This window comes from Hyla sarda, chromosome 6, assembly GCF_029499605.1.
Source record: "Hyla sarda isolate aHylSar1 chromosome 6, aHylSar1.hap1, whole genome shotgun sequence".
Taxonomy (NCBI): domain Eukaryota; kingdom Metazoa; phylum Chordata; class Amphibia; order Anura; family Hylidae; genus Hyla; species Hyla sarda.
The window spans coordinates 125660137-125892215 of record NC_079194.1 but is presented as its reverse complement, the minus strand read 5'-3'; the positions used below and the strand labels follow the sequence as shown (position 1 = coordinate 125892215).

The 232079-nt window shown below is 42.7% G+C and overlaps 1 protein-coding gene and 1 long non-coding RNA gene across 8 annotated transcripts; one reads left to right on the top strand and one right to left on the bottom strand.

Annotated features, from left to right (window-relative positions):
• Positions 1-27632: 27632 nt before the first annotated feature.
• FGD5 (FYVE, RhoGEF and PH domain containing 5) lies at positions 27633-181879 on the bottom strand. 6 transcript variants are annotated; one of them, XM_056524934.1, is made up of 21 exons: positions 181715-181879; positions 173578-176518; positions 123919-124045; positions 111681-111739; positions 109599-109629; positions 91946-92097; positions 85616-85772; positions 84836-84923; positions 76651-76701; positions 74690-74748; positions 66556-66627; positions 65094-65162; positions 60876-60959; positions 59973-60052; positions 58234-58330; positions 48725-48862; positions 48149-48251; positions 46455-46612; positions 36533-36661; positions 30725-30879; positions 27633-29016 (listed from the first exon to the last, which is right to left on the bottom strand). In XM_056524934.1, exons 1-21 carry the CDS (start codon positions 181722-181724, stop codon positions 28980-28982), a joined length of 4797 nt encoding a protein of 1598 aa, XP_056380909.1. In that variant the 5' UTR covers positions 181725-181879; the 3' UTR covers positions 27633-28979. The 6 variants fall into 6 exon arrangements, 4 of the variants coding, with proteins under 4 accessions (XP_056380909.1, XP_056380908.1, XP_056380911.1 ...); XR_008845008.1 differs by lacking the exons at positions 30725-30879; positions 181715-181879 and adding an exon at positions 39918-40134 and having other exon boundaries at positions 46479-46612; XR_008845009.1 differs by lacking the exons at positions 30725-30879; positions 181715-181879 and adding an exon at positions 39993-40134 and having other exon boundaries at positions 46479-46612.
• On the top strand, positions 144752-227280 carry LOC130276075 (uncharacterized). 2 transcript variants are annotated; one of them, XR_008845010.1, is made up of 3 exons: positions 144752-144841; positions 159937-160106; positions 226850-227280. It is a non-coding gene; the product is annotated as an uncharacterized LOC130276075 (long non-coding RNA). The 2 variants fall into 2 exon arrangements; XR_008845011.1 differs by lacking the exon at positions 144752-144841 and adding an exon at positions 153379-153514.
• The last annotated feature ends 4799 nt before the right edge of the window (positions 227281-232079 follow it).

Genomic DNA, 232079 nt, shown 5'->3' with positions numbered 1-232079 from the left:
ATACACACAAAGGGAATAAACATGTGTATAGCAAAACATGTGTTACTGCAATCCTTTTCTGTGAGAAATACTTAATTGTATCGAAAAATTTCCGGGGTGCCAAAATTTATGGCCATGACTAACCGTACGGTGCTGTGTGCAGTTACTCAATGCAGCACTGTTATGAAGTACTGTTATTACTTAATGCTATTTTAAAAATGCATCAAAAAAATCTACTCAACTGCAGTGTGAAAAAACAGCCTAAATCTAAATGTGTGGCAAAGAAAGACTGTCACAAAGCTTAGTATTTCCAGCTGCTGGTCATAAATGCAAATGTGGGAACTCAGCCTAAACCGGAGCAACTATTGTTATAACTAGAGGATTATATGGATAACTGGTGAGTGAAAATGATGTCTGTTTTCATGTGCTAGGGGTAGTTGTGGTTCTTTTTGCAACATAATGTATTGGCCAGAATAAAAATCACACAAGTCCTGGTACTGACTGCCCTCTATGGGCAAGATGGCAGCTGAATGCCCATTATTTTTGACCACAGGCTATCCTATATATGTTGCACATATAAGATATACATGTTGTATGTATGTATGTATGTATGGCAGTCATGAAAGATATCTGTGTACATGTGCTAGGTGTGACTGTGGTTATCTTCTTGTAAAATGGTAAATTGGCCAGAAAAAAAATCTAATACACAAGTCCTGGCACAAGTGACTACCCTCTATGGATGAGATGCCAGCTGAAGGTGAAGTTTGATATTGTACCATCATTTTTTTTAACCACAGTCTATCCTACCTATATTGCACATGTGATAGTTGTATGTATGGCAGTCATGAAAGATCAATTGTGAGATTTATCAAAACCTGTGAAAAGAAAAAGTTGCCCATAACAACCAATCAGATTGCTTCCTTCATTTTTCAGAGGGCTGTAATATACAATGCATTTAGAAAGTTTATCAGTACCTGTTTACCTACCTACTTACTAATGTAAGGGGGGTTGAAATCTACCATGCTAATATGGAAGAAGGGAGCTAATATAGGGCATTGAGAGGGCTTATAGGGCATAGAAAGGGCATGACTGCCATATGGGGGCACAGAGGGAGCCTAACTACTATAAAGGGAGCATAGAGGAGGCATAAAGGAGATCTCCAGCGAAAATTTACTTATTCCCTATCCACATGATAGGGAATAAGTAGCTGATCGCAAGGGGTGCCACAGCTGGAAGGAATTGTAATCACTTATATGGTCTGCAAAGCCTGTGTAGTGTTGGTATCTACCTGTGTATGGTCATTGTATGGGGAAATATTGTTTTTTGCATAGTGTATTTTAGTAGTGCTGTGCCATTTCCCTTTTTGAAGCTGTGGACTGTCTTTGACGCCATCATGGAAACATATGGCCAAGTAGTGCTGTATTTTTTTCTGTATATAAATGATTTCTTCTATATAAATATATACATACATAATTAACCTTTCTTTCCTTTTTTCCTTTTCTTTTCTTTTTCCTTATTCACTATTTTCTAGACCTTTTGTACTCTATTCTATTTTTTTTACATTTTCTCTTATGTACAAGGTTGTTATTTTTGCATAGGTGTGAAATTGGGCTTTTTCGATTGCTAAATGATTACGCGAATTGTACATGTTTTTTCTTTTATTTCTCCTTTTTTTCTTCTATGTTAAAATGAAAAACTCTTTAAATAAAGTTATACAAAATATATATATCCACATATCCACAAAGAGTTGACCGCAGCACACAAGTATTAAAGCAAAAAATTGTGGTTTATTCCATGAACAAAGAGTGCAACGTTTCGGTGCTCTCACAGCACCATTCTCAAGGCTTGAGAATGGTGCTGTGAGAGCACCGAAACGTCGCACTCTTTGTTCATGGAATAAACCACATTTTTTTGCTTTAATACTCTTGTGTGCTGCGGTCAACTCTTTGTGGATAACCTTACTTGGGACCGGGGCCCCTTGGACTAGCCTGCACCTACTCTTACTTTGGATGTGCTGCCATCCCTTTCGTTTTGTGTGTGTGTGTGTATATGTATATATATAAATTTAGGGGGAGTGGCACCCTCTCTAGCCGTGCACCCCTTCCCTTTTTCACAGGAGGTTTTTACATTGATAGTGGATCCAGCATGTCACCCAGTCAGAGGCTATATGCCCAGCAGAGGTGAGTGAAAGGAGTGTTAGGGTCCCATCCGACATGAGGCCACCTCTGCGTGGTGGATGGGGGACACTTTTTGATCAAAAAGTGCGCTGAGCCTCCATTTTTTTGACCAAGAGTGCTGCTGCAACCATCTTTTTTGTATACTCTATATTTGCCACAGCAGCGTGCACCCGTGTATTAGGTAGTTGTGCTGGCTCTGTTTCTTTTTGTTTTAGCTTACCTTGCCTTATCTGTATTAGTTATCAATTTATTTTTTGTTTAATCCTCACTTTTTTCTATTTTTGGCTGACATTTTGGTGGCTTCAAAACCAATTACCAGGTTTCCATTCTCAACATACAATGGTTTCAACATAAAATGATCAACCTGGAACCAATTAATATTGTAACTTGAGGGACCACTGTGTGTGTGTGTGTGTGTGTGTGTGTGTGTGTGTATATATATATATATATATATATATATATATATATATATATATATATATATATATATATATATATATAGTAGGGAACAGCTCAGACGGTGGGGTCAGCAATGACCGTATTCACACAGGCAGCAGGTTTCAAATGTCCAAGAGGGTGTTTATATAAGTGATTTTAAGCACAAAGCATAGTGCAAACAAAACCTAAGCCTGTCCAGCTTTAACTAAACATCAGGATACCTCACTATCCTACTGTGGGCCTACTTTCTGGCCCCAAGCAAACTCACAAAATGTCCATAAAGGAAGGTTCAGACCTGGTAGGTTTTAGCTACAGCTCTGACTGTCTGTTTCTCCTCTGTCTTTCCAGCAATCAGCAGGCACCCAACCTCACCTGAGGACACCTTGAAATAGGGAAACCCATAGTGGACTGGGGATGTGGACTGGAGTACTCCCACATCCAACCTGTCCTCCAGTCCAGGAAATCCAGCCCATGAAGTTTAAAGGAAAACTGTCATATTTTCTCCCGCACCATCCACAGTACTGTTGGATAGTGCGAGAGATGCTGATTAAAACAAGCCCTACCTTACCCGGATCCGCCCGGCCGTTTGCCTGCAATTGTAGTTTTATTCTGTGTATATCTTGCTGTAACTGGCACGGGCGGGGCTTCTGCAGGTTAACTGGCACTGATGTCAGCGCCGCTTATGAATATTCATCCCCCCTCCCTCCCGCTCTCCCTCTCTTCGCCGCTCCTAAATGGAGGGGGGATGAATATTCATAAGCGGCGCTGACGTCAGTGCCAGTTAACCTGCAGAAGCCCCGCCCGTGCCAGTTACAGCAAGATATACACACAGAATAAAACTACAATTGCAGGCGAATGGCCTGGCGGACCCGGGTAAGATAGGGCCTCGTTTTAATCAGCGTCTCCCGCACTATCCACCAGTACCTGTGGATGGTGCGGGAGAAAATATCTGACAGTTTTGCTTTAAACAAAATAGGCCTAGCAGACTGCTCTGCTAAAGCAGCATATATCCTTCTGGAATTCCTTTATCGTGCATGGCTGAGGAAACCAGGCGAAAAATACACCCCATCCACCACTTTCCCATACACTTTACCACATATACCCCCCCCCTCTTCTTCTGACCAGAGGTCTGTGGATTTATAGTGACCATACAGTACACCCTGGACAATGTATCCGCATTACCTTGTAATATTCCAGGTCTATGTTCCATTTTAAAACTTAAATTTTGTAAGGAGAGAAACCATCGGGTCACTCTTGCATTTCTCTCTTTATTTTGTTTCATCCAGGCCAGAGGAGCATGGTCTGTTACCAACACAAATTCTTTACCCAGCAGATAATATTTCAGGGACTCCAATGTCCACTTGATGGCAAGACACTCTCTTTCCACTATGGCATAATTTTTCTCTGCTGGAGTCAGTTTCCTACTCAGGTACATTACTGGGTGTTCTTCCCCATTTACCACTTGTGACAGGACTGCTCCCAAACCTGTATCAGACTCATCCATCTGAACCAGAAACTGTTTGATGAAATCTGAGGAAACGAGCACTGGCTGTTCACACAGGGCAGTCTTTAGGCTCTGAGAAGCTTTTTCTGCCTCTGGGGTCCACTTCACCATTACTGACTTACCACCTTTTGTTAAGTCTGTCAATGGTGTAGCAATTGAGGCAAAGTTGGGCATGAACCGACGGTAGTACTCATTTATGCCAAGGAAGGCCTTCACCTGTTTTTTTTGTTAATGGCCTGGGCCAGTTCTGTATCGCCTCACTCTTATTGATCTGGGGTTTAACCAGCCCTCTACCAATAATATAACCAAGGTATTTTGCTTCCTCTAGACCCACTGCATATTTCTCAGGGTTTATGGTTAAGCCTGCATCACTGATGACGTCTAACACCACCTGTATCTTACAGAGGTGACTTTTTAAGTCAGACGAAAAAATTACCACATCTGTCAGGGACTGACCAGGGGGACAGGGAGAGTGAGCCCTAAAACCGCTCTCCCTGCCTACTTACCCATCCACCCTAAACGAAGAGGATCAAGTGCAGGGGCCTAATAAAAACACATACTAATAAATAGTTGGTCACAAACCAGAAACATAACAGGAACATAGAACTCTATAACAGATTAAGTTCACAGATCAGTGAGCAGCACAGGGGACACTATAGATCAGCGGACATGAACAGAGGACTCGGTGGTTGTGAACAGAGGACACCATAGATTTGTGGTCATGAACAGAGGACACTATAGATCAGTGGTCATGTACAGAACTCCAAAGATCTGAAATCAAGAATTAATAAACATATAGAGGGACATTTATCAATGTTTGCTTATGTATTCTTTTTTTTTTTTGTAATTTTTTCCTTACTTTTTTTTTTGCTTATGTGTGACTTATTTATCAACTGCTTTCAGCCTGTTGATAATTTTCTTTCACGTAAGCAATTTTTCCTTTTTTACTTTGGTAGTAGCTTTTTTTGCTCCATGTTTGAGCTGGAGTAAATTTAGTCAATTTTTAACCCTGTTGCGACGGTCGCAGTTAATAAATACCTGACTACCCATAGTCCATTTTAAAATTATTACTACATAGTTAATTTTTGGAAAACTTGCTTTTCTCGCTTTCCAGTCAAAATGTCGCACGAAAAATCGCGTAGACGCAGTTGCGACAATTATAGTAAAGAAAACCTGACTAAACCCGTTGATAAATGTCCATAATTGAGTTCAAAACACCAGACAGGAAAACGGATGAGTCAATAGACTTTAGGAACAGACAGGAATATACCATAATCCCCCAGAACATCCAGTAAACACAAAGTCCCCATGGACCATAAACAGGGATCTATCGCCAATCAGGAATAATTGCATTCCCTATGCAAACCTCCAGTAGAAACGAAGTCCCCATGGACAGGTAATAGGGATGCCTAGATACACAGGATATATTTATAGTACACTGTTCACACAAACTGGACACTCCACTCCACTATAGAAGTAGTGATTAATAATAAATCCAAATAGACTACTGGCCAGAGGCACACTCTACCGTGTGGTCAGGATGCTGGCCCAGTAAGAAAACAGAAATATAAAACACAGAACTTCACATAAACGGATACAAGAGAAAACACAGTGTGAACAGACACATAGCAGAAAGGATAAACAAATCCTAAAACCGACTAAACAAACACAGCTTAAAATCTACTAAGAGCATGCCACCTAACATGGCTAAAACCAGAAAATACAAAGTTCATGCTAAAACAGAGATAGTAGATTAAAAGCTAAAACAAAGAGTGTTTCACCAAGCCTCCATTAGCAGCATAGACAGCATGTTAGCATCCAGACATCAGGAAGTCCATCAGTAAATGAAGTCAATAGCAGCTACCAGCAGCATGTCCAGCATGTTAGCAAGTCAGGATGAAATGAAGTCAATCCCCAGCCCAGAGGTTAGACTGGGCTGACATTAAATAGACACACCCTAGGAGCGATTGGCTAATAGAGGCTGAGGCTGAAAAAGCCAGAGACATTAACTATTCCCTGACCAGAGAACATAAAAGTGTTCACAAACAGCAATCCAATAGCTGTGTGTGTACACAGACCGGGACAGACATGACACATCATCCAGGTAAGCAGCGGCATAATCATGGTGTGGTCTCAAGATTATTTCCATTAGCCTCTGAAATGTAGCAGGGGCCCCATGTAACCCAAATGGCATCACAACATACTGAAACAGCCCTTCTGGAGTGGAAAATGGAGTCTTCTCTTTAGCCTCCTCAGATAACGGTATCTGCCAATAACCCTTTGTAAGGTCAAGTGTTGTGATGTACCTTGCTCTCCCAAGCCTCTCAATAATTTAATTTTGTGAAGTCATTACAGAATCTCCATGTCTCATTGGGCTTTGGGATTAGCACAATGGGACTTGACCATTAACTAGTAGACTCCTCAATGACACCTAATTCCAGCATGTGCTTCACCTCAGAGGACACTGCCTCCCTACGCACTTCTGGAATCCTGTATGGCTTTGCATTTATTTTACTGTGAGTTTTAATATGGTGTTTGGTGTTTTATTAGGTGAGTATGGCCTGGTAGGTCAGAAAACTTGCGTTTATTTCTCTGCAGGAATTCCCTTACCTTAACCTGAGAAATCATCAAAGCCTCTTTAGCTCTCTGCAAATGCTCTTTGACTATAGGCATCTGCTATGCGGTCCTGCAAAGGAAAAAGGTCATCCCTACACATTTCAGGTGGACCCACATTTCCATTTTGCCCCTCATTGTTACCATTGTTTTCAATGGTTTTCTCACATGACCCATCACTAACAAGGAGAGGTACAGATTCTGCCGGAGTTTCTTCCCCAGCTGTAGAAATATCCCTTTTCCACAAACAGAACAATGGGAAATCACGACCTAATATAACTGCATACATAAGTTGTTTTACGACCCCGACTTCGTAAGTCACAGTTCCAGATGGAGTCACCAACTCAACCGAGGCCACAGGGTAGGCTACAATATCTCCGTGGATACATAGCACTCTTGTTCGGCACATAGTCCCAAGCCACGAGGCTGGCCCAATCCAAAGTTACCAGGCTACCCGAGTCCAAAAGGGCCTTCATGGAGAAGAAGGATTTCTTATCCGAAACGATCGTAGGGGTGGGAGCCTGTCATGAGGCTCAGATCAGCTGTGGTGTGGGTATACTGACTGTCTCATTGTCTGTTTATTATATTCCACTTGTTGCACTTTTTTCCTGTGCTTTATATATACAGCCAGCTTTATATACTTTTAATGCTTTTACAAGTCACACAGTTATACAGAGTTGTGATCAGTTCAGCATACCCACTATATATATATATATATATATATATATATATATATATATATATATATATATATATATTGTGACGATCCGTCTTGGGGATTAGCTCTGGGATCGTCCTGGACCACGCCACAGGATGCGTTTCTTCTCAATAAACCAGCAAACAATAATGCAAATCTGGCACCTTGCCAGTTTTATTAGACAGGTTGCAGGGAAAGAAATAAACAAAAAGCAGGAACAAAACAAAATCCTAGACCGTCTGGTCACTGACTAAACAGATCAGCTTGTCCTGACTAACAACCACTGAGCTTCCCTCAGTCGGTTAAACTTATGTCCCCTGCAACCTTCTACTCACAATTCATGGCAGTCTCTTTGAGCCTCTCTTAGCTCGGGCTGTGTACTCCTCAGCAGGCTCTGTCTCTTCCCTACAGCCCACATGCTGTCTCCTAGGAAGAGCCCCCATTACACTGAGTCTCCATCTCATATACACTTCCCTTCCTTCCTGCCTCATTACTTAAGAAGCAGGTGAGAGCTTCTGCAGGGTGAGCCAAGGAAATACACCCTTCCCTTGCCACACTGCCACATATCCCCCCCCCTTTGCTCAGACCACCGGGAAGGAGCACATGTATTTGAAAGGCAGAAACCATCTGCCTTTCCTTTCTCTTGGACAACTTTTGTCCCACAGTCTCTGAAGTCCTTGACTTTTTTCTTCCGGACTTTTACCAGCCACCAATTGCAAGTCTCTCGGTCACACCTCTCCAGTACCAGGTTCTTCACCCTGGTGTGGGCAGGGTTCTTGAAATTAAGGACTGAGAGGACCGATGCTTCTAACCTTTGTCTTCTTCTTGCTTGCCGGACCTTTGCCTCCGCTTTAGAGAATCTTTCGGCCTCAGTGGCTTCACCAACCACTGTCTTGTTCTCTGTACCGTCAGAGGACCTCTGACACGGGTCCATCTCAGTTTCAACTTTAGAGGACTTCCCACCTGGTTTCACCTCAGTCTTGTCTTCAGTGGATTTCTCACATGGTTTCACCTCATCCCATCCAGCTTTCTCTTCTGGGGCACCAGCTTCCTCAGGTTTGGCTTCAGAGTCTTTGGCTCCTTCAGATTCTTGTGTAGAATCAGCTTCTACTACTGCAGCTTCTTCAGGCTTACTCTTCTCTTCACCTGTAGCTTCAGTTGTGCCATTCTCTTTACTCACAGCTTTTGAGGTTGACTCTGGTTTAGCTTCTGCTTCAGAGGATTTCTCTGCCTCAGCATTACCTTCAGAATTTTTGGTCTGCTCAGGTTCAGAGGATTTCCCACCTCTCTTCTCCTTAGTCTTCACTTCAGAGGATTTCCCACCAGGTTTCAGCTCAGTCCTAGCTTCAGGGGACTTCTTACAGGACTTCACCTCAATCTTAGCTTTAGAGGACTTTTTCGCAATCAGAGAAAGCATAACTGTTTCCTGTAACTTCGGCCCCAGAAGCCTTTCTTGAGCCAATTCTGCCATATCTTGGTCTCTGCTCTCTTTTAGGACTTCCTGGTCCTCTTCCTTTTTCTCACATTTTCGCAGCTTACACTGGAGCTTAGCGGACTTCATCCTCTCACTGTCAAGTAACTCTGTCAAGTCCCTGACAGTATCTTCCGAAGACAGCAATTGTTTCCTCAATTGTTCATTGTCCGCCAGCACAGCCACCTGCTCGTAGAGTTGCGCTCCCAGCAAAACCAAGGCAGCTACGTGGGACCTTCTGCGTGTTTCGTTCTGCGCTTCCAGGCTCTCTTTTAAGATCTTCATGTCATCTTCCAGCTTTATATATCTCAGCTGCTCACTCTTGAGTTGTGCGGAGATCATCTTCTCACTGTCCAGCAACTGTTTCTTGCACTTCACCAACTCATTGATAGATTTTCCACTCTCACCAATCTGTTGAGATAGATCTGAGATCTCCTCTTGCAAGTTCTTGTTTTCATGTTGCAGAGTCTCAACTTGTTCCAGGGCCTCCTCATACTGCTCACGGAGCAAGACATTGTCATGACGAGCAGATTGAAGAGCATGTGCAAGGGCATTCTTCACCTTGACTTCCTCCTCAAGTTGTCTCTTAGCTTTAGAGACACTCTCCAGATTGCTGGCAAGAGCTTCAGCTTCCATCTTCATTTCATTCTTCTCTTTTTCTATTTTTTCCATGGCTACCAGGCTAGCCTTCTGATCACTCTGCAGAGCCTGATATGCACCATGTAGAAGACTCACTTCTTCTTCCTGGAATGACATCCGCTTGGCCAGACTCTGCACTTCACTCTCCTTGCTGGTCACAAGACCCTGGGAGCGGGACAGTTCATCCTGCAGAGCCACAAACTCACTTCTGTCATGCTCCATGACTTTTTCCAGCTGAAGCCTCGCTTCTTGCTCTTTTTTAAAGTCAGCAAGTGATTTGTCCCTCTCCTCTGTCAAGCGATGTACCTCTTTTTCTTTCTCCAACAACTTCACAGAAACCATCTGCAGGATTTCTTCCAGATTCTGGATCTGCTCCAGTTTTTTCCCAAGGCCAGCTCGTCTTTTCCGAGACCTTTTACTGACAGCGGTCTGCTCACTCTCGCTGTTAGACCTTGAGACATCCTCTGGTCCTCTGTCAGAGACTCGACCCAGCTCTTCTCCCTCTCTAGATGAAGTCTCCCCCTTTTCCGGGGTTGCAGCCACTTGTGCCTCATTATCATCATCCACAACAGGTGCCACTGACACCTGGCACTCTTCCTCTCCCACCACGTTGGCAACTCTGGAGACTCTCGCTAAACACTCCCGTCGGACCGGCAATCCCTTGGCGGTAAGTTTGTTGCCCCTAGCAACAACTTCAATGGCTCTTGGCACCAGCGAGTCAGGGAGATTCCTGATCAGTTCCTCTGAACTGTCTCTCGGCTTCTTGGCAGACTTTTCTTTTGTCTTGTCACAGTCTCCTTCACTTAGGACTCTGTCTGTGACCGTAAGTGCAGCCCCCAGCTCCACTGGTACCCTTTTCTGGAGTTTTGGTTTTTCCACAGCCATCTCTGGAGCTTCTATTTCAGTCACCACTTTAACTTGACTCGCGGACTGTTCTTCAGCTCCCCTAGTGGTCTGGCACACTCCCACCTTACATATACCTAGGGTCTGTTGACACTCCCTGTCCTCAGCTGAGTTACTGTCCCCTGCTATGTGGTGAAAACCAAGTGTTGTGAGCCTATCAGGTGTTCCTGCTCTAGTCACCTGACTATCTTCCCACAACTGCTGAAAAAACGGAAAATCCTTCCCCAGTACTACTTCATACTCTAAGGTAGGCTCTATTGCAACCTTGTGACTTATGGTACCATAGGGAGTAGAAATACACACATTAACTGTTTTATTACCCCAAATACCGGCTTGTATAGACACTATAGTGGGGTCTGGCTTTCTGCAGCTGGTCTTTACCAGACTTATTATACATTTTGGATCTAACAAAACAGTCATCTTTTTACCTTCTATTTCCAGCTCACATAGGTTTTCTTTTGTCCTGCGAGAGGTGGGAATAGTACTCTTTACATCAGAACACATTAACATAAGTGTTTCAAGAAAAACATTATCAGCCTGCATGGGTTCACAATATACAGCACCATTCACACAGTCCAGTAGAAACCCCCCAGTCCTCACTCCTTCCGGAACCTTTGTGTGCGAACTCTCAGGTGCACTCTCAGCATCCCACAGCTGCCAGAAATACGGAAAGTCTCTGCCCAGTACAATTTCCACTGTAAGTTCCGCACATACCTCCATCATATGGTTTACTGTCCCAAAACATGTATCAAAGGTAATTTGAACAGTCTTACCGGGCTCCGGGCGGGACTTCACAAATGGAATTATTTCTGGCATAATCCGAGATACAGTCTGGCAACAATCCAAGTCCACCCACAGTGGGATTCCGCCCACCGACAACTCACGGGACCTCGGCTTCGTCTTGGCGACCACAGCTTGTGACACACGTCGGTTGCTCCCAGCAACGGCCTTTCGAGGTTGTCCCATTTTCTTGAAAATTCTCGGTCCGTTGCCACTAGCAACGCTCCTCCACAGACACCAAGCTGTGCTTGAACTCCTCTGCTGGGCTCCTCCGACTTGCAATCTTGCAGGGGGTTGCTCCTAGCAACAGCTCCTCTCCAACTCGCCCGTTGGTTGCCCTTGGCAACAGGTTGCCCTTAGCAACGGCGTGCCCGCATCCTCCACCAAAATGTGACGATCTGTCTTGGGGATTAGCTCTGGGATCGTCCTGGACCACGCCACAGGATGCGTTTCTTCTCAATAAACCAGCAAACAATAATGCAAATCTGGCACCTTGCCAGTTTTATTAGACAGGTTGCAGGGAAAGAAATAAACAAAAAGCAGGAACAAAACAAAATCCTAGACCGTCTGGTCACTGACTAAACAGATCAGCTTGTCCTGACTAACAACCACTGAGCTTCCCTCAGTCGGTTAAACTTATGTCCCCTGCAACCTTCTACTCACAATTCATGGCAGTCTCTTTGAGCCTCTCTTAGCTCGGGCTGTGTACTCAGCAGGCTCTGTCTCTTCCCTACAGCCCACATGCTGTCTCCTAGGAAGAGCCCCCATTACACTGAGTCTCCATCTCATATACACTTCCCTTCCTTCCTGCCTCATTATTTAAGAAGCAGGTGAGAGCTTCTGCAGGGTGAGCCAAGGAAATACACCCTTTCCTTGCCACACTGCCACAATATATATATATATATATATATATATGTGTATATATATGTGTGTGTGTGTGTGTGTGTGTTTACCGTATTTTACTACGAGTTTTTGGGAATGACTGCATTACAATGTTTTTTTTAACATAAGTAACCATCTTATGAGCCGTGATCGCCCTTGTGTTTTTCTGTTGCCACCATCTCTTTGTATGTCCATTTCATGATGTTTTTAATCTGTATGTGTGGTAACCACGAGGGAAACCCGTGACGGCCACTACGCTGGGGTAAGCTACTTGGTTCTTGGGGGGGTTATGAACCCAGGGTCGGATGGTATTAACCCTTAATGTCACGTGACGCCACTGTAGTCTTGGTATCTCCCGGGGTACTACAGGTCCGGGGAACTCTGTCTCCCCACAGGCTAGCAAGGAAAGAATTGACTCCACACTAGGTTGCAGTTTAACGGAGGCTTTACTAACTTGAAGATAGGTGGTACAATCTCCACAGCGCTCAACCAAAGTCTCCCAAAGGTTTAACAGTCTCATGGGACCACACAACTTGCAGTGCCTGGACTTGATATTGCCTATATGCTTGGCTCTTACGGCCGGACTAGGAGTTTTAGCTCTGCGCTATATTAGGCTTGAGATTAAGGTCACTTACTGAAGTGTCGGTAGATTTGTGGCTTTTCGCCGTAAGATTATGAATTGTCCTTTAGGAATTCTCTGATCAAGGCTGAAGTAAAGGCTTGCTATTAGTTGGGGTTACTTCATGCTTTTCTTATCTCCCTTTCATCTTTGCTCTCACTCCTCTGCGGATTCTCTCTGCTACTCCGGAGCTTCACCTCCTCTGAACTTGCTCGGACCTCCACTCTGTACTCTGAACTCCACACCACTCTTCTCAACTCCTCTCCTCCTCTACTCTCCTACTCTCCTACTCTACTTCACACAGGAAATGCCACCCCTTATAAGGGAAGGCTAAACTAAAGCCCATTGGCCAGGCAGCTGTGGATCATAGAGTTGTCTGTATACCCTTTAGGATTTACAATAAAGTTACATACATAAGTAATAACATAATATAACACCTTACAAAAAAGTTTAGTCTAGCCCTCAGTCCTCCACTCTCACATACCCTGACTAAGCATGAGGTTGCTAGGTAACATACTTAAAGCTACACACACGTAATAACGGATTGCTAAGTTATAACAGTGCAAATACACATTAGAAATGGTTGAGTCCCTGCAGGGGAGCCCCCAGGACACTGGAGGTCTCAATCTGACAGGGCCTAAAATACCTTGACACAATGTACCTGTACTGGGACACCACATATGTCCAGATTCATTAATAAAGATTTTTTTCATTATGTACATTTGGCTGCTGCAATTGTTGTGTCCCGGTAGAGAACATGGTTCTGTACAGTTCCTAAAGTACAGTTCCCCTCAGGTAGAGTCCCTCAAGTCCACAGGGCTCTCCTGAATGATCCCCCTGGTCATTATTATGATTTCTATTGTACATTAATTATGTATGTTTATTTTAGGTATTGTACAGTGAATATAAACTATGTGTTAAGGTTATTAGGATGTTTTAACTGTATAGGACCTTCCTACGGTCATGTGATATGGTCATGTGATATGGGATCACCTGATACCCAGAGTTCCAGAGGCACAGGTAACCACAAGCAACCAACTACCAATGGGCTTTAGTCCAGCCCCCTGATATATAAAGGGCTGTAGTCTCCACACTAGGTCGCTTTAGTTCCTGGTCTCTCTTGACTTCCTGCTTCTCTCTTTTCCCTTCACTTCCTGGACATTAAAGCAAGCACCAGTCCTGTACAAGTTAAGTCCTGTACAGCTAGGCCAAAGCCTACAAGTCTGCAGTCACATCTAATCTGTAAGTCTCATCTATGTCTACAAGTCACTACATCTGTAAGAACTGTTATACTGCCTTCTTCAGTAAAGTTCCAGTTGCATCAAAACCTGCTTTGGATGCTCATTTAATATATGCCGTTTCTGGGTTGGTTGTCAGCGGTGCCCTACACCAAATCACCACATCCTGGCGTCACAAACACTACAAGGGATTATACTACCATCTGTCCCTGGGCTATTACCACCTGCCCCTACTACTACCTGCACTACACCACCTGGGTACCACATAATTGTAGTCCTTTGTAGGTTTATATTGTGTATCTTGCGTAAAGCAGCCCATTAAGGGTTTGGTACTTATAGCAAATGTTATTTTTGGGTACGGTGTCCCCCCCGGTTGGTGGTGTTGTGGTGGCCCAGTATGGGATAGTGTTTTGTTTCCCCGTACCCTCCTGCCCTGTCAGGCAGTGTCCCCAGGGCCCCCTGCAGTTGTATCCTCCAGTGCCCCCTGCAGTTGTTAAACAGATTTGTAAATTACTTCTATTAAAAAATCTTAATCCTTCCAATAGTTATTAGCTCCTGAAGTTGAGTTTCTATTTTCTGTCTAACTGCTTTCTGATGACTCACGTCCCGAGACGTGACATCATCATTGAGCAGTTAGACAGAAAACTTCAGAAGCTAATAACTATTGGAAGGTTTAAGATTTTTTAATAGAAGTCATTTACAAATCTGTTTAACTTTCAGGGGCCAGTTGATATATAAAAAAAAGTTTTTGCCTGGAATACCCCTTCAAGGCTAAACCATGTCCTGGTGTCACGAACACAAGGGGTTAATACCATCTGTCCCTAGGGCAGTGATGGAGAACCTAAGGCACTCGTGCCACAGGTGGCAGGCCGAGCCCCCTCTGTGGGCATGCGGCCATAGCTCGCAAGGCGGGGCAAACCGGGACATCCCTGTGTCCTGAAAGATCTTTTCGGGACACAAGGATGTCCGGTAACCTTTTTGCGGCTCCGTGTTTAATTTAAAAACGCAGGGGCCGCCGGGAGGTAGCGCACGCAGGGACGTCACTGATGTCCCGTGCGTGCACCCATAGGAACGGAGGAGTGGAGCATCGAGGAGGAGGACACGCATGCATAGTAAGTTACCTGCACGTCATCTTTAGTGCTCTGACCACCTCTCCTCCGGTCCCGGGACCTACTGCTACAGTAGATCGTGACCTCTGACCGGAGGAGCGGTGGATGGAGCATGTGAGGCAGTACACAGACATACAGCCTCCAGCCATACACTGTATATGGCTGAAGGCTGTATGTCTGGGGGGGAACAATACTGCACCTAATGTGGGGGGACTACAACCTAATGTGGGGGAACATACTGCCAACCTAATGTGGGGGAACTGCAACCTAATGTGGGGGAATTTACTGCTAACCTAATGTGGGGGAACATACTGCTTACCTAATGTTGGGGAACTGCAACCTAATGTGGAATAACTGCACCCTAAGGTGGGGGAACATACTGCCTACCTAATGTGGGGGGATATACTGCCTACCTAAGTTGTTTTTTTCTAAATTTAATCCTCAGTATTCTGATTTAATTGCTATGCTGGCACTTTGAGGGGAAAAAAGTTGGCGTGCATTACGGTTTGGGCACTCGGGCTCAAAAAGGTTCAACATGACTGCCCTAGGGTAATACCATCTGCCCTGCACCTCATACCCCGCCATTACCACAACTTTTGGTGTCAAGAACAGGATACGGGTGGGTGCCTTATGCCGCAAGTCCTCCCCCTAGTCAGTACTGTGTCCGGTATTGTCTGCAAGAAAATCGCATGCCGATGCGAACAAAGTTTGCGCTAGAAAGTGTACAGGACTTTGTCTATGAAAAGTGTGTTAACCGAGGCGCTTGTGAAATAGAGGGGGAGGCGAAGCAAAAACTGTTGTTTGCCACTGTGGAGTATAAAGAGTCGGTACCTGAAAGGGTTCATTTGGTCCGGTGTTTCCCACGCACGCGAGCTGTCGCAGCTGCGCCCTGTCAGTCCCCAGCGGTGACGCCTCTTCAGCACAGGAGGAGGAACCAAAGAGCCACCCTATGTTGCACAGGGGAAGACTTTGCCGACTGGACTAAAACAGGAAGTTCCATGGGCGCAGCCATATTGGAGGTTTCGGCGGTGCGCCTGGCTCCGCTGTCTTCTATCAAGCATTCGCTGAAGTATAGACTCTGCAAACACCAAAGATTATCAATAGCAAGTCTCCGGTGCCGGTAGCTTTCAGAGTTAACCCATTGGTATCCGTAAGTCTGGTCCCAAGACAAACTACTACCGGGTGCCTGCAAAATAGAGGGGGAGCATCCATTACAGTACTAACCAAGTCCAAGCCGCTGCAGTACTTCAGCAATTTTGTTAAAGGGGACAGCACCTTATTCTTCTTAAAGCAACAGCGCACTCAATATCCAATCAGATGTCAGAACGCAGCTCTCCAGATCAACCGGGCGATGGTGCTTCTCTATCTCCAGAAGCAGGATCATCACATGCCCCAACGGCTGGAATTTTTCCAGTTTTGCCTGCAGTCCACATCAACAACCCTGGTGTTCCAGCGCCTGCACCGGTATTCATGGGGAACCCTGTCCTCCCTACCTACAGTGGAGACTCCTTCACCCTGAGGGATTTCAAGGAAAGGATCCAGAGTTTGTTTGTCTTTTACTCTTTCCCTCCTAATCAATAGGTGCAATTGCTCACAGGACAACTACAAGGACCAGCGTTAGAATAAGTCCGCACCTGGCCAGCCTTCGAGAAGGCAACTGTAGAGAAGATCGTAGAGAAGAAGGACTGTATCAGGTATTTGAGTCACATTCTCCATCAGAGGTACATCTCCGGCTGTATGAAAGGCGACAGAAGCCAGGTGAGACCTTGAGAGCGTATGCCGTAGCTCTACAGAATGCCCTAGAGATTGTCCAAAAACTAGACGGTATAAATCTCGAGCAGGGCAATAAAGTGTTACTAGACAGATTTGTTGATAGGGCTCTTAATAAGTAGGACAAACCCCAATATGTCATTTCCCGCTTTCAATAGACTGATTGAGTCTGGGACTGCGTTAAAGGGAGTTTGTCCATCTGTCCAAGAACCACTAGGGGCGGTAGCTAGACCTATACCACCACCATCACCAGTCCCCACCCCAGTGTCACCGGTTTTGCCACTCACCACCGCCTTGGATTTACAGAGTGTTAGGCAGGACATTGAACTGTTGACTAAGGCCGAGAAGGAACTTACTACCCGGTCTGCTCCACCTGACCGTGAACCGCCCCTGCATAGAAAGCCTACCCTTGCTCCTGCTCCCCATAATTGCAACCCCCGCAACCCTCCACCTAACCCCCAGGGACTCAAATACCCTTTTGTACCCATTGTAACAAATCCAGACATTGGAAAACGCAGTGTTGGGATTTAAACTGATTTCCCGTTAAGCCGCGGACTGGCCCTCAGGAAAACAGTCATCAGCTCCAATCCCAGAACGACCTAAGTCAGGACTCTCACTTTATGTCACCTCCTCCCCCTATGTAAAAATTATTGTAGAAGGTGTACCATTGGAGGCGTTGATAGATACAGGGTCACAAGTGTCTACTATACCTAAACACATTTTCTATCAACATTGAAATGCTAGTTTATTGTGTGAACCGGAGGATGTTAACTTCAGAGCAGTTGTGGGTAAAGGGCAACCAGTCCCCAGACATGGATACTGGGAGCCAACCATTCAGTTGGGAGAGCATGTACTTAGCAGACAGGGACATGCCTCTCTTCCTCACATGTCCCCTTCAGGCCAGCAGGCTGCGCAGCACCACTTGAGAGTTCTACAAGTGGAGCAGAAGTTTGCTAACAAGCAGTGTGAAATCTGCAGAGTTCGAGTACAAGACATCAGGTCGGTGACCTTGCAACATAACACAAAGACTATCATCTGGTGTAGTGCAAGTCCCGGAGTCAAGAATAGAGACTACCAAGCCCTGCTGGAGCCTCTGCAACTACAGTGGGGATCAAAAGTTTGGGCACCCCAGGTAAAAATTTGTATTAATGTGCATAAAGAAGCCAAGGAAAGATGGAAACATCTCTAAAAGGCATCAAATTACAGATTGGACATTCTTATAATATGTCAACAAAAGTTAGATTTTATTTCCATCATTTACACTTTCAAAATAACAGAAAACAAAAAAATGGCATCTGCAAAAGTTTGGGCACCTTGCAGAATTTATATCATGCACTGCCCCTTTGCAAAGCTGAGACCTGCCAGTGTCATGGATTGTTCTCAATCATCATCTGGGAAGACCAGGTGATGTCAATCTGAAAGGTTATAAATGCCCAGACTCATCTGACCTTGCCCCAATAATCAGCACCATGGGTTCTTCTAAGCAGTTATCTAGAAATCTGAAACTGAAAATAGTTGACGCTCACAAAGCTGGAGAAGGCTATAAGAAGATAGCAAAACGTTTTCAGATGTCAATATCCTCTGTTCAAAATGTAATTAAGAAATGGCAGTCATCAGGAACAGATCTGGAAGACCAAGAAAAATATCAGACAGAACAGCTCGCAGGATTGTGAGAAAAACAATTCAAAACCCACGTTGGACTGCACAATCCCTCCAGAAAGATCTTGCAGACACTGGAGTTGTGGTACACTATTCCACTATAAAGAGATACTTGTACAAATATGGTCTTCATGGAAGAGTCATCAGAAGAAAACCTCTTCTACGTCCTCACCACAAAAATCAGCGTTTGAACTTTGCAAATGAACATATAGACAAGCCTGATGCATTTTGGAAACAAGTTCTGTGAACCAATGAGGTTAAAATTTAACGTTTTGGCAGGAATGAGCAAAGGTGCGTTTGGAGAAGAAGGGGAACAGAATTTAATGAAAAGAACCTCTGTCCAACTGTTTAAGCATGGGGGTGGATCAATCATGCTTTGGGGTTGTATTGCAGCCAGTGGCACAGGGAACATCTCACAAGTAGAAGGAAAAATTGATTCAATAAAATTTTAGCAAATTTTGGATGCTAACTTGATGCCATCTGTGAAAAATCTGAAGTTAAAGAGAGGATGGCTTCTACAAATGGATAATGATCCTAAACACACCTCGAAATCCACGGGGGATTACATCACGAGGTGTAAACTGAAGGTTTTGCCATGGCCTTCACAATCTCCTGCCCTCAACCTAATTGAAAATCTATGGATAGACCTTAAAAGAGTAGTGCGTGACAGACAGCCCAGAAATCTCAAAGAACTGGAAGACTTTTGTAAGGAAGAATGGGCAAAGATACCTCAAACAAGAATTGAAAGACTCTTGGCTGGCTACAAAAACCATTTACAAGCTGTGATACTTGCCAAAGGGGGCAGTACAAGATATTAACTCTGTAGGATGCCAAAACTTTTGCAGACGCCAATTTTTTTGTTTTCTGTCATTTTGAGTGTGTAAGTGTAAGTGTAAATGATGGAAATAAAATCTAACTTTTGTTGACATATAATAAGAATGTCTAATCTGTAATTTGATGCCTTTTGGAGATTTTTCCATCTTTCCTTGGCTTCTTTATGCACATTAATACAAATTTTTACCTGGGGTGCCCAAACTTTTGATCCCCACTGTAGAAGACCAACCTCTTGTCCAAGCTGCGAGGAGCCTTGTCACTGTTACCAACGGGAGAGTTCCAGTCCGGTTAGTCAACTTGTCTGTTGTTGCTACTGTGTTACCTAAATACACCCCAGTAGCCCAGTTGTATCTTATGAAGTCAAAGGACATCTTAACGGAACGTATGGTGGCCCAACAGTGTGCAGCCCAAATGGCTGAAGGATCCAGTACGAGTCCTCCCGAGCCCTGGTGGGCACAACTCCAAGTTGGAGATGACATTAACCCAAGGGATCAAGTCAAGGGAGTCATCAATGTAGCCAAAAGGTACCATGAAGCCTTTAGCAAACACCCCACAGATTTTGGGTATAAGTCCATGATCAAACATCGAATCCTCACAGACGACAGCCCACCTATCAAGGAAAGACACCGCCCGGTCGCACCAGGCATATATCAGACTGTCAAGAAGATGCTTGCTGACATGAAAGAGGCAGACATCATCCAGGAAAGTCAGAGTCACTGGGCAGCGCCACTTGTCCTGGTCAAGAAAAAAGACTGAACCATCCGCTTTTGTGTCAACTAAAGGAAACTGACCAATGGCACACATAAGGTCGCTTATTCTCTGCCATCGACTGCAAGTCACCTTTGTGACTCTCATGGGACTGTTTGAGTTTAAAAGTATGCAGTTTGGGCTATGCAATGCCCCTGCTACGTTCCAGCATTTCATGGAAAGGTGGCTGGGCCATCTGAATTTTCAGTGTCCTATTCTACCTGGACGATGTCATTGTGTATTCCAAGACCTACCAGGAGCATCTCAGTCATCTGTCAGACGTCTTCCAAGTCCTAATCAAGCATGGACTGAAGATCAAGCCGTCAAAGTGTCATTTACTTAAACCTCAGGTACACTACCTGGGTCATGTTGTCAGCGCAGAGGGAAATCAGCCCAATCCTGAAAAGATGGAAGTTGTCAAAAACTGGCCTACCCCGCGCATGGTGAAATATGTCAGGAGCTTCCTGGGATTTGCCGGATTCTATCACCGCTTCATTCCCCACTTTGCCCAGATTGCAGAACCCCTCACAGCTCTCTTACAGGGTACGGCGAAGGAGAACTACAATGGAAGACTACCTGTTGAATAGGCCGAAGAACAAGAGACAGCGTTCCGAGCTCTTAAACGTCTGCTGACAGAACCATCCATCCTGACGTATCTATACTACAGTCAGCCGTTCCGGCTATATACCGATGCCAGTTTAGAAGGCCTGGGAGCCGTCCTGTCCCAAGTCCAGGAAGGACAGGAGCGGGTAGTTGCCTATGCCAGTCACAGCCTGCAAGGAGCCGAGAAGAACGATGCCAATTACAGCTCATTAAAATTAGAACTTCTTCCATTAATATGGGCTGTGACTGAAAAGTTTAAAGACTATTGGCTGCCATGCCATTTACTGTCTACACAGATAATAACCCGTTGGCTCACCTGAACACTTCAAGATTAGCCAACTATAGTTTTACTAGTTAGTAGTAAATTTAGTTGTAGTGACCAGTGTCGGGCTGCTGCTGCCAAGGCAAATAAAATCATGGGGTGCCTCAATAGGGGCATAGATGCCCACGACATGGAAATAATTCTACCGCTGTACAAATCACTAGTCAGACCACGCATAGAATACTGTGTACAGTACTGGGCACCAGTGTTACAACCTGCGCTCCGGCCGCACATGTCGGCCACGAGCACATTGTCCCTGCTCCCGGCAAGGCCGGGATTCGCATCGCGGGACGCACCCGCATGCGAATCCTGGCCCGTCACTTACCTCGTTCCTCTGCTGCCTCCTCCACTGTGTCTCAGCTCCAGTGCGCGTGTCCCTATTTCCTAGGGCGCGCGGACGCTGGTGCTCTGAGAATTAAAGGGCCAGTATGCCCATAATTAGTAATGCACCTGAACACACATTATAAAGTTATTGCACCTCCCACACCCACCTGCCGGATCTTCAGTGCTCATTGCCTAACAGAAAGCGATCCCATTGCCTGTTTTGCCTACCCGTGTTTCCAGACTTTCTTGCTACGTTGCTCTAAACATTACTGGTGGCCAACTTTGAAAAAGGATGTTGTTGATTTTGTTTGGTCCTGCTCAGTCTGTGCCCGGGACAAAACTCCCTGTTCCAAGCCAGCAGGTCTGCTTCAACCCTTGCCAGTTCCTGAACTACCTTGATCTGATATTGCCATGGACTTCATTACAGACCTTCCTTCTACCCAAGGTAATACTGTCATATGGGTGGTAGTAGATGATTTTTCTAAAATGGCTAATTTTGTACCGCTACCTGGTCTCCCATCAACACCACAACTTGCCAAGCTTTTTCTTCATCATATCTTTCATTTGCATGGACTTCCTTCCCATATTGTCTCCGACCGAGGGGTTCAGTTTGTCTCTATATTCTGGCGGGCCCTGTGTTCACGTCTACAAATCAAGTTACCGTCCTCAATGGACAGGTCGAGAGGGTGAATCAGGTTTTGGTAGACTATCTATGCCATTTTATTTCTGCGCTTTAAGATGATTGGGTCAATCTGCTACCCTGGGCTGAATTTTCCTATAACCACAAAGATTCCAATTCCTCAGGTGCTTCTCCCTTCTTTGTGGTCTATGGACTTCACCCTCGTCCTCCTCATCCTTTGTCATCATCTTCCTCTGGAGTTCCTGCCATTGATGAACAAGTGCAGAATTTTTCTTCCATCTGGCAAAAGACACGTCTTTCACTTCTACAGGCTTCTTCTCGCATGAAAGTTCAGGCAGACAAGAAGAGCCGTCCTCCTCCTGAGTATTCTCCTGGTGACAAAGTCTGGCTATCCAATAAATATATCCGTTTCAAGATACCCAGTTATAAACTCGGTCCTCGTTATTTGGGTCCCTATAAAGTCAAGAAATGGCTCAATCCAACGGCTCAATGAAGAAACGGCTCAATCCTCAATCCTTATTCCCTCCATCTTCCCTCCTCTCTCCGGATCCCGAACTCCTTCCATGTTTCTCTACTGAAACCAGTCATCTTCAATAGTTTTTCTCCAAGGAACATTTCTCCGGCTCCCATCTCTGGTACCTCAGATGTGTATGTTCTAAAGGAAATCTTGGACTCTAAGTTCGTCAGAGGAAAACACTTTTTTTCTGGTTGATTGGGAAGGTTTCGGTCCGGAGGAGAGGTCTTGGGAGCCGCAGGACAATATTCTGGACAAAGACCTGCACAAGAAATTCCTTAGCCGCAAAAGGAGGGGCAGACCAAAAGGGGTGGGTACTGTTACAACCTGCGCTCCGGCCGCACATGTCGGCCGCAAGCGCATTGTCCCTGCTCCCGGCGGGGCCGGGATTCGCATTGCGGGACACGCCCACATGCGAATCCCGGCCCGCCACTTACCTCGTTCCTCTGCTGCCTCCTCCACTGTGTCTCAGATCCAGCGCACGTGTCCCCGTTTCCTAGGGCGCGCGCTGGTGCTCTGAGATTTAAAGGGCCAGTACGCCCATAATTAGTAATGCACCTGAACAGCACATTATAAAGTTATTGCACCTCCCACACCCCCCTGCCGGATCTTCAGTGCTCATCCTAAGAGAAAGCATTCCCATTGCCTGTTTTGGTTGACTACGAACCTTTGCCGCCTGCCTTGACCTTCTGCTACATTGACTACGCCTCTGCCTCATCCTCCTGTACCTCGCCTTGCCCAGTACGTGTGTGGTCGAGCCGTATTGGGGGTAGCGACCTGGGTGTCGCCTGCAACGTCATGCCTCTGCCAAACCACTTCAGTTGGACGCTAAAGTGTGGCTGCGAAAGTTTCCAAGAACCCATAAATTAGACTTTATCTGGGAGACGGAACCGTATACGGTGACGGCCATACCCTATCCAGACTCTGAGGTGTACGAAGTGCAAAAGCCTGGCTATGAGCCACAAGTTGTGCATTGCAACCGAATCAAACTGTCTAAAAGAAGATCTGCCAGTGCTCCCAGCACCATCTCCTCCAGCTGTCAGACCTGAAAGAGAGTACATCCCAGGCGAAGGGATTCATCCATCTATGGACTTCCCTATGTTTTCCCAAAGCCAGCCTGCCGTCTTCTGTGTCTCACCAGCCTTGGGGTCGGTTCCACCAACATGAATTGTTACTCCATCTCCTGTCCTGTCACCGTTGGCTCCAGTCTATATGCCAATTTCCAGAGCACCAACTCAGTCACCAGTATCTCCAGCATCACAGTCAGCAATTCCGAGTCCTGCCAGTCCTGACTCTGTACCAACTCTATGATTCACTAAGGAAGACCCAGTCATAATTCCAACTGTGCCAAGAGCTCCAAAAGACGCAAGTGTTCCAGACTCTCCTGAGGTGGTGTTGTGTAGGTCAGGTCAACCCAAGGTAAACTCCCAGCAAGGTACAGAGAGTAACTTCCATTCAAATAACAGTTAATTACCACACATAGTCTAATATAGTTGGTACACTATCACTAAATTAGCCAGTCATGTGTATATGAGTCAGTTAACATGTCTAGATAGGACTCTAACTTTGTACATTTTTCAATCCACCAATGTTTATAATGTGAATGTCTAATGTCTCCTGTCCCAGTGTGCAAGATACTTTACTGGCCAGAAGGTATTCCTGATAGTCTCACAACACACATGTAGTGACAGAGATGCTCCAAATGTAAAAATAACCATAAAGTCTAGAGTCTGTATAGTGTTCTGGGGGTAAGTGGGTCAAACCATGGGACGCCAGTAGCCAAGGCATTGGGTAGATAGCCTCAGGCAGCCCAATCCGTAATGTCTTATCAAATTGTTATGTCTATAGTTGTTGAAAAATATTGTGAGGGAGGTTACAAGGACAAAGATCTCCTCACTTGTTGAGAGCCCATATGGACTCATTGCTGTTTCCCAGACCTGAAAAGGACATTGAAAATAAAATGCTCCAGGAACTGTGAATGGCCCCAGTGGGCACTTCGGTTCTCTGCCCTCCAGGACTGGGCATCAAGGGCGACTTTAATTAAGATGGGGAGTTTGTGGTGGCCCAGTACGGGATGGTGTTTCCCTGTACCCTCCTGCCCTATCAGGCAGTGTCCCGCAGTGTCCCTAGGGCCCCCTGCAGTTGTATCCCCCATGTATATAAGTTGTATACTATATTGTGTGATGTACCTTTAATAAATTCACCATGTGACCCAGGAGGTACTAGTGACCAGCTGACCGCAAAGATGATCTATGGGCTCCCTGCTAATCTCCTCATATAAGCCCTGGGTGAAGCTAGCTTCACTCTCTTGTTCCTGAGGTCCAGGTCAGTCAAGACATCTTAGTGTGTGTGCCCAGAGCATTGTAGGCCTCAAGTCAAGTCCTGCGGTCACAAGTCAAGTGCACAGTAAGCTAACATCATAGCCCTGTCAGTCAAGTCAAGTCTGTTGTCTATCCAGCATGGCCTGCACTAAATTCTCCCATCCACTAGAAGTCCCAGCAATCCTGTGAGGTCTCTGTGTCACTGGTCACTTCCTTGGGCCCAGGCCATACTGCATAGACTGTAACAACTGTCTACCCTCAGTAAAGCTACCATTGTTCCGTAACTTGGCGTCTGTGTTTTTCATTGCCCCGTGCTAAGGCCAGGATCCAGCGATATACCTTCAGGTGGTTAAGGCTAAACCACGGCCTGGCGTCATGAACACAAGGGATTAACACCATCTGCCCCTAGGGTAATACCATCTGCCCCTCACCTCACACCCTGCCATTACCACAGTGTGTTACCCCCCTACCCCTTATAGCTATTTTGTTTGCCAATTGGTGTGCTATAAGAGCTGAGTAAAGTTAAAGGGGTACTCCGGTGGAAAACAAATGTTTTCAAATCAACTGGTGCGAGAAAGTTAAACAGATTTGTAAATTACTTTTATTTAAAATCATAACCCTTCCAGTACTTACAGGCATGGCCATAAATGTTTGCACCCTTGAAATTTTTCAAGAAAATTAAGTATCTCTCACAGAAAAAGGATTGCAGTAACACATGTTTTTGTTTATTCCCTTTGTGTGTATTGGAACCAAACCAAAAAAGGGAGGAAAAAAGAAAAATGGACATAATGTCACACCAAACTCCAAAAATGGGCTGGACAAAATTATTGGCACCCTTTCAAAATTGTGGAAAAATAAGATTGTTTCAAGCACGTGATGCTCATTTAAACTCACCTGAGGCAAGTAACAGATGTGGGCAATATAAAAATCACACCTGAAAGCAGATAAAAAGTTCACTTAGTTTTTGCATTGTGTGTCTGTGTGTGCCACATTAAGCATGGACAACAGAGAGAGGAGAAGAGAACTGTCTGAGGACTTGAGAACCAACTTGAGAAAAATATCAACAATCTCAAGGTTACAAGTCCATCTCCAGAGATCTAGATTTGCCTTTGTCCACAGTGCGTAACATTATCAAGAAGTTTGCAACCCATGGCACTGTAGCTAATCTCAATGGGCGTGGACGGAAGAAAAAAGTCATGAAAGGTGTCAATGCAGGATAGTTCGGATGGTGGATAAGCAGCCCCAAACAAGTTCCAAAGATATTCAAGCTGTTCTGCAGGCTTAGGGAGCATCAGTGTCAGCACGAACTATCTGTCAAAATTTTAATTAAATAAAAAATGCTATGGCAGGAGACCCAGGAGGACCCCACTGCTGACACAGAGACATAAAATTGCAAGACTACATTTTGCCAAAATGAACTTGAGTAAGCCAAAATCCTTCTGGGAAAACGTCTTGTGGACAGATGAGACTAAGATAGAGCTTTTTGGTAAAGCACGTCATTCTACGGTTTACTGAAAAATGGGAATGAGGCCTACAAAGAAAAGTACACAGTACCTACAGTGAAATATGGTTGAGGTTCAATTATGTTTTGGGCTTGTTTTGCTGCCTCTGGCACTGAGTGCCTTTAATGTGTGCAAGGCATCATGAAATCTGAGGATTACCAATGGATTTTGGGTTGCACTGTACAGCCCAGTGTCAGAAAGCTGGGTTTGCGTCCGAGATCTTGGGTCTTCCAGCAGGACAATGAGCCCAAATATACATAAAAAAGCACCCAGAAATGGATGGCAACAAAGTGCTGGAAAGTTCTGAAGTGGCCAGCAATGAGTCCAGATCTAAATCCCATTGAACACATGTGGAGAGATCTTAAAAATGCTGGCCAATTCCAATAAGAGAGACCTGGAGCAGTTTGCAAAGGAAGAGTAGTCCAACATTCTGGCTGAGAGGTGTAAGGAGCTTATTGATGGTTATAGGAAGCGACTGATTTCAGTTATTTTTTCCAAAGGGTGTGCAACCAAATATTAAGTTAAGGGTGCCAATAATTTTGTCCAGCCCATTTTTGGAGTTTGGTGTGACATTATGTCCAATTAGCTTTTTTTCCAACCTTTTTTGGTTTAGTTCCAATACACACAAAGGGGATAAACATGTGTATAGCAAAACATGTGTTACTGCAATCCTTTTCTGGGAGAAATGCTTCATTTTCTTGAAAAATTTCAGGGGTGCCAACATTTGCGGCCATGACTGTATCAGCTGCTGTCTACTACAAAGAAATTTGTGAAGTTCTTTCCAGTCTGACCACAGTGCTCTCTGCTGACACCTCTGTCTGTGTCAGGAACTGTCCAGAGCAGGAGAGGTTTTCTATGGGGATTTGCTTCTAATCTGGACAGTTCCTGACACGGACAGAGGTGTCAGCAGAGAGCACTGTTGTCAGACTGCAAAGAACTGCACAATTTTCTCAGTAGTATAAGATTTTTAAATAAAAGTAATTTACAAATCTGTTTAACTTTCTGGTACCAGTTGATTTGAAAACATTTTTCTTCCACTTGCTACCACGGGAGTTCCCCTTTAACAGTTGTACACCAAAACCCTCTATATCCAGTTCTTTTCCCCGGGCTTTGTGTAAGACAACAGCTTCATTTGTGGCTGTTGTGGGTTCTGCCAAGGAACTTTGGGTTTCTCAAGCCATGTGACACATCAGGGACTACAACCCTTTTCAATGACTTACACTACCCCCCCCCCCCCCCCCCAGATCACCACAATAGAATCTGCAGTAAGAAAGCAGCGCAGAGCATTTTTTTTTACCTGAAATGTTACAACTTGTAAAAAAAAATCACACACACACGTTCTTTATAATGACAACACTGTTAAACATATTTATTTATACAAATAATTCTTACAGATCCCCACAGATTCTTATTATGAGGTGAACCTGGCTGTAGGCTTTTTATTTTATTTTTGAATTTGACGAAAAGAACCAACAAGTAATTTTAAGGCTTTCATATTGTAAAGAATAGCAAGTTCTCTGTAAACAACGGAATAGCATAGTTTGCTTTTATAATGAAAAACCAAGGGTGTTTGCAATGCACTTATCATAGGAATACAGCAGATGTATTCTTGGAAGATGAGGGGGATTACTAGACCCAGTGTGCCCCCATGGATTGCAGTAACAGATTCAGCATTGTTTTCTCTGTCCTCCTACATGAACTGCACCACTCCCCTCTCCATGTGGGATTTATTGTGAAAAGAATCCTGAGCTTCCTGGTTCATGAATATAATGCCAGAACTATAGATTCAGGCAGAGCACTGGATGGGCATGATGATGTAACTGCATAGCAATGCAGATGTACATTCAGGGTTTGTGGAAAGCTGGGTGACAACCACTGTGGGAACCATGGATACTTCTAGTGGTTCACACCGTTTGCTATTAAGTGTCTGAGAGGAAGACGTAGGACCTATGTCTCCAGGCCATTTATTTTTGGGTGTAGGACTGGTTTTTCAGGTGCTAATCTTGACTTACCTCCAGCAGTAAGATGTTGGCTAGTTGAACTGGTCATATTCCCCTTTATATAACACCGACATGAGAGAATACATCAAGAGTGATATGAGGTTGAGGTTGCTTAAAGGGGAACTCCATCATTTAAATATTCGCATGTATGTCACAACAGATCATAGTGCATAGACTGGGGCTTGCAAACTGCCTGTGCAGACCATAAACTAGACCAAGTTGTCATGTGCAGATCTTAAACTCTGCTGGTGGGGTTTACCCATAATTACCCAAATACATAGTCTCTTCTGCTGCTTCTTCTTGATACAACTGCCAAGCACCTGCCTCCATAGAGGCCGATAAAAACAATATAAAATTACCTGCTAAATGTAAGTCATCAAGAAACTGTAAACAGGGCCCTCTAGAGGGGTCTTCAGATTGGCCCTTCAGGTAAGACTGAGACTTTTTGCTATTCAAAAGGCCCTATGTTGCAAAGAAGCAAGGGCCACTGACACCCACAATACATTCCACTGGAGATTGTATAAACCTCAAGTCTCATAGAGAGCTGAGAAGAAAAAGAACTCCAGTCTGCAGCCAGCAGGTCGTATCAGCCGATCCGATCTTCTTGCAAAATTTTTTTGCTACTTCAAATTGGTGTATGTACATTCTGCAAATAATGTTCATTGGTTTAGCGGAAGTCTGTGGAAAGCGAATGCTATAATACTGAGGCAGCTTTAATGGCTTCAACCCACCTGAAAGAGACAGAATAACAGAGAATTTTATTGGGTAATTCTAATAATGAACAACTTGCAGTAAAGCATGCCTGCTGCTGTAAATGGCTTTTATAGAATCATATATTTGTCATTTACGTTCTGACAGAATTGTTTTTTTTTCTTTTTGTTTTTTAATTTCTAGAATATTGTACTCATTACATTTATTTTAAAGCTGAGTGGGAAGCATGGGTAAAGAAGTCTGTATTGTTATTAGGTGCAGATTGTGACTTTCAAAAACTGTTTACAAGTGAATGCTACATAAAACTTTTCCATTCATGTCTTATAGGGCCTTATTAACGGGTCCAAGGCGCTGTGTAAGCGATTGCCGATTTTATAGACTGGCACTCATTTCAAGAGCCTATCACAATGCTTATCTATCATGCGGATAGGGCTGCACAAAGGACCATTGGATGCTTTATTAGTTCAATGGCCACACATAACCTATTAGATGTGCAGCTGACTAACAATGTTTTTTTTAGTCAGAATAAAGTAATTAGCAGATAAACAAGGGTTTGCTCATTTGTTGGCTGGTCACTGGCCCTATTACACTGGTCAGTATCGGCCTGTTCGGCTGAATCATTACTTGGTGTAGTAGGTACCATACTCCTTTACTGCTGTCACACCTACATTTCATTCATAATTCCGCTGGATGTTAGGACTGTGATGAAAGGTGCACTCTTAGGCTATGTTGACCTGGTGGAAACCCCACTCTTGTCCATAGGTGCGGGTCCTCTACCCCATTGTATGTGTGCACAATTGCACTTGGGGTTGCGCACCTGTTATCACCTTGAGACTACGTTGTTTTGTTTTTCTGACCTGGTGGAATGTCTGCCCAGAAAACTTCCGAGCAGTCATTCCGCAGGCAGCGAGCGCCGGCAGAACATGCCGGTTCTAGGACCACTTGGAAATGCCCCATCTCCATAGACTGCAATATATTTCCAAGCAGATTCCGCAGAAAGAATTGACAAGTCAACAAACACAAAAATCACAAGAAAAGTAAATGCGGAAAGGGGAAAACAAAAACAAAGGAAGAACAATGGATGATAAAGATGAGTTGAGTTGTGTAGACATCAGTGATGACAAGATTGTGGAAAAAAGGGAAACAACCTGCAGCACAATATCCCAAAGACTGTGCATGATATAAATGATGACATAACATCTGCAGTATTTAGCGGTTTCCCTAAATCTGTGGCATCTTGGGGGGGCTCTGTAGTCTTTATTGTTGATTTTTAATCAATGACTCTCCGGCAGTTATAAAACTACAACTCCCAGTGTTGTTTTCTGCTTTGACATTCATTTCAAACAAGTGTCGGACAGGCATTTGCAACATGTATGACATGCTGGTGTCTAAACTTAGAAACTGGCCATTGTTGAGCAGAGCTTAACTTTTTTATACATTGGTCAGCTTCTGGCGCATATATTTGCTGTACAACGTACCACTAAAGACAAAAGGAAAATAAGATTAAAGGCACTGTGCCTCAAGTGCTAATGTGCCAGATTAAAAAATGATGATGTGTGCCAGATATGAAAACGAAGTAGTCACAGAATAAGAAAGCAAAAGAAAGGCAGACCTAGAGAAACTGCCCCATTATGGTGGGTGCTCTTTTCTAAAGTAGAAAAGGACAGACTAGATAAGGAAGGCCGAGAGGCAGCAGCAGACCAGAGATGGTGGAGGGAGTAGTGGTACCTGATGGCTGCATTGGTGTCTGCTGCTTTGAAGCTATAGAACAGGGTCTGCTTGTGATAAAGCTGAAACACTGTGCCCAGTTTCGGGCTCTGGTCCCAGTTGTCAGGCACAATGTGGAAACCTAATAAGGGTAAACTTTCTGTGGCAATTTTGTCCTAGAAAGGATAAAGAAAAAAAAATGTGAATCACTCCACATCAGGACTCCTGCTGCAAATTTTCCTTGTAGGCCTCAATGAAACAAGACAGATGTCAATGGAGACGAACAAACCATGAACACAAAATGGACAAATGGCCAATAGATAAAATCTTTTACATTGCTAACAAAGGTCAAGCAGTGGCTATAGCATATACATAAGAGGGGTATATATACTTTAACCAATCATTGATCCCATCTTGCAAGTAGCTGGATAATTCTCTCACCCTTACACATCAGAATGATTTAGTAATGTTTTGTAGTTCAATTCCACCTAACTGTAGAACTGCTGCTTGTTGTCAGTGAATAAAAGCATTCATGTTTATTGAATGAGCTGAACATCTATAAAGACCCAGGATTCGTAGCTGAGGGGTTGTTACAGTTGTATTCAGTCCAGACAATCCTCTGTAAGGTTAATAGACTGACTCCAGACTGATACATGTTACCTGCATGCATCAATAACAAACATGGATTGTTGAGACTGGAAACAATAGCAGAAAACCCTCAGCTGTGAGAAGTATTGTGCCTACATAGGTTTTCAGTCCTGGATGGTTACATGAATGTTCCGGCTCACTGATAACAAAGATCTTGCAAATGGTTGGGAATTGAAACACCAAAGTGCATCAGAATGTTCTTCATGTTAAGGAAATATTCAGACATGGTGGTCTCCCCCGGGTTTACTCTCATAACTATCACAAAATGGTAATGTTATTTGCAAGGGGATTGTACAATTTAGCAGTAGAACCTCATCTAATCCTAAATGGTTGACCATCAGACAATAACATATAATAAAACACTGTTGCTATTCTGCTAATATTACTTAAAGGGGTTATCTATGGTTAGTACAAAGGCTTGTGCAGGAACACCCTCACACCCAATCTGTGAAGTCACAGCTGCACTCTAGGCAGTACATTTGCAAAGAAAACCTGAGGTCCCATAATTTTCCTGCATGGACTAGTTATTCATACTCTTTGGGTGTCCTCATTGGCACCTAATGGTATATTGTCTAAGACAATAAACCTGGACAACCACTTTAAGAATTGAAAATTCTCATTTATCTACGTAATCCAGCGTTGCGCCAAAAGTCCTGGTATAGAAAAGTGTGGGAACTCACCAAAGATTTTCACTCAAGGGCTGGTCCTGCAGGACTTCTACTAATGGGAACGGTGTTCCTGTTATCGAAAAAGTGCAGGAACTCAGTTCCCATGTATTCTTGCAGGACTAGAGCCCTACATTAAAATACTTACTCCGCTGCTCGCCTCTTTGCAGCACCACTGCCATTCTGGAGCACCTGGAGTCCCTGACATCACCGTACACTGTACATGGCCTCTGACATCACTGTACACTGTACATGGCCCCTGACATCACCGTACACTGTACATGGCCCCTGACATCACCGTACACTGTACATGGCCTCTGACATCACCGTACACTGTACATGGCCCCTGACATCACTGTACACTGTACATGGCCCCTGACATCACTGTACACTGTACATGGCCCCTGACATCACCGTACACTGTACATGGCCCCTGACATCACCGTACACTGTACATGGCCCCTGACATCACCGTACACTGTAAATGGCCCCTGACATCACTGCACACTGTACATGGCCCCTGACATCACTGTACACTGTACATGGCCCCTGACATCACCGTACACTGTACATGGCCCCTGACATCACTGCACACTGTACATGGCCCCTGACATCACTGCACACTGTACATGGCCCCTGATATCACCGCACACTGTACATGGCCCCTGACATCACTGTACACTGTACATGGCCCCTGACATCACCGTACACTGTACATGGCCCCTGACATCACCGTACACTGTACATGGCCCCTGACATCACCGTACACTGTAAATGGCCCCTGACATCACTGCACACTGCACATGGCCCCTGAAATCACCGTACACTGTACATGGCCCCTGACATCACCGCACACTGTACATGGCCCCTGACATCACTGCACACTGTACATGGCCCCTGATATCACCGTACACTGTACATGGCCCCTGACATCACCGTACACTGTACATGGCCCCTGACATCACTGTACACTGTACATGGCCCCTGACATCACCGTACACTGTACATGGCCCCTGACATCACTGTATACTGTACATGGCCCCTGACATCACCGTACACTGTACATGGCCCCTGACATCACCGTACACTGTACATGGCCCCTGACATCACTGTACACTGTACATGGCCCTGACATCACCGTACACTGTACATGGCCCCTGACATCACCGTACATTGTACATGGCCCCTGACATCACCGTACACTGTACATGGCCCCTGACATCACCGTACACTGTACATTGCCCCTGACATCACTGTACATGGCCCCTGACATCACCGTACACTGTACATGGCCCCTGACATCACTGCACACTGTACATGGCCCCTGACATCACCGTACAATGTACATGGCCCCTGACATCACCGTACACTGTACATGGCCCCTGACATCACCGCACACTGTACATGGCCCCTGACATCACCATACAATGTACATGGCCCCTGACATTACTGCACACTGTACATGGCCCCTGACATCACTGCACACTGTACATGGCCCCTGACATCACTGTACACTGTACATGGCCCCTGACATCACCGTACACTGTACATGGCCCCTGACATCACTGCACACTGTACATGGCCCCTGACATCACTGCACACTGTACATGGCCCCTGATATCACCGCACACTGTACATGGCCCCTGACATCACTGTACACTGTACATGGCCCCTGACATCACCGTACACTGTACATGGCCCCTGACATCACCGTACACTGTACATGGCCCCTGACATCACCGTACACTGTAAATGGCCCCTGACATCACTGCACACTGCACATGGCCCCTGAAATCACCGTACACTGTACATGGCCCCTGACATCACCGCACACTGTACATGGCCCCTGACATCACTGCACACTGTACATGGCCCCTGATATCACCGTACACTGTACATGGCCCCTGACATCACCGTACACTGTACATGGCCCCTGACATCACTGTACACTGTACATGGCCCCTGACATCACCGTACACTGTACATGGCCCCTGACATCACTGTATACTGTACATGGCCCCTGACATCACCGTACACTGTACATGGCCCCTGACATCACCGTACACTGTACATGGCCCCTGACATCACTGTACACTGTACATGGCCCTGACATCACCGTACACTGTACATGGCCCCTGACATCACCGTACATTGTACATGGCCCCTGACATCACCGTACACTGTACATGGCCCCTGACATCACCGTACACTGTACATGGCCCCTGACATCACTGTACATGGCCCCTGACATCACCGTACACTGTACATGGCCCCTGACATCACTGCACACTGTACATGGCCCCTGACATCACCGTACAATGTACATGGCCCCTGACATCACCGTACACTGTACATGGCCCCTGACATCACCGCACACTGTACATGGCCCCTGACATCACCATACAATGTACATGGCCCCTGACATTACTGCACACTGTACATGGCCCCTGACATCACTGCACACTGTACATGGCCCCTGACATCACTGCACACTGTACATGGCCCCTGACATCACCGTACACTGTAAATGGCCCCTGACATCACTTCACACTGCACATGGCCCCTGACATCACCGTACACTGTACATGGCCCCTGACATCACTGTACACTGTACATGGCCCCTGACATCACCGTACACTGTACATGGCCCCTGACATCACCGTACACTGTACATGGCCCCTGACATCACCGTACACTGTACATGGCCCCTGACATCACCGTACACTGTACATTGCCCCTGACATCACCGTACACTGTACATGGCCCCTGACATCACTGCACACTGTACATGGCCCCTGACATCACCGTACACTGTACATTGCCCCTGACATCACCGTACACTGTACATGGCCCCTGACATCACTGTACAATGTACATGGCCCCTGACATCACCGTACACTGTACATGGCCCCTGACATCACCGCACACTGTACATGGCCCCTGACATCACCATACAATGTACATGGCCCCTGACATCACTGCACACTGTACATGGCCCCTGACATCACTGCACACTGTACATGGCCCCTGACATCACTGCACACTGTACATGGCCCCTGACATCACCGTACACTGTAAATGGCCCCTGACATCACTTCACACTGCACATGGCCCCTGACATCACCGTACACTGTACATGGCCCCTGACATCACTGTACACTGTACATGGCCCCTGACATCACCGTACACTGTACATGGCCCCTGACATCACCGTACACTGTACATGGCCCCTGACATCACCGTACACTGTACATGGCCCCTGACATCACCGTACACTGTACATGGCCCCTGACATCACCGTACACTGTACATGGCCCCTGACATCACTGTACACTGTACATGGCCCCTGACATCACCGTACACTGTACATGGCCCCTGACATCACTGCACACTGTACATGGCCCCTGACATCACTGCACACTGTACATGGCCCCTGATATCACCGCACACTGTACATGGCCCCTGACATCACCGTACACTGTACATGGCCCCTGACATCACCGCACACTGTACATGGCCCCTGACATCACCGTACACTGTACATGGCCCCTAACATCACTGTACACTGTACATGGCCCCTGACATCACTGTACACTGTACATGGCCCCTGACATCACTGCACACTGTACAAGGCCCCTGACATCACTGCACACTGTACATGGCCCCTGACATCACTGCACACTGTATATGGCCCCTGACATCACTGCACACTGTACATGGCCCCTGACATCATCGTACACTGTAAATGGCCCCTGACATCACTGCACACTGCACATGGCCCCTGACATCACCGTACACTGTACATGGCCCCTGACATCACTGTACACTGTACATGGCCCCTGACATCACTGTACACTGTACATGGCCCCTGACATCACTGCACACTGTACAAGGCCCCTGACATCACTGCACACTGTACATGGCCCCTGACATCACTGCACACTGTACATGGCCCCTGACATCACTGCACACTGTACATGGCCCCTGACATCATCGTACACTGTAAATGGCCCCTGACATCACTGCACACTGCACATGGCCCCTGACATCACCGTACACTGTACATGGCCCCTGACATCACTGTACACTGTACATGGCCCCTGACATCACCGTACACTGTACATGGCCCCTGACATCACCGTACACTGTACATGGCCCCTGACATCACCGTACACTGTACATGGCCCCTGACATCACCGTACACTGTACATGGCCCCTGACATCACCGTACACTGTACATGGCCCCTGACATCACTGCACACTGCACATGGCCCCTGACATCACTGCACACTGTACATGGCCCCTGACATCACTGCACACTGTACATGGCCCCTGACATCACCGTACACTGTACATGGCCCCTGACATCACTGCACACTGTACATGGCATGCTGCAATCAATCACTGGCTTTAGTGGTCATATGCATGTCCTCTTGGCAAGGCAATTTTTTTGTGTGTGTTTTTTTGAGGGGGGGGGGGGGGGGGGGATTTGACGTGTAAAGCCTGTGCTTCTCACCTCGCAGGCTGTGTACGTGTAAAGAACTTTGCCTTTAATAACAAACCATCGCTTCTTCCAGTATTTTTTGCCCTTTTTGCACCGATGTAAATAACCACTAATGGAGGAACTTTCTCCCGATGTTGCAGCCTATGGAGAAACAGAAAATGAAGAGTTCTGATCTTGGAGATTACCTGCACATTGTACAATGTCATTTATTATTATAACAAGCACTGGATTTTTCATTTTGGCTCAAAAAAACTCCATTAACTGGTGAGGGATACGCCCCCTTCTCCACCAGTGTTGTCTTCTGACATCTGTCAGCGATGACTTAGGTTACGTTCACACAGGAAAATTTCTGAGCAGGATTCCACGGAAACATTCCACTCAGAAATTCTGCTGCAGCAATGGGATTTTGCTGCACTGTGCACATGGAGGAATTTCTGTGGTGGAAACATGTGCCGCGGAAATCTCCATTTCTGCATCTGCAGCAACAATGAACATGTTCATTGTTTCTGCAGATTCCGCTCGAAAATGTATTGCCACCTATAGAGATGGCACCTTTCTGAGCAGTCTTAGCGCCAGTGGAACATGTGAATTTGCAGAATGTCCCCCCACGTTTCTCATGGGTGAACATTCTGCAAATTTTCCGCAGTGTGAACATAGTCTTTGGTGAACGTTCCTTTTACATATATCAGCTGGTACTATGATTGTATTAAAAGAACACTCTACAAAGCACAGCAGGATTTACGGGGATGGGGGATCATGACACAAGGATTCAAAGAACATTAAAGAGAGAATTTCTGTGTCACGCTCAGTTCCTCATGCTAAGTTTCTGTGTCATGCTCAGGCGAAGGCTGTCTAGGCATGCTGGGAGTTGTAGTTTTGCAATAGCTAGAGGCACACAGTTTGGGTACCAGCTGAAAACAGACTGTTTGGGAAACACTGATTTAAAGAGGAAATCAAGGGTCATCCAGCAGTCACTGGAAATTACATTGCCCGTTGATATTTCCAGGTACCATATCTGGAAAACGAAGGGGAATGTCTTGTTTGGGTCCTCCACTTAGCCAAAGTGTATAGAAGCATACATAAATAGTGTCTGTTTCCACCTTTGCCCCTGTCAGGAACTGTCCAGAGCAGGAGAGGTTTGCTATGGGGATTGCTCCTGCTCTGGACAGTTCCTGACATGGACCGAGGTGTCAGCAGAAAGCACCATGGTAAAACTGGAAAGAACCACACAACTTCCTCTGGAGCATACAGCAGCTGATAAGTTCTAGAAGGCTTAAATTGACTCTGTCAGATACAAAAACATTTTATATGTTGTACTTCTTGGCAAAACATGAACCTTTCTAATATACCTTATTTTTATTTCCTTTTTATAGAGTTCATGGATTATAAAATCATGGCTATGTCCAAGCTGAAGCACAGGCATGGACAAAGTCCAGTAAGTGAGGGTGGGCTAGCACTCCTCTTTGTCTGATAGGTCAGGAAAGAGCACGGAGGAGTGCTATCAGACAGGAGAGAGCACAGAGGAGTCCTATCAGACAGGAGAGAGCACAGAGGAGTACTATCAGACAGGAGAGAGCACAGAGGAGTTCTATCAGACAGGAGAGAGCACAGAGAAGTACTATCAGACAGGAGAGAGCACAGAGGAGTCCTATCAGACAGGAGAGAGCACAGAGGAATGGTATCAGACAGGAGAGAGCACAGAGGAGTACTATCAGACAGGAGAGAGCACAGAGGAGTAATATCAGACAGGATAGAGTGCAGTGGAGTGCTATCAGACAGAAGAGAGCACAGAGGAGTGCTATCAGACAGGAGAGAGCACAGAGGAGTACTATCAGACAGGAGAGAGCACAGAGGAGTACTATCAGACAGGAGAGAGCACAGAGGAGTAATATCAGACAGGATAGAGCGCAATGGAGTGCTATCAGACAGAAGAGAGCAGAGAGGAGTGCTATCAGACAGAAGAGAGCACAGAGAAGTGCTAGCCCACCCACACTTACAGGACTTTGTCCATGCCTCTGCTGCAGCTTGGATAAAGCCATGATTTCTATAAAAAGGAAATAAAATGTTCTTATGAAGTATATTAGAAAGGTTAAATGTTTTGCCAAGATGTACAACATATAAAACGCTTTTGTATCTGACAGTGCCCATTTATGATTTTTAAATAGGCGTAATGTACAAATCTGTATATATTTCTGGCACCACTCGATCTAAAAAAAAAAAATTCCCTCTAGTGTACCCCTTTAATTTCACTTACATGCCACAAATGTTTAACCAACGGTTATCTTATGATGAGTTATGACTAGTTATATATGATTCATGACGGCATATTTCACATACCCCAGTTTTCCAGCTGATGGATAGGCACAATTGCATTAAATCAAGACTATCCCCAGCTAAACGGGCTGGACTCCAGACTGATATAGTCCACCTGCACTAATACACTGTAACAAATTATCAGGACAGGAGATCAGTTTGTCCCGCTGATATGCTTAGCTGCTCCCATACCTTTAATAACCGTTGGCCAAACAAACAGCTATCTTTCCTGTTCAACTCGGCCGAGCATTCACGTGTTCTGAATAGGGAAAGGAAAAGTAAGCCGCTGCCAGACATCTTTGACAGCAGCCTATCTTCCTGAAAAACAAGTGTTGGGCTGTTGAAATCCAACATGCCGGACCCTTCTCTTCCCGAACATCATCTGTCAGGGGAAGAGTCAGAAGGCCACTGTACACATTACACAGACAGCCATTCCTGATGACATGTGTATGGGGTGGGGGCTTTTAGCTTGCAGGGGATTGTTTAGTGGTCTCCAACCTTTGTTGTGCAGATTCATTGAGCTGTGTTCAATGGGTCTAATCCCCGTCCGGTATATTAAAACATTGCAGGAATTTTCCTTCTACAGTGATTAAGCCTCATATAAATGCCTTTACACTGCGCACATCATACGCTGACAGTAACATCTCTTTATCATTTCCATTTTTCATCCTTACAGCTGTTCCCGCACAATGGCGCAAAGTGTGTGGTACTAAATACCCGTTGTGAGATGTGTCATATGTTACACTTAGAAATGCATAGGCGTGTAATTACACATCTCCCTAGGGAGCAATTACATATATTTCTACAGTCTGCTGTTATGAATATGCTAATGTGGGATTGCAGTCTTGCCAGGTACTTAATTTGTATGACTGCTAATCAAGGGCCATGTGAGTGGATATAAATATTAGCTGCCGCCCCCTGCTGGGCAGGCTTGGGTGTACGCCGTTTCTGTAGGTTGAAGTGACCTATACTTTGTTTACCTCTTTTCGGCTCTGCTTGTTTCTTACAGAACTGAGATTACATCTCTGCCACACAATAGAGCTGCACAGCTGCAATGCGGAGTGCTCCTTGAGGGCACACTAACCTCACAAATGTGGCTGCCGCCTATAAAGTAGCTTCAGCTTTGAGCTATTCTGCAAAGTGTCACGCAGTTGCCAACCTGCTTATACAGATTCCTCTCTGCTTTCGCCTTCCCACTTCTCTCTTTGTCTTTGAATATGTGGAGTCACATGGATTAGGGAAGGGATTTCAATACTAAAGTGGAAGCATGCACACGACAGCCCACCTACATCCCATGAGATCTAGCAATGCAGAGTGTGCAGAAATATTATTGTAGGATGAAGTCAGGCAGAAAACAATTATAATAATATGGTAAGTCATGCAAATGTTAAAAAAAAATTCAACATACTCAATACTATTGTACATTTTACACATACATATAAAACAGAGTCACTTAGTAGATACTTTACATTATCCATGCTGTACTGATCTTGGGTTACTGACTGTATTATACTCCAGAGCTGAATTCACAATTCTGCAGTTTTAGGCTCTGTACAATCATCTGATACATATGGACAGTTTTAATTTCTCCTACAACAATAGCTGTTAGACAAACACTTGACTCGACCCAATGTATGCTCAGTTCATTCGATGGTACATGGGTAAAACTGCTGCTAGGTATATATCTAACAGTGGCTTATTCCTTGTGAAAACAAAGAATCGGGTTAGTTTATATCAAAGATTTTCAATTTTTCAGCAAAAAATGGACAGTTCTGCTAACTTTGATTTTATATGTATGGGCACTTTATGTGCACGCTTGCTGTTAGGGGAGTCTCTAGCAACAAACTTGCTGGCTCTTTCTGAAAGCAACCAGCAGAATAGTAAATGCAGCTCGGGAGCATAATGTGGGCTGTACCTCAGATCAGTACAAGACAAGTATTTTGGAGTATAAGACAGGCATATCAATGAAAGGTAAGTACTGTAGGTACACAGTGATTTCACTTCTTATAGTGAAACTGTTGCCATAAAAAATCTTGTTAAATCTTTGCTGAATAGATTGATACATAGTTTTGTGGAAAAACATTCAGGATAACTTATCATTTTTTTTATTTATTTAAATATCTTAGGTGACTTGGGAGTCCAGTGGGTGGTTCCAATCAATGACTGACAGATATTTATGCATACTGCTACAGAGATAGCTGTCAGTCACTGTTAGGACCGCCCTCTGGACTCCTAGGCCCAGAAAGAGGTTTACTTGATTAAATGACAAGTTATCCTGAATCTTTTCCCACAAAACAATATCCAATCTGTTCCCGGTGCTCTATGACATGCTGCTGATAGATTGAACAGTATTTTTTAAAGTGACAGGTTCCCTTCATGTAGATTCTCTGGGGGAGATGCATCAAAACCTGTGTAGAAGAAGAGTTGCGCAGTTACCAATAACAACCAATCAGATAACTTCTTTCATTTTTAAAGAGACCTCTGTAAAATGAAAGAAGCCAGCTGATTGGTTGTTATTGGCAACTGCGCAACTCTTCTTCTACACAGGTTTTGATAAATTTCCCCCTATATGTATTGTGACATTTTAATGTACCCTGTAATGGGCATGTGTGCCGTGTCCATGAGAGATGCTGTATTAGTCATTATTAATAAACAGCATATTTTACAGCATTATAAAATAAAGATGTATGTGGACGGCTAATCTTCTGAACACATTGCTGCCATGAAAGGTTTGCAAGTTTATGAGGCTTTAACTGTGAATTATATCTTGCAGTGGGAGCTTCTCATTAGTGTAATAACCTTTCTGTATACTATGTGCCAGGATTTAGGCCTGAGCTGTCATTGGATGCTTATGCTACCACTACATCGTTCCTCCATGTTTTACTATCAGAAGTCCTTTACTTTTCTGGGTGTAATCACGTCCCCTCAGCGTGACTGAAAGCCCGCATCAGCGCTTCCTAAGCAGATGGAAAAAAGATGATGCGGGCCATGCCAGGCCTGTCAATCACTCTGAGAGGGAGCGATTACTGCCGGAGAAGACGGGACTAGTTAAAGGGGTATTCCAGGAAAAAACTTTTTTTTATATATCAACTGGCTCCAGAAAGTTAAGCAGATTTGTAAATTAAATTGGAGGTGGGGGGCTCAGACTAAATAGGTGATGAATGAGTATCGAGGTGCTGTATGATACACGTTAACCCTACGTGTCTAGGTATAATATAGGAAAATATATGGAGATACAGACCTCTAGATACTCAGATGCTAATATTCTATGTGGGATGTCAAGATCGGATGTGTAGTGATTAATGGTCTGGTGTCGGGATGTGGTGACAGTATGTTAATTATTGTATATTACTGACTGGATGTTATGTCAGATTGCTAAAATAACATAACTAATAAATATAATTAGAATAGATAAATGTAGTATTAATAATTAAATTATATATAATAAAAGGAATACAGGCTAAGTGATAGAAGTTATATTAATATAGATTTTAATTACGGTATTTAGTATTTCGTGTGCAGTTGTGCAGGGCCCTTGCACTGACCACACCTTTAATGACTAATTAAAACAAAGAAGATAAAATACATTAAATACGGTAGATATAAATATATGCAATAGATAGCTGTAATAAATTGATGCAATGGATTGATCCAATAGAGATTAATGCAATAAACAATTCATGCAATAAAAGAACAGCAGTCCCTAATTGCAGCAGCTGGAGATGATGTTCTATATGAAAGAATATTTCTTAATTCCTCAATGATTGTGCACTGTAGCAAAATTCAAAGTGCTATACAATAAATAGGAAGATCAAAGTGCTACACAAAGAATGATTCCAATCCTCCACTGGGTAAGTAGATATTTATGAAGAAGTTACTGTTGCAATTGTAGCAGTTTTAACAGAGGACAGTTGTAGCAACTGTATCCAAGTACATAAGAAAGTTGTTGGTGCACAGCACCGCTCACCGCTTCCCTGCTGCGCTCCGATCTGTAGTACGGTCCTTCTCCTTCTCAGGCTGGCACAGCTCAGGTGCTGGCCTGGTGGAAGAAACCTGGGATCTGCCCTGCGCTGGCTCAGGATCTAGGTACCGGGAGTTGGTGGATGCCGGGGAGCCGGTAATGCCGTGGAGCCGATGTTCTGCACTGGGAGGAGGCTGTACTTGGATGGTCCGGAGGCTGGCACAGATCTGCGTATGGCCGATGGATAGAGCGGGTGCAGGTGAGCGGTGGATGTGCTGTAAAGGTTACGGAGCCGCGTCCTCGTGCGAATGTGCGCGCTCCTAGGTTGAACAGTGGTCCCAAAACAGGGGGGGTTCCAGCAGTTGCAAATGGGACTTAGCTGATTGGGCTAGATATGATGCCAAACGCGTTTTGGGGTGTCCCCTTCTTCAGTGGCTGTATAATTATATAATTACCGGCTCCCCGGCATCCACCAACTCCCGGTACCTAGATCCTGAGCCAGTGCAGGGCAGATCCCAGGTTTTTTCCACCAGGCCAGCACCTGAGCTGTGCCAGCCTGAGAAGGAGAAGGACCGTACTACAGATCGGAGCGCAGCAGGGAAGCGGTGAGCGGTGCTGTGCACCAACAACTTTCTTATGTACTTGGATACAGTTGCTACAACTGTCCTCTGTTAAAACTGCTACAATTGCAACAGTAACTTCTTCATAAATATCTACTTACCCAGTGGAGGATTGGAATCATTCTTTGTGTAGCACTTTGAACTTCCTATTTATTGTATAGCACTTTGAATTTTGCTACAGTGCACAATCATTGAGGAATTAAGAAATATTCTTTCACATAGAACATCATCTCCAGCTACTGCAATTAGGGACTGCTGTTCTTTTATTGCATGAATTGTTTATTGCATTAATCTCTATTGGATCAATCCATTGCATCAATTTATTACAGCTATCTATTGCATATATTTATATCTACCGTATTTAATGTATTTTATCTTCTTTGTTTTAATTAGTCATTAAAGGTGTGGTCAGTGCAAGGGCCCTGCACAACTGCACACGAAATACTAAATAATTAAAATCTATATTAATATAATTTCTATCACTTAGCCTGTATTCATTTAATTATATATCATTTATTTATTAATACTACATTTATCTATTCTAATTATATTTATTAGTTATGTTATTTTAGCAATCTGACATAACATCCAGTCAGTAATATACAATAATTAACATACTATCACCACATCCCGACACCAGACCATTAATCACTACATATCCCATCTTGACATCCCACATAGAATATTAGCATATGAGTATCTAGAGGTCTGTATCTCCATATATTTTCCTAGATTTGTAAATTACTTCTATTAAAAAATCTTAATCCTTTCAGTACTTATGAGCTTCTGAAGTTAAGGTTGTTCTTTTCTGTCTAAGTCCTCTCTGATGAAACGTGTCTCGGGAAACGCCCAGTTTAGAAGCAAATCCCCATAGCAAACCTCTTCTAAACTGGGCGTTTCCCGAGACACGTTTCATCAGAGAGGACTTAGACAGAAAAGAACAACCTTAACTTCAGAAGCTCATAAGTACTGAAAGGATTAAGATTTTTTAATATAAGTAATTTACAAATCTGTTTAACTTTCTGGAGCCAGTTGATATGTATAAAAAAAAGTTTTTTCCTGGAATACCCCTTTAAGTATAGTGTTATGTGACGCTGTCTTCTGGTGTGACAATTGTGGTAAGGAGAGGGTTATGTTCTGAGAAGGGAAATTGAGACAGGTGGTAGATCACAGCCAGTTACATTGAGGAAGGACCAGGGTCCCTCCAGCAGCACAGAGTATTTTTGAAAAGAAATGTGCTGAACTTGTGAAAGGTTACAGAATACAATATGTATTGTGGAGAGAGCAGGGGCCTCTAGCAGCACAGTGTGGGAGGTCACAAACTCTGCCCAATTTTACATATGTGTATGTAGATGCGCGTGTAATACAGATTCGTAATATGGACGTATTTTAAATGAAATACCACCAGTATGTCACCAGTAGTGGTTCAGTATTGTACACCTATTTTGTACAGAAAATACTGGTGGGCGACTACTAGACGTTAAATTGGTTTACACTTTTAAAAACCAATTATAAATAGTATGATAAAATAAATGAAAACCATGATAAAATACTGATGCAATACAGATCTACCGTATATACTCGAGTATAAGCCGACCGGAATATAAGCCGAGGCCCCTAATTTCACCCCAAAAACCCAGGAAAATGTATTGACTTGACTATAAGCCTAGGGTGGGAAATACATCATCCCCCCCTGTCATCATCCAGACCCCTGTCATTAACACCCCCGTCATCATCACCCTGTCATCATCCTCCCCCCCTTCATCATCACCGCCTGTCAATCCCTTCATCAGTGGTCTTCAATCTGCAGACCTCCAGATGTTTCCAAACTACAACTCCCAGCATGCCCAGACAGCCATTGGCTGTCCGGGCATGCTGGGAGTTGTAGTTTTGAATTATCTGGGGGTCCGCAGGTTTAAGACCACTGCGGCCTTCGTCGTCTTCCAGACCCCCCTTTAGTTTTCTACTCACCTCCCCTCGGTGGGAAGGAAGTGTGAGCTGGTCCGGGCCATCTATGCTGCAGGGACCGTCCGGTGGGGAGGGTTAGTCGTTCCGGGCTGTCCATCTTCACCGGGAGGCCCTCTTCTCCCCTACGTTTATGCGCAGGGACGTCACGGACGTCTGCTGCGCACGGACATCCCTGTGCGTCGTCGTCAAGGCAACGTCACTAGTCCGGGGCCGTCCCAGAGCGGAGAAGAGGGCCTCCCGGTGAAGATGGACAGCCCAGAACGACCAACCCTTCCCACTGGAAGGTCCCTGCAGCATAGATGGCCCGGACCAGCCCACCCTTCATTCCCACCAAGGGGAGGTAAGTAGAAAACTAAAGGGGGGTCTGGATGATAACGAAGGCCACAGAGGTCTTCAACCTGCGGACCTCAAGATGTTTCAAAACTACAACTCCCAGCATGCCCGGACAGCCGATGGCTGTCCGGGCATGCTGGAAGTTGTAGTTTTGCAACATCTGGAGGTCCGCAGGTTGAAGACCACTGAGAAGGGATTGATAGGTGGAGAGTTCACTCGAGTATAAGCCGAGGGGGGCGTTTTCAGCACGAAAATTCGTCCTGAAAAACTCGGCTTATACTCGAGTATATACGGTAACTCCGATTTTTAAATCCCTCTCCTTAGACTTCAATGGGCATATTCCATTACCAGAATAGTTGAAAGCAGCTATTTAATACTTAATAGGTAATACAAGCATATTTACTATAGCCATGATTAGCCCTATATATTAATATTAGCTCTGTACAGCCTAAAGGAGACATACACTGCATTCAAAAAGTACAGAATGGTGAGGAAAAAATTGATTTTTATTTTATTTTAGCACAAGGCCGCAACTTAACAAAATGTAAAAAAATTTAAAGGGTCTGAATACATTCTGAATGCATTGTAATACGTAATACAACATTAAAATACACTTTTTTCAAACTGGTCTATGGGTTACATGGTGGAAGACACACAGCTGCCAGCAGCTGGGAGTTTTATCTTAAGAAATGTGTTCATGAGGTCAGAATATAAATAAAGCAATCACGTCAGGACATACATTTGGTTCTTGCCTTGGCCCTACCTCCATCAGAGCTGACGGTACTTTCTTGTGTCTCTTGAAGGCAGACGGGTGAAAATTGTGAAGCATTGATGTAAAAGTGTTGCTGGTGGACCTCGGCAACTGTGGGGAGGTGTTGGTGTTTGCTGATGCAAGCTCTACAGAAGTAAATGGATCAGTCAGACATTACAAAAAAAAGATAGGACCTATACAAAAAATGTCAAACCAAGCCCCCACAACTACAGCAGGCAGCACAACTGCAGCACTAGGACTAGTGGTTTAAAGGGGTATTCCAGGCAAAACCTTTTTTTATATATACCGTATTTTGCGCCCTATAGGACGCACCGGCGTATAAGACGCACCCTATTTTTAGGTGCAAAATCTAAAAAAATTTAAGATTTTGAACCCAATAGTGGTCTTCAACCTGCGGACCTCCAGATGTTGCAAAACTACAACTCCCAGCATGCCCGGACAGCCGTTGGCTGTCCGGGCATGCTGGGAGTTGTAGTTTTGCAACATCTGGAGGTCCGCAGTTGAAGACCACTGCATAGGAGGTAATACTCACGTGTCCCCGCCGCTCCGGACCCGCTCCGGATGTCGCTCCATCGCTGTCGCCGTGTCCCTGCCGACCTGCTGCTGAACGTCTCTGCTGCCGGCCGGGTATCCTCGCTCTCCGTCGCCGTCATCACGTCGTTACGCACACCGACGCACGTGCGCGACGACGAGGAAGGAGAGCGCCGGCCATACAGGGGATCCCGGCACGGAGCAGACACCGAGGAGGCAGGTAAGGTCCCTCCCGGTGTCCTGTAAGCACTAACCCGGCTATTCAGTCGGGCTGTTCGGGACCGCCGCGGTGAAATCGCAGCGGTCCCGAACAGCCCTACTGAACAGCCGGGTTAGTGTCACTTTCCCTTCAGACGCGGCGGTCAGCTTTGATCGCCGCGTCTGAAGGGTTAATACAGGGCATCACCGCGATCGGTGATGTCCTGTATTAGCCGCGGGTCCCGGCCGTTGATGGCCGCAGGGACCGCCGCGATAGGGGTGTATTCGCCGTATAAGATGCACCGACTTTTTCCCCCCAGTTTTGGGGAAGAAAAAGTGCGTCTTATACGGCGAAAAATACGGTATATCAACTGGCTCCGGAAAGTTAAACAGATTTGTAAATTACTTCTATTAAAAAATCTTAATCCTTCCAATAGTTATTAGTTTCTAAAGTTTTCTGTCTAACTGCTCAATGATGATGTTACGGGATGTGAGTCATCAGAGATCAGTTAGACAGAAAACAACAACTCAACTTCAGAAGCTAATAACTATCGGAAGAATTAAAATTTTTTAATAGAAGTGATTTACAAATCTGTTTAACTTTCCGGAGCCAGTTGATATATAAAAAAAAGTTTTGGCCTGGAATACCCCTTTAATCCCCAGGCTATGTAACCATGGATGCTGTGTCTGTGAAGGCACTACTGTGTGGGTGTGTACATGTTTAATAACATAGCAATTTCCCTTATGGATTTATTTTCTCTGAAAACATGCTGCAGAATGCGATACATAAATAACTAAAAATTAAAAAATAGCCATAAAATGATCAGTGTGGATTTTAAACCTCAACATGCAACAGTAACAGTTTGCCACTAGGTGGTGATGTGGTACAGATAAAGCAGAAGGCTGTCTATGAGGCTTCAAGTCCCACTCGCCTCTTTTCCGCAGCTCTGCATAGCATCCATTGCAGACTTTAGATGGGCGATCTTTCAGGTACTTAAGAGGATATTTGTTTCTTGAGCAACTGCGGCAAACAATCTGTCAAAACAGGAGAAGACCCTGAAGCTTTTCTGTAGAATTAAGTATTTTAAACATAATACAATTCTTATCTGGCACAAACAGCAGTGATATGACTGGGAGGCAATGAGAAAACACAGGCTGCTAATGGAAGAGTCTACTGTAGGAAGAGGATAGAGATAAGATGTGCTGCAGGATGTCTAGAAAGGACTGTCGCATGACTATGTTCTCTCTGCACCTTTTCCTTTCCTAATTTTCATGGGAATTGTTAGGAGTGCAAGTATCTATTTATCTATCCATGTATATATTGATCTTACTGAGTAATATATATCTGTAGCTGGCAAGGCATTTGCTCAGTCTAGAGAGGTGAACATCTATTACTAGATATTTTGTCCTAAATCTGGAAGTCTTCCTAGAAAGACATATATTTGACTGTCTTTAAATTTGATTTGTGTACAATATAAGATTACGGTTATCGATCGGTGGGCTCTTACCTTGCCACAGGCATGGCAGTGGGTACGTCGTAGGGTCAACGTGAAATCGCTGCCGCAATTCATACACATCATGACATGAGACATGTGCGCTATACTTGGCGGCCTCTCTCCAAGGAACATTCCAAAGCGTTCCCTCATCTGCAAGAAAACACAATTCAGATTTTGTGTGTGATTTCTAACAGGTCTCATTCACAGCATAATAGAGCCTCACTGCAGAATAAGCTCCAAAGTAATATAAGTTGTCCAACTAATGCAAACACTGCACACCAACTAATAATAATAATTACTTTTTAAAATACCTCGTGTATCAATTCACTGACAGCAAGCAGAGATCTTGACAATAGTAAGGAATTGAAATATTCATGCTAAGGCTGAAAAACTATACTGACTTATTTTCACAGCTGCCGTTTGTAGCAATGCATGAATCAAGTCATTTCTCTGTGAGCTGAACACAGCAGAAGCACTATAGGGCAGATTTATTAATACCGCACTAAGGTTAGACAGGATAAAACTGGATAAGGCAAGAAGAAACTATTTACCACAGTGGTGCATGCAATATCATAAAATTGGCACCTCTTGCTAAAGCCTTTAGATATTTCCATCTTCTTTATGCCATCTCTTTGCTGGCATCTTGCATCAAAATAATGGTGCACAGCATTAATAATCATTTTACAACTCCTTGTAGCCACACTCTCTTTATCTCAACACTTTTCAAAACTGCAAGTCACAAAACAAGTTTCTAGAACACAGTGTTTCTTATGCCTTGAATGTCACATTTGAGAGTCCTTACTTAAAGGGGTATTCCGGGCAAAAACATCATATCCCGAAAGTATAAGGGATTAGATGTTTGATCGCGGGGGGCCCGCCGCTGTGACCCCCCGCGATCTCCCTGCAGCAGCCCGCATTCTATGCGTAGCTGCGTCTGAAGTTTCGGAAACCTCCGGGCTTCCGAGACGGGGACGTCACGCCACGCCCCCTCCATTCATGTCTATGGGAGGGGGCGTTGCGGCTGTTACGCCCCCTCCCATAGAAATGAATGGAGGGGCCGTGGCATGACATCACGCCCCCGTCTCGGAAGCCCGGAGGTTTCCGAAACTTCCGACGCAGCTACGCATAGAATGCGGGCTGCTGTAGGGAGATCGTGGGGGTTCACAGCGGCGGGCCCCCTGCAATCAGACATCTTATCCCCTATCCTTTCAATAGGGGATAAGATGTTTTTGCCCGGAATAACCCTTTAAAGGGGTACTCCGCTGCTCAGCGTTTGGAACAGACTGTTCCAAAACAGGAGCCGGGAGCTTCAGAAGTCATAGCCCCGCCCCCTCATGATGTCATGCCTACCCCTCAATGCAAGTCAATGGGAGGGGGCGTGACAGCCATAACGCCCCCTCCCATAGACTTGCATTGAGGGGGCGGGCCCGGCTCCGGCTCCATCATTCGGAACAGTATGTTCAAAATGTCAAAAGTTTAGAATGGTCAGTGTCCCAGAGGACATAACGTGATGGCACATTGCTAGGAAGGGATCCTGTCCAATCCTGGGAAGAGCTGCATAGCAAGTAGCTGAGATCCCACTGTGCAGCAAAATATGTCTACGGGATCCCCACCGGTCATATATCGATGGTATATCCTAGCGATGAGATGAGAATATCCATTAAGAGTGGACTACTGTGGTGTTAGATGTAGTTCATTGCATGACAACGATTTTTTTTCTTCAATGTTCTTTTGAGCCCTGTGCCGCACTCAGCCTCTTCAAGCCCTAAACTATGTAAAACATAATGTAGCAGATTTACTAAACTGACTAATTCAAGACCGTGTACACTTTTTAGTCTAATTCTATGACTGACACATTGTTAGACTGTCTAGTCTAAGTTTATATGACCTATTACTTCTGTGCCAGAATTCTGGTGCAATTTTGGAAAACAGTGTTTCATTTTAAGCCATGCCTCTTTATCATCTGCAGCAGAAAAATAAATATGGTGCATAACATGTGTGCCAGTTTTATCGCCCCAAGCTGAGCAAGAAAAAAACTAACGATTGCACAGAGATCTTAATTTTTTCCAAGGTACAGATCCAAGGATTTTAATATTCTCCATCAGCCACTAGGAGGCGATGTTAAATAGAATAAGTATTGCAGCACATATGGGAAGAAAACGATGGAGTTAGACTCATACTGTCAGCAGAGCAATGCACAGAACGGTGATAAAAGAAATATGTTTTACTACTGTACATAAGCCGGGATTACACAGTGATACTGATGCTCTACTCAGAAGGATATCCAGGTTGTGCATGTCAATCTAAGCTCTGCATGTAACTGCAGGGATGTTATGGTAGGATGGGAACAGATATCCTGTCCACTACAGAATTTCAGCGGCAGATATTCCGCTACCAAAAGACTGAGATCATTCATTCTTTAGGCTAGGATTCCACTGAGGTTTTTCATGCAACAACGCTGATAAAAATGCCCATTTTGCTGGACGACGTTTTTTCTTTGGCGTTTTTGCCGAGGGTTTTTATTCTTTTTTGGATTTTAGGTAGTACTACTACTCCCAGCATGGAACACACTGTTCCATGATGGGAGTAGTAGTACATGTAATAATTGACAGATCGCCCCGGGTGTCACTTCTGACACCCGTTGCGATCCTCCTGTATAATTTATAGATGCGGGTGGCCGCTCTTCTATGGTCCCCTGCACTGTATATATATACCTATTCATATTTCCCACAGAGAGCTGTGCTGTACGGATGGTTCCAGCCAATCACAACTCTCTGTGGGAAATATGAATAGATGTATATATACGGCCGTGCAGGGGACCATAGAAGAGCGGCCGGCATCCCACTCGCATCTATACATTATACAGGAGGATCACAGCGGGTGTCAGGAGTGACATCCGCTGCGATCTTTCCTTATCTGCAGGTACTACTGCTCCCAACATGGAGCACACTCTGCTCTGTGCTGGGAGCTGTAGTACCTGCATTAATAGACAGATTGCAACAGGTGTCAGAAGTGACACTCGCGATCTGTCTATTAATGCAAGTACTACAGCTCCCAGCATGGAGCAGAGTGTGCTCCATGTTGGGATAAGTAGTACCTGCAGTTAAGTACAGATCACAGCAGGTGTCACTCCTGACACCCGATGCAATCGTCCTATCTATTGCAGAGATATTGCAGCGGCTCTATACAGCGCTCGCATCTCTGCACTATACTCTGGGCAGGCCAGTGATATGAATAGAACATCACTCATTCATATTTCCCTCAGAGCTGTGATTGGCTGCCACCATCCGGCCTATCACCTCTCTGGGCAGAAAATTTGAATGAGTGATGTTCTATTCACATCACTGGCCGGAGTATAGTGCAGAGATGCGAGCGCTGTATAGAACCGCTCCACATCTCTACTATATTAAGGACGATCGCATCGAGCGTCAGGAGTGACACCCGGGGCGGTCTATTAGTAGAGGTACTACTACTCCCATCATGGAAATGTAACAAATAGAGAAAAAAAGTGAAACACACAAACTTTATTAAACAGATTATTAAAATACATTACTAATTAAAAAGAAAACATAATAAAAAAAATATATATATATATATCATTTTTACATTTAAATGGCCCCTTTCTACATTCTAATTATTGTCGGCTACATTTTTAGGTCCCTGCCCACCCACATAAATTGGTCTCATGTTTAAAAATGTATTAAAATTTAGTTATAAAAAAATGTTTTTTTTGTTAAATACATTTTCTTCCATCCCTACTGCATCCTTTTTTTTTTTGGTACCCAACAAATTTGAAGAAAAAAAAACGCCTAAGGGGCCAAAAATAAAATTTTCACTCAAAGGCAAAAACGCCAGAAAAAATGCAAGAAAAAACGCCAAAGTGCAGGTAAAATTGGTTGCAGTTTTTCTGACATTTTAAATCCAAAAAAACCTCAGTGGAATCCTAGCCTTAGGCAGAATCTGCGCCTGACATTGCCATCTATAGGAAAGGCAATGTCTGCATGATCCTGGCCACACTCAGAAACTCTGACCGGATTTTGCCCGACCTGAAATTCCGTAGTGTGAACCTAGCCTTACAATGTTCTTCTTTGTCATGCACAATATACAGACCTTTGTTTGAAGCAGATGATGTTCATACTATTTCTACCCCATAGGTCAGTATTTTCTTAACAGCGTGTCTTCAGCTGTTGCAGCCGAAGGCTGTCCGGGCATGCTAGGAGTTGTAGTTTTGCAACAGCTGGAGACACACTGTTTGCAAAACACTGCTGGTAACATTGCCCCTTTTCTGTGGTACTAGGAACGGTTAATTTATTGGCAGGGGAGCTTGGTGGGTGTCCCTGTGCTGTCGGATCCTCACCCAAATACCCTCATCAGGCTGTGTATGGCCAACAATACATACTTCTTAGAAGTCTTTTGTTCCAGCCGCTAGTAATGACCCAGGGCAGGTACAGAGAATTGTTACAGTCTGCGCTGAAAGGAGAATAATATACGAACAGCGTGTTACCACTAAAGTGCCCGCTGAGAGCGCACTCTCGCTAATCTTAGAAACATAATAAGTCCTGATCACAGAGGATCTGGGACTGGAGAAGAACCTGGAACATTTTATTATATATCACTGCAAATATAAATCTCAGCAGCCGCCCGTGCCCGCAGCGCCCCAATCCCAAAATGATATCTGTTAATGGCTAGAGTCCTCTGCACCCGGTGTAAGGTCAATAACTGGAGACACATTTCATGGCTGGCTATTAAGCTGTGTGAATCTACAGATAGGGGGGGGGGGGAGGGAGAATTTCCAGATGCAATGATGAGGGACAGTTATTAACTTAATTCATCCCTCCCTATTAAAGATGGTTTCTGAGATTGGCGCAATAAATTTAAAGCCGACACTAGTACCAGTTCTTTAGTCACTGTTGTGTGTTCGAAGAGAACTGACAAGCACTTTAGGTGCTACAAAACAATACCTAATTTTATATCTTTTTTTTTTAAAGAACAAGCAATTCTATAGTGTAAAGCATAGCGGAAAGACAGTGTAGATAGAAACCTGAAAACGAAACAGGGTCACCCCTTATACCGTGCAAATGTCCATTTTCTATCTACAGCTAGTGTAAAGCAGACATCCAGCTGTGGCCTATTCTATATTTATTCTATTTCATATTTATTCTATATCAGTCACTGAACCCCTGCTTTTTATTTCCGCTTCATTAGGGCACAGCTATGATTGATGGGACCTAATGTAGTCTGAAATTAATAATGGTCACTATCATTTCGAACAACATGGCTTCGTTTAATAGTCTATGTGATCTGTCCAAATAATTTTTATGAACGGATAAGTATAATAAAGTGAACAGAATAAGAAAATGCTTCAAGAAACATTTTACAAATACAATGAATGTAGATATAATACAGAGTAACACTATGTACCTCATTTACTAAGCTGAAACTGATCAGTTTTTGTCTGGTTATTTTGGCGCAGAATGTCTGCTACAGTGTGCGCCTGGAAAATCTGACAAACCCGACATTGCACTGTGAAAAGCCGAAAAGGGGGCGTGGTCTGTCACAAAGGGGGTGCGGTCAGTCCGAAAAGGAGCGTGGTTTCACAACCCGACCGGTTTACTATTGAATTCACGGAAAATCCTGTGGGTAAATGGCTGGAAATATCGAGCTAGAAAAAGCTGGTCAGAAAATGTTCCCGACTTTTCCCAATAGTAAATAGAGAGGAATCCTGCAAGTCTGAAACAACTTGTCCCACTAGTAAAAACCCAACACTCTTAGTAAATGAGGCCCAATAAATCTTGAATCCAAACATCTTGAAACAAGTCCAGACATAAGTGGCGATTAAAGGGTTACTCCAGTGAAAAACAATTATTATTTTTTTTTAATCAACTGGTGCCAAAATGTTAAACAGATTCGTAAATGACTTCTATTTAAAAATCTTAACTCTTCAAGTACTCATCAGCTGCTTTATACTACACAGGAAGTTCTTTTCTTTTTGAGTTTCTTTTCTGTCTGACCAAAGGGCACTCTGCTGACACCTCTGTCTGTGTCAGGAACTGTCCGGAGCAGGAGAGGTTTGCTATGGGGATTTGCGCCTGCTCTTGACAGTTCCTGAGACAGACAGAGGTGTCAGCAGAGAGTACTGTGGTCAGACAGAAAAGAAACTCAAAAAGAAAAGAACGTCCTGTGTAGTATACAGCAGCTGATAAGTACTGGAAGGGTTAAGATTTTTTAAATAGAAGTAATTTACAAATCTGTTTAACGTTTCGGCAACAACTGATTTAAAAAAAAAAAAAATGTTTTTCACTGAAGTACCCCTTCAAATCCAGACAATCTAGCATATACTAAGAATAACTAACTAACTAACTAACTAAAATAAAAATTATCTATAACAAAACTAGTTAAAAATCAAAACAGTAGAGATCAATAAATAGTCTATGTGATCCTTAACACATTTGGAAATCACTTCCTTTACCAAAATTGACCCTTTACCCTAGAATGGATCCCTAATGTCTTTGACACTGGGTGTCTCCTTTCGATGCAAACTGCAGTCCACTACCTGTTTGGGTAAATCTAATAGGCAGTGGATTGCAGTTTGACTGCAGCAGAGAGACCAGGATGGAACAGTAAAAGTGGGGACAGGGCTTAGCTAGTGCTATGTGTAGGAGAGGACCTGAACTGTGTGAATGGTATCTGAGCCTCTTTGCCTTCTCTAAAGGTCTGTGCCTGAAAGGTAAATCAGGGCCTCCCTCTTTGAGCACTCAAAAATGTGTGGGAAGCTTTCTTTTGCATAAATACTTGTGTCCTTACTATGCATACAGTGCTGCATCCTGAATTTAAAGGGGTCCTCTGGCAGGAAGATTGAAAACAAATAAATTTTTTCATGAATAAAAAAATAAACATTTATTTACCTTCCACGCTCCCCTGGTGCCTTTGTCCAATGCGATCTTCTTACTGATGCCTGTGGTCAATGTGTCACAGTGCAGCTCGGCAAGTCACTGGTCGAAGCAGTTCACGGCCTGAGGTAGCTATTAGCTGAGCTGCACTGTGATGCATTAACCACCAGCACCAGGAAGAGGATCATACCTGGGGCTGGGAGAAACAATTACAGAGGCATGGAGAGAGCATGGGAGATGAGTAAAGGTGTTTTTTTTTTTTTTTTTTTTCCAATTCAGGCAGTCTAAGAATATAAAAAAAAAAAAAAAAAAAAAGAAGAAGAGAAAACCTCCACCGGAGTACCCCTTTAATCACCTCTATTTTTAGCTGTCATCACCTTCAGCATACAGCAGCAGCAGTTCACCGCTTAGACCAGGGCTGCTATTTTTAATGTTACCCCTTCCTTACTGTCACCCTGCTGTTATTTTAGCTCCCTCAGCACCTTACAAATTCAATGCATAGTGGTGTACTGAAACATAACCCCCAGCACCATACCAGCCTGTTCAATCCAATGCACTTTCTCCAGCACTATGTCATGGCATAGCAGAGAGGAATAGGTGCTGCCCTGTTATTGAAGGTAAAAATCCTGGTATAAGTATTGCTGGTAAACATCACAGTTCTTGTCCAATCCCCTGAAATGGCTGAGAAATAGCAGTGCACCATGATGGCACATTTTCTGCACATACAGTCATGGCCGCAAATGTTGGCACCCCTGAAATGTTTCTAGAAAATGAAGTATTTCTCACAGAAAAGGATTGCAGTAACACATGTTTTGCTATACACATGTTTATTCCCTTTGTGTGTATTGGAACTAAACCAAAAAAGAGAGGAAAAAAAGCAAATTGGACATAATGTCACACCAAACTCCAAAAATGGGCTGGACAAAATTATTGGCACCCTTAACTTAATATTTCGTTGCACACAGTTTGGAAAAAATAACAAAATCAGTCGCTTCCTATAACCATCAATAAGCTTCTTACACCTCTCAGCTGGAATGTTGGACCACTTTTCCTTTGCAAACTGCTCCAGGTCTCTCTTATTGGAAGGCCACCTTTTCCCAACAGCAATTTTAAAGGGGTATTCCAGGAAAAAACTTTTTTTTATATATCAACTGGCTCCAGAAAGTTAAACAGATTTGTAAATTACTTCTATTAAAAAATCTTAATCCTTTCAGTACTTATGAGCTTCTGAAGTTAACGTTGTTCTTTTCTGTCTAAGTCCTCTCTGATGACACCTGTCTCGGGAAACGCCCAGTTTAGAATCAAATCCCCATAGCAAACCTCTTCTAAACTGGGCGTGTCATCAGAGAGGACTTAGACAGAAAAGAACAACCTTAACTTCAGAAGCTCATAAGTACTGAAAGGATTAAGATTTTTTAATAGAAGTAATTTACATTTTTTTCCTGGAATACCCCTTTAAGATCTCTCCAAAGGTGTTCAATGGGATTTAGATCGGGACTCATTCCTGGTCACTTCAGAACTCTCCAGCGCTTTGTTGCCATCCATTTCTGGGTGATTTTTGATGTATGTTTGGGGTCATTGTCCTGCTGGAAGATCCAAGATCTTGGAGCAAACCCAGCTTTCTAAGACTGGGCTGTTCAGTGGGACCCAAAATCCGTTGGTAATCCTCAGATTTCATGATGCCTTGCACACATTCAAGGCACCCAGTGCCAGAGGCAGAAAAGCAACTCAAAAACATCATTGGACTTCCACCATATTTCACTGTAGGTACTGTGTTCTTTTCTTTGTAGGCCTCATTCCATTTTTGGTAAACAGTAGAATGATGTGCTTAACCATGCTCTATCTTGGTCCTATCTGTCAGCAGTGGGGTCCTCCTGGGTCTCCTGCCATAGCATTTCATTTAAATATTGATGGATAATTGGTGCTGACACTGATGCTCTCTGAGCCTGCAGGACAGCTTGAACATCCTTGGAACTTGTTTGGGGCTGCTTATCCACCATCCGGACTATCCTGTGTTGACACCTTTAATCAATTTTTCTCTTATGTCCTCACCCAGGGAGATTAGCTACAGTGTCATGGGTTGCAAACTTCTTCGTAATGTTGCGCACTGTGGACAAAGGCAAATCTAGATCTCTGGAGATGGACTTGTACCTTGAGATTGTTTATATGTTTCCACAATTTTGGTTTTTAAGTCCTCAGACAGTTCTTTTCTCCTCTTTCTGTTTTCCATGCTTAGTGTGGCACACACAGGCACACAATACAAAGACTAAGTGAACTTCTCTCCTTTTTATCTGCATTCAGGTGTGATTTTTATATTGCCTACCCCTGTTACTTGCCCCAGGTGAGTTTAAAGGAGCATCACATGCTTAAAACAATCTTATTTTTCCACAATTTTGAAAGGGTGCCAATAACTTTGTCCAGACCATTTTTGGAGTTTGGTGTGACATTATGTCCCATTTGCTATTTTTCCTCCCTTTTTGGGGGGTTTAGTTCCAATACACACAAAGGGAATAAACATGTGTATAGCAAAACATGCGTTACTGCAATCCTTTTCAGTGAGAAATTTTCTAGAAAAATTTCAGGGGTGCCAACATTTACGGCCATGACTGTATGCTCCGATCTGTCACTTACCTCTACATTGTTATAGACAGACACAGTCGGTGCCTTGTAATACTCTTGAACAGTTCTGCCGATGCAACTGAACCAGTCGTCCCTCTCTGAGCAGGAGCTGCCAAGAAGAATAACACAGCACGGTGAGACATCGCAGAGTGCCCCCATTTCCAAAACATTCTGCTTGCATCTCTGATTTAAAGCCATTCATGAGAAATCTATGAAGCCTGATGGACTGTCCCTTGTGATAGGATGCAGAGATTCAATCTGTGTCATCTACTGCATGCTGCAAAGTCACACATATGATATGGTTAACCTCTACATCAGATGAAAAGCGCGGACACCCGTAATAGGTAACAAATTAATCTTTGGAGTAAGGAGAACACTTACCATTGTAATCAGACTAATATTTGGTGGTAACTGCACATTATTTTGACGCACATTATGACCGACACATTTATTATAATTGTGTGTGAAAAGTTTCTTCTGTTTTTGAGCATTCCCACCAATAAGTTCTAGTTTTGGACACAACATTTTTCTTAAAGGACCAATTTACCAAAGAACGTCCAGCAACTTCATAAATCTGTCCAAAAATACATTCCCTGTGTGTAAAACATGTGAATCCAACAGCACAGGTACATTTTCCCATGCTAACATCTAGCAGAAACGTTGCACACGGGGAACCAATAAACTACAGCTCTTTCTATAAGATACGGAGTCTTCCATTACTTGGACTTCTTTGTGGTAAATTTTCCCAATATATCTATATTAAACCTGTTTATTCCCTTCCTATCTACCCATGACATATAATGAGAAATCAAATAAAAGGATGAATGTCTATATAAAATATCACGAGTCTGTGCTGGATCTGTCTCTGTGCTCTATGAGGGCTCTTTAAATTTTATAAGGAAAATACTCACTAGCAGAGATAGCAGGGTAATAATCTGTCATTGGCTTCATGGGGACAAACATATGGTGCGGATTAACAATCACCTTCAGAGCTATTTTATAAATTTCATTAGCGGAGAGCACTATACGAGGTGTCCGCAGCCGTCCCTGCATCATTTAACAGCTCTGGGTGATAATCGCACATCGTAAGCTGCCAACGCGTGCAGCAAACACATGTCCCGGCCTTCCCGGAGGTGAGTTATGTGCAAATTGGTTCCACCTTTTCACCAACGTAACGGTGATCAGGGCAGCCAAATCACACAAGAAACGTTCAAGAAGTGGAATCTCAGTGGTTTAATGAGCATCAAGCCATGGAGCGTAACCACAACCCTCATTTTTAAGAAATGTTCATAAACAAGAGGCAATGGCACCAAAAATGTCATACTTATAAATGAGGGAAGCGAGTGACACATTTATAGCCCTGACCCTGTTATTGATCATAAACAGACAGTATTATTATTATTATAATTCCTGATAAAACCTAATACATCTAGTGGCTTAAAATATTTTCAGTCTTTTTTTTGGTCCTGAATCTTAAAATTCCTCAATGTGAACAGCGTAGCAGAATTCTATTCAGGACAAGTGGAAGGAGAATTCTGCGACAGAACTTTTCAGGCAGAAATCCAGCACGGAATCCGGTTGCAAAAGCCTCACATTGATTTCAATAGGATTCTGCTCCACAGTTCACACGTTAGAAGTTCTGTCACAGAACATCAATGGGATAGCACTTATGTTCGTGGTGATTTGGGCAAATTTTCAACAGCACGGATTCACAATTTTGCAAGGAAATTCTACCTGGTAACTTATTTTACCTGGCTGACAACATGAGGCCGCACTCCATGCAATCAATCTTTAGGACATGCTGGGCATTCTCCACAATTGGTCGACTCACCTACAGGGGAACAAAAAAAGACATTTGACATCTACTATATATACATATAGGGCTCATTTACATAAGGGCTCATTTACATTGCCGCTGTGCTCCGGTAAATGGACCTCTGTTAGCCAGTCCGTCAGAATGACAGGAGTTCAGCAGAGAAAAAAAATGTGCATATCCTTTTTTTTCCCCAGTATAATACTGGACCCAGTAGTGTCAGTTGTGCTCTGACCCATTCTGGGTCCTTTTGGCACAAAAGAGCTGAATGGACCCAAAATGGAGCGAAGCACAACAACAGTGTGAACTTAGCCTTAGGGAAAATAAGTAAGCAAAAATTGTGACGAGACAAAAAAGTTTCTGATTTTTCCCATAGCAACCAGTCATAGCAACCAGTTAATTTCTTAATCAGCCTCAGTAAAATGAAAGCGGAGTTTTTTTGTCTCGGCAAATTTTTATTTCTTTCCCCATTGAATGTCTAGTGTACCCAATATTTTTGCAAGATGAGAACAGAAAGGGGCTTATTTGGAGAACACCCTTTCAAACTGCAGATGATTTGATAATATAGCAGGATATCACTATATATAGGAAGGGAACAAAAGATTGTATAGTCTATATAAAAATGTAACAAACCCTCAGCTCTGAAAAATATTAGCTTCCAGGTTTCTAGCTAGTTAATCTTTGAAAATCATGAAGAATTGATGCACATTCTATGTAAGGAAGCTGCAGCAATTTTCATTATACAATTATCGATCTCCGATTACATCTCTCTAATCCTCGGGCCATAGAGAAAATCTCTGCTATTTGGATAATCTTAAGACATGAATAAGCGACCACGTACCCGCATTCCAGGGATGGAAAGTGTGTTTTTCAACTTGTATTTGCCATCCTTCTGTGCATACGTGTAAAGCAGAACATCATTCATCTAGGGAGGAAAATACATGACTATATTACATTGTAACAAATATACAGTATAGGCTTGCGTAGCATATAAAATAAATGCAGTGTCCTGTTGAGCTGTTGTATCTAAGCCATTACTGTGTCATGCTAACCTATTTTACCACATGTAAACCTATTACATGTGATACTGTCAGCTGATGCATCTTTGCATCAAATATGAAACTATTCGCTGAGGTATCTAAGCATAGCATATGTGATACTGTCTGTCAATGTTTCTAAGCTTATCTTGTGTAATCAAGTACTACATCCCCCACCGTGTGACCCTACAAAATTAGATTCTAAAAACATTTCCATGTCTCTGAAGTATCTAAGCATCAGAGGAAATGTTCAGTCAGTCATCCTCTTTGTTATGACTTATTGTTTTTTTTTACCCCAGAAAATCCACCTTTTCATAAATAAAACTCATATCCGTATATATATATTGCTCGCCGCCCCTGCAGCTGTCGACATTCACTTCCATCTTGCTATAGCGTTGGCTCCCCTGATCCGACATGTCATGAAAACAATGAGCACCGACTCCTTGAGCTATCACCATTGCCGGCAGTGATGGACGACGGCATGGAAATTTTGATTATTATAGAAGTCACAAGTGGATTTTTATCCGTGGGGCTCCACCCCCAGCACCGGTAGAATATGTGACCTTGATGGGGCCGCCACCACATGATTATACACAATACTTTGTATATAAATAATGTATGTTTCTCATATGTATTTAATAAGAACATAGAAATGCAGGTTCGCTGGTGTGTCAATCATTCCGGGCAGGTCGCTATCAGCCCTCCTCGCCTTATGGCATGGGGCCAGGGGATTTATGTGCCAGCGAGTGACAGATGACGGGTCGGTGGGGGTTTTATTCAGTTTACTTATTGCTTCATGAATTACATTCTATGCTCACATTAATCTGATCAGTGACATCTCCACCCGGCTGATCACATGACCCTCCCCGGCTGGAGCAGAGATATAGATCATGTAATAGACAACTAATGATCTGCACACCACATAAATTGTCGCCAATTGTGTTTTACGAACATTCACATAAATAAAATGAATCTGTGGGTAAAGCCTTAGATGTAGATAAATCTAAATAATTTAGCAAGGCCATTGGCGCAGAACTGACAGTGGCTCTGTGGTAACAATGATGTGTACACTGCCGCAGCCATGTTGTAGACAGGCCTGAATTGACGTTACACCTGTCGACTCCGAGAGGGAGACAAATTCACAACTTATAATGCTGTAATTGTTGTATAACTGGAATGTGGTTTGGGCCTTAAAATTAAATGCATAATGGGGGCATTATATGTGAAGGGCACAGCACAGGGGGCATTATATGCGAGAAGCACAGCACAGGGGGCCCCAAATGCCATGTGCTCTTCACATATAATGCCCCCTGTGCTTTGCCCCTCACATTACATATTCCATTTTCTCTGCCTACCCCCCCCCCAAGTTTTTAACTCCTCCCCTCCTCTTGTACGATATAGTGTCCCCTGGGCCCTGAGCATACTCGTCCTAATTACAGTATGCGAGCCGCGGGAACCGCTAAATTGCGCCAGGCTGCCTGGTGTCCTTCTGCTTGGACTCTGTAAGGGAAACCTTGCAGCAAATGTTCATTTTCTCTACAGCTCCACTGCAGTTTACGGATTGTCAATAAAATGCCAGGTCCTCCTGACAGAAATAGATGCTCTTTGTAGTGGCTTTGTCTCAATCTGTGTCTCTCTAGCTGTTGCAAAACTACAACTCTCAGCAGTATGTGAGGGCAGGAGTTGTAGTTTTGTAACAACCTGAATTAAGACCATATTATGGAGCTCAGCAGTAATCTGGTCTCCTTACAGGCCTGCATGAGGTCCTTGTCATCCTGCATTAATGGAGTCCATTTTTCATAGTGTGTACAGGAGGGAGTCAGACTATTTTAATGAGCGTGTCATCATCTGCAGGGTTATGAATGAGGAGATGCTTGTGAATTCAAAAAACATATTCTTATATATTCTTAACAATAATTCAAAGATGCTATTAAAGGTGGAAGAGCCGTGACAATGTCATAATTCCCAAGGGAATGTAATGGGTGACATTTTTTGTTTTACATTACCTTTTTTTTAACATATTTTTGTATTCCTTTTTTATTTCTATTCTGTTGCCTACCTCTTTATTCATTACACACACTACCCTTTGCCTCTAGGTACTAATAAATCTATTGAAACCTACTGGGGATATTTAAGGGTACATTCACATGTACATGATTCTATGCAGAATAATGCTGCAGATATCAATGTAACTAAATGATTGAACACATCATCTAATCTGCATCAAATCCTGTATATGTGAATGCACCCTGAAGGGGTGTTCTGGGGGTATTTAATTATTTTTAAAAATAATTAAGCTCAGGCTGGTGTAACAAACAAATAAACCTATACTCACCTTCCCTGCTCCCCCGCTGCCAGTCTGATGTTGGTGTCTGCCCAAGGAATTGCCTACTCACTGGCTAAGGCAGGACTTGCTAGAAAGAGTGTCTACTACTGCCAACATTGACAAAAGGAAGTGCTGCGCAGTAGGACGGGGTTCTGTCAGAACAGTAGCGGCATAGGAGTGGGAAAGGTCCAAACATCTTTTTTTTACACCAGCCTGAGCATAATTATTTATAATAAAAAAAATATCCCAGAATACCATTTTAACAGATCCCCCCTGCACAATTGTCCAGATGTATCAAACTGTACGAGAGAAAAAGTGGAGTGACTTTCCCAGAGCGACCAATCACAGTTCAGCTAATGAGCTGTGGTAAAGTGAAAGCTGAGCTGTGATTAGTTGCTGTGGAAAAATCTCTCCAGTTTGATAAATCTGGGCCAATGTAATGCCTGATTTCTTGTGGAGGTGGAGGTGATGCAGTGCAGTTAACAGGGGAATGTCCGCACAGAGATTTTCCATGCGGATATTCCCATTTCGGCCATAGCCTTAAATTATAAGATTCTTGCGGCAAGCAGCCACCACTAGGGGCAGCTCACAGCATACTGACTATACGTTGATTTATTTGAATAATAATATTATATATAATATGCAGGAATTCAATGGTGACGTGTTTTGGGCAGAGTATAACCTTTAAATACAAATATAAAGTTAACAAAAGATTTTTTGTATGTGTTTCTTTAACATTTCTTTTATAATGCCCAGGACAGAGTCTAATTCACAATCGTGAACTATAAAGCGGTAATGTTGCCACCTAAAAATACATCCGATTTCACTGTTATTTCTTAAGGTGCGGATTACTGCACTTTCATCTATGATAAGATCACAACTGATGCTTATTTCAAAGCCAAAGCCTTTACTTGTCATTTGCAGCTATAAGCGGCCTTTGTGGAGAGATTCTTGAAAGTGTTAGATAAGGTGCTGGGACCGGCTTGGAATTCCTGGGGTCGGGGAAGGGTTCTTGTTTTGTATGAGAAGTTTTAACATCCCTGTAAACAATAGGCTGGAATCAGGAAATAGGCTGCAGGAGCAGGAGCTATGTAAATTTCCTGCCAGGATGCTCTCTTACATAGGAATGCTTAAAAAGAGACTACAGAGCGCAGGACGGTCTGAACCCAGTGGTGGGATCTGGTGACATGTTAAACAGACACAACCAGGATGTCTTCTCATCATCCATAGCTGGGAAATCCCCAAACAAGATGTCATGTGCTGCAAAAGAAATTGATGGAGAGCAATGAGAAGGCACATATGTGTCCTATTATAATGAACAGGAGTGTGTTTTCCTGTGCAGCAATTAAATGGCACAAATGCATTATGTTGCGTAAGGGGAAAGGATATTATAATAAGGTTGCTGGATTGGTGATGGGAGGTCATTGTGAGGCTGCAGCCATCTTTTGGCCATTACAGGTGCGTGACATTGGCTGTTTTATTTTTTTTTAAAGAGAACACACTAGCCTTCAAATAGACCTTCCTATTCATTAAAAGAAAAGAAAAAAAAACAGATCAGACTGAGATGACCTTAAAATCCAAATTTGGCACAATTGTGAATTATGGTGCATTCATTAAAGAAATTGAGAAATTTTGTACAATGTCTTCAATTCTCCATCTGGCCAACTCCACACGCCTCAGACATGGATCATCTTACCAGGAACAAGTGTCGAGGATGACAGTTTTTCCCAGAGACCTTCATTAATGTCCCCTCCTTAATAAACTCCTGTGAGGATAGAGAGATAGGGATGAGGCGGGTAACAAGCCGAAGAATGAAGCGTCCTGACATCACATGACCTGACGACTCTAGACAATCCCAATTAACTCTAAAAATAGGATAATTTTACACTCAAAAGCGCCATGAACACCTCGCCTGCTGCACAGGTGCTTAGAAGACGAACGAGTGTGCAAATCAAGGTGGAGAAGAAGATAATTGTATAAAGAATCATATCTTACATTCTGTTGCACCCCCAAGAGGCGTGTCATTGCCATGATGTGTCATTGTCGTGTATCGCAAATGTCCTTGTGTCCCCAAATGTCAGTGTGCCCTATAGCCTGAATGTCAGTGCCATTGCCCTATACCTTAAATGTCAGTGCCATTGCCCTATACCCTAAATGTCAGTGCCATTGCCCTATACCTTAAATGTCAGTGCCATTGCCCTATACCTTAAATGTCAGTGCCATTGCCCTATACCCTAAATGTCAGTGCCATTGCCCTATACCTTAAATGTCAGTGCCATTGCCATATACCTTAAATGTCAGTGTCATTGCCCTATACTCTAAATGTCATTGTCATTGCCCTATACTCTAAATGTCAGTGTGTCATTGCCCTATACTCTAAATGTCAGTGTGTCACTATCCTATACCCTAAATATCAGTGCCAATGCCCTATACCGAAGTGTCAGTGTGTCATTGCCCTATTCCCCAAATGTCAGTGTGTAATTTCCCAATACCTCAAATGTTAGTGAGTCATTCCCCTATGCCCTAAATGTCAGCGCCACTGCCCTACACTCCAAATGTTAGTGTGTCATTGTTCTATACCCCAAATGTCAGTGTGTGTGTCCTCTCCCCTGTGTTAATGTGTCCTTAGGTGTTAGTGTGTCTCTGTCCTGTACCACAAATGTCAATGTGTCATTGTCCTCTCCCCATATATCAATGTCATTGTCATCTCTTCCAAGTTATGGTGTGTCACTGTCTTTTCCCTGAAGGTGTCATTGTCTTATCATCCCAAATGTCACTGTACTGTAGCCCAGGTGCCCAGGTAACCAATTCTAAATACCTGGGTTATTAAAAAGTGCACCCAGTTATTTTCAGAGCAATAGCTACTATTAAAGGGATACAGAAGTTACAGTCACATTTGGGCCCTGAGGCCTTAGGGCATCTGCCACATAAGACAACACTGCATATGGTTAAACAGGATTTGCACTTGGCCCTGGATCTTTATACCCCTGATGATATAATATCAATAGGGAGGACATTCTGTAACAAATATATCATTTTGGTAGACTTTTCCTTCACTACTGAATCTATACTTTCTTGAATAATAAACAATGGTCGAAAATCTGATTTCTTTATGACTGATGATGATGAGGTGAATTCTGTGGCTATACATTACTTACTCTCCCAGGCTGCAGGAGGCTGCGCTGTCCCCGGACACTGTAATCGATCTGTACCAATTTCTGCAGATTTTCCTGAAAGAGAAACAATAGAACAGACAATTTATTGACTCTTTACAATTGTCGCATCTACAAATGTTATTTTAATTGCTTTGTTTTGTAGTGTGAAGTATAAATCATGGTTGGTAATAATCTGGAGCTGACAGCAGAGTGTGCTGTGCCCATCTCCAGCGTCTGATTAATAAAAGCGTTCTCACCGCGCTGGAAGCTCAGCAGGTGGCAGAGCAGAAAGACGCTGGTGTGAATCGCAGTGCAGGGAACGCGAGCCACTGACAACACTCGCTGGATTGTTGCTAAAATATACATGCGTCATTATGCCTGTTAATGTCTATTCAGTGGTTTCATCCCCTCGTAACTTACTATGAATGTGTTGTGATAAAAGGACAATAGTTTTCAGAGCATTGGGGGGGGGGGGGGGGGGGGGGTATTCATGAAAAGCGGAGGAGGTGCAGACATTTCACTCTATTAACTCACATGTTGAAAACTGTGTACCTGCCCAAATTTATTACATAGTGCAGGGCACGTGATAAATCTGGTGCTGATCAAATTTCTCTGCGACTTTGTTTGCGACTTTTAACCCGTGCGAAAAAAAGCGTAGTTGCGCCAAAATAAACTGAAAGGTCGCAAATCATAAATTCCTGACCACTGCATGATTGCAACTGAAATCACGACTTCCAATTTCACTTTGTAAAAAAAATTCTATTTGGTTTGTAGCAATTATTTGTCTCTAAAAAGCAACTGCACCAAAAATAGAGACAAACTACAGCCAAAATAATGGAGTAAAAGGTTTGATACCCCCATTGTCTCTATTTAAAGTGACAGAAACCTAATTTGGATTCATGTAGGTTATAAGGGTAAGAAATATTAATGTAAAAATAAAACAAGCAAATCCAGCACTCTTGCAGCAATAAAATATTCTCCTTTAATAAGATGACTATGGGGACGGTAAATGCCAGAAACGCGATCGCTCATTTCTGCCATGTCTGTAACGTGTTTTCCACTTGCCACTTGGCTGTTTTATTGCATACCAATAAAGGAGAAGATTTTATTGCTGCATGAGTGCTGGATTTGCTTGTTTTTTCTACATTATCTAAGGATTATGGATTATGTGCACCTTGAATATATGCAGGTGGGCTCTTTAAAACTTTTGCATCAACCTTTATCTAAGAAATATTAATATTAGCGAACTGATGGTAGTGCAATTTATTACTCTAATATTTTGCAGGGCATTGACAATTACCATTCAAATTAACCCACTTTACATATATAAATATATATCCGTCATATAACTATGTGCAAACAGTATATATGATTCCTGCCCAGGTTAATGCACAAATTAATTTCACTAGGTACAGTAGTACACTAGGAAGTTCCTGTGCTCCTAGTGGCGTTCCTAGTGTTCATTGGTGGTACTGCAGTATTAATTATTTTGGAGCAACTTCTCCTTACTATAAATGTAACTTTCTTCAAGGACCCTGCTTTTTTTCTTCCCTCATGATAAACTGGTAGAATCACTAGATATCTTCCTTTGTGCAGTTACTTTGTGGCTACAGCAGTAGACATTTCCCTTTAAAGCTAGTGAAAAGATACCGGTCATCACTTTCATGCTATCTGAACAAGTCATTGGGGCTGTCCCTGGTGGCTTCTGCCTGCCCTATCAGCCTTGATTGATACCTATAGCTAAATATTGATCTATTAGTCAAGGCTGGTGGGGCAGGGAGAAGCCACTAAGGAGAAACCACCCAATGACTTGTGGTTCAGGCAGCATGAAAGTAATCACAGGTTCCGTTTGATGACTACTATTTGTTTTGCAGTTGCCTATTATTGCCACTAAGAGGCAATCTGTATACAGCTGTTGTGAATTATAAGAGATACAATCCTGCTTTCTTCATAAAACAGCACCAAATCTGTCCAAGGGTTGTGTCTAGTACTGCAGTTTAGCTCTATTAAAGAGGTCTGATCTCCCTAAGGCTCTATACAGTGGGAACACAATCTCCCTCTTCATACTGGTTATACCCCTAGCTATGCAGATAAGCATTACAGCTAAGCATTACCACATTGCCAGCATTTTTTATTTAGAAATGACTACCCCTAAATCTTTCTAAATCTTGACTCTAGATCACCCCCTAATGGTAGCAACAGGAAGATAAATTGTAGATAAACCACAGAAGATGTATCAAGTATATAAGGAAAATGCTACTAATCATTTATGCTGCCGATTTTTTAGTTTTTATTTTGTTTTAAAACTCGGTTTTAATAACCATGAATACAAAGTATTAAAACATACAGTATAACAATCAGGGAATCAGGAAAACAGCACAAATGTAAATGACATATAAAATAGCTGAACAAATGAAGTCTATTAATGTAAGCAATAAGTGGAAGTGTACCAGAATTACCCCATATAGGACTGACAGCATATTGGTGATACAAATACAAGGAGGACGCACTCCGTGCTTGGGAACATTACACAAAGTCAGGCAGTAAAGATCCCTGGAGATGCACAAACCCACTTGGAGTATAATTTGTGCCAGGAGACCTTCACCAGGCCTCCACCTTATGACACTTAGCAGTACAATTTTCTGTGTTTATATACAAGGTATGCATAAGGGACAATGGCATTGACTAAAGACTACAGCTTGCTAAGAGTAGGAGGGCACTGGTCCATCCATCGCATTGCAATACCCTTACAAGCCAGAAACAAAAGATTCCCAAAGGAAGATGTGACAATGATGTGCCCACTCCTCCTCATCAAGGAGACCATACTTATATTTATAAATGAACTGGGGAAGTTAAGAGGAGAGGATACCGTTTAGCAATGTCCTCATCCTGGGTGCAGTATACAGCATAACTATCCACTTAATAAAGTTAAGGCCAAAGCCAAACTTACATAGATGCACCAGCCAAAAAAGCTATTTGACAGAATCCAATGCCTTAGTGGCTTATCTGATGACACCAATGATATATGCTGCAGGTTTGTAATGGTTGATGCACCTAAAGCGGCTTCAAAGTTGAATTTCATTTTATTGCCCCCTACCAAAGAAGCACTGTTGCATCCTGACAAATCAGTTGTCAACTAGATTATTCTACTTGTGTGTTATGTAAGAATAAGAGGAAAGCCAGGTAGCAGCAAGCAGTATTGATAGGGAGTCAGAAATTACAGATGCCTGAAGTCTCCAAAATATTGCTCAATACTTGCAGTAAAACCAGTAACCACGAGATTTATCATTCTTATCAGACGTATGGCTTTTATATTACTATTTTTTTTAACTTACTTTTTCATACATGCAACCTATTTATCAAATAGTCACACGACCTTGATAAATAAATCACATGTAAGCAAAACCCGGGAAACCCACTTACAAAAGCATTTTTCCCTTATGTTAATGGCCGAAGTTTTTTATCTACCATTTATTACCAGTAACGTTGCTAGAGAGTGACGGGGAGGGGGGGTACCGCATTGGGGGACACCCTGACTTGCCTCCCTGGCACTAAATAGCTGCACTTCAACTATCCCGCAACCACCCATCCACCCTCCTCAGAAATTCAAAAAATATTAAAAACATACTATGCCGCACGGTGAATATCCATACTCTGGAGGCTATTTTGTTTAATTTTGAGCCCACATTTTGTGACATTGGTGGGCGGAGTCTAGTGCCGCTGCGCTGAGGCCGGAGTTTACATCAGGAAGGAAGACAGTGCAGCACCAACAGGCACATAAACAATAGTGAAGCCACAAAAAAAAAAAAAAAACGTCTCGGTACGTTACCCACCCCAAAATGTGCATGAAGCTGTATTACTATGGATGTTTTTTTTTTTTTTTTTTTCATGGAAAAAATTTAGTGCCACATATGGGTTATTTACACAGTCTGTAAAAATTCTTACACAATTATTTTGTGCCTTATTCTATTTTAACACAACATTAATTTAAAATTTAGTGGGTACGCCAGTATGTACGTGTCCTCAAATTTATTGAGTTATTAGTTATACAATTAATTTTTTCTATAATTAAAATTAACATTAATGTAGTAGCTTTGTTTCATGATGCAGAACAAGAACAGTTGTTAAAGTGGGTGTTAATGTCCTATGCAGGTTGGACCTGGAATACATATGCGACTTTTAAATGGAGATGCTACTTTTTTTTTCTTATCAAATAACGACTGTCGCATTTGATAAATACATGACCACTGCAAAGTAAAAAACAAAAGAAAAATTACTACGTAAGCAGATATTAGAAATTTGCTTGGAATAAGCAAAAATCTAAAAGTCGCAGCATGTATAGAAAAGTCGCACGTGCGAGAGTACGTGCAACTTTTTTGCGCAAAAAAAATCTACTATGGAGCTTGATAAATCTCCTTCATTGTTATTACATAATGTGATTTGTGCCTTTCATTAACAAAAACTTTTTATATAATGTAGATAATACCATTATATGTATATATGTAATATACATTAAAAAGTATGTTCCCTAACTACTACTAACCCCTCCTGCCCTTAAAAACTATTTAAGAGCTATAAAAAGCTGTGTATCTTACCTTTCTTCTTGCTTGCATAGTACAATTTCCCACACATTGTTGCAGCATTGTGATGAATATAAGACCTCAAGCTCATTTCAGTGAGGCTCTCCTGCAGCTATCAGTCTGTGTGTCTTTCTGTGAGAATCTGTGGAGCTTTTACTGTCTGTGCAGCTAACAATCAAGCTCAGTGCAGGGAGAAGCAGTTCCTTAGTTCAGACTCCTGCCAGGCCGGGAGGAGACTGAACTCACTGTATTAATTGTGGCAGGGAACAGAACAGAGCCACCTAGTGGCCGTTTTGTATATTACATTTTAAACATATTTATGTTGATAATTTTAAAAGCAAGTGAATTGGAAAGTGTCTCAAGGAAAACTATATTAAAAGTTTAATGTGTATACTTTTGGATGAAAAAAGGCTGTTTCTGCAGCTATTGCATGTGTGTCTCTCTGAGAAGACCAAGTACAGGAAATTTGGGCAGGACAAGCAGGGCTCTTTGCAGGCTCCAGAATTGTCAATCATCCTGCTGTGTGAGCTGGGGGCGTTTCAGTGTACAGAGCCCTGCTTGTCCACAGTGTATAGAGCCCTGCTTGTCCTCAGTGTACAGAGCCCTGCTTGTCCTCACTGCACAGAGCCCTGTTTGTCCTCACTGCACAGAGCCCTGCTTGTCATCAGTGTACAGAGCCCTGCTTGTCCTCAGTGTACAGAGTCCTGCTTGTCCTCAGTGTACAGAGCCCTGCTTGTCCTCAGTGCACAGAGCCCTGCTTGTCTTCAGTGCACAGAACCCTGCTTGTCCTGAGTGCACAGAGCCCTGTTTTTCCTCCATGCACAGAGCCCTGCTTGTCTTTAGTGCACAGAGCTCTGCTAGTCCTCAGTGTACAGAGCCCTGCTTGTCCTTAGTGGACAGAGCCCTGCTAGTCCTCAGTGTACAGAGCCCTGCTTGTCCTCAGTGTACAGAGCCCTGCTTGTTCTCAGTGTACAGAACCCTGCTTGTCCTCAATGTACAGAGCCCTGCTTGTCTTTAGTGCACAGAGCTCTGCTAGTCCTCAGTGTACAGAGCCCTGCTTGTCCTCAGTGTACAGAGCCCTGCTTGTCCTCAGTGTACAGAGCCCTGCTTGTCCTCAGTGTACAGAGCCCTGCTTGTCCTCAGTGTACAGAGCCCTGCTTGTTCTCAGTGTACAGAACCCTGCTTGTCCTCAATGTACAGAGCCCTGCTTGTCCTTAGTGCACAGAGCACTGCTAGTCCTCAGTGTACAGAGCCCTGCTTATCCTTAGTGTACAGAGCCTTGCTTGTCCTCAGTGTACAGAGCCCTGCTTGTCCTCAGTGTACAGAGCCCTGCTTGTCCTCAGTGTACAGAGCCCTGCTTGTCCTCAGTGTACAGAGCCCTGCTTGTTCTCAGTATACAGAACCCTTCTTGTCCTCAATGTACAGAGCCCTGCTTGTTCTCAGTGTACAGCGCCCTGCATGTCCATTCACACTTCCTGTATTTGGTCTCATCACAGAGACACAGGCAATAGCTGCAGGGGAAAAACTATACACATTACTAACCAATGTATATTACAAATATACATATAATGGTATTATCTACATTATATAAAAAGTTTTTGTTAATGATAGGCACACTTTAAATCAGACAAAAGTTGTATATACACTTCACAAGAGTAAATAGTGGGATTTAGCAGATAGGAAACACTGAATAACCTATTTGGAATAGAACTCAAGGCTGCTAGTAACTTTCCAGAATTTATGTATAGGTTATATTATTGTCTATAGAAGATGAAGCCACTTTACAGTTACAAACATATTTTTTAGTATCTTGTAAGAAAAACATTACATCCTCTTTGACCATATCTGATGGACTTATTGATCTTGGCTTGTATCGATCCAGCCATGAGAAAATGTCCAGATGGAGAAGAAAACTCTCCCTGCTCCCACGGGGGCTGACATGTTAGTGGTCATGAAATTTCTCAATGTTGACAAGTCATCCCTAGAGAAAACACTTATAGGATTTTCTGACTGAAGACTATTTAAAGATGAAACGAAAGCAAACCTTTCATAATAAAAGCAGTAATAACAACAATCTGAAGATACCAGAGAATCTTATGTAATAGTGGGAGGAAAGAATAAAGTCGCTAAAGTGTGGATACCTGGAGGAACCAATGAGAAATTACTTATGCGTTCCAATGAAATGGTTTATTCACGCTGTCTCTTTGGGCATTTGGCTATATAAAAAAAAGCAAACACTCCTCTATTAGCCACGGAGTAGTAGTACAGAGACCAATTTCTTCTTTCTACCTAGTGTGTCCTTAAAGGGGTATTCCGGGCAAAAACATCTTATCCCCTATCGAAAGCATAGGGATTAAGATGTCTGATCGCGGGGGGCCCGCCGCTGGGACCCCCCGGCATCTCCCTGCAGCAGCCCGCATTCTATGCGTAGCTGCATCTGCAGTTTCGGAAACCGTCGGGCTTTCGAGACGGGGACGTGACGTTACGCCATACCCCCCTCCATTCATGTCTATGGGAGGGGGCGTCGCGGCAGTTATGCCCCTTCCAATAGAAATGAATGGAGGGTTTCCGAAACTGCAAACGCAGCTACGCATAGAATGCGGGCTGCTGCAGGGAGATCGCGGGGGGTCACAGCGGCGGGCCAGACACGATCACACATCTTATCCCCTATCCTTTCGATAGGGGATAAGATGTTTTTGCCCGGAATACCCCTTTAAATTACATGGCCATTCACTGACTTCAGTAAAAGTCCATTTACCACTGCAGAGAAAAGGAAGGCTTGCTGGACACTTATCAGTAATAGGACCACTGAAATCTGCTCATAGTTTGAGGCCATGCCAAATGGATAAAGGACACATGCTTTAAAGGGGACCTGTCACATTGAATATGGTGCTTAATTTAACTTGAGGGCATCAAGCAGGAGAACAGCTTAATATACAGTGATTTGTAAAAAAAAAAAAAAAAAATCTGTATAACTTGTCCTTTATTCATTTCTATCCTAGCTCATTTTGGGCATAGGGATCCAGTGGGCAGGTCTACTCAGTGACTAACAGCCTTCACTGTATTAGTGTGCATAATGAGATAGCTGTCAGTCACTGGTTAAGACCGCCCACTGGACCCTTAAGCTCAAAAAGAGAAGCGATTTAAATGAATCAAAGACTATGCTGAATGTATGCTGAAACTATAAATTAGTCTGTTCAGCTTCTCTTGATCCCCTTCTGTCAGACTACATGTTAAAAATGACACGTTGCCAATATCTGCTCTTAGGTTAGATGCTCATCTGGTTGTATACAGTTATTCCTACTGTAACTGGAAACCATAAGTTGAACCTATCGGCAGCCAGTTTGGCGAGCCAGTTTCCAGAGACACTTGTCATCAGAGAGCACTTAGACAGAAAAGAACAACCTTAACTTCAGAAGCTCATAAGTACTGAAAGGATTAAGATTTTTTAATAGAAGTAATTTACAAATCTGTTTAACTTTCTGGAGCCAGTTGATATATAAAAAAAGTTTTTTCCTGGATAACCCCTTTAAAGTAAAATGACAGCTTTCACTTACCCCATGACGCATGCTCTCAATTGCTCGATCTGCCACTTCTGAGACAATAAGTAGGGCCGCTGTAACAAAAGGCATTTTTTAGAATCCCTATTATTCATAATTTTCACTACAGCTAGGTTTTAATTTAATTCTGTGAAATGTAATAATGAGCAAATAATGAATAAAATGTAATAATGAGCAAATAATTAATATTCCAAACTATTCATATGCCTAATAGAGTATGGGACCATAATGTTTTGCAGGAAGGTGCTACATTTAAACTCTTCACAACTTTTCCTCCAAATCTGGGTGTTTGCCACCTTTACAGCTGTCAACTTATTTTGCCTTTTAGGTTATTTCCATTCTGTATTTTGAGAACTATTTTTCTTATTATGCGGGTTTAACTCTATGTCCCATGAATTTTCATCACCACCATTGATTATGTGTCAACGTGATGAAACAATTTTGCAACTCAGATTTTCCCCCGTCTGCCTTTCTCTGCACACATTTGCGTTTGATGAATTGACTGGAACAAAATTTGCACAGATGAGCAGGGCGGCCGTCTGAAAGTTCCTTAAGTGTGACTTTGATGAAGAGACTCTGGCAGCGGCTGACACATGGGCATTAATTAACCTCTGTGACTGTCTACAGAGCATTGCACCATGCATTAGTATAAAGCATTCCACCACACGGTACATACACAGTCTATATATATTTATATATATATATATATATTATTGTATGTATTGTATAGAATTAATAGTATAAAAGTAAATACACAATCTATACACATAATGATCAACCATACCAATGAAACCACCTGCGTAATACTGTGCAGTTGCCTTTTGTGCCACTCTGACCCATGATGCATGAAGAGGTACCAAGATGTTAATAGCAAAAATCTAAGTCCTATAAGTTGTGAGGTGGGACATCCATTGATCGGATATCTTTTTCCGGCAGGTCCCATAGATACTAAATTAGATTGAGATGTGACAAAGTTGAATCCTTTGTCACAATATCAAACACTTTCTGCTGTGTGGCAGGGTACAGTATCCTAAAGAGCACTGACATTAGAGACATTTATACAAACTATTGAAATGTTGTCCAGAGACCCACTGTGATCGTGAGTTAGAGCTCAATGGAGTGCATGGGTTGATCCAGGCGGCCAGCTTTACTCTAGAGGTCAGATCCGCTAGATCTGACCCAGCTATAATGCACAATATATGTCTGAGTAACATGTCAAAAGTCTATATAAATGAGAGTAACGCTTTAAGGGTGGTAAATGGTAGATTTCATAGTGACGTCCACAAGAAGGCTAGGACCCAAGGTTTTTCACCACAATATTGTCCACAGCATCACACGGCCAGCTTGCCTTCTTCCCGTAATTCGTCTTGGTGCCATGTGTTCCTCAGGGAAGCCACACACAAACCTGGCTTATTCAGCAACTTGTGCTACAACAGCTCTTCTGTAGGATCATATTGAAAGAGTTAGCCTTCTCTCCCCATGTGCAACAATGATACTGTCCCCAGTTACCCGGTTTTCCTTTCTTGAACCAATTTTAGTTGGTACTATCCATTGTGTATCAGAAACATCACGCAAGACCTGCTGCTTTGGAGAGTCTCTGAACCAGTCTTGTAGCCATTAAAATGTTGCCCTTGTTAGAACCATTTAGATCCTTATGCTTGCTCATTTTTGCTACTTCCAACCCATTATCTTCAAGAGCTGACTGTTCATTTGTTGCTTAATGTATTCCACTCCATAACAGGTGCCATTGTCGTGAGAAATCAATGTTATCATGTAAATCAGTGTATGCTGTATACCATATACAATCTGTGTGCATTATCAGTGTGTGTATATAAACTCTGTCTATACGTGGTACAATAAGAGCGTATACAGGGTAAGTGTAAATATATCATAATACACAATATAAATTCTATACACACACTGATAGTATATGCGCAGGATCACACAGCTGTACTTACCCTGAGTATCTTCATACTCTGCCAAATCAGGACAGAGATTGTTCAGATAATCTGCAAATAACATAAACAGATATAGTTCAGTACAACACATAATAACACATTATAACTAAAGTATATGGTAAAATATTAACAAATATGTTTTTTTTTATCTTTAGTGTTTCACACAGATGTACACATGGCCTATGAAAATGGGGAGTCCAGCTCAGATTGGCCCAAAAAGGTAACCTGCAGCTATTAGCAGTAGGACAAACTCAGCATGGGCATTTAACTTCTGGCTGTAAACAATATGGCTGTGTGCACACACTATTTTTTAGACATAAAATTAACAAAAAAATGGCCACCAAAACATTTGTGTATTTTTTCTATTAGATTTAATTGAATTCAATAGGGAAACAGCTCCTACATAATTGCATAGCAAAATTTATCAAAAAGTGCTGTTTAAAAGCAGCCATTTTGAGCTAAAGCTTAAAGTCTAAATAAAAAAATTTAAAAGACTGGCCAAAAAAGTTATCAGATAGGTCCAGAAATGTCGCAAATACAGTAAATAAGCTCAAAAGACATCTAATATTTTCAGAAATTTTTGCTGTAAAAATTGCATTTTTTGAGGCTCATTGTGAGTCTTAAAAACAGTGGCCCTCATTTACTATTGCAAACCCAACATGTTTTGTCGGGTTGTGTGCCAAATTCTGTCTTATTGCGCCAGAAATTCTGTCTGTGCCAGAATTGAAAAAACCCCAACTAACCCTCTATTTTGCTAAGAAACCCTGAAAAAGGTGTGTGGCCGCTGCGAAAAGGGGGTGTGGTCTCCAAAAAGAGGGCGTGTTCCCAACATTTTCACAAAAACCCAACATATTTACTAAGGTTTCCACATAAAATGTGGTGGATTTGAGCTGAGGAAAACCCAACAGATCAGAGCATGTGTAAAAAAAGCAAAGTGTAGGGAAAGTGGAAATGTAGGGAAACCTTAGTAAATACCGTGGAAAATAAATTGTAGGGAATTAAAACCCACAAAGAAACCTACACTCCACTCTTAGTAAATGAGGGTCAGTGTGTGAACATAGGCTAAATAATGGGGGAGATTTATCAAAACCTGTGCCAAGGAAGAGTGGTTTATTTGCCCATGGCAACCAATCAGATCGCTTCATAAATTTTAAAGAGACCTGTGAAAAATGAAAGAAGCAATCGGATTGGTTGCCATGGGCAACTGCACCACTCTTTCTTTACACAGGTCTTGATAAATCTCCACCATTGCTCACTAGACTGCTAAACTCTGAATGAGCAAAAGTATAAATGAATATATTACAAGTTCAACTGAATATTACAAAAATCTAATACAATCTGCTGAGCAAATTCTGCTCTAAATGAGGACATTTCCTGCAATTTAAGAAAGAAGCTTTCTCATATATTCCCGACTCCACATTACAAGGCTGGGTTTACACATAGTACGGTATTCTAGTCATCGAATTTTTTCCGAAAAAAAAAAATGTCCTTCCTATGTGTAGGCTCAAGGAAATATAATGATATAGATAAAATGGGGGTTCACAAATAACCAAGAACTAACAATAACACCTAATGGTGTGCAAAACACATCAGCATGCAAAACCCCTAAGGATTAAGACGACTACAAAATGCAGTAAAATATATTTTATTATATAAAAAGTGCATACCAGTAAGAATGAATAAAAACAGAATATTTATATAGATATGCTTAGCTAAATAAAATAGAAGGGGTACTGGGGTAAAAAATCCTGTATAGGTAAATGTTAAATACAATACAAGGGCCACAATCTGCTGCATTAAAAAAAAGTGCAAGTGCATAGAAAGTGCTATCAAGTAAACATAATCAAAGTGCAACAAGGTGCTAAAGTGAATCATTAAAGGGGTACTCCGGTGCTTAGACATCTTATCCCCTATCCAAAGGATAGGGGATAAGATGTCTGATCGCGGGAGTCCCGCCGCTGGGGACCCCCGTTATCTTGCACGCGGCACCCCGCTTGTAATCAGTCCCCGGAGCGTGTTCGCTCCGGGTCTGATACCGGCAACCACAGGGCCGACGGCGTGTGACATCACGCCTCCGCCCCCCGTGTGACGTCACGCTCCGCCCCTCAATGCAAGCCTATGGGAGGGGGCGTGATAGCTATCACACCCCCTCCCATAGGCTTGCATTGAGGGGCGGAGCGTGACGTCACATGGGGGCGGGGGCGTGACGTCACACGCCGTCGGCCCTGTGGTCGCTGGTAATCAGACCCAGAGCGAACACGCTCCGGGGACTGATTATAAATGGGGTGCCGTGTGCAAAATCATGGGGGTCCCCAGTGGCGGGACTCCCACAATCAGACAGCTTATCCCCTATCCTTTGGATAGGGGATAAGATGTCTTAGCACCGGAGAACCCCTTTAAAGTGTACCTGTCACCAAACTAAACTTTTAATATATTGTTCCTTATGTAATTATAGGACACTTTGCTATTTACTTGCTGTTAAAATTCTCAACCTTTTAATTTTTAATGTGATTGAAAAAAAGGCCACTGGGTGGCTCTGTTCTGTACCCAAACAGTTAATTTGGTCTCTACCTGGACTTGCAAAAGTCCAAACTCAGGAAGGGCATGCAGGGCATGGCCACAGCTCTCACAGGCTTCAGTGACGTCGCCCCTACTGGGGAACACCCACTTTCCCTGCTGGGAGCTCACACAATGTGAGCAAGGGGAAAGGTATGATACACAGCTTTTTAAAGCTTGGAATTTTTTTTTTAGGGCACGAGGGGTGTTAGGAGTAGTTAGTGAATATAATCTGAGTGAGTTTAGAAAATATGATTTGATGACAGGTACTCTTTAATGGTAAGGTGCACACATGCAATAAATCAGAACACAAGTTCATAAAATGTGAAAATAAAAATAAAAACAAAGTAAGAATGAAATATAGCAGCAGGTAATACCAATGACCACGGCCCGTGTCAAGAAAACAGGACTCACCCCAGTCCTTTTTATATAATAAAATATATTTTACTGCATTTTTGTAGTCATCAAATTTTTTGCCAAAACTGGAATACTAATACGAAAAAAATACTGTGTGAACCCAGCCTAATATTGTCTATTCTAGCTTTTATTAATAATAATAATGATAATAATAAAAAAAACAAAAAAAACAAGAGCTTGACACCAATGTGTCACACTGAGGTGAGCCTCTCATATATCTATTCCTGACTCCACATCACGCGGATAATCTGATGAAACAATATTACATTTCGCAATTGTCAGAGGAAGGATGAAGGAGTGCAAACGCTGCTCAAGACACAGCTTTAAAGTCATTAGTGTCACAGACACAGGTGTCCTTGGGGTGCGGACAAACTCAAAGAGTGAAATATGTCAGTCAGGATTAATACAAAGGACATTTATCATTGTGTGTAAAAATGTGTGCAGTTTTTCGGGGCTTTCTGTGTCTAATTTAGGTAATTGCCCCTGTAACATAATGGCTGTGCATTGTGGATAAAAGGCATGCATCAATGACCTAAAAAAAAATGCTTGAAAAAAATATACAAAAACTGTCACTGCTTTTTAGGCTAGGGTCTCACGTGCCGTGTTTTGCTAAGTATTTGCTGCTGTGTATTTTCTTAGGCTGCTTTCACACTATAGAATTCTCCATTTTAAAGATCCGTTATATTGACCCGTTTAAAAAACCATTAAAAACGTGCACTATTTCTCCCGTCACAAAATAACGTCCTTTATTAATAACAGGCTATGATGGGTTATAACGGGTGATGTAAAAATCCCATAGACTATAATGGGATTTTGTAATGGCCGTTTAATGGACGTTTTTAATGGTTTTGTTAACGGGTCATTATAATGGATCTTTAAAACAGAATTCTATAGTGTGAAAGCAGCCTTACCCATTGAAGTCAATAGGTAGCAAAATAGACAGCTGATTTTGCTACCCATTGACTTCAGTGGGTAGGAAAATACGCAGCAGCAAACATGTAGCAAAATACTGCACGTGTGATCCTACACTTACAGCATTAAGTTATAGTACAGTTATAGCCTTATACATAAGGCATTATTATGGTAGTTATGTACTTGTACATAGGAGCAGTATTATAGTAGTTACATTCTTGTACATAGAAGGCAGTATTATAGTAGTTATATTCTTGTATATAGGAGGCAGTATTATAGTAGTTATATTCTTGTACATAGGAGGCAGTATTATAGTAGTTATACACTTGTACATAGGAGGCAGTGTAATAGTAGTTATATTCCTGTACATAGGGGTCAGTATTATAGAAGTTATAACTGAAAATAAGAATGAATGGTCGGCACCACTACCCCAAGTAGTCTCCTCCTTCTCTTACTCAGCAGCAAGGTAATCACAGTACAATTCCTGGATTATGAAACAACAGTTCCGTGAAAGTGCTGGCAGGCACTGTACACTGTGCGGTTCCAAGTCCCTTCAGACAACAGTAATCTTGATCATATAGCAATAAGAAAAAGTAGGGACGTCACTCACCAGGATACTGTGCAAGATTCTTTAATTTTCAACGGTGCAGTAACATGGAGCACGGGTGATGCACTACGGAACAGGTAGGGTCTGAAGAAGCGTGATACGCACACGCAACAGCTGTAACCCAGTCTTTCACTGATGAGCTAGTCCTACCTGTAGCGTCCGTGCTCCATGTTACTGCACCGTTGAAAATGAAAGAATCTTGCACAGTATCCTGGTGAGTGACGTCCCTACTTTTTCTTATTGCTATATTATAGAAGTTATATTCTTGTACATGGGGGCAGTATTATAGTAATTATATGAATTAGACATGGTCGCACATCTACAATCTTGTATAATGATCTGAGCATAATATCAAAAACTAACAGGTTGTTAGTATACATTTTTGATCAAAAAGTACAAGCCCACTCGCCACATCAAGGCCACCTATTTAGAGTGGGTCCCTAACGTCCCTAGCATAAAATGGCGTAGCACTGGGCGGCGACCACCACCGCCGCGACACCAGTGCCCACGGGGGGAACAACCCACTGGCAGAGCGTCCCCAATGCCACTCAAACCAGTCTATGGGTCGCACCTTCCCACAGACACGGCGCCACGGCGGCAACGGACGCCGTCCAGCACCACACCAGTGTGAACAAGGTGTAATGGCTCACTTACCATGCTCTCCCAGTCAGACTGGGAGGCTGCTAGGAAAGAAATGGCCCTTGTGTAGCTAACTACTACTTATATAGGGTTGGGCTGAGGGGGTGGGGAAGAGTGCAGACACATGCTCAAACAAAAACAAAAAACAAAAAAAAAGGAGGGGATAGAAAACACAGTGTGAATTCGGGTAGAAGAAACAGGCATGGTGCACATCTACAATCTTGTATAATGATCTAATTGCTTCTCAGTATAATATCAAAAACTAACAGGTTGTTAGTATACATTTTTGATCAAAAAGTACAAGCCCACTCGCCAGTTAGAGTAATTATAGTAATTATATTCTTGTACATAATAGGTAGTATAATAGTAGTTATATTTTTGTACAGAGGAGGTAGTATTACAGTAGTTATATTCTTGTACATAGGGGGGCAGTATTATAGTAGTTATATTCTTGTACATAGGAGACAGTATTATAGTAGTTATATTCTTGTACATAGGAGGCATTATTATAGTAATTATATTCTTGTACATAGGGGGACAGTATTATAGTAGTTATATTCTTGTACATAGGAGGCAGTATTATAGTAGTTATATTCTTGTACATAGGAGGCAGTATTATAGTAGTTATATTCTTGTACATAATAGGTAGTATAATAGTAGTTACTGTATATTTTTGTACATAGGAGGCAGTATTATAGTAGTTATATTCTTGTACATAATAGGTAGTATAATAGTAGTTATATTTTTGTACAAAGGAGGTAGTATTATAGTAGTTATATTCTTGTACATAGGAAGCAGTGTAATAGTAGTTTTATTCCTGTACATAGGGGACAGTATTATAGTAGTTATATTCTTGTACATAATAGGTAGTATAATAGCAGTTATATTTTTGTACATAGGAGGTAGTATTATAGTAGTTATATTCTTGTGCATTGGGAAAAGCATTATATATTTTTGTACATAGTTGGCACTATAGTAGTAGCTATAGTCTTGTACATAGGAGCCAGTTTTTGTAGCTATAAACTGGTAAATGGGGGCATAATTGTTTTTGTACAGAATTTTGTACAGAATGTTTTTAGAATTTTTGTAATAATTCATTACGAAGGGATGAGGTAACATGTGAGTGACGCAAACCCCTTAGCCTGCAATGATGTAGCGACACACTGGGCACAGTTGTTAGAGACCTGTTCCATTGCAGGCAGTTTTATGGTCAGAAGGGTAATAATACATCCCGTTACCAAATACGAGGAGACACAGTTATGTCAGTGAGTGTAAATATAAGAAAGAGGCTGGGCACAAAAAAATGTCTTTCCAGTGAGATGCCAGGAAGAAACACATTATTTCATCTCTGTTGGGAATTATCTGGCAGCTGGCATGTTGTGGTCATTTTTACTCTAAACAGTTGTGCTACATGGATATATTGTTACTTTAACCATAGGTTTACTAACAGTAAACATAAGTAAAATATTGTATAAACTATTTATGTAGCTTTGTACTTAAAGTGTACCTGTCACAGGGACATGTCAAAAGTTTTGATAGTTCTGGGTCTCAGTGCTGAGAGCCATATCAATCAGAAGAATGAGCCTAGAGAAGTGTGTGGCACAGCTGTCCTCCCTGGCTCATAGCTATCTTTGTCTCACTACTTCAGAGACTTAGGCTGCATTCACATCTTGTTTTCGCAATATGATTCCCGTATCCGATTTCCGTGTAAAAACCGTATGGAACCATATTGCAAAGCGTATGTATAGATATGTCATTGAAAACCGTATGCCAAACGTAGCATCCGGTTGTGTACGTTTTGCACCATTTATGATTTTTTCAGTTTTTTTTCCCGTACACAAAACCGTAGTCTACTACGGTTTTATGTCCGGGTGAAAAACCGGATACAACCCGTACACTTTTTTTTATTTTTATTGGTGGTCAATGGGAACCGTGCAGAACCGTATGTGCGTACGGTTCCATCCGGTTTGCACAATACGGTTTTGCAGTTTGCACATGCGCAGTGCATGCCGAAGGTTCTTCCCACAAATAGAACAAGAAGAACTTTATTTAATAAAGGACAAACATAAAACCGTATCCATTATTATTATTATTTTTTTAAATGTATTAAACCGTATGCAACCGGACATCCGATTTCAAACTGCATACGGTTGTACATGGTTGTATACGGTTCGGTCCAGTTTTGAGACATGCGTTTTTTTACAAAAAACCTGATACGGGAACCGTATTGAAAAATGACATGTGAGTGCAGCCTTATAGGGGGAGATTTAATAAAACCTGTGCAAAGGAAAAGATGCCCAGTTGCCCATAGCAACCAATCAGATCGCTTCTTTCATTTTGCAGGGGCCTTGTTAAAAATTAAAGAAGCGAGCTGATTGGTTACTATGGGCAACTGGGCAAATTTTCCTCTGGACAGGTTTTGATAAATCTCCCCCATAAGGAGCAAAAAGACAAAGATCAGGGAGTGAACAGCATTGCTGCTCACCTAGCCATCAATTCGGAATTTTACCGGACATCTGGATAACCCCACCGGGCAACCCAGACTCCACATCTGCACATCGCTCCTCCGCTTGCTAAGCGGGACCGACGGCCGTCTGCCTCCCGATACACTCATTCATAGCGCGCATCAGTGTTGTGCCTGCCCGCACAACAGAAAAAGGTGAGCATACTTTGAATTTACCTAAAATCACCCAAATCCTGATATACTTCATAACTTTTGACATGTCCCTGTGTCATATTGGATGTTTTTCACAGTGACAGTGCCCACTTAAAGGATATGTAGACCATTGCAAAATAATTTCTTACTGTTTAATCATTTGTTGTTTATAGCTTCTTTGTAGATGCATTAAGCTTTAATGCATCTACAAAGAAGCTATAAACAACAAATAGTCTTGATTAAATCCTCCCACATGATCAGACTACACAAGGTTTGTAGTCTGTAACTATGGAGACACATAGGAGTTATATGAGAAAACTAAAATGGGATTGTAAATTTGTAAATCAGAACAAATTGCTGCAAAATTCTATATGTTCCTTACAAGAAAAAGGTCTCACCTGTGAGGATCATGTGGTACTGAAAGATTCTCTGCACTACTTTAACCAGTTCATGTTTAACACTCGACTGTCCTCGCTGGAAGTTTCTCTGCTTCCCAGAATAATAAAATGAAAGTGAAAAGTTCTTTTGTTATTGTATGAATATATAGGAAAATAAAACATTTAGGGAAACTGGGTTACAATGAATAATGTTGAAGGTAAAGCCCAAATTAATGTTACCCATTTTACTATAGCCATTAAAGGCAAATAAGAAATGGCAATAGAGGATATATAATTCCATATATAGTCAAATTTGTAAGGACATGTTCACACAGCGGGAGACTTATCAAAACCTGTCCAGAGGAAAAGTTGCTGAGTTGCCCATAGCAACCAATCAGATCGCTTCTTTCATTCTTCAGAGGCCTTTGTAGAAATAAAAGAAGTGATCTGATTGGTTGCTATGGGCAACTCAGCAACTTTTCCTCTAGACAGGTTTTGATAAATCTCCCCCACAATGTTTACAGTGGGTATTTTCAGCTGTAAAAAATCGGCCAATCGCGCACTTACGGCTTTTTACTCAATAGTGGACAATATTTTCCTGTTTTACAGAACAGGCAAGTATACATTGAATGAACTAATTGTGATGCACAGAAATACTGGGAAGGCTGAGTGACAACCTCTGTGGAAGTCATATTGGTTATTACCCAAATTAACAGATACGATAAGACAGGGAAAGTGGCTGTCCATGTTAACCAATCACAGTGCAGATTTCATTTTATAAGGGTAGTTTAAGAAACTCACCTCAAAGTCTCTTATGACAGCGGTGACCTGTGGGATTTTGAGGCTACAATCTTCAAGGGCGGCTGATGTCTTGTCAAAAGCAACAATAAAGGCTGTATGATGCTGGAATTTGGATTCCCGGCTTAAAAACACATCTGCAATTTTCTGGTTTTCCTCCCTTTGAGTCAAGAAGAAAAAAATTTTGTATTTATTTATTTTACGATTACAGGTATAAACTCAGATATATACAATTAAAAAAATAATAAATAAACAAGCCATACTATTTCCTATAACAATTTACCCTGTCACACCTATAAAAAGCTCTTTTCAATATAAATTAGCACCAAACCCGTTTGTAGTCCACCCTAAACAACAGTTTCATAAATATAAGAAATATAAGTATAGACTATAGGACAAGGGGGAAGGATAGCACAAAAAAAGCAACCATGAAGAGCCCATTAAATATTTTGCTTTCTCCTTATACACTGCTCAAAAAATAAAGGGAACACTAAGATAACACATCCTAGATCTGAATGAACTAATCGTATGAAATACTTTCGTCATTACATAGTTGAATGTGCTGACAACAAAATCACACAAAAAATATCAATGGGAAACAAATTTATCAACCCATGGAGGTCTGGATATGGAGTCACACTCAAAATCAAAGTGGAAAACCACACTACAGGCTGATCCAACTTTGATGTAATGTTCTTAAACAAGTCAAAATGAGGCTCAGTAGTATGTGTGGCCTCCACGTGCCCGTATGACCTCCCTACAATGCCTGGGCATGCTCCTGATGAGGGATGTCTTCCCAGACCTGGACTAAAGCATCCGCCAACTCCTGGACAGTTTGTGGTGCAAGACATGATGTCCCAGATGTGCTCAATTGGATTCAGGTCCGGGGAACGGGCGGGCGAGTCCATAATATCAATGCCTTCCTCTAGCAGGAACTGCTGACACAATCCAGCCACATGAGGTCTAGCATTGTCTTGCATTAGGAGGGACCCAGGACCAACCACACCAGCATATGTTCTCACAAGGGGTCTGAGGATCTCATCTCGGTACCTAATGGCAGTCAGGCTACCTCTGGCAAGCACATGGAGGGCTGTGTGGCCCCCCAAAGAAATGCCACCCCACACCATTACTGACCCACCATCAAACTGGTCATGCTGGAGGATGTTGCAGGCAGCAGAACGTTCTCCATGGCATCTCCAGACTCTGTCATGTCTGTCATATGTGCTCAGTGTGAAACTGCTTTCATCTGTGACGAATTTGCCAATCTTGGTGTTCTCTGGCAAATGCCAATTGTCCTGCACAGTGTTGGGCTGTAAGCACATCCCCCACCTGTGGACGTCGGGCCCTCATACCACCCTCATGGAGTCTGTTTCTGACATGCACATTTGTGACCTGCTGGAGGATCATTTTGCAGGGCTCTGGCAGTGCTCCTCCTGCTCCTCCTTGCACAAAGGTGGAAGTAGCGGTCCTGCTGCTGGGTTGTTGCCCTCCTATGGCCTCCTCCACGTCTCCTGATGTACTGGCCTTTCTCCTGGTAGCGCCTCCATGCTCTGGACCCTATGCTGACAGACACAGCAAACCTTCTTGCCACAGCTCGCATTGATGTGCCATCCTGGATGAGCTGCACTACCTGAGCCCATTGTGTGGGTTGTAGACTCCCTCTCATGCTACCATTAGAGTGGAAGCACCGCCAGCATTCAAAAGTGACCAAAACATCAACCAGGAAGCATAGGAACTGAGAAGTGGTCTGTGGTCCCCACCAGCAGAACCACTCCTTTATTGGGGGTGTCTTGCTAATTGCCTATAATTTCCACCTGTTGTCTGTTCCATTTGCACAACAGCATGTGAAATTGCTTGTCAATCAGTGTTGCTTCCTGAGTGGACAGTGTGATTTCACAGAAGTGTGATTGACTTGGAGTTACATTTTGTTGTTTAAATGGGTACTCCGCTGCTCAGCATTTGGAACAAACTGTTCTGAATGTTGGAGCTGGCGCCGGGAGCTCGTGATGTCATAGCCTCGCCCCCTCATTGCAAGTTTATGGGAGGGGGGGGGGGTGAAGGCTGCCACGCCCCCTCCCATAGACTTGTATTGAGGGGGCAGGGCATGACATCATGAGGGGGCAGGTCTATGACGTCACACAAACTCCCGGCGCCAGCTCAAGCATTCGGAACAGTTTGTTCCAAACGCTGAGCAGCGGAGTACCCCTTTAAGTGTACCCCTTTTATTTTTTTGAGCAGTGTATGTTGCCCAGGACCACAGCTTTCCATAAAGAATGAATCTTCATAAAAAGTATAATAGATGTTACATTGCATTACAAATTCTGAGTTATAGACTGTAGTATATTCCAGAGATGTTATCTTATACTGTACTAATCCTGAGTTACATGTTGAGATCCTGAGTTACATTTTGAGTTTTAATCCTGTGAAGTGTGCAGCAGTGTTATTTACTTCCCAGCTAGCTTCAGCAGATTTTTCTATCCATTAAAGTCAATGGGCAGCAAAATCTGCAGCAGATTTGCACCATAGGGTGCGTTTACACATGTGTATTTTGTGCGGCAGATCTGCTTCTGCTGCCCATTGAGGTCAGCAGTCAGCAGTAGATCTGCAGAAAAAATATCCTTAGGGCCAGTTCACACATGCATATTTTCTGCTGCAGATCTGCTGCAGATTTGCTGTATCAGATTTTGCTATCCATTAAAGTCAATGGTACCTGTGGAATTTCCGCAGTGTATTTGCTGCGGAAAATCCACAGCGGATTTTGCTACCATTGACTTCAATGGGTCCTAAGGAAAATCTGCAAATCTGCCTCTATTGCAGATTTTCTGCTGACCCATTGAAGTGAATGGTAGCAAAATCCTCTGCAGATTTTCCACAGCAAATATTCTGCAGAAATTCTGCAGCTAATCCGCCCATGTGAACATACCCTTAGGTTACATTCACACGAGCAGATTAACTGCAGATTTTCCACTGCGTAAAATCCACAGTGGATTTGGCTACCATTGACTTCAATGGTTCCAAAGAAAAATCTGCAAATCTGCCTCTATTGCGGATTTTTCCGCTGACCCACTGAAGTCAATGGTAGCAAAATCTGCTGCGGAATTTCCGCAGCAGATACGCAGCAGAAAATCCGCAGGTAATCCACTTGTGTGAACGTACTCTTAGAGTGTATGGTGAACTGGGTTTGAGTAACACCCGAAAAGTGAGGCGTGCGTTGCCACGCACTTTAACCATCTGTAACTCACGATCGCAGTGCGTCCCGCAACTGAGCTCCGGTGTGATCTTTTTCCAAATGAAAGTGACGCTTTAAAGTCTATGAAATAGCGGCCATCAGCGCACACATTGGAGGAGATTTACAAAGTGCAGCCACGCCCTCCTTCCTGCCCCTTTGGCTTTTTTTTTTTTTTAAAGCTGCACATTTTTGTACAAAAATATCCCATGGCTGTGGTGAATGTGTGTATGAGTGCATCCATGTATATTGGGAACATGTGTATTAGTGCGTCCATGTATGTGGTGTACATGTGTATGAGTGTATCCATGTATGTGATGAACGTGTGTATGAGTGCATCCATGTATATGGTGAACGTGTGTATGAGTGCATCCATGTATGGGGTGTTCATGTGTATGAGTGTATCCATGTATGTGATGAACGTGTGTATGAGTGCATCCATGTATGTGGTGAATGTGTGTATGAATGTATCCATGTATGTGGTGTACATGTGTATGAGTGTATCCATGTATGTGGTGAATGTGTGTATGAATGTATCCATGTATGTGGTGTACATGTGTATGAGTGCATCCATGTATGTGGTGAATGTGTGTATGAGTGCATCCATGTATGTGATGAATGTGTATGAGTTTATCCATGTATGTGGTGTACATGTGTATGAGTGTATCCATGTATGTGGTGAATGTGTGTATGAGTGCATCCATGTATGTGGTGAATGTGTGTATGAGTGCATCCATGTATGTGGTGAATGTGTGTATGAGTGCATCCATGTATGTGGTGAATGTGTGTATGAGTGCATCCATGTATGTGTTGAATGTGTATGAGTTTATCCATGTATGTGGTGTACATGTGTATGAGTGTATCCATGTATGTGGTGAATGTGTGTATGAGTGTATCCATGTATGTGGTGAATGTGGGTATGAGTGCATCCATGTATGTGGTGAATGTGTGTATGAGTGTATCCATGTATGTGGTGAATGTGTGTATGAGTGCATCCATGTATGTGGTGAATGTGTGTATGAGTGTATCCATGTATGTGGTGAATGTGTGTATGAGTGCATCCATGTATGTGGTGAACATGTGTATGAGTGCATCCATGTATGTGGTGTACATGTGTATGAGTGCATCCATGTATGTGGTGAATGTGTGTATGAATGTATCCATGTATGTGGTGTACATGTGTATGAGTGTATCCATGTATGTGGTGAATGTGACGCTTTAAAGTCTATGAAATAGCGGCCATCAGCGCACACATTGGAGGAGATTTACAAAGTGCAGCCACGCCCTCCTTCCTGCCCCTTTGGCTTTTTTTTTTTTTTTAAAGCTGCACATTTTTGTACAAAAATATCCCATGGCTGTGGTGAATGTGTGTATGAGTGCATCCATGTATATTGGGAACATGTGTATTAGTGCGTCCATGTATGTGGTGTACATGTGTATGAGTGTATCCATGTATGTGATGAACGTGTGTATGAGTGCATCCATGTATATGGTGAACGTGTGTATGAGTGCATCCATGTATGGGGTGTTCATGTGTATGAGTGTATCCATGTATGTGATGAACGTGTGTATGAGTGCATCCATGTATGTGGTGAATGTGTGTATGAATGTATCCATGTATGTGGTGTACATGTGTATGAGTGTATCCATGTATGTGGTGAATGTGTGTATGAATGTATCCATGTATGTGGTGTACATGTGTATGAGTGCATCCATGTATGTGGTGAATGTGTGTATGAGTGCATCCATGTATGTGATTAATGTGTATGAGTTTATCCATGTATGTGGTGTACATGTGTATGAGTGTATCCATGTATGTGGTGAATGTGTGTATGAGTGCATCCATGTATGTGGTGAATGTGTGTATGAGTGCATCCATGTATGTGGTGAATGTGTGTATGAGTGCATCCATGTATGTGGTGAATGTGTGTATGAGTGCATCCATGTATGTGTTGAATGTGTATGAGTTTATCCATGTATGTGGTGTACATGTGTATGAGTGTATCCATGTATGTGGTGAATGTGTGTATGAGTGTATCCATGTATGTGGTGAATGTGTGTATGAGTGTATCCATGTATGTGGTGAATGTGGGTATGAGTGCATCCATGTATGTGGTGAATGTGTGTATGAGTGTATCCATGTATGTGGTGAATGTGTGTATGAGTGCATCCATGTATGTGGTGAATGTGTGTATGAGTGTATCCATGTATGTGGTGAATGTGGGTATGAGTGCATCCATGTATGTGGTGAATGTGTGTATGAGTGTATCCATGTATGTGGTGAATGTGTGTATGAGTGCATCCATGTATGTGGTGAATGTGTGTATGAGTGTATCCATGTATGTGGTGAATGTGTGTATGAGTGCATCCATGTATGTGGTGAACATGTGTATGAGTGCATCCATGTATGTGGTGTACATGTGTATGAGTGCATCCATGTATGTGGTGAATGTGTGTATGAATGTATCCATGTATGTGGTGTACATGTGTATGAGTGTATCCATGTATGTGGTGAATGTGTGTATGAGTGCATCCATGTATGTGGTGTACATGTGTATGAGTGTATCCATGTATGTGGTGAATGTGGGTATGAATGTGTCTATCGCAGAGGAATAGCTAGCATAAGAGATCACACTACATATTGTTCAGAACTGGACTGGGGCTGGCAATGCATTCATTGGCTCTGTTCCTCAGTATTGCAGCTAAGCTCGTGTTTAACACGTTGTTGAAGACACATCCAGTCCCAGATGTTTATAGCCTTAGTTGCCACAACAATGCTGACTGCAGCATCACATTCTTTTACAGAGTGAGGGGGTGATTTCACACAATCTGTTCGATGTTACTGGATATTTAATTTAATATGTTCTTCAGAGCACCTGTGTAAAACTGCTATGTGATCCCTATATGGTGACTGTATGGCGGTATTATTGGTTGTGTTTGTGAGGAGAGTCTGTTGTAACCGTATGATTCATTTTGAGATAAAGAGTTGAATTGATCGAAGGAGGGATGTGGAGGTGCGGGGGCGCAATTTGCCTAATCTGCCTAGGGCACCAAAATACCTCTTCTGGCCCTGAGTCCCATTACCAAAAATATGTTCCAGGCTTTACCAGTGCTTTATTCTTTCTTCCAATTCTTCCAGAACTTCTTCATGTAATAGTCGGACATACTGCAACTGACTCAGTCCATGCCGTAGCCTCAGCTCTTCTTCCTCATCTTCCTCCTCACTGCCGAGCACCCTGAGCATTGATGCATGGAATTCCTGGAAGAAAACAATTTTTTTTTTTATTAAGCTACTTCTACTGTATGTGGTGGCCCAGTACAGGAGTTCCACCCCTGTACCCTAGCTGCCCTGTCCGGCAGACTCCATACAGTGTTCGTGACGCCAGAGCATGGTTTATCCTCTACACCACCCGAAGGTATACCGCTGGAACCTGGGCTAGGCACGAGGGCAAATAATGACTCCGACGCCAAGTTTCAGAACAATGGCAGCTTTACTGAGTCAGACGGATGTAACAGTCTATGCAGCTTGGCTAGGCCCACAGAGGTGACCAGTGACTTCAGAGACTACAGGACTTGCTGAGACTTAGAGTGGACATGGACAATTTGACTTGAGACAGGTTGACTTTGACAGACTTGACTGAGACTGACTGCACCCGGTTTGTAGCTTACCAGGTTTTGACTTGGACCTAGGGGGTAGTGGACTTGTGGATGAGTGGCTGTGTGGTAGACTTTAGGCCTCCTCTGGACTCCAGACACACACCTAGGACTTGACCTTACTCAGCTAAGCAGGAGCTAAAAGAGCGAGCTAGCCCCACCCAGGGCTTAAATGGGGGAGACTAGTAGGGGTCCCATAGGTCACCCTGTAGGTCACATGGTCACTGGTACCTCACTGGGTTACAATCACATGACAACAGGTCTTGAAGGCATAACACATTTTATGTACAATACACTATATAACAGGCATAGAAATAAATATACAAGGTAACAGGTGAAAAGGGGGGGGGGGGGGGGCAGGGGTCACTGCATGGAGACTGCCTGACAGGGCAGCAAGGGTACAGGGGTGCAACTCCTGTACTGGGCCACCACACTGTGGTATACTTCGTGGAGGGCCTGAGGAGGCAGAGAGATTCAAAGACCATCAAGGATACAAGTCATACTGCTTCAAGCTGTGTTCAGACGGAGCAATTTTCCAGCACTTTGATGCATTTTTTGTGTGATTTTTCCACATCCTGCAGTCTGCAATTGCAGTAAAATAGAACTATTTTTGCCATAATTTGCCAAGGAAATATAGTGAGGAAATTCCACATGGAGTTTCCTAACTGTGCATGGGCCCTTTTAGTAGCACTACTTGAATAATTTTAACTATTAAGTAACAGCTGCAGGGTTAAGCAATACATTGAGTTATATACGATATTGCGGACTGCAGTGATCACTTAATGTCTCATTCACACTGCAGAATTTCTGAGCTGAATCGACAAAAAATTCAGCTTGGAAATTCTTTTGCAGCAGAATCCTATTGTTTTTAATGGGATTCTGCTGCACCGTACAAACAGTGGCAGAAACATCTACTGTGGAAATGACTATTCTAGCCTCCACAATAACATCTGCATTCTTCAGAGAAATTCAGTGAGGGAATTACACTCAGAGTTCCCTCACTGTGCATGTCTGGCCGGACATTCCTCAAAAAATCAGCTGTGTGAACATACCCTAATGGATAAAATCAATCAAGCAATGCTACAAAAAGTCCCAGAGCATCCCTGGCCTTATGCCCCACAAAGTCTATACAAACCCTAGCTCAGCTCCTGACTCTCATAGCTAATTTGCTCAAGAAATCTATAAAGCATTAAGTGGCAGAACACAAACTAGCTGACAAATCCCCTGAAGACACAACGGGTACAGAGCGGTTAAAGAGGCTTTATCTGCATGGAGAAACCTCGCTTACAGTAAGACACTGTGAATCTATATTTATAAAACTCAATGGGGGAGATTTATCAAAACCTGTGTAGAGGAAGAGTGGTGCAGTTGCCCATAGCAACCAATTAGATCACTTATTTAAATTCTCAGTGGCCTCATTAAAAATGAAAGAAGCGATCTGATTGGTTGCTATGGGTAACTGCACCACTTTTCCTCTACACAGGTTTTGATAAATCTCCCCAAATGTGTGTATGTGTGTGTGTATGTTCCAGCATCACGTCCAAACCGCTAAAGATATGAACATAAAACTAATTTGTGAGGGACGGGGTTTTTGTTTAAAGTCCCATGCAAATCAATGGGAAATGTATGTTCCCACATAACTTCTGTACGGCTGGAGATATTTCAATACCTGCTACACATATTACGGGTCAGGATATGAGGTCGGGGTAGGAGGTCGCGATAGGAGGTCGGGATATGAGGTCAGGATATGAGGACGGATAGGAGGTCGGGATAGGAGGCCGAGATAAAAGGTCAAGATAGGAGGTCGGGAAAGGAGGTCGGGATAGGAGGTCGGGATAGGAGGTCGAGATATGAGGATGGAATAGGAGGTCGGGATAGGAGGTTGAGATATGAGGACGGGATAGGAGGTCGGGATAGGAGGTCAAAATAAGAGGACGGGATAGGAGGACGATATAGGAGGTCGAGATAGGAGGACGGGATAGGAGGACGAGATAGGAGGTTGAGATAGGAGGACGTGATGGGAGGACGGGATGGGAGGACGGGATAGAAGGTCGGGATAGGAGGTCGGGATAGGAGGTCAAAATAAAAGGACAGGATAGGAGGATGGGATAGGAGGTCGAGATAGGAGGACGTGATAGGAGGACGGGATAGGAGAACGAGATAGGAGGACGGGATAGGAGGTCGGGATAGGAGGTCGAGATATGGGGTTGGGATATGACAACAATATATGAGGACGGGGATTATTTTCCTCCCCAACAAGGATTAGGAAGGAAAAACCGGGCTATGCCGGGTACTCAGCTAGTATATCATAAAAGAAGCAGCTGCTAAGAGCATACAGGGCCAACTATATATATATATATATATATATATATATATATATATATATATGTATTCCTCTTAACCCCTTAAAGGGGTTAAAAGGGGTACTCCACTGCTCACAAGCTCCCGGCGGCGCCTCCAGCATTAAGAACAGTTTGTTCCAAATGCTAAGTAGCGGAGTACCCCTTTAAGGACTCAGCCCATTTTCCCCTTAAGGACTCAATCCAATCTTAGTTTTTGCACTTTAGTTTTTTCCTCCTCATCTTCTAAAAATCATAACGCGTTAAATTTTGCACCTACAGAGCCTACAGGGCTTGTTCTTTGCGTCACCCATTGTACTTTCTAATGACATTACTAATTTCATAACATAATCTGCGGAAAACAAAGAAAATTATTTGTGGGGCGAAAAGAAAAAGAAATATTACATTTTGCTACTTTTTAGGGCTTCTGTTTCTACGCAGTACACTCTTCGTTAAAAATGACACATTATCTTTATTCTGTAGGTCCGTACGGTTAAAGGGATACCCAAATTATGTAGGTTTTATTCATTTTACTACTTTAAACAAATTATAACTACATGCACCAAAATTATTATGTGTAAAATTGTCCTTTTTGACCCCTACAACTTTTTTATTTTTCCCCCGTATGGGGCTATATGAGGGCTTACTTTTTTGTGCCGTGGTCTGTAGTTTTTATCGGTACCATTTTTGTTTTGATGGGACTTTTTGATCACTTTTTATTAATATTTTTGTGGCACATGAAGTGACCAAAAATTCACAATTTTGGACTTTGGTATTTTTTTACGTGTACGCCATCGACCATGCGGTTTAGCTAACCTTATATTTTAATAGTTAGGGCATTTACACATGTGGCGGTACCACATATGATTTTTTTTTATAACATAATTTTATATAAAAAATAGGAAAAGGGGGGTGATTAAAACTTTTATTAGGGGGGCTTATTCACATTTGTTCTCTTATTTCTTTACCGCTTTTGACTTTTTTTCAGCCCCCTTAGGAGGCTATACCATGCAATCTTTTGATTGCATACACTGTTCAATGATATGCCAAAGCATAAAATTGATCAGTGTTACCGGCGCTCTGCTGCTCTTGCCTGCTGCGCAGGCATGGAGCAGTAGATCGCCAATTGGACGACAAGGAGGCAGGTGAGGACCCTCCCATCGTACAGTAAGCTGATCGGAACATTATGATTCTGTCCGATAGTCCTTATCAGCTGCCGGGATCATTTTACTTTAGATGCGGCAATAAACTTTGATTGCGGCGTCTGAAGGGTTAATGTCGGGCATCATCCCGATCAGCAGTTCCCGGCATTAACCGTGGGTCCTGGCTGCTTGAGCAATGGGTTTAAACCCCATTAGGGGGTACTTAAAGGGGTACTTCGCCCCTAGACATCTTATCCCCTATCCTTTGGATAAGATGTCTGATCGCGGGGGTCCCGCTTCTGGGGACCCCTGGGATCTCGGCTGCAGCATCCCGCTGTCATTACTGCACAGAGCAAACTCGCTCTGTGCATAATGTCAGGCGATACAGAGTCCGGAGCATTGTGATGTCACGCCCCGCCCCCTTAATGCAAGTCTATAGGAGGGGGCGTGACGTGATGGCCATAATGTCACGAGGGATGTAGCCGTGATATCACGATGCCCCTGTATTGCCCATCATTACACACAGAGCGAGTTTGCTCTGTGGAGTAATGACAGCGGGGTGCTGCAGCTGAGATCCCGGGGGTTCCCAGTGGTGGGACCCCCGCGATCAGACATGCTATCCCCTATACTTTGGATAGGGGATAAAATGTCTAGGGGCGGAGTATCCCTTTAAGGGAACGGGGGCGTACCTGTACGCCCTGTGTCCTTAAGTGGTTAAAGAGAGGCACCACTTCTGGTGTATGGAGATTCAAAAAGGCCATTAACACTCCAAGGGCTTTCTGGGAAAGGGAACTCAAGTTATTGTATGTATGCTTCAGCATTACTTCAAAATGGCTGGAGATATTTACATTAAACTTGGTACACAAATTACTTTTTGTCAACTAAAAAATATAGTAGTGTTAAGTCAACCCTAACCCACTTCTTTTTGTGAGGATTGTGGGTTTTGTCTATGGGACTTCTGGTACATCTCATGATCACGTTACTCTCGGCTGCTGAGATTGACTAGGACTGTTTAGCAGGCAGGTGCAGGAATGGTTAGTGCTGGGCACAGGATAAAAGGACAGGATATGAGAATGTGATAAGAAGTCGGGATATGAGAACAGGATATGAGGTCAGAATACGAGGACAGGCTATGAGGTCGGGATATGAGGTTGGGATACGAGGATGAGATATGAGGTCGGGACATAAGGTTGTGATATGAGGACAGAAAATGAGGATGGATATGAGGATGGGATATGAGAACAAGATATGAGGTTGGGATATGAGCTCAAGATATGAGGACAGGAAAAGAGGACTAGTTATGAGGTCGGGATATGAGAAAGGGATGTGAGGACGAGATATGAGGACAGGAAATGGGGACAAGATATGAGGACGGGATGCGAAGACAGGATATTAGGTAAAGAGCGTCATTGTTGCATTTTCTCTCCCACAAGGTTTAGGTAGGAAAACCGGGCAATGCCATTATTGTATTGTACAAACATTGCAACCTGCAATTAAATAGTTAATTCCAGTTATAAATAAATAAAGTCTGATCATTGTATATAGCATTTTATATTTGATCCCTCATCCTGTTGAAGATCTCTGCTTACTGTCAGTAAATTTTTTCACAACTCTTTTTTTAACAATTATATCAAGTCTAGACAGTCCTCTGTGAGGTAAACACATCAAGTGTTCTGATAGTTTAACAAAGATAGAGAAAAAGAAACACAGCCGCACATCCACAATTTGTATTTTGATCTACTTGCTTCTCAGTGTAAATTCAAAAACTAACAGGTTGTTAGTATACACTGTGATCAAAAAGTACAAGCCCACTCGCCACGTCAAGGCCACCTATTTAGAGTGGGTCCCTAACCCAACATTGGCATAGCGCCGGACGGCGGCCACCACCACCGCAACACCATGCCCACGGGGGGAGCGACCCAGTGGCCAGGCAGCCCCACTGCTGCCCGACCAAGCCCCGGGCCACCCCACCCCACAGACAAAGTATCACAGTAACAATGACCGCCTCAGTGCAACCACACCAATGTGAATATCTACCAAGTGCTCCCTGCCAGAGGGCTGGGAGAATGCTAGGAAGAAACCCTTATGCAGTCTCCTGCTAATTACAAACGCCTGGGCCGCATGGGTGGAGCAGAGTGCTGGCTATGAAAGAGGGGACAGACTACAACTGTAAAACAAAAATAGAGAAAAAGAAACACAGCCGCACATCCACAATTTGTAGTTTGATCTACTTGCTTCTCAGCATAAATTCAAAAACTAACAGGTTGTTAGTACACATTTTGATCAAAAAGTACAAGCCCACTAACCACTTCAAGGCAAGGCCCCTGTGGGCATGGTGTCTGAGAGGCAGTGGTCGCCGCCGCCACCAGTGTTAGGTTAGGGACCCACTCTGACTAAGTGGCCTTGACGTGGCGAGTGGGCTTGTACTTTTTTTTATCAAAATGTATACTAACAACCTGTTTGTTTTTTTAATTATGCTGAGAAGCAAGTAGATCAAAATACAATTGTGGATGTGCGGCTGTGTTCCTTTTTGTGTTGTACATTTGTAGTCTCTCCCTTCTTCCATGGCCAGCACTCCACTCCACCCATTCGGTCCAGGCGTTTTAATTAGCAGGAGACTGCATAAGGGTTTCCTCCTTACATTCTCCCAGCCCTCTGGTAGGGAGCACATGGTAAGCGTTCACACTGGTGTGGTTCTCTGTGGTGGCCATTGCTTCTGTTATGCTTTGTCTGTGGGGTGGTGCGGCCCAAAGCCAGGTCTTGGTCGGGCAGCAGTGGGGTGGCCTGGCCACTGAGTCATTCCCCCTGTGGGCATGGTGTCTCAGAGGCAGTGGTCGCCATCCGGCTCTACGACAATGTTAGGTTAGCGATCCACTCTGACTAGGTGGCCTTGACATGGCAAGTGGGCTTGTACTTTCTGATCAAAATGTATACTAACAACCTGTTAGTTTTTTAAATTATCCTGAGAAGCAAGTAGATCAAAATACAAATGGTGGATGTGCGGCTGTGTTTCTTTTTGTTGTACATTTGTAGTCTCTCCCTTCCTCCATGGCCAGCATTCCACTTCACCCATTTGGCACAGGCATTTTCATTAGCAGGAGACTTCATAAGGGTTTCTACATTCTCCCAGCCCTCTGCCAGGGAGCACTTGGTAAGTGTTCACACTGGTGTGGTTCTCTGTGGCGGCCATTGTTACTGTGATGCTTTGTCTGTGGGGTGGTGCTGTTCAAAGCCAGGGGCTTGGTCGGGCAGCAGTGGGGTTGCCTGGCCACTGAGTCGTTCCCCTGGTGGGCATGGTGTCTCGGAGGCAGTGGTCGCTACAAATAGCCTTTGGAACTGTGCACATAGCAAGTCTCAAAGCATTTAGCTGCATCCATCCATTCATTTTTTGTATGCTACCATGCCCTTATATTCTAATAGGACATGCTGAGACTAGTAGTTCATCACCCACACATCAACAGAACTTCTCTACAGAATTAGACTAGAGCAGCATGTCAACTTGCAACATCACCTCGTGACTTGGCAACATCTGCGACAAACTAACACATGTGCAAATAAAAAGAATTTGTGCATTTTTTTTTTTTATAATTATGTTAGTTTACATTGAAAAGTGTTGCTGACTTGTGATCTGCATCTAAAATGCAACACACCTGGATTTTTTGGAACCGATGTGTTGCATTTGCATTTAATCGCGGGTCACAATTTAACCATACTGCATCGCCAAGCAACATTGTGATCTGGATGTGGTGCAAACAAAGTCACCATGTAATCCTAGTTTTATCAAGAACAGCCCATTGTCCTGAATGCAGATTCACAAAATCAGTTGGAAATGTCATGTGACCGGCATGGAATTCAGGAAGCTGCCGACCTTCCTGCTATACATTTCTTTCTGTGCTTCTAGTGGAATGTAAGGTGGGGACTGTGAATAATGTAACTCTTCAATTTACCGACCTTCACGCTTGGTTTTTCCTGGAATATAGCAGGGATGGCCTCTGACCCTTACAAAAACAAATATTAAAGATGAAGTGTCTTCTGCTTTATTAATATAGATACACAGTATCTGTGGCTTTCAGGTCTAATGTCTCTGAGGATTTCTGGTCTAGGGTCAAGTGAGAATCGCTGAATCTAAATCAATCAGCAATTGTAATTGGTTCCTGAATGTGCAATCTCGTAAACAAAGGGGGCAGATGCCCTGACCTGTCATATGATGGTCAATGATAAAAATAGAATTAAATCTGTAATTGACCCTCACACTAATTTCTATCAATCAGATGAAGGCCTCATTTGCATGACTCAATGTTCCAAATCTGGCGAATTGTATGTTCACTGGATTCTGAGTAAAATAATAGTCACATCCTCTCTCATATGGCATGTGTTATTTGCTCTTAAAACAGGTCACTATTTACCATGGAGGTAGCCTAGAAGGATGGATGGGATGTACTGGTACACCTTTGAGCCGATGCACGCTCTCTAATAAATATTCATAATTTTCCATATTTGGATCAGGCAGTAGAACAGGTTAGTGCAGGTGATTCTGCTGTCGGTTTCTTTTCTTTTTAAGTCCGAATATGTTAGGATATCACTTTAAGCAAACTTGTCATACATCTCATGCTGCCTGAACCACAAGTGATCTTGGTGGTTCCTGGTAGCTTCTCTCTGCCCCACCAGACTAAGGCTAGGTCCACACCGTGTTTTAGCAGTTCTTCAGTCCTTCAGTATCCTGTCAAACACAGGATGCTAATGTATATGGTAACAGCGAGCAGCAGACGCCGTTCATTTCAGTGGCCTGTTCAGTACTTATGCACTATTTTAGGCGGACTAGACGACTAGAGAAAACTGCCTTAACTGGACATAGGGAAGGACACAAGGAACCACCCTGATGACTCAGGATTCAAGCAGCATGAAAATGACGACATATTCCTTTTAAAGAGGTTATCCAGGGAGCAGAGAAGGCTCCAATTCTTCCTCTGTGTTGTCTTAAATGCATAACTTTAAATGTATAACTTCCCTTAACTGGTCATAGGGAAGGACAACAGGAATCATCTCAATGACTCAGGGTTCAAGCAGCATGAAAATGACGACATATTCCTTTTAAAGAGGTTATCCAGGGAGCAGAGAAGGCTCCAATTCTTCCTCTGTGTTGTCTTAAATGCATAACTTTAAATGTATAACTTCCCTTAACTGGACATAGGGAAGGACAACAGGAATCATCTCAATGACTCAGGGTTCAAGCAGCATGAAAATGATGACATATTCTCTTTAAAGGGGTTATCCAGGGAACAGGGAAGGCTCCACTTCTTCCTTTGTGTTGTCTCAGATGTATAACTTCTGAGACAGGGGGGGGGTCAGTACTCTACAGCAACATCGGCAATACTATATGGCCATTGTCTACTACATGTGGGCTTGGTTTCGTCCTTTTGCAAAGATTACAATAGAGTACCTGTCCCTCTGTTCCCCATCTCAAAAGTTATAATTCCAAACTGTCCCCAAGGCAGAAAAGGATCGAGGCAAAGTAATACCTTAACTGCTCCCTGGATAACTCTTTATGGTGGATTTCTCTTTTAAGTGGTTTAAGGCAGCGATATGAGCAAGAGTTAAATCAGCGGAAAAAAATTGTCCCGATGATAAAAGCAGTTAGGGGAATAATGAAGGCAGTTAGCGGAACGGTTATGGGAGTGCGCAGCGGATTTATAGGATCAGTTAACAGCACACCTATTTTAACATATTTAATTGATTTGATTATTTTCACCGGCAATGACAACCGCAATACTGTGTATAGAAGTCTAATAATTACGCCTGCGCTCCTGTCTGACACTCTCATAGAAACAAATGTAACATTATCTGGTATAAGACCCTGTGAAGGCTTCCCAAATAGTAGTGGTCCTTTTATATAGATATTTATATTGGCCCCTTTCTCCTTAGCATGTGACAAAAAGCATCTCTGTATCTTTAACCTTCTCTTTAACACCCCCCTGCTGTCCTTGTTCCGTAGGGTAGGCACAAGACCTGCTCATCAGTCACCCAATCCCAACCAGATGATTTGATAAAACCGCAGCTTATCCCCCAGAGCCAAATGCAAGAAAGACAAAATGACCCTTCCTGAACCTATTTATGTTGCTTTAGAAGGAATAAAATGCAATAATACAACTGATCTGTTACCATCATGCTGGAAGAATCACAAGATGCACCATGATACATGGAACTGTGTTCACCTTAGTATAAAAAAAAAAACTACCTACCTACAGACAGAAGACGGACTCTGTGTAAGACACGGTGTAAGAACAGTGCATTGTGGAACACCCCATTATGTTTGTCTAACAACAATTGCCAGTGTGTGAGTTATAAAATGTATTAGTTTGGGCCCTTACATGCAATCTAATAAACAGTAGGCCTATTGGAACAGTTACCTATTGGAACCTTTTGCAACTGCGCAGCTTATGCAAATGGGATGTCCACCCCTCTACCCACCTATTTACCTGCAGGTAGCAAGATATATGCACATAAATGAGCTCATAACACCTATTTGAGTGCATGCCTTGGATGCAGTTAGATACTGTAAGATACTGTCACAGCCAGATACAGTAACGGTCTCATGCATTGCTACTTGTTGGTCTCTATTGCTCACATGCTTGATGGCAAGCTATTGACTCTAGCTCCATTGAATGAATTCCACTACCCAGATCTGTATTTTCCAACCAGGATTCCTCCAGCTGTTTCAAAACTACAACTCCCAGCATGCCCAGACAGCCATAACATGTGTCCATAGATGAGTACATTGATTTTTAACTAATCAAATTTAGCCCAAATTTCATTAAAAAAAATAAAAAACATTTTTTTTTGTTAAAATCTGAACTCTTTTGTGATTCCTTTTGTCCTGATTCCTGAACACTGATTGGCCAAAAGGTAAGCTAAAATGTTGTCTCTGCACCTGGCCCATCCATTCTGCATACATCACAGCCGCCCAGTGTACTGTACAGGAGCGGGGATTCACACAGGAGTCCCTGCTCCTGTGCATACTTTAAAGGGGTATTCCAGGAAGAAACTTTTTTTTTAAATATATATATATCAACTGGCTCTAGAAAGTTAAACAGTTTTTTCCTGGATAACCCCTTTAAGTGGACTGTTGGCCACAAACTGAATAGGGATCCAAACAGTCAGATTCACCGAATCGGACCCCAAATCTAATCTTGGGTGATCCGCTCATCATACATATGTTCATACCCCAACACACTTCAATTCTACATGAGATTTCCACTTACTGTCGATAACTAGACAACTTCTTCCTGACATTGAGTCATTGAGTCTTCCTGACAAAGTCAGTACAGACCTGATACTTTTCACAACCTGAACTGCAGATACATTACCTGTACAGATGCAATGTAACAAACCATCAGCTGTGCCCATGTAGCCAGCCTTTGTCTATACACAAGAATTTCCCTATTGTAAGAGAATCCTATGAAAATGAGGAATTACCAGTCAATGACTAACACAGTGCAAGTACACCTACATTCCACAACCTGTGGCTCTCTGGCTGTTGCAAATCTAAAAAGCTCCCAGCATACCTGGGGATCACTGCTCTAGTATACAGCTTTGTGTTTTGCAACATCTAAAGCAGTGTTTCCATTCCAGGGTGCCTCCAGTTGTTGCAAAACTACAACTCCCAGCATGCCCGGACAGCCAAAGGCTGTCCGGGCATACTGGGAGTTGTAGTTTTGCAACAGCTGGAGGCACCCTGGTTGGGAATCACTAACCTAGATAGTAATTTCTTTGAATACAGGAATGAACTATCCCAGACATGGGAAAACATCTCATAGTTAAAGAGCCAATGACAGGAAGCTGAATTATCAGGGCAGATACTGTTCATCCTGTGATTATCTAGGACAATGGATGTCCTGACCTCCCACACACAGAATCCATCCAATCCAGTCTCTACAACATGTCTCACAATTGGAGTGTGAAGGTGAAAATAAGAGTCACGCTTATCACCCCATCAGACCATGCTGAAGATGTCTCAGACTGAAACTCTGAATAAAATCACCAAACAAAAGAAAATCACAGAATTAACCACATGACCATTAATGTGTACCTGTACTTTTTATTTAATATAGAAAATAACATTATAAGTATACTTGTAATATACAGTACATTGGTTAAAATGCGTACACTGAGGACAAGCAGGGATCTGTACACTGAGGACAAGTGGGGCTCTGAGCACTGAGGACAAGTGGGGCTCTGTGCACTGAGGACAAGCAGGGCTCTGTGCACTGAGGACAAGCAGGGATCTGTACACTGAGGACAAGCAGGGATCTGTACACTGAGGACAAGTGGGGCTCTGAGCACTGAGGACAAGTGGGGCTCTGTGCACTGAGGACAAGCAGGGCTCTGTGCACTGAGGACAAGCAGGGATCTGTACACTGAGGACAAGCAGGGATCTGTACACTGAGGACAAGCAGGGCTCTATACACTGAGGACAAGCAGGGATCTGTACACTGAGGACAAACAGGGCTCTATACACTGAGGACAAGCAGGGATTTGTACACTGAGGACAAGTGGGGCTCTGTGCACTAAGGACAAGCAGGGCTCTGTACACTGAGGACAAGTGGGGCTCTGTGCACTGAGGACAAGCAGGGATCTGTACACTGAGGACAAGCAGGGCTCTATACACTGAGGACAAGCAGGGATCTGTACACTGAGGACAAGTGGGGCTCTGTGCACTGAGGACAAGCAGGGCTCTGTACACTGAGGACAAGCGGGGCTCTGTGCATCGAGGACAAGCGGGGCTCTGTACACCGAGGACAAACTGGGCTCTGTACACTGAGGACAAGTAGGGTTCTGTACACTGAGGACAAGCAGGGCTCTGTACACTGAGGACAAGCAGGGCTCTGTACACTGAGGACAAGCAGGGCTCTGTACACTGAGGACAAGCAGGGCTCTGTACACTGAGGACAAGCAGGGCTCTGTACACAGAGGACAACAGGGCTCTGTATACTGAGGACAAGCAGGGCTCTGTACACAAGAGGACAAGCAGGGCTCTGTACACTGAGGACAAGCAGGGTTCTGTACACTGAGGACAAGAAGGACAGTGTGCACTGAGGAAAAGCAGGGTTCTGTACACTGAGGACAAGAAGGACAGTGTGCACTGAGGACAAGCAGGGTTCTGTACACTGAGGACAAGAAGGACAATGTGCACTGAGGCTCTATAACATGCTCCTGGCTCACACATCAGATGATTGACAAGCCAGCAGCCTGCACAGAGCTCTGCTTCTCCTGCCCTCACTTCCTGGATTTTGACTCCTCATAGAGACACACAGGCAATGGCTGCAGGGACAGCATTTTTTTCAACCAAAAATAAACACATCTTTTAACCAATGTATATTGCATACTGTATATACACATAATGGTATTTTCTACATCATATAAAAAGTGTTTGCTAATGACAGGTACACTTGAGTGTATAATGTATGAGGATACATTATGGGGGAGATTTATCAAAACCTGTTCAGAGGAAAAGTTGCTGAGTTGCCCATAGCAACCAATCAGATCATTTCTTTCCTTTTTAACAAGGCCTCTGCAAAATGAAAGAAGCGATCTGGAGTCAGTGTACATACATTACATTACTTATCCTGTACTGATCCTGAGTTGCATCCTGTACTAAACTCAAGAGCTGCATTCACTATTCTGCTAGTGAAGTTACTATGTACATTTATTTCATTACTTATCCTGTACTGATCCTGAGTTACAGACTTTATTACACTATCTATAAATTGTAACTTTTACAAATTGCACGATTGCACGGCTGTTAGTATGTTTATCCTGTAATGATTTATTTTATTTTAATTTTATTTTTTCATATAGCGCCAACACATTCCGCAGCGCTTACAAATGATCTTATGTTGCAGCCTGTCATATATCACTCATAATTCTGCAGCCTTTAGAGCTGAAAGCTATAACTAGGCTAACATCTGCATGGGAGGTGCTGTATGTTTTTTTCCCATTCATCTGCTCTGTCATTGGAGTAAAAGAACCAAATAACAGCTGGCAGATCGGCTTCACAATGGTCACCAATGCAGACTAATGTACCCCATTGAAAGGAGGTCCAGCTTTACTAGGGTCCATAAGGTGTCTGTCATTTTACTAACCTTTACTGAACAAAAAAAATACAGCTTTCTATGTTTTTGGACAAAATCTGTATTAGAGGCAGCTAACGGAGCCTCCGACATAGGTGTGAACATAGCCTAATGGGAATATGTCATCATAAAATGAAATATTGTTTTCATTTCCTATGCTAAATGTCAAATGAGTTTTGATGATAAAGCGGAGGGCTTCATTAAACTGCCCCTTTACCTATCTACATCATAGGATCCCAGGTAAACTGTTAGGAGTATGGCAGAAACAAAATGATGACATTGTGGGACCCCTGTAATTGTCCCTCAGTGCATTATTTTGACCGCTCCTCAAGATCTTTCTATGGCCACCGAGCAATTAAGAATCACCATAGAACCCTAACCTGAAGGGGGTTTGGATTGTAAGTCCCACAGATAAGTGCAGATTTGGGGTTTGGGTTGCCATGTACATAGAGATGAACGGCTGGAGCTGTGAACTTATTTTTATGGAGGTCTTTTGAGGTCACTAGGCCTCCTCACATGAGTGCAAATGAGACAGTGCCAAGCTGGACACACATCTACCATAGACATGACCTGATGCCTGGAAACATGCCAGTTGAGTGGCACCACCGACTCCCACGCTATGCCATTCAGCTGAGACAACTAGCATTCTCCTGTTCACGTCTGGTGCTCAAGGAAGGACAGGGAGGGGATGTGGCATTAAACCTGGTACCAGCCATTATCACATTCAATTTACTTTATTAGATATTTTGTCACACCCATTAACTACATAATGGCTTACACACACAATGCATCTCAACGTAAAGATCATCCAGCATGTTACATAGCCCCAGATTAATGCATGGATTTAATTTGCTTTCCTTGGTTCGAATCCTGTCTCATCCAAAGCTGTATTCATACTTTTGCTGGCTCCCTGTTAGGTCTTAGGCCACAGAGCCGACATCTCCCTGCAGCTTACCCTTTGGTACCTGCTGGTTCACCGCTTATACAGCTCATACACTGCTGGGGTGCACCGTGCAAGATGTAGTGTTATTAAGTCATCCCTTTTCCTTATATACACTATTATTTGAATTCTTACTTTATTGCTTGCTGTCAATGAATGAAAACAGGTCTAGTAGTCTGTCTCCCATACCCCCACTATCTCTGACATGGCTTCTGGTACCATGACAACTCATCATCCGTCACTGCCCCATTAATGCCATTTTCATTACCATACACTGCCTACGTTCCTCTTGGTTGGGGTGTAATGACTGCTTCTATTATAAAAACAAGTAACTGGGCTCAGATCTGAGGGGTGAAAGGGATGAATGAGGGAGGTCAGAGGAAGGGACGTGTCTGAGCTGCTTGAAATTCCAAAATAGACAGAGGAACTATTAGCCATATAAGCCCTCCATTGATAGTCTCCCAAATCCTCACCCGGGACTTGTTCTGCTAGGATACAGGACCGGAGAGCCAGCTCTGCAAATTAGCATGGAACAGCTGGTACGCAGCGACAACCCACAGAGCCAGCAGGCGTCAGCCCCTGGTGTCGAGACCTGCGCCCAGTCATTACATCAATGATAATGTGACATTATATACTGCGTAGGAAATGCATAACAAATCCAATATTCACAAGCACAGAAATTCCTTCACGTTAGGATATTCTTGTACATTGGTGGCAGTATTCTAGTTATAAAATTCTTGTCCATAGAGGCAGTATTATAGTAGTTATATTCTTATACACAGAGGGCAGTATTATAGTAGTTATATTCTTGTACATAGGAGGCAGTATTATAGTAGTTATATTCTTGTACATAGGAGGCAGTATTATAGTAGTTATATTCTTGTACATAGGAGGCAGTATTATAGTAGTTATATTCTTGTACATAGGAGGCAGTATTATAGTAGTTATATTCTTATACATAAGGGGCAGTATTATAGTACATAGGAAGCAGTATTATAGTAGTTATGTTCTTGTACATAGGGGACAGTATTATAGTAGTTATATTCTTGTACATAGGAGGCAGTATTATAGTAGTTATATTCTTGTACATAGGAGGCAGTATTATAGTACATAGGAAGTAGTATTATAGTAGTTATGTTCTTATACATAGGAGGCAGTATTATAGTAGTTATGTTCTTATACATAGGAGGCAGTATTATAGTAGTTATATTCTTAAACATAGAGGGCAGTGTTATTGTTATTATATTCTTAAACTTAGTGGAAAATATTATAATGGTTATATGCATATGCAGCAACATTCAAGTACTTATATTCTTAAACATGGGTGGCAGAGGAGGCAGTGTTACAGAAAAATCTAGTGTCCATCATAATAGTACGGATTCTGAAATCACACCACAGTCAGCTCCTCTATCAGCAGTTCTGCCAAGAATGACACAATAGGAATATCATGCTGGCCTGTTCTTTCTGTGACACTGACAGACACCATAACAGAACCTTAAGAGACCCCATTATAACTTAATGGGGTCTGTCGAGCACCATTGGCATGCATCTTGTGAAGGATTCAGCACTGTCGTTATGGTTTCCACAATAACAGAAACCATGATGGCAGTGTGAAAAGAGCCTTATATTCATATACATAGGGTGCAGTATTCATACACTCCATTATTTAGCCTTAATTGCAGGCATACAATGTTCACATTATTCCAGCAAACAGCCCATGTCTTTTTATAGCCCCATTTATCTTCCTTATCCTAATCCTCAGGACAGCACACGTTTTACTCTCTCTTAAAATGACCATCAACACTGCTCATATCTCTCTCTTATCTTCTCCCAGCCATAAGCACAGTATGCAGAAGCATCTTTGAGGGCCCAGATCTGTGACTATATGCCCACCCGATGTGAATGTCCTTCACTCAGCCCTATGATAGTGCCGGACGATGGGAATGGCTGCAATTTGTGGGACATTTAATTATGTATGTGACAATGTGTTTAGCACTCTCACATTCACGCACATTAAAGCTGCTGATGAACGTGTTTTAACATTGATTATTTATATGAACCATCTCCTGTGTATTGTTATGGCCATCAGGTCCAGGCAGTGTCTTCTAAGGAGCAAACCTATTGCCTTTATTTATTCATTGTCCATTATTTATATAGCAGCAACATATGCTGCAGCACTGTACACAGGAGTTGCACGTTCATTTGTATTAGTTTTCATACATTTCTACTATAACATCTACTAAGATGGTTCCCTGGTTAAAGTTCGATGTATTGTTCCAATGTTGCGCGGGTGGATTCATTGTACCTGGTCTTTCCACATAGGCACAAATAATGTCAGACACTACTGTATCCAGTGATGGCAAGTGCTATTCAATCTACCGTATATACATTATATAATATATCGGTAAAGGGAGATAACTTTGCCCAGAAGGATTAGATTAAACCTTGCTATATATGGCATTGCAGCTCAGCTCCACTGTAGTGAATGATCAGCAATACTACTTGCAAAATGACATCTCAACATAACTAAGTCATAGTTTCACAATTCATGTACTTACCATGTGCAGACGCCGCAACATTTCCACATATCTGAAAAAGCAGAAAATATTTATTTATTCATATTTATTTATTCAATTACATATTTATTTATGTATTAATGAATGAATTTATGTATTTACTTACTAACATATTTATTAATAATACTTTATTTAATGAAATAAAGGGAATTTTTTTTTACCTTCCGATAATCTAGAATATAGTATGTATATATATATATATATATATATATATGTATATATATATATATATATATATATATATATATAAATATACATATATATATATATATACTATATTCAAGATTATCGGAAGGTAAAAAAAAAAATTCCCTTTATTTCATATATATTTATATGTATAAAGTCATGGTCGGAAATGTTGGCACCCCTGAAATAAAAAATAAAAAAATGAAGTATTTCTCACAGAAAAGGATTGCAGTAACACATGTTTCGCTATACACTTGTTTATTCCCTTTGTTTGCATTGGAACTAAACCAAAAAAAGGGAGGAAAAAAAGCAAATTGGACATAATGTCACACCAAACACCAAAAATGGGCTGGACAAAATTATTGGCACCTTAACTTAATATTTGGTTGCACACCCTTTGGAAAAAATAACTGAAATCAGTCGCCTCCTATAACCATCAATAAGCTTCTTACACCTCTCAGCCGGAATGTTGGACCACTCTTCCTTTGCAAACTGCTCCAGGTCTCTCTTATTGGAAGGCGCCTTTTCCCAACAGCAATTTTAAGATCTCTCCACGGGGGAGCAATGGGATTTAGATCTGGACTCATTGCTGGCCACTTCAGAACTCTCCAGTGCTTTGTAGCCATTCATTTCTGGGTGCTTTTTGACGTATGTTTGGGGACATTGTCCTGCTGGAAGACCGAAGATCTCGGACACAAACCCAGCTTTCTGACACTGGGCTGTACAGTGCGACCCAAAATCCGTTGGTAATCCTCAGATTTCATGGTGCCTTTCACACATTCAAGGCACCCAGTGCCAGAGGCAGCAAAACAACCCCAGAACATCATTGAACCTCAACCATATTTCACTGTAGGTACTGTGTTCTTTTCTTTGTAGGCTTCAATCCCTTTTTGGTAAACAGTAGAATGATGTGCTTTACCAAAAAGCTCTATCTTGGTCTCATCTGTCCACAAGATGTTTTCTCAGAAGGATTTTGGCTTACTCAAGTTCATTTTGGCAAAATGTAGTCTTGCTCTTTTATGTCTCTGTGTCAGCAGTTGGGGTCCTCCTGGATCTCCTGCCATAGCGTTTCCTTTCATTTAAATGTCAACGGATAGTTCGCGCTGACACTGATGCTCCCTGAGCCTGCAGGACAGCTTGAACATCTGTGGAACTTGTTTGGGGCTGCTGTTTGGGGAGATTAGCTACAGTGCCATGGGTTGCAAACTTCTTGATAATGTTGCGCACTGTGGACAAAGGCAAATCTAGATCTCTGGAGATGGACTTGTAACTTTGAGATTTGTTTATATTTTTCAACAATTTTGGTTCTCGGGTCCTCACACAGTTCTCTTCTCCTCTTTCTGTTGTCCATGCTTAGTGTGGCACACACAGACACACAATGCAATGACTAAGTGAACTTCTCTCCTTTTATCTGCTTTCAGGTGTGATTTTTATATTGCCCACCCCTGTTACTTGCCCCAGGTGAGTTTAAAGGAGCGTCACGTGCCTGAAACAATCTTATTTTTCCACAATTTTGAAAGGGTGCCAATAATTTTGTCCAGCCCATTTTTGGAGATTGGTGTGACTTATGTCCAATTTGCTCTTTTCCCTCCCTTTTTTGGTTTAGTTCCAATACACACAAAGGGAATAAACATGTGTATACCAAAACATGTGTTACTGCAATCCTTTTCTGTGAGAAATACTTCTATATTTTTTGGAAAAGTTTCAGGGGTGCCAACATTTACGGCCATGGCTGTATATATATATATATATATATATATATATATATATATATATATATAGAAAGTAGATTACAACCTTTTGCTCTCCGGCTGTTTTTATATAGGTTCCTATATAATTTTGATATGTCAGGGTTTGGTAGATTTATTGTGAACTTACTCTTTCTCTGATGTCACCAGCTCTTCCACAATTTTCAAAGCTCTTGTCGGGCCGTCCTTCTAAATCAGAGAGCAAAAAAAAAGAGTCATAATGGTAATACCCTCAATGTCAATTTCTATGAGAAAGCTGAATTAGGCTAGGTTTCTACACAGGTTTATTTTATTTTTTTTTAATGTTTTTTGGAAAACTGCCACAGCAGTTTTTAAGGAAAAGTCAGAAGTGGATCCAGTATGAAGGAGAAGTATTACTTAATATTTCCCATTTCTTTTGAATACACTTCTGGCTTTGGCTGAAAAACCAGTTTTCCCAAAAAATGCCAGAAAAAAATCTGTGTGGAAACCTAGCCTTACAGCTCCCACAGCAGCTGATATTCAGCTTTCCCAGAATGCTAAAAGGCAAAATTGTCAGAGAATTACATCCAACACGTGATATGTCCTTCTAATGGGCTGCACTGCTGTTAGTTTTTTGCAGCTTTATAGATAAGGGATTTCACTGTTATCTGCTTTGAAAATGACCCCTGACTGACCCCCTGTCCTTCTCAATAGCCCCATAGTATCTATCCAGTAGCTCTTATGAGGATCATTGCTAAGTGTCCTTAATCTCCAGGAACACTTGTGTTTTTTGTAGTTTTTTGTGTGTGCGTTTTTTTTCCCAGAACCACAAGTAAAATCATGAAAAATTATTTAGCAAAATTTGTCACCACATATTATTTGCTTGAATTCAGCAGTTCATTAAACAGTCTCTGGCACAATAGAATAGATACACAGATGAGAGGACAGTATCACTCATAATAGACTTAGATACACAGGCTCAGCAGAGAATATCACAGGAGACAAGCTTAAAGAGTACCTGTCACCAAACAAAACTTTTAATATATTGTTCCTCATGTAATTATAAGACACTTTGCTATTTACTTGCTGTTAAAATTCTCAACCTTTTATATGTTTTTAATGTGTTGGAAAAAACAGCCACTAGGTGGCTCTGTTCTGTTCCCTGTACAAGTCAAGCAGTTAGTTTGGTCTCCTCCCGGCCTGGCAGGAGACTAAACTCGGGAAGTGCATGCGTGGCATGGCGAGGCACAGCTCTTGTAGGCTTCAGTGACGTTGCGCCTGCTTGGGAACGCCCACTTTCTCCTGTCGGGAGCTCACACAATGTGAGCAAGGGGAAAGGTATGATACACAGCTTTTAAAAGCTCGGAATTTTTTTTTAAGGGCAGGAGGGGTGTTAGGAGTAGTTAGGAAACATTATCTGAGTTAGTTTAGAAAATATGGTTTGATGACAGGTACTCTTTAAGAGTTACTGTCATTAAAAACAACTTTTGATATCTCGATCAGACCTGTCAGAAGTTGTTGAGAGCATCGGTTCTCACTCCTGATCGTGATATCATTACCAGGGAAGCAGGTGGCATTGGACTCTGCTTCTCAGCTGGCAGAGAGATATCCGTACAGTTCTTTGCATAGACTCAGGACGAGCAAACAGTATCACACATCACAGACGGTTCAGCAGAGAGTATCAAGCTGAGATACACAGGCTTAGATAGGCTTAGATACACAGCTTTATGGGGGAGGGTTCTGACCTTGTGCCAAAATTACACAGTGGCAAGGAATGGGGGAGGGGGACAAAAAAAAATATCACACTCACCCCTCTGCTCACTTCCAATTCAGTGCCACTGAGTTCCTGTAAAAAGTGCCCCAATGATATCACTGTACACTGTGGATGAGTACTGTACTTGGGAAATTTTAAAGACTGGAAAATTCCTTTAAGCATGTTGGTTAGGGTGCATTCACACCAAGTTTTCAGCCTACGGCTACCGGATACAGCTCGGGGAGGGGAAAACTCTGTGCGCTCCCGTATCCCAGCTGGACCGGCGCAGAAATCAATTGACTTTAATGAGCCGACCGGAATCACCGTTTGACTCTGGTCAGCTCATTTTCAACCCGTATCCGTTTTTCTGACTGGACCTAAAACCATAGTATACTACAGTTTTAGGTCCGGTCAAAAAAAACGGACATGGGTCGAAAATGAGCCGGCTGGAGTCAAATGGTGACTCCGGTTGGCTCATTAAAGTCAATGGATTTAAGCGCTGGTCCGGCTGGGGTACGGGAGTGCACGGTTTTCCCCTCCCCCAGCCGAATCCGGCAGCTGTAGGCTGAAAACGTGGTGTGAATGACCCCTTTAAAAACATAGCTGCTTTCTTCCAAAAACAGCACCACATCTGCTATGGTGTTATGTGTTTGTTATGTGTGGTATTGAAATTCTGTTTCATTAACTTTACTTAGACTGAGCTGCAATACCGCACACAAACTGAATACAGAAGTAGCACTGTAATCTTCGATAACCACTTTAAGATCTTGAAATATAGGAATAGGTTCTAAACTGTCTGAGAGAGTTTACTTAGGATCTAGCGCATAAAAACATTTCCCACATCTGTCTAGCCATTTCTGCCTTAACATATAAGAGCCATCATACTGCAGGGAGATTTATGGGCCGTCTCAGAGAACAGCATCCTTTATTGGCCGAGTGACAGATTATATGACTTTTGTATGGACGGCAAATTTCATTTCTTCCCAGGATGCAAACAATAAATCTATGGTTTATGATTAGGTAGAAAGAGATAAAGTAAAGGTAAAGTAAACTCTGTGTGCACTCAGCAAGAAAAATCTACAGTCTGAAGAAGTTGTATAAAAAGACAGAAACATAGATGGACACAGATAGGTAGGTAGATAGATATGAGATAAAAAGGCAGATAGATAGATAAATAGATAAACGACAGATAGATAGATAGAAAGAAAGATAGATAGATAGATAGACAGACAGACATACAAACTGATAGATAAACAGATATACAAATAAATAGAAAGATACAGTAAAATATTTTTGGCAAGACTATTAAAAGTTGCACTGAAATGTGGTCTTCTGTGGGGTGGTCTTCTTAATGAAAATGACTAGAGATGAGGGAAGTTACTGCGATTCGATTCGTCACGATCTTCTCTGCTGCTTGGCAGTTGCTGACTTTATCCTGCATAAATGAGTTCAGCTTTCAGGTGTTCCGGTGGCTGGAGACTCTCTCCTAGGACTGTATCCACCTTTTCCAGCCCACCGGAGCACCTGAAAGCTGAACTCATTTATGCAGGATAAAGTCAGCAACTGCCGAGCCGAGAAGTTCGTGAAGAATCGAATCACTGTAAATTTGCTCATCTCTAAAAATGACTACTATGCAAAACATTGGGTGGACTTAAAATCTGTCATGCAAAATCTGGTCTGGATAAGGACGTAGTCTTTCCAAAGAGATGGTCTTTAAAGAGTAGCTCCCACCATTCTATTTTTTTTTCTGTCCCTGCCTATTGCCAATGTATCCCTAACCCCCTCCCTGCTTTTAATTTTTATTTTTACTATATTAAAAATGCCTTTTATCTGCCTGGCAGTGTGCTCACTACCAGGCAGACTTCCCCAGCAGGCACCTCGTCACTGATGCCTGCTGGGGGGGACTTCCGCCCTTAGTTCATCTACACAGTGTGCCTCCAGCTGTTTCACTACTACAACTCCCAGCTTGCCCTGACATCTATTGGCTGTCAGGGCATGCTGGGTGTTATAGTATTGAAACAGCTGGAGGCACCCTGTGTAGATAAACTATTAGTTAGTTACATGCAGCGCTGCTGCGCTAGCCCGTCCCCTCCGTCTCCCTCCCCCCGCGTGCCATACCCCGTTCCCTCTATCACAACCCCCCCCCCACGCATACCCCGTTCCCTCCATCACAAACCCCCCTCCCGCATACCCCGTTCCCTCATTACACTTACTGCAGAGTCCGGCAGCGGACGTGCAGGAACAGCGGCGGCGATGAGGCGGCGGCGGCGGCGATGTGCGGGAGGAGTGGCCTCCTAGCCAGTGGCCGGGGAGCCAATGCGCTCGCTCCCTGCCTGTCTGATTGACAGGCAGGGAGTGAATGCAGCCTAACTGAAAAAGGACTGATTGCCAGGCCAAAATCAGTCCTTTTTCAGGCGTGACGTCACGCCAGGCTGCAGTCGGCCCCTAGTGGCCGGCTTTCAAATGTAAATTAAACCATTTTAATAAAAAAAAATAATAATAAAAGTATATTAGAGATATGTTGTAGTACATAAGTACTACAACATATCAAAAAATAAAGTTGGTGACAGTGCCCATTTAAGAGAGGTTTCTTGGTATGAAATCACTGTGTTTAGGCACAGCTGGAGGCACACTGTAGGGTCCACCGTTGGCAGATCCGCAGCGTAAAATACAATGTTACCCTACCCTTAGTCCAAATAAAAAGTTATTACAAGATTCTGTAACATTCTATGATTTTGCATCACTGGATTAATACAGCTATGCCAAACTACTGTACTATGACATAGATAGACAGACAGACAGATAGATAGTAGTGTTGCTCGCGAATATTCGCAATGTGAATTTTTTTCGCGAATATCGCATATTCGCGAATTCGCGAATATTCACGAATATAGCGCTATATATTCGTAATTACGAATATTGTTTTTTTTTCTTTTGTTTTTTTTTCACAGTACACATCACAGTGATCACCCCTCTCTGCTTCCAGCTTGTGTGGTGTAAAGAAGGCTCTAATACTACTACTACTGTGTGAGACTGGTGAGCGAATTTTCGCTTATGTTCATTTTTATATATGCTAATTTCCGCATGTTAATTTTCGCATATGCGAAAATAAAACGAGAATATTACGAACATGCGAATATTCGCGAATATATGACGAATATTCGTCCATATATTCGCGAATATTCGCGAATTCGAATATGGCCTATGCCGCTCAACACTTTTGGTGATGTCCCATATGACGAATTATTGTTTTTCTACATGTCATACATGCAACAACTTAAACAATGGTGTCAAGTCAGGGCCAGGCTGGCATGGCGTTGGGGTTATAATGAGGCTTGGTGCTGGCCATTCAGGGCTCCTGACGGGTTGTTTGAATATGAATTTTTGACAGTAAAAAATACATCGCTGGGGAGCAGTGCGGCTGACATGCCGCCCACTCCCCCAGTTAATAACTTTTGATCACGTTGGGTTTCAGAAGTTAAACCTGATGCGATCAATCCCTCAGCCCCTTTACTACTACTACTCCCAACATGGAACAGACTCTGTTCCATGATAAGAGTAGTAGTACCCCAGGCTGCCAGGGTCTGTGGAAAAAAGATATGTTTAAAATAAACTAAACAAAGATAATTTGTGCGCATTCTGCGTGGAATCTGGATGCATTCTGCATGCATTCCGTGCGAATTCCACATGAATTCAGCAGAAAGTCGGCCCCATTAACTTCAATGGGATTCTGCAGCCAAAGTGCGGAAAAACATGAGAACAAATCAAATATGGCCTATGCCGCTCAACACTTTTGGTGATGTCCCATATGACGAATTATTGTTTTTCTACATGTCATACATGCAACAACTTAAACAATGGTGTCAAGCCAGGGCCAGACTGGCATGGCGTTGGGGTTATAATGAGGCGTGTACTGGGCACTCAGCACGTCCTCATATCCCCACTGCTGTTTGTGCCAAGTTCTCGGGGAGGCCCCACTTCCACTGCCTGTATACACGTGAGATAATCCTTTGATTGATGTGTCTTAAAGCCTGACAGATCACATGACCCTCAACCGGGCTCTGTAGTCAGAAGTAACCTTAATGGCATGTTGTGAAAGGAAATGCCCAGTACTGCTAACAGCATCCAGAATTAACCCTAGCAGGAGAGCCCAGTGAATAGGAGTGAATCAATGGCATCTAACCATAAAACTGTCTATTCCAGTGTTTCTCAACCAGGGTGCCTCCAGCTGATGCAAAACTACAACTCCTTGCATGCCCGGACAGCCTTTGGCATGCTTGGAATTGTAGTTTTTTCAACAGCTGGAGGCACCCTGGTTGAGGAACACAGGTCTAATCACACGTTATGAAATCATATAAAAAAAATATCCCTTGTAAACCTAGCTCTTTAACATCAGACAAGCGCAGCTGTACTATACCTGACAAATCTTTTTTGCTGCACTTGACAAATTCAGGTTTGCTACATACTGTATAACAAATGGAGTTGTTCTACAATAAACAAATTCAATCCTGCTGCAACTTACAAAAGTATCTCTGACACAACTAACAAATTCATCTCTAATACAGGTGATAAACTAATTTCTGCTCTAGGTGGCAAACAGGCTACATCTCCGAAACACAGCTCTGTGATATATTAGCCATTCTTGCTTCTCATACCTACAGTCTCCCCCTTCCCTTGTAGATTCTAAGGCTATGTTTACACTTCTGGAATGTCTGCCTGGAAAATATCTGTGCGGACATCACAGAGACTGCTAGAACCACACAAGAATGTCAAATATGGCACCAAGTAACCATTCAGGGCTCCCAGCGGGGTTTTTAACAGATGCTGTCCATGATGGGAGCTGAAGTAGGAGAGATGGCTCCTGCCAGGGAAGTGGGCGGCATTGTGCCACAATCCCCGGCCGGCCCTCTATATTAAAAACCATGATCCGTACTATAGAAATTTAAAAAACCCACCAGGAGACCTGAATGGCTGCTTGGTGCTGGCCATTCAGGGCTCCTGACGGGTTGTTTGAATATGAATTTTTGACAGTAAAAAATACATCGCTGGGGAGCAGTGCGGCTGACATGCCGCCCACTCCCCCAGTTAATAACTTTTGATCGCGTTGGGTTTCAGAAGTTAAACCTGATGCGATCAATCCCTCAGCCCCTTTACTACTACTACTCCCAACATGGAACAGACTCTGTTCCATGATAAGAGTAGTAGTACCCCAGGCTGCCAGGGTCTGTGGAAAAAAGATATGTTTAAAATAAACTAAACAAAGATAATTTGTGCGCATTCTGCGTGGAATCTGGATGCATTCTGCATGCATTCCGTGCGAATTCCACATGAATTCAGCAGAAAGTCGGCCCCATTAACTTCAATGGGATTCTGCAGCCAAAGTGCGGAAAAACATGAGAACAAACTTATATTTTTCTGGACCACGGCATGCAGAAATTCTGCTATGTGTATTAACTTGCGGAATCCCAATAAAGTTAATGGGCAATAAATTCACACGGAATTCCACGTGGAAAATTCACACAGAATTCCATGTGGATTTTCCACCGTGTGAACACCATTTTTCCAGACCGCAGAATGTGGGATTTCTGCAGTGGAACGCCGCTGTGGAAATTCTGCTGTGTGATTATTCTTGTAGAATCTCATTATAGATAATAGGCAATAAATTTAGGCGGAATGCTGAGCGGAATTTCCGCCGTGTGCATGCGGCCTAAGCCTTTGTAGGCAAGGTCCTCTCTCCCTCTTTACCAATCTGCTATTTACTTCATTCATGCTTATTGTATCTGTTTTGTGCTAAACAATTTAATTCCTTATCATATACCAGAACTAATAGTGTTTTAAAATAAACAACAACAACAATCATAATAATGATAAAAAGAATAATAATTATAATAATAATCAAAATAATAATTATAATAATAATCATCAGAATAAATAACTCTGTTCTGCCACATCTGACAAATATAGCTGACATGCAACACAATCATCCCTGCTACGTCTCCATATAAAGTTTATAAATGACATATATTAACCCTGGACATCAGGCCCGGGTATCTATTTTACACTGTAACCCATTGGGAGGGATGAATTGTAGCTGTTACACCGTTAGGGTTGGTCAGGTCTGTCGCTGATACTTTCTTTAATTTCCTTTGTATTTACAAACAGTCACAAAGGAATTCACGCCCTAAGAGAGTAAAAAAACATTTAATTAAATTCCGCCTATTGTGTGCGTGTGACTGCACTATTTAGAACCACGTAGAGGGCCGCAGCCGGGGGGGCACTATATGATGTATGAGCGAAGGAAAGGAGAGGAAAGGATATTTCTGTTTATCAGTTTCAGACAGGGAAGGGGGGTGAAAACATTTTATTAAAAATAGAGCACCCTTTCATTGATGGCAGATACCACAACAATGCATCCTCTGTGCTGGGTCCTGATCATAGGAGCTTACAAAATGATACAAAATGAATCCCTGCGAAGACCTTGAATCTTTCTTTTCTGTTTTGATGTCTGTATCTAAGAAAGCAGAGTAAGGCTGGGTTCACATCACGTTTTTCAACTATGATTCCCGCATAATTTTTCATTAATGAAAACGTATGGAACAGTATTGAAAACCGTATACATAGGCAAAGCATTGCAAACCGTATGCACCCTGATGCATACTGTTGCGTACAGTTTGCTTGCAATACGGTTTTTAACAGTACTCCAAACCGCGTTCAACCACGGTTTTGACTCTGGGTTAAAAACCGTACTGCAACCGCATACCTTTTTTTTTTTTTTAACATGGACGTCAATAGGAAATGCACATGTATACGGTTCCATACGGCAAAACCCTATGCGTTTTTTCTTTGCACATGCGCATTTGCATCCTAAAGTCCCCACCCAAGACCCCTCCCATTAAAAATGGACAGAATTTTCAAAAACGTATGTTTAAAAAAAAAAAATGGACGGAACTGTATGCACTTTTAAAACAGTATACTGTTTAAAAACGCATACGGTTAACTTTTTCCCATAATGTTCCATCCGTTTTTTTTCCCATACGGTTTTTGATAGAAAACGTATGCGGGAACCGTAGTTGAAGAACATGATGTGAACCCAGCCTAACAACCACTATGTCCAACGGCCTTCTAAAGATATGTTTACGTGGCAGAATTTCCGTACAGAATTTTGCGGAATAATTAATCCGTAATTGAATGCTTATTATGTTCTATGGGATTGCACTGTCCTATTCACAGAGCGGAATTCTGCCGCGGAACTGTCTTTAAATTTTGCGGAATTGCGGACGGCATCCTGTTGAACTGAATGGGGCTTTGAATTTTGGCAGAATTCTGTGTTTTCGACACACAGAAATTCTGCCGAAATTCCACTCAAATTCTGTAATTCTGCAAAAATTCTGCAGCAAGCTTCCAGGAGTGGAAACTATGCGATATTGCATATTTTCAGTCATGTGGACATAACTTAAGACTACAGTAGGGCAACTCTGCCCAGATATGCAGTGATATAGGGGATGGAAATCTACCACTGTATACAGACAGAAAAGGGTCCTATAGCACAGATAGATCGAAATGGACCCCATATTATGGGTAATGTCAACCAGGATGAAAAAGACTGCCCCGACATTCCCTTTTCATGACATTAGTCATAAGTTCTGACTGCCCATTGCAGTGCCTTCACAGGCTCTGGGTCATCGAGCCCAATTTCTCTTCAGGAGCCCATAGCCATCTCTATAGCTGCCCTTGACTGCATATTTAGGTGGGGTTGTCATGCAGGGGTATGGGAAAGCTGTATTTCTGTACATCCTATATAGCAGTGGTCTTCAACCTGCGGACCTCCAGATGTTGCAAAACTACAACTCCCAGCATGCCCGGACAGCCAACGGCTGTCCGGGCATGCTGGGAGTTGTAGTTTTGCAACATCTGGAGGTTCGCAGGTTGAAGACCACTGCTATATAGTTTCCAGGAGCTTCACATCTATTGATGGGTAAGTCTCATGGCTGCCTGTCACTTACAAATATCCTTCCCCGGCACAAGAAGACACATTGTGCATTAATCTGGAGGGTAACAGCTTTTCCAAAGAGTCCTCCGAGTGCTGACTGTGGAGCAATAATGTAATAACACAATGACAGTCCCTGACGGATGGGTCGCTGCTCCGTATAAGTAGACTATGTGAGACACTATCTATTATTCATGCCTGGACATTGAGACCCTGCCAGACTGCACAATCTCCCCCTGTAGGCCTCAAGTTATGACACAAAAGCTGAGAATGTAAAAGCTGAGAATGCTAAGATGCAACAGGCACAACACAAGGTGTAAATGATAGACCTCTTGGATATTTACCCAAAACATAAGAATGTCCACTTCTTTCACCAATATGTTGCCAAGCTTTTTTTTACCCTGTGCAAAAGGTGAAATCTGGGACAAATCTGTGATACAATAAGCAGGCCACAGATCTAAAAACCCACGGCACACCTGCAAATCTGCAACAGGAAAATGTGCTAATGGTAAATTTGGTGTGAAAAACTCTATTCACCTGTAGCCAGGTGCGTAGCTATAGAGGTAGCAGAGGTAGCAGTCGCATCAGGGCCCTGGTGCCTAAGGGGGCCCCAAAAACACATCACATAAGAGACCAGTATTTTAATTGGCATATGGGGCCCTGTTTAACATTCTGCATCAGGCCCAGAAGCTACAAGCTACGCCTCTGCCTGTAGCGTACTTCTTTACAACGAAAATCAAATCCATTACGTCTGATTACGGACTAATAAGTGATTTTCATCTACACTGCATAGGTAGGAGATGGACTTTGTTCACCTGTATGGATAAAGACGCAGTGTGCCCGCTGCCAGTGGTAAGAGATGTGCCCATGAATGAAATCCTTTGTTTTCTTGCTCTTTGAGAAGCAGCTGGAGGAAGGGGGTGAGGGACACATCTGCCGGAGAGATAGAGACATCTGCATACTAGGTGCGGGAATGAGTGCAGCACTGACAATGTGGGGGTCAAAAAGTCACCCTCAGAATGGCAGTATATAGGAACAGTGTGATGGAGTTCCATAGTAATTGCTCAGTAACATAATAAATGCAGACTGACAAAGGAGCTGTTCACATCACCACTTTTCATATTTCTGAATGCATGAACAGCTCAGTGCAACATATTACTCAGCCTACCTATAGACTCTCACTGGTTAAATATAGCGTGAAAGTGCATACATTTTGACTATTCTTTTCCTTCCTCATATCTGTATATGTTTATTGTGGGATGGAACAGCACAGCGTGCCATGATTTTCTATTCTTCTTGAAAAATGTATTTTCTTCATAACGGGGTCAATGGGAAAAGCTTTACATTTCTATAGGTTTAACCGGTTTCATTTTGATTTTTAGGCATATGCAGTAGCAAGATGTGAACTGAATTCTACAACTTTCTTTACAAGGAAAAGACTTTCCTTGAAAAACGTATGCATTCCGATTAGAGACGCAAATCACCTTCACTGGGGTCTCAGAGGTCAGACTACCCGCGATCAGCAAATTCTCCCCTATCATGTGCATAGGGGACAACTTGTAATGTCGGGACAACCCCTTTAATCTGCTCTACATTCAGACCCTCCCCAGCTTGAGCTGGCTGAAACAGGGAACAGTTGATCGTATTCACTATTGTTCGTTCAAACTATGCATGTCACATAAAAAGTAAACAAGTGTCAATCACTTTGGGTGAAACCAGGCACCATGGGAAGGATGTAGCGGAGGATTGGGGCAGGTAGGCAAAAGTTTATTTTCAAGAAAAGTAGGATAGCTCGGCACTGCTTACTTCTGCATACCTTGAAGAATACTTTAGTTGAGTGTAGAGGGATAACTGTCTATTGTAGTTCAGTGGTGCTCAGACGTCATGCAGCAGTCAACAATTCTTAAAGAAACACGTCGGCGACTCACCAAATCTTCTTTCTTGAGCTTCATTACATATACTCACATATTACAGACATGTAACGGGATGGAGGGGTCCAGGGGGGGGGGGTACAGTAGGCGACAGCGGCCGTTGTTTCGCACTGGGGTTGTGCTTCGTCGGGCCTCCCCTAGGAGGCCCGACGAAGCACAACACCAGTGCGAAACAACGGCTGCTGTCGCCTACTGTACCCCCCTGGACCCGTCCATTCCTTTACATGTCTGTAATATGTGAGTATATATAATAAAGCTCAAGAAAGAAGATTTGGTGAGTCGCCGACGTGTTTCTTTTCATCTTTGAGATAAGAATAAGTTTATTTTCATGGACAACCCCTTTAATTTGACATTATAAGAAGACCCTTGCAAAGTTACCCCACTGCCTGAAATGCTTGATAACAGGAAGCTTAAGACTATATTAATGGATTATAATTGATCTATACTACTGTCCTACCCTCCCGAGCTGTGAACAAGGACTTATAGACTGAGTTCAACCTATACCGCAAATAAAGAGAAATGAACAAGCGAAATGCGATCACAGCAAGAAAGCTAAGGTCAGATATTTCCAAAAAGGCTGGATATTTATTGTACCATAACAACAAAGATGTGCCGTGCAGCATTGCCTTTTTCAAGCAAATAAAGATAAGATATTCATTTAACCAAAACAAGTAGCAGTCAAAGATGTCACAAATCATGGTAGAACTCTGGTACAGTGACCAGTAGGATATTGTACCTTCTGTACTCCATTTCCTCCAGAGCTGGACTCCTCATCTTCAGAGCTTTTCTGATCCTCGTCAGACGTGATGTCCTCTATGTTGTTCATTGGGATGGGACAAACTTTGTAGGGCTCTGTGTAGGCGCTGCATATATACACATAGAGAGACAATGTGTTAATGATAAGCAATGATAACCTATGTAACAAGTACAGCTGGAAGAGCTTCCTCAGTTAGGGCTCCCTTTGGGTTGCGGCAAGTTAAAATAATCCTGTTTAGGGCCAAAGGCTGCACACTATATAGCCTAATATAATAATATTTCCCATAGTTAAATGGCTTTTTTTTGTATGAAATTGTGCAGTATTCCATAGAGAGGCATTGAGTGTTTTTCTTTTTGGAACAATGGAAGCCTATGGGTGATGGGTGCCACTGATAGATGCTACCGTCTAAGGCAGTAGTCCCCAACCCAGTCAAGGCCCATCAACATTCCAGTTTTTTTCCATTGGAAAAATTTAAATCCTGGACTATTAGTGGTAAATACTGGTCTAGGGTATACTCTTGACGTATACTTCCAAAGAACACAGCAAAAAAGTGTGAACATGTAACCTTAGAATTGTATCTAGTCTTGACAGTTCTACAGAAGCAAAGCAAATTAGGCTCCAGAATAGTACATTGTAACAATGTATGAGGACAGGGGAGAGATTTGTACTGCTGATGTGATGAGCTCACAGGGGATTGTCTACACTGGATCCGATTGTAACAAACCCATCCACTAGAAGTATTAGGTCAGGGCAAGTTTCCAGCCTCTGGATGTAAAAAAGAATGTTCTCTATCCAACAGCTAGAAAATGTCAGGTACACATAGTGCAATTAGATTTGGCAGAATTTTTTCTGACAATGCTATTGCGCATCTCTGTGGTAAATTCACAATGATTTGGCAGAAAAATCCATATATATATATATATATATATATATATGAATATATATATATATACACACACCACAATCTGCATCTAAATCTATTACAGTTGTAGTATATATATTTTATTCCTATTATAGGAAATTGAGTCTTTGTCCAGCTCACTTCATATAACAGTCTGAACAGCTAGTTACACAGATCCTGCAAACTTTTAAATATTATACAATGTGATATTTTTCAATACACAATATCAATCAAGGTTATTAGGTACAACGTACAGTTAACAATGTTGAATATATATATATATATATATATATATATATATATATATATACACACCCTATTAGACACACCCTAGACTATTAGTATAAGTTAGGCAAAACTTTATGATGGAAGGTTTGAAAGCAATAAGACACAAACGGACGAACAGATGAAGAAAGAAGAGAATGAAGGCTGTGAGGAGCTGAGACAGATGCCATCTTGAAGGACACTAGGAGATGAATCCACCATGCTGATGCTGTATTTGAGGAGGAAATCACAGTTTGTGAGATAAGATTAAAAAGACCCAAGCCTATGTTAGGATAGGTTCACATATGTCCGGCATCCGGCATAGGTTCACTCAGCCTAGATCTCGACGCAACTGATGCCATAACTAATGACAACGTGCATCAGTTGTTTGGCATCCGGCATCCAATGTCTCTGGAAGCCAGACAAGGGAACACAGTATGCTGCGTTTCCCTGTCCGGTGCCATCCGGCATGTCCAACCATCTGGCAGCAAAATTGAGACACTGGATGTTTTTGAACTGTCCCACTTAAATAAATAGGATCAGCTCTAGCATCAGTTTCCATCCGATGCACGCGAGAGGGAAACTATGCTGGATGCCGGACAAATGTGAACCCAGCCTAACTCTACATGATTAAGGACTGCAGTATTGGTAACGCAAACCAAATTCTGGACACTTGGCAACTAGTAGAAAAAACAGCAATTGGATCCAATAGGTGCAGTAAAAATAATTCATTTAGTAGTGTTTGAGGCTGTTATTAACTACACCTTCTGGATCCAATTGCTGTTTTTTCTACAGGGTACTCCTATACATTTCCACAACACAATGAAAATGTGCAGCATGGTCCTTTTTTCAAAAATCCCAACCACATGGACTGTAACATGGACTGTAACTGCAGATCTACAGTGAGAAATGCATCAGAAACTCGCTGTATATTCTGCCATGTCTGAACCCACCCTTAAGATCATATCTGGTCATTGTACTAAGATGCATCGAGACTGTGCTGATAGCGTTGTCCTAACCTGAGCAACAATGTCTCCAGTTTGGGGAGTAAATCTCATTGACGATTGCCTGCAGACAGGCTTCACACTGAGACCCTCCTTTTGTTTTTTTTATACAGATGCCACATTTAACACATTACGGTGTAATACTGAGAGCCGAGTCACATGACCTAATAATTACACGCAGAGTTTGAGGACATAATGGCTGCCGCTGGTGCTTATACAATTATATTCTCGTCTCAAAAGATGGACGGACACATTATGGCCATACAAGTGGAGATAATAATTTTATCAGAATGCTTCTGTCTGCCATCAGAAAATGGAAATAAATAGTAATGATATAAGGAAGGTAATCAAACAGTAAGAGCTTATTGCTATCCGGGGCCACAATCCATAATCTTATTATTGAGGAGATAGAGAAAATTGCCCCCCTGGGGCAGCGGCTGATTTACTGACAGAGAGATGTGTATTGTAAAAAAATACCTTCCAATTAGAACATGGTGTCCAGGACTGGCTGATCTTGTCATGAGCATGGGAGGGGTAATTTATAGCATCGTCTTTATTATTTCTGGGTGAGGGGGGGTCTGTGGCTTTAAGTCTGTAAAGGTAGTTGCAAACATTTTACAAATGATTTCCAGGATCACTGAGATTGTACGGTAGATATACATCATGTTTCTTTTGTTCTTTCCCCTGCAGATATAGTAGGTTGTATGTTTCAGGACTACTCTCTTATTTGCCTTTCTTATGATAATATACTCTTTATGGACGCATATATTGGGACATCAAGTTACCCCTAGAGTGGGTTTGGGTCAGTATTACAAAATCCATTGACCATGGGCAAAACCCAGGGTCACAAAACCCTTATTTGATTTCCACCCCAAAAACGTAACTTTTATTAAGATATGTTAAGAGAAAACAATGTGAATCACACTGTTAAAACATGGCGACATGTTTTATAACATTCCATCTGACACCTGAAATTGTGCTAAGTGATGTAAGGCGGTGATGTAAGGCTTGTATGCAGCTGTTTGGCCATAGACATCTATGCCATAAAGCTCCTGGTACAGTTTTTTGTGTTGATTTTAATGCCAGATGATTGTTGGGGACTCTTATGCACTATGGGGGGATTTATCATTGTATGTAGACTATATATGTTTGCTCTAAATTTGCCCCAGTAGACAGTTTTCTCATGATTGCATAGGCATGTCAGAATCAAGTTGTTTTCCTGCAATGGTCATAAATGAGAAATGTGTGGCTTTTATCATTTGCACAAGATGTACATTTTGGTGCAACTGGTTACAAAGTAGCAACATATATTGCAGAAGAGGGACCATACAAAGTGGCACCCTAAAGTTTTATTTGAATAAAATGTGTACTATTACCATATGTATCACATGCCATGAAATCAATAATTAAATTTGGCGCATGTACACATTGCCACTACACAAACATTTTACCCCCCCCCATGTGTCTTAGCACTCTATAACTATATATCATCCCCACGTCCAAGTTGCTGCAGTTCCTTAAAGGGGTACTCCGGCGCTTAGACATCTTATCCCCTATCCAAAGGATAGGGGATAAGATGCCTGATCGCGGGGGTCCCGCCGATGGGGACCCCCATGATCTTGCACGAAGCACCCCAGTTAAAATCAGTCCCCAGAGCATGTTCGCTCCGGGTCTGATTACCGGCGACCACGGGGAAGGCGGCGTGTGACGTCACACCTCCGCCCCCGTGTGACGTCACGTTCCGCCCCTCAATGCAAGCCTATGGGAGGGGGATAAGAAGTCTAAGCGCCGGAGTACCCCTTTAATACTTCCACTTCTCAGTAATACCACTCACTGCCAAATGTGGACATTTTTGAGTATTAAAATTTTGAATACACTACAACCTGCAACTCAGCATCAGTAATGCAATGAAACATTTATTATACTTTTTATAAAGATTGATTCTATATGTAAAATAATTCTGGTTAATTCATATGTCATGTAAAAATGCAATTCCATCTGTAAGTATCACGATATAGAGTAGGGGGAACAGAGCAGATACATATTTAGATTGGTACCATTTAGAATGGTAAATGTTCCAGGATAAGGCCTTTTCACATGGCCGTTGTGCTCTGGTAATGGGAGCTCCAACAGTTTTTGGAAGGACAGGAGTTAAGTGGAGAAAAATAACACTATATGTTTCATCTTTTTTTTCTGCTTAACTTTTCTAAAATACCAGACACCCAACGGACCCCATTTAAATCAATGAGATCCGTTGAGGCCTGGTGTGTCAGTTGTGCTCTGAATGGTTCAGGATCCGAATGGCACAAAGAAAAAGAGGTGAATGGATCCTGAGCACAACAAGTTGTGAATTTAGCCTAACCTGTTATTTATTCATATAAACCATTCTGGGCTAAGTAGTCATGTGGGCGGTCCTACTCAGAGATTGAAAGCTCTCTGTGTGTATATGTGTGCATGTAGCAAACGTTGTCAGTCACTGAGTAGTACCACCTACTTGACTACTTAGCCCAGAATGAGGAGAAATTTATATTAAAAAAATTACAAGATATCCTGGAACTTTTCTCTCAAATCTATATATATCAATCTGCTCAGCTCCTCCTGCCCTATAACACGAGGCCTGCAGATTGGACTACAGCTTCACTGGGACAGATTCCCTTTCATCTTCATTTACTCTTAGTTTGCATTAACATTCTAGGGAGCTTCAAGACCAACTAATGTTATGCCTAGCGCTCCGGGTCCCCGCTCCTCCCCGGAGCGCTCACGGCGTCTCTCTCCCTGCAGCGCCCCGGTCAGTCCCGCTGACCGGGAGCGCTGCACTGTCATGGCCGTCGGGGATGCGATTCGCACAGCGGGACGCACCCGCTCGCGAATCGCATCCCAGGTCACTTACCCGTCCCGATCCCCTGCTGTCATGTGCTGGCGCGCGCGGCTCCGCTCTCTAGGGCGCGCGCGCGCCAGCTCTCTGAGACTTAAAGGGCCAGTGCACCAATGATTGGTGCCTGGCCCAATTAGCTTAATTGGCATCCACCTGCTCCCAGACTATATCTGCTCACTGCCCCTGCACTCCCTTGCCGGATCTTGTTGCCATCGTGCCAGTGAAAGCGTTTCCTAGTGTGTTCCTAGCCTGTGTTCCAGACCTCCTGCCGTTGCCCCTGACTACGATCCTTGCTGCCTGCCCCGACCTTCTGCTACGTCCGACCTTGCTCTTGTCTACTCCCTTGTACCGCGCCTATCTTCAGCAGTCAGAGAGGTTGAGCCGTTGCTAGTGGATACGACCTGGTTGCTACCGCCGCTGCAAGACCATCCCGCTTTGCGGCGGGCTCTGGTGAAAACCAGTAGCAGCTTAGAACCGGTCCACTAGCACGGTCCACGCCTATCCCTCTCTGGCACAGAGGATCCACCTCCTGCCAGCCGAATCGTGACAGTAGATCCGGCCATGGATCCCGCTGAGGTGCCGCTGCCAAGTCTCGCTGACCTTCCCACGGTGGTCGCTCAGCAATCGCAGCAGATTGCCCAACAAGGACAGCAGCTGTCGCAGTTGACCGCCATGTTACAGCAACTTCTGCCTCTGCTACAGCAGCAACCATCTCCTCTGCCGGCTCCTGCACCTCCTCCGCAGCGAGTGGCCGCTCCTAGCCTCCGCTTGTCCCTGCCGGACAAATTTGATGGGGACTCTAGACTCTGCCGTGGATTTCTGTCTCAGTGTTCCCTGCATATGGAGATGTTGTCGGACTTGTTTCCTACAGAACGGTCTAAGGTGGCGTTCGTAGTGAGCCTTCTTTCAGGAAAGGCCTTGTCTTGGGCCACACCGCTCTGGGACCGCAATGATCCTGCCACAGCCACAGTCCAGTCCTTCTTCGCTGAAGTCCGGAGTGTCTTCGAGGAACCAGCCCGAGCTTCTTCTGCCGAGACTGCCCTGCTGAACCTGGTCCAGGGTAATTCTTCAGTGGGCGAGTACGCCATCAAATTTCGTACTCTTGCTTCTGAATTATCATGGAATAATGAGGCTCTCTGCGCGATCTTTAAAAAAGGCCTATCCAGTCGCATCAAGGATGTGCTGGCCGCACGAGAGATTCCTGCCAACCTGCAAGAACTTATCCATTTGGCCACCTGCATTGACATGCGCTTTTCTGAGAGACATCAAGAGCTCTGCCAGGAAAAAGACTTAGATCTCTGGGCACCTCTCCCACAGTCTCCGTTGCAACCTACGCCTGGGCCTCCCGCCGAGGAGGCCATGCAAGTGGATCGGTCTCGCCTGACCCAGGAAGAGAGGAATCGCCGTAGGGAAGAAAATCTTTGTCTGTACTGTGCCAGTACCGAGCATTTCCTGGTGGATTGCCCTATTCGTCCTCCACGTCTGGGAAACGCACGCACCCAGCTCACGTGGGTGTGGCGTCTCTTGGTTCTAAGTCTGCTTCTCCACGTCTCACGGTGCCCGTGCGGATTTCTCCTTCAGCCAACTCCTCCCTCTCAGCCGTGGCCTGCTTGGACTCTGGTGCCTCTGGGAATTTTATTCTGGATTCTCTGGTGAATAAATTCCGCATCCCGGTGACCCGTCTCGTCAAGCCGCTCTACATTTCCGCAGTCAACGGAGTCAGATTGGATTGCACCGTGCGTTACCGCACAGAACCCCTCCTGATGTGTATTGGACCCCATCGCGAAGTGATTGAGCTCTTCGTCCTCCCCAACTGTACCTCTGAGGTCCTCCTCGGTCTGCCATGGCTCCGGCTTCATTCTCCCACCCTTGATTGGACCACCGGGGAGATCAAGAACTGGGACTCTGCCTGCCATAGGAAGTGCCTCTCCCCCCCTCCCAGTCCCGTCAGGCAAGCCTCAGTGCCTCCTCATGGCCCCCGTCCTGGTGACACACTGCCCCGTGCCTGGCTTCGCCCTCTGCCCTCCCTCCCCATTCCCACTCCTGCTGTACTGCCTGCCGTTGAGGAAACCCTCCATTCTTTCCCGGTGTCCTCATTCCAGGGGAGGCAGTTACCGGACAAAGAAAAGGGGAGACCTAAGGGGGGGGGTACTGTTACGCCTAGCGCTCCGGGTCCCCGCTCCTCCCCGGAGCGCTCACGGCGTCTCTCTCCCTGCAGCGCCCCGGTCAGTCCCGCTGACCGGGAGCGCTGCACTGTCATAGCCGTCGGGGATGCGATTCGCACAGCGGGACGCGCCCGCTCGCGAATCGCATCCCAGGTCACTTACCCGTCCCGGTCCCCTGCTGTCATGTGCTGGCGCGCGCGGCTCCGCTCTCTAGGGCGCGCGCGCGCCAGCTCTCTGAGACTTAAAGGGCCAGTGCACCAATGATTGGTGCCTGGCCCAATTAGCTTAATTGGCATCCACCTGCTCCCAGACTATATCTGCTCACTGCCCCTGCACTCCTTTGCCGGATCTTGTTGCCATCGTGCCAGTGAAAGCGTTTCCTAGTGTGTTCCTAGCCTGTGTTCCAGACCTCCTGCCGTTGCCCCTGACTACGATCCTTGCTGCCTGCCCCGACCTTCTGCTACGTCCGACCTTGCTCTTGTCTACTCCCTTGTACCGCGCCTATCTTCAGCAGTCAGAGAGGTTGAGCCGTTGCTAGTGGATACGACCTGGTTGCTACCGCCGCTGCAAGACCATCCCGCTTTGCGGCGGGCTCTGGTGAAAACCAGTAGCAGCTTAGAACCGGTCCACTAGCACGGTCCACGCCTATCCCTCTCTGGCACAGAGGATCCACCTCCTGCCAGCCGAATCGTGACAACTAATAGTTTTCTATACAATGGCCATTCTGGATGAAACTAAAGGGGTATTCCAGGCAAAAACTTTTTTTTATATATCAACTGGCTCCGGAAAGTTAAACAGATTTGTAAATTACTTCTATTAAAAAATCTTAATCCTTCCAATAGTTATTAGCTTCTGAAGTTTTCTGTCTAACTGCTCAATGATGATATCGCGTCCCGGGAGCTGTGCATGATGGGAGAATATCCCTTGCATGATGGGAGAATATCCCCATAGGAGCTGGACAGCTCCCGGGACGTGAGTCATCAGAAAGCAGTTAGACAGAAAACAGCAACTCAACTTCAGAAGCTAATAACTATTGGAAGGATTAAGATTTTTTACTAGAAGTCATTTACAAATCTGTTTAACTTTCCGGAGCCAGTTGATATATAAAAAAAAGTTTTTGCCTGGAATACCCCTTTAATATTGCAACTTGTGGGACCACTGTACTGTCTATCCAAGTACACTGCATGGGTATGTAAAGTCTATATTAGAATTTTCCATCTAATTATCTAAGACACACCAATATCTTTATCAGAGACAGACATGACAGACACCGACAACACTACAAAGATGTGATGGGGATGGCAACAGCTACGCAGAGGTCCACAGAAGGAATCAAGGACCTTTATGGTGTATTCACATGTACAGTATTAAACGCATATTTGATGCGCAGGATTTTCTGCTGCACATTTTAATGTAAACTAAATGACCGAATACAGCTTCAAATCCTGCGCATCAAATCTGCGCAGAATACTGTACGTGTGAATAGACTCTTTACATGACTCCTCCAGAAAAGAGACATGCAATTACAGACTGTACTTATTGACAATTGCATGATACAAATACTATGTACTTTTTCTCTGTAATCATTACAACCTTCATAGATGATGTAATAAATCTTCATTTTAATACAAAATCATTGTAAATCTTTCTGCTATTGCCTAAAAACAATTTAAGGTAAAATAAAGCATAAATGAGGAAATAGGAATTTATAGTCCTTTTAGGTAAACTACGATATATGTGGGGTAATCAACTGTTCTAAACAAACAATATGTTCTGATTATGTACAGTAGATATATAGAACACTTTGTTTATAACAATGTGTCATCCCATATATCTCTTAGTTTACTTAGAACTGTAAATTCCTACTTCTTTATTTTCTTAACACATTGGGTAATGTGTTGTACTGTAACCTCTATAAACTATATACATACACGGAGTGTGAGCTGCACAGAACCTTTTTTGCTCTGAAACAAAGCATATTTTACAATATCGAAGCCTGCCATGTCTGATAATGTATTGAAGCCTACCATGTCTGATAATGTATTGAAGCCTACCATGTCTGATAATGTATTGAAGCCTACCATGTCTGATAATGTATTGAAGCCTACCATGTCTGATAATATATTGAAGCCTACCATGTCTGATAATATATTGAAGCCTACCATGTCTGATAATGTATTGAAGCCTACCATGTCTGATAATGTATTGAAGCCTACCATGTCTGATAATGTATTGAAGCCTACCATCTCTGATAATGTATTGAAGCCTACCATGTCTGATAATGTATTGAAGCCTACCATGTCTGATAATGTATTGAAGCCTACCATGTCTGATAATATATTGAAGCCTACCATGTCTGATAATGTATTGAAGCCTACCATGTCTGATAATGTAATGAAGCCTACCATGTCTGATAATATATTGAAGCCTACCATGTCTGATAATATATTGAAGCCTACCATGTCTGATAATGTATTGAAGCCTACCATGTCTGATAATGTATTGAAGCCTACCATGTCTGATAATGTATTGAAGCCTACCATGTCTGATAATGTATTGAAGCCTATCATGTATGATTTTGCCAACTGAGCCACAGTATTTCAGCCCATCATGTGTGATACTGTGCGCTAACGTTGTGTATCTAAGCCTTTTATGTTTGGAGGTGTTAAAGTCTATCATATGTGATACTATCTGCTGAGCCTTTAGAGAGTACAGTATAGACATCTGGATGCTGTGGTAATACATTCATGAGAAAACAGTGCTCAGTAATATATACAAGGCCTTTTAGTAATCGTTTAGCGAGGGGTTAACAATGAATTGGTCAGTATTGGGTCTGAAAGGTGTCAAAGAAGACTTTCAGCCACCGGAGGAGCCCGGAGCTGCTGCTTTCCACAGATGGTTTCATCCCCTGATAATTCTTCTACTTGTAGTAATGATATGGCTGAGTAATACCAGATTGCAGCTGGAGGGCTGAATGAGGCCAAGAGATCCGAAAACACCAAGCTAAAAATCCACTAGGGAGCCAAGTCATCAGACCAGCAATAACTGCATGCCAGTCGAGGATTTATACCACCTGCATGCCAATACCCAGAACAACATATGCCCGCAGAAGGATTTATACCAGCTGCAAGCCTGCACCCTGCAATATGCCTACCAGCTCAGCAATCAGGTAAGCAACCCAGTACAATTTACAGTATACTAGCACCCACTGTAAAGTATATCAGCACCCAGGGGAATGGACACCAACACCCTATGTATGGTAGCACCCAGACGTATGTACACTAGCACACAGGGTAATGTATTCCGGGACCTGGGATTTTATACAGTACCCAGGTCAATGTATACAAGCACCCAGGATGCACCCAGGATGAATAATGTATGGCAACCAAATAATGTATATAGGCATCAAGGATAATGTATACCCCAAGGTAGTAGATGGGGAGGGGACAACGGGTATGTGCTGACTGCCAGGTGAGTGCCAAAAGCCCCCATGCCTTGGCCAGGGTATTTAGATACAGGGTTAAGGCAATAAAATGAATCTTTGCCTCAGGTAAAATAAGTCAAGCTATAGCTCATGTCTAAGTACAGGAATAAAGAACAGGATTATGCCACAGTACAGGCATTAGGAAAATAGAGAAGTCATGATACAAGGATAATGACAATGATAATACAGTATGTAGATAATGAACATAATGATGGCGCAGTAAAGGAATAACACACAGAGTGATGTCAAAGTATAGGAATAATGCACATAGTGATATCAAAGTACAGGAATAGTGCACATAGTGATATCAGAGTGCAGGAATAACACACAGAGTAATGGCATAGTACAAGGATAATGACAACGATATTGCAGTTCATAAATAATGGGTGTAGTGATGTCACAGAACAGGAATATGATATGGAGCAACATCACAGTACTAGGATAATGCTGACAATAATATTACAATAATAATAATATACCCTGTTTCCCCGAAAATAAACCCTATCCCCAAAAGTAAGCCCTAACAGGATTATCAAGCTGGGCTGCAATATAAGCCCTACCCTGAAAATAAGACCTAGGCCAGGGGTAATCAACTGGTGGACCGCCAGTAATGCCCGCAGACCCCACTACCCCCCCCCCCCCTTTGGCTGGTCCCGTGGCAAGTTACCGTAAGTGAGCCGGGGCAGGGACGGTGTCGCTTTAAAATGTCCGTGCGTATGCACGGCCGACGTCACGGACGTGTCCCTGACCCCGGCTGCTAAGCAACAGAAGGAGATCTCGCCACCGAGAGCTGCAGCTTCCGTACAGTACAAGTTGCGGACGCTACCGTATGAAGGTGGGGAAGTACTGGTCTCCGCTGGGGATGAAATGTGTACCATAGTTTATTATGGCAGAGGGGTGGGGGGCACTGTAGGAGTGTGGAGGACGACGGGGGAAGGGGAGGATGGTTGGCTGTAGCAGTGTGGAGGACGTGGGGGCTGTAGGAGTGTGGAGGATGGGGGGGCTGCAGGAGTGTGGAGGATGGGGGGCTGCAGGAGTGTGGAGGATGGGGGGGCTGCAGGAATGTGGAGGATGGGGGGGCTGCAGGAGTGTGGAGGATGGGGGCTGCAGGAGGATGGGGGGTTGTAGCAGTGTGGAAGATGGTGGGGGGAGTGCGGCATCCTCCACACTGCTACAGCCCCCCATCCTCCACACTGCTACAGCCCCACATGTTGTTCAATGTACATACCGTAAATAAATAAGCTCTACCCTGAAAATGAGCCCTAGTGTGTTTTTTGTGACTAAAATTAATATAAGACCCGGACTTATTTTTGGAGAAACACGGTAATAGGGGATAAGTGTCTGAATGCTGGGGTCCAACCACTGAAACCCCCTGCAATCTCCTACACGGCGACCCCCCCCCCCCCCGACTCTCCCCAGGAATGGGGCAAAACGGTAGTCCGACATGCCCCCTCCATGTATCTCTATAGGAGAGCAGGATTTACGGTGTTCCGGCATCTCTGGCTCTCCGACAGAGATGCGTGAAGGTGGCATGTCACCTGCCGCTTCGTGCAGGGGTCCTGGGGAATGCCGGAACCATGCATCTTTTTAAAAAATATTTTAAACCAGTACAGGTACACTTTAACTGCACCTTATATTTGAGTGGAAATTGGCCCACGTGGTTGTTGTGCGCCAGAGCAGCTGCTTCTTTGGTAGTTATGCTTGTGTAATGTATAGCAGCACCAGATAATGTATTTTAGCACCCAGAATAATATATACAGTGGGGCAAACAAGTATTTAGTCAGCCACTAATTGTGCAAGTTCTCCCATTTAAAAAGATGAGAGGCCTGTAATTTTCATCATTGGTATACCTCAACTATGAGAGACATTATGAGAAAAAAATCCATAAAATCATATTGTCTGATTTTTAAATAATGTATTTGCAAATTATGACAGAACATATGTATTTGGACAACTACAAACAAGCAAGAGTTCTGCCTCTCACAGACCTGTAACTTCTCCTTTAAGAGTCTCCTCTGTCCTCCACTCGTTACCTGTATTAATGGCACCTTTTTGAACTTGTTATCAGTATTAAAGACACCTGTCCACAACCTCAAACAGTCACAATCCAAACTCCACTATGGCCAAGACCAAAGAGCTGTCGAAGAACACCAGAAACAAAATTGTAGACCTGCACCAGCTTGAGAAGACTGAATCTGCAATAGGCAAGCAGCTTGGTGTGAAGAAATCAACTGTGGGAGCAATTAGAAAATGGAAGACAAACAAGACCATTGATAATCTACCTCGATCTGGGGCTCCACGCAAGATGTCACCCAGGGTGTCAAAATGATCACAAGAACGGTGAGCAAAAATCCCAGAACCACACGGGGGGATCTAGTGAATGACCTGCAGAGAGCTGGGACCAAAGTAACAAAGGCTACCATCAGTAATACACTACACCGCCAGGGACTCAAATCATGCAGTGCCAGACGTGTCCCCCCTGTTTAAGCCAGTACATGTCCGGGCCCTTCTAAAGTTTACTAGAAAGCATCTGGATGATCCAGAAGAGTATTGGAAGAATGTCATATGGTCAGATGAAACCAAAGTAGAACTTTTTGGTAAAAACTCAAATCGTCGTATTTGGAGGCGAAAGAATGCTGAGTTGCATCCAAATAACACCATACCTACTGTGAAGCATGGGGGTGGAAACATCATGCGCATGCTTTGGGGCTGTTTTTCAGCAAAGGGACCCGGACGACTGATCCGTGTAAAGAATGAATGGGGCCATGTATCATGAGATTTTGAGTGAAAACCTTCAATCAGCAAGGGCAATGATGATGAAACGTGGCTGGGTCTTCAGCATGACAATGATCCCAAACCCAACACCCGGGCAATGAAGGAGTGGCTTCGAAAGAAGCATTTCAAGGTCCTGGAGTGGCCTAGCCAGTCTCCAGATCTCAACCCCATAGAAAATCTTTGGAGGGAGTTGAAAGTCCATGTTGCCCAGCAACAGCCCCAAAACATCACTGCTCTAGAGGAGATCTGCATGGGGGAATGGGCCAAAATACCAGCAGCAGTGTGTGAAAACCTTGTGAAGATATATAAGGTATATTACAAAGTATTGAGATTAACATGTGTTATTGACCAAATACTTATTTTCCACCATAATTTGTAAATAAATTATTTAGAAATCAGACAATGTGATTTTATGGATTTTTTTTCTCATTATGTCTCTCATAGTTGAGGTATACCTATGATGAACATTACAGGCCTCTCTTATCTTTTTAAGTGGGAGAACTTGCACAATTGGTGGCTGACTAAATACTTCCCCCCCCCACTGTACCATCACTAAGGTTAATGTATACAATACATACCAATACCCAGGTACAGTATGTGTACCAGCACTCCTTTATCTATATCAGCACCCAGTGTTTTGCATATGAGCACTCAGAACAATGCATGCCAAAACCCACTATAATATATCATGTTAGCCCATGACCAGACATAACATGCTTGCCATCAAACATAATAATGGCATACTCAGCACAAATATACCAGTATAGCAAGTAAATACTGGATACATGTAAACAGTGGAATTACCTTTTTCCTTTTACGGAAGACTCCAATCGATTGGGCTTAGTAGACTCATCCAAACGCTGCTATCTGTTGTACTATTCTTTCAATAAGAGATAGGCAGTGGCAGAGCCTGGGAGGCATGCATCATTAAAAATGTTAAACTAAATACAGTATGCATGAAAAATTATGAATGCAGCTGACTTCAACAGCAGACTTTATTTTCTTTACTGGGAGGCACAAATGCTTGATGGTTGCAAATACAAATGTTTTACCTAAAAGGGGTTCTTGGGTGGAAACATTTTTTTCATATCAACTGGCTCCAGAAAGTTATACAGATCTGTAAATTACTTCTATTAAAAAATCTTAACCCTTCCAGTACTTATCAGCTGCTGCATGTTACAGAGGAAATTGTATAGCTCTTTTCTGTCTGACACAGTGCTCTCTGCTGACACCTCTGTCTGTGTCAGGAACTGTCCAGAGTAGGAGCAAATCCCCATTGCAAACCTCTTCTGCTCTGGACAGTTCCTGGCATGGACAGAGGTGTCAGCCGAGAGCACTATGGTCAGACAGAAAAGAAATTCAAAAAGAAAAGAACTTCCTCTCTAGTATACAGCAGCTGATACGTACTGGAAGTAATTTACAAATCTGTTTAACTTTCTGGCACCAGTTGATTTGAAAAAACTATCCCAGCTGCTCAGTGGAGCTAATCGGGACCACCCCTTTCTTTCCTGGCTGTGTGGGGCCCAGAGCATGAGCTCCAAAAGCTCCAATGATAATCCAGCCCTGACCACTATTTAGAGTGAGTAGCCACTCAACCCCTAAATAAATGGGGGCATTACCTTTAATGACTGAGGCCTCCATGACTGAGGCCTCCATGAAGATGTTGATGGAAATGCACACATCATTCACAGCCAACCTCCAGAATGCCGTGGGCAACATACAAGAAGAAATGCACAGCTTAGATATGCATACTTCCCAAATTGAGGACAGAATGGATCAACAAGCATTAGCCCATACACAGATTGTGGACTCAATGGAACATTGAAAGCTGAAGTTGAAAGCCTTAAATCCAAGCTAGCGTATATGGAGGATCACTCACGGAGGAACAACCTCCGAGTGAGGGGTATACCCAAAAGAGTGAAACAGGATGAACTCTGTCCCTACTTCATGGAATATTTTTCAATCCTGGTTCCACAACTAACTAACATGGAACTGGTGCTGGATAGAGCACACAGGACACAATAATGAGAGAGCATTTTTACAATACTAAGGTAAAAAATCCTACTGGCAATGAGGAATCCCCCCCAGGTACCAGAAAAATGTAAGGGTTTCCCCATTTTCACTGACTTATCGGCAGCTACAATAGCAAAAAGGTAAAGAATTTTCACAAGGTACCCAGCTTTTGCGAAACCAATGTTATGTAGCCTCATCACCACGAGTATTATTGGATTTATGTCAGGAATAGGGGCTACAGCAGTGGATACAAACCCAAGGAGGGTACAACCCAAAGGAGTAATGATACAGTAAAACTTACATCCTACTGGAATATGGTTTCACAGAAAGATAAAAGGCATCAAAAAGAAGAAGGTTTGGGGGAAACCTAACTTACTAACTTGCTAAAGTACTCATGCATCTATGTTATTTGATCGCTACGGTAGAGAAAAAATATGCTGGTTTAGCCTATGTTAAATAATGTTGGAAATTGTCCAATTTCCTCCAGATGGGGCACAAGTAAGACACCCCCAGCAGCTATGTTTTTTTGTTTTTTTTTTGTTTTTTTTTGTTATGTCTGTGTTTGCACTTTGTTGTTATTTTTGATGGCACTTTCTATAAAGGTAATAGCAAAGTCACTATTCTTCTTTAAAAGAATACAGGCTCCTTTCTGTGCTTTTTTCTACATGATGGCTCCAGATAATAACAATACCTTAAAGAGACTAAAAACAATACTAAAGCAACTAGGTATGTAAAAACAATTATGACAATTAAGTTGTTTTCGCTAAACGTTAAGGGGTTAAACTCCCCATATAAACGCTCCTTACTCTTTAAAGAATTTAAGACACATAGGATGGATACCTATTGCATTCAGGAAACTCACCTGAATGAGATAGACTTACATCGATTACAACACAAATCATTTCCTATAATAATATCAGCCCCGGCAATACGGAAAAAAGGAGGGGTCACCATTTTTATTAGAGACACATTGTCTGTAACTATACAACAGCAAATCATAGACGATGAAGGGGGATATGTAATCCTAGTGTGTTCTTTAAATAACATACAATATACTTTAGTCTCCCTTTGCATTACAAATGATAAACAGCACAGATTTCTTAAGACACTCCTAAGAACTATACAAGAGGTAAAGCAGAGGGTACGAATAATGGTAGGAGATTATAATATGTCGGTTTGTCCATCTATGGACTCCACTACAAAAATAACTAAACCTGTGCCCACCCCCTGTGCTAAGACAATTGGTCAATATCAACTATTTGACCCCTGGCAAGTTCAGCACCCGGGGACAAAGAGTTTACATTCTACTCACCTAGATATCAAATGTACTCTAGAATTGATTTCTTTCTGATGGAGAGGATCAATTTACATAGAGTAGAGACATCTTCCATAGGGACAATATCCTGGTCAGATCACAGTCCTGTATTTCTCTCACTTGCAGAACATAACTTCTTTTAATATGAGACAGTATGGCGTCTGAATACCCATATTCTAAACCATCCAAACTATCATCCCGCTATGATAGAAATAATTGAACATTACTTTTCTGATAACGACAATGCAGCGGTATCAGACTAAATAATGTGGTGTGCTCATAAAGCCACTATTAGGGGCCATTTCATAAAACAAGCTTCTCACTTTAAAAAGCAATCAAAACTTGCCCTATTAGACATACAGCAATTAGCAGAATTACACTATCTCAATAAACAAGCACATGATCCACAGAGCTAGAAACATTTCAGAAGTCACAGATAAATTACACTTGTTACAACTCCATAAATATGACTTAGCAGTCCGTGGCCTAAGATTATCTCACTATTGGCAAGGGAATAGAACAGGAACCCTATTGGCACGCAAGTTAAAGACTAATTAGAGCAAATCATGTATTGCCTATATCTATAATAAGCAAAACATAAAAATTGTGGACCCAAAGGTCATAAAAATGCATTAGCAGACTATTATAGCACAATGTATTATCTAAAAGATGACAAAGAAGAGTCCAACCGATCCCATTTGCCAAATCAGCTTTTCTGAATGAACTAAATTTGCTTCATATTTTTCCTTAGCAATATGAAGATCTATCGGCCCCTATCACAAAAGTAGAGGTTCAACAAGTTTTCAAGATTCTAAAACAACATAAAGCTCCAGGCCCAGATGGGCTATCTACTCTCTTGGTACCCTATTTGACAAGAATATTCAATACCGTTATGTCACACGGTTTATTCCTTCCAGAAATGTTTAAAGCATTAGTGATAACATTACCAAAACCAGGGAAGATTCAGGCCAATTGCGTTACTGAACACAGGCGCCTTCTCTGCTACTCACAGTGGATGCCGAGAAGGCGTTCGATAGGGTCTCCAAGTACTAGAGAAATTTGGGCTTCAGGGGCAGTTTGGATCAGCAATAATGGCCTTATATAGTAAACCTTCTGCATGCGTATATACCTTGGGGGTAATGTCCAGACAGTTCAGTATCAACAATGGTATGAGGCAGGGGTGCCCCCTGTCTCCTATAATATTTGCCTAATGGAAACCCTGGCCCAGAGCAAGCATACGGAGCTCCCTGGACATCTCTGGTGTAAAGATAGGTAAAAGAGAACATCGAATCGGGATGTTCGCCGACAATGTTATCCTGTGCCTTACAAACCCTGAAAAGTCATTAGCGGGAGTCACTACTATAATAGAGAAATTTGTGAATATTAGCTATTATAATATTAATGCACTTAAATCAACCATTTTGGATATAGCAATGCCCCCCTCTCTTAAAAAAAACATTACAGATACATTACCCATATCAGTGGGCCACAGGACAGGTAACTTATTTAGGTATTACTCTTACGTCACCCTTCCCTGATATTATTCAGGTGAATTATGCCAATTTGATGTCTTCTATATCCCGTGATGTAGCATCCTATAACTACCATTATCATGGACAGGGCGAATAGCTGCTGTCAAGATGGTATTGCTACCTAAAATACTTTAATATTGGTGGAATTTGCCAATACCAGTGCCTAAAAGCAAAGTACGGTCATTACAAAGGCTAATTATGCAGATTGTGTGGCAAAACCATAAACCAAGGGTAGCAGCAGAGTTATTGTATCTCCCAATAGATAAGGGAGGAATAGGGTGTCTGGATCTACAGAAATATTACCTTGCAACTCTTTTAGAACAAACACAACACTGGTAAAACAATAACACATGTATACAATGGGTTGAAATTAAATCTTGCTTAGTCACTGAAGGTTCACTAAGGTAAACACTGTGGTCATCGAGAATGTGCTTATCTGCCCTCAAAACAACATACCCCACAATTACCGCAACACTACGGATGTGGAATCTCCCAACGATTAGAGATTCAATACTGTCTTTAGATATCCAAGATCTTCCATTAGCAGTCATAGAAACCCAGATACCAAACACTAACTACGGCAATTGGGAGAGATGCGGCATCACTACATACAAAGATATGAAAGGAGAAAAAGGACTTAAGTCAGTTGAGGAACTCAGACAAATATACAGTCTCCCATCAACAGATTTTTATAAGTTTCTACAACTTAGTCACTTTATTTCTTCTTTTACCTTAGCAAAGAGAGGTTTAGTCCCAGCAATAAGTCCCCAATTTTTTGGTCCACGTCAATTAGAAAAGGGACTTGTGGTGACCCACGGGTGTATGGCAGGACCGCGGGTGTAGCGGTGTGAGTGGTGGGATCAGACAGTATTAACCCCGGGGGCAAGATGTTATTAACCCCTAGTGTTCACAACGCCAGTGTGGTTTTAAGGTTCCGGAATACCACACGCCCGGTTTCTCCACTATCCCAGTAGCTAGTAGTGAAATGAGAGTCCACAACCACTTATGGTCATACGGAGGCTTTACTAAAAAAGATGGAATTATCTTCACAGCTAAGGCCAGATTTCCCAGAGAGGTGGCCAGGACCCAGAAGGACCTCACAGCTTGCTGAACCAATATACTTGACTCACGATTGGACTTTACTTGACTATATGTAGGACTTGACTAGTTTCAGTGACAGCAGACAGAGACTTGAGACTGGAATGACTGTAGCTTTTGGGGTCTGCCAGATGCTAATCACTTGCACTGAGATATCTGGTGGTTGCTGGTCTCAGTAAAGACTGATGGCACAAGAGAGGGAATTGTAATGGCTGCCCCTTTACATAGTGGGGGGCTGGACTAAAGCCCATTGGTCAAGCTGCGGGTCATAGGTTAAGCTGATGCTCTCAGCATGTGACTGCATAACATAACATGTAGAAGTAGAAAGACAAGTGCTCCATAGGGTAATATTGTGCTCCATAGGGTAATATTATAACCTAATGTGGGGGAACTACAACCTAATGTGGGGGGAACTATACTGCCAGCCTAATGTGGGGAACTATACGGCCAGCCTAATGTGGGGGAACTATACTGCCAACCTAATGTGGGGGAACTACAACCTAATGTGGGGGGAACAATATTGCCAGCCTAATGTGGGGGAACTATACTGCCAGCCTAATGTGGGGGAACTATACTGCCCACCTAATGTGGGGGAACTATACTGCCAGCCTTATGTGGGGGAACTATACTGCCAGCCTAATGTGGGGGAACTATACTGCCAACCTAATGTGAGGGAACTATACTGCCAACTAAATGTGGGAGAACTATACTGCCAACCTAATGTGTGGGAACTACAAACTAATGTGGGAGAACTATACTGCCAGCCTAATGTGGGGGAACTATACTGTCAGCCTAATGTGGGGGAACTATACTGACAACCTAATGTGGGGGAACTACAACCTAATGTAGGGGAACTATACTGCCAGCCTAATGTAGAGGAACTATACTGCCAGCCTAATCTGGGGGCACTATACTGCCAGCCTAATGTGGGGGAAGTATACTGCCAACCAAATGTGGGGGAACTATACTGCCAACCTAATGTGGGGGAACTATTCTACCAGCCTAATGTGGGGGACCTATACTGCCAGCCTAATGTGGGGGAACTATACTGCCAGCCTAATGTGGGGGAACTATACTGCCAACCTAATGTGGGGGAACTACAACCTAATGTGGGGGGGAACTATACTGTCAGACTAATGTGGGGGAACTATACTACCAGCAGTGGCGGATCCAGGGGGGGGGGGCAACGGGGCAATTGCCCCCCCCCCCCCGAGATTGCTGCCCCTATTATTGAGGAGCAGGAGCTGCCCCCGGTTCCACTGTCCCCTCACCTTTCACACGCTGCTCCAGCTCCTGCTGCCCCTTTAAGAGAGGGAGCTGATGGACGCGGCAACTTAGTCCCTGTTCGTCCGACCCCTCCCCCGGCTGCTCACCGCAGAGCTGAAGTGAAGACACTGCCTGCCAGCTGTACAGCCTCTGCGGCCTGTATCCTCCGTCCAGTCTGACAGTCTCCGATCTGCAGGGCGGCCATCAGAGGTGAGGAGCTCTGTAGTGAAGTCCCAGTGGCCGGGCATGTCAGTCACTACCTGTATACCAGTGACTGCTGTGCCCTCTCTGCCCTACTACATATAGTATATGCAGTATGGGCCAGTCATTGATATACAGTGATGTGTTTCTCAAACAGGGTGCCTCCAGCTGTTGCAAAACTACAACTACCAGCATGCCCAGACAGCCAACCAGAGTTGTAGTTTTGCAACAGCTGGAGGCACCCTAGTTGGGAAACACTGTGGGGCTATATACATCAGCTGTGCTGTACCACTGCCCTGGTTGCTATAAATATATGCATGTATATAGTAGTCAAGGCTACAATTAATGTATATAGCCCCTCAGTGTTATGTCACTATATACCAATGTCTGTGCTGCACATATATAGGGACATAATACTGCAGGACTATATACATCAGCTTATCTGTGCTGTACCCACTGCCTTGGCAGCTATATATAGCCCCAGCAGCTGTATATAGCCCTGCAGTGTTATGTCAGTATATGTCATTGTATGCCAATGTCTGTGCTGTGTTCTCTGCCCTGCCTGGTCCATATTACGTATATAATATATGTAGTATGTGTTAGCCAGTTCAGCACAGACATTCGTATATAGGGACATAATACTGTTGGGCTATATACATCAGCTTCCCTGTGCTGTACCCACTGCCCTGGCAGCTATATTTATGCACATAAACATATACATATATATATATATATATATAGTAGCCAGGGCAGTGGGTACAGCACAGCTGATGTATATAGTCCCGCAGTATTATGTCCCTTTTCTCACTGGCCTATACCGGCCTATTCATGGAGACCAAAAAAGTGTAATAAAAAAAAAATGCATTTAAAAAAAAGTAATAATAAAAGTTTGAATCACCCTTTGTTCCCATTTTTTTAATGAAATAATGTAAGGAAAACCCTATACATAAACCCTAAACATATGTGGTAGCACCACATGCACAAATGTGTGAACTAATAAAATATAATAGTTAAGTTGCACACTGAAAGGTGAAAGCATGAAAAAATATCAAAGTCCAGAAGTGCGTATTTTTGGTCACTTCAATAACTAAAAAAAAAATCTAAATAAAAATGGTTCTGACAAAAACAGATCACAGCACTAAAAATAAGCCCTCATATAGTCCTGTATGCTGCCAGCCTAATGTGTGGGAACTATAATGCCAACTAAATGTGGGTGAACTACAACCTAATGTGGGGGAACTATACTGCCAACCCTAATGTGGGGGATCTATACTGCCAGCCTAATGTGGGGGGAACTATGCTGCCTATCTAATGTGTGTGTGTGTGTGTGTGTGGGGGGGGGGGGGGGGTGCTGCATACTTAAAGGGGTAGTCCACTAATAAGATATATAATTGTGCATAGTAATTTGTTGATAGTTTTATTTTTAGCTAATGTCCGGCCCTCCAACGGTCTGAGGGACAGTGAACTGGCCCCCTGCTTAAAAAGCTTGAGGACCCCTGGTCTAGGCATTAAAGGGATATACACAACATTCTGGAAACAACAGGGGGAGACCTTGCAGGGGAGCCTCCAGGTCACTAAGGGTCTCAACCTGACAGGGCCTAAGGGTAGTAGAGGACCATGTCCCGTACTGGGACATCACAGGCTCTCAAAAATATGCCATGCTGTAAACTCTGGAACAGACCGAATACCTGTATGTAACAAATGGGAGTGTAATTTGAGCCATTCCTTTTCTAACTCACAATGGACTCATACATTTACCATTAACTGTAACTGCATATCACACCTAGAGACAGCTAGAACACTGCTTTACATATGGCATCTCACCCCTTATAGGCTCTCAAAAATGTACCCAAATCAGCCAAATACATATTGGAGATGCAAACAACAAGTGGGTACACTGTTACACATATGGTGGGAATGTGGCTTTATAAGAGAACTGTGGGATCAAATTTATTATAAAATATGCAGGATAGTTTGCTTTGCAATTCCCTGGGGACCGAAGGTAGCCCTCCTGCACTTATGTCTTGATGAACTTTCCATTTCTGACATTACGGTTATAGTAAATCTTCTAACAATAGCAAAAAAAAAAAAAATAGCTGGAAAATGGAGAAGTCCACATCTCCCTAATCTGAGCTGCATATTGAGCTCGATTAGCCTCATCCACTAATACCCTGTCACGATTTTCATATGTATGGTCTAAATGGCTAATTTATAAACCCCTAGATATCTAAATAACACAACACAATTTAACAAGGATAATAATGGAAGCCATCATTATCATATAAAAGGAGCTTGTATGGATTGATTGTATGTGTTTATGTGACTTTTTTAGTTGATTACGAACTGCAGTGTCTGTGGTTTGTGTTTTGTGTTTGTAATTTAGTTTTGTTTTTCCTTTTCCGTTCTATGTTTTTGTTGTGTTGTACTTTAATAGTTTTAATAGTTCAGACATTATGCATTCGGCAAAGTCTCATGTATATTTTTGTTTACATTATTTTAATGGGGGGGGGGGGAGGTTGAGTTAAATGTATTAAAAAATATTTTATTCACTATTTTAGTACTAGTTTTGGGTCAGCTGCAGAACCATAGGCTGTAGTTCCTAACTACAACTCCCAACATGCCCTGATACAGTCTATGGATCTGCAGCTGACCCAAACCAAAACTACAGCTCCCAGCATGTTGCACTATTTAGTAGAATAGTATAGGTTATGGTGCAACATGCTGGGAGTTGTAGTTTTAGGTCAGCTGAAGAGCCATAGGCTGTGTCAGGGAATTCTGGGAGATGCAGTTAGTAACTACAACGCCCAGCATGCCCTGATACTGTGTAAAGCTCTGCTGATCATCCAAGCTAAAACTACAGCTCCCAGCATTGCAGGGCCATAGGCTATGTCAAGAAATGCTGGGAGTTGCAGTTACTAACTACAACACCCAGCATGCCCTAATTCAGCCTAGGCAGAAAGTCATTTTCAGGAATTATTTCCCCTTACTCACAATTGCCAGTAGGCAACAACTCCGCCAGGCTTCTCTTCAGAGGGAACCTCATGATGTCTATCTTCCTGGCAACAGACATGCACACACGCAGCACACATGCCTGGAACCAGCAGCCCCGACCTGCACTAATGTTTGCAGTTGTTGCAGTGGCTGGGTTGTGATTTAGGTTCTGGGGAATTGAGTCTTCACGGGATGGTCCAGGCAGCGGCGGGCCCCCCCTCAGTCCTGGGCCCTCGGGCAATGCCTGTCAGTCTGCCCCTGGCTGCTGGACATCTGTACTGCAGCACAGTATTACTGTCAGTAGCTATCGCTGGACCTCACAGGCTACTGTACTAGGCAGACAGGAGGCCATCAGCTAGCTACCTGCCTCAGCTACTATTCTGATCCTTTCACCCGCCAGATGCCACACATCTGATGCCAAGTTCTCCTTCTTTCACCCACCTTCGTCACCAGGTACTGGTATTGCCCCCCCCCCCCCCCCCCCACTGCACCACTCTGTCACCGGGTCACTTTCAGGACTCCTGATGCTGCTGCCACCTCCAGGCTGTCTCATTCAGCCACTATATGGTCTCCTCATGCTTTAGCCACCTCCAGGTTGTTCCATTCAGCTACTATATGGTCTCCTCATGGTTCACCACCTCCAGGCTGTGCCATTCAACCACTATATGGTCTCCTCATGCTTCAGCCAACTCCAGGCTGTGCCGTTCAGACACTAAATGGTCTCCTCATGCTGCCACAAACTCCAGGCGGTTATTCAGCCACTATATGGTCTCCTCATACTGATACCACCTCCAGGCTTTGTCATTGTGCCACCATGTGACATATGACTCCTTGTTAGATTTGGTTCTTTGTAACCACCCAGGACATTAAAACTTGGGAGTGTAATCTTGGGTATGTAATATTTTCAAGACTGAGGCCCTATGGTCATCAACGTTGTATAGTAGCTGTGGAATTACCATAAGAATCCAATGAAATAGGTTGGAGCGATCACAATGAACCATTACTGATTAAAAGAAACATTTGAAGTTCCACAAAAGAGTAAGACAGTGGGAAGGGGGGCGGAGACAGTGAGAGGCACAGGCTGGAACAGGTGGTAGCTCGCCTGGCGTCGAACCGCCAGCTCGATGATCACCAGAATAGATACTCAAAAAATCTAAATAAATTCAAATTAAGCTAAATAAAAATTACATTAAAAAATCTTGAATTTTGACGCCATATGGTCTCCCTGCTGCCACATTCAGGCGCTCTGCTGCAGTGATTCTAATAGCGATCCCTGTAATCTGCATGTCATACTGAATAACAGTATTATTTCACTGACACAGCACACTCCCTATGTGTATTAGAACAAAGCAAACTGTTCTACACCCCTATTGAGGCTCTCTGTAGGCCAAAAATAGCCATTTTTAATACAGATTCACCGCAAATAAATTCGGACCGGACCAAATTTTTTGGGAAAATTCGGCGAATCGCCCAAATCTAATTTTTCAAAAGTTCGCTCATCTCTACCTCCAGTAGATGGTGTGCCCCCTGTAGGTAGTTTTCCCCTGCAGACAGTTTTCCTCCTGTATATAGGTATCCCTGTAGGTAGTTTGCCTCCTCTTGTAGGTAGTTTTCCCCCTGTAGTTAGGAAAGCATTATAGAGGTTTTCCCCCTTTAGGTAGGACCTCCATAAAGGTACTTTGCTCCCTAGAGGTATTTTGCCCCTATAGGTAATACTCACCCTAAAGGTAGTTTGCTCCACTTTAGATAGGACCCCCCGTAGATAGTTTCACCCGGTACGTAGGACCCCCATGTAGGACGTTTTTTCCCTGTAGGTAGAACCCCCCTGAAAGTACTTATCTTCCTCTCTGGATGTAGGAGAGGACCCCACCCACCCCCTTACATATCTACAAAGTGATATAATTTAGAAATGTGATACAAGAAAATGTCATCATCGCTGAGGTAGAAGAGAATCCAATATAACACTAATGATGACTAAATCATAAAACCAATCAGGAAACGCTATGATGTAATTAAAGCTGCAGTGAGGAAATGTTACAAGTCTCTGCCAGTACAAAGTAGCACAATGAGCCAGCGATGATTAACCCTCTGATCATCGTACAGTCATGAAGGGGTTACAAACAATCAGTGTCCTTGTTAATGCACACGCCTTTCCCATTGCGCCGGAGACCCTTGTGCTGCATTTCCTGTAAACAGGGAGTCTTTTCCTACCCAAAGATAACCTGGCAATGAACCGCAGGAGACTGACGTTAGGCGGGAGGCACACCCTGGAGCGTTGCAAACCAAGGCCGCCACACAATGCCCTCTTAATCCCTTCACCTCTTGAGGCAACTAAGAGTTAAACTTGTTTATTGTGATACATAGTAAAATCTGCCATAGTGGCAGATTAAATGAACAACTGCATATTCCCCATCTAATTCTGTTATATGCAACAATAGAGGTAACTGGGAGGGGCTAATAAAGCAACACACAGTTTTCTATCATCACTTCCCTTTCCCACATGACTGTGATGGAAAGGTACCTGTATTAGTCTGGGATGAGGAACCCCCCTCCCAAGCTACTGTACCATTTCATGTAATCAGTTTCCTGGTGCCCAAACCTCACTTTTGAAACAGAGATAGTCTCCCTTATTTCAAGCAGCAATGATTTACTGTAAAACGCTGCAGCATTTCAGAGAAATCAGTTTGAAAAACGTCTGAAAAAGAAGGCTCTGGGTCACCAACAACTGGGCATGCTTGATGCCTTGTTTTTCTATTCAAGCCCAGAGAATTTTTATTTTAAAAACAAGCCAGGAATGGGGCAAAGAGTTTTGTCTGTTATGAGACAAAACTTGTATACACATTTGAAAAATGATCGAATGTAGTCACTAGCTGACTACACTCAGGCATTTGAAATGAATGGGGCTCGTGTCTGTCATTTTGACATTTTCCCGCATATCTATGCGGGAAAATGTGGTGTGAAAGGTAGTGGGCTCACTTATTCCTCAATTCCCTTCATCCACCCAGTATACTATACACAAATAACAGCACCAGTGACATTTTGTAAAAAAAAAAAAAGGCAAAATATATTTCCTGCCATTTCTACCAAAAAAAGACAGCAGTATGTGTGATTTAATTTAACTGGACTGTTCTTCTCCCTATGGATCTGATCACTTCCTCTGAACTGTGACCCTGTTGCCATGAATCAGAGTACACAGCTTCCCTCAATCCCCTTTGCTTGCATACTCATCATGGAGGAGATTTATCAAAATCTGTGCATGGCAAAAAGTGACCAATTGTCCACAGCAACCAATCAGATCTTCTTTCATTTTTAAAAAGGTTTCTGATTGGTTGCTATGGGCAACTGGGCAACTTTTCTTCTGCACGAGTATTGATAAATCTCCCCCATAGAGTTTACCTGAGAATGCCTATCTCTGTGGATGCTTTAAGATGGTCAGAAATGCATCAGTTTAAACCTATTTATCTTTATGGTGCAACTCCTTTAATTCCAGATAAACTTTACTTTCACTGAATACACTGTAGCAATCTGTTAGGACAGGATAGACATTTCTGATGATGATATATTTAACTCACATCAAGCCAACTAGAAATATTACATTTGCACACTGGTTGTATAGACAAATAATGATTTTGAGTCTATATATATATATATATATATATATATATATATATATATATATACACATATTGTGACACTGTGGCAAGGGAAGGGTGTATTTCCCTAGCTAACCCTGGAAAAACCTCCACCTGTGGCCTAATTAATGAGGTAGCAGAAAGGGGAAGTGGTTTAAAGGGAAGTCAAAAAGAATAATCTGGGCTCTCCCCAGAAGACAGCAAGGTGGCTGTAGGGAGAGGAAGGGTCCTGCTGAGAAACACACAGCCCAAGCTGTGAGTGGCCCCAAAGAGTGGTGTGGACAAGACACACACAGCAAGAGGTTGCAAACGCTGTGTGTGAATAGTGAGTAGAAGGTTGCAGGAGGCATAAGTTTAACTGGCCGGGAAAAGCCCACCAGTGAATAGTCATGGCATGCTGGATTGTTTAGTTATTGACTTGACAGTCTAGGGTTTTGTTTGTTCCCGTGTTATGTCTTTATTTATCCTGCAACCTGTCTAATAAAGCTGGCGAGGGGCCGGACTTGCATAAAGAACTGTTGTTTGCCTGCTGATTGAACTGGAAACGTGTCCTGTGGCGGTGTCAAGGAAGATCCCAGAGCTATCCCCAGGGAGAAATCCTTACAATATATATATATATAGTCTGAGCAGTGAGATGAGTACAGCAGAAACACAGTTAACAATGTCTGGCCACAACATGCCAAGATCGAGAAACAAAAAGTTCCGAGTTAGCATTACAATCCGAAACGGAAAGGAGAACACGAGGGCCATAGATGCCTCATTACTCCACTAAGAGCGTGTTGAGCCTTGACATTACTCAGAAGCTTTCAGCGTGACTTCATCCATCACCTTATGCCTGGACAACCAGACTCTGCTCCTGTCTGCACTAACTGTGTACACACCACTAAAACAGGCTTCTGTCTGTAAATCATATCACCTGCATATGGACAATATGGTCAAAGATAGGAGGGATAACTAGAGAGTATTGCGGCAGCAGTCACACACAAGCATTAATGCCTGGGGGCCCAATGACTCCCTTACCAGACAAGAAGACACTAGTATAATACATAGCATATACTGTAGTAGATGACAATGCCATAGATTCTGACCATGCCATAGATTATGCACTAGTACCCAGTAGCTAGAAAAGTTACGTTTTCAGAGCCCTCTTTAAAAATTAAGAAACTATCTAGTAAGTTGCTATGGGCAATTGTTCCACTTTTGCTCTGCACAGGTTTTGAGAAATCTACCCGCATGTCCTTAAAAAAAACTTTACTTAATTTAGTCCATGTTAAAATCAAGTTCAGCAGCATACATGCTACATAACACTGTTTCAGACAGTACAGAGAACCAAAGAAGGAACGTCCAGTTCAGGAATCTTGATAAAACGTCATATTTATTGAAAAAAATTAAAACAATAGTCCACCAACATACAGGCATAAAAAATTCATGAATCTGATGCGTTTCGGTCCAGACCAAAACAAGTCAGATCCCATGCGTTTATTGTGCCTGTATGTTGGTGGGCTATTGTTTAAATTTTTTTCAATAAATATGAAGTTTTATCAAGATTCCTGAGCTGGACGTTCCTTCTTTTGTTCTCCGTATTCGTTCAGCCCTACTGAGGAGCCTTGCTGCAATCAAGAGGTGAGAGCTGGTTCTCGTGTGTCATACATCAGGTTTTTGGATTTTGCATTTCAGACAATATTATCCTTAAACTTGCCATGACTAAAAACAATGGGGGAAAACTTGTGCAGAGGAAAAGGTGACCAGTTGCCCATAGCAACCAATCAGATGGCTTCTTTCATTTTTGAAAAGGCCTCTGAAAAATGAAAGAAGCAATCTGATTGGTTGCTATGGGCAACTGGTCTACTTTTCCTCAGCGCAGGAATCTCCCCCAATGTTTGTAACATGTTGGCGTATTATATGCTGCCAAACTGCATTTTAACACAGATTAAATATAGTGGAGCTGGACATTTTCTGCAAGCATCACTGTCCGATGATACAACCAGGTGCATGCACGGTCTACAGACAGGAAAAGATGCTGGTATTAACCAAGTTAATGCTAATACCACTGAGGAAGGTTGGGAGCTCTCTTGTGGTTATGTGTTCTGTAAATTATATATGATGGTTAGATAAATTCCTACAGATTTTTAGGGATGTAAGAAAAAAATCGATTCGTGCGATTATCGCGATTTTTTCATTTGGCGATACTGAATCGATTCAAAATATTTTTGAATCGATTCTTTTAGGGATGTGGAATTTGTATCTCCTGATGCCCGGAACAGCATGTCCCGGGCATCAGGAGATACAAGTTCCACATTTGTCGAGTGGGGCAGGCCGGATCTGACACGGCAGTGCTCTGGGTGTATGGAGCGGGCTCTGACTCATGCCCGCTCCATACTCTGCAGCCCCCGGCTGTTCTCAGTAGCCGGGGGCTGCCGCTAATAGCCAGCATGCGGCGATCGCCGCGGCTGGCTATTAAAGGAGTACTCCGGCGCGCACTTTTCTCGTTTTATCCCGTCTGGGCTGCAAAATAAAAGAAAGCGCACTTTCTCTTACCTGCCAACGAGCCCTCGGAGCTCCGGTACAGGTGTTCGGTCCCCAGGCTGTATTCTTCTTACTTCCTGTTAGCCCCGCACGTCACACGGAGCCTCCGCCTATCACTGGCCGAGGCGGGACATCGCTGCGGCTGGTGATAGGCTGAAGCTCCGTCTGACACCTGTACCGGAGCTCCGGGGGCTCGTTGGCAGGTAAGAGAAAGTGCGTTTTCTTTTATTTTGCAGCCCGGACGGGATAAAATGAGAAAAGTGCGCGTTGGACTACTAGATCGTCGCTGTCAAAGCTGACAGCGGCGTCTATTGGGATCTATGAATGCTCCCAGGTGGGTGATGTATCGGGATATATCGTGATGTATCGTCACCTAGACGGTATCGCGATATATCAGGATATATCGAATCGCCACACTGGTATCACGATTCGAATCGTATCGCCAAATTCTTGGCGATTCACACCCCTACTGATTTTATGTCAGACCTTAAAATGATACCTCTGTCAACCTTCCCTACAAGACACCAAGAAATATATCACATAGTTCTCCCATCAGAGACTCTAACCTACACTAGAGTACCAGGGATTTAAAGAAGTACTGCAGCCAAAGACAACTCCGCAGGATAGGGGATAAGTGTCTGATTGAGAGGGGTCCTCCCCGCGATCTCCCATACAGAGACCCAGAACTGCCACGGCTCTCCCCATGCAGGAGGCGTGTCGAACAAAGCATGACGCCATGGCCGGCACCCCCCCCTCCATGTATCTCTATAGGAGAGGCGAAGATACAGAGCGTTCGTGCATCCCCACCTCTCCCATAGGGCTGCATGGAGGGTGTGTCTGTCGACATCTCAGTGAGTTAGCCATGCAGAGCTAGTATCAACTTTTGCATGGATTTTTGTTCTTTCTGCCCTTTCATGTAACCATCATGGCAGCTTTGTGAAGTTGGCTAATCATACCTGTAAACTTAAACGGGCATTGTCATTTTAATAAACTTATCTATAGCTCCAAGACAATGTAATAACTACAAAAAACTGTAATTCAGTTTGTTACCCGAAAATGCTGTTTTTTCCACTGTGAGAATCCTCTAAACTATTAGCCACTAGATGTCTCACCACATGTCAACTTGCCCGTTGCCACTACTTGTTAGGAGAAATTCATCGCTAGATGCCAATATGGATTTACAAGAAACTGAGAGTGAGGCCAATCTTATCCCAAAAGTAATCAAAATATCCACAGTGCTATTAATACTTAAAGTGGGGTTTTAAGTTATATAATGGAAAGACATGGCTGTATAGGGCTTTGGACCCTGAATCTGTACATTCCTCTCATTAGTAAATTGACCCTTCAGCGCTGAGATATCAGAGTTTATAAAGACATGCAAATTAGGCTTTGGAGCCCTCTGGATGTTCCTTTCGGCTGCTATAGCCTAACACAGTTTGGCCATTTCCCCAGTTAGACACCCCCTTCCCTGGTCACCTCCTCTAACCCCCTGATAGACAGGGGAGTGACTAACTGGTGAACCGGTCAAACTTTGCTGGGCCCGAACAGTTGAGGGCACTGCCCAGTGGGCTCCAAAGCCTTATGTACATATCTTTTAAACTCTGATATCTTTAAGGGGTAATCCCATGGAAAACTTTTTTTTTTTTAATTAACTGGAGCCAGAAAGGTAAACAGATTTGTAAATTACTTCTATTAAAAAAATCTTAATCCTTCCAGTACTTATTAGCTGCTGAATAGTACAGAGGAAATGGTTTTCTTTTTGGAACACAGAGCTCTCTGCTGACATCTCTGTCCATTTTAAGAACTGTCCAGAGTAGGAGAAAATCCCCATAGCAAACATATGCTGCTCTGGACAGTTCCTAAAATGGACAGAGATGTCAGCAGAGAGCACTGTGGTCATGATGTCACCAGAGAGCTCTGTGTTCCAAAAAGAAAACCATTTCCTCTGTAGTATACAGACCCTAAAAAGTACTGGAAAGATTAAGATTTTTTTTATAGAAGTAATTTACAAATCTGTTTAACTTTCTGGCACCAGCTGATTAAAAAAAAAAGTTTTCCACGGGAATACCCCTTTAATGCTGTAGGAGATCCAGGAACAAAAACACATGCAAAATATATGCTAATATATCCTCAGGAGGACATCGGGAGGAAATCAACGGCAACCATCACATCCTGGGTGCAAAAAACCCTGCGCCTCCCAAAGTGTTTCTTTCATCTGTTACAGGGGAGAAAAAAAAATCAGAGGGCACAACACAACCGTACAATGGGCACCGTAATATTGAAAAGGCAAGTAAGGCAACCAGTACAATGAATGAATGTGCCATTAAGCTCAAATGTCCCTATTCAATCATTCATCATCTTTACACTAAATATTTACATCAATTCATGTCTAACCTACACTAGAGTGTAGAATGGATGGAGAATATCATGAGAGCTGATGCCATCAATAGACTAAGCTCTCTGTTCTCCTCGTTCAGATAGCAAAAGAACTCCTGCAGTGGCAGGTGGTCGGGGATTGCCACAGCCTTGTGTCAGGCTCTGAGTTTGGTATAGGCATCCGATCGGTCAATACATGTACATACTCATGATTGAGGTACAATGTATAACTGTAAGTAAGGGAAAGGAACTGCCAGCACATAAAGTGCTGGCAGACATTACATCTTTAATTTTACCTGGTAAAAGATGGGTTAAATCTAACGAAATCTTAATTAATGCACTTAATTAAGACAATGCAAAGGTTATTTTTGGAGTGCCTACAATGCTGAACAGACATTGCCTCTTAGGTATATTTTACCATTCATTAATTCTAATTGATCTATAAAGATATAAAGCTTTGATGTCTGTGACAGTGTTAACAACCTATAGAATCGCCCTCTTGTAAAACATCTCATAACATTTTCTTAATGGCCAATAAAGCAAAAATACAAATTGGCTTTTTATTAAAGAGATATGGCAAAATTCAATACACCTGATGGTCTAGGAAAACTTAATGATCTGAACACTGGCATGTAAACAGGAAATTGCCTAAAGGCCCAGAATTCCCAGAATCTCAATTTCCAGACATGACAAGCTGAGTGATCTGTAATGAATGAATTTAGTCTGCATTTGCTGTTTCTTCGAGAGGCATGGTCCAGCGCCCTCACTGGCTAAGGCTAGGTTCGCACTTGTGTTGTATGTCTTATTGTTCTGCTTTGTCACTAGAAGAGGACAACAATAGAAACTAATGGAGCTGGCAGATCCATTACAAGCCTAACACAAATGGCACTTAATGGACTTCACTGACTGTCCAGTTTCCATTTTTCCATTTTACCAGACAAAATAGAGTAGCATGCTGTACTACTTTGTCTGGTATTTTTGAAGTAATCTGTAACAGAAGTACCCAGTGGACCTCCAATTTAGGTGTGAACTCAGCCTAAAATAAAATTTCTGTCTGTAATTTGTAATTAGATGTATCTTTGGTATAACATAATACAGAATATAATATTTTTGTACAAAATTCCCCTCAACCAATCCCAAATCAGTGGTGGGCTTATGTTTCCCCAATCAAGGGCATACGTATCATAGAGACATATTATGCAGCGGCAATGGAGTCCTTGCAGTATGAGGCCCAGCCCTGATTGGTCCCATTCCTTTTACTACTGGTAAAAAACTGTACCATACTCATCTCCCCAGGAAACTGCACTGTGAGTAAATAAAGGGATGGGGGTATTGATCCAAAGATCATGGTAAACAAGGAGAAATAAACAATAGGCCTTACAGTTTTGTGGGGCAAAATCAGACTTTATAATAGAAGGCCCTTTTTGATCTTTGCTATGGCATCTTTGCTGTGCCTAACAATACTTCCCTTTAAATTATCTTTGTTTTCCCAACAGCAAGAGGAGTTTATTTTGGGAAATAAGAATCTTCTGTGACAAGTCTGGTATAAAATGTCCCTAGAAAGACATGAAAGAGACGTCTTCCCATCCCGTATTAACGGCAAATTAAAACAAACAAAAACATAACAGTATTTATGTCTGTAAAGTGCAGGACAGGAAAACCGCAGGAACCTTACTCAGCCAACTTAAGAGAATGCGACTGCAAACACGGAAGATGGGAAATTCTACTATCAGAATCATGTCTCACCTATGGGAATTTACCATTTTACTTCACCATGATTGTTCTCTAACAGCAGGTCTGCAAACCTCACTGTCTGATACCCCGCTGCCCCTCGACCTGAATTTTGTGAGTATTCAGGTAGAGGGGCTCCTTACCCAGTTACTCTCAGTTAAAATCGCAACTCTATGGTTTTATTGTCAAACCTGACTTCCCCATTGAAGTCAAAGGCAAAAATCAACAAAAAGTACTTCCGATGTCTTCTGATTCAAACTTCTGAAGTTGGAATGCTGACAATTGTGCTGTGGAAAAAGTTATTCCCAAGTCTGATTCCCAGACTTTAATGAAAGGGAGATATGATGGCCCGCAGCTTCGAAAACTAGAAATTTGTAGCATTTGGACAAAATGCCTTTCGGGCTGTTGTGCTGCGATAGTAGTTGTTAGAACCACGTGGGTGTTGAAGACTTATCGTGATGTTTTAAGAGCCCCCAAACTCTCCTCCAGGTGTGTATGGATAAGAGAAAACAGCTATAAAATGCTCTCAAGGTGGTCCTATACACCCTAGACACTACATAAATTTAACCCCTTACTTTTGGAAAAATGCTGGAAATGCAACTCCGATGAGGGCTTTTATTTACACATGTGGAATTGCCCCAGGGTCAGGAACTTCTGGTCTCAAATCCAGACAAATATTTACTGGATATGTAACATCAAAATCCCCCTCAATCAGAAACAACTCTACTATATGTTTTCCCGAATGGAATCGCACCAGAGCTCGGACCCTTATAACAATATTACTCTCTGCAGCGAGAACACTTCGCTCTAAATATTGGAAGTCACAAATACCACCAACTATTAGTGAGTGGATCACTAAGGTAGATCCTATATACAGATTGGAGGAGCTCGTAGCTTGGGAGCACCGCTCTCATAACAAATTTAATCAGAATTGGACTCCATGGATCAAGTTTAGAGAGTTTTAAACAAATGCCACCAACATAACCCACTACCCCCAAGCCTCCCCCCCCCCCCCCCCCCGGACACACACACGACTTATCATCTATACAATACCAATTGTCTAGCCAAATAGCCCCCTGCCCTGTCCTTGTTTATACTTTGGTTTTTGCTCTACCGCAGAAAAGATTATTTACTTAATTTCTCAATTAGTAACCGTAAGACTAAATTCCTTCGCCATCATAAGTCTGGTCGATAAATAGCATTGTTTGCTACTTTACAAAAATTCATGTTGTTGTTTCTCTTTTCTACTAGTTCGACTGAACTCACAATGCACTGTAAATGTTGTACTGTTTAAATAAAACAATAAAAAAGAGAATTTAAAACAAAGTTGGAATGCTGTGGATCTGAAATCCACACTATGGGTCAATTTGCTCATAGATGTTTTGCGTTGCTTTTGCATGCATTGTGTGTATGAGATTTTTTTAAGGCTCAGCCACTTCACTGTTACTGTAAATGCTATGGGTATTTTGCATAGAATAACATAGCAATGCCACTTTGCCTTTATCATATGCACTAATCATATGTGTTAGTCTTGTTTAAAGGTAATACTATGAGCGTATTACTTTACTGAGTAGTGGATGCATGTAATAGCCTTCCTGTAGAATGGTAGCGGCAAATACAGCAAAGGAGTTTAAAAATGCATAGGATAGACATAAGGCTATCCTTCATATAAGATAGAGATAGGTATAAGGCTATCCTTCATATAAGATAGAGATAGGTATAAGGCTATCCTTCATATAAGATAGGCGCACTGATTATTGATAATATTCAGAATACTAGATAGGTTCTGATCTGCCAACACTTTTTATGTGGTAATTTATTTGTACTTTATTTGTTTTGGACATTCAGGGAAGAATATGGTGTGTTTACAGCATGCTGCCTTGTGCTGCACAATGACACAGACAGAGGGCCAGACAGGCAATGAATACAGCAGGCTCTGAAGGCTGTTCTGTTTTGTAGTGCAATGTTTTGCAGCAGCACTCGCCAGGAGGTCTAGGTCCATCTGCCTCAAAAAGAAGGTAAGTACATGATATAACATACATTTTTATTGCTGGTACAGATTTTACTTTAAGGCCCATGGTTTCCCGAAGCTCACCGTGTACATCAGATAACTAGTTTATGTGTTGTCAGCCCCACCCTATATCCCCTGCTTATTGTGCATTTTCCTGCTCCCAGCATATTTCTCTGGGGAGATTTGGTGCAATAACCACGTTCTTGCTGCATTGCCATTAAACAGCTATTAAGTAAGGTATACAAATGAAAAGGAACAGTTGCAGTTTGGTTTCAATGGCAGCCCTGCAGCTGTTGTTACTCTCAATGGCTTTTCTCGATAACCATTATTGACAAGTGCCTGTCCAGAACATTTATTTTTAACTAAAACTGCTGAATTTTGGAAACTATAGGGAACGTGTGAAAGGGTGGGGGAGGAGAGACAAGAAAACAACATTGTTCTCTTTAACAATTATATACAAATCCAATTTAACATCTGCCTTTCCAGAGCCACCTGAAATAAAGAAAGACATTCAAATGGAACATATATGAAAAATTATGGAATGAGGCATCTGATGCATAATAGTGCCCCATATGTACAAGAATATAATTACTATAATACTGTCCCAAATGTACAAGTATATGACTAGTATGATATGGCTCCCATGTACAAGAAAATAACTAGCATAATACATCTCCCTAAATACAAGGATCCATCTAATACTGGCTTCTGTGTATAAATACTATAATACTGCTTCTAAATACAAGTTTATATATACATACATATATATATATATATATATATATATATATATATATATATACTATAATACAGCTCACTATGTACAGGAATATGACTATAATGGTCCCTTAAGTTACAATTTTAATTGGTTCCAGGATGGCCATTGTAAGCTGAAAATATTGTATCTTGAGGTCATAACTCTATGGACAACTGGTAATTGGTTCTGAAGCCCCTAAACTGTCAGTTAAAAATAAGGAAAATTGTATTCGGCTCTAAAGCCCCCAAAATGTCAGTAAAAAAATCAGCAAATTGGCCAGATAATTAAAACAGATAACACCAATCCTTAAATATAAAAGCCAAAAAACTGCTAGAAACTCCAAATCACTTTATAAAGTGGGCAGGAGGAGCTTCCTTCAGATCCTATATGGTACAAACAGGGCACCAGAAAAGCAAAGAAGTAGCTAGTGCTGGCACAGGTAAAGGGCAGTACAGCTCCACTGTACTCTATAAAGCGCCAATCAGTGCATGCACTTTAATAATACAAGTTTTTTCCCCTGAAATACCCACTCTAATGGGCTAGATTATGTAGCCACTTAACATATTGCATATTGTTTCAAGTTAAAACAATCCAGGGAAGACAATTGTATGCTAAAACTGTACCCTGAGGTCATTGTAACTTGAAGGACCAATATACTATACTGTAATGCTACCCTCTATGTAGTACAAACAATGTAACTAATTCAGTATAAAAAAAGCCCCAGAACATTACTACGCGTCTCCTATGTTGTAGAATATGACTACTATAATACTTTTCCCTATGTGCAAGAATATTATTACTACAATTCTGCACTCTATGTACATGAATAGAATTATAATAGTACAGTGAAAAAATTAAAGCGCGGCACTACCCAAGTTCTTGTGCAAAAAAATAGCTTATTTTTATTGAAAGCGCGATGTGCTGTACATGCAAGTGCATGGGTGCTCAGACGCTGGACACACCCAGACCATGACAGCTGTTTCGTACAATAAGTATACTTCATGAGTGGTCTGATGAAGTACACAGTTGTCACGGCACTGGGAGAATTTGCCAGCTCTAGGACTGCTCAGAAAAGTGCCGTCTCCATAGACATTAACGCATTTCCGAGCTGATTGCATTTACGTCTATGAAGGCCAGGGTGGTTTCACACAGTCATTTAGTACAGTGTATTTTTGTTACTTTTTTTTTTTTTAGAAAAAGCCAAGGCAGTTTTTAAAGCAGTTTTGTGAAAAAAGCTAAAATACTAAAGTTGATTCAACAGAAGAAAAAGTATAAATCCTCCCTGTATATTTCCAACTACTTTTGAATTCACCTATCACTTTGCCTCCTACTACTTTAATACATTTTAGAAAATAAAAACAAAGAAAGCTGCAGTTAGTGTGGCAGATTTTCATTCTGGTTTTTTTTTGAGCCAAAGCCAGGAGTGGACTGAAGAGCAATAGGAACAATAAAGGAATGGTGTATGCTTTTCCTTCCTGTTGCCTCCACTTTGTGCCTTGGTTCAGTGGCGTAGCAACCAGGGTGTGGGCCGCACTGGGTGACACCAGCCTGATGAGGTGACACAATGATGCTCAGCCTTCCCCGGCCTTCAGGTAACTGCGTCCATGCTACAGAACACCCCCCACCACCAACACCCACATCTTCAGCTGCGCAAGCAAGGGTCTGATGAGGGACGTCGCTCTATAGACGTTGCTCTACAGACGTGCACAGGAGGACATCAGTGACATTAGTCGTCAGGCTGCAGCCGGAGAGAGGAAGCGCTGCACAGGCCAGGTGAGTGTGTGTGTGTCTGTATGTCTGTCTGTGTGTGTGTGTCTGTGTGTCGGGGGGGGGGGGGTGAGTCTATGCTGCCTAATGTGGGAAAACTGCTACCTAATGTGGGGAAGCTATGCTACCTAATGTGGGGAAACTGCTACCTAATGTTTATACAACTGCTAGCTAATGTGGGAAAACTATGCTACCAAATGTAGGGAATCTATGCTACCTAATGTGGGGAAACTATTCTACCATATGTGAGGAATCTATGCTACCTAATGTGGGGAAACTGTGCTACCTAATGTGGAGAATCTATTCTACCTAATGCGGGGAAACCATGCTACCTAATGTGGGGAATCGATGCTACCTAATGTGGGGAATCTATGCTACATAATGTGGGGAACTATGCTGCCTAATGTGGGGAAACTGCTACCTACCTAATGTGGGGGAACTATGCTTCCTAATGTGGGGAAACTGCTACCTACCTAATGTGGTGGAACTGCTGCCTACCTAATGATTTTTCCCCCCCTGGCAGTACCACCGTCATCATCCACCAGCAACCCCCCCCCTCCCAGCAGTGGCGCCCTTATCAGCAGATCCTGCTGGTGGATGATGTGGGTGCTACTGCCAGGAGGATGATCCTGCCGATGGATGATGGGGATGCTACTGCCAGGGTGGCCAGTAGCACACTCATCATCCACCAGCAACACCCCTTCAGCAGTTGCACCCCCATCATCCACCAGCAACACAACCAATATTTGGAATGTACAGTGTGTGGTAGTATTATATTCAGAGGGTACAGTGTGTGGTAGTATTATATTCAGAATGTACAGTGTCTGGTAGTATTATATTCAGAATGTACAGTGTGTGGAAGTATTATATTCAGAATGTACAGTGTGGTAGTATTATATTCAGAGAGTAAAGTGTATGCCAGTATTATATTCAGAATGTACAGTGTGGGGTAGTATTATATTCAGAGGGTACAGTGTGTGGTAGGATTATATTCAGAGAGTACAGTGTGTGCCAGTATTATATTCAGAATGTACAGTGTGTGGTAGTATTATATTCAGAATGTACAGTGTGTGGTAGTATTATATTCAGAGGGTACAGTGTGTCATAGTATTATATTCAGAATGTACAGTGTGTGGTAGTATTATATTCAGAGGATACAGTGTGTGCCAGTATTATATTAAGAATGTACAGTGTGTGTGGTAGCATAATATTCAGAATGTAGGATCTAGCGTCTATGAGCAAAGTGGAGATTTCGTGGTTGGGACGTATAGCTGCCTTCAAAATGAACACACTTCCAAAGGTTTTATATCTATTTCGCATTTTGCTGATTAAACCTCCTCTATCTTTTTTTCATGCTATACGTAAGCTACTGTCACAGTATGTGTGGGCGAGGCGCCGGCCTAGAGTGGTGTATTCAGTGGTCAGCAAACATCAACAAGTGGGAGGACTGGGGGTCCCTGACTTACGTAGGTATCACACAGCCAGATCCCCGCAGCCTGCTGTTCCTACAGGGTTGGGGAATACCCATCCCGAAAGGGCCTCACCAAGGCAGGTCTACTTTGCTGGGCCTATGGGCATAGCATATGCTCTTCCCTCTTGACCCGCTCTAATTTGGAGGCCCCTATATCCCTGCTACAGCTAGGCATCTCTGACCTAGACGTTTCTACATGGGTTGCTGGTGGCGTAACGTCCCTTTCCTAATTATATGACGGGGACTCTCCTATGTCCTTTCCCACTCTTGTTTCTAGCTTCTGTCTTCCCTCTAATCAACTATACCCTTATCGGAGGATTAAACACTTTTTGACTTCTCACTCTCCAACTACTCCTGCTCTCTGTACTGACCTACTGCGCTACTTTTCTTGCAGGCATAAGGGTCTTAAACCCATATATGAGGCTTTGGCGGGGCATGGAGATTTAGTATTGACCAGTTATATGAAGGCGTGGGAAATAGAACTGAATAGTGTTTTCACGTTAGACCAATGGGCCAAAGCTTTCAGACATACTTATACTTTCCTTAAATCTACCTCCCACATTGAAGCTGTAGTGATGACGCAACTCAGGTGGTACTATACCCCAGTGCGCCTGAGGATGATGCATTCACAATGCTCTGACTTATGTTGGAGAGGGTGTTTAAAAAAAAGGCAAGCTACTTCACTTGCTGTGGGCTTGCCCCAAAATTGTGGGATACTGGAGGGAGGTGGAGAGGTTGATAGGTCTCGTTTCCACTATTAATGTGCAGCTCACTCCTCATATGACCTTACTCATGATAGACCTCCATAAACTACTACCGTCGGACCGCCCATTGGTGTGCAAAATTCTAGTTCTAGCTAAATTGGTCCTAACACGATATTGGAAACAACACAGGGTCCCTGACATAGCCGAACTTACATCCCTGGTACATCATGTTTGTAATATGGAGGGTACCTGGGCAGTGGGGAGGGATAGAGTAAGTTTACATGAGAAAACTTGGGCCGCATGGAAGTCTTGATAGTACTCATAATTTTTCCTTAGAGCTGGATTGTGACCAGAAACGAGTATAGAAGTGTGTTTCTTAGCGCCAACGTATGGGAATCTTTAGAGGTTATTTGGGTCTACCTGGGTTCTTTACTTTTTAGTTTTTGTTTATTCATTTACATAGCTGATATCTCACTGCATGGCTTTTTGCCTTGCTGGAATATTTGTACACCACTCCCCTTTAGCTCTCTAGCTACCTGTCATGCCGTCCACATGCCGACTACACTGCAACACAGGACTGTGGTGTTAATATTGCGTTGTAGTGTTAATGACCAGCCTTTTAATGTAATTTGCCATCTGGATATGCAAATGGACTCAATGATGGCGGAACTAATGTGTTTTATGAGATGTACTTTGTATTAGGTACATTACTTTCCTTGCTTTGTATGAGATTACCTGTTATCTGTTTGAAAATGTTAATAAAAACGTATTGAAATGTATATTCAGAATGTACAGTGTGTGGTAGTATTATATTCAGAGGGTATAGTGTGTCATAGTATTATATTCAGAATGTACAGTGTGTGGTAGTATTATATTCAGAATGTACAGTGTGTGGTAGTATTATATTCAGAGGGTAAAGTGTATGCAAGTATTATATTCAGAATGTACAGTGTGTGGTAGTATTATATTCAGAGGGTACAGGGTGTGGTAGTATTATATTCAGAATGTACAGTGTGTGGTAGTATTATATTCAGAGGGTACAGTGTGTCATAGTATTATATTCAGAATGTACAGTGTGTGGTATTATTATACTCATAGGGTACAGTGTATGCCAGTATTATGATCAGAATGTACAGTGTGTGGTAGTATTATATTCAGAGGCTACAGTGTGTGGTAGTATTATATTCAGAATATACAGTGTGCGGTAGTATTATATTCAGAGGGTACAGTCTGTCATAGTATTATATTCAGAATGTACAGTGTGTGGTAGTATTATATTCAGAGGGTACAGTGTGTGCGAATATTATATTCAGAATGTACAGTGTGTGGTAGCATTATATTCAGAATGTACAGTATGTCATAGTATTCTATTCAGTGGGTACAGTGTGTGGTAGTATTATATTCAGTTGGAACAGTGTGTGTGGTAGTATATTCAGTGGATACGGTGTGTGACAGTATTATATTTAGAAGGTACAGTATGTGGCAGATTTATATTCAGAGGGTATGGTGTGTGGAAGGTTTATATTCAAAGAGTGCAGTGTATAGTAGTATTATATTTAGAGGATACAGTGTCTGGCAGGTTTATAATAAAAATAGTTTTCATATAGAGGATCAGAATCCGCTGACATAGTGAGGAGCCATCTGGGTGTCACAGTCTGCAGAGAGAAGATTTAGCTGGAACAAGTCATGGTGGTATGTTCCATCTGAATTAGATAAGGAAAGACTATAGAGAAGATGTCACCTATAGTCACTGATATAATTGTGTATTCTCCTCACTATGTCATATCAGAGCTGTAGTCACTTGTAGTGTTGAGAGCGAATATTCGAATTGCTAATTTTTACAGCAAATATCGGCACTTTGCGATTTAGCAAAAATTTTGAATATAGCGATATATATACGTTATGACAAATATTCTTTTTTTTTCCCCAGTACACATCACAATAATGTGTACTGTGTAAATAAAAAGTGATCATCCCTCCCTGCTTTCCAGCTCGTGGTCCAAAAGAAGACTCCAATATTATTTACCGTGTGACTCGGTGTGGAGCAAAAATATTTCGTATATGCGAAAATGCAAAAATTCGCGAATATCGGCACTTAAAAAGGACACTGATCCCTCCCTTCTTTTAGATTGTGGGCCAATCAGAAGGATGCAAATGCAGTTGTCAGAGGTTAGTAACATCCCTAGCAACCAATAGGAAAGTAGTTAGTTGAAAGATATAATCGCGCATGCACACTTTGTGAATGAATATGCAAAATTCACGAACATATTCGTCCATATATTCGCAAAATATCTCGATGATGGTCTATGCTGCTCATCATTAGTCACTTGTAAGTTCTTCAGTTATGATGAGTGAAACTACAACTGCCAGCCTAACCTTACCACTGCTTAAAGGAAAACAGTCAGCTTTCTCCCCCTGCACTAACCAGCAGTACTGAATGATATTGCGGGGGGCGCTGATCAGTTTGATGCCTACTGTGCCCGGATCCGCCGAGCCATTTGGCCAAAATCTTCGGTTTTCCATATATGCTAATTAGGTGCTAACTGGCACAGGCGGGGTAACTGGCACTCTGAGATCAGTGGCAGCTGGCCGCAGTTCCGCCCAGCTCATCAATAGTCTTCCCTGCCCTCCGCCTCTCCCTCTCCATTACAGAGCGGGGAGAAGAGGGAGAGGCGGAGGGAGGGGAGGAATATTGATGAGCTGTGCGGCACTGCGGCCAGCGTCCGCTGATGTCAGAATGCCAGTTACCCCCCCCCCCCCCCCGCCCTATGCCAGTTAGCACCTAATTAGTATTAGTACAGAAAAACGAAGATTTCGGTCAAACAGCAGGGCGGATCCGGGCACGTAAGGCATCAAACTGATCAGCGTCTCCTGCACTGCCAGTACCACTGGTTAGTGCAGGGGAAGCAAGCTGACAGTTTTCCTTTAAAAGGGGTACTCTGCTGGAAAACATTTTTTTTTTATCAACTGGTGCCAGAAAGTAAAAAAAAATTACTTCTACTTAAAAATCTTAATCCTTCCAGTACTTATTAACTGCTGTATGCTCCAGAGGAAGTTCTTTTCTTTTTGAATTTCCTTTCTGTCTGACCACAGTGCTCTCTGCTGACACCTCTGTCTATTTTAGGACCTGTCCATAGTAGGAGAAAATCCCCATAGCAAACCTCTCCTGTTCTGGACAGTTCCTGACATGGACAGAGGTGTCAGCAGAGAACACTGTGGTCAGACTAGAAAGAAAATTCAAAAAGAAAAGAACTTCATGTGGAGCATACAGCAGCTGATAAATACTGGAAGGATTAAGATTTTTAAATAGAAGTAATTTACAAACCTGTTTAACTTTCTGGTACCAGTTGATTTAAAAGAAAATGTTTTCCGGTGGAGTACCCCTTTAAGTAATTCTGGGAACTATAGTTTTAAATGGTGAAATCTTCTTAAGCGCTTTCCCATTCTGTGGCAATTGGTATATTTGATTGTTATACTGGAATTTTTCACAATACGCTACACCAGTGGCATCTGTCAAAACAGGCTAAAAACTTACTTTGAGGGGGGAGTTAGGTATGGGGTGACACCATTTTCTACCGCACCGGGTGACACCAACCCTAGCAATGCACAGCCTTGGTTTAAAAAAAAAAAAGCCATAAAAAACAGCCATTTTCCAGGCATTTTCCAATAATGATATGTATGAAACTACCATTTTTAACTCGTCAGAATTTTAAAGTGGAATCCAGCGAAAAAATTTGACTCAGAAATTCCGATGCAGCAGAGTCCCATTGTTTTCAATGTGATTCTGCTGCACTGTTCACATGGTGGAATATCCGTGGCAGAAATCCCAATTCCAGCCTATACATAAAGAATTGACATGTCATTGCCATCTATAGAGATGGCTCATTTCCAAGCGTTCCAAGTGCTGGCATGTTCATCTGGCGCCTACTGTCTGCAGAAATTTTCCGGGTAGACAATTTGCTATGTAAACCTAGCCTCAGGGTACGTTCACATGGGTGGGTTACCACGAGTTTGCTGTAGCATGTTTTAGCAGTGGTGGATTTTTTGCAGCAGACATTGAGGTCCACTTCAGAAAATACAAAACAAAACACGCCGCGGCTCAAACTCACAGCAGGAAACTCACTGTAAAATCGCCTGTGTGAATATACCCTTAGGTTGGTTTCACACTTAGTATGTCAGTTTGGTCAGTATTTGGTCCATATTTTAGAACTCATTTAGGTCTGTATTTTTAGCTAAAACCAGGAGTGGAATTGACATAGAATAATACTATAATGGGAATATATTCACCTTTTTCTGTACTTGAACCCATACCAGGTTCTAGCTAAAAAATACTGACCAAAATATGGAACAAATACTGACCAAAATACTGTGTGAACCCAGCCCAATACTGTATACCAGCAAATCCTGCAGAGAGCGACTAACATGCTCTGTGTAGGTCAGTAAGAAAACCACAAGAAGAAGCACTAATATTACAGCTTTGCTCTATAAGGCCACTGATACAGGAGGAATCAATCACAGTGTCGCCATGTAATTAGCTTGCCTGTAGCTGTGGGTATTCTGAGACATTGGCATCTTTTGAGCTCCCTAAGGGTCAGTTTAGTAACTGCAGATGCATTATCATCTAGTGAGCAATATAACGCATCTTAATATAGTCAAGGCTGGCTCCTCCCCTATGATGACATCACTAGTCATTATCCAATTAGTGTTAGGCTAAGGATAATCAGAGGAGTGCTGTAGAACGTCTAATCGAGCAACCTGATTTTTATAATGAAGTCTGAGGATAACATCACGGGCGAGATAATAGGTACTACTGTATGTGATATTATCCGGCTGCTCCACGGAAAAATGCAGCCTACAAACCCCAAGGGGAAAGTTGCCTGGAGCTTAGTCAGCAGCTCAGCCTCAAGTACTGCAGCACGCCCTGTCATACTCAGCAATTATTGTGTTGCAAAAACCAATCACAGACAGATCAACCCTGCGACAAAGGCGACTAACACTTTCACTGCCTGATAATTGTATCAAGTCATCACACCCAAATGACGGAAAACCGCACGCCTATTAGATCTGATGGTTGTGCTGTCACACGTGTAAATTGCAGTTTAAATCATGTGATAAACAGGCGTAGCTCAAGGGAAACAAGTGCAAAAAAGGAGGCACTGTGGCCAACATTTATCATTGTCTTTAGACTTTTTTTGTGTCTAGAAAAGGCACAAAAAAGGCACAAAACAGGGTTTATTTGCCCTTTTTTGTGCCTTTTGGTTTACACATTTCTGCAGATTTTGAGTTACAATCCACTGATTTTGGCAATACACATAGGCCCGCATTTATCATTGTAGGTGTAAGTGAAGCATTTTTCTACACCTTTTTTGTGTGCTGTAATGTGTAGGAGAACCAAATTTATTAAATGGTCACAGAGCATATGATACATTTTGTGCAGGTCACAAAAAAGGTGTAAAAAAATGCTTCACTAACACCTACAATGATAAATTCTGGCCTGTGTCTTTAAAAAAGCTATTCCTACATAGGGCAGGTGCTCCTGCATCAGTAAACACTTCACTTGTATTTCAATATGCAGTCACCCCAAAGGCTTTGCACATACTTCCCCACCAACCTGTTCCTAAACAAGTGGCATATGCAGCAGAATATTTTAACCCCTAAAAATGGCTTATTTTGGGCCTTAATAGTCAAACCTTTTTTTTTTATCGTTGTATTTTGGCTTATACATTATTTTTATAATACAATGAAAACTTGATTTCCAGAAAAAAGCCATTTCTGTGTCACCACCTTGAGGGTCCAAAAGGTTTTTACTTTTACTTTTTTTTTTTGGTTGGACAGGTTGTAGCTTTCATTAGTGTTATTTTGCTCGGTCCATTTACTGAATGTATGCAGAAGCATGATCTCCTACAGCAGTGGTCTTCAACCTGCGGACCTCCAGATGTTGCAAAACTACAACTCCCAGCATGCCCGGACAGCCATGCCAGGAGTTGTAGTTTTGCAACATCTGGAGGTCCGCAGGTTGAAGACCACTGTCCTACAGTGTTTAGTCCTGGACAGTTCAGGAAATGGACTGAATGTAGTCACTAATAGATTATGTTTGGTCCATTAAACAAACTGGGCCTCCTGAGAGTATGTCAGCATATCTTTTTGATAGGTTGTGAACATATACCAGCCATGTGTAAGCAAAATCAAGGTGTAAATGTGCCCTAGAAAGTGAGTTTATTACAGAAGAAAATGGACAGTAGAAAATAAATTCGGCACTCTTAATTCAGATAATGAAGTTTTATTCCACAATATAGCAATCTAACAAAATATATATGACGTTACGATCCAAATAGTGGACCTTCATCAGATATCTGTAATAAATCAATATAAGGTCATAAGAATCAGACCAAAAAAGGAAACAAAACATGAAAAACTGTATACACACCAGGGAGAGACGAGGATCAGGAGACAATTTATAAACAGGACTCATAGGATATGATGATCGGTACAGGGTAAGGTATGTAAGGGTGTTATTATGATCCTGTCTCAATTAGAACCCTTCGGCGTTCAAATAGTATCAAGGAGGATGGTATGATATATACAGGTAGTATACAAGAAATATAGCTATATACACATCTGTGTATATTCAGACATTAATAATGGTATAGACTGTCTGTTAATACTATAAAGAGCAATTAAATGTTAGAATCATTGCTGGGGATTAGAAATGAGCGAACTTACAGTAAATTCGATTTGTCACGAACTTCTTGGCTCGGCAGTTGATGACTTTTCCTGCATAAATTAGTTCAGCTTTCAGGTGCTCCGGTGGGCTGGAAAAGGTGGATACAGTCCTAGGAGACTCTTTCCTAGTAATATATCCACCTTTTCCAGCCCATGGGAGCACTTGAAGGCTGAACTAATTTACGCAGGATATCAACTGCCGAGCCGAGAAGTTCGTGACAAATCAAATTTACTGTAAGTTCGCTCATCTCTACTGGGGATCCCAACATCAGAAATTAGGGAAATTGGCCACAAAAGAAGAAATATATAGGGAAAATGTTTTAATGTATACAGCAATATAGATACAACTTGTTGGTGAGCCCATAGCTTATAAGCTAATAATCTGTTCAGAGTATATGGACATCATATAGAGGGGGGAAAATGCAGAGCAAAAGCACACAGGTATCTAAGAAAATCTGTAAGGAAACTCAACAGGGATATGAGTATATAGTAATAATGCATAGTACTCACCTATAGATTGCTGCGGAGGCAGGAGAGTACTATGCATTATTACTATATACTCGTATCCCTGTTGAGTTTCCTTATAGATTTTCTTAGATACCTGTGTGCTTTTGCTCTGCATTTTTCCCCCTCCATATGATGTCCATATACTCTGAACAGATTATTTGTGGCTGGTTCTCCTTGGATAGTCAAGTATCTGTCTCCTATGTATACAATTTTCCCAATCTGTATGCTATTTACCTGCTTATAAGCTATGGGCTCACCAATAAGTTGTATCTATATTTCTGTATACATTAAAAATGTTTCCCTATATATTTCTTCTTTTGTGGCCAATTTCCCTAATTTCTGATGTTGTGATCCCCAGCAATGATTCTAACATTTAATTGCCCTTTATTGTATTAACAGACAGTCTATACCATTATTAATGTCTGAATATACACAGATGTGTATATAGCTATATTTCTTGTATACTACCTGTATATATCAAACCATCCTCCTTGATACTATGTGAACGCCGAAGGGTTCTAATTGAGACAGGATCATAATAACACCCTTACATACCTTACCCTGTACTGATCATCATATCCTATCCTACCCTTACCCTGTTTATAAATTGTCTCCTGATCCTCGTCTCTCCCTGGTGTATATACAGTTTTTCATGTTTTGTTTCTTTTTTGGTCTGATTCTTATGACCTTATATTGATTTATTACAGATATCTGATGAAGGTCCACTATTTGGATCGAAACGTCATATGTATTCTGTTAGATTGCTATATTGCGGAATAAAACTTCATTATCTGAATTAAGAGTTCCAAATTTATTTTCTACTATTGATAAAGGATTGGGACCCTATTCGAGCACCATAAACCCACATAGAGAGTACCAAATCTTTACTTACAGTAGAAAATGGACAGTTACTATGCCTCTCAGTAATGTATATGATGATAATACTGTTCACTTTGACTCTATTTCATCTGATGGAAAAATCCCTTCCTAGTTCTATTAAGTCTTATTGTGTATTATATGATCCCTCTCAGACTGTCAGCAACCCTGAAAAGGATTATGTGATGGATCCTTTAAGCATTACAACTAAAGAAGAACTCCCACCAACTCTGACCCGTGAATAAATTACACCATGTCAATAGAAGTGCGCTTACTTTTGTTACTGCTCTTCTTGGTCCCTGGCTGTAAAAAGCATAGCTTTGTAATAAAGGCACCAGTAACAAGGTTAACTGCATTTCTATTTACATCATGAAGTTAAGTAACAGGCCAGAGAATAATTTGGTGGGAGTGCTTCAAGCCTGGATCACTCTCCCTCATTTGACAGTTTTGGGGCTGTGTAATAGGTTTAAATGTACCCACTAATATTACACTTATTCTTAAAATATTACTATGACCATTTAGACCCAGGGTTTAGCTATATAGGGTGTAGTGGTAGCAGTCTGTCCTGGGGTAGAGATGGGGAAACATTTGTGTACTTATGTCCTAGAACATGATCTCAAATAATTTTGCAAGAGCCCAAAAAAGGTCATGTTTTTCAGACATTGTACCATACCTTTCAGCCTCTTGCTCAGATGTCTGGTGCTGCTTGACTTCAAAAGTATTGAAGCTACTCATATCCACATATCCATCATTCTCATTTGCAGAAGATAAGGCTCTGCTGGGATCTTCAAAGAATTCCGTAAAGGTGCTGGCCCTGGCTGGTCTTCGAGGAGGAATCTGGATGTTCTCATAGTCAGAAGTCATGGCTGGGATATTCTCATAATCTGAGGTGTCCGCATTGGGAAAAGAAATAGACCTGGGTTTAGTTAAAGGTAAAGGCAAAAATGGTGGCCGGGAACGATCCTCAAAGGATTCCACTCTTGCTACACTCCGGTTAAAGGCCTTGGAGGTTCCTTTCCTTTTCATGTCCTTGTAGAAAAGCATGGCTGTTGGAGAATCTGGGTGGCATGGCATACTGGAACGACTGTGCAACTGTGGAGAGTTCGCACCACTTCTTCTCTCCAGGTCAATTAGCCTGGATGGACCATGGTAACTGGACTCTGAAGATGATCTAGAGGAAGAAACATTGACATCAACATGGACTTTGTTCTCTGTCTTCTTCTTGAACTTCAAGGTTAAGAACCGTTTAAATGAGGACTTCTTTTTCTTGATGCCCTTCTCAGAAGAGTCATTCTCAATCAAGAGTGAAGGGGAGCTTTTAGTAATTGGCTTTTTTGTAATACTGGCAAGTTGGAAGGGTGGAGGAATGTCCACCAGTGAAGTTGGTGTGGACATTCCACTGTGTGTATGATAGTTTCTCTGGGAAAAACTTCCAGAAGAGCTAATCATGTATGGAGAGAAGTTAATATCAGACTCTATATACATTGAGGCTGCATTTTCCCTGCCTTCGACTGAGTAGGATCTTGGGTATATTATAAAACGACTTGGCTTTCTTGGTAAAGCCCTTATGAAATCTATAGGCTTAGATTCCAGCTTTTCAGACTTAGCGTTCATTAAGAGGTCACTATTGGATGGCTGTGACTCCATTTCTGCAATAGTCTCCTCAGGCACTGTCTCAGGAACATTCCCTGGGATTTTTCCCGAGTAGGATCTTGTTCTGGTGACAATATTTTTTCTATCTATGTTGAGCAGATGGTTTCCCTCATTATGGCTGAATTCTTCCATCATAATCTCTTCTTCATTTTTGCTGGGAGTTCTCTCCTCTGTGCCGAGCAGCTTCCTGTTCCTGGATTGTGCACTGTCCTCTAGGACATATGGGTTGCTCTCATCCTCTTCTGCTTCCACAGTTATCTCATTGTCCACTGTAAACTCCTTGACCTCTGTTTCCTGGTCTACAGGTGACACTTCTACTGTGTCAGCTTCATTCTTTAGAGATAACACATCACCCTGAGTATCTACAGCTGGGTCAGCATCATGTAAGTTACTTCCTTTGTCATTTGCAGCTGCAAAAATGTCTCCTTTTATATGTCCAATCTTGGCCAAAATGTCATCTTGTACATTTCCAACATCTTGAGTTACATCTGGTGGCTCATTCACTTCATCATTACCTTCACATTCAAATGGAATTATCTGGCAGCTGTCATCAATATTGTCATCTCTAGATACTTCCTTTGCTTCTTCAATGTCTTGAATAAACTTAATATCAACACGTGATGCTTCGTCAATAGCTTCAGTAATTTCATTGATTTCTGAATCTTCATTAGATTCTTGCTGAATCTCCTTTTTAATTCCAGGATCTATTACAATGTAGTCCAAGTCTTCATTAAAATCATGCAAATCTTCATCATTCACCACCTTGGAATTAGTGTCCTTTGTGGTCTCTGCTTCATTCACCAAAACATCTGTAGCAAGATACTCCTCAGTTTCTGGAGTTTCCTCACACTGGAATATTACTGTTTCATCTTCACATTGGACTGGCTCATCCTCACTCTGGCCTTTCTCATCCTTACATTGGGTTGTCTCACTATCACATTGGGTTGTCTCACTATGACATTGGGTGGTCTTATCCTCACATTGTTCTGTCTCATTCTCACATTGAGCTGTCTCATTCTCACATTGGACTGTCTCTGAGAACACAGAAATTTCAGTTGACCCAATATCTAAAATCTCAGTTGTTGAATTAGATCCATCATCATCACTGTAATTTGGCAACTGGCAATTATTGCAAGGAGTCTCATCCAAAGAGACCTCACAGTCAATTTCATCATTGGCATTGCCATCATTAACATATTGGCAATCTTCTTCTGTCAAAATATCCTCATCACACTCTATATTATTTAAATCTTTATCCCCATGTTCTTCCCCAGATTCTACATTACATTCATTGCTGTCCAAAGGTAAAAAATCATCTATATCTCCAAGGTCATTTTTAAACTGCATTGAACCAGAATGAGGCACCAAGCTATCTGCCTCAGCTGTAGATGAAGACCTTAAGCTGATGGCATCAGTGTTGTCACTGTCATCCACCTCGGTAGAGTCCCCAGATTCTATTTCCTTTGAGGGTATACTATCTGGGAGTCCACTGTCCTCCTCCCCAGCTGGAGAAGGACTACAGCTTGTGATGTCCCCTTCCTCAGATGTTGCATTCCAAGGGTCTACAGGTCCCTCAGAAGATAAACTTTTTTCACAATCAAAGTCTGTACATTCCTCATCTGTCAACTGAGTTTCTGGTACTGAAATATAATCCTCATAGGTCATGTCCAAAGTTTCTGATTCATCACACATTGGCCTGTAGTGGTCAGCATCGTAGATCTCCACAGGACAAACCACATCCCCATTAGAACACTTGTTCAAGGAATTATTCTCATTCTCTATGCACCTTCTTTCTGTAGCCGGCGATAACACTGGTTTGGGGGCAATTGGAGGCTTAGGACCCCTGGACATAGATTTTGCTTGATGGACTAGACCGGTTTTTGAGAGCAGAGGAGAAGAGTACTTGGGACTGAATGGATCAAGACCTTGTGGTTTTGGTGCAAGAGCAGGTTTGGTGACTTCTAGAAGATAAAAAGAAAAGACAATTTTTGAAAATCAGGAACTTCTGTAAACAGGAAATTTCAAAGTCTGTATGAAAGAGCATACAAAGAAATGTAAGGAAGATAAATAAGGACTCACAAAGCTTTATCTTTTGGAGATTTCTTAACTGGAAGCATTCAGGCCATAACAAAATAAATAGATGAGGGGAAGCCCCCATAGTAATGATGAAAATAAGTCTCCATGATATTTCTGAGTTTTGCAGCCCAGCATAGAATGGTCTGGTGTTTGTTTTCCCCCTTAAAACTTTTTGCATGACCCTTGCACCAATGGGGCAAACTGGGTTTAAAGGGGTACTCCGGCGCTAAGACACCTTAACCCCTATCCAAAGGATAGGGGATAAAATGCCTGATCGCAGGGGTACCACCACTAGGGACCCCGTGATCTTGCATGCAGCACCCCGTTAGAATCAGTCCCCGGAGCACGTTCACTCCGGGTCTGATTACTGGCGATCATGGGGGCCGGAGCATTGTGACATCACAGCCCCGCCCCCGTGTGACGACACGCTCCGCCCCCTCAATGCAAGCCTATGTGAGGGGGCATGACAGCTCTCAGACCCGGAGTGAACGTGCTCCAGGGACTGATTCTAACGGGGTGCTGCATGCAAGATCACGGGGCTCCCCAGCGGCGGGACCCCACAATCAGGCATCTTATCCCCTATCCTTTGGATAGGGGATAAGATGTCTTAGTGCCGGAGTACCCCTTTAAGTCTCCTTCCTGACTGCTCTACAGATGCTATGCCTCATATAAATATATATATATATATATATATATATATATATATATGCACATGGTGGGTGGCTCAGTGGTTAACATTGCAATTTTGGGGTCCTAGGTTCAAACATAACCCATGGCAACAGCTACATGGAGTTTCAAAGTGGATTTGCCATGTTTTTTCCCCCCAAACGTAAAACAAATAATGGGTCATCAATTTTTCATTAAAGTCATTTCTAGTGGATCAGTAATACTGAATCTTGTGAGCAATATAGCCAATGCACCTAGAAGACTTGCCACTAGTGCTTAAAGGGGTATTCCATGAAAATGTTTTTTTTTTTTTTTTTCATACCAACTGGCTCCAGAAAGTTAAACAGATTTGTAAATTACAGGAACTGTCCAGAGTCCAGAGCAGGAGCGGTTTGCTATGGGTATTTGCTGCTACTCTAAACAGTTCCTGGGACAGACAGAGGGGTCAGCAGAGAGCACTGTGGTCAGACAGAAAAGAATAACTCAACTTCAGCAGCAACTTATGGAATACCCCTTTAACATTTTGGGTTCTTTTGTCTTGGCTGCTCTATTTGTGCTAGTTTTTGGGGATATTTTCAAAATTATTGGTGCATCTAAATTATAGGACAGTCAATGGTCCAGTGAATTTTACAATGACTGGTTATTGAATAGGTTGACCGTTTTTTTAGTTGATCGAACATATAACACCTAAGAATTGCACCATCACGTCAAATTACAGATATGTCCTCTAAAGCCTCCTCATTTCCCTGTCTTAGAGATTTTAGTACATGTTTTAATGTCAGGATTATAAAAGAATGTGATTTATCATTTCTATGAGCCTTAATCTTGTTATCCACCGAGCTATATGAGGAATTTGTAGGCACTGGCCTCCAGGGAAATGTTTCCTTCCTGTACCCCTGGGACATATGATATAGTTTCCTAGTAAACAGCATGGCGGTTTAGGCTGATTGTTGGCAGGAAGTTATGTGGGACAATAAATAATCAGTCACTGAGGTCACTTCCTGCCCATAATAACATTTTGTGACATTCTTCACAACTGCTCTGAAATCAGTCAGAACATGCCTCGGACTTAGTTAGAACTCCCTGAAACTGTGAATCATCAGTTATAATAAAAAGACATTAATATCACGTCAGTATAGAGACTTTTAATAGAGGTCCTTTAAATGCATCAGGTAATAGCTAAAAAGGAAATGGGAAAATAGTCAGTCATAGCTAGACATAATGGAAATCCTGCGCTGTTGTGTTTACATTAAGGGAGGGATTAATACCAATGACCAAAGGCATAACCTGAACCTCCCGGGCCCCAACACAAAATCTGCAACAGGCCCCAACTAGCATGTTGCATATATAATACTGGCATGTCCTTATGTAGCAGAGACCCCCAGCCCCCCCCCCCCCCAGGGCTACCTCTGGACCTCCAATTTACACCCTAGTCATGGATTACATTCAAGCCCCATCAAACCCCTTGTAAACTGTCTGTATGGTAGCAAACTGGGTCCCTGTATTTTCATATAGCAGAATCACATGACCTCTGTATGCTGCCATAAGGTGCCAAATAAAATCCTCCCCTATGGCTGATATCACAAGACCATATTACATCTTCTGCATTATGAACACTGTCAGTTCGGGTCATTCGACCTTAGGTCAGACTGGGACTTGTGTTAGTAATACAGAGGTAAAAATGCGCATGTATTATGCTTACGTTAAACCAGCCTAAAAGCCATGTTTCGAGAGGAAAATAATTGTGTAATGCAGCATCTAAAAGAACAAGCCACATTTTCCCCTCAAGAATTGCATATAAATATGTATATTAAAAAAAACATTTATATGAAATCAAGGCTCACAAGGGTACAGTATGAACCCAAAGATTTCTATCAGTAATGTATTATGGATCTGTACAGCATGAATATGTGCATTTGAATTGGTGCCCTTGGATTCAGCAAATATCAGCTCTATGTTTCGGCTACTAACATATATATATATATATATATATATATATATATATATATATACATACATATATATATGTTTATTAAAGGCCAGTTCTACTTAATTTGCAAGGGCAACTAACTGATTCTAGTTAATATAGATAATGTATATTTTGGTTTAAAGAGATGCCATGATGTGTATTTCTATGACCAATGTTGTCTTCACAGTCGTGTCACTCAGCTTTCCCAGTCTTTTGTATGACAAATAACAACAGCAGTGTAGAAGTAGGGGGTAAATTCCTATTCAGTTTGAAAAATTTGCCATCAAGGACTCTAAATGCTACTTGTCAACACCTTTGCAAGATTTTATGACATCCATCTTGCCTGTCACCCAGCTTTCCCAAGTGCACATATAAATAAGGAATGGCTGAATAGAAGTGTACAGAAATGGGGGAATCAAGATCCTTTACATTATCCTGGAGATCAGGAAAGAGAAAGAGGGAAATGTTCATGAAGGATTTATGGAACTTAAGTTTAGGGATATGGGAAATGGGTCTGATGGGTAATGTGGTACTGCTCCAGCACATTTGCTGCTACTTTACTGCTGACAGAACCTGTGATCTTAATGGTTCTTAGAATATGCGCCTATCTTCCTAAATGAATGCAATAACAATAGCCTGCCACTTAGACACCATCAGCATCTAACGGGTTAAAAGCACTCCAGAGACTTTTAGCAATGGCAGGAAGGAAGAAATGGATCTGTAGGCCACATCCTGTTACTATGACCCACTCCCAAATCTCAGGGACACACTCACAGAAAGAGGCTCTGTCCCCAGGACATGAAATATACTGTACAACCAATATTGCAAAGCTGTCATGCTGCCCCCTGCTGGCCAGACAAAGTACTTGCAGACAGATATTCCAATATAAATTGGGATTAATGGTGTTATCTTCTAAAGTGCACCTGTGTCATTAAGAATTCATTCACTAGATGTAGTTGGATGAAAAAGGCGGTGATGTGAGGATCAGCAACAGAGAATGTCAAGTATTTATCTAGCCATCAAAAAAGAATTCAATGCTCAAAGAATATACAAAATAAATCAAAAGGTTGAGTTTGTCTTAAGAAAAAAAAGTTTGCAAGTACCCTCCTTATTTCTTGCACCATCAATATAACTATAGATTAATTTGTAATAGTTGCCCTATCTATCTACCTATAATTATCTGTCTATGTTTCTGTGTATCTACCCCATGTCCAATCCTTTTCCTCTGCTCAACTCCAAGAAAACACAAGGAACCCCATTCAAGTCAATGGGATCCATTGGGACCCGGCGGTGTCAGTTGTGCTCCGACCCATTCAGGGTCTGTGCAGTGCAAAAAAAAAAGAGCCCTGAATGGGTCAGAACACAACAGCAGTGTGAACCTAGTCTTACCTATCCCAATTTTTCTTCCTAGATCAGCGTTTCTCAAACAGAGTGCCTCCAGATGTTGCAAAACTCCAACTCCCAACATCCCAAAAACACTGTCCTAGAAAGTCTCATCCTGAATTCCTTTTTTGAACTACATCCTCTGTGGTTTAACCAGATATAACAGTGATCTAAGATCCCGTTTTTTTTTTGTTTTTTTTTGGAGGGTTCAGGTATACAAAAAAAAGAACCATATCTGCACCCCTGCCACCCCCACAATGACACTAAAAAACAATGCAAAATTCCTTCCCAAAACTCTATGTTACCAGTTTATTGAGCTCGCCATGCATAGATGTAGCAGAGCTGAAAACTAGTTAAAGCAATCTAGGTTTTGCCTGCAGTCCTATGTAAATCTATAAATTGACTGTACCACATAGCAAACTCAGCCCTGCTACATCTCCCAAACTCATCAGACAAATAAACAAAGACAGGTTTGGTCTATTAGTGAAGTAGAACACAATAGTCTCCCCCTGTACAGTCCTAATAACTCTTACCAGTCAACTTGGGATGAGAGTGATGATCTGGACAACATGAACCAGCAAAGCCGACAATAGAAATCAGTGTTTCCCAACCAGGGTGCCTCCAGCTGTTGCAAAACTACAACTCCCAGCATGCCCGGACAGCCTTTGGCTGTCCGGGCATGCTGGGAGTTGTAGTTTTGCAACAGCTGGAGGCACCCTGGTTGGGAAACACTGACCTACATGCACTGATATAATACTGAATAGGATACAGTGATACACTGTAAACAATAAACACAGTGGAAAGCTTATTGTTTATTGTTATTACTGGAATACAAATTGTATTTTGTTATTTTGTATTGTATCAAAGTGTGATCCATCTGCAGCATCTCCAGTCAATTCTCCAGCCCTGCTGCACCTATACATACAATAGCATATAATGATATAGAAGAGCCTACACAATGCCCCCATCACAACACACTGTCTACTACACCTTGTATACAACACATCCAGCCCTGCTTCATCAGCATCCAAATGTCAGTGCATAGCCTCTGCTGACAACCTACCTGTGCTCATCTTCCCTGCTCCTGAGAAGTTCTACAGAGCTGTCCCCAGCATTGACATGGTCCCCTGGCATCTGCTGGGCACACACAGCCCTGGCACTGGAAGCAGCTCCTCTATGGACTGAGCTGCTGGAACAGGCATGTCCCTTCCTGCAGCACACAAGGACTCTGTGATTTAAAGGGACACCACTTCTTCTTCTCCTTCTACTGGATGCAGCAGCTGGAGAATCACGTGGCTCACTGCACAGTCAGAGCTGCACCCCCCCCCCCAAACTGAAGCAGAACAACAATGTAGTGAGTATATAGAGAAGTCATTAACTGCAGGCTGAGCTTATTCCAGACACAAGAATACACACTGCACTCTGCGATGCCATTACCCCTATCAACAGCCACCGCCAGTAACGCACAGGGACATGTATCAACAGTCCTAAAATGCCTGGATCATTTATCGGAATGTATGACATTTAACGTACGGATCTGGGGAAATCATTTGTATGGGGGTTTCCATGCATTTTTGAGCCTAGAACCATGGGGACCACCGTTGATTCGCAGAATGAGGGACTGCGTCACTAAAACATCAGCGAGATCCCATCACCGCGAGATTTCGTAATGTATCATATATGACTTCTACGATGGATGTCATCGGTAGGACAAAAAAAATGTCAAAAAATAACAAGTGAAGCGACACTGATATATATGCAAGGCTAAGTTTTTTTCCCCACCAAAATGCCCTCCCCCCCCCCCACCAAAAAAAAAACAAAAAAACACCATATTAGCCGCACTGTGTTTTTGCGTAAAAAAATGCTTTGGCCAGATGTCAGGGTACATTTACACCACGTTTTGGTTTTGAAAAATTATGATGAAAAATGGATTCCGCAAAACCGTACTAAACTGTATCAAAACGTGTGTACAAATTTTAACCCGTATATGGTTAAAAACTGTATACAGTTCGAAAAATTATGTCGGGTTGCATCTGTTTTTTTAAGAAAAAAACCTATACGTTTTTAACTTTTCACTTCATTATGAATAAAGTTTCACTTTTTTGATTGAACTTCCAAGAAAAAAAACTGTGCAAAGTCAGAAACTGTATGGTGCAAACCGGATGGAACTGTACGCACATACGGTTCTCTACGGTTCCCATTGACTCCCATGTTAAAAAAACCAAAAAACGTTTATGGTTCCAATACGGTTTTTTCCCACAGACCAAAAACCATGGTAGGCTGCAGTTTTGGGTATGGGAAAAAAAAACAATGGAGAGCCAATGCATACGGTTTTCAATACGGTTCCGTACGGTTTTCAAATTGAAAACGTATACGGGAACTGTATTGCAAAAATGTGATGTGAACGCACCCTTAGCTGGGAGTCAAAAGAGGATTATAAAACACCAAACTCACATGGTGTTTTTTTTTCTTTTTTTTTTTAAGGTGCATTCACACCATGATTCTTTAATACGGATCCGGCTGGGAGATGTGAAAAACGGTCGCTCCTGTATCCCAGTGGTACCCAGCCCGCATCTCATTCATTTTTTTGGGCTCAGTGGCAGTTTTAAAAAATTTCAGCATGCTGAGATTATGCCGTTTTTTTGCTTTGTTTGTTTTTGTTTTTCTTCCTACGAATCTTGCTGTTTTCTCTCCCGTAGACTTCTATGATAGGAAAAAATGGCAAGAAAAAAGGTACTGAGGGTGTAACATTGGTATTTCTTGAAATTTTTTTTTACCCATTATTACTTTTTTTGTTTAAAAAAAATGCCAGTCTGATAGCAGTGAAAAACTGCCAAATACTTAAAAAAACTATTTCTACTAAAATGAAAAAATACCAAATGAAATTCTGGCATAAAACACAAAAACACAGGAGAAAGTGCTGGCAGTTTTAGGGGGTATATATATTTATATATATATATATATATATATATATATATATACACATATATATATATATATATATATATATATATATATATATATACATATATATATTTTTTTTTTGGTCAGTTAAAAAATAAAAGCCAGACATTAGTGTGGAAGGTGTAGCTTTTATTATTTTCATGCTTATAAACTTCATTATTGTCCTTTTTCACTTTAAATTGGTAATCAAGGAAAAACAGATCTTATTTCTTCCAAAAACAGCACAACCCCTGTCTTCAGGGTCTGTGTGGCATTACAACTTGGCTCCATTCAGTTTGTTGGAACTGAGCTGAAATATGACATGCACATGAGGACAGATGTGAGGCTGTTTTTTGTTTTTGTTTTTAAAAAAAATTATCTCTGTTTAACCCCTTTAAGCATGAGGTTCTTAATCAGGGGTCAAGTCCTGGGGGAAAAAGTGTGGGAACTCACCCAAGATTTCCACTTAAAGGGGTACTCCGCCCCTAGACATCTTATCCCCTATCCAAGGTATAGGGGATAAAATTTCTGATTGCAGGGGTCCCGCCGCTGGGGACCCCCACAATCTCCCTGCTGCACCCGGCATTTGTTTAGAGCGTTGGGTGCAGCGCTGGAGGCTCGTGACATCATGGCCACAGCCCCTCAATGCAAGTCTATGGGAAAGGGCATGACAACCGTCACGCCCCCTCCCATAGACATGCATTGAGGGGGCATGGTCGTGATGTCACGAGCCTCTGCCCCTCTTCGCCAGTGATTCGTCACGGAGCAAAGTTCACTCCATGCACCGGATGTCTGGGGTGCCACAGACATCTTATCCTCCATCCTTTGGATAGTGGATACGATGTCTATGGTCAAAGTACCCCTTTAAGGGCTGGTCCTGCAGGACTCCTGCTAATGGGAACTGACTTCCTGCTGTGGAAAAAGTGCAGGAACTCCGTTCCCATGAGTTCCTGCAGGACTTGAGCCCTGTTCTTAATGCACATTCTTATCCCAATGTGGGCCCCTTAGCTTTGGGACGGCAAGGGGATCACATTCAGATGGGTCGCTAAAATACCATGATATAGGAGGCTTACATGTTGACCTCTTGTTTTGATCAAACTTTGCATTGGGAAGTACATTTCACATAGTAAATAGGTAGGTAACGGACTCTAAAATCATTCAGATATTCACTGTTTTCATTTATCTTTGCACCTTCAGTGCTTCTTTATTTTTGTTTGCTTAGATATTGCTGTCACAGCAGATTTTCTCCTGCCCATTTATTTTACTTTGTTAGGGGGTGACGGCTGATGTCAGTATCACATGGAAGTAATACTGCTACATTTTACTCTGGTTTCACTCAAGTGTATTACATGTGAATTTTTGCATCAGTTTTACGGATGCAAGTCCAAGCTGTTAGTCCGGATCAGCAGTTCCATAGTCAGACCGATACATGCATCTGTAAGGCTAGGTGAACACTGCATTAGTGCTCTAGTGCTCACACATTAGTCGTATCCACCAAAAACAGGATGTAAGCACGAATAGTGGACTCCATTGATTTCAATGTACTGTAAACAGGAGTAGTGGACCCTATTGATTTCAATATACTGGAAACAGGAGTAGTGGACCCAATTGATTCTGTGCTTTTGATTCTGCTTAAAATAGTGCATACATCCCAAAGTCACTTAGTGACTCTGTTCAAGCCACTGAAATCGATGGGGTCCAATATTCCTGTTTACAGTACATTGAAATCAATGGGGTCCCCTACTCCTGTTTACAGTATACATCAGCTCCCTGGCATAGGGCCCTTAGGGCCCATTTACACTATGGAATTTCTAAGCGAAATTCCACTCAGAAACCTGCTCGGAAATTCAGCTGCATGAAGACGATATTAGTGTGAATTTGTTTTCCGTTGGCCTGTTTACACAGACCATGGCAGAAAATTATTTTGCAGAAATTCCGTTTTGGTCAAAAGAATGAATACGTTCAATGCTACAGTGGAATTCTGCATGAACCGCATTGCTGTCAATGGGGATGGCGCAGTTCCTGGCACTGGTGGATTTCGGCAGCTCCTGCTGTTGACAAAATCTCTACCCAATCTCTAGGGGTAAAGATTCCATAGTGCGAATGGGCTCTATTTCTTTCCTATCTGCATATTCTTCTTGTTAGTATACAGACAGAAGAAAATGGACAGAGGGTTGCATGATCTGACTATACAGGGTTTGTTTGCAGTCTGTAACCATAGAGTCAGCATTAGAGCTGTAACCAACAGAATCCCCAAGGATTTCAGGGCAATAATATACTCAACAACTTTAGGGGTGACCCCCTTTTTTTTGGGGGGGGGGGTAGCAGAGCACTATTGTTTTTGGTGATGATTTGATTTTGTACACACAGCACATTTTATTTTGGGGAAGGTGCATAGATGATAATTTGATTTTGGGGGATGGGGAATCACTTCTGTTCAATGAATTTGTCAACAGACTGAATGATAACGCAATTGGGATGAAATTCACCTCCGAGATAGGTGGCAAATCTGTAAATTTTCTAGATCTCAATATTTATATTGATCCCGATAATAAACTACAAAGAGAATCACTGAGAAATCATCCTCATGATCAGTGCGAGATAATTTTTAAAATATAACTTTTAATGTACTACGAACTAAAACCACATAGGGGATAACAATTGAACTAATAGTAAGTGCTACATATAACTAAATATAGTGCTAGGGAGCCCGGGGGTGTGCAGACCCAATCCTTTAGAGAAGGATAAATAACCAAGCCTCTTTTAGATTAAGATGAAGTAGCTAGGATAGAATAGATGAGGTCTTAAATTACAGGGTATATAAACAATTATCCAGCAATGAGGCACTTAGTAAGAGAGATGGAGGGGTATGTGCCCACTGTGATAAAAATGCCCATCCCTCTTTCCCTGCCTTTTGAGGGACCCACCTCCTTAACAGGGTGGCCTCAACCATGGTGACATTCCCTACTCTCACTAAGTGAGGGGGAAAAACAATAAAATAAAGTATTAGAAAGGGGGATAGGGCTGCACAACCCGAGGTTCCAAACCAAAGTGTGTGTGAGAACCGCAATAGTGCAAAACAATCAAACAATAACCCAACTCCAACGCGTTTCACCTGTCATATCTAAACAGGATCATCAGGGAAAACAGTGGCACAAACACAGATATTAGTGATGGTGATAGCACTAATTAAAACAGGGCACTTATGATAGCTAAGTGTCCCCTAAATTGCAGCATGTCAGAACTAAATAGTGGCTAATTACTCCAATTTTACACCCCTGATATGGGATGCACACTAAGTACACGGAGTATGCCACATATACCAAACTAGATCGTAACCTATGCAGAGCTGAGGCTATGATTAACCATGATATTCACTCAGTACCAACATGTCCACGATCAAGAAACATTGCATGATTTGCTAGCATGGATGTATAGATAAGTCTTAAACATGTATTTATATAGTAGATCCTCTGGGTTCATAATCTTTTGCTAAATGCAAATGGTGTAATAGTTAGTAGAGTCACCATTGAATATTGCCAATATATAAACAAAAGTATGTATCAGTACCGCAGAATAATAATAACACAATGAAAGGAGGGGGTGTAACTTGGCCAGAGTAGGGCAGTAGTGACTTAGTGTTAGTGTACTTACAGATTGGTACACTAACACAGTGATAACAGCACAATAGGAGTTACCACTAAATATATATATATATAGATACACAGCTGCCTAGATGTGAGCCAATAGAAAACAACAAGGAATAATAGCCTAGATAGCCAATAAATAGCCTAGATAGTCAAGATATTGGTAAGTATAAAAAACGTCAATGGAGTGTAATGGCACCCAAGCAGCAGGTATACTTAACACCCCCATAGGCTGGTACACTTAGGACGTCAGGTCATGATAAGCTGGTGACATGCTGCGATGTGGCTAACCACATCCACCAGCATGTTTTATATGGCGCGCGTCTTACCTGGCGTCCAGTCAGAGCCAGCGGCGCATAAGATGACGTCAGACGCCGAGCGCAGATAGCGCGTCACTGACCTGTAAAGCTAATATAATGTAAATACAATATATAAATATAATGTAAATACAATATATAATAATATAAATACAAACAAACATTTTCCGCAAACCCACTTCCACCAACAGTCTCCTCCATTGGAACAGCTGGCATCCAACATCACTACTGAAGAGTATACCCGCTGGACAGTACCTCAGAGCAAGACATAATTGCTCTGAGGAAAACAATTTCATAGCAGAAAGTAAAAACTTAATGTCCAGATTTCTAAATAGGGGGTATCCAGCCAAACATATGCGGAGGGCCTTTAGCAGGGCCTATCGCAGTGACAGAACCACATTACTTGGACCTACAAGCACGAGGAGATCAGATACGTCAATCATCAGATTAGTGGGCACTTTTGATGCATACTCTTCACAAATCAATAAAATTCTTCAAACCTACTGGCCTGTATTACAAATGGATACAGACCTTACTGGAAGGATTGGCCCTAGACCTAATGCAATGTACAGAAGGAGGCCGAATCTGCGTGAACTTTTGGTCCATAGCCATCTGGAAGAGAGATCATCAATGAACTCAACCTGGTTACCCAATCCCCCACCAGGATCATACCCATGTGGACATTGTTCCATGTGTAGAGTCTTACCAAAAACCAAACAATTCACCAATCCTACAGATAATAGAGTCTACAAGATACTAGACTTTATAAACTGTAGCAGCAAAAACGTACTATATGTAGCCAGTTGCACTTGTCCTAAATTGTACGTCGGGAAGGCTACACAAGAGCTGAGACGACGTATCAGCAAACATCTGAGTACGATACGTACTAACACTGATACACTGTTAGCCAAACATATCAAATTGATACATAACAACCAGATTGATCAGATAAAATTTTGGGGGCTCCGTCAAAGTAGGATGGGTACAAGAAAAGGCGATGTTAACAAAATTTTATTAAAAGAACCAAGGCCAAGTGGATTTACCGTTTACAAACCAGAAGTCCACAAGGACTGAATGAGCGATTTTCATTTACTGCATTTTTAGATTAATTGTTCAAAGATATATTTTATAACAGAATTTAGTTTCCATAGACAGAGAGTGAGATATTCAGCATTGAGTATTCCACAGTATGTTATGAAGAAATTTTATGACATGACTACAATGAGCGTCACCATTTTCAAACACCTGATATGACTATATAGGAAATATATTATGTTAGAATTCAGCATTATTGTACTAACAAGCTACCTCTTAGCCACTGAACACATTCTAAAAATTTCAAATCCAAATTTCAGGACCACTCAACAGTGGACAGATACTTACCTGAAATAGCGGGAGTATTAACGATGAGGTGAGGGAATGAGGACTGGTGGGTGGGAAGTTGGCGAATGGGTGGGGGCTTTCTGTGGTTAAGTCCGCACATCTAGAGGGGGGAAATTTTGTATTATTAATAATTTTTCCAAGCAGGTTTTATATTGTAGATAAACCAATTAATTCACATGAGTACAACAATAGTCTAAAATTGATTTAATATCATATCCAGCTATGGCGCAGGAAAGTATGACCACTAATCTAAATTTTCATGTTTAAATAATAAATTATATTTTAGTTACAATATACAGTAGAACTATTACACCTCCAAATGATTGCCCCATCCCCATCATAGTTAGATACCATGTAGCCCAGGTCCCTCATTCCACACATATCGTAGTAAATTATAAACATCATAATTCAGTCTATTAAATAGCTCCCCCTTTTAACGTGAACAACAAGGTGGTATTTAATATCACCACTACTCAACTTAAATAATATTCTTACTTATTACTGCGTTCCTATTACCACTGCTCAATCTTATTTATATATACTTTTTCTGGCTCCCAAACCTGGATTGGAGGCAAATAGATCAATAACAATAAGGAAAGGGATATCATTAATGAATATTCTGCAGGTAAGAAAGAAACTTCCAATTCTACAAGGCATCTCACAAGCAGCGCAAGCGCAGAAGATAAACAATAACGGACTAAAGTATAAGTCACCGTTCATGCACGAACCAGGATGGGTTATGCGCAGTAGATACATCCCGGAAGAGTAACGTAAAAGATCTTGCGCATGTGATATAAATGTTTTCGCACCTACCGTCCGATATCCCTCATCAATACTGACACTAAATTATTTGCCAAACTGATCGTTTGTCCGCACACATGGGCTCCCTTGTCCACCCGGACCAGGTGGGCTTTATCAGGGAACGAGAGGCGAGAGATAACACCCTAAGAACGTTTTCTGCGATCCATTATGCGAAACGTTCCAATCTCCCCCTTTTCCTCTTATCCCTTGACGCCGAGAAAGCGTTTGACCGGGTGGACTGGGACTTCATGTCTGCGACATTGTCACAAATCGGGATTGGCGAAACTATGCTGTCTCGTATAATGGCCCTCTACTCCCACCCCCAGGCCCAAATCAGGGTCAACGGCCATTTGTCTCAACCCTTCGACATATGCAGCGGCACACGTCAGGGATGCCCCCTGTCCCCCCTCTTATATATGTTGTGTATGGAACACCTCCTGATAGACATTCGACAAAACCCTGATATTAGCGGACTCAAATTAGCTCAAGATCATCGGCCTATGCAGATAATTTGTTGATATACCTCTCCTCTCCTCAGATCTCCCTCCCCTCGCTTTTGGCTACCATAAAACTCTTCTCATCCTTTAGCAATTACGACTTGAACCCCTCCAAATGTGAAGCACTAAACCTCACTCTACCCGGGTCACTATTACACCATCTACGGTCGAACTACCCCTTTAAATGGCAACCCTTGTCTCTCACCTACTTGGGCATTCAAGTTCCGTCTGACTTGGCAAACACATACAAGCTCAACTTTCCCCCACTTTTGAGTTCCCTGAGGAAGGACCTAACGAGATGGGAGAGGAAGGACTTTTCCTGGCTGGGCAGGGTGAATGTCATGAAAATGAACATTCTTCCCAGGCTTCTTTATCTGTTCTCATGTATACCTATCCATCTTCCTCGAACCTTCTTCAGGGAAATCTCATTGTTACAATCTTCTTTTGTCTGGGCCAATAAACATCCTAGACTAGTCAGACAGGTCCTGATCCGTAGAAAATGCGCTGGAGGCCTGGCACTTCCGGACTACTTGTCCTACTATCTCTCTTCCATATTGACCAGAGTACTGGACTGTTGTCATTACAGGAGGGACAAACAATGGGTTAGGATGGAGAGCTCGCTTATTGCCTGCAATCTGAAGGCTTTTCTATGGCAGCCGAGACTAGAGCAGCCACGATCACCTGTTACCTCCCTCCCCCCAGTACTCCACTCAATATCTCGTTCCAGGAAACTAAACCTAGCCAAACTTGGCCTCTTTCCATTTGAGGCCCCTTTACCCCCCTGTTCCACAACCCCACCTTTTCCCCTGCGGACCATGAAGGTAAATTTTTTAATTTTCGCCATGACCAGGGTATCACATTTTACGATATTATATCCCACTCCAACCTTAAAACTCTCACAGTCTTACTCCCGGACTCAACTCCCACAACCACCCACATATTTCAATATGCTCAGCTGACACATTACTATTGTCACATGAAAGATAAATTGCAACTGCACTGACCCCTCACCAAATTTGAATTGCTATGTGTGACACCCAGACCAGTGGAACACGCAGTCAGCCTACTTTACTCCTACCTGTTGGAGGCCTCAACTACTTCGCCTCTCCCTTACAAACTGGGCTGGGAGAGAGATTTGGGTCATGTTATTCCGGAGGGGGAGTGGAGTAGAGCTATTGTCAATTGCCACAAAATGTCAATATCTTGTAGGGCACAAGAGACTAATTTTAAAATTCTCACCCGGTGGTACAGGGTCCCTACTCTTCTGGCTTCCTTCTACCCGGGAGCTCCGGATGTGTGCTGGCGCTGTACCTCTGGAAAAGGAGACATGATACACATTTGGTTAATGGGCCCCTCGCTCGCCAATTTTTGGAACAGAGTGGCCGATACCATAGCTCATATCACCTCGGTTCGTCTAGCCCTTACTCCAGAAATTATGTTACTGTCGATGCTCCCCTCCGACACCCCGAAATGTTCCACTAAATTGATCGTCTTTTTACTGCTGGCAGCTAGGACAGTCATACCAAGACTGTGGAAATCAACGACAGCACCCACAATTTCATCATGGCTCCAGGAAGTCTCCCACATTCATAGAATGGAAGAGCTCACTGCTGACCCACATAACCAATTGTCAAAATATATGGCCACTTGGCATCCCTGGTCAGAATTTTTGTCCTCTCAGGAGTTCTCCACACTCCACCTCTCTGAGTAACTCACCATAATGGACCCATATGCCCCTTCGTCCTTCTTTATTGACCACACGCTTAGTTACACACATTTACATATAAGTCCCTTCATGTTGACCTTTCCGAGTGCCGTCTGATTGTCGTGGGGGGCTGGGATCGGTCAGTTCGCGAGGTAAGCACTTCTCTCTCCTCTAAGATTCTTTCCATTTCCTTCCCCACCCTCTCTGATTTCTGCCCCCCCCCTTCTCTTCACTCATGCTTTCCTATTTTCTCTCTTCTCCTTGGGGATTCCCCTTCTACCGGTCTACTTCATTTGTTCTCCTTCCGCAACACTGTTCAGGCGATTCTGTCAGACGCTATTTTCTTGAACGTAGTTTTGGGGAATGTATACGGGGTTTAGCGTAGCCTTACTTGTGCCCTCTTCTTTGCATACCGCTGGGCCCCCTCAAGGCTGAATTCTCTTGCGACTTGTGATACTTAGTCTACAGCCTGACTAGCTGTATTCTGGGAGGCGCTACTGTGCAACTTAGCAAGTTGTTAGTTTAAATACGAGATACCTCCCCTGCCTGGGTTCCTCCAAATCTGATATGCCATACCCATGCTACTGTTACAAGCTGTGGAAGGACGTGCATGTTTTCCTGATGTTATATTTCTCTGTATGTCTTTTAAAATTAAATAAACTTTGAATTAGAAAAAGAAATGTTTTCGCACATGCGCAGCGCATACTATACACGTACGGAGTCACAACAATGCAAGGTGATGACGTGAACAGTGACTATTGGCTAATACCAGATCACTCAGTCACCTAACGTTAGGATTGGCTTAATCTGATGCGGTAATGGATGCGCTCATAGATACATCACAAACAGAGCAAATATAAGGGCGGAATCTTGATGCAGTGGCCATTAGCCGGACTCCCTTGATAAAGTCAGCGGGGGGGGGGGGGGGGGGGTAGCGAATTGTTTTAATAAGCAGCCGTGAATGCCAGTGAACAGATCTCAGCATGCGTCCTTAGCTATCAGCTATGATATATCCTTAGAGACCCTATATATATATATATGGACATATAGACTTTTCAATCTGAGCACAGGCTGTGTTTTTAAAGCACCAGTCACACTTTCTGTTTAAAGGGGTACTCCGCTGCCCTGCTTCCGAAGCTCTGCTCCCCAGCGTAGTTTATTGTTCCGAACGCTGTGTGTGGGCTTCCGTGTTCAGGGCCGCCCATCGTGACGTCACGCCCGCCCCGGAAGTTTATTGTTCCGAACGCTGTGTGTGGGCTTCCGTGTTCAGGGCCGCCCCTCGTGATGTCACGCCCGCCCCCTCGTGACGTCACGCCCACCCCCTCAACGAAAGTCTATGGGAAGGGGCGCGACATCACGAGGGGGCGGGCGTGATGTCACAAGGGCGGCCCTGAGGACGGAAGCTGGCACACAGCGTTCGTAACAATAAACGCTGGGGAGCGGAGCTCCGGAAGCAGGGCAGAGGAGTACCCCTTTAAATATTTTAAGAGAAATTAATAAAGTATTAAATATTTTAGGGGGGATTTCTAGTCTAGGGCTAACCCCTTTGGGGAGTCACCCCTAAAGTTGTTGAGCATTAGAGCTGTATACACAAAATAAGAAGATCTTTTAAATCAAGAATATTTGCAATCTTTAGGGTAAAATTGTTTAACCCCCTTCACTCCAGGTGCTGGAAGAACACTTAAAAACTTGCATTAAGAAATTGTTACATTTATTGTGTTGGCGTCTGAGTAGGAAGATTGGAGTCTGTTGTGTACAGAATACAAGACCAACCTAGGTGTCGCTTGGTGAAATGATAATACAAGTCCTGTCTGGTTTTCTGGAGTCTTGTGTAATTACCAGAGCGGCTTTTCAGACAGAAGATTGGAAAGTGGAGCCTGCGCTCATATATTGTTAGGGACTGAAAGTGGGTGCAATTAATTGAAAGGCGCTCCCTCCTCCGCATATGTTATAAATGACAGGGCTTTGAATTACATTACTTGTTTCTTGCTAGTGACTTGAAGCTGAACAGCTAATTCCCAGATCAAATCATTCACCTCCACACAGTGGACATAAATATTTCATTTACTAACAAGTTGCAGAATAATAACAAGTAAAAGGATTAGAGAGCTGATTGAATAGCAGTGGGCAAGCGATTAACCCCTTGAGGGTGCTCTTAGTCTATGTTCATATCAGCAGTGTGGAGCTCCGTTGGGCAGCACCCATACAATTGCGGAAAACGAGGCTGGGACAGAGGTTGTGACACCAGACATCAACTAAACCTGACAGGTCCCATTCCCCTGGGGTTCCATTAGATGCTCAGTCATTTTTTATTTTTTTTATTTTTATTTTAGCTGAGAAAAAAAAATCTGAAAAAAATTGAATCAGCAAACTGAGCTCCCTAGGTCTTCTAACTCCCTAACAAAGTTCTGAACACTGATGTGAACATAGTCTTACACAGTGCAGTACTGCATCAAAAACACATGCAGTTTTAATTCACACAGTACAGCTAATAGCTGATTCTATACATTCTACAATTATTGACAAGACATTCACCTGAAACTTTACAAAACCAGGAGGAGAAAAGAGTAGGGCTGTGTAGTAGGACATTTGTATTTGAGAACTTCAGAGAAAATGCTTTAAAAATTAAGGCAGTATGTAGATACTTCTGTTAGTCCTTTCCATGTACTGTAAATGGGTGCAGCGGACCCCAGTGGCCCAAATGGAGTGACTCTGTTTGGGGCATATGCACTTTTTTAAGCAGATTAAAAAGCGTGGGCTGAAATCAATGTGGTCCACTGTTCCCATTTACAGTATATATTGGCATCCTGTTTTGTAAATTGGAAGAAGGTGTCTTAAATTTTGTGTTTTCACTCTCGAACTCTCTAATATTGGTCACTTGAAGTTCAACATCGCACCTCATGGCAAAAAAAAAAACTCTGAGGATCTAAAAAAAAAAAGAATGTTGCTCTATATAAAGATGGCCTAGGTTATACTGTAAGAAGATTGCCAAGATCCTGAAACCGACCTTCAGCATGGTGGACAAGACCATACAGTGGTTTCAGAGGACAGATTCCACTCAGAACTGGCCTGTCCATAGTTGGCCAAATAAGTTAAGTGCACATGCTCAGCATCATATCCAGAGGTTGTATTTGGGAAATAGAGATATGAGTGCTGCCAGAATTGCTGCAGAGATTAAGGGGGTGTGGGGGGGGGGGGGGGGGGAGCAGCCTGTCAGTGTGGAGATCATACACGGCACCCTGTATCAAATTGGTCTGAATTGATGTCATCCCAGAAGGAAGCCAATTCTAAACATGAAGTGCAAGAAAGCCATCAAACAGTTTGCTGAGGACAAGCAGACTAAGGATTTGGATTACTAGAACTGTGTCCTGTGATCTGATGAGACCAAGATAAACTTATTTGGTTCAGATGGTGTCAAGCGTGTGTGGTTGCAATCAGGTGAGGAGTTTAAGGACAAGTGTGTCTTGCCTGCAGTCAAGCATGGTGGTGGGAGTGCATAGTTTAAAGATGCATGAGTGTTGTTTGCACTGGTGAGCTACAGTTCATTGAGGGAACCATGAATGCCAACATGTACTGTGATATACAGAAGCAAAGCATGATCCGCTCCCTTTGGAGACTGGACCACAGGGCAGTAATACAACATGATAACAACCCCAAACACACCTGCAAGACCACCTCTGCCTTGCTAAAGAAGCTGAGGGTAAAGAGGATTGACTGGCCAATCATGTATCCAGACCTAATCACTAATGAGCATCTTTGGGACATACTGAAACAGAAGGTGGGGGAGCGCTAGGTCTCTAACATCCACCAGCTCAGTGATGTCATCATGGGGGAGTGGAAGAGGCAACCTGTGAAACTATGGTAAACTCCATGCCCAAGAGACTTAAGGAAGTGCTGGAAAATAATGTTGGTCGCACAAAATATTGACGCTTTGGGCCCAATTTGAACATTTTCACTTAGGGGTGTACTCATTTTTGTTGCCAAGGTTTAGACATTAATGTCTGTGTGTGAGTTATTTTAAGGGGAAACAACATTAAACCCTGTTATACAGGCTGTGCACTCACTACGTTACATTGTAGCAGAGTGTCATTTCTTCAGTGTTGTCACATAAAAAGATATAATAAAATATTTACAAAAATTGTCAGGGTTGTATTCACATATGTGAAATACTGTATAAGCTAAAATGAATATAGGAAGAGAAAGGGTTAAGACTTCCCTCTTAGGGCACCTGGATGATGGACTTTAGGGCAGTGGCAGCTGCCTGGTGTTTTGAGTTAATGTCACCTGTCAGCTCTTATTATGACACACAATTATTTTGAATGACCAACAATTATCTTAAATATTGACAAAACAAGGATAATCCCAGAATACGAACATTAATGATGTAATTAAAGTCAATGTAGAAGGGGGGAGGTGATAAATGAAAGTTTAGAAAACTAGATTTTAACAAATAACATGATAGGGGATAAGTGTCTGATCACTGGGGGTCCAACCGATGGAACCCCCCCTCCAATAGCTGTACAGGGCCCATCCTTCTTACCCTTCCTCAGCTTGCTGCAGCCCCCACCTTGCTGGGCAAGTGAAGAACTGCCCAGCCAATCACCATCTGAGGTGGGACATAGCTGTGGCTGGTGATTGGCTGAGAGGGCTGTAACTTTCCCATGCCGAGGAAAGTGGGGCGGAATGTGCTAATGACAAGTAAGTAGGACAAGCCCTGTACAGGAGATCTCAGGGAGCCTCGTTGGTTAGACCCCTGAGATCAGACACTTATCTCCTACTCTGTATATAGGGGATTAGTGTCTGATAAGTTTATTTCCCTGGAGTACCCCCTTAAGTGGTGCTAATAAGTGGTTACCTTATTGAAGTTATTTGGCATAGTGTTATAATGTGGATACCTTATAGTATTTATTTGGCATGGTTCTACTATATAGACACCATATGGCAGTTAATTGGCATTTAATTATTATGTGAGTATTATATGGCTGTTATTTTGCATGGTGGTGCTCTATATTACTATAAAGTGTTACTGTCACTTAAAAACGACCTTTGACAAGCCCATCAGATATGTCAAAAGTTGTTGATCACATCAGGTTTTACTACTGAGACCTGCTGTGCTTGTGAGTCATTGGCCGGGGAATTAGCATTGGGCTCAATGAAGTCTTTGCAGAGAATGGATGGATGTCACGGCTGGCCAGGGAATAGAGTGCAATGCCGCCAGTTTCCCCAGCTAATAACTCACGATCACTGTGGGTCTCAGTAGTGAGACCCAACGTGATCAACAACTTTTGTAAGACATGTCAAAAGTTGTTTTAATGACAGTAACACTTTAAATATTATTACTATGTGGATAGTCTCTGTGGTAGTTATTTATCATGATATTTAATGACAGTAACACTTTAAATATTATTACTATGTGGATAGTCTCTGTGGTAGTTATTTATCATGATATTTCTGTGTGAACAGTGCATGTTATGTAGCATGAATCTACTACGTAATTACAACATAGCAGTTATTTTCAGTGGTACTACAATGAATGTGTTATATGGTAGTTACGTTATTTTCTTAGGTTCTACAATGTAGGTGACTGTGTGGTTGTCATTCAACATGGTATTATTATGTGTGTGCTGGTTGGTTATTTGGCATGGTTTATAGGCACTATATGGTTGTTATTTGGCATATTGCTATATTGACATATAGCTAATGGCTATGTGGTTCCTGCAGAGTAAATAATTGACATGATACTACTGTCAATGCAGTTTATCATTTTGCATAATGTTGCATTGTGGATACTGTATGTAGTTACTTGGCATGTTACTACGATATGTGTACTATTTGCTATTATATAGCACACATAGAATACTGTGTACAGTACTGGGCACAAGTGCACAAGAAAGATATAGTGGAGCTGGAGAGGGTTCAAAGACGGGCAACCAGGGTAATACGGGGAATGGGAGGACTACAGTACCCAGACAGATTATCAGAATTAGGGTTATTTAGTTTAGAAAAAAGAAGGCTTAAGGGAGACCTTTCAGGATCACACCCTATCGGTCCAGCCAAGACATTAGAGAGAGTGTGATGGTGCAAGGTTTAAAGCCGCCAGACCTCTGGGTATCCACTACTAGTCCCAGCAAGTCACCAAATTAACCCTTAGATAAACGTGTTTCACCAGAGCTGCCTTCAGAAAGGTGAGCTCATATATTTAGAGATCAAAGACCAGAGCTGATTAATTAAACATTTAATCTGATAAATGGTATCACAGTGCTGACTATATAAAAATACAGAAACAAATGACATACAGGTACAAAAATATATAAAAGAGTTTAGCAAGGCAAGTTCAGAAAACAAAAGATGAAGTTCTTACAGCATGATTGTATAGCCGTCCTTGTCAGTGAGAGTCCAGCTCTTGTCAGCCTTTGGCACAGCCTTGAACAGCCGTTGAGTCCAGCATTTTAAGTCTTATCTGCTTCTTTGGAGGGAAACTCCATTCCCCCCCCCCTCCCCTCTGATCCCACCAGGTGGGGCATCTCTCTTCCTGACCCCTTATCTGTTTGATTATATGATGGGACTAGAGTGCATGACTTCAAAGTAGATACCAAACAGCCAGACCCCCAATAAAATGCAATACACAAAAATCAAAGGATACACCGTCTGAATGACCCCTCACCCATGTCTTAGTTTATACACAGATACAATTATAAAACACATGTATGTTTCCATAATCAGGCCTTGGGCTTGACAACCTCCCCCTTAAGATGGGGACAGAGAGATCTTGCCTCTCCAGGCTGATAGATCTGTCTCCCTTAACCGTCTATTTCTTTTCTTGACACCACAGGCCCTGCATTCACAGGCAAAGATGGCACTGAACGGGGCCTATTTCCTCATTTAGCTGCGTTTTCTTTGCAGCTAAGAGCTGTGGATTGATCCCCACATCCTGAAGAGATCCCTGTCTCTTAGCTTCCTCCACTAGGTCTAGTAGGGGATCACTACCCAGCCCTTCCTCTGGTGCACTGCATACACTGAGTACCACCTTCTCAGGGTCATAGTATGCCATGTTAATGTGGTACTGTCTCTGCCTCTGACCTTTCTCATCAAGGGCAACTACATATGTGGTGGGTTCTAGGCACTGCAGAATGGGGAAGGGACCCTCCCAGGTAGCCTGCAACTTATTCTGCCTGATGGGGTTCAGAACTGTTACCTTCTGTCCCACTTCATAGACCCGGTCCCTTGCATTGTGATCATACCAGTACTTCTGCCTGGACTGTGCTGCTATGAGGTTGTCTTGTACCAGCCCAGTCAATTCCTGCCTCTTGTCTCTGAACTTCAGAACATACTCCACCACAGAAGTCTCAGGGGCAGGTAGCCCCCCTTCCCATTCTTCCCTAACTAAATCTCGGGGTCCCCGCACTTTGTAACCATATAATAAGTCAAAGGGCGAGAAACCTGTAGGCTCTTGGGGTACCTCCCTGTAAGCAAATAACAGATGGGGTAAATACTTTTCCCAGTCTCTACCCTCCGATTCTACAAATGTTTTTAGCATTTGTTTCAAGGTGCCATTGTTACCGGACACTCTGTCCAACCAATGTAGAGGGTTGTGATCAGTTATGACAGTAAAATCCCTGCCATACAGGTATGGCTCTAATTTTTGCAAAGCCCAGAGCACAGCTAGACATTCCTTCTCTATGACAGCATAGGCCACTCCCAAATGTCCTGCCAGGGGGGTCTCATGGGCCAACCTCAGCAGCTCTTTCCTGTACTGCCTAGGAACCACTAACGGCCTATCACTCCTTCCCTCCTCCTCCTTAGGCTCACAGGATTGGGACATATCACTCACTGCTGGTCCCTCATCCTTAAATGTCACCAGGGGCACACCAACCCCTCCCCCTAGCCCATCTCCACTATGTTTTGGCATTGGCAATGCATTGTCACCACATTTTACAATACACCCCATTTCACTTTTGGAAAACATTACTGGTTCAGTCACAGGTAAACAATTATCAATCCCCTGCACTCCCTCCCAGTTACCACATTTCGCAGTGTCTCCCAAAGTCTCGCACAGTACCTCAGAATGAACAGGGCTCTTTCCTAGCCCTTCCGATGTGCAGGTAGTGTCCTCTGGAGCATAATGACAGAGCATCCGACCCAAATCATTCCCCAGCAGAACATTAACAGGGATGTCCTCAGAGACCCCCACCTCCCGCAAACCTTGGCCTGTACCCCAATCCAGGTACAAACGGGCCATGAGCACAGCAGGCCGCACACCTCCAATTCCTTTTAAAGCCATGGTTCTTCCAAGGATGATGTCCTCTGTATCCACCACTTCAGGCTGCACCAAGGTAAAGGAGGCTCCAGAATCTCGCAAACCCCCTGTCACCCAGTTACCCACAGTTACACTCTGCAGGTTATCCGCTCTTTTCTCCACCGCTCCGGACACCAGAAGAACAGATGTGTGTCCTCCAACTACTGGTGGAGAATTCTTTTTGTTGGGGCAAGTGGCACTCAGGAGCCCAATATTGTTGCATCTGTAACTTTGGCGGGTGTCCCCCTGACCCAATGTGGCTCCTGTTGCTTTTGGGGATGATGGCAAGAATTTCCTGGCTGGCCTGGTGATGCTCTGTGGGTGTGTGGCTCCCCTCCAGGTACTTGCCCCAGCTTGTGCAGATCCCCGCTTTGCTGTTGGTGCCCGGTAGTTGGCAAAGTCATCTCCAAGTTCTGCTGCTTCCGTTGCTGTCTTGGGCTTGCGGTCCAATATCCACTCTCTGGCTTCAAAGCTCCGTGTTTGGAGAAACTGATCCAGGACTATCAAGTCCTCCAGGGCCTCATAGTTAGTGACTTGTAGGCCCCCAGTCCATTGCCTGAATGCAGTCCTTAGCTGACCTGCATGTTGAGTGCAGCTTTCTGTGGCACTTTGTTGCAAAGTCCGAAACTTTTTCCGATAAGCCTCTGGAGTCAGATTAAAACTTTTTAGCAGGGCAGATTTTATTGCCCCATAGTCCTGGTCACTCTCAGAGGGAAGCGAGGCAAACACATCCAGAGCTTTCCCTCGCAGCTGTGGCGTTAGATATCGTCCCCACTGTTCCTTAGGTAGATGGAACTGCCGGCAAACCTTTTCAAATCCCCTCAGGAACACATCCAGATCACCATCTTTCTCCAACATGGGGAAATGTTCCAAGCGGGGTTTGTTGTCTCCTCTATCCTGCACATCACTCCGTGCAGATGAAGCATCACCTCTCAGCCTCAGAACCTCCAGTTCTTGCCTCCGCTGGGCCTCTCTCTCTGGCGCCTCTCTCTCTACAGCCAGTATCTGTGCCTCTCTCTCTGCAGCTCGTATCTGTGCCTCTCTCTCGGCAGCTCGTGCTCTCACTGCAGTTTGGTACTGGAGAAGTAGTTGGAGTTTCATATTGGCATCCATATTCCCAAGGTGTTGTAAGGCAGTCCGCATATAAGAGTCCAAGGCCTCATGTGGAGTACTGTCCTGATGGGGAGTAATGTTGTATTCCCCAGGAGATATCAGTCCTTGGATGGCAGTTCCAGCTGTAGGACTTTGTCTCATGTCACTCAGCTCTTCTGCACGGGCATCATACTCCATAAGATCAGCAATAAGTTGTTCCTTGTTCTTTCCCGCAGTAGGGATGTCCTTTTCTTGGCACATTAGCTCCAGTGCAGGCTTGGACTGCTTGCAATATGCCTCCATATTTCCGAGATGAGACAGAGGAGGTAAAACAGGAGATGGGAGGACAGAATTGTCTAGCACTCTTTTTGTATGTCTTTTAAACCAGCACTGAGCTCTGTCTTTGGAATTTACACACAAGAATATGTATGCAATTTCTTTTTAGTGCTAAGATTTCCTTACAGGTAATATCCAGCAAGCACTAAAAATCTCTAAATATATCCCAACGCTGCCACCAGTTGTCACGATCACACCCATCGGTCCAGCCAAGACATTAGAGAGAGTGTGATGGTGCAAGGGTTAAAGCCGCCAGACCTCTGGGTATCCACTACTAGTCCCAGCAAGTCACCAAATTAACCCTTAGATAAACGTGTTTCACCAGAGCTGCCTTCAGAAAGGTGAGCTCATATATTTAGAGATCAAAGACCAGAGCTGATTAATTAAACATTTAATCTGATAAAAGGTATCACAGTGCTGACTATATAAAAATACAGAAACAAATGACATACAGGTATAAAAATATATAAAAGAGTTTAGCAAGGCAAGTTCAGAAAACAAAAGATGAAGTTCTTACAGCATGATTGTATAGCCGTCCTTGTCAGTGAGAGTCCAGCTCTTGTCAGCCTTTGGCACAGCCTTGAACAACCGTTGATTCCAGCATTTTAAGTCTTATCTGCTTCTTTGGAGGGAAACTCAATTCCCCCCCCCCCTCCCCTCTGATCCCACCAGGTGGGGCATCTCTCTTCCTGACCCCTTATCTGTTTGGTTATATGATGGGACCAGAGTGCATGACTTCAAAGTAGATACCAAACAGCCAGACCCCCAATAAAATGCAATACACAAAAAACAAAGGATACACCGTCTGAATGACCCCTCACCCATGTCTTAGTTTATACACAGATACAATTATAAAACACATGCATGTTTCCATAATCAGGCCTTGGGCCTGACAAGACCTAATAACTATGTATAAATATATCAGGGGACCTTACAGAGATCTCTCCCATGATCTATTTATACCCAGGACTGTACTGAGGGGGCATCCTCTCCGTTTAGAGGAAAGAAGTTTTCTACACCAGCACAGATGGGGGTTCTTAACTGTAAGAGCAGTGAGACTGTGGAATTCTCTCCCAGAGGAGGTAGTCATGGTGAACTCTGTAAAAGAATTTAAAAGGGGTCTGGATGCATTTTTGGAGAGTAATAACATCGCTGGTTATGTAAATTAGAATAATAGGGACAGAACGTTGATCCAGGGATTTATTCTGACTGCCATATTTGGAGTCGGGAAGGAATTTTTTTACCTCTAGTATGAGTTTTTTTTTTTTTGCCCTCCTCTGGATTAACTCAGTAGGGACACATTAAGAATATAGGTCGAACGTGATGGACTCTGGTCTTTTTTCAACCTTATGGACTATGTTACTATGTATGGTACTCGTGTGTGCGATATGGTTGCTATTTAGCATGGTACCACAATCAGCACTGTATAGTTCAGCTTTTTGGTTGGCACAATTATGGGAATCTGTGACCTAAATGAGGCCTAAAATGAAACCACCCAATGTTGTATCCAATAAGGCTGATGTTAATACATTGCTGTAGTTACTGATGGGATGAGAAGCAGCCACCAGCTCCAGATCTGCAGCGCCAGCGCTGAGCCTGCACTGTCACCATTTCCTGCCCATGTCCACAATGTATGATTGGAGTGAAGTAACCCTGCAACCTTCATAACAGGAAATGGCCCTTTTCGTTTCCTGAAGTCCAGGAACCATTTCTCAGGCAAGCCTGGAAGACAGGAGTTAACCCCTGGGGCTCTGCTCTCTGGGTTGGTAAATAGGAGCAAATTGTAGCACAAAAGCCGCCAACCTTGTCTGTGACCGAGGTGTTATTTATTTTCTTACTTTAGTCTTTAGATGTAAATTCAATCTTCTGAATATACGAATGAGCCGCAAGAGTGAGAGCAATAAATTATGGAGTGTTACTCTGAGAGCAGACATGCAGATAAGATTTCTCCAAGTGTTTAGTAGAGGTTAAAAAGCAATTCCAGTCCACTAAGATAGGGGGCAGTAGTATAGGAGTTATATTATTGTACATGGGGGGGGGGGGGGGGTGCAGTATTCTAGTAGTTATATTCTTGTATACAGGGGACAGTATTCTAGTACAGCGGTCCCTCAGGTTACAATATTCAAGTCCTTGCATATAAAAGTAAGAAAGATCTGCTGGAAGCTGTAAATCACTGCCTATGTAGAGGACAGGAGCTTCTTCAGGGTCCTGTACAGTACACAGTGTCCTAAAAAAGTGAAATGGAGCCGCCCTTACTTGGTGTCCAAAGGAGCAGCTAGCCCTGGTACAGGTAAAGAGTAGTACCAAACATGTAGTACCACCCTGTACTATAGGGAGGCGCTGTTCCTGCTGTGGAAAAGTGCAGGAACTCAGTTCCCACACGTTCCTGCAGGACTTGAGCCCTGTGTTTTACCAGTGAATGCCCATTCTGATTGGTCGGTTCTTGCAGCCAGTGACACGTTTCACAGATCCGGACTGTCTGTAGCATTGTATATTGAGTCTGGTTTCAAGTTACAATGGTCCAGAAAAGACCATTGTATGTTGAAACTATTGTATGTTGAGGCCATTGTAAGTTGAGGGATCCCTGTAGTATATTCTTGTATGTAGAGGGCATTATTATAGTAGTTATATTCTTGTACACAGGGGGCAGTATTTTAGTAGTTATATTATTATACACTGAGGGCAGTATTTAAGATGTTATATTCTTTAACACAGGGATCAGTATTATATTAGATATATTCTTGTGCATAGGGGGGCAGTATTCTGGTAGTTTTATTCTTGTACATTGGCGGCAGTATTATAATAGTTACTGTATATCCTTGTACATTGTATTCTTACACACAGGGGACAGTTTTCTAGTAGTTATACCAGGCTTGATTATAAGGCTAGTTCCTTTAATGTCTCTCTAGAATGAAATAAATAGGGACATAAAGGGTTAATTTCCAGCAGAACTCAGTATTTCCAGCTCATATGTATTACAGTGATTTTTTTTAATTGGGATATTTCCAAGCAGATAAATAGCTCGCAGGTGTGAAATACTTTAGATTTGCTACAATGCTCTGTGATTGTTACACATTCATTGTAACAATCCTTGGAGTGCGGATTAAAGAAACGCTGCTGTGACTTTCATAAATCTTAACCAGTAAAGGTGAGACAATATGGCCTGCGAGTGAGAGCTGTGTTCAGCATACAGAGCAATACAATAGATCCTGACCACTACTAAGAAATAACAAGGTTGTTTTAACAAGTCTTACACATTACAATTATTGATCTGCAAAAAAAATAGAAAAAAATTTAAATGATCAAATAATTTAATAATTGTTCATAATGTTAAAAAAATTCACAAATATCTTCAGAGTAAACAGAATACCTCATACAATTGTATGTAATGTGAAATTACGACAACAACGTGAACATTTTTGGAGGGATACTTAGCTCAATATCGTGGTTTTCTTTATACATCAAGGTGGTAAATGATAAAAAAAAAAAAAAAAACACTTTCCTATAGTCACCACAAGGGTACACTTGCTGAATCCAGATTTATTATTAAAGGGGTACTCCGGTGGAATTTTTTTTTTGTTTAAATCAACTGGTGCCAGAAAGTTAAACAGATTTTTAAATGACTTCAATTTAAAAATCTTAATCCTTTCAGCACCTCTCAGCTGCACTTATCAGGAATTTATTTTCTGTTTGACCACAGTGCTCTCTGCTGACACCTCTGTCCATGTCAGGAACTGTCTAGAGCAGGGGAAAACCCCCATAGCAAACCTATCCTGCTCTGGACAGTTCCTGGCATGGACAGAGGTGGCAGCAGAGAGCACTGTGGTCAGACAGAAAATAAATCCGGAAAAACTAAAAGAAAATAACTTCTCATGGAGCATACAGAAGCTGGTGAGTACTAGAAGAATTAAGGTTTTTAAATAGAAGTAATTTACAAATCTAGAAAGAAAAAACTATGTAGGTGTGTGCAGCTCACAACTATTACGCACCGAGGTCAAACGGGGCAAGCAACTATACCTTAATTGCTAGAAAAGGAAAACCAAAAAATACAGTGTAGCCCGGACCTTCTAGGTGAGTATAAAATGGATATACATGGATCGTGCTTCAATAATAATTATCATTTATTTATAAAAATAAGATTTCGACACTTCTCACAGGGCCCTTGTGAGAAGAACATACATATTAAAAGGCAACCTAACAATGTATTAGGCAATAGTATTAAAATTATAAACTTGGCATAGAGTAATAGAATAAAATAGCAGAGTAAGATCTGTACCATGCAAATATATTAGAAAGTTGCTCTTCTAGATGTTTAGGGTAAATATGTCCCTTTTAGATACAGTAGCAAACAGTCTGTGTTATTAGAAATTGTTACCGGTCTGTAAATTGTAGCTCAGGCGGTGGATATTGCTCCCGCAATGGCTGAGTGTCCGTGGTGTGCACAGTTCACTGTGCGGTGCTTCCAATTGTAAGCCTGGTCCAGTAGGGTCTGAGCGTGGTGGCAGTCGCTGTCGGATAAGGCGCTGGCAGGCGCCGAAGATCGTGGTGGTGTCCGGGGACTGCTGGCGCTGGCGTGCGCTAGAGTTGGTATTCCTCACCGCTTTGTTAGTTGGTAGACAGGACCATATACTGGAGGGCTGGAAGTTCACCTCGTGGTGCCGGCGTCTGACGTCAGAGCCGGGATGGCTACACCAGGATAGTTGCACCGGGATGGATCTGAACTGCTGAACCGGATAGGTAGCAGAGTGAGAGCGCTAATGATGGTACAGTTCATGAAGTGTAACTGGCCATAAAATTTAGGCACAGTTCAAGTACTACTATGCCAGTAGATAACGACTAGACGCGTTTCAGGGTTGTATAATATAACCCTTTCCTCAGTAGTCATGATGTACTCATGACTACTGAGGAAAGGGTTATATTATACAACCCTGAAACGCGTCTAGTCGTTATCTACTGGCATAGTAGTACTTGAACTGTGCCTAAATTTTATGGCCAGTTACACTTCATGAACTGTACCATCATTAGCGCTCTCACTCTGCTACCTATCCGGTTCAGCAGTTCAGATCCATCCCGGTGCAACTATCCTGGTGTAGCCATCCCGGCTCTGACGTCAGACGCCGGCACCACGAGGTGAACTTCCAGCCCTCCAGTATATGGTCCTGTCTACCAACTAACAAAGCGGTGAGGAATACCAACTCTAGCGCACGCCAGCGCCAGCAGTCCCCGGACACCACCACGATCTTCGGCGCCTGCCAGCGCCTTATCCGACAGCGACTGCCACCACGCTCAGACCCTACTGGACCAGGCTTACAATTGGAAGCACCGCACAGTGAACTGTGCACACCACGGACACTCAGCCATTGCGGGAGCAATATCCACCGCCTGAGCTACAATTTACAGACCGGTAACAATTTCTAATAACACAGACTGTTTGCTACTGTATCTAAAAGGGACATATTTACCCTAAACATCTAGAAGAGCAACTTTCTAATATATTTGCATGGTACAGATCTTACTCTGCTATTTTATTCTATTACTCTATGCCAAGTTTATAATTTTAATACTATTGCCTAATACATTGTTAGGTTGCCTTTTAATATGTATGTTCTTCTCACAAGGGCCCTGTGAGAAGTGTCGAAATCTTATTTTTATAAATAAATGATAATTATTATTGAAGCACGATCCATGTATATCCATTTTATACTCACCTAGAAGGTCCGGGCTACACTGTATTTTTTAATTTACAAATCTGTTTAACTTTCTGGCACCAGTTAATAAAAAAATAAAAAGGTTTTCCACCGGAGTACCCTTTTAAATGGAATTTGACACCAGCCTCACTGCTTCGATTTGCCTGCATGACAGATGTGGTGATATTGGCCGAAGTGTGCTGAAGAAATCGTTGCTCATACAGCCGCAGCCCGCCTTCATTGCGTAGCAAAAGAAATTTACATATTAGCAACAAGACCAATGACCCTGGTGTTAGATTCCCTTTAAAGTTAATGGGAACTGTTTAACAGGAAAGTAGTGAGCTCCCCCTAGTGATGGCTATAAACTTTAACAATTTTGTCATGGAGCCGTTTTTAAATATCTTGATTCTTTGGTGTGCCCTCGACACAATATAAGTGTCATGTCTGGGCAGGGAAGGAGTGCACCCTTGTTCTCACCCACTCCCTCTGGCCCTGCCTACTTGCCTATCTGCCCTAAACAGCGGATTGACAACCATGGTGATGATCCCTTCCTAAATAAGTGATGGAAGTCACAGTAAACAAAATATGATAACCTACAATTCCTACGTTGTCAGACACTGTAATAGAAAAACCTACAAAACTGACAATTCATATTCAAAAAAACTTTATTGAAAAATCACACTGTGTATACAAAATACCAACAGGAGCCACCCATTAAAAACTACCCACCCTTTAAACCATAATCCCAGAACACTGACAGGGATAAGGATATATACAAGGATAAGCAGAAAACTGTATGTGTTAACACATAGAACAATACAATAGCAATGCTGTATATGAAAAGTCACAATCCATTACCTGATAGAGACATACGGAGTCCTACTGCACCCTGTCTTACCTCTACATGTTTTTTGGGAAGTCTCTTCCTCCGGAGGCCTGAAAGCACATAGCAGGTTTAAATAGGCAGCTACACAGGTGAACTAAACAAGGTCAGCTGACCAGCCCAGAGCTAGGCATAGCCACAGCAACCAGATTAACAAAGGACTCTCAGAACCGATTTACCCTATGGGTTCTGACAGTACCCCCCCCCTTTAAGAGGGGCCACTGGACCCTTAACAACCTGAGATTACAAAGGTATGGGTGTTACGAGTGGCTCTGCGGCCAGACAGACTTGCTGGCCACGAGCGCACTCCTACCCTGCCGCCCTGTGCTGTCTCTGGCACGGGTGGCACCGCTATTACCTTGTCGGGCTCTGCCCGCAGTCCCACAGCCGGTGGGCACTCATCCCGCTGCGCTCCCAGCTCTGTCTATCTCTCTCACTGCCGGCACGCGTGTACCCGCCTCCTAGGGCACGCACACGTGTCAGCTTTCTGACATTTAGAGGGCCAGTGCACCAATAATTGGTTCTCTTGGGCGCTGGCCCTATAAGTATTTCTTACTTCCCCTTGACCCCTGCTGGATCTTTGTGCATCCAAGCCTTAGAGAAAGCATTCCAAGTTGTGTCTGTCTTACCGTTTACCAGTACCTTTTGCTTAGTTTCCTGACCTCTGAACCCTGCTGCCTGCCCTGACCTTCCTGCCAGTCCCCGACTCTGAGTTGCCTTACATATCTACACCTCGCCTCATCTTGGCTGCCACTGTGGGCAAGTCGCGCCAGGGGTAGAGACCTGGAAGTTCACCTGCCGCAGCAAGTCCATCCCGCTTTGCGGCAGGCACTGATGAAAACCAGCGGTTCCTTAGACTCCGCTCCCTGGTGCGGCTTTCACCATTGTCCACAGTGGTACAGCGGATCCACTACTCCAGCCGATACAGTCTTCTCCAGCCGTTACAGTAAGATCTGGCCATGGATCCCGCCGAGGTGCCTTTACCAAGCATTACTGATCTCACCACCATTGTGGCCCAAAAATCTCATCAGATAGCGCAACAGGTACAACAACTGAACCAGCTATCCGCCATGATGCAGTAGGTTCTCTCCATTCAGCAGCAGCTGCAACCTGCCCCTTTGCCTCCTCTGGTCCCTGCAGCTTCCGTGGCATCCGTCGGTCCCAAGCTTCATTTGTCCCTACCGACAAAGTATGAAGGGGACCCAAAATTGTGCAGGGGGTTCATGACCCAGTGATCCATGCACGTGGAACTGATGGCTGACCAGTTCTCCACTGAGCGTGCCAAGGTAGCTTTCGTGGTCAGTCTCCTCTCCGGCAAGGCCCTGGCTTGGGCAACACCTCTTTGGGACAGAAGTGATCCTGTGACTACCAATTTGCAAGCCTTCCTCTCAGAGTTCCGCAGCATCTTCGAAGAGCCAGCACGGGCCTCCTCGGCCGATACTGTACTTCTGAACCTTCGCCAAGGGGATTCTACAGTTGGTAATTACGGGGTTCAATTCCAAACTTTAGCCACTGAGTTGGACTGGAAAGACTCGGCCCTGTGTGACACTTTTAAAAAGGGCCTTTCTAGTAGAGTGAAGGATGCACTGGAAGCAAGAGATCCTCCGTCCTCCCTGAGCGAGCTTATTCTGTTGGCCACCCGCATTGATGTGCGTTTTGATGTGCTTTTGTTTGTGGAGAAGAAGGATGTGTCTCTCCGCCCATGTATTGAATATCGGGGGCTCAATAAAATCACCATCAAGAATCAATACCCCTTACCGCTGATTTTTGAACTTTTTGATCGCTTGCGGAATGCCAAAGTCTTCTCCAAGTTGGATTTGCGAGGAGCATACAATCTAAATAGAATTCAGGAAGGAAAGGAATGGAAGACGGCCCTCAATACCTGTGATGGACATTTCGAGTACTTAGTGATGCCTTTCGGTCTCTGTAACGCCCCAGCCGTCTTACAGGAATTCACCAATGACATCTTCCGGGACCTCCTCTATACTTGTGTTGTGGTGTATTTGGACAACATCCTAATCTTTTCGCCTAACTTTGAAGTCCATGGCACTCATGTGCGCCAGGTCCTGCAACACCTTTGGAGTAACTGACTCTACGCTAAACTCGAGAAATGCCTCGTCGAGAAGACGACTCTGCCGTTTCTTGGTTATATTGTCTCCAACCAAGGCCTCAAGATGGACCCAGACAAGCTGCCACGGCCTTACTGTCCTGCGTGATATACAAAGTTTTCTTGGATTTGCTAATTATTATCGACAGTTCATACCGCACTTTTCCACGTTGGTTGCACTGATTGTGGCATTAACTAAGAAGAAGGGTAACCCCAAATTCTGGCCTCCTGAGGCTGAAGAAGCCTTCTCCCGCTTGAAATTGGCCTTTGCTTCCGCACCTGTTCTGACAAGACCCGAACCTGGAAAACCGTTCTTCTTTGAGGTAGATGCCTCATCTGTAGGGGTTGGTGCAGTCCTGCTCCAGAAGACCCCCAGGGGCAAAACGGTGACTTGTGGGTTCTTCTCCAAAATGTTTTCACCAGCCGAGAGGAACTATTCCAATGGAGATCGGGAACTCTTGGAAATTAAGCTCACCCTGGAAGAATGGCAACACGTACTGGAAGGGTCTCCTCATCCTTTCAATATTTACATGGACCATAAAAAAAACCTTGTATTTACAGTCCGCACAACGATTGAATCCCCGGCAGGCCAGATGGTCTCTTTTCTTTTCCAGATTTAATTTCCTTATCCATTTTCGACCAGCGGACAAGAACGTCAAAGCTGATGCCCTCTCTAGGGCCTCCGATGTCGTGTGCCTGGACTACTCCCCTCGTCATATAGTACCTTCGGATGTTTGATTTCGGCCACGCCAGTCAACCTTCAGCAAGTTCCCCAGGGAAGTCTTTTATGCCTACATGCCTTAGAGTTAAGGGCTTGAACTGGGGACTTTTTTACTGGCTGGGCATCCTGGAGTATGGAAGTCCATTCTGCTCATCTCCCGACATTACTGGTGGCCGAACCTGGAGTGAGATGTTTCTGATTTTGTCCGTTCCTGTGTAACTTGTGCCCGTAACAAGACTCCACGTCTTAAGCCTGCAGGCCTTTTACTACCTTTGCCCATCACGGAGTGTCCCTGGACACACATTGCCATGGACTTCATGACATATCTACCTCCCTCCTCTAACAACATGTTCCTTTGGGTGGTCGTGGACTGATTCTCCAAAATTACTCTTTTTGTACCACTGCCTGGACTTACCTCTGCTCAACAGCTGGAGGGCCAATTCTTCCGGCATATTTTCACCTACATGGTCTGCCCTTACATATTGTCTCTGACCGAGGGGTCCAGTTTCTCTCCAAATTTTAGCAGGCTCTCTTCTCTCATCTCAAGGTTAACTTGGACTTCTCCATCCGCAGACCAACGGCCAGGTTGATAGGGTTAATCAAATTCTTGGACAATACCTCTGCCACTTTGTTTCTGCATGGCAGGATGATTGGGTCAACCTGTTATCTTGTGCAGAGTTTTCCTATAACCACAGGGACTCTGAGGCTACAAAAACATTTCCTTTCTTCATGGTCTACAGCCGCTACCCTTACCCTCCTCTTCCACTGCCTGCCTCTTCAGGAGTATCTGCCATGGATGATCAGGTTCAGGACTTTATGACAATTTGGCAGGAAACCCAGTGCTCTTTAGTTCATTCCTCCACCCACATCAAGTCACAGGCTGAAAAGAAGAGAAGACCATCCCCGATCTTCTCTCCAGGGGACAGCATCTGGTTGTTTGCCAGATATGTATGGCTGAAGATTCCCAGTTACAAACTGGGTCCTTGGTTCCTAGTTCCTTTTAATGTCCTGCACCGTATTAACTCAGTCTTGTACAAGCTCTGCCTGCCGTCTTCCCTTTGCATCCCGAATTCCTTCCACATCTCCCTCCTTAAGCCATTCATTCTCAACCGTTTCTTCCGGGGGGATGTCTCTCCTACTCCCGTGACCGGTTCTGCTGACATTTTTGGGTAAAGGAGATTCTGGCTACCAAGACCGTCAGGGGAAAACAGTTCTTTTTGGTGGACTGGAAGGAGTTCGGACCTGAGGAGAGGTCCTGGGAACCAGAAGAGAATATCCTGGACCGGGATCTGGTTCTTAGGTTCCTGCGGCTTAGAAAGAGGGGGAGACCTAAGGGGGTACTGTTATGAGTGGCTCTGCGGCCAGACATGCTGGCCACGGGTGCACTCCTACCCTGCCGCTCTGTGCTGTCTCCGGCACGGGCAGCACTGCTATTATCTTGTTGGGCTCTGCCCGCAGTCCCCTGGCCAGTGGACACTCATCCCACTGTGCTCCCGGCTCCGTCCCTCTCTCTCTCACTGCCAGGCCCGTGTATCCGCTTTCTAGGGCACTGCGCGCGCCGGCTCTCTGAGACTTAAAGGGCCATCCCACTTTGCGGCCGGCTCTGGTGAAAACCAGCAGCTCCTTAGACTCTGCTCCCTGGTGCGGCTTTCACCATCATCCACAGTGGTAAAACAGTTCCACTACTCCTGCCATTACAGTCTACTCTAGCCGTTTCAACGGGTTTGGACACAGATCAGTATCCTCATCTGTATCCTCGTCTTCTATGTCACACCACTCATTAGTGTCCTCACAGTCATTCTCTAAATCTTCTCTACTCCTTTCTGACTCCAAGTCCGCATGCACAATCTCCAAACACTTATTTCCCATGCCATCACAACAAACAGATTCAACCAGAGGCTGTTGGAAAACTGACCTTCAGACATTTTTAGATTTTAAATCAGACTGGTCTGAAGACGGAACAGGTGCAGTTCTCTGAGTGGCATGACATACCTGTTCACCAAGGTGGTCTCCCCAATTATCATTTGGACATGGAGGCTTGACACAGTATCCGATGAAATGAGTGTCCTCTGCACAGTAAAAACACAGGTTGTAGAGCTGACAAAATCTCCTGTGTTCTTCCGGGGTATGAATGTACTCTATCTGCATAGGTTCATCCTCAGGCACAGATTTAGAGACAGGAGAAGAATCAAGCAGGAAAGGAGATATAGAGGATGAAGAACACTCCCAAGTCATGACTTGGTCAAGGGTGTCAGGAGAAGGGTTAGTAACCAGCTTGTCCTTTAAGATGTCAGATAACCCTAGTCTAAACTGACAAATCAAGGCTGGAGTATTTCAGTTGGAGGCCACACACACCACTTTATAAAAAAAATCAGCACAGTACTCCTCTACTGGTCTGCAACCTTGCTTACTTGCCTATCCGCCCTAAACAGCGGATCAACAACCACCGTGACGGTCCATAAGTGATGTAAGTCACAGTCAACAAAATAAACTACAAAAACAGTCGCAGGTAGGGATACAGTAAGGAAACACACAGACTAATACTAACCAAACAAACACAATTGGTCAAAGTCAACTATCCGAGTCTATACCAGGAGATGTCAAAAGGTGCCAAGTCGCAAATACAATAGAAAGGTCAGAATGACAAGCCAAAAGTCAGAAATACCAGAAGGTCAGGAATACAGGAAAAAAACGCTAGCTACTGGAAAAACCTCTTTCCCAGGCGAGGTCTGAAAGCACATAGCAGTTTTAAACAGGCAGCTACACAGGTGAACTAAACAAGGTCAGCTGACCACAGCCACAGCAACCAGAGAAACAAAAGACTCTCAGAACCATTTAACCCTACGGGTTCTGACAATAAGCCCCAAAGCTCAAGCAAAAGATGCCCCTAACACTTTTCTCCAGATTGTATTTGTTATGAGATTTGCAATAATTTAGATCTTATTGATGATCTATCGTGTGTGCAATGGTAAATGCAAAGACTACAATGGCATTTAAAATAGCCATGCATATGTGCTGTTCAGATTAAAGAGTCTTACAATCATTCCCTCTGCTTGTGGGTAGCATCCTTTTGTGATAACAGTTTTAAAACGGTCAGAAAATAGGGTATCTTTTAAGAATATGGATAACTTTGCATCCAATATTGCTTTAACAATAGAGGAAATTTTCAAATCTTCTTCATTAAAAATATCCTATGGTTTTATGTATACAGCTCCTATGCAGAACAGTGTGTCTTCATGCTTATAAGCTACAAACAGACCTTGTATGTTCTTAATCCACTATCATACTTCCTTCTTTCTGTCCCTATGTCTTCCTAATATATATTAGGTTAGCAAGAAACAAGGAACAAATGGAAGGCCATTTGACTGTAGTAAGAAAGTAATAATTTTCATGCATGACACTAAATGGAAGCAATTAGTAACAATCCATGTTTAGGGGTTCATATAGTGCTGCAGGGCTCCTGTAAGATATAAGGTAGCTGAAATGTAATTAGATGTTTCTATCTTCATCGTAAATTATACAAAAAAAAGTAACAAAAGATACAAAAACTATTAAAAAGTGAAAAACAAGTGTCACAAATAAGTTTTTGGCGCCTACTGTTTTCGATGTTTTGGAAAGTAAGCGTATTTTCATTTTGTGACATTTTACTTTTTGTTTTTCTCCTTCTTTAAAGGAATAACATTTGACCTGCAGATGGATAATGTATGAAAACATGTTGTGCTGTTTGAGAGACAACTTCCTCACTTGTCACCAAAATAGGACTCCGTCCAATAAGGGAAGCGGAGAGGTCGCTGACACTTTAAATATATATATATACACCTTGTGTTCTCGAGCTGGAGACAGGGAGACTTGTTTTGAATGAGTATAAAAACCATCCGGAACTTGGATTGTGTATAAAACTCTGGGACATGAAGCCAAGTTGTAACGTTTCACATCTTAATGGGCCATCACAACAGGGCTCTTTGTCACCAAGAAGCAGTGAAGCTGGGAATATCACACACTGGCACAAAATGAAGCCCAATTCAGAATAGAGTAGCAATTGCTTACATAGAAGTTCCCTATTACATTGTTACTTTAGGAAATGGTACCTGTTAGCTGACAGCAGTGTTTTGGGTTTAAATCCCTCCAAGTGCAACATCTTCAAGGATCTTGTATGCTCTCTTAGTGTTTGTGTAGGTTTCCTTCCACATCCAAAAATGTACAGTACTGAATAAGATGATTTGAAATGTAGATTATTTACCTCAATGAGGAAAGGGACCACTTTGAGGGATGAAAAGCTCTGTACAGCTCTGTGGAATATGTTGGTGCTATATGAATAAAAGAATTAATGTTATTACTTTATGGTGATGATCTCCAAACTGTGACGTTCTAGCAGTTGCTAAATTACAACTTCCTACAGCCATAAAGTCGTAAGTAGAACGGGCTTCTAATCCAGGAGTTAATCGGCGCTGACTGGGATAAGGACACCAGACAGGTAGTAAACCTTCCAAGAGGGATTTATTTTGTTAATGCAACGCATTTCACCACGCATGCGTGGTGAAACGCGTTGCATTAACATAATAAATCCCTCTTGGAAGGTTTACTACCTGTCTGGTGTCCTTATCCCGGTCAGCGCCGATTAACTCCTGGATTAGAAGCCCGTTCTACTTACCACTGTTTATACCAGGAAGGCTGCAGACTCCGGCTCAATCCAAGCGATCTTCATTGTTGTGTATGGGCTACACAACTCTGTCGGATGAGCGGTGATTTCTCCCTCTATCCCTTCTACTATTGAAGTGATTTTACTCCACAAGGAGCGCCTCCGCCTCTTTTCTTTTTCTACAGCCATAAAGGGCATATTGAGAATTTTTTTTTAAAGTTTTGCGACTGCTAAAGAGCCACAGATTGGAGCAACATTGTTGTATTGGATTTCCCCTGCAGCTGAAGACAGTAATTATTAGAGATTGTGTTTAAATATATTGACTCATATAGCCAGCCGATACTTATCAATTGGACACTACTTGAGTATTAACCCCCAATGATTCTTGTAACATTTCTCTGTTACTACAAAATACTTGTGTTTAACAGATTTGATTGTTTACTTAGAACTCTGTTCTGTTCCTCTGTTATTCCTCATGGAAGAATAAGAATTAATTGACAGCATGGTGGATGGTGTCACAGTGTATAGGGACATGCCCCATTGACCATTACCATTAATGCTCAGTTACCCGTTTATTTATACTTTTCTAAAAGGAATAACTGAGGAATTTACTAAAAATGGGCATGTCCTTATAGCTGATAGGTCCTTTCTACTGCACCACTGCCAGTTATATAAAACTGCTTTATAAAAAGTCATGGTGATGGTAGTATGGTTAATGGGGTTGTCCCACCATTAGGACTTATTCAAATCCACAGGGTAAAGGATAAGTGTATGTTTGCAGAAGTTGCTGGAACCCTCTGTGATTTTGTCAACAGGGAGAGTCCGGAGTCTCCCGCGTGAATAGAGAAGCAGTCACAAATGTACAGTACATTGCTATTACTCTGCTATCTCTGGCAGCTCACATAGATAATGGATTGATGTGTTACCACCAATCAATTCCAATTGGAAACTCGGAAACCCCTTTCTCAGGATCGCAAAGGGTGCCAATAAGTCTTAATAAATCTTATGATAGAACAACCCCTTTACCTCTTTTAGCAAACATACATAACCCCCCTTAAAGGGGTACTCCAGTGGAAAACAAATGTTTTGAAATCAACTGGTGCCAGAAAGTTAAACAGATTTGTAAATTAATTCTATTTAAAAATCCTTAGCCTTTGAGTACTTATCAGCTGCTGTATACTACAGAGGAAGTTGTGTAGTTCTTTCCAGTCTGACAACAGTGCTCTCTGCTGATACCTCGGTCTTTGTCAGGAACTGTCTGCTGCAGAAGAAGTTTTCTATGGGGATTTGCTCCTACTCTGGACAGTTCCTGTCATGCACAGAGGTGGTCAGACTGGAAAAAACTGCACAACTTCCTGTGGAGCATACAGCAGCTGATAAGTACTGGAAGGTTAAGATTTTTATATAGAAGTAATTTACAAATCTGTTTAACATTCTGGCACCAGTTGATTTGAAAACATTTGTTTTCTACTGGAGTACTTTTTAACAGATCACCTATTATGCAAAAAAAATAAAAAAAAATGGCTTTTAAATGTGAGAGGTTCCTTTTCCTCATGATCCCAAAAAATTAAGTGCATAACAACATCAGCTTTCTACACCCCCCCTTGAAAAAAATAAAGCTTCTATATGTTACTCACTAGGTCATTCAGATACTTTGTGTCTTTTTATGTGCCTAGCATCTGTATTTGACTCACAAATCCCTCTGCTCAGCTGCTCACTCATTTTGATATCCACTGCTCAGTAAGGGGCATGTCTGAGGCAAGCACTGAGCCTGTTCTCACTCAACATGCATTCACTTTCTCCATGAGTCTGCTGTTCTGTGCTGGATGTATTCATCCAATCACTGCAGGCTGCTCTGTAACCCACTCCTTTCTGTTTTCAGACAGGATAGACATTAAATGAGTGTGGGGAAAATTGTCATTTATCCCCAAATCTCTATGCCACAATCTAATATGAGAAACCATTATGAACCAAACTTGGCAACCCATTCTCTTTACTGCATTATAAACACTATGAGTAAAGTGGTCATAGAACCGGAGGATTATAACAGGATTATAAACTACAGCCAACTTCTTTTTTTATTGTGTCTGCCTGGATTCTGTGCCCAGAACTATTAATGATTCTGTTGATTGGATCTTAATTTCTATCTTTTTTCTCAGGGTCTAGGGTCAGGTTCAGATCTGTTGACATAACGTGGATTATATCAGTGGAACACTTCTGGAATTTCCCCTGTCGGAAAAATGTGCGCAAATAGCCTATTACTAGAATATAATCACTTGTTGTTTTGGCACTGGGAGCCAGGCATCACTAGAGGATAGTGTGATTAACTGTGAAAGTCCAGTGGGGAATATTTTTGTCCTATTCTAATATGCATTAGAGAGGGTGTGCTACTTGTAAGATCGGGAAATCCTTTAAAAAGTAGCCATGCTGCCTGGTTGTATGTATTTGGCTGCAGATATTGACGTAAACGCCAGATAAACATCTCTCTCTGTGGTGCTGGAGTGGAGCTCTGATTCTGCATTTCAAACATACTCCTGGCCCTTTCCTGTTTCTAGATCAGGCGCCTGCTTGGGTTTCAGCTGCCTCCTGTTATACTGAATTTAGAAGCTTTATATTTGGTGTGGCATGAAAAACTAAAAATTTGGTTAGAGTGAATGGATTATCATGATAGAAACATATTTCAGCACTAAAGGGGCTCCCTAAGTTTAAATGGGCACTCTCATTAAAACAAATTTTTGCTATTGCACTTTTTATGGTAAATAAAACATCTTTCTAATGTACTTTGTTTAAAAAAAAAAAATTTGTTTTCTATGTTTTATTTGTGTTTGAAAAAACTTCCACTAGGTGTCTCCCTACTTGTCCAGAGCACATTTCCCCCCATCTCTTGCACAGCCTTTGGATTCCTGCTGGCCTGGCAGAAGTCCAAACTCAGGAAATGCTGAAAGGGGTGTGTGCAGCCTTATCCAATCATAGCTCATCTCCCACTGAACTGCTATGGGATGTGTGTAGCAGAGTGAGGGAGGAAGTTCTCCCCTGTATGGCTTCAAATGATGTCATGCCTGCTGGGTAACGCCTCTTCCCAGTCAGTGAATCTGACTGAGACTGAGCAGAAAATACAGAACAATAAGGTAGAAAAATAAAAAATAAAGGCAGGAGGTGGTTTATCATGATAGGGGCAGTAAACTGGGAGGATTATAAAATTTAACAAGATCATGACAGGTACTCTTTAAGACTGGGTTAAATTAAAGGCAAAAAGGGTCACTTCCCTGTACGAAGATGTCCAGGGAAGTGGATAGTGTCATCTATTGGCTGTTCGTCAGTGTTAAATAAGCACTATATTGCACCATTTGTTTAGCACTGTATGGTGGTATTGTAATATATAGTATTAAGCATTATATTGTGCTGAGATTGTGTATTGTATGTTGTTTAACAGCATAGAGTCACCAACACTTTTGAAGCTCCATCTCTTAACCTCTTAAGGACCAAGCCCATTTTCACCTTAAGGACCTGGGATTTTTTTGCACATCTGACCACTGTCACTTTAAGCATTAATAACTCTGGGATGCTTTTACCATTCTGATTCTGAGAATGCTTTTTTGTGACCATTCCAAAATTTGATGAACAATTTGAAAATTTTTAATTTTTTTTTTACTTTGAAACTCTCTGCTTATATGGAAAATAGACATAACAAATAAATGATATATTGATTCACATATACAATATGTCTACTTTATATTTTCATCATAAAGTTGACATGTTTTTACTTTAGGAAGACACCAGAGGGCTTCAAAGTTCAGCAGCAATTTTCCAATTTTTCACGAAATTTTCAAAATCAGAATTTTTCAGGGACCAGTTCAGTTTTTAAGTGGATATGAAGGGCCTTCATATTAGAAATACCCCATAAGTGACCCAATAATGACATTCAAAAAGTGTGCTAACCCTTTAGGTGTTTAACAGGAATAGCAGCAAAGTGAAGGAGAAAATTCTAAATCTTCATATTTTACACTTGCATGTTCTTGTAGACCCAGTTTTTGAAATTGTACAAGGGGTAAAAGGAGAAAAATCCCCCCCCCCCCAAATTTGTAACCCAATTTCTCTTGAGTAAGGAAATACCTCATATGTGTATGTAAAGTGTTCGTCGGGCACAGTAGAGGGCTCAGAAGGGAAGGAGCGACAATGGGATTTTGGAGAGTGAGTTTTTCTGAAATGGTTTTTGGGGGGGCATGTCACAAATAGGAAGCCCCTATGGTGCCAGAACCACAAAACAACCCCAATATGGCACTATTTTGTAAACTACACCCCTCAAGGAATGTAACAAGGGGTACAGTGAGCCTTAACACCCCACAGGTGTTTGACAACTTTTCGTTAAAGTCGGATGTGTAAATGAATTTTTTTTTCATTAAAATGCTGGTTTTCCCCCACATTTTTAATTTTTATAAGGTGTTATAGGAGAAAATGCCCCCCAAAATGAGTAACCCCATCTCTTCTGAGTATAGAAATACCCCATTTGTGGACGTCATGTGCACTACGGGTGCAGTACAATTCTCAGAAGAGAAGGAGTCCCATTTGACTTTTGGAAAGCAAATTTTGCTGAAATGGTTTTTAGGGGGCATGTCGCATTTAGGAAGCCCCTATGGTGCCAGAACAGCAAAAAAAAAAAAAAAAACACATTGCATACTATTTTGGAAACTGCACCCCTCAAGGAACATAACAAGTGGTACAGTGAGCCTTAACACCCCACAGATGTTTGACAAATAATTTTTTTTCACTAAAATGCTGGTGTTGCCCCAAATTTTTCATTTTCACAAGGAGTAATAGGAAAAAAAGCCTCCCAAAATGTATAACCCCATTTCTTCTGAGTATGGAAATACCCCATATGAAGATGTAAAGTGCTCTGCAGGTGAACTACAATGCTCAGGAGAGAAGGAGCACCATTGTGCTTTTAGAGAGAGAATTTGGTTGGAATGGAAGTCTGGGGGGCCATGTGCGTTTACAAAGCCCCTGTGGTGCCAGAACAGTAGACCCCCACATGTGACCCCATTTTGGAAACTACACCCCCTCACTGAATTTAATAAGGGGTGCATTGAGCATTTACACCCCACTGGCTTTTGACAGATCTTTGGAACAGTGGGCTGTGTAAAAGAAAAATTTTATTTTAAATTTTCACGGACCACTGTTCCAAAAATTTGTCAGTCACCTGTGGGGTGTAAATGCTCACTGCAACCCTTATTAAATTCTGTGAGGAGTGTAGTTTCCAAAATAGGGTCAAATGTGGGTGGTCCACTGTTCTAACAATATGGAGGCTTTGTAAACTCACATGGCCTTCAATTTTGGACACATTCTGTCGCCAAAAGCCCAATGGCACTCCTTCTCTTCTGAGCATTGTAGTTCGCCCGCAGAGCACTTTACATCTACATATGGGGTATGTTCTCACTCAGAAGAAATGGGGCTACAGATTTTGTGGGGCTTTTTTCCTATTTTCCCTTGTGAAAATGAAAAATTTAGGGTAGCACCAGCATTTTAGTGAAAAAGTTTTTTTTTCATTTTCATATGCAACTTTTACGAAAATTCGTCAAACACCTGTGTGGTGTTAAGGCTCTCTATACCCCTTGTTACATTCTGTGAGGTGTGTAGTTTGCAAAATGTGGTCACATGTGGGTATTTATTCTTTTGCGTTTATGTCAGAACCACTGTAAAATCAGCCACCCCTGTGCAAATCACCAATTTAGGCCTCAAATGTACATGGTGCGCTCTCACTCCTGAGCCTTGTTGTGCGTCCGCAGAGCATTTTACACCCACATGTGTTGTATTTACACTAACATGCTGGTGTAGACCCTAACTTTACCTTTTCATAAAATTTGTAACGCAATTTCTCCCGAGTACGGAAATAACCCATATGTGGCCCTAAATTGTTACCTTGAAATACGACAGGGCTCCAAAGCGACAGAGTGCCATGAGCATTTGATGCCTATTTTGGGGATTTGCATCTGCCACCAAAATACCCTACAGCAGTGTTTCCCAAACAGGGTACCTCCAGCTGTTGCAAAACTCCCAGCATGCCTTGACAGTCAGTGGCTGTCCGGCAATACTGGGAGGTGTTGTGTTTCAACAGCTGGAGGCTCCATTTTGGAAACAGTGTCATACAAGTCAAGGCAGTGATTGGTCGGTAGTTCCGACCGATCAATCACGTGATTGTGAGGTGGCAACCGCGCCGGGTCACCAGAGACCCTATTGACCCGAAATCACTGGTCTGAGTTGACCAGCAATGGGGGGGTGTCTGCAGGGGTTTGCACGGGGTGCCTGCTGAAAGATATCAGCAGTCATCCCGGTCCGGTCCCCGCCCTGTGTCCTTAAGTGGTTTAACTGGATTGCCACTGGACAGTGTTTACAAAAACAAAAACCTTTTGTGGCCTAGTTCCAGCAAAATCAAGACTTTTGACATGGCAGTATTTCTCAACCATGATTCCTTGAAACTGGAATGAGTAGTACTCTGGGAATGGAACATATGGGGTACTCCGGTGGAAAACAATTTTTTCCATATCAACTGGCTCCAGAAAGTTAAACAAATTTTAAATCACTTCTATTAAAAAAATCTGCTGCTGTATGGTCCGTAGGAAGTTCTTTTTCTGTCTGACCACAGTGCTCTCTGCTGCCACCTATGTCCATGTCAGGAACTTTCCAGAGTAGAAGTAAATCCCCATAGTAAACCTCTCCTGCTACGGACAGTTGCTGACATGGACAGAGGTGTCAGCAGAGAGCACTGTGGTCAGACAGAGAAGAACAACACAACTTCCTTTGTAATATACAGCAGCTGATAAGTACTGGAAGGATTAAGATTTTTTAATAGACGTAATTTAAAAATCTTTATAAAGGGGTATTCCAGCTTTATACATCTTTTCCCCCTATTGAAAGGACCCTTTGCCCATGTGAGCACAAGTTGAGTTGTCATATCAGATCAGAGAGGACAGAGGCAGGGATGTTGGGCATGCCTGGTCCCAACTCCATTGTGTAAAGTTGGTGATTAACATATAAGCAATGGAGGCCAATATAGTGTGTATCTCTAAACCGGCTGAACTGATCCGGGTAAGTGATATATCGTTTTAATTCAGTTTATTTTAATTCAGTTTATTGAGTTTAGTGCTCGTGAACCAGCTGTCAGTTTTACTTTAATCTTTGCTACGGTGTTGTTCAACTTCACAATGATATCTGTGTATGGTTTCAATCAAACGTATGAAAAAGTGTCACTCAGCGAAGCGTTGCTTTTATTTATTTCAGTTCAGTGTCGATAAACATTTGCAGCACTAGATCACCGTGAAATAAAAAAAAGTTTCGGTGAGTGACACTTTTTCTGCTTCTTCATAAAATTCGGTAGTGCTATACTACTTTTGTTTGATTTCCTGAGATGTATTTCCTTATTGTAAGGAAGGTAAGGTGTTTTATTACCACAATGGCCCTCATTTACTAAGAAAATCGGGTTGTAAGTCTATCTTGCTTTCTTACCCGACTGCTTTTTTCCCCTGGTATTTATTATTATGTCGCATCTTGTTTGTCGCACGTGGGTTTTGTTGGTTTTGGTTTCCAACTCCTCTGAGCTGTCGGGAAAAAATCCACAACAATACAACAAATTCGGGTTGGAAACCTTAATAAATACGTGGGAAAGCTCAGAAATGTCGGGTAACGCCCCTTTTTCGGGTTTGGGAGAATCCACATCGGGTCCGTCGGGAAAAAATGTCGCATCGTGTCGCAGACTGGCGCACGATGTCTGCGACATGGCGCAGACAAAGATGCGACAAAAAAACCCGACAAAAGAGGTCGGGTTTAGAATAGTAAATGAGGGCCAATGTGTTCCACAGGTGTCTACACACACCCTGATCAGGTCCAGAACACACGTAATGATAAGCAAAAAGAAGCAAAAAAAAAAAAACTCAGGCTCAAGAAATAGATGTCAAGTCAAAAGGTCAGAAAACAAGTATTGCGCACTGCCACCTGTTGGACACTGGTGGTACAGGGTGTTTTTTGTGATACAGCAGTGCGATCTTAGTACAAGGATTGCATCACTATGATGAGCTCATAGCTAAAAAAAAAAATGGCATTTACAAGAACTCTCTTTTGCTACTTACTTTTGAAGAAGATGGGCATACAGATGACAGGGGCCATAGTAACTTTTATGTTATAAAGACACTTACAAAAAAAGGATTTAGCCCATACCTACCAATGTGTGGAGTAAAGTTCTGCTGACGCAAACACATTAAAGTTGTCCCAAGATTTCACCAACCTTTTAAATAAGATGTTCATAACCATTAAAATGTCCATAGGTTAGAGTAGGTCTAACCTTGGCCACCAATTCAAAAACTCTATCACTGCATTCACGACACCTGTAGGCTGTAGGTAAGAACTGCAGGTAGCAATACCCAAACGACCAGAGTGATTAATTTAATTTATTTATTTATTATCATTTTTTGTTATTATTTTTATTCTTCTTCTTATTAGTTTATCAATGGTTTAGTGACTCATGAATGCACCCTGCCTGTTGCATTCATGTTAATGGCCCAGAGTAGGATACAGCACATGGCCCCACAGGATTTCCAGTCATACAAATGTTTCCTGCAGGGCTCTCTCCATACGGCAATGTCACCTGAGTAAAATGAAGGATGGATTGTGCCGATGGCCTTCTTCACCTCTTACGTCAACTTGTTCAGATCTACAGCTGTTAGCGGTGGCTGCCATTTTATGAGCTGAGCCAACAAATGTTAGCTCACTACAACAGCAGTATGATGAGAATATTCCCCACATTATTATTATACCATATTAAGAAGCATTAGAATACTACAGTCACAAAAATAAAACAGGCGTAGGGTAATATAAAATAATAATAAGGGGATGTATAATCCTACAAATATAATTACACCTGTCTATAGAATGGTGAAAAAAAAAGGCTAGTATAATAAGCTCCCATAAACATATGATACTACACAAAAACAATTGGAGCCATTTAGAGAAAATACTAAATATAATTTTATTAGTAATACATCAATACATAAAAAATTAAGGACTTCCCCCCCAGATGGAGGACAGAACAGCAAGAAAAACATGGGTGACCCCTCAGGTCAGAATAGGAGCTAGTAGGACATAATATGCACAAATATTATAGGAAAAATAACACAGCTGAAGTAAAACTGTGTCCAAAAAGAACGACAAAGCACAGCAAGTCCAATATTACAAAGCATACTTAGTCTAAAAATGCTCCAAGATGGCCTGAGGGGACACCACCCCAATGCTGCGTTTCGGGATCAAAGCATTTATCAAGGGGCGGTGTCCTAGTAGCAGGATGCAGTATATATATAGCGTGAGTCACATCCACTTCCTGTTGATCAGTCAGCTGACCATAGTGTAGTATGACGCGCACCACCAAGGGAGGACACTGGGCAGCCAGCGCATGCGCTCCGGCTTAAAATGGGGACTTAGAATATACAAAGTGCAGAGTGCTGTGTGTTAATTAAAAACCCTGGAGCCGGCATGCATGACATGCTGTGGATGAGAGGAGGTGGCATACGTGTAAGTATGAGTTGGTGGAGGTCGGTTTTCTGAACATGTTCATTTGGATCAATGAGATGTCCAAATAATCAACTCGATCACAGTTACATGTATATGTTCTTCTTGTTATTGTTCAATTGTTTGATGAAGTGGGCTAGCTCAACATCATCTCCCTGCCAGATCATGAGGACATCGTCAATGTATTGTGCTCAAAATAGGACACCAACCAACGCAAGGTCCCCACGATCTGACAGGAAGATATCCCTTTCCCACAGCCCCAGGAACAAATTAGCATATGAGGGCGCACAGGCCACCCCCATAGCCGTGCCCTGGAGCTGCAGGTAGAGGAACCCCTTAAATGCAAATACATTGTGTGTAAGTATAAATTCCAGGAGCTGTAATAATAGTTCGGACAAATCCTGTCCCACATTACTGGTTTCTAGGAAAAACTTTGTTGCTTGTAGGCCATCCTCCTCTCATCCACAGCATATCATTAATGCTATTCCAATTGGGCAGTACTTGCGTGCACGCAAGATTTGCTCCTCAGAAACATATTTTCAAGATCAAGCTAAAGATCTACAATGCAGATTTACAGACAGAGGGTACAGTCAGCGGAGCATAACAAGAGCTTACAACAGAGCAAATCATACCCCCAGGCAAGAGTTAATTCAACCTGTGACTAAATGTACAGGAGAACAACCAGTGAAGTTAATTACTAATTTTCATTCACAGTGGGGGAATATGAGAAAATGTCTGGAGAGACACTGGACCTTCTTGACAATTGATCCCATATTGAGGAATTACGTTACACCGAAAGCTACTGTAACAGCTCGAAGATCACGTAGTCTAAAGGATACATTGGTTAAAAGTGAGTTAAAAGGACCCTAGAAAAGGATATGCACCATTTGTACATTGTGTTGCATGTCCAAATATTGAGAGATCCAATGTGTTCTCCAATTCCTCAGGCTCCAAGACTTACGATATTCGTTCGAATATTACATGCCAAACTAAAGCAGTGATATATTATGTCACATGTCCCTGTGCAAAACTCTATATCGGAATGACCACCCATGCCCTTAAGGTTCGTGTTAGGGAACATGTGTGGGAAATAAGACTGGCTGTGTCTGGGGAGAGTATGGAAGATATGAAATCTATTCCACAACATTAAAGGAAGAAGAAGACTCTGCGGCACTGGAATGTGATGCCATAAAAGGGTTCTTTAATGCGGCATAGCAGTAGCAGAGGTGTATACAGCCAGCCTGTTTGTACTTTCCGCTGAGCACGGGATTGCTGGATTCGGTCTTGGTTTATCCTCTATACATAGGTACTACGTGAGCTGGTGCGGGAACAAACCTTCTTTTTCTGTGTCTATTCCACAACATATTTTCAAATTTCATAAAAGTGATCCCTCCCTACTGAAAATGTAGTGTGGATTTGGGGATACGTGGGGGCAATGTAGGTAAAGAGGATATGGACTTTGGACACACCTTACCCTCATGGTCTCAATGACATATTACCTTTTGCCCAATTTCTTTGACCACTTAGTCCTTTAGAGGGTTGTTTTTAATATTTAGTTTTCTTCTTGATTTTAATATTTTAATTTTTTTCAGGATTTTGGTCAAGATCTACGTATATGACATGAACTTCAAGAATTTCTTCACGCAGTCTTCTTTCATGTAATCCTTGTTGGTGTATACCCTTCTTGTTTCGGACTTGTTGAATTTTTTTTAATATTTTGCAGCATGGCATTCTCTTGCACTTATATGTTTTTTCTTTTCTCTTGTTCATCACCTCTCCTTTCTCTTCTCTCCTTCCTTTGCTATTTCATTTTTAGACTAAGTATGCTTTGTAATATTGGACTTGCTGTGCTTTGTAGTCCTTTTTGGACACAGTTTTACTTCAGCTGTGTTATTTTTTCTATAATGTTTGTGCATATTATATCCTACTAACTCCTATTCTGACGTGAAGGGTCACCCATGTTTTTCTTGCTGTTCTGTCCTCCATCTGGGTGGAAGTCCTTCATTTTTTATGTATTAATGTATTACTAATAAAAGCATATTTTTTTTATTTTCTCTAAATGGTTCCAATTGTTTTTGTGTAGTATCATATTAGGGAGCATGTGGGTGGATTAATATTGCCCTTTAAATATGGATCCTACCCTTATAATGTGGCAGATATTTAAGTTGTTATTAAAGAGTCTTCTCAACCACTGCACCATTCACTGTCTATGGAGTGGTCGCCAAACTGTGGATGTTGCAAAACTACAACTCCCAGCATGCCCGGACAGCCAACGGCCGCAGGTCCACAGTTTGGAGACCACTGGTCTAAGGACTGCCCCAACAAATTCACAACTTGACAATGTTGTGAAGTCTCATAGAGAATGAATGGAGTGGTGGCTGAGCATGTGTGATGTTGTTTCACAGTCACCGTGGTTGAACCCCCACCAATTACCCCCTATCCCGTACAGACGGACTATTCTTATTCTATTCTGCCTGGGCTGCAAAAAAAGTGAAAATAAACTTTCACTTACTTTCCTGATAGGCTGAAGCGCCGTGTGACGTTCCAGGCTAAGGGAAGTAGGAAGAGGACATCTTGGCCGACCAATCAGCTGTAGTGGAGCTCCGGGGGAACGTAGGAAGGTAAGTGAAAGTTTATTTTCACTTTTTTTGCAGCCCGGGCAGGATAGAATAAGAATAGTCTGTACCAGACTATTTTTTAAAAAGGATTATGTTATCCCTTATCCACGGGATGGGGGGTAATTAGAGGATTGGTGGGGGTTCAACCACGGTGACTGTGAAACAACATCACACATGCTCAGCCACCGCTCCATTCATTCTCCATGGGACTTCACAACATTGTCAAGTTATGAATTTGTTAGCCCTGGCAGGATAGAGTAAGAATAGTCCATACCGGACTATTCCTTTAAAGAGTACCTCTCATCAAAAAAACTTTTGATATATTATAGATTAATGTATGCAGAATAACTTTACAATTGCATGTTATTAAAAAATATGCTTCTTTCTATTTAATTTTCCACTTTGAAGAAATGACCACTAGGGGTCTCCCTACCAGTCCTGGCAGCAAGCATTTCAGACTCATGCTGGAGTCCTAAACACTGCGAGCTGCCAGTCTGCTTTGTTCACAAAGGAGAACACTCAGAGCTGCCAGCCTGCTTTGTTCACAGCCTGTTTGGCTGTGAACAAAGCAGGCTGGCAGCTATGAGTGTTTAGGACTCAAGCATGAGTCAGAAATGCTTGCTGACAGGACTGATCGGGAAAAATACAATAGAAAGAAGCATATTTTTCAGGTACCCTTTAATGCAATCAATAAATGATAAGTGTGAATATCCTTCGATGGGTCCCACTTAGATACCTGTGCTTTCAATAAGAGCTATAGAATCCAAAAAACCATGAGCTCCCCTAGTGGTGGCTACAGGAAACAAACATTTTATCATTTCACCCTTATCACTCTATAAATGGAAACGGGCTTTGGAATCTTATTGTCTGGACCTTTGCTGTGCTGGTTGACGGGAAGACATACAGCAAATATCCTTCCACTTCCTAAGTAACCTAGAATGTTGCATCTTAAAGGGGTATTCCAGGATCTTTTTTTATTTGACTATGCTACATGGGCTGTAAAGTTAGTGTAGTTCATAATAGAATGTCTGTACCTGAGCGTGCAGTTCTGTGATTTTCACCCCATTATTAATTTTTACCAGTTAACAGCATACAAAATTACTCATGTCACAAGATTTCCCAGGTTGCTGTGCGTTGGGACCTGACATCACTAGTCAGGTGATCAGAGAGAACATGTCCTGCTTTAATGGATGGAGCGACCGCTGGGTGGGAGAGAGTTCATTTTGCAACAGCTGTAGGCACCCTGGTTAGGAAACACTGGTGTATTGCATTGAAGGGATTACAGGTATGTTTCAATGGGTGGGGTGGCTGATGTGTGGGAGGGAGGAAAGTGACTTCATACTTACAACTATGAAACTATGGGATGTGTAGTTTAGAGAACAAAATTCAACTGGCAATACCCAGTTCTGGCAGGTACGTACTACTAAAATCACCTTATGGTGGATAACCCCTTTAAGGAAGAGCCTAGAACCACTAAAAACATAGGAGGGCAAGACAAGCAGACTGATCAATCAATGTGCTGTGATGCTAGTGTCATGTCATGAAATATAAGGCCTTTAGAACTGACCTGCCACTTTCTATAAAGATGTCTGTGGATTCATGGGCCGTCAGCAACCATTAATTCTGCATAAAATGCCCTCATTGTCAGTAGTCTCTGCACCATTAACTTGTTAAAGAAGAGAAGACCATTGAAAGGCTAACTGAGCCTGAAGTCTGCAGATTGTTCTAGTACTGGAGCAGTATGAGAAGAACAGATGATTTCAGCTACAGTAACAATCCTGTGGGGCAATGGGGGTGATCATTTCAGAAGACTTAAAGTAGGTAGACAGGAAGGAAATACTAGCAGAATACTTGGGTGTATAGAGAGAGGTATTTGAAGTAGAAGTGCTCATGTCACTGTACAAAGCACTGGTGAGACCTCACTCACCAGTAATGTGCACAGTACTGAAGGATATCGATACTTGGGAGAGAGTTCAGAAAAAAGCTACTAAACTAGTACATGGATTGCAGGGTAAAACGTATCAGAAAAGGTTAAAGGACCTTAACATGTATAGCTTGGAAGAAAGAAGAGACAGAGGTGATATGATAGAGACTTTTATACTGTATACATAAAGGGAATTAACAAGGGGTCAAGTCCTGAAATGAAAAGTGTGGTAACTCACACAAAATTTCCACTCAAGGGCTGGTCCTGCAGGACTCCTGTTAATGGGAACAGTGTTCCTGTTGTGGAAAAAGTGTAGGAACTCGGTTCCCATGCGTTCCTGCAGGACTTGAGCCCTGGAATTAACACTGTAAAGGAGGAGAGTACATTGGAAAGAAGAAAAACTACTACAAAAGGGCATAGTTTTAAACTAGAGGGGTAAAGGTTTAAAAGTGATATCAGCTAGCCTCTCTCTATCCTGGTAAGACTGATAACAAGGAGCAATATTCTGAATTCAGTCTTACAGTATATACAGGTGAAACTCGAAAAATTTGAATTTTCGTGCAAAAGTCCATTGCATTTCATTAAAGAGTACCTATCATCAAACCACATTTTGTAAACTAACTCAGATTATATTCACTAACTACTCCTAACACCCCTCCTGCCCTAAAAAAAAAATTCCAAGCATTAAAAAGCTGTGTATCATACCTTTCCCCTTGCTCACATTGTATAAGCTCCTGGCAGGAGAAAGTGGGTGTTCCCCAGCAGGGGCAACGTCACTGAAGCTTGCGAGAGCTGTGCCTCACCATGCCTGGCATGCACTTCCTGAGTTTGGACTTCTGCAAGTCTGAGTGGAGACCAAATTAACTGTTGGGAACAGTTTTTTTTAACAGCAAGTAAATAGCAAAGTGTCTTATAATAACATAAGGAACAATATATTAAAAGTTTAGTTTGGTGACAGGTACTCTTTAACCCGTACAGGATCTAGGGCGTATGGATACGCCTTCTGTACCTGGGTCTTAAGGACCAAGGGCGTACCTGTACGCCCGTGGGAATTTCGGTCCACGCCGGGTGGGGACCGGACTGGGGTGACTGCTGATATTGATCAGCAGGCACCCCGTGCAAATGCCCAGGGGGGTCATCAGACCCCCCCCCCATGTCGGCGATCGGCGCAAATTGCAAATTAATTCACACTTGCGATTTGCGCCGATTACGGGTCATACGGGTCTATGGTGACCCGGAATATAAGGGGGATCGCGGTTGTCTAAGACACCCACGATCCCCTTGTAGCGATAGGAGTGAGGTGGCAGAGGTGCCACCCCTCCTATCTCTGCTATTGGTGGTCTAGATGCGACCACCAATAGCAGATTGGGGGCGTGGGGTTTACTTTCGTTTTCCCGGTTCTGCCCACCCACAATAGGCGGGGCAGAACGCCAAAGATCCACTTACCCGTCGGAGGAAGCTGCAGGATGGGATCGGCGCGGGCGGCGATGTCGTGCGGCAGACGAGGACGGCTCCCTGGATCCGACAGAAGCCGGTAAGTTTCCTAGCAACATCTAGAGGGCTACAGTCTGAGACTGTAGCCCTCCAGATGTTGCAAAACTACCACTCCCAGCATGCCCAGACAGCTGCTGGGCATGTTGGGATTTGCAGTTTTGCAACAGTTGGAGGTCTACAGTTTAGAGACCACTGCACAGTGATCTCTATACTGTAGCACTCTAGATCTTGCAAAACTACAACTCCTAGCATGCCCACACAGCAGTTTGCTGTCTGTGCATGCTGGGATTTGTAGTTTTGCAACATCTGGAGGTCCACAGTTTGGAGATCACAGTGCAGTGGTCTCTATCTGTAGCCCTCCAGATGTTGCAAAACTGCAAATCCCAAAATGCCGAAACAGCTATTTCGGCATGCTGGGAAAAGTAGTTGCGTACCTCTAGCTGTTGCATAACTAGATCTCCCAGCATGCCCTTCGGCGATCAGTACATGCTGGGAGTTGTAGTTTTGCAACAGCTATAGGCACACTGGTTGGAAAATACTGAGTTAGGTAACAGAACCTTACTGAAGGTTTTCCAACCAGTGTGCCTCCAGCTGTTGCAAAACTACAACTCCCAGCATGCACGGTCTGTCAGTACATGCTGGGAGTTGTAGTTTTGAAACAGCTGGAGGTTTGCCCCCCCCCCCATGTGAACGTACAGGGTACATTCACACGGACAGGTTTACAGTAAGTTTCCTGCTTCAAGTATGAGCTGCGGCTAATTTTTCGCGGCAGCGCAAATTTCTAGC

Bases quoted from the DNA above. Each gene is read 5' to 3' on its own strand.
- FGD5 (XM_056524934.1), bottom strand. The intron at 85,773-91,945 runs GTAAAGCCTGGA...CTTGACTCAAAG, and splicing joins GAAGAAAGAATAAAGCACTG to GGAGGAAAACCAGAAAATTG. The intron at 48,252-48,724 runs GTAAGAGCCCAC...CTGTTTTGACAG, and splicing joins ACTGCCATGCCTGTGGCAAG to ATTGTTTGCCGCAGTTGCTC.